General features: G+C 41.7%; 1 protein-coding gene and 3 long non-coding RNA genes across 6 annotated transcripts; 1 reads left to right on the plus strand and 3 right to left on the minus strand.

Moving 5' to 3' along the window:
- Positions 1–12,066: 12,066 nt before the first annotated feature.
- Positions 12,067–158,318, minus strand: ADCY8 (adenylate cyclase 8). 3 transcript variants are annotated; one of them, XM_026703672.2, is made up of 18 exons: positions 155,838–158,318; positions 99,714–99,863; positions 97,034–97,164; positions 93,444–93,555; positions 87,598–87,725; positions 81,298–81,456; positions 76,033–76,303; positions 54,627–54,824; positions 44,272–44,372; positions 42,578–42,779; positions 40,620–40,709; positions 35,695–35,867; positions 31,967–32,048; positions 23,962–24,120; positions 18,095–18,241; positions 14,166–14,258; positions 12,930–13,041; positions 12,067–12,646 (listed from the first exon to the last, which is right to left on the minus strand). In XM_026703672.2, the coding sequence occupies exons 1-18, from the start codon at positions 156,714–156,716 to the stop codon at positions 12,159–12,161; spliced, it is 3,675 nt and encodes a 1,224-aa protein (XP_026559457.1). In that variant the 5' UTR covers positions 156,717–158,318; the 3' UTR covers positions 12,067–12,158. The 3 variants fall into 3 exon arrangements, with proteins under 3 accessions (XP_026559457.1, XP_026559456.1, XP_026559458.1); XM_026703671.2 differs by having other exon boundaries at positions 12,930–13,044; XM_026703673.2 differs by lacking the exon at positions 54,627–54,824 and having other exon boundaries at positions 12,930–13,044.
- On the minus strand, positions 51,611–54,616 carry LOC148126458 (uncharacterized). The gene is made up of 2 exons (XR_015743310.1): positions 53,938–54,616; positions 51,611–53,871 (listed from the first exon to the last, which is right to left on the minus strand). It is a non-coding gene; the product is annotated as an uncharacterized LOC148126458 (long non-coding RNA).
- Positions 158,319–171,817: 13,499 nt separating the features above from the next.
- LOC148126459 (uncharacterized) lies at positions 171,818–180,137 on the minus strand. Its single transcript, XR_015743308.1, has 4 exons — positions 179,929–180,137; positions 178,895–179,028; positions 172,835–172,982; positions 171,818–172,152 (listed from the first exon to the last, which is right to left on the minus strand). It is a non-coding gene; the product is annotated as an uncharacterized LOC148126459 (long non-coding RNA).
- On the plus strand, positions 178,067–184,522 carry LOC148126460 (uncharacterized). The gene is made up of 3 exons (XR_015743309.1): positions 178,067–178,598; positions 181,398–181,522; positions 183,936–184,522. It is a non-coding gene; the product is annotated as an uncharacterized LOC148126460 (long non-coding RNA).
- The last annotated feature ends 103,836 nt before the right edge of the window (positions 184,523–288,358 follow it).

The following is a 288,358-nucleotide window of genomic DNA, read 5'->3' on the forward strand; positions in this document are numbered from 1 at the left end:
AACTGGTAGTAAAAAAAAAAATTGAATCCCACCACTGTTAAAACCTGACTAGAGATATAAACATGACCTGTTGTTGTCCCTTAAGGAAATGAATAACAGTTAAGCAGGGAAGAAGTGTGTGTTTATGTTTAAATGACAAGGAAAAAGGGACTTGAGGGCATAAATAGGAGTCAGTTGCCAAGCATCTGAATTTGTATTATGTGACCATGGGGATGCAGCAATGTTCATAAGTGTGAAAAACAGTCATAAGTCACTTTTTTCAGTACCGTTTTAACTTCCAACAATCATTAAATAAGCTGTTGTAAGTCCATCAATGTTTAGCTATCCTAATGACCTGATTCCTGCAAATAGAGACACATCAGCACACTGAATCATAAATGATCTAACCCTGTGTTAGCCTAATTTAAGGGGCTGTGCAACAGAAGATTTTATTTGATCTCAATACTTTGCAAATTAATCTGTCATACCGAGGAATCTAAAGGGAAAGTTGATTTCAAATGCCACTGTCTTCACAGACATAGCTGTGGTGTTTTCTTGCCAAGGACAGTCAGTGGCTGAGATATCCCCCACCCCCTAAATTCCCAGTCTAAACTACACCTCTGAGATTACCTGGTGGTGCGCCATCCAAAAGCCAACACATGCTGAGACTTGTCAGCAATAGCACTTAGACTTATATACCACTTTACAGTGCTTTTACAGCCCTCCCTAAGCAGTTTTACAGTCAGCCTATTGCCCCCAACAATTTGTGTCCTCATTTTACCTACCTTGAAAGGATGGGAGGCTGAGCCAACCTTGAGCCTGGTGAGATTCGAACTGCCAACTTGCAGTCAGCTGACAGTCAGCAGTAGTAGCCTGCAGTACTGCATTCTAACCACTGTGCCACCACGGCTCTTATAATTGTTTAATGGTGGTGAGAGCATTTTAAAGAGGCAGGATCGGGTCAGCAGACTCTGGAGAAATTTAAAACTCTCCCTTACTGTTTTCAAAATAGATACATGGTGTAAATAGATTTGTCGCTGTTCTAGCTGTTCTAACAACAAATCTTGACAATGCCCCTATAGCATGATTTCTGTTTTATATGCAAATGCTTCCTCACGTTATAGCTCTTAGCAACTTTTCTATCAACAGGTCTTTTTAAATTCCCTTTTTTCGGGGAACTATGGAGTGGAAATTTGATTATCCTACCCTACCAGCTATGCTGTGTGAGCCACAACCTCACATTAAGCCATAATAGGGTTGATTTGCTCAGGCACAACATGGCATGTGTACACAGAGACAATAAGGAAGAGGAGGAGAGGAGGCTTGATAATAAATTGGCTGGAGGTTATAGGTGGTCTCATGTTAAATAAAATGAAAATAAATTGGAAATCTACTCCAAAGGAGCCAAGAAACTAGGCCAAGAAAGCACTGTGCTTTGTGTTTTGTTAACCGGCATTTATGGTATATCCTGTTGAGAAGCTACAGAGAACAATACGCTTTAAAAACCCTCGAAGCAAATTGCAGGTTGCAACTATAGCTCTTCCGACGGTTTCACAAAAGGTCAATTTCGGTCTGGCAGGTTTTATGGATTTTAAAAGCATACATTTCTTGGGGGCTTTCCTTTCTTCTGTATCATATATTTCACGTATTGATATTCTCTTGCAGAGTGAGAACTTATGGCCTGGTGTGGTTTGAAGGATCTGGAAATGGGACAATTTATATTTCGTCCTCTGATTTTTATTTATTTTTTTTCACTTTGAGTTCGATAAAGGGGAGAGGTAGGGAAGGCAAAACATTTGATTATCTGGATTGGATTATTTCCCTGCTACAAGTTGCTGCTGGGGAGACCAAACACATCCTGGGGTGATATACAATACCGAATGCAGAATAATAGAGTTGAAAGGGACCTTGGAGATCTTCTAGCCCAACCCCACCGCTCAAACAGGAAATCCTACAGCATTCCAGACAAATAGCTATCCAGTCTCTTCTTAAAAATTAATTGTCCTCACTGTCGGGCAATTTCTCCTTAATTCTACGTTGGATCTCTTTTTGGTAAGCTTCCATCTGTTACTTCTTTTCCTGTCCTCAGGTGCTTTGAAGAATAGATGGACCAATTCTTCTTTATGATAGCCTCTTAAATATTGGAAGACTGCTCTCATGTCACCTCAAATCCTTCTCTTTGTTAGACTAGACATATTCAGTTCCCAGAACTGTCCATCCTATGCTTTGCCTTCCAGACCCCCTAATCATCTTTGTTGCTCTTTCTTTCACACTTTGTAGCTCAGGGTTGAACTGTGGGTCCTTGGCAGGGGAGGGCTTCAAATTTTTTTTAGCAAGGGGCTCTCTGCCCTAATGACTGGCTGGGTGGGCGTGGTTGGGTGGTCATGTGGCTGGGTGGGCATGGCCAACCCAAAATCGCTTCTTTGCCCTAATTACCTAAAAAAAAAGATATTTACCAAAAAGTTGTTTATTATGTTGTGCATTTAATACTTAAATAAAAGACTGGGTGAAACCAGGCTTAATAGCAGTGACTTTGAGAGGGATCTTGGGAGTCGTAGTGAAGTTTCTGGTGAGTTACGTGATTCTTATTATTTGGGAATTAATCCCCTTGTAGGCTGGCGGCTATGTTATCTGATTTTCTCAATGGCTCTCCCTCCCAAGCACTGAGTGAATTGTTTATCTAGCTTGCAACACTTTTATGAGGTGTGAGATGCTCTTGGCTGAATGCCCAGAAGTTCAGTTAAGCCTATTCAGAGCTTTCCCTTGCTGCTTGTCTTTCTGAGGTTATTGGGGGCTCTCTGAGACCTACAGAGTCTTAGCTAGGGGCTCTTCCAAGCCCCTGTGAGCCCCCAGTAGCCCACCCCTGGTCCTTGGTACTGAGATAGCATGACTCTTAATCTGTGTTTTTTTCTCCTAGAAATAGTAGTTTCCATCTGAATATGCTACATTTGTCTATGCATACAGTGTTTGTGGCTGAGGAAACCATATTTATGGGATCTGTTTGGAACTCTGGAATTTAGAGGCTACAATTCATTTCTTTGATAGGCCTTGAATGGCCTGTCCACTTAGATGCTTCTCCTTGGCTCAGCTTGCTCTTTTACAGTAGTTCAATCAATAGAAGTGGAAGGAACCTTGGAGGTCTTTTAGTCCAACTGCTTGTTCAAGCAAGAGGCCCTATGCCATTTCAGACAAATGACTGTCCAGTCTCTTCTTAAAAAGCTCCAGTGATGAAGCACCCACAACATCTGGCTATAAGCTGTTGCATCAGTTAATTGTTCTCACTGTCAGGAAGTTACTCCTTAATTCCAAGTGGCTTCTCTCTTTGATTAGTTTCCATCCATTATTTCTTGTCCTGCCTTCAGGTGTTTTGGAAAATAAATCGATCCTCTCCTCAACAAGTTCTAAAGAGTTGCTTTAGAAGGCAAACATTTGCTAGACCAATACTTGAATACAGCTCATCAGTCTGGAACCCGCATTACATATCTGTTATTAATACAGTTGAGAAAGTCCAGAAATATTTCACAAGAAGAGTTCTCCACTCCCCTACTTGTTGCAGAATACCTTATGCCACCAGACTTGAAATTCTAGACCTAGAAAACCTAGAACTACGCCGCCTTCGGTCTGATCTAAGTATAGTACATAGAACTGTATATTGCAATGACCTACCTGTCAGTGAATACTTCAACTTCAACCATAACAATACAAGAGCATACAATAGATACAAACTCAAGGTTAACCGCACCAAACTTGATTGCAGGAAATACAACTTCAGCAACAGAGTGGTCAATGTCTGGAATACTCTACCTGTCTCTGTGGTTTCTTCCCCAAACCACAAAAAATTTAACTTTAGACTGTCTACTATTGACCTCACCCCTTTCCTAAGAGGTCTGTAGGGGGCATGCATAAGCGCACCAAGGTGCCTACCATCCCTGTCCTATTGTTTCTTTTTATTTTTCTTATACGTATCCATTTTATGTATTCATAACTATGTTTATACTTATGCCTGTTATCTTATAATCGCTTGACAAAATAAAACAAAACAAATATATAAATAAATAAATAAACAGGCAAGATATGGACTGTGGTAAAAGGAAGGTTGTTTGGTAGGTTTGCTTCCTTTCTCAGTCACAAAATCAGATAAATATATTTGCAGTTTCTTTGGGTATCTGAGGACTCAGACCCAGTGGCGATATGCTGCTGGTTTGCACCGGTTCTAGCAATCCAGTAGCGCTGGTCAGCAATTGGCCGTACCCATTTCCCCCTACCGTTTCCTCTCCTATATTTCCTTTGTTTGTTGCTCAGCTGATAGGCACAGCAGAGTGGATTGCCATGCCTCAGCAGTTTCACTTACCAGCGCTGATTATAAGGTAAGTTTTCATGCTTAAAATTGCCCATTTTAGAACGCTCCATGCGCACCCACAGAACTGTAGTAAAATATTTTGAATTCCACCGCTGCTCAGACCATGTTTCAAATAATGGCTAACTGGAGCAAAAATTCTGTCAGCCCCCTCCCCAAAAGCACTTTCAATCATGTATGGAAGAGCATAAGGAGTAGAAGTTTAGAAGAAGGATGTGGGTGTGTGTGTATATTTGTGTGTGAAAGAGAGAGAGAGAGAGAAAGAGAGGGAAAGGATTAATAAAGTGGATTAGACAGCTATCACATGAATGTGAGGAGGCTGCAGCTCGAATGTGAGGAGGCTGCAAGTCGAGAAAGGGCTGTAAATCACCTTTTTCCAGTGCTGTTGTAACTTTGAAAGTCACTAAACCAGGGTTCCTCAAGCTTTTTAAACAGGAGGCCAATTCATGGGCCCTCAGACTGTTGCGGGGGGCAGACCGCTGGATGGGTGTGGCTAGGTGGTCATGTAACTGGCTGGGCATGGCCAATTTAGCAGTCCATTAAAAATACACACAAATTAAACTTTGTTATGCTCCTGAGGATGGAAAGCAGGTGTGAGGGACTTCTGTTTGTGTGTTTGTGTGTCTTTCTCTCTCTCTCTCTCTCTTCTTCCATCCCGCCCCCCTCTCTCTTTCTGAAGGCCAGGGAGGCCAAAAACGAGTCCAATTTTTTGCCTCCCCAGTCTCCAGTACCACTCTGCTGCCCCAAAAGGGGCCCACTTTCGGCCTCCTGAAGCCTCCACACGTCCCGTTTTTGGCCTCGGCCTCGAGTACCATTCTCCCGTGGACCATAGTTTGAGGACTCCTGCACTAAACAAATGGTTGTAAGTGCCATTTAGGACACGGCATCTAAAAGTGGTTAACACAACGTGTTATGTGTGTCAAGATGAGCCCTTAGAGATGTGTGAGGTGTTACTTTAAACTACAATTAATTCCCTAAGCTTGAAGCCCAGGAAAAGTGATTTTTTTTTAACAGAAGGGATCCAGGTTAAAGGCCGGTGATCACAAAGACAGCAGACTTCCAGATAATCCCAGAATTGTTTAATTGCTTGTTTGCCACTTTATCTTAAAAAAAAAAAAATGGGGACAGTCCCTGTTTTTAGGGATGAGTGCTTAACTACTGTGGTTGGGTAGGGTGTTGGAAGAAATATCCTTCTGGGTTCAGTTCCAAGTGGGGGAAAAAGACACTGGAAACATGGAAGCCACTTGGAAAGATGGTTTATTGATGAACGGGATGGATTCCTGGGCAGTAAAAGGAAGAGATGCTGAGAGTCCCTGGGTTTTATACCTTCTCTGGGCTTTGAGTTCCCTGGGGCACAGGAAGAGTATCCTGATTGGTTACTGTCAGAGGTCAAAGCTAGCTTTGTAAGTCATCTGTGTGCTAAGTTTGGTTGAAACTTGGTCGGTGGTGCAATGAAGGGCAATTCAATGGCTCTGCCTGAAGAAGGTAGGTCTTTGTTATGTAGAACAGACTGGCCCAGGCCTTAATGACCCATTAACAAAGGTGTGTGTGTGGGTGTGGGTGAATTTCTGCCTCTCTGAGTTTCTACTTCTCTTTTAGGGGAAATATTCTGCCTTTTTAATATATCCTAAAATGTTTCATTTTTCTAGGAGAGGTATAGGTTCCAACAATGGGAAGATTAAGCTCAAAGAATGATTTTTTTTCTCAGTGGAAAAAAATCATGAAAAAAGTTGGTCGCTAAATGGCAACTTTTGCCTTCATGCCCTTCTCGGAAAAAATCATGCCTGAAAAACACCCTAGAATTCCTCTCTGCCCTTGGGCAGAAGGTGAGATCTGGAATAATAGGAGTTAGCAGCCAGTAAAGAGGCATATAATATGAATTCTTCTTCCCCATTCCAATAACAAAAATCAAATGTTTACACTGCAAGTAGCTCAGCATCTTTTAGATGCAGGGATACAGAGGACTTTCCTACTCAGTTTCACCCATGCATTTTTCTTGCAAATGGCATTTAACTCCTTTCTTTCCCTCCAGAAGTTGTGGGTGCTTCAACAGTTGAGGTTTTTAAGAAGAGATTGGACAAACACTCATCTGAAATGAGTGTAGGGGTTTCCTGCTTGAGCAGGGGGTTGGACTAGAAGATCTCCAAGGTCCCTTCCAACTCTTCTTATTCTGTTATTTGGAAGACTCAAAGCCACCCTTTTCAATGAGCTGTTTGAACTTGGTGAATGATAATGATGTTTGAGCCATTCCTTTTCACTGGATTTTAATTGCTTTATATTTTATTTATGACGGTTAGCAGTTGTAAATAAAACATAAGGTTTCCACGGAAATAATACATCGAGTCTACAGTACAGTAACACAACCGGGTGTAGCATTAGCTCCCTAGTCCTCTTCAACCTGATTAATTCCCTGTTTTCTGCCTCATTCATTTCGAAATGAATTTGTTGCGGTTGTTGTGTTAATGCAGCCAGGATTAGAAGCCAGGAAGCCCTCAGCTAACATATTTATTATTAATCAAATATGTATACCAAATTAAAACATTTGGTAGACAAAGGAAGTCGAAGAGTTACTTTGGTCTAGTGGCTAAAGCACCAGGCTAGAAAGCAGGAGACTGTGAGTTCAATTCCTGCATTAGGTGCTAAAATGAGCTGGGTGACTTTGGACCAGTCACCAGGAAACTGTGAGTTCTAGTACCAGCCTCAGGCATGAAAGCCAGCTTGGGTGACTTTGGACCAGTCATTCCTTCTCAACTCAACCCACTTCACTGTTGATTGTTGTTGTTCAGAAAATAGAGGGAAGAAATTGTGTTGGATATATTTGTCGTCTTATTTGTAAAAATAATAAAGGCGAGATGCATACAAACAAACAAGCTAATAAATAAAATCATACTTCTTGGTGATGCTATAACTGTGACGTCTGTTCAAAAGTTAGTCCTGCTGAATTTAATAAGGCACTATCCCAGTAAAGGTTGTTCATCTAAAACAATTTCTATCTTCCCCACATTTTTTTTCTCACTTCAATTTTAGGTGAGAAACAACTGTTGGCAATCCTTAGCTGTGAAAAATTGCTTGCAACAACTTCTACATTCAGCTGATAAAGCCAGAGCACTTTATTTCTTGAGCATCAATAAGAGAATGACAAGTGCTACTTAGGGTGTCAAGGCAAGGAACGAAAGAAGAGAAAGTCACTGGAAGCGATGCTATTTCGGTCCACTTTGTGGAACATGTGAAATTATACTGGAAAGTTTGACAACCTCTGTTGTGTAGGAGAAGATTCAGAGCAGAATTTGCTGGCAACACAAAATTAAATGGAAAGTTCTGCCATTTAGTTCACACAACTTTGGCAACTTCTAAAATGCAGATTTCAGATCCCAGAATCCTCTGTGATGGTCCTACTGACATAGGAATTCTGGGGTTTGAAGTCCATACATCTGGCAGTTGGCAAGGCTGGGGAATTTGCTTGAGAATATACTGTATTTTCCTGAAAATTAGACCTTGTCTTATATTTTTTTGCCACCAAAAAAGGCACCAGGTCTTATTTTGGGGGGGATGTCATCCACTGACTAACTTCACTTGTGCATGTTGCTCCCGGCCTTCTTTTCACTGTCAGATGCCTTCAGGAACATCTTCTGCAGCTGGCAAAGCTTTCCTGAAGACCCCTTCAGCTGATAACAGAGTTCTGGATCATCGAAGCTTTGCTATCAGCTACAGAAGCCTTTAGGAAAGCCTTGCCAGCTTTGCCGGCTGCAGAAGAAATGGACCGGCAAGGCAGGTGTCGGGGTGTGCGAGGCCTGGCTACAACTATTCAGAGTAATAGGGCAGCTCCACCCTAGCTTAATATTTACCCGTGCACTCTGGAGTGGGTGGGATCTTAATTAGGGCTTATTTTGGAGATAGGGCTTATATTGAGTGCATGTGTAAAAATCAAGCTAGGATTTAGTTTCAGGGTAGATCATATTTTTGGGGAAACAGGGTATAATCTAAATGGGTTTCCTGTTCCAAACCTTAATTCCCGATGTTTGATACCTAATGCCTCTGCTTTCAGAAATTAAATCAATTTTGGTTTCTATTGTTTCACAGTGTGATGAAGAAAAGGAGATTCTTTGTGGGGGGAATCAGAATTTATCTATTTGGTAGAAATAATGAGGGGTCATTCTGTGTGCTCTCTGAGTTTCAATGCTTTCTTGCAAGACATTTCATTACCTGACTAGATAATATCATCAGTGCTAGAAGGAAGTGAGGTTTGCTCTCTGCTACATATAATGACTTGCCCTGCCAATGGAGATGCTGTTCCAGAGGAAGGGGACAGCAACTGCAAAACCGTGTTGATGGCAATCTCTAATTGAGGGAACACATAAAGACTCATCCCTATTAGATTTTAGCAGTTTGCAGAGGTCACTGGAACAAGGGAATTTCACAATTATGTGGGCCCTGAACCCTGATCAATAATATTTCCACTCAATAATAATTTTTCTGAAGGGTTCTTGGTGCTCTCTGAGCTTGCTTGTTTTCTTGCAGATGTTTCATTACCCAAACTAGGTAACATCATCAGTGCTAGAAGGGGGTAGGGTTTGTGGATTGGAGGAGGAGAAGGATGATTGGGGGGTCCTTGGTCCTCTGAGCTTGTTTGTTTTCTTGCAGATGTTTCCTTACCCAAACTAGGTAACATCATCAGTGCTAGTAAGGAGTGCTGTTTGCAGTCAGTTTATATTCTGTTGCGTTGCCTATCTGTGTGGGTTGGGGTGGTCTTAAACAGAGTGATATTCAGCAGGTTCTGACTAGTTCTGGAGAAACAGTAGCGGAAATTTTTAGTGGTTCAGAGAACCAGTAAATACCCTCTTTGACTGGCCCCGCTCCCATCTATTCTCTGCCTCCCGAGTAATAGCTGATCAGCTGGGTCTTCTTTTGTTGCCCTGCACAGGAGAACGGAGCTGGAAAGTTAGTGGGGTGAGGAGGGAATGGGATTTTGCAGTATCCTTCCCCCAGGAGTGGGGAGGGAATGGAAATTTTACAGTAACCTTTCTTCTGAAGTAGAGTGAGAATGGAGATTTTACAGTATCCTTCCACTGCCATGCCCATCAAGCCATACCCACCAAGCCATGCCATGCTCATCAAGCTAGACCCACAGAACTGGTAGTAAATTTTTTTGAATCCCACCACTAGTCTTAAGGATTCTTTGGTTGGGTTCTTTATTGATAGCTCTTTGGCAGTTTCTTGAGTAGGGCATTGCTTACTTGATTGTTGGTCTGAGTTAATCTATACTGATCTGAGTGCTGATTACTGGTGGAGAGGTGCTGGAGTCTTTTTGTTCTCTTTTGAGCTGGTTGATTGTCTCCTTTGCACAGTCTATAGATGTTAATATCTATGTGTCTATCGATGGCTGATTCGTCAGAGTGCCAGATTTCTAGAAATTCCCTGGCATTTTTGGCTTTGGCCTGGTCTAGGATGGTCACATTTTCCCAATTGAAACTATGGTTATATCTGTCTAAATGTTGTGAAACTAAAGAATTTTCATCATGTCTTCTGACTGCCAGCAGGTGTTCATAGATGTGTTCTACCAGTCTTCTGCCTGTTTGTCCTACATAGTGATTATTGCAGTTTTTTTACATTGCATGTTGCAGATGACTCCTGTTTTTTCTTCTGGGGTTGTTTAGGATGTTCTGAAGGACTTTAATGTTTCTATTTCTAAGCATCCACTCACCAGCAATCAACACCCAGATGAGCAGATTTACTCCAAGATACTCATATTGTTCTATGCAAAGTAGGATCCTTAATTTCGAGACTACCTTACAAGCCAACACATTGTTTGTTTGTATCTCAATAAGTTGCCCAGAGTTACTTACTCTATAGGTAAGATGAGTGGCCAATAAATTTTTAAAAAGGTAAAAGTCTCCCTGTTCAGTCATATCTGACTCTAAGGGATGGTACTCATCTGTTTCTTGGCTGCACAGTTTGTCTGAAGACACTTATGTGGTCATGTGACCAGCACGACAATATACCGAGGCACATAGAACTCTCTTACCTTCCCATTGAAGTGGTACCTATTTATCTACTTGCATTTGCATGCTTTCGAACTGCCAGGTGGGCAGGACCCTGAGGCAAGTAATGGGAGCTCAACCCACTGTGTGGTGCTTGGGTCTCAAACCTGGTCTGTCACCTTTCCATCTGACAAGCTCAGCATCCTTTTTTTGATACATTTTACAAATAAATAAACAAACAAGACCTATGCAATATCTTCACACACATTCAGGATTCACACACTGCATAGAGTTCCTTACTGCACAAAGAAATAGCATGAATAGGTGCCGTACAGTTAGTTCTCAACTTATGATCAGTCACTTAGTGGCTGTTCAAATGTATGCTGGATCTACCTGGGGGCTCCTTATGACCTATATTCAGAGTTATGATAGTCACCCCTCCACCCCCGTGGCCCAAATTTGGGTGCTCACCAACAGGGCTGCATTTACAGCCATTTGCAGCAACCTGCTGGCATACGACTATGTTTTAGGATGGTTTTGCCCAAACCTGACATTTATTTCCTTTTTTTAAAGCCAAACCATGCCCCATAGCGAACCATTCATTCACTTAATGGTCCTTAACCGAATGTGGCATTAAGGACTGTGGTGGCTGTTTCACAATCACCATGTTTGCTTCACATTGGCTCAGCATTTCATCCTTCCGAGGTCAGTAAAATGAGGACCCAGATTGTTGGGGGTGATAAGCTAACTTTGTAAACTGCTTAGAGAGGGCTGTAAAGCACTGGGGAGCAGTATATAAGTCCAAGCACTATTGCTATTAATGTTAATATATTTAATTTAATAGCTGTAACAGTAAATAGTATAATGGGCCAGAACGAGAGGTGGTATTCAGCAGGTTCTGCCCAGTTCTGGAGAACCGGTAGTGGAATTTTTGAGTAGTTCAGAGAACCGGCAAATACCGCCTCTGAGATTTTACAGGATCCTTCCCCTGCCACGCCCATCAAGCCACACCCACAGAACCGGTAGTAAAAAAAATTTGAATCCCACCACTGGCCAGAACACACAGTTGGGATTGATTGATTGGAGAGTGCAGGCTCCTGCAGGAGGCTATCCACTTTATGATTGGTTGCTGGGGTAAAAGGGCGTTTCCCCTTTTCCCCGCCTGTTTTCTTCTTCTGGGTACTGTTCTGTGATTTACCTGACAATTTACCTCACGATCTAGTGAGGTGCCTGACTATCTTGTTTGCTATGACTCCATTTGGACACTGGCTGTTCAATTCCTCGACCCTTAATGACCACTGCAAACATGGCTGTAAAATCAGGCGGTCATGTTTTATGACTGTCACAATTTATGACCTTTATGGGCAGGCTCCATTACAGTTGTACATCAAGGACAACTGTAATGTTGAAACTTCAGAGGCCAGAAAAACATCTGTTTTTTTTCTACCCATCTTGGTAAATAGTTAAAAAAAAAGACTTTAGATCTTTTCAAATCAAAGCTTAGTCCATTCACTGTCTGCCTAATCCCTACCACATCTTTTTTTTTTTTTTTAAGCATGGAAATGTGTGGGTGGGAATCGAATCTCAGATGCCCCAACTCCAAGCTCAGAACCCGGATTTCCGAATTGGAGAGGGACCTTCGAAGCATCGCTTAAAGCAACCTCAGATGCGCAGCCTCTGGAAAACAGCGGGGCTGTGGATGTCACGGACCCATAGAAAGGAAAAGGGGAAAAAAAAAACCTGGTTCTAAAAAAAAATTAAAACATATTTATTTATATATTTATTTCATATATAAAAGAAATTAAAAAAGAAAAGGAAAAAGAAATCACAAGGAAGATGCAGGCTTATGGCAAATCCGTCTTGTCTGCGGCTTCTGCCTGGGCAGCTGATTCGGATCCGCCCGGAGTTAGTAAAGTCCGCCGATTGTAATGACCCTTAATGATGCCCGAATTATTGTTCTCGTTTAAAATTTGCTTCTGCTTTTGCCTGTTCAGAGATTGCACGAGCCCCAGCACGACAGCAGCTAAGGAGTATTGTCCCGTTAGTTTTCTCGGTTGCATGGTCAAAGGGTTGGGCTGGACTCTTCCCAGGAGGAAGTACGTTTTGATTTTGCCTTCTTGCTCACTGATTCCTTTGACATAAATCTCTCCCCGATAGTCAAAGGCGAACCCCCGGTCCTTCAAGATCAAATAGGTATCCTCAGGCACTTGTATTCGGCCACTAATTCCGGTACTGTCCATTCGACTAGCTAAATTAACAGTTTTGCCCCAGATATCATACTGTGGTTTCTTAGCACCAATGACCCCAGCTACAACCGAGCCGTGGCTGATACCTAAGAAGAGAAAAAAAAGGTACAGAGTGATTTATGGTACAGAGCCATCCTATAAAATCTGAGGTCTCCAGTGAGTGTAATTATATAACTTGTGAAGATGTGCTTGCTCATGTCAAGGAGGAAGTAACTTTAGGCTTTCAAAGGGATGCATCTGTATGTCTTGGAGACATTTATACCTATGGCAAGCAGCATAAATAAATAAAGGCTTTCTTTTCAGCTGGTGGGAACCCTGCTCATCTGGGACACTGTGGAGGTCACTTAAAAATGTTCTGCAGATACCTACCGATGCGGAGCTCAAAGTTGTTAAAAGAATGCTTGTTAATCTCTTGAATGCTTTCATTCAGTGCAATGGAGAAATCTGCCAGGGCGCATAAATGGCCCCACTTATCTTCACACTGCTGAGGAATGAAAGACAGAATTAATGCATCATGCGTGTTGATCAGCTGCTCCGTCAAAATGGAGGCAAATTCTGAAACAGTTCAGAGAATTGAGCTTAAAGGTTGCAGAATATTAGCCAGGGGAGAAGCTTTTCTCTTTTTGGAATGCCACAATACCACAACACCACAACAAAGAGAGCTTTCTTTGAAACTTAGGAAGATTCTAGTCCTATTCAGTGTCAGCGTTCCAACTAACAAACTCCAAACCAGAAGCTGACATTCAGTTCATCTATCTAATTTGTCCTTGGATGCCATTTTAGAATAGAATCAACGAATAGAATAGAATAGAATAGAATAGAATAGAATAATGGGATGGGGTGGGATGGGATGGGATGAGATGGGATAGAATAGAATATAGAATAGAACAGAATAGAACAGAACAGAACAGAACAGAACAGAATATCAGCCAAGTGTGATAGACATACAAGGAGTTTGTCTCTGGTGCATAAGCTCTCAGTGTACATGCAAAACAACAAAGTAATAATAATCATACTATCCAAGTAATAATAATCATAAAGATACCAACAAGAGAAGGTAATGGAAGAGATGTGAAGGATAAAAGTAATAGAGCCATACTACATGTGTAAATATACTTAAGACACAAGCCAGTTCTGTGGGAATCAGGTGTTTGGAGAATTATTGAAGCAAACAACCCCTCTGTGCAATTCACAACTCTACTTTATTAGGATCTCAAAATGGCAAAGGGTAGAGATGGGACCAGAACAAAATATGCAGCTCTGCCCAACATCTGCTTGCAAATCTTTCTTCTTCTGTGCCTAAGTCAATGATGAAGAAGTAATGAAAAGAATGAAAAAAAAAAATCCAGCTATAGAAAAGTATCTGAAATCCATAGTTGAAAATCTATGTAGCTCAGGTTTCAACAGTTGAGTTCTTGGTGTGCTCCAACCTTGGTGTTTCCTGTATGTTATCAGGCTAGGTGACCTGATTTGTGTGAGGAGTATGGAATTTATGGGTTTTTAAAATATATAATTCTTTGTCCTGTTAGTCTTGGTTGGGCTGTGGCTTCCGTTTTCTCTTGAAACAAGACAAATGTGTGTTAGAAAATCAGATTAGCTCCTTACCTGTTTTTCAGGGGACAGCCCTGATACTGCCATATATGTGCTTCCAATGGTTTTAATTTTCTCAATATCCTGAAATCGTTCTTCACCTAATAACTGAAAACATCGATTTCAAAGTCATGGTTATGAGATACGTTCTTGCTAAATGGTTTCATTTTACATCCTTCACCCTGTGATTTATTGCTTTTGAGTAATGGACAATATAGGTAGTCCTCGACTTATAATCACATCTGAGCTTAAAATTTCTGCTGGTAAGTGAGGCGGTTGTTAAACGAGTTTTGCCCCATGTTATGATCTGTTAAATGAATTACTACAGTTGTTAAGTTAGTAACACGTTTGTTAAATGAATCTGGCTTCCCCATTGACTTTGCTTGTCAGAAGGCTGCAAAAGGGGATTACATGACCTTGGGATAATGCAGCTGTCATAAATATTAATCAGTTGCCAAGCTTCTAAATTTTGATCACATGGGGATGCTGCAATGGTTGTAAGTGTGAAAAACGGTCATAAGTCACTTTTTTCAGTTCAGTTATAATTTTATCTCCTTCAGAAATATTGAATTGCTAACTAGGGCATAAAAAACCGTTGCTAGATCAATACTTGAATGCAGCTCATCAGTCTGGAATCCGCATTGTATATCGGACATTAATACAATTGAGTGAGTCCAGAAGTATTTCGTGAGAAGAGTACTACACTCCTCTGCTCATGACAGAATGCCCTACACCACCAGGCTTGAAATTTGGGGCTTGGACAATCTTGAACTACGCTGCCTATGGTTGGACTTAAGCATAGTACACAAAATTATCTGCTACTATGTCCTACCAGTCAATGACTGCTTCAGCTTCAACCGCAACAATACACAAGCACACAACAGATACAAACTCAATGTAAACCACTCCAAACTTGATTGCAGAAAGTACAACTTCAGCAACAGAGTGGTCAATGCCTGAAATGCACTACCTGACTCTGTTGTTACATCCTCTAACCCCCACTCCTTTAACCTCAAACGATCCACTATGGACCTCACCCCATTCCTAAGAGGTCTGTAAGGGGCGTGCATAAGTGCACCATCGTGCCTACCTTCCTATTGTCCCCATTTATTTGTACCTATTTCCTGTATTCTTATTCATGTTTATACTTATACCCATTATCTTGTAAAGCAATTGACAAATCAAATAAATAAATAAAATAAAATAACTAAACTTCAAAGAGTCATGAAACGAACTGTTGTAAATCAAGGACTATCTGTACTGTATTGACCCAAAAGAAAGATGATCAATGATCCTGAAGGATGCCATTCCTCTTCATGAAAGGAAGAGGAGTTAAAAATAATTATTAACAAATTGTTGCATAGTACTTACTATCCCCACTGGGTTTTGCAAGCAATAGTGAAAAATTATCTCTCTCTCTTTTCAATGAAAGTGTAACAGTCAGTTTGATGTAGACTGGAAGCTCAAGATTTTGTCTTCTAGCTCTACCATCCTACAGTGACCAGAATCATAGATCATGGATCATAACCTTCAATGAAAAAAAACCCTCAACTTACAGTTGCCCAATTCAGGCTGACCGTGAGAAAAATAAAAACAATAAATGTGTGCACATATGTGCATTCTTGAGTTTAATCATCTTTCCACGCAGACATTACAATGAAGGTTTCATGAAATGTTGGAATATGAGTGTTGCTCATCGTTACAATGAGTGCTTGTGGCTACTCTGTTTTGTTGCTTATGGGTTTAGTTTAATTATTCTGTTGGTTGGGTTTATTGCCTGGTTTTAATTGCGCTGCTGTTTTTAATGCTTTTATCTTTCAGCAGCCCATGTAGGTTGCAAGAGAAATAAATATGCAACCCAGAGGGCTTTTCTATAATCCTGCAGAACATCTAAATGTGGTGGCTTCATTAAATTATGATGCCACCGGACCTTTGAGATAGGTATAGAATGTTATTTGGTGTTTGGTATAGAATGAGAGAACTATCATCTCTTTCCTGGCCTTGAGAGAATTGTGTATATTAATTTGTCTTTTATTTTTCAATCCAGGCAGTGTTTCTCATCCTGGAGAACCTGGAAGATGTGAGGACTTCAAATCTCAGAATACCTCAGCTAGCTATGCTGACTGGGTTGCCCAGACTGACATGGAATTATTAGCAAAAAACAGATCTATAAGATGGTTGGCTAAGAATAAAAACATCTTCCAACCTGAAAAATACCTTTCAATGGGTATGCCACAATTACAGAGAAGAGCCTATACCAGAGCCAGATTTGAGTTACTGGATTCCATGTCCAGACATGGGCGCTTCCACCAGGCACCATACCGCGAGAGAACCTGCTTATGTGGTTCATCTGCCATTGAAGGTATTTCCCACATCTTGTTCAACTGCCAAATATATACCCCCATTAGGCTTAAATATTTATCATTTCTACTGAAAAGAACAGCCCATTGGGAATCAAACCACAGATTGTTATATTTCTTCTGGGCCTCTAATGTTCACATAGTTCATAGGACTGCTAAGTTTATAATCAAGGCAGCGGTCCTAAGAACCCAATATATTGAACAAATTGGTGTATCCTGCAAGGGTGATCTATTATCCTGACCCCCTGGTTTTCCACATATGTTTTTATTACTGTAGTCTTATATATCTAACTTATATGTATTTTGTCTTGTTATATATTTATGTTATGTTAGTGATAAGGTCTTATGACTATTCAATTAAATAAACAATACGATGCCATGCTGATTGGGGAATTCTGGGAGTTGAAGTCCACACACTTTTGAATTCCTAAGTTGAAAAACACTGATCTAGGCATTTTCCTATGTAGAAATTGAAGTTGGATGGTGATTGGCAGACAATGAGGAAAATCAAAGCAGAAATCTATCTGTAAGGCTCTTTAGAATAATTCCAACAAATACAGATGGCGTTTATAACCACAACTATGCCCAGAATGTATGTTGCTAAGTGAGAAATTTGTCGTGAGTTTTGCCCCATTTTACGATTTTTCTTGCCACCTTTGTTAAGTGAATTACTGCAGTTGTTAAATTAGTAGCATGGTGGTTCAGGGAATCTGGATTTCCCATTGACTTTGCTTGTCAGAAGGACAGAAGATTGCATGACCCTGGGACACGGGCAACCGTCATAAATATGAAGCATCTCACGTGGCCATGGGCATGCTGCAACAGTCATAAGTGTGAAAAATGGTCATCCGCTCCCTTTTTTCAGTGCCTTTGTAACACGGTCACTAAATGGATTGTTGTAAGTGGAGGCCTAACTCTACTTGCACATCCCTCTTTCTTCCAATTCTCAATACATTCCTTCTGGCATTCTTTTTTTAGCCTCCCTAACCCATATCCCTGTTCTTAATTAGATTGTCCTAGCTGCTTTTAGGGACACGGTGGCTCATTGGCTAAGACACTGAGCTTGTCGATCAGAAAGGTCGGCAGTTTGGCGGTTCGAATCCCTAGCGCCGCATAACGGAGTGAGCTCCGTTACTTGTCCCAGCTTCTTCTAACCTAACAGTTGGAAAGCATGTAAAAATGCAAGTAGAAAAATAGGGACCACTTTGGAGGGAAGGTAACAGCATTCTGTGCACCTTTGGCATTTAATCATGCCGGCCACATGACCCACGGAGATGTCTTCGGACAGTGCTGGCTCTTTGGCTTTGTAACAGAGATGAGCACCTCCCCCTAGAGCCAGAAAGAACTAGCTTAGATGTGCAAGGGGAACCTTTACCTTTACCTTTACCTTAGCTGCTTTTCAGCATCTATTCAAGCTGGACTCACCTCCATCCTGAACGCAATCCAGAATTAAAAAGGGATTAACTGCTAGCTAAAATGGCACAGACGCAAAGGTTAATGTAATCAATTGGCTGACAAAATTCCAGGCCTGTTGGCATGGCCAGCTGTTCCTTAAACCTCACTCCAAAAAGGTTGCAAAATTACCTCGTCAAAGTCAGCGATGATTTCGTTCAGCAGTCGTAGGCATTCCACGCCCTGGTTGTTCATTTCAGTCTGGGAATAGAAGTCGGCAAAACCAGGGATAGAAGCAAACATGACGCCAACAGCATCGTAGGACTGAGAGTAGAGATCCTAAAAATGAGGAGAAGGGCAGAAGAGAAAAAGGATGCCATTTAAGGGACATTTTACAGAGGAGAACAAGGGAATGCTTTTTTGTGCTGTTAATGTGTGCTTATTTTGAGTGGCGTGGTGGCCTAAGGTGAAGACGCTCACCTCTCCCACTCAGAAGGTTGAGAGTTCAGTCCTAGGCAATGGCAGATGTTTTTCTATCAGAGTGCATAGAGAAAATATCTGCTGCAAACTCCGTGTAAGTGTCAGGAAGGGCATCTGGCCAGTAAATGCTCAGCTCCATTCAGTCACCCAGACTCAATACAGAATTAAGGGATTACAGGGTTGTAAAACAATGTGCTTATTTGTTTGTTTTATGTAGCTGCCCGTCTCATTTGATCAGGTTGGTATAAGGTCTCCTGCCTTAAGCAGAGGGCTGGACTAGAAGACCTCTGAGGCCCCTTCCTACCCTATGATTCTCTCTTCTGAGTCCACCAAGATGACACTTACTGGTATAGGAAGATGAAACCCAGACAAACAACAGAACTGTCCATCAAAGAATATACCAAAAAGTCAAAATGTATTCAGAGGCTATATATATATATATATAAATCACATCTTCGTTACAACAATCAATAAACAGCCAACTAATGGTGCTTTCTCAATCTCCCAACCTAAGTTTCAATGGGAACATTTAAGTTATGAAAAATGTTTGTTTGTTTGTTTATTTAGTCAAACATGTACAAGATAACAAGTATAAGTATGAACATAAACAAGAACAAAGGAAGTAAATACAGATTAATGGGGACAGTAAGACAGGAATGGTAGGCACTCTGTTGCTCTTATGCACACCCCCTTTCAGGACCTCTTAGGAGTTCCAGATTGTCCAGGCCCAAAATTTTGAGCCTGGAGGCATAGGGAATTCTATTGTGAGTGGAGGAATGGGGTACTTTTCTCAAGAAATACCTCTGAACCCAGCTCAATCGTGTTAATGTTCGATATACAGTGCAGGTTCCAGGCAGACAAGCTGTATTCGAGAACTGGGCTGGCAAAGGTTTTGTATACCCTAGTTAACAATTCAATGTTGCATTATAGTTAAGAATGGGCACCATCCAGATCTCCAGGAGAAGGTTGTTCTTTGGGGCAGACTCGGGAACCAAGAAAGTTAGGGTCCCACCTCTGTTTCAGAAGAGAGTCCATTCATTTAATTTTTCATCAATCTAACCTTCAGCAAACCCTGCTGGTGGCCTGAGGTTCAATCTTGCAACACATGGGTTAAACATCAAACAAGAGTTAGGAATCTGTTTGGAGGTTAACCATCTAACACTGATAACATTACCTAATTGGATAATGAAACATCTACAAGAAAGCCACCAAACTCAGAAAGGACCAAGGAGCCCACGGTTGAACCCCGAGCTACAAAAATTCTCTTCTGTTGGTAGGACAGTTTGTTTCTTGCATACACATTTCTTGATCATGATCTCTGTGGGAACTTGTTGTTAGCTTCCCAGGGCAAATGCATCTATATTTAGAGTCTATTGCTGGTAAGCTCATGCTTGGTGTTCTAATCCTTATATAAACAAATTAGCATCAAGAGGAACATGGATGAGGGTACTTGGCTAAATTATTCCACATCACCACTGGTAAATAACCCCAAAGAACAGAAGATCACAAACACCAAAGAGTGTGTACCGTGGCTATTGAATGTTGTATGGGCCTGCATTGTTAGAATAGAATAGAATGGAATGGAATGGAATAGAATGGAGTTGAGTCGAGTTGAGTAGAATAACAGAGTTGGAAGAGACCTTGGAGGTCTTCTAGTCCAACCCACTGCTTAGGCATGAAACCCTATACCATTTCAGACAAATGGTTGTCCAATCTTTTCTCAAAAACTTCCAGGGTTGGAGCATCCACAACTTCTGGAGACAAGTTGTTCCACTGATCAATTGTTCCAACTGTCAGGAAATTTCTCCTTAGTTCTAGGTTGCTTCTCTCTTTGATGAGTTGATTAGATTACTTCTTGTCCTGCCCTCGGGTGCTTTGGAGAATAGCTTGCCTCCCTCTTCTTCGTGGCACCCCTTTAGATATTGGAACACTTCTATCATGTCACCTCTAATCCTTTCCATTAAACTAGACATACCCAATTCCTGCAAACTGTTCTTCATATGTTTTATCCTCAAGCCCCCTAATCATTGTTGCTCTTCTCTGCACACTTTCTAAAGTCTCAACATTTTTTTTTTGTATTGTGGTGACCAAAACTGGATGCAGTATTCCAAGTATCGGTAAAGCGGTACTAGTCCTTCAGGTGATTTTGATTCTATCTCTCTGTTAATGCCACCTAGGATTGCGTTGGCTTTTTTGGCTGCCGCCACACACTGTCGGCTCATGTTTCAGTCGGCAAATGTAGGTCAGAAACTTCAGTCATCAGATATAAGAGCTTTGTAAGATTACACAAAGAGATTTAAGGTTCATCTGGTCTGAAGGCATAGCCCATTTCCCCCCACCTTGTGGCAGTGGTGGGATTCAATTTTTTTTTTACTACCGGTTCTGTGGGCATGGCTTGGGGGCGTGGCAGGGGAAGAATAATGTAAAATCTCCAGTCAGAGGTGGTATTTGCCGGTTCTCTGAACTACTCAAAACTTCCGCTATTGGTTCTCCAGAACCGGTCAGAACCTGCTGAATATCACCTCTGCTTGTTGGGCAGCATAACCCAGGAGTCCCCAAACCTGGAGCCACGGCCAGCTCGAAACCAGGCCACAAGAGAGATGGGTAAGTGTCAGGGGTGGGATGCAAATGTTTTTTTTACTGCTGGTTCTGTGGGTGTAGCTAGATGGGCATGTGACTGGGTGGGCATGGTTTCTGTTTGTGTGTGTGCAGCATTCCCACCCCCCGCTCTGGTTTTTTTTTGCCTCCTGGGCCTCAGGAAAGCCTCCTGGAGGATGTTTTTGCTCCCAGAAGGCTGCTCTGAGGCCCAAGAAGGCAAAACATGGAGTGGGAGGAGCACGCAGCACCTCCCCGTGCTCCATTTTTGGGCCTTCTGGGCCTCAGGGAAGCCTCTTGGCGTGGCGGTTTTGCTCCCAGAAGGTTTCCCTGAGGCCCAGGGGAAAAAAAATGGAGCATGGGGGGAGGCCACATAGCACCCCCACTCTGCACTGTGTTTTTTTCGCCTCCTGCGCCTCAGGAAAGCCTCCTGGGTGAAGCAGTAAGACATTGAGGGGGATTGCAGCACAGCTGATCATCAGAACAGCTGATCGTCGGGAGGAAAAAAAAGAAATACAGGTTCAGCCGAACCGGTAACTGTTTTTTTTTTTTTTACCACCAGTTTGCCCGAACCAGGCTGAACTGGTAGAATCCCACCACTGGATAAGTGTGTGCACCTGAAGATCCACTCACGCAAATGGAGAAGACTTACACACAAAGCTCAAATGGAGCTGTGTGGTTGCACCTGCCACTCACCCTCCCCTCTCCTCCCCTGGACTGGGTTACCAAACTGGAAAGGTTGGGGACTGTTGACCTAGCCCACATCTGCATAATGGTTGGAGAAAGAAACTAAGAAGCGAAACCCTCTTTCCCCAATTCTTAGACTGTAAAAGAAGACAGCAGGAGATTTTTTACTTTCAAACTTCCAAGATTGTGTTAATGGAACCTTAACAGTAAAGTAGAATGAGCTCATGCGGTCTTGGTTCCTGTCTGGACTACTTGAGAAGTCTGACAAAAATCTAATTTTTGTTCCCCAAAAAGGCAGAGTCCAAGAATTAACACCCTATAAACACCTGACTCCCTTACATAACTGTGGATCGAACAGGAGCTGCCCCACACATCTGGAGAGGATGGGAAAGGTTGAAATGCAACCCGTTTGCAGTCGCTTGTTTTCTTGATATGGAAGATTTTGTGCGGTGAGCTTTAAGCCAATCTGTGCAGAAAGGAAAGCATTCATTTCCCTATTCACTTCCCGGGGGTGGGGGGTGGGAGGGAGGTTAGCATATTACGTAAATAAGTGTTTACTGTATTGAACCTTGAATGATCCAGGCAGCTGATGCAGAAACTCTCTGCAGGTATGATTATTCAGTGTAACAGCAGGAGGGAGGGGAAGCCTGGGTGGTTTGGGGGTAGGAGGGTTTGGGGAGAGAGTTCAAAGGCAGTAATTACAGAATTATTCTTGCAAATAGCAAGTATGCTTTCAGTGCTAAGAACAGATGGAGCAGGGGACGTCCTTTGTACAGCTCCTTCAGAGGGCAGGGAAGAGTTAATATCGCAGGCTTGGAAGGAACCTTGATAGCTTCTAATTTATTTCATTTGTTTGTTTATTTATAAAATTAATCTGCCACTCACCTCATATCCAATAATTTTGGGCAGCTTAATGTCAACTCTGAAAATATTTCTGTGCCTGTTTTAGAATTGCCATGAGCAGGGAAGAGGGGAGAGAAATCTGAAGGAGCAGTGAGGCAGTTTAAAACCAAAAGTGCATTTCATTCTTATCTTGCAAAGATTGTAACCAAGCTACTGGAATTTCTGCGGTGAAAATCCCTAATTGGAGAACGTGATTGATGACTCTCAGCTATGAATGTGTTTCATTGGAGAATATGAATTATGATACACCCAGGCATAAAAAACATAATCCAATCCTTTGTCCAGGGCAGGGCTCTGGATATCATCGTGGACAAACTGTGGCCCAGCCTTTTGATGGTTCTTAGTAGTCCTCCTATGTCTATAAACTGTAGGTGCTTCTAATACAAATAAAGAAAAGTAGTATTGCTTGGAATTACCAAGGAGGAGACCATACCCTTGCCAACACTGGAAAGGCAAGTACCATATATAAATGGAGCAAGCCCCAGTCTCACTAGATTGATGTTATTACTTAGTTGTGTAATGAAATGTCTGCAAGCAAACAACCAAGCTCAGAGAAAACCAAGGGTTCTACTGTCCAAACTTTGTCCGAAAACTTTCAAGAATGGAGCCTCCACAACTACAGATAACAGATAATCAGAGTTGGAAGGTACCTTATAGGTCATCTAGTCCAACCCCCCACCCAAGCGGGAGACCCTACACCATTTCTGACAAATGGCAGTCCAAACTCTTATTGAAGGTCTCAACTGATGGTGGTCCCACAACTTCCGGGGACAAGCTGTTCCATTGTTTGATTGTTCTCACTGTCAGAAAGTTTCTCCTTATTTCCAGGTTAAATTTCTCCTTGTTCAGTTTCCATCCATTATTCTTTGTCTGGCCTTCAGGTGCTTTAGAAAATAGCTTGACCCCTTCCTCCTCTCTGTGGCAGCCCCTCAAATATTGGAAGACTGCTATCATGTCTCCCCTGGTCCTTCTCTTTACTAGACTAGCCATGCCCGGTTCCTGTAACTGTTCTTCATATGTTTTACTCTCCAGACCCCTAACCATCTTGGTTGCCCTTCTCTGTACAGGAGGTGGGCTATTCCAATACTTACCAAGGGATTCCTTTAAAAAAATGTATGTGTTTTAGGGTACAATGACAGAATGTTGACAGCCTGATACAGATTCTCTTTTCCTCCCCTGCCATCAAGATAGGAAAGTTTTGAGTTTCTTCTTCAACCTTTCCTGTCTTTCTGGGCTAGGTTGATGCTTTGGCAAAGGGTACCACATACCTTCCTCAAGGCTCTATCCATTTTTCTTGATAGCTTTCCAACCTTTATTAAAATCATAAAGCAAACTCTAAAGTGAAGCTTAACTTTTTTTGCCATGACCACTACTAGAACCCAATTCTTACGTACTTCATTATCTCGGTCCTTTTCCAGGAAGTGACGGGCCACATGGCTTGGCAGGATATTGCGTAGCATATTTTCGTTGTGTTCTCTTAACTCCTTCATCTCGTTGATTTCTTCTTTGGCCTGGCCACGCCACAGAAAGTCAAGCCTTGCTGTGTATTCAAGCTGCAAAGACAAGAAAGCCTCTTAGCTTCTTTTTAATTAAACATGTGGTCCACCCTTAAGAATATGCACCTAAGAGAAGTGTGGGTAGATGTCAAAGCAATTCTAGAGTGACCCAGTAAAGAAGCACCAACTTCCGTATTTGGGCTTAGAAACAGTCTGGCAGTTAATGAAATTTGGTTCAGAGATGGTCATACAAGACTGTTGGGGGTGGCTTGTAGACTATCTTCAAGGACAAACACATTATCTTCAAGGACAAACACAGATCTAGTACATTGCAGGGGTAAGAGAAGATCAGGCAGAGTTGGGTGGTGGAGTGAAGTGCATCATCAGATTAGAGTTGTTACATTACCACAAATGCTCCAAGCCCAACTCCTCTTGAATTTTGTTAATTTCTACCTGATGCCATTTCAGTATTGAACTTTTGACTAGATCCTTGTTTATACGGTTGAGCAATTAACCCTGCTGAACTACAACTTAATGTATGGTCCTGATGCTTTGTGCTTGACATTAATCAAGTCAACTAAACATTTGGGCTCCTCAGAATCTTGGGGCATAGGAAAAGATATTTTAATTCATTCCTCTAAAACAGGGGCCTTCGAACCTGACAGCTTTAAAACTTGTGGACTTCAACTCCCAGAATTCCTCCTCTAGTCATGTTAGCTCAGGAATTCTGCCAGTTGAAGTCCACAAGTCTTAAACTTGCCATGTTTGAAGAACCTTGCTCTAAAAATTAGCCATTTTCATGTGTGTATATTTTTGTAAAGTAAAAGTCAATTGAGAATCTATGGAGATTCTCAGTCATCCAAGTCATGGTTGTCCCAAAGGTTCCTTTTCAAGGGGCAACTGGACTCTCTGTTGTTGTTGGGTTTTTTTTTTTTGGAAGACATTTCATTTCTCATCCAAGAAGCTTCTTCAGTTCTGACTGAATGGTGGGGTATAAATCCTTCCACTCCCCACCATCCAGTCAGAGCTGAAGAAGCTTCTTGGATGAGAAGTGAAACGCCTTCAGAAAAAAAACCAGAAAGACAAGTGGACTGTTGTTAAAAAAAAAGCCCTTGGAAAAGTCAATTGAGACAATTTTTCTTTTCTTTTAAAATGTTCCCTGGGGATAAGCTAGAGAGGAAAGGGTTAAAACTCCACTCAGTCTCTGAAAAGATCCTGATGTGGATCAACTCGGCTGCATAGGTACTTTGAAGTAAATAAAATTAGAGAGTGAGTTGTACAATATATAATTCATATAATGTGTAGTCTGTCCTTAAGAATAGCCATCTAAGTCAAAGTTTTAAAAGACATCAAATCAATTCCAGTGTGAAAAATTATAAATGTCATTGCACCAATGATGTGTCCTTTGAATCTCTGGATGTGTAATTTTGCAAGGATAAACCCCGTGGGCATCATTACACTTTTACTGCACTCCATGTTAAGCTAACCTTTTGTGCTGGAGTCACATCTTAGTTATTGGCTGGACAAAATTAGCTGAAGATAAACAAGGGCTAACAGAATAACAGAGTTGGAAGAGATCTTGAAGGGCCTTCTAATCCAATCCCCTGCTCAAAAAAGGCACCTTCTACCATTTCAGACAAATGGCTGTCCCATCTTTCCATAAAAAAAAAAAAAACTCCAGTGACGGAGCACCCTCAATTTCTGGAGGCAAGTTGTTCCACTGATTAATTGTTCTCACTATCAGGGAATTTCTCCTTAGTTCTAGGTTGCTTCTCTCCTTGATTAGTTTCCACCCATTGCTTCTTGTCCTGTGTTCAGGTGCTTTGGAGAATAGCTTGACTCCCTCTTCTTTGTGGCAGCACCAGAGATGTTGGAAGACTGATATCATGTCACCCCTAGTCCTTCTTTTCACATACCCAATTCCTGCAACTGTTCTTCGTATGTTTTGTCCTCCAGCCCCCTATTCATCTTTGTTGCTCTTCTCTGCACACTTTCTACAGTCTCGACATCTTTTTTATTCCGTTGTGGCCAAAACTGGATGCAGTATTCCAAGGGTGTTCTCACCAAGTGGTATTAACATGTCACATATTATTGGGTGAAGTGGGTAATGTTTATTATATACCACCAAATGTGAAGACATTTGAGTCCTAAAGTTAACTGGAATTTCTGGGTAGTGTATATTATCACATCCATAGAAATAGTGATAGGACTTTGTCCTTCTAATATTGGATACCATCTCGTTTTCATATGTTATATTTCTGACCTTTAAGCAGAGATAAATTACAACTACAGAGTCACAATAGTGCATAAGTCTAGTGCATTATGTTTTAACCATGCCAACTTCCCCAAGCATGCTGACCTGGGAATTCTGGGAGTTGAAGTCCATGCATCTAAAAGTTGCCAAGGGTGAGAAGCATGGGTCTAGTGATTAAAGTGTTGGGCTAGGAACAGAGAAATGTAAGTTGTAGTCTTGTCTTGGGCATAAAGCCAGCTAAGTGACCTTGGGCCAGTTAACCTCTCTCAGCCCTAAGAAGGAGGCAATGGCAAACCACTTGCAAAATCTTGCCAAGAAAACTGAAGGAACCTATCCAGACAGTTGCTAGGACTCAACACCGAATTGAAGGTTTTCTCCACCAATATACACAACATACACACAGACACACACATGGCAGGGAGACTTCATACCACATGAAAACTGAGTGGAAAAAGCTTGCCAGACATTTCTTGTCTAGTTCATAACTGGAATAAGTGGGGAGAAAAAAAACCAGTACCTTATTTATGAGGTTCTCAGAATAATAATTTACTCTCCCTTGGCAATTTTTTTAAATTGTCTAACAAATGGAAAGAAAACCATCTCTCTTTAAAGAGCCAAGAAAATTTTAGCAGACGCTATTTCAGATCATTATCGGCTGTTTAAACAAAGTTTAAACAAAATGAAATCTCTTTCAGATTGAGGTTAACTTCCGGTGACTTTCATAGACACATTCTTCTTGTTTTGTCTTCGGCAACACAAAAGTGATTTTTCCATTATCCTTTTCTGATTTTCCCCCTCCTTTTGTTACTTTATGTAGTTTACAGTCCAAATACTGACCGCATCAAAACCTTCTTATGCTATTGAGATCCATTAAGGTCTAATAGATGCTGCCAGCTAGCTAAACTTCCTTATCTTGTTTGTTTGGAAAAAAAATATTGTAGGTTTATGAGTTCCTTTTTGCTTTAGTGTAACTTGATTATGTTCCTGGACACCAGAGCACAACAAAATAATTTTAGAAGCATATCACATTTAAGTTCAAAAGCCACTGCTTCTATTTCGCGACTGTTCAAAGAGTATCTGATTTACCATAAGGCTAATGGAGCCTAATGCAGTCCTTATTATTTTTTTAAATATAAATTGAGAACTATGGAAGAAGAGACCTCTAGAAGAAATTACATTATGGGGGGTAAAAAAATGCCAATCTCAGGATTTTCTAAAGACAAATTAAATCAACATTTCTCATTAAGGATGAACCTGAAAACGAAGCAGGAACAAAAATACCAGACTGTATAAATTACAGGGGGAAGATTGCAGCTTGAGTGGGAAGTCAGACAGTTTGTTATTAACCCCCATTGTGAATTATGGGTAGGACTTTTTCTCTCCCCAAAGGACCGAGAATGCTTTGAAAGCGCAGAGACCAACATTCAGTAGCTAAAAGCTCTGATAAATCTCTGCATGAATAATAGTCTCTTTTGCACCTGATGTTCCTCTCATGAGAAATCCATTTCTCCCGGTTCTTTTTTCACAATAGGGAGAAAAGATATGATTAAATATCTCGTTTTTACAATGACTCTCTCAGGTCAAGTAACAACGTAGCCTGATGTTTTTCAACCATGGCAACTTTAAGAGATCTTTAAGATCTTTAACTTTAAGATAGGGGACACGATGGCTCAGTGTCTAAGACTCTGAGCTTGTCAATCAGAAAGGTCGGCAGTATGGCGGTTCGAATCCCTAGCGCCGCATAATGGAGTGAGCTCCCATTACTTGTCCCAGCTTCTGCCGACCTAGCAGTTTGAAAGCATGTAAAAATGCAAGTAGAAAAATAGGGACCACCTTTGGTGGGAATGTAACAGCGTTCTGTGCATCCTCGGCATTTAGTCATGCCGACCATATGACCACGGAGACATCTTTGGACAGTGCTGGCTCTTCAGCTTTGTAACTGAGATGAGCACCGCCTCCTAGAGCTGGAAACGACTAGCACGTATGTGCGAGGGGGACCTTTACCTTTACCTAACTTTAAGAGGGGTGGATTTCAACGCCCAGGATTCCCCAGCAACCCTCTTAACTTTGTCAAGCTTGAGTAACACTAACACAGACCATCCTCTAATTTTTCTGGCAGTGATATGGAAATCATTTGCCATTCTTCTCTCCATACTGGGAGGTTTTCCAATTTCCTCATCTAGTCCAGAGTCTGAGGATTTCATGATGGCCTCACATCCAAAACCAGGTCAGATCCCAGCTGTGACTTAACCGTGTGGGGTGAACCAAGTCATAATATAGCACTGTCAACCAGGTTTTGTTTGGTTCTTGCAGGATATGTGAACAGAGAAACTAGGTGTTCTCAGCCTAGGCTGAGATTGTAGGTTATTGGCCATTCGATTCCTGCCAAGATTTTATACGCGGTGATGCAGTTGTTAGAATGCAGTATTGCAGGCTGACTCCTCTCACTGTCAGCAGTTTGATCCTGACCAAGGTTCACTCAGCCTTCCATCCTTCTGAGGCCAGTAATATGAGGATCCAGATTATTTGGGGCAATATGCTAACGTTCAGGGGTTCGAAGGGTTGGCGGAGCCCCTAGCTAAGATTCTGTGCAGTTTCGGAAAACCCAAAATCTCACACCTGGCTGGCCTCACCCACCCCTCTCTTCCCCTCCCAGGAGTCCCCATGTGGCCCGTTTTGGATGCAGGTAAATGCAGGGTGTGCATGGAGGCTCAGGGAGGGTGAAAAACAGGCCTCCCAGAAGTATGGGAAGGCCGGAAATGGGCCTGTTTCCAGCTTCCAGAGAGCCTCTGTAGCCTGAGGAGGCTGTTTTCACCATCCCAGAGACTCGAGGAAAGCCTCCGGAGCCCAGGGAGGTCAAAATGCCCCCACTGTGGTTGACAGGAGGCTGACTAGGCCACACCCACTATGGCCACACCCACCCAGCAACTGGGCAGAGAACTGCTTGCTAAAAATTTGGAAGCCCACCCCTGCTGACATTGTAAGCCAATCAGAGAGGGCTATAGAGCATTATGGGGTGGTATTTAAGTCTAAGTGCTATTCCTTCTCCCTATATTCAAAAGACCAGCAGGGTGGATTGGGAGGAAGGTGCTAAAATATGTGTCACAGTGTCAACTTTACCCTTTGAATATTTACCTGTGACGTCACTGCTTAAGAAGAAAGGGTAGAGCTTGCATTATGACTTCACAAGCTATAATTTGTCCTGCGGGCATCACTGCAGACTATACTGGTTATCTACACAATTAGTCCTCAACTTATGGCCACAATTGAGCCCAACATTTCCACTGCTAAGCAAGACAATTAAGTGAGTTTTCTGCCATTTTATGACCTTTAACGCCACTGTCATTAAGTGAATCACTGCAGTTGTTAAGTTAGCAACGTGGTTTTTAAGTGAATCTGGCTTCCCCATTGACTTTGATTGTCAGAAGAGCACAAAAGGGGATCACGTGACCCCAGGACACTGCAACTGCTGTAAATGCATGCAAGTTGTCAAGCGACTAAATTTTGATAACGTGATCGTGGAGATCCTGCGATGATTGTGAGGAAAAACCGCCATAAGGCACTTTTTCCCCAGCGTTGTTATAACTCTGGAAAGTCATTAACATGAAAGTCAGTAAATTGAGGGCTACCTATATATCCCCCTTCTAAATAGGGTGAATTTAATCCCTCCTATATTCTTTACCTAATATTTTCTAAATTAAAAAAGGCCCAAGAGTGGGTCATAAAAAAAAAAAAAAAAAAAAAAACGGCTCCCAAAATTTATTTCTGGAAAGTCTGCACTTCTCTAATTTTCTAAGAGTTTCTGTTGTGGTTCACTGGCAGCCTGTGCAGATGTCAGCAGAATCAGACAGTGGGGAAGAACAGGAGTCTCGGGAGGGTCCTGGACTTGGATGAGGGTCCTGGGTCCGATGCAGGGATGGAGCCAGGACCATCTGGGAGCTGTGTGCTGACTCCAGAGCCTCCAATCTGGCAGCAGTGAGGCAGAGGAACAAGGGGAGCCTGTTCCCAGTAAGCGTGTGCACAGAGCTGCTAGAAGGCAAGAGCAGCTAAGGCAAGAACAGGTAGAGAACGGGAGTAAGGCTTGGAGGTGTTTGCCCCTCCCCCAAGGTATAAAGGAAGTGCAAAGGTAGAGAAACCTTTGCAGGAAGCAAAGTCGTTCACTCTGTTCGCATTAAACCTTGAAGCTCTGTGTGGATTTTGTACTTCAGTTGGTTTTTTTCACAGTTAATTTGGCACTTTGGCAGCAATTCAAAGGAGATAAGAGTTGGGTGCTTATCTCGAGGGACTATTTGGGGCTCATTATGGGCTGAGAATGCACATAATTCCCAGCGCTGAAATAAAAGAAGAGTTGTTTGGATTAAGCATGTGCTTAATTAGGGTCTCAGGAAACCTTGGTCAGAATGGTTTCAAAGAAAATCTGTAGTATAAAATGGACAGATTCGAAATCAATCTATCCGAAGTATCTGTGGGGAATCAGTGCAATGCAAATCAAAAAGGGGCAGAGCTTTTAACTGCATTATTGTGGCTGCCATCTTGACTTCTTTGACATATACCCTATAGACACCCCGATCACATATGTAATAAGATATAAGAAAAAACATATATAAGAAAAAACAATTACTACCCACCTGCCTTCAATCGAGGACCTGTATAATGCACGAGTCAAAAAGAGGGCTATGAAAATATTTACAGACCCCTCACATCCTGGACATAAACTGTTTCAACTCCTTCCCTCAAAACGACGCTATAGAGCACTGCACACCAGAACAACTAGACACAAGGACAGTTTTTCCCAAATGCCATCACTCTGCTAATTCCCTCCACACTGTCTAACTATTTACAAAGTCTGCATTAGTATTACTATTAATCTTCTCATTGCTCCTTATCACCCATCCCGTCCCATTTGTGACTGTAGGACTGTAACTTTATCACTTGTATCCTTACGATTTATATTGACTCTTTCTTAGTATGATTTGATTGTTGATTGTACTCTATGACTATCATTAAGTGTTGCACGTTATGATTCTTGATTCTTAAAGAATGTACCTTTTCTTTATGTATACTGAGAGTATTTACACCAAGACAAATTCCTTGTGTGTCCAATCACACTTGGCCAATAAAGAATTCTATTCTATTCTATTCTATTCTATTCTATTCTATTCTATTCTATTCTATTCTATTCTATTCTATTCTATTCTACTCTACTCTACTCTACTCTACTCTACTCTACTCTATTCTAATTACTGTCCTGAATTTTTATTTTATTTTACCTTTTTTCTACAGATCCCTAACAGGAAATATGCCATTCTCATAGCATCTGTGTGTCCTGCCTTGGATTTTGAATTAATTTTGGATTTCCAACTAGAGCAAATTGAATAGAGACAGATAAGATATTCTGAAATGGTTTTCTATTTGTAATATTTTCACAGCAATATAAAAAATGAAGCTGCACAGACCTTGGCTGTGTGTTCATTTTAATTGGCCCTTTCTTTAAGGTTAATCAGATCTTCAATTATTGAAGGTCATAAAATACTCTAGCCTGATATTTAATTATTGGCTCCAAAGGGGAGCCGTGATTGGCAGGTTCTAGCAGAGCAAGGGGAGATCTGCTGGGAGAAGGTGCAAATGGAAAAGAAACATTTGCCTTACCTGTTGGCCGTGATAAAACACAGCTAACAGAAACATGGCCATAAGGAGCAAGGAAGCTTCTTTCGTCCCTAGGAAATCTGTGCTGTTAAGAGAAAAAAGAAGAAAAGGAGGAGGAAATTAAAAAAAAAAAAACAGAAAAGAAGAGCAAAGCTTAAACTAAAACATGTTTTATATTGTTTTGTTTTTAATTCATCAGGAATGAAAGTTGGCTGGGGGGCTTTGGGCCAATCACTAGGAGACTATGAATTCTAGTCTTACCTTAGGCATGCCAGCTGGCCGGGGGACTTTGGGCCAACCACCTTCAAAAGACTGTGAGTTCTAGATCTGCCTTAGCCATGAAAGACAGCTGGGTGACTTTGGGCCAATCATCAGGAGACTGTGAGTTCTAGTCTCGCCTTAGGCAAGAAAGAGACTGGATGACTTTAGCTAGTCATTCTTTCTTTCCGCCTAACCCACCCTACCGGGATGCTGTTATGGGGAAAGTAGAAGGAAGAAGGAATATTAGGTATACTTGAGTTATTTATAAAGTAATAAAGGTGAAATAAAAACCTAGTAAATAAATAAACATCCAGGGTCCACAAGCGAAAAGCCAAAGAATGTTTTAGCTGCGATCGCACCAAGGGATGCCAATGTTCTAAAGCAGATTGGAAGTGAAAAATAGCTCAGAAGAAGGCAAAATCCAAGTCACTTCCATGCCATTCCCAAGAAAACCGCATGCAACGTGCATACAATTATTTGGTGCATAAAATTACCACGGCTGCTTGATTTGAGTTGTGCTTCATTCTGTGACCTTTTTGGCACAACATGCAAAAGAAGATGGAGGAAGGCTAGCAAACTTTGCAAATCGCATAATCCAGTCTGCACTGGGGCTGCTGGCTTTATCTTCACACAAGCCTGATTTGGGTTACTGCTTAATTAAACAACTTGGACATCATCCGAATGAATTTCCTTTCCTTTATTGTCAACCCCAAAATAATCTCATCTTCCTCAACTCTGGCAAGTTTTAAGATGTGTGCATTTCAGCACATAGAATTTCCCAGCCAGCATGCTGGCTGGGAAATTCTGGGAGTTGAACTCCACACATCTAAAAGTTGCCAAGTCTGAAAGATACTGTCCTAGAACAAGGGTCTTCAAACTTGGCAAGTTTAAGACTTTGTAGACTTCAACTCCCAGTATTCCTGAGCTAACATGATTGGGGGAGTAATTCTGGGAGTTGAAGTCCACAAAGTCTTAAATCTGTCAAGTTTGAAGAACCCTGTCCTAGAGCATCTCCCTAAAAATAAGGCCTTTCTCTCTCATTTTTTAAGATTGTGGTACTTTTTGCTCTCCTGTGATTAAAAAAAAAGCTTCCCTAGCATGCACTAGTATTTTCCTAATACCAGCCAGTTTTATTTCCAAGCTTTTCTGACATACCTGCTATCCCTAATATCTCTGGGATATTCAAGACCTTGGAAGATGTGCCATCACGTATTAAATATCCCACACTTTCTTGTTCATATTCTACCTAAAATTATTAGGTGAGAGTCAGGAGGAAAACTCCAGAGGCCTTGCTAGGATCTTGTCATGTATGAATGCAGAGAATAGGGTATAGGGTGCATATGGAGAAATGGATATGGAGAATATTCACCAGGAAGGGATGCATTGATTCCCTTTCAGACTCTGTCATTTATTATCAGAATAACAGAACAACAGAGTTGAAAGATCTTCTAGTCCAACCCCTTGCTCAATCAGGAGAACTCATACCATTTTTTTTACTACAGGTTCTGTGGGCATGGCTTGGTGTGGTGAGGCTTGTGGGCGTGGCTTGGTGGGCGTGGCAGAGGAAGGATACTGTATAAACTCTCCATTCCCTCCCTACGCCACTAACCTGCTTTTCAGCTCCATTCTCCTGTGCAGGGAAACAAAAGAAGACCCAGCCAATTAGCTGGGACTCGTGACAGAGATTAGATGGGGGCTGTGCCTGTCAGAGGTGGTATTTTCTGTTCTCCAACTACTCCAAATTTCCGCTGCTGGTTCTCCAGAACTGGTCAGAACCTGCTGAATTCCACGTCTGAGATAATCTCTCCTTAATTCTAGGTTGGTTCTGTCCTTGATAAGTTTCCATGTATCCAACCCACAAGATTCTAGGATACAACTATGTCTCGCTTCAAAATATTCTACCTGGAATTAAGTCAGATGCTTTTTTTAAAAAAAAAATTGTTGCATTACTTCTATGAGAACTCCCCACCCAAGCTGTGTCCCTGTCCCGGTTTTCCACCTGATGCAAAAAAAAAAAAACCCTCTCTCCATTTCCATGTTCCTGACAGTTAATGAAAAGCACCTGAGAATAAAAAGATTGACACATCAAACCAGCCATGTTATTGCTTTCCTCTTTGGGAAGCCATTAGAAGGTTTTCTCCCTTTCATTTCTACCCGTTTTTTTCCAGCTGATGAGATATTTCTAGCATCGCTGCAGAATTATCCTGTCTAGAGATGAGATGATTCAGGTAAGGCTCTCTGCTAGTCGAGGCTATTTTTGTTCCATTGTTCTGAAGAAATAAGAAGGGGGCTGCGGAATAATTGCACACTGATATTCAGCAGCATCTTAGCATATTTTGGGAGTGAGTAGATCATGTAGAAACCTACATGTAGAAACCTAGCATGCCAGACACTATCCCTCCCTGGAAAGTTACTGTAATAGATGAAGCTGGAAGGGATTTTGCTCCAGGAGACTGTCATGAAAATGACTGACAGGCTGGGGGATTTGGAAAATTGTGCTCTGTTTTTGATAGTTACATTTTACTTTGAGGAATTTTTTTTTATAAGGCATATGATGCAGAGCAGAGGAACATCTATTTAGGGTTGTTATTTACTTATTAAATGTATATGCTACCCATCCCGCTATCGGCGTGGCTAAATTTTTGTTAAAGAGGTCCAATTAAAAACAGTTATGCCCTTAAGCTGCAGTTTGGTTTAGTGGTTAAAGGTGCTGGATTAGAACCAGGAGACTGTGAAGTCTAGTCCCTCCATAGGCATGAAAGGTAGCTGGATGAATTTGGGACAATCATCAGGTGATTGTGAGTTCTAGTTCCAACTTTCTCACTTGATAAAACGTGTCCATAAAAGAAACCTAAAAAAAGATGGATTGATGATATCAGCAAGTATTGCAGGGCCAATTGACAAAAGAAAGCCCAGGACTGTATTGGTTGGGAACATGTGGAAGAGGCCTTCATCCTCCAGTGGATAGACAATGGCTAAAATGATGATGATGATGATGATGATGATGATGATGATGATGATGAAAAAGAATTAGAAGAAGGAGGAGAAGGAGAAGGAGAAAGAGGAGTAGAAAGAGAAGGAGGAGAAGGAGAAAGAGAAGGAAGAAAAGGAGAAAGAGAAAGAAGAGAAGGAGAAAGAAGGAGGAGGAGGAGAAAAAGGAGGAGGAGGAGGAGAAGGAGGAGGAGGAAGAGGAGGAGGAGGAGGGTTCCATCTTTGACATGAGAGTCAGATGGATGATTTGGGCCAATCATCAGGTGATTGTGAGTTTTAATCCTGCCTTAGGCATGACAGCCACTGGATGACTTTGGGTCGCCCTCTCTCTTGGCCCAACCTGCTTCAAGGGGTTGTTGTTGTGTGGAAAACAGGAGGAGGAAGCAGTATTAGATATGTTTACCTCCTTGAGTTATTTATAAAAACAATAAAGGCAAGATACAAATCTAATGAATAAACAAATGTAAATGAAGACTTACTCTCCATTATGATTGATGTCATCATACTGGAGAAACAGGGAAGCGTAAATGGTCTCAGTCAGGAAGCAGTAGATTGCAATCATGATGAGGAGCACGGCCAACTTAAGGACCGAATTGAGACGGAGAAACACGGCACAGGTCACCATAGCCAGGATACCAGTAAAGACGAAATACTTTATAAAAAAAAATTGGGAGAAACATCAGCCTTTACCTCAGTGACCTAAACTAATATATTCAAAGTCTCACACAGAATCACAAGTCCTTCAAGATGGCTATTATATCTCTCCTAAGCCTTCTCTTTGTTAGCAATAGCATTTAGATGTTATATACTGCTCCACAGTGCTTTTACAGCCCTTTATAAGCAGTATACAGAGTCAGCCTTTTGCCCCCAACAATCTGGGCCTCATTTTACCCATCATGGAAGGATGGAAACCTGAGTCAACCTTGAGCCTGGTGATTCGAACTACCAAGCTGCTGGCAATCGGCAATCCACAGAATTAGCCTGCAATATTGCATTCTAACCACTGCACCACCATGGCTAAGCATACCTAGTTCCCTTAGCCGTTCGTCATGTGATCTAACCTCCAGACCCTTTATCAACTTCATTGCTCTAGTCTACATTCTTGCTAGGGCCTCATAATCTCTTTTTTAAAATAGAGAGTTTTAATCAACATCATTAGACTATAAATGAGAATCTGCAGGAAAAAAATGTAAAGGGATTTCTCCGCTGACATATATGTCTGTGGAGATTCTCAGTCATCCAGGTCATGGTTGTCCCAAAGATGCTTTTTCAGGAGGCAACTGGACTTTCTGGTTTTTCTTTGAAGACATTTCACTTCTCAAAAGCAACTATGATCTTATAGACAGTGATTTCTCATCCCTTGATTGGCAATCTCTATTCACTGGATGCAATACTGTAGAAGACCATTACAACATATTTTTACCTGAAGTCAAAAGAGCTATCAAACTATATGTACCAATAACAACTCCCAAAACCAGAAAAAACAGATTACCCATAACAATGAGGAAGCTTCAATCCAAAAAGAGATCACTCTGGTGGAAAAACAAATCTGGTCACGTTGCCAACTTCAAAAGTCGATACAAAAATTTATGCTACAAGATAGAGACTGAATGCACCAATTATCACATTAAACAAGAGGAAAACTTTCTATGCACTAATTCCACGCATGCTTTCTACAATTTTGTAAACAACAAACTAAAAGACTCAAGGTCCATCCAACCCCTGAAAGGACCTAATGGTAAAGACTGCAATGATGAACACCATTAAAGCCAACCTCTTTAACACATTCTTTGGCTCAGTATTTGTAAACAGCAATGGATCATGCCCACTATTTCCTAGTTGAACCACAGACAACTACAATGATCTAATACATATCGATTTTACAGAAGACATTGCTGAAAAAGCACTACACAATCTAAAACCGTTTCTATCTATTGGACTGGACAAAATATGTGTCTACTTCTTAAAAAAGCTATCCACTGCCATAGCCGAACCTCTAAGCATAATCTTTGAAAAATCTTTCAGGACCAGCTCCTTGCCAAAACTATGGTCACAAGCCATGCTCTACCCCATCTTCAAAAAGGGAGACCCCAGCTGAGTTGAAAATTACAGATCAATCTCTTTATGCTGCATCACCTGTAAAGTCATGGAATCAATTATTAACCAATCCATTATCCTCCACTTAGAGACAAACAACCAATTCTCTAATAAACAATTTGGTTTCAGAAAAAACAATTTGGTTTCCTGTAATCTGCTACTCTTACACTGCAAAACATATGGACTACACAACTCGATCAGGGCAAAGCAATAGATGCAATCTACATAGACTTCTGTAAAGCCTTTGATTCAGTGGTACACGACAAACTACTAAAACTAAAATCTTATGGTATCTCTGGACACCTACATAACTGGATAGAAGCATTCCTGTCAAACAGACAACAAATGGTCAAAATTGGGAACGTCCTATCAAATTCTGTACCTGTCAACAGTGGTGTCCCCCAAGGCAGTGTTCTAGGACCAACTCTCTTCATACTCTACATAAATGACCTCTGTGATCATATTAAGAGCAACTGTGTTCTCTTTGCTGATGATGTAAAGCTATTAACACCACCGACAATACTGCTACCCTTCAAAAAGACCTCGACGATGTATCAGAATGGTCAAACAAATGGCAACTTCAAATCTCAACAGATAAATGCTTTGTCTTACATATTGGCAGAAAAAATCAGAAAATAAAATAAAAGCCAAATAGTCAAGACCTTGTTGATGATCCAAGCTCTGTCAAGGACCTTGGAATACTTATCTCTAATGACCTAAGTGCTAGAGCCCACTGTAACTACATAGCCAAAAAGGCATTAAGAGTTGTTAACCTAATCCTGTGTAGCTTTTTCTCCAGTAATTTCACACTATTAACTAGAGCATACAAAACATTTGCTAGACCAATATTCGAATACAGCTCGTCAGTCTGGAACCCACATTATGTATCTGATATTAACACAGTAGAGAAAGTCCAGAAATATTTCACAAAAAGAGTTCTCCACTCCTCTACTCATTGTAGAATACCTTATGCCACCAGACTTGAAATTCTAGACCTAGAAAACCTAGAACTATGCCACCTTCAGTCCAACCTAAGTATGGTGTATAAAATCATACATTGCAATGTCCTACCTGTCAATGAATACTTCAGCTTCAACCATAACAATACAAGAGCACACAATAGATACAAGCTCAAGGTAAACCTCACCAAACTTGATTGCAGGAAAAACGACTTCAGCAACAGAGTGGTCAGTGTCTGGAATACTCTACCTGACTCTGTGGTTTCTTCCCCAAACCCCGAAAACTTTCACCTTAGACTGTCTACTATTGACCTCAACCCATACCTAAGAGGTCTGTAAGGGGTGTGCATAAGCGCACCATCGTGCCCACCATCCCTGTCCTATTGTTTCTTTTATTTTTCTTATATGTATCCATTTCATGTATTCATGTATTCATCCAATAAGCTTCTTCAGCTCTGACTTCCCTTCCCCACCATCCAGTGAGAGCTGAAGAAGCTTCTTGGATAAGAAGTGAAACATCTTAAAAGAAAAACCAGAATGTCCAGTTGCCTCTTGAAAATGCATCTTTGGGTCTGCTGACATCTACAACAGCTGAAGACTTTTGGAGAGTTCTTGAGAATGTATGAATCTGCTGAAGTTACTGAATCAGCCCTAAAAGTCAACTGCCAGAAGGCCTTCTACCACGATAGGATTATTAATCACTGAAAATTTGATTTTTGTAGATGTTCTCTCTTATATAGGAGAATTATATAGGAGAATTCCTGCATTTTAAGGTTGGAATATCATGTTCTTGCCTGCTGGTGTTTTGGACTATACTCCTTATATACCTTGGCAGTAGACCATGCGTACTCCAGAACATTGGGGAGCACTAGGATGCAAATGGTAGCGTTTAGAGAAAGTTTGGAAGGGATCTTTCAAACCCACTTGAAGTGAAGCAACATGATACAAGGGGTCCTCGACTTTTGATCGCCATTGAGGCCAAAATTTATGTTAAGTGAGACATTTTAAGTGAGTTTTACATGGTTGTTTTTTTTTTGTAAATTTTATTAGTTTTTAAAAATAAACAGACAAAACATAAAAATATAAAAATTTCTTCCATAGGTATACAAACAGTGTGCCGGTTGGTTTACAAATTATTTTGTGCCTCCATTTCGTAGTCTTCAATTACAGTTACATTACATAAAAGCTCATATTATCAATCAAAAATTAAATACCCTAGTATCATTATTAATCAATCATTTGACTATAGTTTTATTCATTCATATTTTACGAGATAACCATAATTTACTTAGTTTATTTTATAACAATTCATATTATCTTCCCAAATCTATCCTAAAAACATTTTGTAGATATAATAAAAAAGAAGTTACATCTTTATATATTTATTATTTTCTAAAAATCTATATATTTCATTACTGTATTTTATTATCTAACCATTGATAGAAAAGGTCCCAAATTTTATAAAATTGTTTATCCTCTTGTTCTCTAATTTCAAATGTCAATCTACTTATTTCAGTACATTCCAATATTTTCTTATGAGTTTTACATGGTTGTTAAGTGAATCACAGAGGTGATCATGTGACCCCTGGGACACTGCAACCATCATAAATACGAATCCGTTGCCAAGCACCTGAATTTTGATCAGGTGACCATAGAAATGCTGCAACGGTTGTGATAAAATGGTCATAAGCAGGAATGGGCTGCTGGGAGTTCGCAGGGGTTTGGCAGAGCCCCTAGCTAAGATTTTGTGCAGTTCAGAGAAGATTCAAATCCCACTCCTGGCTGGTCTGCCCACCCCAACCCTCCCAGGAGTCCCCACATGGCCTGTTTTAGATGCAGGTAAGTGCAGGGCGCGCGCAGAGGCTTGGGGAGGGTGAAAGATGGGCCTCCCAGAAATTCAGGAAGGCTGGAAATGGGCCTGTTTCTGGCTTCCAGAGAGCCTCCAGAGCCCGGGGAGGTTGTTTTCACCCTCCTGGAGGCTCAAGGAAAGCCTCTGGAGCCCGGGGAGGGCAAACACCCCCCCACCCCCCCGTGGTGCAGGAGGCTGACTAGGCCACACCCACCATGGCCATGCCCACCCAGCACCCGGGCGGAGAAACCTTGGCTAAATGTTTTGAAGCCTACCCTGGGCATAAGTCCCTTTTTTTCAGTGCCGTTGTAACTTGAAACGGTCTCTCAACGAACTGTTGTAAGTCAACAACTACCTGTAGTTTACAGCGTCACTGAAGTAAAGCTTTGCTTTGAAGTTTCACATCATCCTAAAGTTTGTTATCTCACCCATCATTACCTAGCCTAACATATGGTGTTGTTGTTTTTTTCTCCATGCAAAATGATATGTTTAGGATTACCTCTGGATACGAGCAAATATCTGTAAAATATACCGAAGAGTTGAAAGTTACATTCTTAAAAGGCAGTTGTTTGTCCAAGTCACACCAGAGCTGTGGACAAAGAAAAGAAAGAAAAATAAGACAATGCAATGCAACTATTTTGTAGAGTCTGTGTTGAGAAATGAAGGACGAAGAATACTTGATTGGGCAAAGAAAAAGAAGAAGACAATCGTATTAATGCCTCCAACTCTGTAAGAATACTCTGGAATAAAGAACCACTTAGGAAAAGCAGAAAAATAACCCTGTATCTTTTTTTAGAAGTCATATACTGAGGGCAATAGCAAACAACTCTTTTGAAATGACAAAGAATCTGTAGTCCATGGGTTTATAAATTGCTTGCATTGGAAGACATCTTAAAAGGATCGTCACACAAACATATTACAAAGCAAACCAGACAGTTCCCGGTTTTTATTCTCTCTCTGGGAATTTTATGAGGCTCGTGGTTATCCTTTCTTTCCGTTGCTGTATGTTTCTAGAACTGGGATTCCAACCTCCACCCCTTGTATTATGGCAGATTTCTATTTTAATATTTCAAAAATATATATTAAAAGAGTGTTTTGTTTTATGTCACACACTCTTGTGAAATGAGTGGCTGTATAAATGAGTGGCTGTATAGATGTTAAATAGATGATAGATAGATAGATAGATAGATAGATAGATAGATAGATAGATAGATAGATAGATAGACAGATAGACAGATAGAGATAGATGATGATAACAGATGATAGATGATAAATAAATAAATGATAGATAACAGATGATTGATAGATGATAGATGACGATGGTGATGATGAATATAGATAGATAGATAGATAGAAAGATAGATATAGATAGATAGATTGAGAGAGATTGAGAGATATGATGACAGATGATAGATAATTAAAAGGTGGTAAATAGATGGTAGGTGATAGAAGAAGAAGAAGAAGAAGAAGAAGAAGAAGAAGAAGAAGAAGAAGAAGAAGAAGAAGAAGAAGAAGAAGAAGAAGAAGAAGAAGAGAAGGAGGAGGAGGAGGAGGAGGAGGAGGAGGAGGGAGGGGGAGGGGGAGGGGGAGGAGGGAGTTAGCTAGATACTGTAGATAGCTAGATAGGTGGGCAGGCAGGCAGGCAGAAAGATGAAATGGGAGGCCAGTAGATATCACAGGGAGTATCTAGGAGTACTTTGGTACCCCAGAACATGTGTTCCATCATTCTGATTTTAGTAATGTCTAAATTGGTTTCCTCCTTATGAATCCACACTGAGAAATATTAGTTGTGTATAGAATGATAGAGAATTAAGGCCCTCTGCCAATTTCAGCTAATTTGGATTGTATTTACACTAGTTCTTGAGAAGTATTACCATTGTTGACTATGTGTAGCTGGAAATGTAGTGTATTGCATAGAACAAAACCATAATTAGGGAAACAAAATCTTCCCAAAGGACAACGACACCAGTGTGTCTCCGAAGTCCCCTGAAAGACTGAATTATCTGGGGTTTGATTTCTTTCCTTCCTTCCTTTTTTCCTCCCTCTCTTTCTTTGCTTTTCCTTTTTTCCTCCCTCCCTTTTTCCCTCCCTCCCTCCCTCTCCTCCCTCCCTCTCTTCCTTCCTTCTTTCACTTTCCAGATTGGAAAAAGTATATTTAAATACTTTCAAGTGCAAAATATCAGAAGCTACTATCCTGGGAAATCAACTTTTCCCAATCTTTCACTTTGCAGATTTTTGGGTTATAGCTCTCATCATAGCCAGCCAGAATGGAAGAATATTATGAAATTACTAACAGAACAGAATTATTTGTAGCTCAGACCTCACAGTATAATGAAATGCTTGTTGTCAAGCACATCTGAAAGGCATCAATTTGAGTAAAGTTGCTTTTAACAACTAGGTTATGCTTTTTCTGCTCCTTTCTCCATTCAGACAAACTTCCTCCTCTGAAATACTTACAATATTGATGATGGCTCCCAAGAAATTAATCATAATTGAGGCAAAGATGATGACATTTCGGGCCAGGTAGGTCTCATTAATCCAGCAGCAAGTTTTCCGGAGCACCAGGGGTAAGCATTTATAATCCTCTGCAGTGGTCATCAGCACGAGAGATGAATGTAATATAATTAGAATTGAAAACTGGACAATCATTGGAATCATTCTGGAGAAGGAAGACACACACACATAGTTAGAAGACAGAAAGAAAGCCTTCCCCTGCATTTGTAGGAAAAGTAAAATCTAATGTTTCAGGGCTTCATAAAATCTTCTATTTTCATCTTAGGACAGGTCTTCCTGGAGAATGTCTACGCAGGTGGCCATTAGGAGCTGATGTCAACTTAATGTTTATTCTTATGCATGCGCATGCAATATACTTGTAGATGTAGGAGAGAAAAAGGCAGAGCTGGGGGTGGAGTTAAGTATGCGATCAGCCTAGAATTGCTATGTTGCCACAAACGGTCCAACCCTCTTGAATTCCATTGACCCAATTCTAGTGCCAATTTAGCATTGAACTAGATTCTTGTGTACAGGCAATGAATTTTAACATATGATCTGATCCAGCCGGAAGATGAATAGTTGTCGGCCACACCTATTCATCTCTGTCCCCTGCCTTTTATCCCCAGAGGCCCCAGATGGGGCCTCGCTAGCAGCGGTAGCTCTTCCTTCCTCAGGATCAGCCCACAGCTTTCCACTACTCTCCTCTCCACTGCACATCTGCACGTCAGGCACTGGACCCAGGTGTTCCTCCTCTTCCTCATCAGCCACCTCCAGACCTGGGGCCTCTTGACTCTCCATCTGAGGGCTGACGGATGGCCCAGGCTCCGCCTCTCTCTCTCTCTCTCTCTTTCTCTCTCTGCCAGCTCCATTCCCTCTTCTCCCTGGGAGCTCCCAGATTGCCCCAATGCTGACCCCGATTCCCACACCTCCTCCTCTTATTCGGCTGCTGGAAGGGCCGGCGGCCGACAGGCCACAACATAGTCCTAAACTTCTGATGATCCCTTGGACAAGTTCATGGAGTCTTCTCAGCCGCATATTCAGATGTGGTACGCCACTGACTTCTTTTGAGAACTTACAGACAGTGACTGGCCCAAAGTCATAGAACTGGCTTCATTTGTCGGTTTCTAGCATGATGCCTTTAAACACTACAGCCCTCACTGCAATCACTGCAATGTGTCAACTAAAAAGATACTCCTTTAGTCTTTTTAGCTGCCAAAAAAAAAAAAAGGAAAACAAGGCATTCTTGAAATGCCTAGATATCAACTCAGCAGCCCAAAGTTGTCCAAGCATAAGAAGGTTATTGGAGAGCATGATGGATGGATGACTCTTGGAGACTGACGTGTCCTATTGGAGAAGTCACATCAAGGGGGTGGGGGAAAGACCAGGGTCAAGGGGGAAATGTATGATTTAGTATTGGCTGCACCCAGCCATGCACCAATATGGCAAATTCTAACAAACCAATTTACTTTTTTTGAGATGCGGCTAGAGACTTTTGCTTTGAATGAGGGTGGATTTGTTGAAGTCCTGACACAATGAGGTGCTAAATGACAACTATCTTTGTGCAGGAACCCAGTTTTCCTACGCTATGGAAACCGCCAGGAAATAGCAACTTTATCCCAACTCCAATTAATCTCTCCATTCCAAACCACAGAACTCACCTCGAAGACGGAAGTAGACTTTGGATGGCAGTGATAAACACCAGAACAATGAATGCACACACCAAGTTCGATTTGAACACCTCATCCCTCATTTGGGAGTACTGAAATAGAAAATTGTACACAAAAGAGAATCGAGTAAGTAAAGTTTCTAGATCAACTCTAGAAAGAGAGCAAAGCAAGGGCACGAGGCTTCTGGGAAATTAGCAAACACAGTTCAATAAAGGAAGCATATTGCTGGGATAAGGATTCAGTATATTAATAAATGAGAATATTTGCAGTTCAGGGTTGGAATAGGAGGTGAAATCCTTGGTGTTCTCTGAGCTTGGTTGTTTTCTTGCAGACGTTTCATTACCCAACTGGGTAACATCATCAAATGCTAGTAAGGAGTGGGTGTACTCTCAGTTTACATTCTAGCGGCAGTTTATATTCTAGCTACTAAAATATAAACTGAGAGCAAGCCCCACTCCTTATTAGCACTGATGATGTTACCTAGTTGGGTAATGAAATGCCTGCAAGAAAACGACCAAGCACAGAGAGCACCAAGGAACCTCCATTCAGTCCACTAACATCCATACAAAGAAATATCCCCCCAAAACACCCATGCTTACAAGTCTCATTAAAGAATTGTGTGCCCTCAACCCTAGGAGAGCAGTAATTCCACATTTGTGCTGGAGCGTTACTAAGATGGCTTTGTCACCTAATCAGGTACACATTTTTTTAAACTCCCCATTGAAGGGAGTTGATGATCTAGAAATGGAGCCAGATAGGTAAGAAGGAGTGCATCTAATGGGAATATCTTTAGGAGCTTGGATTCTGCAGTCTCATCTTTAGCAACAGCAACAATAAAAACTTTGCGTTTATGGATGAAACGTGTAATAGTTATACCCATTGTCATCGGGGCACTTGGTACCATGTCCAAAAATTTTATAGAATAAATCAAGAAATCACACCCTCCTGCAATAACACCAGTGGAATTGCAAAAAAACCTGTGCTACTTGGAACATTGTACATTTTAAGAAGCTATTTGGTTGATACCTAGGATGCTGACAGCAACCCATATCAACCATGAGCACCAGTCAGTGGTATTTCATGTGTAATGAATAAAGTATGTAATAGTAACAGCAACAGTAACAATAACATTAATAATAATAATAATAATAATAATAATAATAATAATAATAATAATAATGGTAATCATTGATATACAATCACAATTGATCCGAAAATTTATGTTGCTAAGTGAAACAATTTAGTTTTGCCTCTTTTTAATTACTTTCCTTGCCACAATTGTTAAGCAAATTGTTGCAATTTTTAAGTTAGTAACACAGCAGTTAAGTGAATCTGGATTCTTCACTGACTTTGCTTGTCAGAAGGTCACAAAAGGGGATCACGTGACCTCAGGACACTTCCAACTACCATAAATATGAGTCATTTGCCGAGCATCTGAATTTTGACTGAAAAGGGGATGCTGAAAAGGCTGTAAGTGTGATAAGCAGTCATAAGTAACTTTTTTTCAGTGCTGTTGTAATTTCAAACAAAACAAATTCACTAAACAAATTGTTGTTAGTCGAGGACTATCTGTAGTAGAGTATTAGGCTGACTGCGTGATGAACCATTTTAATAATAACCACCACCAAAGAGCCTTGGAGGTCACTTAGAAAATCTGCACATAGACAACATTTCCATCTGTCTGTTAGAAAAGGCCAGACTGCACGGATCTGTAGTGGTATGCTACCGGTTCAACCCGGTTCTACTGAACCGGTAGTAAAAATAACTACTGGTGTGGCCGAACCGGTTTCGCCGATGATCAGCTGAGAGGATAAGAGAAGCGACAAGCACATGGATGGAAGGAAGGATCACTCCTAGCTTTTCTTTTCTTCATCCTCTCAGCTGATTGGTGAGTTAGGGGCACGTGCATGCATGTTAGGGGCGCACATGCATGCACAATATGGGCACGTGCAATCATCCACCGAACCGGTAGCGACCAAGGTAGGAACCACTCCTGGCACTGATCCACATATATACAGAACTATGCCAATACATTATGACAGTCTAGGTTGTTGGAAAGAAAGGAATGCATAGCAAAACACTAGCCAAACAACTGGCAGTTGCAATTTCACACTGTTGGTCTCAACTTACAACCTATCACTTAAGAGACTGTTCAAAGTTATGACGGACTTATGACTCGCTTTCGAACTTCTGACATTGAGGGCTACTCCCCATGCAGTCACATGACTCCATTCTGGGCGCTTGGCAACCAGCCCTCATTTACGGATGTTTGCAGCATCTCATGATCACGTGGCCACAATTTACAATGTTTTTGCCAAAAAACCCGGCACTGAGTTCCCACTTTGATCAAAACTGGGCCACAGGAAACAATGGATTTGCTTTATGGCCGTAGCATTCATACTTAATGAATAGGTCAGTCTCAATCATCATGACTTAACAGCCATGGCGGGCAGGCTCTGTTATGGTCATAGTTCAAGGAGTATCTGTACACAGTTACAGCAGTAACCCACTACATCATGGGTGTCAAACTTGATTTCATTGAGGGCCTCATCGGGGCTGTGTTTGACCTTGCGGGGGACAGGGTGGGTGTGGCCAGCTTGACATCACTTGTGTTGGGGACACCTGTGGTGGCCTAAGTGCTCTGGCAGCAAAAATGGCCTCCCGAGCTCTGTTTTGGTTGTCACAGCCTCCTGCAACCCTCAGCCAGCGAAAATGGAGCTCGAGCGGGGGGGGGGGGTGCCTTCCCGAGCTCCGTTTTTGCGGGCAGTGGGTTGCAGGTTGCTATGGCAGCCAAAAACAGAGCTCGGGAGCCCGTTTTCACTGGCAGAAGCACAGTGGGTTGGTCCTTCACTGTTTCCAGGGTGGCCCTGCAGGCCAGATCTAAGTAACTCATGCCCCCCTGGGCCTTGAATTTGACACCCCTGCATTAGATTGTGACTGTTGGGCAGAGGTCTGTGGTAAATGTGTTTTGAGAAATCAGGATGATCTGGGTTTTGCAAGCTTGTTTTGCAATTGAATCATCCATTGCAATCATTAAGAGAGGAGTACCAATCTTTATGAATTACTGAACACTTTCACGCTGTTGAGAATATATAATTGGATATATAGCACTGATTCGTTAGAATACAACCTATCACCCCCTTGTTGCAATATTCCTCTCTTTAGGTATTATTATCAGGCCCCAGACCATGAATAACAAGGGCTGATTCTCCCAAGCTTTTGTTTGTTATTGTTTCACACCTGTAGAAAAAAAAAATCCTGCCAGACTGAGGACTCTAGAATCTGCATCTGCAACAAACTAGGTGAACTAGTAGGGAGGTGCTGTCTGCACCCTCTTTCTCTCACACGTAATATCTGGGCTGAGTTGCCTCTTACTCCTCTGGAATGCACCCCTCCCTCCCAGAATCCACTTCCTCATTGATTCCATCACATTTCTACTTGCATATATTTCCCTTGGCAGGTGAGGTGAGGGGGTAGATAAGCATAACAGATAAGGACATTTGAGAGGGGAGGCAGTCAAAATGGTGGCTGAATGACCACAGTCCCATCCCATCTGATTGGCCCATCTTTTAAAGTTATATCAGGAGAAGCAGCTGCTTAGACAAACTTCCTATTTGCTTCAGGAGCTGACAAGCTATTTCTTTATTTTGGTAAGGTTGTAAGATTACAAAGTCCCTGATCTGATCCCAGTTAGGTAAGTATTTCCCTCTTTTACCTTAACTAGGTGCTCAATTCCTGCTAGATCAGTTTTTGTTCAACCTCAGCGTCTTTAAGATCAATTCCCAGAATTCCCTAGTCAGCGCGCCAGCTCAGGAACCTGGGAGTTGAAGTGCATACATCTTAAAGCTCAAGTCTATACACCTTAAGGAAGGGCAGAGAGCTGAAGGGATATAAAACCTGCCCAATGAGATAGATAGATAGATAGATAGATAGATAGATAGATAGATAGATAGATAGATAGATAGATAGATAGACAGACAGACAGACAGATGGATAGATATAGATACAGACAGACAAATAAAATTGATAGATAGATTAATAATAGATAATACATAGGTTGACAGACATGTAGGTAGATAGCTATGTAGTTAGAGATAAACAGACAAACAGACAGATGGTGAAAGAGGTAGAAGGATGATGGATGGGTTGATAGAGAGAAATCATGATGGATAGATGGATAGATGGTGGATGGATGAAGGGATGGATGACAAAAGATGGTTAGATGATAAACGGATAGAGAGATGGAGGGATGGAGGGATAGATATAGATAGCTTAATAGATGATAGAGAAACATAGGCAGACAGAACAGAACAAGGGAAGTTTGTGAAATGCACAAGGAGAATGAACTGATCTCCATATTCAAAACACTTCTATATATTTAACTTTTCCAAGAGAGAGAGAGAGGGAGGGAGGGAGAGAAAGAGAGAGAAGGGCTAAAGGGCAGGTGAGAATGTGTGAAAATCAGGATGGACTGAGGCCACTTCCACACACCGAACCCTGAACGAGACGAGTACATGCAGTGAAGATTACAACGCTATCAAAACTCCATCTTTTTCCTCTGCTGAGCAAATTTTGCTTTGATCTAAAAATAAGCCTCCCGGAGAGCTGTTGTGACGGAACATTCACCCCCCTCTTCAGCCTTTTAGCTGATACTTTTTACCTTCAAAAAAAAAAAGTGAGGTGGGAGAAATCAGATGAGCTGACATGTTTGTAGCTGTGAAGTCATTTGCTGTTCCCTGAAAAGGATGACCATCATCAAGAGATGACACATCGAGATGGCTGATCCTTCTCTGTTTTCAGTACTTTACAAATTGACGGGGGTTTAAGTGGTTTTGGGTGTCCTTGGAGAGTGCTCGGCTGTCATCAAGATAGCCTCGAGATGCCGGAAGGGGCTTTCAAAAGAGGATGCTGGAAGCACCTGGAAATAACAGGTTCTCGGCCGGAAGAGGCAGATGGAAGATCTGGGTAGGATAAATTACCCATCCCTTTTGAAAGCTTTAAATCAGATAGATCTGCTGCAGGGAAGCAGGGAGCAGGAATCACTTGAATTAAAACCAGAGGCACAGTGGTGGGATTCAAATTTTTTTTTTTTACTACCGGTTCTGTGGGTGTGGTTTGGTGGGCATGGTGTGGTTTGGTGGGCGTGGTGTGGTTTGGTGGGCGTGGCATGGCATGGCATGGCATGGCTTGGATGGGAATGGCAGGGAAAGGATACTGCCAAAGTCCCCATTCCCTCCCCCACCCCACTAACCTGCTTTCCAGCTCCGTTCTCCTGTGCAGGGCAACCAAAGAAGACCCAGCCGATCAGCTGGGACTCAGGAAGTAGATAATAGATGGGGAGCTGGCTGAGGAATTCTGGGAGTTGAAGTCTATAAGTCTTAAAGTTGCCAAGTTTTGAGACTTCTGCTCTAGCCGATCAGAAGGAGATTGGGCCCTACTAATGTTTTTTTTTCTCCTTCTTGGGTTGATGTGCATTTCAGGAAGGAAAGGTGAAGCAAAGGGTAAGATGATAATGGCAAGAAAGGTCTGGTGGCATGAATTCGTCCTATATCTTCCAACCAAGAGCGGGTTCTGTTCTATAACTCAGTGTCTTGGCATGTTGATCGCACGTCTTCATGGGATCTGGAGAAGCTTCCCAGAGAAGATGATCATAGAGCTGGAAGCTAAAACATATGAAGAACGGTTGCAGGAATTGGGTATGTCTAGTCCGGTGAAAAGGAGGACTGGGGGAAAACATGATAGCTGACTTCCAATATTTGAGGCAGTGGTGGGATTCAAATATATTTATGACCAGTTCTGTGGGCGTGGCTTGGTGGGTGTAGTGTGGCTTGGTGGGCATGGCAGGGGAAGGATACTGCAAAATCCCCATTCCCTCCCCACTCCACTAACCTGCTTTCCAGCTCCGTTCTCCTGTGCAGGGCAACAGAAGAAGTCCTAGCTGATCAGTTGGGACTCAGGAGAGAGAATAGATGGAGGCGGGGCCAGTCAGAGGTGGTATTTGCCGGTTCTCCGAACTACTCAAAATTTCCACTACCAGTTCTCCAGAACTGGTCAGAACCTGCTGAATACCATCTCTGATTTGAGGGGCCGCCACAAAGAAAGGGGTTGTTTCAACCTATCTTCCAAAGAACCAGAAGGCAAGACAAGAAACAATGGAAACTAATGAAGGAGAGAAGCAACTCTAAAAATTCAGGAGAAATTACAATTAATCAGTATAACGGCTTGCCTTCCATAGTTCTGGGGTCTCCATCACTGGAGGCTTTTAAGAAGAGACTGGACAGCCACCTGGTCTGAAATGGTATAGGGCAGTGGTGGCTAATCTTTTTGGGCTCTCGTGCTAATAATTGCGTGTGCGCTTATCTGCTCATGCTCGCGTGCATCATCCAGAAGGCAATGCGTGCAGTGCCCCCATGCCTCCTGTACATGTGTGAGCAACCCGCGCAACTCGGGAGACTCGTGTGACCCACACTGCGTGCTTCTGCGCATGTGTGTGCGACGTGAGTTGCACGCTGCATGCTTCTGCACATGTGTGAGTGTCTCCTATGTGCCGCCGCGTCCCCACACATGCGCGCCAGATACCCAACAACCAGCTGGCACGCATCGCAGTACATGTTTTCTGGGTGAGTGCTCGCGGCCGGCAGTAATGGCTCTGCGCGCCACTTCCAGCATGCGTGCTATAGGTTCGCCAGCATGGGTATAGGGTTTCCTGACTGAGAGGGTTGGACTAGAAGACCTCCAAGGCCCCTTCCAATTCTGTTAAAATCTAAGAAGAGCTTTGAGTGCCTTCTCACCCTGCCCTCAACCAGGATTACAAATGCTTCCTTGGAGCAATATTTTTTTGCCATGTCTTCCAGATGATACTACTTTCATCTCAAGTCATGAATTAGATAGGCTTACTCAGCCTTAGCTATATTGGTCGTTATTTTAGCTCCTCCTCCTTCCCCTCCTTACATCAAGGTCATCCAAGGTCAACCAAAAGGTCAAATCTGTTAGGCTTTGGCATCCAACAGATGAAGAACAGCCGAGGTATTCAGTGATTAGTGAAGAACAAGAGAGGCAGGATAGAAATGAGTAGAGTAATAGGGACAGTAAATTTCACCAACTCAAAACTCAAAACCTAGACAAAAAGATATTGAAACTTAGAAAAAGATATACATAATTGAATTTAGAAAGGAATGACATAATTAAAAGCAAGGTTGAGAAAACTAAGGGAAGGGAAAAATTATTGAGAAAATGTTAAAATAGTAATAAGATACGGAACAGAACACAAAGATGAATATGAAATTGAGTTTGTGTTTGTATGGAGAAGTGATAACCCGGGACCATGCTATTCTCAAAAAAAGATATTTTATTTGCATTATGTTTTGTGAAAACCTAAATAAAATTTTTCCAAAAAAACAAAAAACTCAAAACTTAGACCAGAACTGGTTTATTTTTTAACCAACTCAAGGATGGATGAAGAACAATTCAACACCCAATGGGAAAGGTCTTTTTTATTTTTGGAAATTGGTTAGCTTAGGTTTGATCTTCCCTGGCCTTGACCAAACTAGGGATTGATGGAATCCAATAGTGGAACATGTAATTAAAGTCATCTAAAAATACCAAGCTGAGTGTTTTCAAAATTTAAAACAAAATTTAATTCCTTTAAGTAAATTCTAGCCTCTTTCCTGAGCTCAACTCATGTTTGATCACCTAAGAAGGGACATTCATACAACACCTGTCTCTTTTCCCTCCATCTCAACAGAGGTGATCAGTGATCACATTTCTCAAGGATACAGACCTTAAAAGAAAATCTGTATCATTGTTAATAAAAAGGGTGCAATTGTGTCTGAAAGTAATATATTCCAACAAAGACCTTTTAATGGAATACTTCCTCTGACCTAAGTGGATTTAAGATCTCAACAATTTTAATAACAAGTCGGATAAAGCCAACCACCAGGAGTATAATTGATTTGAACAATAATTAGAAAATTTAATTAGTTATTTAATTTTATTCCATAGCAAAAAGAATCAGAAAAAGGCAACTTCCTCCCATTTTATCCTTATTTTTGGAAAAAGAAAAAGAAAGTAATAGAAAATGGACCACTCAGTATTGTATTTTAGCAGCATATTCTTAGGTGCTTAGAATAAGTGTTGGGGGAAGGGCTAAAGTGACCCCAAGCCCCAGGTGACATATCCCATTTTAAAGATATATGAAATGTTTCACCCCATAACTTTGGTTTGCTGGTTTCTTACTATTCATATTCCCTCTATATATAATTTATATCATTATGTAAGATCTGTGTAAGTGTTAACTACTCTGCTGTTCTCTTATCCATCACTTTGCAGTTAGGTTTACAAAATGTGCTAAACCTTATGCCCTAGTCAACAAAACATACATCACACCACATGCTATGCCCAACAAAATAAATTCCATTACATCTTCATATCTTCTTAGTCTAGACTAGCATGCAATGTGCACCCAACCTAATGCTCCTGTTCATTTTATCCTTCAGTGACTTATTTTCAGACCAACCAATTCTTTGTCATTCAAGTATCTGATCTCATGACAAGGGAAATTGTAGAAAAAGGGATGGAAACTAATCAAAATGAGATCCAACCTAAAACGAAGAAGAAATTTCTTGACAGTGGAACAATTAATGGTGGAACGTGTTGCCTTCAGAAGTTGTGGATGGCACCATCCCTGGAGGTTTCTAGGATGTGATTGGACAGTTATTTGTCCAGGATGGTTGTAGGGTCTCCTGCTTGAGCAGAGGGTTGGACTAGAAGATCTTCAAGGTCCCTTCCAACTCAGTTTTTCTGTTATTTTGAACCCTGGGAAGAGATCTTGGCTAAATGAAAAGAAGGGAGCTTCAGGGAAGCAAGGATACTTCAACTGAGACTAAGAAGTAAAGAAGAAATGAGGCAACCGTAAACTTGGATGTGTGATTGGTTATCCAAATGAAGTCACAGAAATTGTAATAATGGCAAGGAGAAGCAAGAACAATGCAAGTATGTCAGATGTTTACATGGTCTCATCTGGGGTACCTTTGCTTCCCTGAAGCTCCCACCCTTTCACTTACCCATGGTCTGTCTCCTGGGTTCCTTGCTCCACAATAACAAGTGAGCTGCATCCAATCTTACCACCTTTCTCCCCATAGTTGTTATGCGAATCACTGCTGTTCTTACACGAATCATGCAGTAGTTAGCAAATCTAGTTTATGCCGCTGATTTCGCTTGCCAGAAGATGGCTGAGAAAGTTGCCAATGGCAATCACATGACCCTGGGATGTTGCGACTGTCATAAATACATGACAGTTGTCAAGCACCCGAATTCGGATCACATGACTAGGAAAATGCTGCAACAGTTAAGTTGTTAAGTTGTTAAGGGGCAGTTGTTAAGTCACTTTTTTCAGTGCTGCAGTAATGTCAAATGGTCACTGAATGAATGGTTGTAAATCAAAGATTATCTGTATATTTGGAGGGTTCACACCATAGATTATAAGTAACCAAACATGTTGCACAAAAGGTCTATCACCTTCTTTATCTCTCTCTTCATTTCTCTGTCTCTCTGTCTCTCTCTCTCTCTCTTTTTCTCTCTTTCTACCTCCATCTCCACTTCTACTTCCACCTCCACCCACATTTTCATCTCTATCTCAACCTCTATCTCCACTGCTACCTCCACCTCCATTTCCATCTCCACCACCATCTCCACCACCACCTCCATCTTCATCTGCATCATCATCTCCACCTCTACCTCCATTTCCACCTCCACTCCTTCCTCCATCTCTGTCTCCATCTTCACCTTCACCTCTACCTCCATCTCCATTTCCACCCCCACGCTCACCCGCTCCTCCACCTCCACCTATCGCTCTAAGTTTAGCCTGTTGTGCAAAGGCATCTCTTAACTCTTTATCTGACCTAGCTTAGCATGTGCAACTTTTCCCGGGGTCACAGTTAGTCTCTGGAGGTCATTTGCTGATGACAAAGAAAGACAGTTGTCCCTGGGGAAAAGAAGGAAAACCCTACATCTAATTTAACTAAACTGTAATTTTTAAATATGGTAACTACCACACTCTCCATATATTTCAGTTTTTCTTCTCTGATCCCATCCAAGATGTCTGGGGGCCACTTGTGGTGGGAGCTTTCAGCTTTCATTAAGCTTTCAGGAGCTTCCCACACACCCCAGATCTCAGGATCTCCACCCTTTGTAGCCGAAGGAATCTTAACAGCTCCATTTTTGAGGGATGGGAAGAAAGGGAAGGGGAAATTCAGAAGGGAAACCCACCACCATTTGGTCTTTTCTACTCAACGGTCACTGTAAGTCAATCTGAGTTGGCAAAAGTCAATCTATCAAGACCCAGCTACCTTATGTTCCAGGCCAGAGTCTTTAAACATCAGGGAAAAAGGCTTGATATGCTCTCTTCGCAACTTATCGCCACTCCGCAAGTCGATGGTGTGTTCTATTCGCTTGTTAATTTCCTCAGGCCCAGACTGGACATGCAAAGCTTGTGCAAGATGGTTTGGAAGCAGATTTATTGAATTTCTTGTTAGGGCAGCCAGAGTCTAGGGGAAAGCACATGCAAAAAGAATAAACCGGCTAGTCCCCTTGTGGGTTAAAAAAAATGCAAAATGTTCTGTTCTTTTCAATGATCATGTCGCACTGCAAATTGTTAAACAGCATCCCATGCAATTCATTCATCCAGCCATCTGAACGTTTTAGGAGGAGAAGGCTCAACTAGCAAAGGGCATCCAAGAAGAACAAGCAAACTCTCTGGGTGGCATCTTTTCAAGTGCCACCCGAGCCTCTTGGTTTGTCTGCTTAACATTCATCTTGCCAGTCATTGCTTTAAAATTTAGAATGAAGTTGGGTATGGAATGGGACAATTCTCCACAGCCAACTTATCATGGTGAACTCGCCATGGCCAACTTGACATGGTGGACTCACTGTAACCAGCTTGCCATAATTTCTAGGGCACAACTTGTCATGGTGAACTCGCCATGGCCAACCTGACATGGTGGACTCACTGTAACCAACTTGCCATAGTTTCTAGGGCACAACTTGTCATGGTGAACTAACCATGGCCAACTCGCTGTAGGATAACTTGTCATGGGGTGGATTCACTGCAGGACAATTCAATAATTCAACTTAATTATTTAAAATAAACAATTATTTTAACTGTTGTCATTTGCATTTCCTTTTGTCCCTCCTTTTGCATCCTTTCTTGAATGAGCCTATTCCAACCTTTCTTTGATATTAGTGTAATTCTTGTCTTGCAGGGAGTTGACCCATGGCAAGTTGGTCTGCAGCAAGTTGGCGGTGGCGAGTTGTCCTGTGTTGAGTTGGCCACAGTGGGTTGTCCTAGACCCAGTTGGGTTAACCTGTTAAATTTACTGAAATGTTGTTCAAAGCCGGGGATCTAACATGAGTTTTTCTTATCCAATTATCAATAGAACTTAGCACTTAAGATTTATATTCTGCTTCGTAGTGCTTTACAATCCTCTCTAAGCAGTTTACAGAATTAGCATATTGCCCCACAACCATTGGGGGTTCTCATTTTACTGACCTCATAAGGATGGAAGGCTGAGTCAACTTGGAGCCGGTGAGACTCAACCTGCCAAACGGCAAGCAGCTGGCAGTCAGCAGAAGTAGCCTGCAGTACTGCATTCTAACCACTGCGCCACCACGGCTCATATTATAAAGGAGTATGATGAACATGAACACATTATCCCAGGAAGAAAAGGATTATTTTCACTTTAGAACTGGCTACAGCACCCCAAATCATTTGGAGGGATTCATGCCGACATATCTGCTCTGCCCCGGACACAATAAGAACTCTGGTGCTTTCTGAGCTTTGTGGTTTGCTTGCAGACATTTCATTACCTGACTAGATAACTTCATCAGTGCTAGGAGTGTGAAGTTCACACCCTGTTTCTATGTAGTAGTTTGCCCCAAATAAGAAGAACCCATCCCAATCAGTCTCCGTGCATCGACAGTGTTGAAACAAGACAGCGACAACCACACCCTTGGACTTCATTCAAACATATGTCTGAGCATGCTTTCGTTGCACATCAAGTCAGTGCTTTCCAAGGCTGTGAATTATGGGCTCCTTTGAACCATTTTAGGTGATTTACCCATCTGGTCAAGGCTGATCCTTTCTAGACCTCTCTGGGAGCATGCACCAGAAATGTGTACTGGTGGGAACGAGCCTTGGACTTAATGCCTCTCTAAGATCTTTGGGCAGAGAGTCACTCTGTGAATGAAATGGGTGGCTTCTTAATTAATTAATTAATAATAGTTAGCCACTTAACTTGCTTGCATAGGTCTCTAGAAGGGTTATAGGCAGCCCTCAACTTCTGACTACCCAACATTTCCATTGCTAAGTGATGACTAAGGGCTAAAGATTAAGTGAGTTTTGCCCCGTTTTATGACTTTCTGCAGTTAAGTGAATTGTTGCAATTGTTAAAGGAATAATGCAGTCGTTAAGCAAATCTGGCATCTCCCATTGACTTTGCTTGTTAGAAATCAGCTGGGTAGTTTACCAATGGGGATCACATGTGATAACTACATGAGAGAATAGAACAGAGTGGAGTGGAGTGGAGTGGAGTGGAGTGGAATGGAATAGAACAGAACAGAACAGAACAGAATATAGAGAATAGAATAGAATAGAATAGAATAGAATAGAATAGAATAGAATAGAATAGAATAGAATAGAATAGAATAGAATTCTTTATTTGCCAAGTGTGATTGGACACACAAGGAATTTGCCAGAATTTGAGCCCAAATTTTGATCACATGACCATGAGGATGCTACAACAGTCATCAGTGAGAAAACCAATTACTTTTTCTCAGTGTTGTTTTTAACTTTGAATGTCAATAAATGAACGGTTTACGTAGCATTCATTTGTATGGTTACTATCTGTACAAATATGATCAAGGGAAAGGGCTTACAAACATTTTGTATCGAGGCACCTTCCTGAAGTTCCTGTAGGAATTTCTCAACACCTTCTACTGAATGTACCATGAACCTTTGTCCAGATCTTCACACTTCAGCGCACAAAGATCTATGGAGGAACCTTCTTTGAATGGGTAGGAATGTGTCTGTGCACTGGTAGCACTCATATATGCGCTCTGGTTGTACATTGGAAAGCGGGCAGTATCATGTTTTTAACCCTTGTGCAATGTTTATGCAAGATTTCTAGCTTACTCCTGATTATTTGTGTAATTGGAAATGCTATGGCCTGCAGCTTCTCTGTGTTCTTATGTGAATAACCAGAGTTATTTGTTTTGCAGAGTGAGATGGGAAGCATATAAATTACAGTAAATTACATAGATAGATGATAGATAGATAGATAGATAGATAGATAGATAGATAGATAGATAGATAGATATGTGTGTGTGTGTGTGTGTGTGTGTGTGTGTGTGTGTGTGTGTGTATGGATAGATGGATGGACAGACAGATGAAGAGATGGGTAGAGAGATGGATGGATAGATAGATATAGATGATAGACAGAAGTTACAAGATAAATGCTAGATTATGATAAGAGATAGATAGACAGATGGATGGATGGATAGGTGTGTGGATGGGTTTGTGGGTATGTGGATGGATGGATGAATAGATGGGTAGAGAGAGATGGATGGTTGGATGGATAGATAGATATAGAGGTAGAAGATAGAAGATAAGTTCTAGATTATGATAGAAAAGATGGATGGATGGATGGAAAGATGGACGGATGAACATACAGAGAGACACAGAGCCAGTTCTAATTAATAGGGTAGATGATTGTTATAAAAATAGTCATATTGCCTGCATTTTTTAACATTTGCATTGCAAAATGTGTTTGTATGCTTGCTTGTTTGTTTTACAGCCAGAAGCTTATGAGAGAACTATTGAGAGACCTTCAGGGAGTTTAATTTAAAAGCAGTTCAATCTAATCTCTAGATCAAATTGAATTGGAAAGTTTAATTGTATCGTCAAATTAAATGCAATGCCTTCTGGATGGAATCAAACATGCTGGGGGGTCTATTTATGGAAAACAACCAAGCTCAAAGAACACCAAAATGAGAAAGTAATTGCATTTATGATATTTTTTTAAAAAAACCATACAGCATAATTTTCTTCCTTCAAAATGTTTAAATAGCATGGCATGACAGCTAACCAGTAGTGACTTGAAGGAACTGTATGAAAGAGGAACATATTTTCTTCCCACGTTAACTAATATCTATCTTTCGAAGGAAGGCTGTTACAAAAACTGCCATATTACTTGTTCTATGTGGTGATGTCCATTTGAAGCTATGCTAAATAGGAGATTTCATAGAAGAGGAAGAAAGTTTTATTCAGACCCTATTTTTAATACTTCACAACTTAACCTTTTCTATATCTGCTTCGTGGGTTTAGCAGGTCCTACAGATGCTTGCTCCTGGGGAGGAAAGCTATGGCAAATCTAGACAGCCTGCTAAAAAGCAGAGACATCACCCTGCCAACAAAAGTGTGTATAGTCAAGGCTATGGTTTTCCCAGTTGCAATGTATGGCTGTGAAAGTTGGACCATAAGAAAGGCTGAGCAGCAAAGAATGGAGGCCTTTGAACTCTGGTGCTGGAGAAGACTCCTGCGAGTCCCTTGGGCTGCAAGGCGATCCAACCGGTCCGTCCTGGAGGAGATCAACCCCGGCTGCTCTTTAGAAGGCCAGATCCTGAAGATGAAACTCAAATACTTTGGCCACCTCATGAGAAGGAAGGACTCCTTGGAGAAGAGCCTAATGCTGGGAAAGATTGAGGGCAAAAGAAGAAGAAGGGGACAGCAGAGAATGAGGTGGCTGGATGGAGTCACTGAAGCAGTAGGCATGAGCTTAAATGGACTCCAGAAGATGGAGGACAGGAAGGCTTGGAGGAATATTGCCCATAGAGTCATGATGGGTCAGACACGACTTCACAACTAATAACAACTTGCAAATAAATGTGCAAAAGAATCCCACCTTAAACTATTTTTAATTTCACAAATTTGGACTCTTATTAAACTAAGACGGGTTCCCAGAGATGCAGATTTCAAATGCACCTTGACCCTAACTATGTCAGTAAAATACGGCTAGATAAATCAAAATATTTAACAGCATCCCATTTTCACAAATAGTCCTTTGGAAGTCTATCAAAAGCCTTCCTCAATTTTTGATCTCCAGCAACTGACATTCTAGAGGATGTCTTTGAATATGGAGGAGCTATTTATCATCCTAGCTAAAACTACTGATGAAGCTACTCTTAAAGAGAATATTTGTAGCTCAGATTTGAGATGAGGGTTCCTTGGTGCTCCCCAAAGTTGCTTGTTTTCTTGCAGATGTTTCATTACCAAGCTATGTAAGAGCTTCTGTCATAGCACTGATGATGTTATCTACTTTGGGTAATAAAACATTTGCAAGAAAACAACCAATCTCAGAGGGGATCAAATCAAAGCTACTCTTTTGACTTATTCATCCAGGGGTCCCCAAACTTGGCAACTTTAAGACTTGTGGACTTCAACTCCCAGAATTCTCCAACCACCTATGCTTTAATCTAATGACCATCAGCACATCACAGGGCAATACATTTCATTAATAATTCTACCGGTAAGTTATACGGAGTAACACAATAAATATTTATTTTGTGATGAATCCCTCATGTGGTACTTTCACTTGAAAGGCCTCAAGGCCTGGTATTAGAAGAGGGGGAAGTCACTGCCTATCTCAGGCTCGTAAAACTCCCTTTTATGATTGTGTAATCCCCTCCCTTAGTAGGGATGCAGTGGCTCAGTGGATAAAATGCTGAGCTTGCTGATCAGAAAGATTGGCAGTTCGGCAGTTCGAATCCTTAGCACCGTGTAACAGAGTGAGCTCCCGTTACTTCTCCCAGCTTCTGCCAACCTAGCAGTTTGAAAGCACATAAAAAATGCAAGTAGAAAAATAAGGACCACTTTGGTGGGAAGGTAACAGTGTTCTCTGCGCCTTCAGGCATTTAGTCATGCCAGCTACATGATCCCGGAGACGTCTTCAGACAGCACTGGCTCTTTGACTTTTTAATGGAGATGAGCACCACCCCCTAGAGCTGGAAATGACTAGCACACATGTGCGAGGGGAACCTTTACCTTTAATCCTCTCTCTTAGCTTGGGGTGAAGTCTGGGCAACTAGATGGAGTTGAGCGTTTACAGTTTGGATGCCCTTTCTGATGCCTATGCGGAGTTCACAGCAGATATTTTTTCTTTACAACCTGAGAAAGAAACATTTGTTGCTACCTAGGATTGAACTCTCAACCTTCCAAGTGGGAGGTGAACATCTTCACCATTAGGTCATCACGTCAATCAATCTCAGGCTTGTAAACAAGTCCAGACAACTGAGTAGCCTGCTTGGAGATGAGAGAAGAGGGGCAGCACTTCTGCCTCCATTTCTTGTTGGATGCAGAGAATAAAGGGAATATTTAGTAATGTCTCCATCAAAAAATTTCTTCTCATCCACTTCTTCTTTCTCTTTACTGACCATCATTATATCATCTTCCAGCATAAACCTTAACCAGTATTTCTCAACCTTAGCATCTGTAAGCTGTATGCATTTCAACTCCTTGAATTCCTTAGCTAGCATGCTGGCTGGGGAATTCTGGGAGTTGACGTCTGTACAGCTTGAAGTTCACAAAGTGGAGAAATACTAGTTTGAACTACCTCCATTAAAAATGAAGGTTTTAAAACCCACGGCTTTCCAAGTTGTGGAACTTCAACCCACATCACCTTTAGCTAGTATGACCAACAGTGATAAATCCCAAAGGTGCTATTTTCAGGAAACAACTGGACTCTCTTTGTTTTTACGGGTATCCTTTACAGATTAACAGAGTTGGAAGGGACCTTATAGGTCATCTAGTCCAATGCACACACTCCACCCAAGCAGGAGACCCTACACCATGGCAGATCTCCAGTCTCTTCTTGAAAGCTTCTGAAGGCAAATTCTGTTCCATTGGTTGATTGTTCTCACTGTCAGAAAGTTTCTCCTTATTTCCAGGTTAAATCTCTCCTTGTTCAGTTTCCATCCATTATTCCTTGTCTGGCCTACAGGTGCTTTAGAAAATAGCTTGACCCCTTCCTCCTCTCTGTGGCAGCCCCTCAAATATTGGAAGGCTGCTATCCTGTCTCCCCTGGTCCTTCTCTTCACTAGACTAGCCAAGGCCAGTTCCTGTAGCCGTTCTTCATATGTTTCAGTCTCCAGTCCCCTAATCATCCTGGTTGCTCTTCTCTGTACTTTATCTAGAGTCTCAACATCTTTTTTATAGTGTGGTGACCAAAACTGGAGGCAGTACTCTAGCTGTGGTCTTACTAAGGCTTTATAGAGTGGTATTAGTACTTCACTTGATCTTGATTGAATCCCTCTGTTAATGCAATTTAGGATTGCATTAGTTTTTTTGGCTGCTGCTGCACACTGTTGGCTCATATTTAGCTGGTTGTCCACTAAGACTCCAAGATCCCTCTCACAGTTACTGCTATTAAGCCTGGTTTCACCCAGTCTATATGTGTACTTTTGGTTTTTCTCGGATGAGAAGAAACATCTTCAAGGAAAAACAAAGTCCAGTTGCTTATTTGAAAAAAAAAGGACCTTTGGGACAACCATGACCTGGATGACTGAGAATCTCCATAGACAACAGTGATAAAGGATGAAAAATGACGTTTGAGCTACAGGAACACCAATAACAACAATGCTGACCCTAAAAAATCATACTATTTTGGTATTGTCCTTCCAGTGCAGTTCTTTCTTGAAAACACATTTCGCTATGATCCATAGTTCCTTGATTTTTTTTTATACCCAACCTTAAAAAGTCAATCTTCACAGTCACAAGGAACACTGTATACCTCAGCATATTTGCACACACCCTATAGATTTCCCTTATCCCATGAGTATATTCGACCTGCTGTAAAGGGGAGTGCTTGAACAATACTGGGACAAAATATCACTACTATTTTTACAGTGCCATTTGCTCCTAACCGTTAACCCTGATTTCAATCAATTTTTCCAACACTACAGTACCAGCAGAAGCTACGCATCGTAAAGGACACAGGCACAGACATTTAAAGCAGAATAATGAATAACAATGAGCCCTATATGAACATCAGATTTGAGCATGGATGAGTCTTTCATGCAGGTATCTTATTAGAATCTGCTTTCAGCTGCGTATCCGTGTAGATCTACACAAAGTAGATTTTTTCAAACTTGCAAGAAAAAGATGTGCTCTTTTTAATGTGACATACATCCTGATTTTGTTCCTTTAATGGTATGTGGGACCTTGGGAGACAGGAGAAATAAACCTCACGAGTCAGAAGGAAGACTTCCAGTCTAGTGAAGAGAAGAATGACGGGAGACATGATAGTAGTGTTCCAATATTTGAGGGGCTGCCACAGAGAGGAGGAAGGGGTCAATCTATTTTCCAAGGCACCTGAAGGCCAGACAAGGAGTAATGGATGGAAAATGAACAAGGAGATATTTAACCTGGAAATAAGGAGAATTTTTCTGAAAGTGAGAACAATCAACCAATGAAACAGAAGTTGCCTTCAGGAGTTGTAGGCACTTCATCACTGGAAGCTTTCAAGAAGAGACTGGCCTGCCATCTGTCAGAAATGGTGTAGGGTCTCCTGCTTGAGCATGGGGTTGGACTAGATGACCTACAAGATCCCTTCCAACTCTCTTAATCTGTTAAAGACTCACAGCCAGGGTAATGGTTAGATAAGCAGCAACATAGCCTGCAGAAGAAATATGGGCATGGCAAATATTTCACAAGGGATAGAATATGAGCCAGGTTCAGTGGTTAGAATGCAGTACTGCAGGCTACTTCTGCTAACTGCTAGCTGCCTGCAATTTGGCAGTTCAAATCCCACCAGGCTCAAGGTTGACTCAGCCTTCCATCCTTCTGAGGTCAGTAAAAGGAGGACCCAGATTGTTGGGGGCCATTAGGCTGACTCTGTAAACTGCTTAGAGAGGGCTGTAAAAGCATTGTGAAGCGGTATATAAGTCTAAGTGCTATTGCTATTGCTATAACAGAATTGGAAAGGACCTCGGAGGTCTCCTAGTCCAGCCTTCTGCTCAGGCAGGAAACCTTATACCATTTCAGACAAATGGCTGTCCAATTACTAAAGAGGGATGACTCTCTTTAGTTTCTGGGACTGTAAAAATGATAGGGGAGAAATAAATCTCCTGTCTTACAAACCTGAGTTAGTCTTATTAGGTAGTTCAGACCGGAAGCATGCCGAGATGAAGTAATCCTACTTTATTGTTATAGGATTATTATAGGATTAATAGAATCTTGCAAGTTTGAATGTATATTTATCTCCATCACTTCTACAGCTCAAGAAACTTGGGGCGGGAGGGGTCCCTTGTGAAATGTTTGCCATATCCATTTTCCTTCTGTGGGCATAAGCTGTCTCTTCTCTCTCCTGACAATGGCTCTCTTACCCTTGTCTCCCAAAGCCATTCCCATATATCGTTACAGTTCCCTATCCCTGTAGTCTTCCCAAACTTTGCTTCCTTTGAAATCTTTAGCCTCTGGGGTGGAATATGTATTCTGGAGAAATGGTTCTACCTATAGGAGAAGGAGCGGCAGAACCTGGGGGCAGAGTTAAAAGAGGGATCAGCTTAGAAACTCTACGTAGCCACAAGTTGTCTAGGTTTAACCTCACTTGAATTTCATGGACCCTTGTCTAACTCCACGCAGATGCTAAACCATAGTTGAGAGGATTCCTGTGTATAGGTGTAATTAGCAATAAATAATTTTAATTGGATCTTCAAGTGTGGACCTGATCCTTTGCTCCTGACGCTACCACTGACTTTTATGTTGAGCAATCTACAACAGATATGAAATCTGCTAATTGATCTTAAGCCAGGAATTCCCACCGTCTGTCACCTTGAAATGAACCAGCTTTCTTACAGCTGGAGAGGGCTGAATTCCAAATTCCAATTCCCTGGAAACCCCTTTCAAAATGACACCAATCCTTATGGAAAGTGGCCCTGCCACTAAATGTCATAGTAGAATAGTAGTAGTACTGGGATATTCTCAGGAGGGAGGAAACGAAGTAAAGAGGACTTTTGTTCCAAGGAACAGGGATCCTTGAACAGGGAAGACAAAATTGGGTGCCTGATTTTCAAATAGGATAAAAATGGAGGGGAGAACCGGGAGAGAAGCTAAATAATGAATATCTTTGCTTATTTTTCAACCAACTCTGGGCAGCTCCCAATCCAAAATTTAAACACATTTAAAATCAAACAGATGTAAAATTAAACAGATGAAGCATTAAAAACCACAAAAACTTGGCTCCAAATCAAACTCCTAATGTGCAATTATCTAATCCCCTTTCAATGGTTTGATTCTGCAGCCCAACAGGACAGACACAGACTTCAGAGGATAATTAGGACTGCAGAAAAAACAATTGCTACCAACCTGCCTTCCATCGAGGACCTGCATACTGCATGAGTCAAAAAGAGGGCTGTGAAAATATTTACAGACCCTCATATCCCTGACATAAATTCCTGCCCTCAAAAGGACGCTATAGAGCACTGCACACCAGAACAACTAGACACAAGGACAGTTTTTTCCTGAATGCCATCACTCTGCTAAACGAATAATTCCCTCAACACTGTCCAACTATTTACAAAGTCTGCACTACTATTACTATTAATCTTCTCATCACTCCTTACCTCCCATCCCTACCACTTGTGACTGTATGACTGTAACTTTATTGCTTGTATCTTTACGATTTATATTGACTGTTTCCTAATATGATTCGATTGCTTATTGTACCCTACGACTATTATTAAGTGTTGGACCTTACGATTCTCGACTCTTGACAAATGTATCTTTTCTTTTATGTACACTGAGAGCATTTGCACCAAGACAAATTCCTCGTGTGTCCAATCATACTTGGCCAATAAAGAATTCTATTCTATTCTATTCTATTCTATTCTATTCTATTCTATTCTATTCTATTCTATTCTATTCTATTCTATTCTATTCTATTCTACTCTACTCTACTCTACTCTACTCTACTCTACTCTATTCTATATTTGGGAGGAAAACAGATTTTCAAAGCCCTACAAACGACTAAAAGGATGGAGGCCTCCCGAACTCCAGGAGGAAGATTGTTGCATAGGGCAGGGGCTGCCAGGGAACAGGCACCCTTCCTAACCTTCATCAGATGGCAATATTTAGGGGAGCATGCCCACCCTGTCTGACCTGGTAGGACCTCCTGACAAGCAACGTCAACGGGGGAATCCAGGTTCGCTTAACAACCAGGCGACTAGCTTATCAACTGCAATGATTCACCTGACAAGGGAGGCAAGAAGGCCATAAAATGGGGCAAAGTTCATGGAGCAACTGCCCCACTTAACCACAGAAATGTTGGGCTCAGTGGTGGTTGTAAGTCGAGGACTACCTGCATATCACAAATGGAGGAGTGCATTGTTCACACTGCTAGGGGGAAAAAAAAACCCAGATGAATGCACCTAAGCAGAGGCAGGGATCCCACTGCTACCTTCCCCTACACAACAACATATTGACCCCAAAGAACTCAGTCTGATGTTAAATTTACATTTGCTGACAAAGAAATAAAGGGAGAATGGTATAGATCTATTTCACGCTATTTAGCTCTCATCAGCTAGCTATCTATACCCTTCTGGGATTCAGACTGGGGCTGAAAAGCGAAAGTGGAAGCAGTATGCTCCGTCCCAGTGGTCGCCAGTGGGCTGGGGACTACTGATGGTCCATGAGAAAATTTTGGTGGTCTGCAGAGAAATGTCACCCCAAAGCACCCCGCCCCCCAAAGCAATTAATCCAGGCTGCGCGGGAACACAAGGCTGCGCTGCCCACATGGCCCCTAGGAACACAAGGCTTGTGTCACTTGCATTGTGAACAACACAAGGGGGGAAAGGGGGGAAGGGGGGGACTTGCCGCACTCACCCCACGCACCTCGCCTGGCCACCAGGCTGCTTCTTTCTGCTTCTTTCTTCTGCTTTTGGTTGGAAAGACAGAAGGAAGGAAAGCAGCAAAAGTCTTTCTTTCTCTCCTCCAAACTCTGCCAGAAATGAATCTTTGGGACCCTGCAAGGCATCCTGCTCCAAGAGGCTGCGCTGGCATGACAAGTCTCACAAAGATTCATTTCTGGTGGTGTTTGGGGAAGAGAAAGAAAGGCTTCTGCTACTTTCCTTGCATGAAGTCAAAAGTCTCTCTCTCTCTCTCCCCCTGAGAATGGAGCTGGAGACGGTATCCTGCGATCCCAAATAAAGAATGATCAATCGGTAGGAAAACGGGGTGGGGAATTTTCCTGCAGACTTTTGGGGGGATTTTCCCAAGGTCTCTGGTCTGTGGGATTTAAAATTATGAGTTTGGTGGTCCCTGAGGTCCAAAAGGTTGGCGACCCCCTGCTACATCCTATAATGTGTAGAACAGGTTGCCCTGATAAAAAAAAATACAATCTCTCCCTTGATATAGCCAATAAAGCTAGGAGAGTCTGTGACTTAGAGGTCAACATATCAACCTAATATGTAAGCAGCATGGGTTCGAATCTCAGGAGGGTACAGCTAGCTGATAAGAGCTAGATAGATCTACACTAGTCTCCCTTGATTTCTTTGTCAGTAAATATAAATTTAACACAAAAATAGTTTGTTGCAAAGGCTCCTGGATTGGGGCTGAAAGGTGAAAGTGAAAGCAGTATGCTCTGACCAGGTTGCCCTGATTAAAAAACACTTAATTCAGTCTGATCTAATACCCAGGGCTGCTAGGATAAAAAAGGGGGAGACCCCAATATATCAGCCTGAAATCTTAAAAAGAAAACCACAAGACAAGACAAATAGCTAAGATTACCAGGAGCAGGAAGAATTAATGCGAAGCATTTATATTCCGTTTGATGCCCTGAGAATCAACAGACAAAATTGCCCAGCAATCGGTACTCAATTTTCTCTACTTTTTTATAATATCTAATTACAGTGAACCACACTCAATGCAGGAAGCCAGTAAGGAGAGTTGGACATGCATAGAATGAAAAGTAACCTAAACAGATTCCTGGAAAGAAAGAAAAAAAATGAATGTGGGATAAATCCAGGTCCAAGTCCACTCTCAGTTATGGATTTTTCACAGATAATTTTGCATCAGTTCAACACTTGGGGGTCTTTAACTAAGATCTATTTCTCAGGGCTGTTTTCATAGAGAAAAGTAGGAGGTGTTGTGGTCCACCAGTGGCCAGTGGGACTGGTGGCAGACTCAGGCAGTGAGGAAGTTGGGGAGGGATATGGGCCAGTCCTGGATTCTGGGGAAGGCTCTGATGAGTGCTCTGTCTCAGAGGCAGAGATGGGTCAGGGCCATCTGACAGTTATCAGCTGTCTTCAGAGTCAGAGATCAGTGGGGCAGAAGAAGAGCTGGAGCCTGTTCCCAAGGTGCGCATGTGCAGAGCTGCCAGGAGAAGGGAACAGTTAAGAACAAAGGTTGACTTGGGAGTAAAGACCCAGGTAGACGGCGAATGGCCCCTCCCATAGGGAATAAAGAGGAGCGAAAGGGGAGTGGTGCTTGCAGGAGACAATTAGTTGATTTAATTAAGGTGAAGATTTGTTCCTGACTCCTTGCCTGTTACAGCTTTGCGCTTGGAAACTATTGGCCCGACAATTCTCCAAGCCTGATAAGATCTGTGATTGTAAATCACTCTTGAAAGACTGTTTGGCTGGATGTGAATGAGAGGAATTCATTTTAGCCTAAATAAAAGGGGTTTTGTTAGGACAAGGAGTCTGCTTCGTGATTTTGTGAAGCCTAGGTCAGACCAGGAGGAGGGAGGGCTAGATGTGCCACTTTGAGCTCCTACAGGAAAGACGGGATAGGAATCTAATAAATAAAGATCTGACAGATTAAGACAACGTTAGCACCAGCTCCAGGGAGATGCTCTTCAGAGAGTTGTGAAGGTTTCTTACTCCCGAGTCGAGGCGCTGGGATATAAAAGAGCAAAGCAAGATGGCTTACCTGACAAAGCTTTAATATACAAGACATGGAGACATTTCAAAAACATAGGACTAAGTTCATGCAGAGAAGGAAAACTGAGATTATGTGATTTTTTCGATCTGCCCTAGCCAAAGAGGAGGCGGTGTTCGGATGACTTTCTTCCAGATTGACTCATAGTCTGTCAAGTGTGGCGGAAAAGACGGGTGTCTTAGGGCATTTTAACCTTTTCTGCTTTAATTTCTCTCGACAGCCTTCAAAAGGGATTTTGATGAGATAACTCATAGAGGAAGAGAGAGAGAGAGATGGAGAGAGAGAAAGACACAACCCACTCATGTTTAAGCTGACAAACTTTCTAGTTATGAGGTCAGAAATCATTTCTCTATCTGGGCTGCACAAATTGTTGAAAACGCTTCCCAGAAAAACACAACCACACCTCCAGTGAGCTACAGGCATTGTTGGAGAGATATCTGAGATGAAAAATGGCCTTGAACATAATCTCTGTCTCTCTCTTCTCTCTCCCTCCCTCCCTTCACCTCTGAGGCATTTTAAAGTGCTTGCTTCTGTTTCTGTCACCCTAAGTGTTCTTGACTTTTGAGATATTTGTTCCTCCAACTGTTCATCTACTTGAACCCAAAGGTTTCTTCAGAATGAGAAGATAGGTGTCATGATCTCGTGAGACAAGATCCGCCCTTTAGGTACGTCTGTGAGATGACCGAAGACAGATATAAAAAGGGTATAGATAATTATCATGATGTAATGATTTCCATATTGACATGGGCATCGTTTTCTATCCCTGCCTTGGAGAAACTCAACCTCATCAGAAAGTCCTTCCATACATTCCCTGCTTGTCACAATGATGGGCTTCAAAGCTGAACGAAAAAGTCCTAAAGGCAGCACTTTAAATAAATAAATCTCTCTGTGTGTGTCTCTTTCTCTCCTCCCTCCTTCTCTCTCTGCCCCCCTCTCTCTCCCTCCCTCTTCTCTCTCCTTCTCTCTCTTTCTGTCTCTCTCCCCCCTCTCTCCTTCTCTCTCTGCCTTTCTCTCTCTCCCTTTCTCTCCTTCTTTCTCTCTCTCCCTCTCTATCTGTACTTTCTTCTCTCTCTCTTTCTCTCTCCCCTTCTCTCTCTCTCCCCCTTCTCTCTCCTTCTCTCCCTCCTTCTCTCTGTCTGTCTCTCCCTCCTCCTTCTCTCCCCTTCTCTCTCTTTCTGTCACTCTCCCCCTTCCCTTCTCTCTCTCCTCTTCTCTCTCTCCCTTTCTCTTTCTCCCCTTCTCTCTATCTCCCCTTCCTCTCTCTCTCTCTCTTTCTCCCTGTCTCTCTCCCCTTCTCTCTCTCCCTTCTCTCTCTCTCTCTCTCTCTCTCCTTCTCTCTGTCTCTCCCTCCCTCCCTCTTTCCTTCTCTCTCTTCCCTTCTTTCTCTCCCTCTCATTTTTCCCTCCTTCTCCCTCTCTCTCCCCTTCTCTCTCTCTCCCTCCCTCTCCCAAGACAAGATCTGAAGACCATCAGAATGAGGACAATGAAGATGTCTTCAGTTAGGATAAAAATAACAGAGATAAAAATCTCCCCAACCATGGTCGTAAACATTTTTTTTTTATCTCTATCTGTTTGCACATCAATGAAGATAATGGAGGAATCTGAGAGTGATTGTACAGAACAGGAGGGTTTTTTTGAACCCAGAGAGCAGGTGCTTTCATTTGGTCTATCAGTTCATCACATAGATGGGAAATCATTTTTTCTTACCTTTTACCATTACCCAGAACCATTCAGTTACTGAGCAAAACACCATTTTCAACCAGAGGAAGCTTGAAAACTTCCATTTATGCTGCAACATTTATGGGATGAATGGCTGTTTTTTTTTTTTTACAACAGACTAAATAAACCCAAATGAACTAAACTCAGTTCCAGGGTTTTCATATGTTAGGCCAAACAAATGAATGAGATTGATTTAATGCACTGGCTTGATTTATATTACATATTAAGGGAAAAAAACCTGGTTACTAAAGCACGCTGAACTATAAATTATCTACCTCCATTTTAGCTTGGTCTAAGCAAAGCCCAAATAATAATTGGATGGCTTGGAATTCCTTGAGATGGGATAGGGTTGGTGGGTATAGAACATAATGTAACCCCAAATATATCATTTAGTTGTTTTGGGGAGGAAAAGGAGAATCTCTGTGAGGATATTAAGGTAAAATCTAGCAATTATTATAGTAAATGCAGCTATTTTCTGCTCAGTTAAACATAGTTCACATTTGTTTTATTATGCATGGCTGCAGTTCTGCAAAATCTCATCTATGTGAAATCTGTAATCTCTCTCAAAAGATACCAAGGAGCAAACTAGGATCTAGAGCCAATCTGGGATCTAGAGCCAATTAAGGGGCGTGCATAAGTGCACCATCGTGCCTACCATCCCTGTCCTATTGTCCCCATTTATTCGTACCTATTTCCTGTATTCTTACTCATGTTTATACTTATATCTATTATCTTGTAAGTGATTGACAAATCAAATAAATAAATGAAATATAAATAAATAAAAATGTGGTCTACTGATCAAAGCACCAGTCTAGAAACTGGGAGACTGTGAGTTCTAGTCTGTCTTAGGGACAAAAGCTGGCTGGCTGACCTTTGGCCAATCACTGGGGGACTGTGAGTTCTAGTCCCACTTTAGGCATGAAAGCCAGCTGGGTGACTTTGGACCAATCATTAGGGGAATGTGAGTTTTAGTTCCACCTTAACCATGAAAGCCAGCTGAATGACCTTGGACCAGTCATTCACTCTCAGCCCCAACTCACTTCACACAGTTGTTGTGGGGGAAATAAAAGGGGGAAGAAGAATTAGATAAATTTGCCCCTTTGGATTATTTGTAAAAAAAATAAAATTAAAAATTAAATTTATTAAATTAATAAATAAAATCATTTACATGCAAATTACAAGTTCTATCCTATCTAACCCCACCACCCAACCGCCATTACAATTAGTGACGGAGGATTGAAAAAGTAACAGTGATTGGATTCACTCTCAGGGGTGATAAATCAATAGCCAAAAGCTTTGGAACAAAGGTGTCAAACTCGATTTCATTGAGGGACACATCAGGGTTGTGTTTGACCTCGGAGGGCCCGGGTTGGCCTGGCCAGCATGACATCACTTGTGTTGGGAGTTCCTGTGGGGGCCCAAGTGCTCTCCCAGCCAAAATGGGCTCCCAAGCTCTGTTTTCGGATGCAATGGCCTCCTGCAACACTGCCAATGAAAATGGAGCTCAGGGGGGGCATACGTGACCCTTGAGAGCTCTGTTTTTGGCTGGGACAGCATTCTGCAAGCCTCCGCCAGCGAAAACGGTGCTCACAAGGGCCGCACACAGCCTCCTGAGTTCTGTTTTTGCTGGCCGAGGCACCCCACGGTCCAGTCCTTCACTGTTTCCAGGATGGCTCTGCAAGGCAGATCTAAGCACCTCATGGCCTGGATCCGGCCTTGAGTTTAACACCCTTGCTTTAGATTACAGGGGATGCCAACCTGGGGTGCTCGCACTCCCTGGGGGTGCGAAACGATATTCCAGGGGGTGCGAGAAAAGTCCAGGTAATTATATTAAAGAATAAAGTAACGATCTTTTTTTTTTTGGATAAAATATTATTCGGAATTCACATAATTTATCCTTGAACAAAATATAAATTTCAGGGGGTGCAAGATTCGAGTGAAATTTCTTTAGGGGTGCAGGGCGAAGAAAAGGTTGGGAACCACCGCTTTAGAAGACCAGGTTGCAAGCAATGCTCTGTGCGATCCCGAAAATGCCATTTTCTATTATATTTTTTTCCTCCAAGTAACTTTTAGAAACCTGCTTTTTAAACTTAGTCATCCTTTGGCTCAACATATCTTTATTCTATTTTTTTTAAACTCTGTGATTATTTTAATTATAATCTTCTTTTGATCTATCCATTTTTTATTATTTTTAGCTATTTTAAACACCAATTTTGGCATCAAGGGGAGCAGAATTTCCACAAACTTTAATACTACGGTGTTCCTATTTTTATTTTTTATCAAATAGGCATGCATAAAATTTGCATGGAAGTATACAAGGGAAGAATAAATCCTGCTGAAATACAATTTCTAAATTACAATGCCAATTTTTATTTCTAATAAACACCCAGAAATACCAGAATAGTAGACAGCAGGGATGTTCAAAAGAGCACACCCTCTTCCTAAAATATTCCAGAGATATTTTCCCACCCAAAATGGGCCAGTCTAAATATTCCATGGTCCTTCAACCAATCTGAAGCCATGTAGACAGAGGATAGTTAACAGATTCCTGTATACACAACCACTGTGGTTACCCAACACACTAAACTGTAAATTTGGATTCACAAGCCCCAAATGCTGAATTTTAGGGAATAAGCTGTACCCAAACAGTGACACCCTATTAGAGGGGTGCAGTGTCCTAGAGATGGAGCTCTCGCCTCACAATCAGGAGGCTGTGAGTTTGATCCTAGGTAGAGGCAGATATTTCTCTCTCTGGGCACAATGAGAATATATCTGCTGAACAAAATTCCGCATTGGTGACAGGAAGAGCATCCAGCCAGTAATCACTCAGTTCTATTCAGTTGCCCAGACTCCTCTCTCATTAAAAGAAAGAAGATGAAACAGTGAAACCCTACTATGGCTTAATTTGGCGACTAAGTCACTCTGAATTTTAAGGGGAGGTTGGATATCCACAATGTGACAAAACACGAACCACCCGGTCTCATTTTAAATAATAATAATAACAACAATAAACTAGGGGTGACATGATAGCAGTATTCCAGTTTTTGAAGGGTACCACAAAGAAGAGTGGATCAACTTATTTTCCAAAGCACTTGAAGGCAAGACAAGAAACAAGGGGTAGAATCTAATCATGGAGAGAAGCAACCTGGAATGAAGGAGAAACTTCGTAACAGGGAGGACAATTAATCAGTGGAATGGCTTGGCTCCAGAAGTGGTGGGTGCTTCATCACTGCAGGTTTTTAAACAGAGACTGGACAACTACTTGTCTCAAATTGTATAGGGTCTTATTGGGCCTCTTGCTTGAGCGGGGAGTTGAACCAAAAGATCTCCAAGGTCCCTTCCAGTTCTATTCTGATTAAAAAACAACAACTGGATCACGTCTTGAACACCATCGGCATTGATCAATTCATGGTTAGTCAATTGCAAAAGGCAGCTCTACTCAGAACAGCTTACATCCTGTGACGATATCTATAATACCATCAAACATCCACATTTGCCTAGCCCAAGTCTTTGGAAAGGATTCGATAGGTGGACAAAAATGCCAAATCCAGTCTAAACATGTGGCTCAACATATAATAACTTCAGTGTATATGTCTGCTCAATTTTACGAGATGACCAGGCTGAGCCGGAGGGAGGGGATCAAATGCATCATAAGTCATGAGTCCCTGTGTGCCCACAAGAGAGCTAAGTCCAGCCCACCTTGAATGCCTCCCTTATCTCCCACTCATTTCCCTTAACAGTTAGTTGTTCAGATTCTTCTAGGGAACTTAAGCTTCCAGTAAACTTTTATACTCATTTGAACTGCTCGAATCTCCTGATTTACTCGGCATTTGAGATCACTTCCCCCAAATGATTCTGGTGGCCCATGGAGATAGTAATATCAGTATTACTATAAGTATGCAACAAAAATAAACAACTACACGACAAAAAAAAAAAAAGAATAGTAGCTGAGAACAACCATTGAAAATAAATATATAATTGTATTATAATGAATTGATTATAATTATGTTACCATGAATTAAATATAATTACATCATGTATAATAATAACTATAACTCACAGAGTCAGCTAACCACCCAACCTCTGTGCCTGGGAGAAGAGCAAGTCTTAAGGACTTCTGAATGACCGCCAAGGTTGGGCTCAACCTAATCCTAAGGACCATGGGGTAACCCACAAGCCATCTCTAGCATACTGCACAAACCCAGCCAGTATTTTATTCCCTGTCGAATCACAGTTTAGTTTCTAACATAAATCAGATGAAGCAATCCATTGTGTCATGACCGGACAAAAATCAAAGGCAGGAAGGGTTCATAAGCGATTGAAAAGAAACTTCTTTTGCAGGAGTAATGAGTAAATAAATCCCTATACGAGGTGGGGAAAATGGAACCTAATTTTTATCTCACTGTAATCATTTTCCGAATATAAAGAGACCAAGAGCATGTCAATAACTCTTTGTTTCTTCTTGCACAGAGGTGGCCCTTTTTAGAAATATGGATGGACCTCCGGAAAAGGTGAAAATCAGCTTGATGTGAGGGCCAGGAAACCCAGGATAAACTGGCATTTATTTTTATATTTAATGAGGGGTGGGGGATTGGCTTGTTTTTTTTTCTCCCCTATTCTACATACTGTTAGCAGAATTTGTCTTAATTACTAGAAATGGCTGAGAATCTTGATTCACTGCAATGGGTAGTAATGTGATGAGAAAAAAATGGAACGACCAATGTGCCACACTGTTTTGCTGCAGCTGCCTCCCCTTACTACTACTTGCATGTTGACATCGCAGTGCAGGCAGGAAAGGGATGGAGTTTGCAAGGCAATAATGGGATGCTTGTTTTGTCAATTCTCTCCCCCCCCCCCATCCCATGAGGATCTTCATGATACTGCATTGCAGGGAAGCATTCAGTTTCCCATCTGCTATCTGAAGATCCTTCAGAGGGGGAAGATTATGGCTGGCTTTAGGACATTTATGTAGTAGTAATAGTTAGGAGTTTAAATTGGTATCTACCTCTCTTTCCATCTATCCAGCTATCCAACATCTATCTTCCTAACCGTCTTTCACCATCCATCCATCCATCCATCCATCCATCCATCCATCCATCCATCCATCCATCCATCCATCCATCCATCTGGATCCATCCATATCTGCCTGCCTGTTTGCCTATCTGTCTCTTTTATCCACCCATCCATCTCTCTATCCATTTATCTATCATCTATCTACCTAAACCTCTTTGGTCATCCATCCATCTACCAATCCATCCATCTGTCATGTTCTATCTCTCTCTCTCTCTCTATCAATTCATCTATCATCCTTCTATCTTTCACCATCTATCCATCCATCCTTCATTTATCTACCTAACCATTTCTCACCATCCATCCATCCACCCGTCCACCCATCCATCATCTTTCTTTTTCCTTTTCCTTCCTTCCTTCCTTCCTTCCTTCCTTCCTTCCTTCCTTCCTTCCTTCCTTCCTTCCTTCCTTCTTTCCTCACTCCCTTCCCTTTCCTTTCTGTCTCTCTCATGCATCATCTATCTAAAGTATTTAAGTATCTCTCTCTTTTTATCCACCTCTAACTATTTATCCATCTCTCTCTCTCTCTCTCTCTCTCTCTCTCTCTCTCTCTCTCTCTCTCTCTCTCTCTCTCTCTCTCTCTCTCTCTCTCTCTCTCTCTCTCTGTCAGGCACCCATGAGTCCACCAAAGTAAAAAAAACATATTAAGCCTAAAACATGCCTAAAATCTATAGCACACCCCATTTCATAGTCTGGAATTACAAGTCTTCAGCCACCTTGTTTTGATGGTGTCTGCCACCTGTAAAGGCCTTTCGTGCTTTCTATGGAACAGAGCAATGACCTCTGCTATGTTTCCAGGTCAACTAACACTCCGAGAAAAAGGGACGTTTGGATACCTAGGTTAATTCTGCCCAGGGGCGGCATTTTTAATCAGCTCTTGTCATTTAGTGGAAAGGCTAGGTAGAAATGTCTTTCCTTGGATATGGAAATGAAGTCAAACCTAGGTGGCAGGTGATATTAAAGAGGAACATTAAACTTACATGCTGTTTTCCCACGATGTTATCAAAAGGCAGCTCAGGGCTCCAGGATCCTTCCGTGAATGTCGCTCCGCTGTTTCTCCGTTCTGAAGAAGGGATAGACTCTTTGACAATGTCTTCGGGTAAAGTCAGCAGGCTTTCCTCGGGCTGTTTGATCAAGTAGGTCTCAATGTTGTGCTTCCTCAAAAATTCATTGCGTTCTTTGCCATGTCCTTCCTCCACCTTGTAATCCCCGTTGAGACAATCTAAAGTCGCCTTGGATATGTGGATCCGCCTACACAGAGAGGTATATAGAAGGAGCAGAATGGAGGGAAGTGAGGCACAGGGGGGCAATTCTGAGGAACACAAATGTTGCAAAATGCTTTCTGTGGCTGAAAAAAGTTCTTTTGCAGGTTCTGTCAGGAGTGGGTTCGCATGTTTGGCTGCCAATGAATCCATGGGTAGAGTAATACCCATGGTTATTGTGTTCCAATATCGCAGGGGCTGCCACAAAGAAGAGGAAATCAAGCTATTCCCCAAAGCACCTGAGGGCAGGACAAGAAGCAATGGGTGGAAACTGATCAAGGAGAGAAGCAACCTAGAGCTGAGGAGAATTTCCAGACTGTTAGAACCATTAATCAGTGGAACAACTTGCCTCCAGAAGTTGTGGATGCTCCAACACTGGAAGGTTTTAGAAAGATGTTGGATAACCATTTGTCTGAAGTGGTATAGGGTTTTCTGCTTAAGTAGGTGGTTGGACTAGAAGACCTTCAAGGTCCCTTCCAACTCTGTTGTTCTATTCTATTCTATTCTATTCTATTCTATTCTATTCTATTCTATTCCTATTCCTATTCCTATTCCTATTCCTATTCCTACTCTATTCTTCTCTCTCCTCTCCTATTCTATTCTGCCTAGCCTAGCCTACTCTATTCCTGTATGTACAGATAGCCCCCAATTTACAACTGCTCATTTAGTGACCATTTGGAGTTGCAATGGCACTGAAAAAAGTGACTTATGACCATTTTTTCACACATAACCATTGCAGCATGCCCGTGGTTGCTCGTTCAAAATTTGGACAATGGCAGCTGGCTCATATTTAGGATGGTCATAGTGTCCCAGGATCATGTGATCACCTTTTTCGAACTTCTGCCAATCAAAGACAATGGGGAAGCCAGATTCCCTTAACAACCTAATTTAACAACTGCGATGATTCATTTAACAACGGTGGCAAGAAAGATCGTAGCATCGGGCAAAATTCTCTTTAACAAATGTCTCACTAAGTGGCAGAAATTTGGGGTACCATTGTGGTCATAAGTCGAGGACTACCTCTATGTGCCTCCTCCATGCTGATTCCTGGCAAATGTCTACACTAGTCCCTGTGGTTTTCTTGGGAAGCGGTTTGATCTTGCCTCTTTTCTAGGGCTGAGAGGGAATGACTGGCCCAATTTTACCCAGATGGTTTTGCATCTAAAATGGGACTAGAACTTACAATCTCCTAGTTTCTAAGCACATAGCAATATTAGCTGAAACAAAATTCAGTTAGCATTAATTGTTCTCCTTTTAAAAAAAGCTTCTTTTCAGAAATATATAAAGTCCATGTAGTGTAGTGTAGTGTAGTGTAGTGTAGTGTAGAGTAGTGTAGTGCAGTGAAATGAAGTGAAGTGAAGTGAAGTGCAGTACAGTATAGTTAGTATTCAGCAGGTTCTGACCAGTCCTGTTGAAGTGGTAGCGGACATTTTGAGTAAATACCAACTCTGATTGCAAATACCAACTCTGATTGGCCCCACCCCCATCTATTCTCTGCCTCCCAATTCACAGCTGATCGGCTGGGTCTTCTTTTGTTGCCCTGCATAGAAGAACGGAGCTGGAAAGCAGGTTAGTGGAGTGGGGAGGGAATGGGATTTTGCAGTAACCTTCCCCTGGAGTGGGGAGGGAATGGAGATTTTGTAGCATCCTTCTTCTGCTATGCCCACCAAGTCCCGCCCACCAAGACATGCCCACATAACTGGTAGTAAATTTTTTTTGAATCCTACCACTGTTACAATGGTGTAAGAAAACTTTTGAAGTTTCTTCCTTTTTAACAGCAAAAATGCCTCACATGCCAATATGAAACACTCTGCAATTTGTTTTTTTCTTTCTTTCAGCACTTCCTGGGCTGATCAAAGAACCACTTCATTTTTTTCCTCTTTAAATTTTACTTTATTCCAAAAAAAAATCATAAAGACAAAACAAAATATTTTAAAAGTGGTGCATGTCCTGGATAGAGAAGAGGTATTCATTGTGGTCGTTTGTGGTAGGTAGACTTTCTGCAAATCAAATATGATCACAGACTGTGAACGGAGGATTTTAAAGTTTTGAAGAGTCCTTTCTAGGATTGGGACCAGTGGTGGTATGCTACCGGTTCAGACTGGTTCGGCCGAACAGGTATTAAAAAAAATCCCTCTGAGGATCAGCTGAGAGGAAGAAAAAATGTCTCACAGAGGAGAAAGAAGAGAAAAACGCAGGATTGGTCCTCCCACATGCCACTTTCTCCTGTTTTCTACCCTGGTGCCTTAACCACTAGATTAAGCTGGATTTTATTTTTCTTAGTGGTTTTTATTGATTTTAATATGATCCTATGTAGATAAGAACCACTTTTGCATTGTTACTGGCAGTGACGCTGAAATGGGGCTGGAGGGCTATGTAATTTTGAGCATATGGCAGTTTTCTGCCTGGGCTGTAAATATTGTTATTAAGCTATCGGCATCTTTTGCAGCGAGGCATTCTTGTTCCGATGACTGCAACATTTCTGATACGCAGAGATCAGGGACATGAAGTTGAGTCTGGCCAGCAGGGAGATAAAGGGCTTTGTCCAGAATTATGAAATGCCAGAAAGAAAAATGGATATATCCCTGAACAGAAGACCAAGCACTCAAATGTCTTGATGCTAGTATACTTCAGAGCATTATTATAAAATTGTGACTTTACACCTGAAGCATAGCCAGATGAATTTTATATCAGGGTCGTGTTTTTGGTTCTGTGAGTATGGGATTTTAAAGAGAATTTTGCAAACTCTGCACTATAGATTGCATAGTGGTCTTCTCCAGAGTGACATATGAAAACATAGGAAGAACAGTTGCAGGAGTTGTCCATTCTAGTGAAAAGGAAGAGTTAGAGGTGACATAAGAGCTGTGTTTCAATATTTGAGGCGCTGCCACAAAGAAGAGGGGGTCAACTTATTTTCCAAAACACCAAAAGGAAAGACAAGAAACCACGGATAGAAACTAACCAAGGAGAGAAGCAAGCTAGAACTTAAGACATTTTCTGACAGTGAGAACAATCAACCAGTGGAACAGCTTGCCTTCAAAAGTTGTGGGTGTTCCATCATTAAATGCTTTTAAGAAGAGTCTGGAAAGCCATTTTGTTTGAAATGATATAGGGTCTTCTGCTTGAGGATATGGTTGGCTAGAAGACCTCCAAGATCCAACTTTGGTGTTCTATGATGTTCTATGAAAACGTTCTATGACAGTCACTGACTTCCCTGATTAGAAAAGATGTTTAGTAAATCCATGGTCATCTGTGATATGTATGTATATGTGTGTGTGTGTGTGTGTGTGTGTGTGTGTGTGTGTGTGTGTGTGTGTAAGTAACTGGCCCACATTTATGGCCATGCTTAGTGTCCCACAGTCACATGATTATAATTTACAATATTTTGCCTAGAAACTGGGTTATGCCAGGCAGGGGTGGGATGCAAATATTTTTACTACTGGTTCTGTAGGCATGGCTAGGTGGGAGTGGCTAGGTGGGCATGGCCATGTGACTGAGTGGGCCTGACCTTTTTTGCAACACCCCCCCTCCATGCTCCAGGGGTTTTTTTTGCCTCCTGGGCCTCAAGGAAGCCTCCTGGGCAAAGCAGTAAAACAGTGAGGGGGATTCCGGAACAGCTGATCATCAGAACAGCTGATCATCAGAAGAAAAAAAAAGAAATACCAGTTTGGCCGAACCCATAGCTGTTTTTTACTACCGGTTTGGCTAAATGGTAGCATTTTTTACTACCTCTTCTCCTGAACTAGGTTGAACCAGTAGAATACTGATGCTGGGGTAGAGTCTAGGCAACTGAATGGAGCTGAGTATTTATTGGCCTTTTGCCCTTCCTGTTACCAATACGGGGTTATATTCAGCGGATATATTCTCATTGTGCCCGGAGAGATAAATATCTGCCTCTACCTAGGATCGAGCTCACAGCCTCCTGATTGTGAAGCAAGAGCTCCACAACTAGGCCACTGCACCACTCCATGGGTTTATTTAATGATCGAGGCGCTCACTTAACATCACAAAAACAGGTTGTAAAATCAGAACCATCACAGCTTACAACCATAATGGAAAAGTTCCGTTAGAGTCATAAGTCAAGAGCTATCTGTAAAGTTTAAGAAGAGAAGCTATGTAGAGGCTAGATCTCAGGAACTTCAAGCCACGTACATAAGATCAGAGGTGGTATTCAGCAGGTTCTGACCAGTTCTGGAAAACCGGTAGTGGAAATATTGAGTAGTTTGGAGAACTGGCAAATATCACCTCTGACTGGCCCCGCCCCCATCTATTCTCTGCCTCCTGAGTTCCAGCTGATTGGCTGGGTCTTCTTTGGTTGCCCTGCAAAGGGGAACAGAGCTGGAAAGCAGGTTAGTGGGGTGGGGAGGGAATGGTGATGTTGGAGTATCCTTTCCCTGCCATGCCCGCCAAGCCACACCTGCCAAGCTATGCCACGCCCACCAAGCCACGCCCACAGAACTGGTAGTAAGATTTTTTGAATCCCACCACTGCATAAGATGCCCATGTTTCTGCAAGTAGAAGTTGCATGGGCTGAATGACACATCAAGACTTTCCTCCAAGTCACCCAGTGAGTTTCCAGGCCTGAGAGTTGGTTTTTCACAGAATGAGTCCAACACTTTCACCACTAGGCCATCCCTGTAGATCAAGGTTCTCCATACTTTAAGATTTGTGGACTTCAACTCCCACAAGTCCTCAGCCATTCCTCCAATCCTGGGATTTGAAGTCCACAATTCTTAAAGTTGCTAAGTTCAGACACTTCTGCTGTAGACCACTGTTGGCATAAAGCTTGATTGAGAAAACCCTTCCTTATCAGAATGATGAGCAAATCCAAGAAAACAATGCTTATAACCAAGAGATCTAAGAGAGGCAGGAGTTTTTATTCCACATAGGGCCTCGGAAGAGCCCAAATGTCAGTATTCCTGATGTAAAAGTAGGACTCAAAATCTAGAACATGATGGTGTCATTGGAGCAGATTCCACTTACCCAGGTATTCCACCTGACTCAAGTTTGTTCGCAATGTCTACATCCCACGACCAAACATCAAATTGCCATTTCCGCAGACCTAGGACCCCACACAGCACGGATCCAGAGTGTATGCCAATCCTCATGTCCACATCATGCTTTGTTCTTGACCGAACGTACCTAAAAATGAAAAGATTCAATTCAATTAGATGAGATCTAACTATCTATCCACCCATCCATTTAGAGCTAGATGGATGGGTGGATGGATGGATAGATGGATGGACAGACAGACATCAGACAGAGAAGAGAGAGAATTCGATCTAAAATTACAGAACCATCATGATATATATATAAGATGGACAACTATCTAAGGAATGGACAATATTTCTCAACCAAGAGTTACATTTCATGTTTGGGCTACATGCTGAAGTTGTCTTCCAAGAAGACAGATGGTGGTTGCATCTATCAACCCTCAAAACAGCAAGCCTCCGGCGGACCGTCTCGGGGTTGCCATTCAGGGGGGAAGGCCTACATATGAAAAACCTCCCACAGTGGACAAAGAAGAAGCAGCTGGCCCACAATCAGCTGGAGAGCAGGCTGGCAGCAGAAGAAAGAACTAGGCCCAACAGAAAGATTCCAGGCCTCTCAGGTCTCTCTAGAAGTACAACAGCCATGTGGGTGGAGCAGGCGCACGCAGGGGTCGGGGTTAAGTAATAGGCAGGAAAGCAGCAACGGTTTTTGCTGCCTTTGTTTTGGTTGCTTTGTGCCAATGTTTCCAGGCCTGTCAGAATTAAAAGCATTTAATCAAACCTTTTATTTCTATTTCTTGGTTTTGGAGAATCAGAACATTGACAGGCAACAGATAACAGAGAATCAGAGTTGGAAGGGACCTTGTAGGTCATCTACTCTAATCCCCTGCCCAAGCAGGAGGCCCTACACCATTTCAGACAGATGGCAGTCCAATCTCTTCTTCAAAGTCTCAAGTGATGAAGCTCCCACAACTTCTGAGGGAAATTTCTGTTACATTGGTTGATTGTTCTCACTGACATAAAGTTTCTCCTTATTTCCCAGTTGAACCTCTCTTTGATCAGTTTTCAAGCATTATTCCTTGTCTGGCCTTCAGGTGCTTTAGAAAATAGCTTGACCCTCTCCTCCTCTCTGTGGCAGTCCCTCAAATATTGGAACACTGTTATCATGTCTCCCCTGGTCCTTCTCTTTACTAGACTAGCCATGCCCACTTCCTGTAACCATTCAACAATTCTATTCTATTCTATTCTATTCTGTTCTGTTCTGTTCTGTTCTGTTCTATTCTATTCTATTCTATTCTATTCTATTCTATTCTATTCTCCAAAGCACCAAAAGGTGGGACAAAAAGCAACGGATGGAAACTCCATCAAGGAGAGAAGCAACCTAGAACTAAGGAGAAATTTCCTGACCGTGAAAACAATGAATCAGTGGAACAACTTGCCTGCAGAGGTTGTGAATGCTCCAGCACGGGACATTTTTAAGGAAAGCTTGGACAACCATTTGCCTGAAATGGTACAGACTGTCCTACCCAAGCAGGGAGTTGGACTAGAAGACCTCCAAGGTCCCTTCCAACTCTGCTATTCTAATTCTAACTTACTTGTTATAATGCAGAACATAGAATAATAGGCTGGGAAGGAACTTTGCAGGTCTTCTAACCTAACCAAATGTTCATGGCAGTAGACCCTACCCCATTCTGAACAAACGGCTTCTCCAGACTTCTCTTGAAAATCTCCAGTGATAAGAGCACCTACAACAGTGGTGGCTAACCTTTTTTTGCTGAAAATTGCATGCACGCTCATGTATTCGCATGCCAGCACCCAGAAGGCAATGCACATGGCCCCCCCACATCCCCTGTGCATGCGCGTGTGATCCCCCTGCGTGCCATGAGTCTCTGTGCATGGGCGCAAGACCCCCATGCACCATGCATCTCTGCACATGCACACAAGAGCACCCTGTGTGCCCCACGACTCCACGCATGCATGAGTGTCTCTCGCATAACCCTGCCCCCGTGCATGTGCACCAGATACCCAACAGCTGTCAGGCGGGTTGTGTGTGTGCATGCACAGTGGGGCTCTTCCAGGCGACCTCTTGGGTGCAGGCAGAAGTGGGTCTGCATACTACTTCTGGCATGCGTGCCATAGGATTGCCATCACAGACCTACAACTTCTTAAGGCAAGTCCTTCCACTGATCAATTGTTCTCACTGTCAGGACATTTATCCTTAACTCTAAGTTGAATTGCTTTGATAAGCATTCATCTTTTACTTCTTGTCCTGACACTCTGATCTTGGTAAATATAGACACATCACAGCACTGGAATATGCTTTACCAAGGCATTGAGAGTCTGTGTCATGCCCCTGGTGGAGACTGACTCTGAGGAAGAGGAGGAACAGCCAACAGGGAGTGGAAGTGCAGCTCCAGAGGGGGTGGAGGAGGCTGGGGAAGGGCAGAGGCCGGCTGAGCAGTCAGAGGAGGATCCAGGCCCATCTCCTATTCATCCTAGGGCACGCAGGGAGGAGAGGATCAGGGAAAAGCGAGGTCTACTCGGGAGGAGATTACCATAATCCTCCTTGTGGCTTGCAGCTGGGAGCTATGTATATAAGTGTGTAACTGCTAGTCAGAATTGCTGGAGTCAAATTTAATGTTTCCTTTGAAAGAGGTTTATCTTTGCTGGAGTTCTTCCCATGGACTCTCCCCGTTATCTTCCTGGAATGTATGATTAATTATCTTGGCTTGCTTCGGAACTCTCGTCAATGCGGTTTGTTTTTGGTTTCCTTTTGCCTCATTATTTAGTTTTGTGACTTTAAACTGTGCCTAATAAAACAATGAAGTTAAGTTGAAGGCATTACCGTACTTTAATGTATGTTTTGGGTTTTGGGTTATTTTGAGAGACTGCGGGTCATCACAGTCTATGATGTATTTCTTGACTTTTCCTTTAGTGCTGATCCTAAAAAACAGAAGCTATCCATCACTTTGATACCTCCATTGCCAGTTCTAAACTGATTATATGAAACACTTTTATGTTCCCCCAAACATTTCTAAATATGTGAAAATAAATACGCTGAAACTTTCAGAAAGTTGAATCAGATATGAATAGAGGCATTAAGATCCCATTATGCCTATGGGGTTAATGTTATTAACATAAATATTGTCCTTCATTTGATCGATGTCTTTAGAAGTGTTCTAATGTTAAAACCTAATGCACATTTTCTCCACATTACTAGGTTATTTAGGAAATTTATTTGGGATAGTAGGCCCTTGAGATGCTCATTAGTTAAATTGAGATTATCCTTGGAGGAAGCTGGTTTTAATATATCTAATTTGTCAGAAAAAAACCAATGGTTCCCTAGGACACGCCATCTACCGGAAAAAAACACATACCAACCACTACCTAAATGCACAATCCCATCACCACCCTGCACAGATCAACTCCATAGCCAAGACCCTCATCTCCAGAACCAAACGCCTAGCTGACAAAGACCACCTGAGAACAGAACTACACACCTTCACTAACATATTAATTTCCAATGGATTCCAAAGAAACATAATTACCAACCTAATCTGAAGAGAGATACCCCAAAAAAACCAAGACACAGAACAAGACAACGGTATCGCCCTTCTCCCCTACATCAAAGGCACCACAGACAAAATCAGCAGAATTCTCCACAAACACAATATCAGGACATCCTTCGGCACTGACCAAAAATAGCCAACATCCTAAGAAACCCCAAAGTCAAGATCCAGCTAGAAAACCAAGGAGTTTATGAAATACCATGCAACAATTGCCCAGCCACATACATTGGACAAACCAACAGGAGAATAAATACACGCATCGCAGAACACAAAAACGCAGTCAGAAGAGAAGAAAATACTTCCTCCCTCTTCCAGCACCTTAAAGCCACAGGACATGAAATTAATTTCGAAGGAACCAAATTAATATCCAACACTGAACACTCCAGCAAGAGAATAATCAGGGAAGCCGTCCAAATAGACAAACACCCCCATAACATGAATAAACGGGATGATACCTCCCACCTGTCAGACATCTGGAAACTAGCCCTCACCAACAAATGAGTCCCAGCCACGAAAACAAACACCAGACCCCAAACAACACAGGACACCACCGCCAATCCCCCTCATTAGACCCAGGCCCAAATCTATCCTATAAACAAAGGACAACCACCGTCCAGAAACCAGACCACGGCTGCTTCGCCAGCTATTGCACCCCCGACCCCAAAACCAAACAAGCTGACACACGCCAAGAACACAGACCCAGACTCCAAACTCAAAGCCAGACCAAAACCAAGAATCCTATATCACAGCCACCCGCTCAGGATATCACATCAGAAAACTCAGGAAATTACACCACAAGAACTGAAGAAGTTGCAACACAGCAAATGACCCAGGAAGTCACAGCACAAGACCAAGGATACCACAGCAATAAAACTCACAAGGTCATCACACAACCCATTACCCAAGCCATTACAACACAGGAGGCTAATGGAAAAGAGATCAAAACACAAACGACCCAGGAGATTACAATGCAGGACCAAGGATACCACAACAAAAGAACTCGCAAGGCCATCACACAACCCATTACCCAAGCCATTAAAACATGGGAGGCTAATGGAAAAAAGATCACTACAAAACAAACGACCCAGGAGATTACAGCACAAGATCCAGGATATCTCCACAACAAAACTCACAAGGCCATCACACAGCCCATTATACCAACATCAACTCCATCAAACCAATTAAGAGGCAGCAGTGCAGCCAACCAGCCCAGCACACCAGACCCCCCACCAGTATTTATAGAGAGACGGCAGCTTCGATCACACACTGCTTGCACTGGCACAAAGCCAAAAGCACCAACCTGAGGATGGTGAGTGGGACCTAGCTGAAACGTCGCCAAGATGCTCTTAATCTTACATGGGAAAAGACCCAAACACACCTAGACTCCCCCCCCCACACACACAAAGCTGAATACCATACATACACACACACACATATATAGACGAACACAATACAGAAGCCTGATGATGGCAGATGAGATTCTGCCGAAACGTTGCTACAACTTTAAAAACACAACTACAATGACATGGGAAAATACCTGAACAAAGCTGAATACCATACATACATACATATATACATACATACATACATACATATATACATACGTACGTACATAAAATTGGGCTTATATTATCAACCATAAATACATAGAATGACAATTTATGGAACATTATTTTTATAGCCCATATTAGAAAGCTATTTTTTATTCCCTTTTGTAGTCATGGCAAGTTCTTAGAACAATGTAAAGCAGAAATCGTGCTTTTATTTTGAGGAGTGAAGGGGAAGGATACTGCAAAATCTCCATTCCCTCCCCACCCCACTAACCTGCTTTCCAGCTCCATTCTCCTGTGCAGGGCAACCAAAGATGACCCAGCTGTTCAGCTGGGACTAGGAGGCAGAGAACAGATGGGGTGGGCCAGTCATAGGTGGTATTTGCTGGTTCTCTGAATGACTCAAAATTTCCATTACCGGTTTTCCAGAACTGATCAGAACTTGCTGAATACCACCTCTGAAGATGCTGCTTTCTGGACATTCCTACCCAGGGGAGTTGGCCTTCTCTCATCTTCTCTATAATTGGTGCCACACCAAAATGTTGTCGAATGGTGTCATTTGTGATGTGGTCAAGAAGGGAGATGCCCGATATCCAACAAAGCCTTTGTTAGGCATCCAAAAATTATCCATGGTAACCAGTCACTCTGAGACAATATAATCTCCAACTGATTTATTAGGAATAGCTCTGGCATTTCTATGGCATTTCCAAAAGTGAAAGTCATTTTCACAAGTTATACAGAATCCACCTTCTCTCCTCCCACTTCTACACTTCATTAATCATGAGAACCAATTAACTGCAGCTGGAATTTCTTAATGCGACATACAGAATAACCTCGAACTTTCCAACTCCTCCCCCACCACCCACCACCCTTTTCATTTTTTGGCAGCTGAATCACAGAGCTGACAGCCTTTGCATTTCCATGGCACGGAGAAAGCTTTCGGTCCCTATTGTTGCTGCCCAACATTCAGGACTATACAGTGCAACAGGGCAGATACTCCATTGTGGAATTCAGTACACAATCCTAATCCATGTTTCTGCTTAAATGTTTTTTTTTTTTTTAAGCGGGTAAGACAAAGTTCCTACAAAATATTCTATTGTCCCATGTTAAGAGCTGTAAAAACCCAGATGGTAGCACAGTGTGAGGGCAGCAATAAAACCAAACACAAGTTACCTGATGGTTTTGATCATGCTGAGTCCCATCTCAACGCAACAGTGAGCGTGATCGTGCCGTGGCTCAGGAAGCCCAGATACACAGTAGTAGCAATCTCCCAGGATCTTAATTCTAAGGCAGTGATGTTCCTGTAGATTAAAAAAGAAAAAAGAAAAGAATAGCAGCTCTGAAATTCTTTATACGAAAAAAATATGGAAAGGATGAACATTGGGAGAAAAGGATGAACATGCCTTTCTGTATCCAGAAAGAAAAAGTCTTGCTAATTCCCACAAAGAAGAGCATCTTAATTATTTTCAAGATCTGACACCCTTCCTAGGTTAACCATATCAGAACTCAAAAGGAAAATCTCCCCATGTTTAGATTATAACGAGAGGAATCTAGTGGTTGGACAATGATGAAGATAGCAATCTGAGTGCAGATTAGAGTTGTCAGATTACAAGGTATTGGTGATGTCCTTGGGCAATGAAGAGCTGCTGTTGTTATCCCACTTTGTTTCATTTATTTATTTATTTGGATCTGCCTTTACTGGGGAGAGAGAGAGAGAGACACACACAGAGAGAGAGAGAAAGAGAGAGAGAGGGAGAGAGGGGGTGGGGTCCAAAGTCACGCAGCAGGCTTTCATGCCTAAAGCAGAACTAGAACTCACTGAGATTGGCCTAAAGTCACCCAGCTAGCTTTCCGCCTAACGTAGGACTAGTACTCAGTCTCCTGGGGATTGGCTCAAAGTCATCCAATCAGTTTTCATGCCTAAAGTGGGACTAGAATTCACGGTCTCCAGTCTTTTAACCAGGCATGTTAACTACTAGACAAAAACTGGCTCTTCAGTTCTTATTTGGAACAAAGTTTTAGCCAAACTGGCTCTGACTGATTTATCTAGAGATGATAATGAAGATGATCAACGATGATGTAAATTTAGTCAAAGTCATCTAGGAGTTGCCATTTAAACTACACTGCATTCAGTCTACTGTAAACAGCAGTTTCTTGGCAGTCTAGAAACAAAGGACAAAAAAATAATGCTTTTTAAAAAATGATACTGTAAGAATTTTTAAAAATTTTGGTTGAGGCCTAAGATGTTGTAGTAGTAGTACTTTATGTTATCTCTCCTAAACCTGTTAATTCCAAAATGTGATGCGTGTTTCATAATCTAGAAAGACTGGGAATATTACATTGGACAGAATCCAACTTCTATTCTGATCTAACAGAAGATAAGAAAGTAGAGGAAAAGGAGTCCTGGAGGATTTTACTCTGCTGGTCATTGCAGTGGTTATCTCCATGTGAAGGCCATTGAGCCAGCTCTGTCCGAAGACATTTCCTTGGTCATATGGCCAGCATAACAGCATGGAGCACTGTTAACTTCCCTGAAGTGGTACCTATTTATCTACTCCCATTTGCATGCTTTCGAACTACTAGGTTAGCAGGAGCTGCTGCAAGGGATGGAAGCTCACTCCATCATGTGGCATTCAGATTTTGAACCTGGGCTGCTGGCTTTCCAGCAGACAAGCCCAGCGCTTTAACTGCTGAACCACTGTGCCACCTGAGAATAAGGACAACTGTTCTATCCTCCTTATCCTCTATTAGACCATAATAAACATTGGATTGGCCTGTGCAATGTAATGGATATCTTCCAGAGAAAAATGATGCAAATATGTATGTCTATGAGCCTGCTCTAGAATAGGTTACAATCCCTGGAAAGTTGACTGCCTAGCAGCACAAGATGACAGATTTCCATCTGTGCTCTGATGCATCTCCAGATGGTCTCAGCACTATATGTAGTAATGGCAGCTTGAAAAAAAAAAAGGCCATAAGAATTCCATCATGATCATAAAAAGGGGGATGAATTTTTTTTAAATATCTGTTTCTATCAGAATATGGCTCAAAATATTAGAAAATCCTTTCTCTTGTTTACTTGATGGACCTCCAGTGTTCGTGCTTCTTGGTTTTATCATTCCTGAAGGAATGTGACTTGTATGCAAACCAGATACAATCTGTGACACATGTATTTTGATCTAGAACATGGCTTAAGCCATAAAGTACTAAAATACTATCAAAGCATAATAGGAACAAATTCAGAGTAGGAAACTCAAAGATGAGCTAATGCTGTGTAAAATAACAGAAGTGCAGAAAACTAGAAGAGACATCAAATATATAAAAAACTCCCTTTCAACTACCATGTAATCCCTTAATTTGGGGTAGAGTTGGGGTGCCTGGCTAGAGCTGAGAGTTTGCTAGCCGGATGCACTTCTTGACACCTATGTAGAGTTCCCAGCAGATATTTTTCTTTCCCACTACCTAGGATTGAACTCTCAACCTTCTGAGTGGGAGGCAAGTGTCCTCACCATTAGGCCACCATGGCCACCAGGTATAAATGGTAAATCACATTACCAGATATAAATCCATTGCTTGAAATAAAACACTACAAGTAATCCTCAACACAAACTGTTCATTTAATGACTTTTCGAAGTTATAATGGCTTTGGGAAAAGGACATCTCCTGACCTTGAATTTATAACCATCCTACCACCCTTTTTGTTCTCCCCTAGTGGAGACTGACTCAGTGGGAGAGGAGGAACAGCTGACACGGAGTGGAAGTGTGGCTCTGGAGGTTGTGGAGGAGGCTGGGGAAGGGCAGAGGCCGGCTGAGCAGTCAGAGGAGGACCAAAGAGTGTTTTATTTTGGTTTGAGGTTATCTTGGTTGGTGTCCTTTCAACAGGCTATGCTTTGTTATCTCCTTGAATTTGGTAAATACTTCTTCTGTTCCATTGTGGAAATTTCATCATTGTAGTTTGTTTAGTTTTTATTTTCACCTCTATCTGCTCATTAAATGCAGACTGTATTGCTTTCTTTTGAAGACTATTTCTGAGTATGTTTTATCTCCAGCTGAGAATTATTGAACAGTGGGGCCAAGTTGGAGGCATTAAAAGACATTTATGTACGTTTTGGATTTTATTATGTTTGTGTTACACTCCGGGTCATCACACATCACATGATCACAATCTGGGCACTTGGCAACCTGCTCACATTTATGTTGGTTGAAGTGTCTTGTGGTCAGGTGTGGCAATTTGCAATATTCTGGGCCAGTTTCTGACAACCCCAGTCAGTTGGGGAAACTTGCATTATGATGATGTGATTTGCTTAATGACCACAGTAAAAAAGTCTATAAAATCAGATCTGGCCATGTGATGTAAAGAAAAGAAGGATGACATGATAGCAATGTTCCAATATGTCAGGGATTGTCACAAAGAAGAGGGAGTCAAGCTATTCTCCAAAGCACCTGAAGGCAGGACAAGAAGCAAGGGATGGAAAATGATCAAGGACAGAAGCAACCTAGAACTGAGGAGAAATTTCCTGATAATTAGAACAATTAATCAGTGGAACAACTTGCCTCGATAAGTTGTGAATGCTCCAACACTGGAGGTTTTCAAGAAAAGACTGGACAGTCATTTGTCTCAAATGGTAAGGGTTTTGTGCCAAAAGGTTGGACTAGAAGACCTCCAAGACCCCTTCCAGCTCTGTTATTCTGTTATTCTGATGATCCCTTTAACAACTGTATCACTTAGCAACCCAAATTCTGACCCCAACTGTGATCATAAGTTGAGGATCACAATAGCAGATACAAATATCACCACCGCCAATTATCAGCTAAGCCTGCAAACATAGCAGATAGGGCGTTCTTCTTCTTCTTTGGTTAATACAGTTTTCTGCTCTTCCAGCTTCCCCTTACGTGAGCACAACATGGAGAGGAAAATCATAACCTCTGATAACCAAAGCTGTGGGCCGCTAACCACAGGACAAGCATGCCAGATTGAACCCACTAAAATTAGTTCACCATAGCAGCTGCATTCCTCGATGACTCAGCGATGTTTTTCGTTCATTGAATATTTACTCATTTAATATGATGGATTAGTAATAGCTCGGTCATGTCATGACTTAATGAATGAAGATGAAACAGGAATCATCGCAGCTTAAGGGGTTCTTGCATATTTAGCCGATGCTTCCTTTTGATCCATAGAATTCAAGAGAACATCTCACCTCCGCATGAAAATCTCATCGAGGAGAGCGTCCCCCTTGAAGATGGATGCTTAATGTACATTATTGCTGCGGAGAACAATTCTGAAGGCCAGAAGATTCATGTCAGACTAAAAGAAGGCTTTTCACACAGAGCACAGTATAATTAAACGGCGGAATTCTCCAAGAGAAGATGTGTTGCGTTTTGTGTTAGAGGATTTTAAGAGTCACAAAGGAGTATGAGACTAATGTATGAAGAATAGCCTTTTAACAATATCAGTCTTGATAATCATTGATGAGTCAGACTATAACAACTAGATGAGAGGAAGTTGAATTCATGTCCTGTTTTTGAGCTTCAAAATAATGAACAAATTAAAGGACTAGGTAGGTTTTGGCTTAAACTGATTCTTTTTTCAAATTCTTACAACCTATAACAAAATTCCCAGGCATGATTTTAACACAAACTTTATAAACATATGAAAAATACAACATCACCTATCAGGAAATAAGCAAGAAAAGTTGACATCGAATAAAGCCAATGGATTTCTGCAGCATTTATTTATTCCAAGAAACCAATTAGAACATTTTCTTTTTTCTTTCTTTCTTTTCTCTCTCTCTCTCTCCCCCCAGGCTAGGAAATAATGGATTGTTCTTCCTATGTCCTATGCCCTATTATCAATTTTGCAGAGTCTTTCAACCAGGACTGATATACCAAATTCTTGGCAGACCCTAAGAGGGTGCTATTAATCTGTTAGGACACTTGGCTCTGAAGAAAAATGGAGAAAAGAGGATACCATATCTCCAAAGAAACTGGAGAAGAGGACAACTCATTTGTCAATCAAGCAATCAAGTCCTCTAATAGTCCCAGGGCTTAAACGTAGTGATTCCCTTTTCTATCCTTTAGTAGTAACAGTCTTCTTCCTGATCATTTCTCAGATCTGGAGGTTACTTGTACCATTTGTTGATAACAAACTTAGCTTCTTTGCCAGATTCAGCCCTCTTGTTTAGTGTCTACAGCAGTGTTTCTCAACCTTGACAACTTTAAGATGCATGGACTTCAACTCTCAGAATTCCCCAGCCAGCCATGCTGGCTGGGGAATTCTGGGAGTTAAGTCCATGCGTCTTAAAGGAGCTGGTCTACAGCAGGGGTCTTCAAACTTGACAGCTTTAAGACTTGTGGACTTCAACTCCCAGAATTCTTCCTCCAGTCATGTTAGCTCAGGAATTCTGGGAGTTGAAGTCCACAAGTCTTAAACTTGCCAACTTTCAAGACCCTTGGTCTATAAAATGGTCCTGATTGCAGGAAAGACTTTTCATCAATCAAACTCAGTTTTCCCTTTAAGATTATGCAAATAGACCACAATTTTAAAAGCATTTATTTCCCACTAAGGAGTCCTGAGATTTGGGTACGTCAGGAGAAATGGAGAATACAACTTGCTACCTGTCCTGATTTGAATCGGTTTCTCAAGGAACATTATTTAATTTCATGAAACATGAGACAGGAAGGAAACATTTGCTTCAAATGAAAGAAAAAAGGCAATTTAGCTAGGCAAATAAATGGAAGGAACACAGCAAGATTAAAATCAGGAATATTTCAAGACTGTGCAACAACTATGTACAGCCTGCCAAGCACATGTTAGTTTTCCCTGCCTTAGACTGAAACATTGAGATGCACTCAGAAACTAAAAACAACATTTTGCATTTGGCCTCATGAGTCACCAAATGTGCAAATCTGACTTAAGACCCCAAAAAGTGTCTCTTTGCATATGCATTTCTCTTTTTCCATCACAGCTTCTATGCCAAAGTTCAGGGGAAAAAAAAGGCACCAGCAGCTGGACTCACGTGTGCTAAGCGATCGAATCTGGCAAAAAGTTCATTCAGCATCCGAACCAGCTCTTGAGCCGATAATGTTGTAGAGAGATTGGTGAATCCTTTCACATCGGCAAAAAGAATGCTGAACGCAGAAAGGAGATGAACAATCAGATTAGTAAGGATATAGTAGAGCATCTCAAAGAACAATGCTGCATAGAGAAATATTCATTGACCCTGACATATGGAATGGAGTGGAGTAGAGAGGATGGCGTAGAGTAGAGTAGAGTAGAGTAGAGTAGAGTAGAGTAGAGTAGCGTAGCGTAGCGTAGAGTAGCGTAGAGTAGAGTAGAGTAGAGTAGAGTAGAGGAGTGGAGTGGAGTGGAGTGGAGTGGAGTAGAATGGAATGGAATGGAATGGAATGGAATGGAATGGAATAGAATAGAATAGAATAGAATAGAATAGAATAGAATAGAATAGAATAGAATAGAGGAGAGGAGTGGAGTGGAGTAGATGGAGTAGAGTAGAGTAGAGTAGAGTAGAGGAGTGGAATGGAATGGAATGGAATAGAATAGAATAGAATAGAATAGAATAGAATAGAATAGAATAGAATAGAATAGAATAGAATAGAATAGAGGAGGAGTGGAGTGGAGCAGAGTAGATAGAATAGAGCTTTATTATCATGTTAAATGTACATTAATTAGCATACATTAAAATGAAATTTCATTGCATTCAGCTCTCAAAGAATAAACCATTGTGCATATATTCAGTGGTGGGCTGCTGCGTGGTTGGCGAGGTTCAGGGAACCCCCTAGCTATGATCTCGGGCTGGGACAACCCGCCCACTTTTGTGCTATGCTTTCCCTAAATAACTAACTTTTCCCCCACCCAGTCTGTCCAGGTGAGTTCTGTGCCGCCCTGCTATGCTCACCAGAGCTGCCTGAGTCGATCAGCTGCCTGCTTAAAGCTGTGTTTCAGCCCCAAAGCAATGCATGCAAGCGAAGCAACCAGCAAATCCCTTGCCAACAGAAGTGCAGCCCACATCTGGATATACCAACATACACACACACACACACATATATATTACATAGAGAAACCTCACAGTCCAGTCTGGATGTATACATGTACATGGCGAGAAAAATGACTCTTGTGAGTTTACCAGATGAATGGCATAAGGAACAAAGCTGTTACAGAATCTAGTAGTCCTGCTAGAAATACTTCAAAACCTCCTCCCAGAGGGGAGCAACAGAAACAGACCGTGAAGTAGGTGTGTGGGGTCTCTAACAATGCTTTGAGCACTAAGCACATAGCGCTTCTAAGCAATATCCTGAATAATGGGAAGTGAGCTTCCTATAATCTTCTCCGTTGTCCTCAACACTCTCTGTATGGACTTTCTATCTGAGGCATATCAGCCACCAAACCAAACCAAAGTTTTACTGACTATATAAGTTTTCTCCAGAATGACCTTTCCCCAACCTGATCCGTTATTGTTCCAATGACAAGACTAGAAATAACATTTGCGGCAGAGGCAAGTTTGAGGGAAACAGAAGAGAGAAAAGGGAACAAATAAGGTGAAGGAACAGAGGAATTAACACACTCAGAACTTTTCTTACAACCATTTGTGGACCATTCAAAGTTACAACAGCACTGAAAACAGTGACTTACAACCATTTTTCACACTTCTTACCATTGCTGGATCCTCAGTGTTATGTGATCCAAATTCAGACACTTGGCAATTGGTATATATTATGATGGTTGCAGTGTCCTGGGGACATGTGATTGCCAACCCATAAAACATTTTGTATACACGTTTTATAGGTTGACAACAGAAAGAACTGGGGGAGTTTCAAAGAGCAGGCCACAGGGTGAAATCGAAAGTACATTCCATTCATATTTTCTTCTAAGACTGATTAGATGGCTGAAGCTTCTGCCATGAAAAAATCTAATTGGAGAGCATGATTGATGACTCTTGACTCTTGGACTCTTGGACATTTTTTTCATTGGATGATACACCCAGAGGGTGTGTGTGGGGGAGCAGGATAAAGGGTGACCGTGAATTACATATCTCAAGAGTTGGCTGCACCCAGATTAGTGCCAGACGTAGAACATTACCTTCAAATAAATCCTTTTCAGTTTTGGGAGTGTGGCTCAAAGCTCATGATTTAATTGAAATGACTGCCGGAACCCTGACAGTGATCCCCTTTTGCAGCCTCCTGACAATCAAAGTCAATTGGAGAATCCAGATTCACATAACAACTGAGTTACTTACTTAACAATTGCAGCCATTCACTTAACGACTGTGGCTAGAAATGTTGTAAAATGAGACAAAGCATGCTTAACAGCTGTATTGCTTAGCAACAGAAATTTTGAGCTCAATTGTGGTTGTAAGCGAAGGGCTACCTTGTCAGAGTATATTCATGAACTGGAATAGAGCATGGTAACAAGATCAGCCAATGAATAGGCACAGCAACTAAGTCAGCCAATGAGGATTGTTTGGAAACTGAAACTGGAAGTAGCCTAGGCGTGGCTCTATATTAAGCTCTGCAGCTCTGAAGCTGTGTTTAAGCTCTGAGTCTGTCTATTGAAAACGAAACTGCTTCTCTCCTCTGCTGTATGACTTACTTGCTGAAAACTAGAGCTCTGCTCTGGACCTGTAACATGTCTGCTTCTGTTTCAGTTTGCTCCATGTTGGAGAAATCTACAACTGGTATTGTAAAATTTACTTTATATGTTTATAAAGAAGTTAAATGAAGCCTCAGCCATCTGTGTTTACTTATGCTGTATTTACACTGCAATACTCTGAATATACCTGTAGTGGTTAGGTTGGTAACATTTGTCTCTACAATCGCCCAACATCCACCTAACCCAGCAGCCCTTAACCCTAACCAGGGAGAGGGATTAATTTACTAAGCCTATGATAGAATGGCATAGATAACTGGGGAATTCTTCTCAAGCTTGATAAACTATGCTGGCCTGAATAGTTATTTTAACTGAATAGTTTAAAACATTTGATTCCAACTGGCAGGATTGCTAGCTAGCTGTCCGAGCTAAATTGGGTTTCAGGATGCCCTATTGCATTCAGGAGGGTTATTCCTTTCTCATCCATGCTTTGCTATCTCTGCTTTTCTTCCAGTTTCCTGGCAGTTGCCCAGCTAGGGATAATTCAGTCTTCCATATCTTGAATTGTGCACACCTGAGTGATTGCTGCAACTGCCTGGGCATACAGCAGTAACTGGAAAGATTACAGATGAAGCTTAATCATATTTACAAGGAAGCAAGTCCCATCAATTCTATCCATACATCCTTTGAAGTTAGTATGCTTGGGATGGCAGACTCAGTGAGCTACAATAGAAAACTGAAGCCCTAAAATCACATCAAATCCTCTCATTTGTACCAGGAAGTAAAACAAGCAAAAGAAGGCTGGGATATTTTGAGAGATTAGGCAGGAACACCTCCATTTTCAAATAGGAAGTATGAGCGAAGAAGAACAACAACAAGAAGAGAAACTCAACAATTCAGAAATGTCTCCTAACCATCCAAACCAATGAGGAAGGAACTGACCAAAAGATGAACATGCATTCAGCAGAAGAAGACACGGTTAATCTGGAAAAAAAAGAGAAGCACCTGACGTTTTCATAACGGTGAATATAGATCTTATGGAACTGGTGTTGTAAATGTTCATCCTCCACATTGCTCATGTCATTAATCATTTCTAGCACGACAAATCGAGGTAACACAGACAGAACCAGCCGCTCCTGAAACAACAAACAAAAACAGGGAGAGGAGTTAATAGTCTCTGGATTTAATGAACCAATAAAATTGCAACCAACCAAAACCAAACACCAGCACCCCGGCCGACTTTCACCCAAAGTCTTAAGCATATCTATTGATTCAGTGGAAAATATTTATATATTTGAATCTTTCATTGGTGAAGATTCAGGTGAGATATCAATTTGATAAATGAAGGAATGAATAAAAATATAAGCACTTTTGGAATGTATTGAATTGTTTTCTTTTTTCTTTTGCTAAAAACAATTGTGAGTAGAACATTGTTTAAAAGGAGATATGTCAGACATTAGATTCTTTTTTTTTCTCCAAATCAACTTGCAACAACAACAAAAAAATGTAAAAACCTTCCGTCATGTCAAAATAGCTCAGGAATCAATTTGGAATCTTCAAACATTTGAGAGAAAGGTATGATCCTGCAAGATCCACTTAAATCTTCTGCCACGGCCTCTCGAAAAATGTTAATGGAGGAAACCTAAGTTATCATATATCAGCATATTTTCTTCCTCGTTCCTATTTTTGGAGGTCCACCAGATTTGATTCTAGCCACTGGAAGTTGAAGCCTTCATATCTTAAAGTTGCTGAGGTTGAAAACCATGATGCTAGACTCTTGAATGGGAGAAGTCCACCATTTTGAGCTCCTCCTGTTGAAGTTTATAATACTTAGTCATAATCACTGCTTGGTCTTCAGGCCAATTATTATTGAACAGGTATGTGGGCTTCAATGTACCAGACTCATCCTAAATTCTAGTTTTAGTGCTGTGTTTCCACAGCCTCTCTTCATAAAAGCTTTCCATAATCCTTTTAGTCTGTTTGAATCCTAATGTAGCACGCAAAACTATAGACTCCATTGATAAATGGGGGTTTGAAAAAACCCATTTCTTGTTATAATTGTAAAACTTATATTTCTATTAACGAAGTATCGAAGAACTGCTTTACTGAAGTTGAATGCTCAGTAGGAAAAATGGGGGTATTAATGACTACGATTAATGCATATGAGCAGATTTTCATTGTATATCTTTGGTTGTTAAAGCTATTTTGTACTGGTACTGCCTTTGTCTTCTAGCTTTAAAAAGAAAACTTAAGTACACACAATTTTGGAGGACAGAACTCACTTCACACATCAAAGACTTTAGATTCAAGATCCATTCTCTCATCCCCAAAACTTCGCCCTGGGGTAGAACAAAAACTTTGCTTTTCTTTCTTTTTTTTTGCTGTTCCTTTGGACCAGTACTTATATAACTCATTCCACTGAAGGAGGAGAGAATTTAAACTTCCTGTGCTATATAAATAGTTATGGGTGATCTCGCATTTTAGCTCAAAGCAAGATGACTCACACCTTTCTATCTAGAGGTTTTCAGCTGAATGAATGACTCTGGCCAATGGTAAGCTCATCAAAGAATATTCAAGGAAAAAAAATACCTCTTTTCTCCTTTGGTGCTTACGAGTTTGCTCCTTTTTAAAAAGCCATTTATCACAGCACTAATAACCCTTTTTGTCTTCTTAGTGCATTTAATGTATTGTTTCCGGATTCCTATTAGGCATGGAACTTATTTTAAGGCGAGAAAAGCTAAGCTTCAAGGAAGTGTTTTTCACTGATGCTTTAATTCTAAACCAGATAACAGGCAATCAGAAGGGACCTTGTAGGTCATCTACTCCAACCCACTTCCCAAGCAGGACACCCTACACCATATCTGACAAATGACAGTCCAATCTCTTCTTGAAAGTCTCAAGTGATGGCGCTCCCACAACTTCTGAGGGAAATTTCTGTTCCATTGGTTGATTGTTGTCACTGTCAGAAAGTTTCTCCTTATTTCCAGGTTAAATCTCTCCTTGTTCAGTTTCTATCTTTTCTGGCCTATAGGTGCTTTAGAAAATAGCTTGACCCCTTCCTCCTCTCTGTGGCAGCCCCTCAAATATTGGAAGACTGCTATCATGTCTCCCTTGGTCCTTCTCTTCACTAGACTAGCCATGCCCAGTTCCTGCAACTGTTCATCGTATGTTTTAGTCTCCAGTTCCCTAATCATCCTGGGTGCTCTTCTCTGTACTTTTTCTAGAGTCTCAACATCTTTTTTATAGTGTGGTGACCAAAACTGGATGCAGAACTCTAGGTGTGGTCTTACTAAGGCTTTATAGAGTGGTATTAGTACCTCACTTGATCTCGATTGTATCCCTCTATTAATGCAATTTAGGATTGCATTAGCTTTTTTTGGCGGCGGCTGCACACCGCTGGCTCATATTTAGCTGGTTGTCCACTAAGATTCCAAGATCCCTCTCACAGTTACTGCTATTGAGCCTGGTTTCACCCAGTCTATATGTGTACTTTTGGTTTTTCTTGCCTAAGTGTATGAAAAACCCAAAGCACACATATATAAACCTGGGGATTGAATGGAAAGCTCAACATTCATCATTTTCTGCAAGAAGCAAAAGAGTGTCAGAAGTCTCCAGCTGTTGCAAAGTCCAGGGCAGAATGGAGAACGCACAGGGGAAGTTCTGCAGATGTTCCCTCTTGCCTTACCTGCCGCTGATTTTCAGTTTCCAGCCGCAGTCGAGCTTCTACACATCTTCGGGTCTCTAAAAAGGCTTGGCGTTGAGCTCGATCCGACAGGTAGCTAATGAAGATTCCAGCGGTATTCATGCACATAAATAAAACCGCCTGAGCTGCTGTCTGCAGGGGGCAACAGGAAACGATCATAAAGGAGAGGCCTGTATTCAAATTTAGTACATTTTTTTTTCCTTTTTACAACCTGTAATCCCTTTTTGATGGGGTGACTGAACAGAGCTGAGAGTTTACTGCCTGGGTGCCCTTCCAATGCCTACCTGGAGTTCACAGCAGATATTTTTCTCTGCACCCTAATAGCACAAACAAAAATAGTTCTCAACTTATAACCACAATTGAGTCCAACATTTCTGTTGTTAAGTGAGACATTTGTTAAATGAGGTTTTGGCCCATTTTATGACTTTTCTTGCCAGAGTTGTTAAGTGAAATCACTGGGGTTGTAAAGTTAGTAACATGGTTGTTAAATGAATCTGGCTTCCCCATTGACTTTGCTTGTCAGAGGTGTGATGACCTGGGGTGTGGCACAAAGGCAACACAGTCAGATAATCAATAAGAGTCCTTTTATTATCTCCAACTTTGGCCCCAATGTCCAGGTTACCTTCTGGCTGGAGAAAAACTCTCCCAGGAACAGCCTTTGACTGCAGAAAATTAAGTCCAAAACATGAGCAACACAAACTATAACTTAAAGTCCAAACAAACCAAACTGAAGTAATTAGTATAGCGGGGCAGGAGCAAGAATTTCAGACTTGAAGGCACGGCAAAACTCACACAGTTGGGAAGACACCAGGAACACAGATAAGCCATGACAACACAGGATAATCTCACATTTGCTCCCAGAAGCCTGCCACACGCAGCCTGCCTTTCTTATCAACTGTCTACCCAGCTGTGAGAATCAGGGCCCTTTCCTTGCCTGTAAGCCATGCAACCCACATTGCTCTCTTCTCTGTTCCTCCCTGCGTGCCTTAGGATGAAGAGGGGGTGGCCTGGTTCTTCCTCTGAACTCCCTCTCCCTTGTTCTATCTCACCCCTGCTCTGCCCAGCTGGACTTTGTCCTTCCCCAGCCTCCTCCACAGCCAATGGAGCCACACTCCCATTCCCTGTCAGATGTCCAGCTTCCTCCTTGGATTCAGACTCTGACAGGGGCATGACAGAAGGTCGCAAAAGGGGATCACATGACCATGGAGACATTGCAGTCATCATAAATATGAACCAGTTGCCAAGCATTTGAATTTTGATCACATGATCATGGAGATGCCCCAAATATTATCACTGAAAATGGTCATAAATCACATTTTTCAGATCTGTTGTAACTTTGAATGGTTTGAATGAACTGTTGTAAGTTGTAAGGACTATTTGATATTCTACACATGATCTACACATTCAGGCTATAGACAATTAAAACAATACTTAGATGGTCAACCATCTGTCTTTTAACCTATGAGCTGAAATCTCTTCGTACATTTCCCGAACTGTGCCATGGGTATCTATTTGAGATGTTGAAAAAAGTGTGAGATGTAGCAAGTGAATGAAAGTGAATGAAAATTTCTTGTCATAGTTGGAGCAATTAGTTTCCAATCATTTCATGCTGTAATATAGTCACATACGAGAACCCCACATAATTCAGGATTTGCAAACACACACATGCTTTTTAATTGGTCTTATTAACACCCTCAGATGAATACATTGACGGCAGAATTGATTAATGTCCTTAAGAAATACTTCTTATATAGTAATCTATGTTTCACTGGAAATTCTAGCATGGGAGTACCATTTTTGTATATCCTCAACCAAGAACAAGATGTTTCTCTTATCTGGGATAGTCATCCTCTTCTATCAAGTGTAGAGTTGTAATTGCAGGAATGTTCCAATCTCGGATGGCAAAACTCAAATAAAGAATGTTTCCAAGCAAATACAACTCAGGTAAATAAAGTCACTAATCTAAAGGAGGATTAGAGAGAGGAAGTAAACATATGTTAGACTTTAACTAGAGATAATTAATTGTATGGATTACTGTGCTAAGCAGTAACGAAAGTTAAGCAGTGACCAAAGTTAACCTGTGATGGAGGATAACTAAAAATGCAAGACTAGACTCCAATAAAGATCATCATTGTTAGATCTGGGAGGACGGGTCCAAAAACGGAGACAAGACTCAGACAACAGCTCTTTATTAGTGACTTCAGATCTGAGTGAAATATCCCAGCCGCAGCAGCCCCTTATACAGGGCTGGCTCGGCTAAGCAGCCAATAACGGTGATTTGAGTTTGCCGCGCTTGGTTAGACCAATCGCGGCAGCCCGTTAACTAGCCAATCAGATCAGTCTGAGGCAACCAATCATGATCCGCTGCCAGCGGGCCAATCCGAGTTGCAGGCTTTCAAGCCTGCTAGTCCAGAACAATCATGATTCAGTTGTTCATGATCAAACAACTCGACGGCCTCGTCATTACTACAACCAAGCATGCAATTTCAGGAGGAAATCCATTTACAACCCCCTGCCTATTCATTCAGAGTAGCTGAGTCAAAATTCAGAATTAAGGGAGTGACACAAAGAAGCCTTTCCTAAATGACATATGAACATGCCAACTTTCTCTGGATCACTGTCAGAGTTGAATATTAGTACTAACACCACTTTTACAAAGCCTTAGTATGGCCACACTTGGAATACTGCATCTAGTTCTGGCCACCACAGCGGTGGGATTCAACCGGTGTTACTACCAGTTCGGCGACTATGTTTTGCGCGCGCATGCGCTACATGCCATCCAGACAGCTGAAAAGTGCTACGCGCAGGTGTGCAGCATTTGAAAAGCCTCTTTTTCCCTGCTTTTTCAACCTCAGCTATGCTGCGCAAAGCAGCTGGGGTTAAAAAAGCAGAAAATAAAGGACAGGTAAGAGCCCAGGCGGGCGGGTGGGCCAAACAGCAGCAAAGACAGAACCGGGTCAGTGTCTGCTGCTCTTCAGAGCTACCGGCTCTATAGAACTGGGCAGAACCAGTAGCATCCCACCCCTAGGCCACCACGATATTAAAAAAGATATAAAAAGTCTGGAAAGAGTGCAGAGAAGAGAAACAAGAATGATCAGATGGCTGGAGGCTAAAACATATGAAGAGCAGTTACAGGAACTGGGTATGTCTAATCCAGGGGTCTTCAAACTTGACAGCTTTAAGAACTTGTGGAGTTCAACTCCCAGAATTCCTCCTCCAATCATGTTAGCTCAGGAATTCTGGGAGTTGAAGTCCACAATTTATAAACTTGCCAAGTTGGAAGACCCTTGGACTAATCTATTGAAAAGAAGGACTCATAGCAGTGTTCCAATATTTGAGGGGCTCCTACAAAAACAAGGGGGGTCAACCTATTTTCCAAAGCACTTGAAGGCAAGACAAGAAACAATGGATGGAAACTAACTAGGGAGAGAAGCAACCTAGAAGTGAGGAGAAATTTCCTAATGGTGACAGCAATCAAGCAATGGACCAACTTGCCTATGGATGCTCCATCCTTGGAGGCTTAGAGATTGGACAACCATTTATCTGAAATGATGCAGGGTCTCTTGCTCAAGCAAGGGGTTGGACTAGAAGACCTCCGAGGTCCTCTCCATCTCCATTATTCTATGTTTTATGTTCTAAAACCAAGTCAACCTTTGGGCTACAAATAATTAGATCTGGCTGGCAAGAGCAGCGATGGAAATGTAACAAAATCATCTTCTGGAGTTCGATGAAAGCCCCTAAAACACAAAGTGCTGACTCTGCATGGAGATTATATATAAAAAAGAGAGATTAGAAGCAACTTGGAAGCATTAAACTCTCGCTGAACCACAAATGTTTGCTGGGATGAGTCATGGTACCAGAGTCAGGACTGATCGCAAACACAATTAGCCATTTTTAATATATTTTTATTTCATTGATTTTCACAGAACATCTTGTGACTCGCTTGGCAGTTTGGTGTAATATAGGAGGAGAGGAATCAGGAAAAACATGCATCATACTCAGCATGGCACTGTTGTTATCGCTGTCGGTCTATTTAGGGAAATAATGAACGCAGAATGAAATCATTCGGCAGGTTCATATTTAGGCTTTGTTGCTCAGTAGCTTTTTGGGGAGGGGTGTATAAGAAGGGCTGGGTTCTCTTTGGCTACACAAAAATGCCCCCAAGTTGTCGTAATAGATCTTGGCTACCAAACTTAGCATTCGTGGACATTCTGAAAATAGTAATAGGACTTAGACTTATATACCAGTTCATAGTGCTTTTACAGCCTTCTCTGAGCGGTTTACAGAGTCAGCATATTGCCCCTGACAATCTGAGGGCACCCCCCACATACACACACTGTTTTTGGCCTACTGGGCCTCAGAGAAACCACCTGGGAGGCCATTTTTGCTCTCAGGAGGATTCCCTGAGGCCCAGGACACCAAAAATGGAGCGCAAAGGGACTGTGCAGCGCACACACACTCACACTCTGGGTTTTTTCACCTCCTGGGCCTCAGGGAAGCCTCCTGGCTGAAGCAGTAAGACAGCAAGGAGAATCCCAGTAGAGCTGATGTCAGAACAGCTGATCGTCGGGAGGAAAAAGAAAGGGGAAAAAAAGAAATACTGGTTCGGCTAAAGCAGTAGCTTTTTTTTTTTTTACTACTGGTTCGGCCAAATGGTAACATTTTATTACTACCGGTTCAGTCAAACTGGGCCAAACTGGTAGAATACCACCACTGATAATAATGAAAGTTTGAAGCCAACTCATATGGGAAACAGAAGACCATAGCAATGGCACTTAGACTTATATACCACTCCACAATGCTTTCACAGCCCTCTCCAAGCAATTTATAGAGTCAGCCTATTGCCCCCAACAATCTGGGTCCTCATTTTACTCACCTCAGAAGGATGGAAGGCTGAGTCCATCTTGAGCCTGTCAAGATCGAACTCCTGAGTGTGGGCAGAGTCAGCCTGCAATACTGCATTCTAACCACTGCACCACCACAGCATGAATGGAGTAATGACAGTTTCTAAATGTCAGTGTTACAAAGGTTCAAAGTATGTGGATTGAGATCTCCTTAGAGGGCTGACATGAGAACAGTGTTCCAATATTTGAGGTGCTGCCACAAAGAAGATGGAGTCAGTCTACTCTCCAAAGCACCTGAGGGCAGAACAAGAAGCAATGGATGGAAGCTAATCAAGGAGAGAAGCAACCTAGAATGAAGGAGAAATCTTCTGACAGATAGAACAATTAATCTGTGGAACAACTTGCCTCCAGAAGTTGTGGATGCTCCAATGCTGTAAGTTTTTAAGAAGAAATTGGACAACCATGTGACTGCAATGATATAGGGCAGTGGTGGCAAATCTTTTTCAGCTCCCGTGCCGATAATTGCTGGCCCGACTGCACCCCCTGCACCTGCACCTGTGACCCCCTAGCATGCACTGCTGATCTCTACGCAAGCACGCATGTCTCCTGCACCCCTCTACATGCATGCCAGATACCCAACAATCAGCTGTCAGGCAGCGGCAGCGCGCATGCATGTAAAATGGGGCTCTTCCAGGCGAGCTCTGGCGCGCCAGGGAAAATGGCTCTGCGTGCCACTTCCGGCACGCGTGGCATAGGTTTGCCCTCACGGGTATAGGGTTTCCCGCAGGAGCAGGAGATTGGACTAGAAGACCTCCAAGGTCCCTTCCAATTCTGTTATTCAGTTAGAATTGTCAATATAAAAGGAAAAGAAAATTGCAGGACTTGGCAAGGACATCAAGATAACAGCTTCTTCTGTTTTGTAACTGGGGTACATGTCAGCAATTGAGGGACATTGTTTGCATCAGAACAGCACACCAGGCCTTTAACCATAGTTCCCTTTCTGTGCATATCATGATTCCCATTGTTCAGAGATCCAATAAAATTATAAAGTATGATTTGTTTCCCAGAAGGGTGATGATGTGATCCAAGAGGAGAATAAATTTTTAAAAATGAGCAACAGAAACTCTGAAAGCAGGCATACTTTATGACAAGGGTCTTCAAACTTGGCAAGTTTAAGACTTCAACTCCCAGACTTCCTGAGCTAACATGACTGGAAGAGAAATTCTGAGAGTTGGAAGTCCACAAGTCTTAAAGCTGTCAAGTTTGAAGACCCCTAATTTATGCAGTCATATCAGTCTGGACTCCTGGCAACTGCCTGGAGAAATCCTTGCAGTTTCCATGGCAAGATTCCAGAAATAGTTTGCCATTGCTTTCTTCCTAGAGTTGAGAGTAGGGGTAGGATTCTACCAGTTCACGCCTATTTGCTAGAACCGGTTGTCAATATTCTAAGAAGTTCAGAGAACCGGTTGTTAGAAGGAATTACTGGCCTAATCCTGTAAGGAAAGCAGGAAGGAAACATTCTGGTGTTGCTTACAGAAACTGCCTCTCTGTTAACCTTTATTACATTCTTGGCAGGACTAGACTTCCTGTCTCAGGAACTTCTCTGGAGTTATTTTTCCCTCCTTTGCTGGTACTTTGCTTGTGTGGAGTGACCATTCAAAGTTACAATGGCACTGAAAAAAGTGACTTATGACCATTTTTCACACTTACGACTGTTGCAGCATCCCCACAGTCACGAGAGGCCAGGCGAGGAGATGCGTGCCTCGATGTGAGTGATATTGAGTTGGCCACACCCCGCCAATAACACGACCACCAAGCCATGCCCACCATCTAAGCCATGCCCACAGAACCGGTTGTTAAAATTTTTGAATCCCACCCCTGGTTGAGAGACAATATGCCTCTCTATTTCTAGCCCGGTATTTTCACCATGACATCAAATTGGCTTTGAAAACAGGCATGGGGTGCTCTAAAACTGTTCTGACCCAAATCTTGTTCCAAGGAAACCAACATGAAATGGAGGTAACAACAAAACCTTCTAATGATTTTTTTACGAATTCCATTCCTTCACAGTTAAAAGGCTGTTTCAAATGAATTATGTCTGATAAGAACAAGCCTTGCCAAGGTTGTGCAAGGCTGCCAGGAACACTAGATAAAGTTACTAAGAAATATTTCAAACACAAAGAATCTCCAAACACCAACCAAGAGAGTCCGAACGTCCACAAGGCTTGAGTGCAAAAACTTCTTTGCTTCCTGCAAAGAACTCTGGTTTCTCAGCTGGCTTTTATCTCTTAAGGTAGGGGGCATTACCTTTCAACCTTACTCCCAAGTTGCCTGTGCTGCTCCAGCTGCTCTTTCCTTCCAGCAGCCCTGCGTGCACTGGGCACAGGCTCCTCAGGAACCTCTTCATCACTGCTGCCAGCCTCTACAATCTCCAAAGGGAGCATTCCACTCCCTGATGGTCCTCACCCCATCCCTGCATCACACACAGGCCCCTCATCTGAGTCCTTGCTCTCCGAGACCTCAGCCATCCGCACCTGCTGCCAGCAAACCACAACAACAGCCCGGAAGCTAGATGCAAACACAAAACATCTCCTCTGATGGCTAAATGGCCCTAAAGAACAGCCTTAAACAAGGTTGTCTTCAGGAGTCAAAAGGATGACAATGCAATGAAAGCTCCACCTCCATCTTACACCGGCAAAATGTACAACGTGCCAAGGGAACATAGAACACAGAATAATAAAGTTGGAAGGGACCTTTGAAGGTCTTCTAGTCCAACCCCCTGCTCAGGCAGGAAACCCTATGCCACTTCAGACAAAGCGTTGTCCAATCTCTTCTTAAAAACCTCCAGTGCTGGAGCACCCACAACTTCTGAAGGCACTTATAAATTGTTCTCAGGAAATTTGTACTTAGTTCTAGCTTGTTTCCTCTGTTAGTTTCCTCTATTGCTTCATGGCGGCTGAGGAATTCTGGGAGTTGAAGGGGTAGGGCTTTGGTTGCATAGCTGCCATCTTGCCTTTTTTATATGTATACGGTATATCCCCTGTCATGGAAGACACCCTTCTGAAAGGAGCAATTTTCCAGAAGCATCGTTTTGTTACAGCGACTCTGGTCACTGATCTTATAAAATTGCCGAGAGTGGATTGCAGGTCTTTACTTCAATTTCTTTACTATCTCCGTCAGAGAAGTAAGAAGAAGAAAAAGGAGGAGGACAATGAGGAAGAGGAGGAGGTAGAGGATGACAAGAAGGGGGGAGGGAGGGAGGGAGGGAAGGAAGGAAGGAAGGAAGGAAAGGAAGTTCCAGAATGCAAAAATGGCTACAGACCTACTGATATACGAGTCAGCAAACATTCCTAGCACCAAGTCCCCTCATATTTTCGACTGCATATATTCTGCATCCCCTCAAAAATGGTCAAATTACAACAATGTCTCTCACTGCATATCTTACAAATGTTGATCTTCTCATTCAAGGTTGTGTGTAAAATTTTGGTGAAACATTAGCCTCATTTGGAGCATTCAGGATACCATTCCAAGTTCAAAAAATTGTGCAGGAGTTCATATGTACCACAATCCTGACTCCAGTGAAGCAATATGAACATACAGTGCTCACCTACCAAATTTAATATGGTATAGTTTTTACACACACACACACACACACACACACACACACACACACACACACACAGAGTGTTCTTAGGAGACAAACTTTATAATCATAGTTAATGTATTTATGACAGAACATTTTGTCAAGTTATCAGTGTGATAACCCGAGTCAGGAATGTTGCTGCCGAGAAGAACAGCTAAGCACTTCACATACCATAAAAAGAATCTCTCATAACAGGGAAACATTAAAATGGGTGAAAACCTGAGAGAAAGTTGGAGGGGTATAGATGTTGGAGAAGGGGAAGGAAGAAGGGAAGTAAGAGGAAGATGGCTAGTAGGCAAGCAAGGTGGGAATTAAGCACTCTTGTTTGCTATCCTGTAATCTGCAACTCTTACACTGCAAAAACATATGGACTACACAACTCGATCAGGGCAAAACAATAGATGCAATCTACATAGACTTCTGTAAAGCCTTTGATTCAGTGGTACATGACAAACTACTCCTAAAACTAAAATCTTATGGTATCTCTGGACACCTGAATAACTGGATAGAAGCATTCCTGTCAAACAGACAACAAATGGTCAAAATTGGGAGTGTCCTATCAAATTCTGTACTTGTCAATAGCGGTGTCCCCCAAGGCAGTGTTCTAGGACCAACTCTCTTCATACTCTACATAAATGACCTCTGTGATCATATTAAGAGCAACTGCATTCTTTTTGCTGATGATGTAAAGCGGTTCAATACCACAGACAATATTGCTACCCTTCAAAAAGATCTTGACTATGTATCAAAATGGTCAAACAAATGGCAACTTCAAATCTCAACAAATAAATGATCTGTCTTACATATTGGCAAAAAAAAATCAGAAAATAAAATACAAGCTGAATAGTCAAGACCTTGTTGATGATCCAAGCTCTGTAAAGGACCTTGGAATACTCATCTCTAATGACCTAAGTGCTAGAGCCCACTGTAACTACATAGCCAAAAAGGCATTAAGAGTTGTTAACCTAATCGTACGTAGCTTTTTCTCCAGTAATATCACACTACTAACTAGAACATACAAAACATTTGCTAGACCAATACTTGACTACAGCTCATCAGTCTGGAACCCACATTATGTATCTTATCTAGTTGAGAAAGTCCAGAAATATTTCACAAGAAGAGTTCTCCACTCCTCTACTTGTTGTAGACTACCTTATGCCACCAGACTTGAAATTCTAGACCTAGAAAACCTTGAATTATGCCGTCTTCGGTCTGATCTAAGTATGGTGTATAAAATCATACATTGCAATGTCCTACCTGTCAATGAATACTTCAGCTTCAACCATAACAACACTAGAGCAAACAATAGATACAAACTCAAGGTTCATCACACCAAACTTAATTGCGGGAAATACGACTTCATCAACAGAGTGGTCAATGTCTGGAATACTCTACCTGACTCTGAGGTTTCTTCCCCAAACCCCAAAAATGTTAACCTTAGACTGTCTACTATTGACCTTTCCTAAGAGGTCTGTTGGGGGCATGCATAAGCGCACCAAAGTGCCTACCGTCCCTGTCCTATTGTTTCTTTTATTTTTCTTATGTGTACCCATTTCATGTACTCATAACTATGTATGTACTTATACCTATTATCTTGTAATATTTATTTGATTTGTCAATTTATTTGATTTGACAAATCAAATAAATAAATAAATGCCAGCTTCAGAGTGACTCAGAATAACCAAAAATGAATCAGCAAGAAGACAACACAGTGTGGGACCTATCTCTCCAGTTGAGATTCCCAAAGGGTGGGGGGGTGGGGAGAGCGAAAGACCTAAAGAGAAACAAAAAAAACTAGGTTTTGCCAGCCTCAAAAGGATTGCCAGCTAAGTTTTAAATGATCTTAATTAACTCCTAAGGAAAATTCTGTGGCAATTGCATTTCATGAGACCGGAGGCTCTCTGTCCGTTGAGCAGAAGTAGTATCATTGTTGACAGACAATTAGTCTCTCAAACTGTAAGAGCAGTTAACTCATAAAGTAATTTTCTACACTCCACTCTTCTTTAAAGCCAAAGGCCCAGCAACAGGAGAGAGAATTTTGAGTTTATTTATACCCTTTAGCTAAATCTCCTTGGCTCTTATCTGTCAGGAAAAACCAGTCTTTCAAAGCAAACAATACCTTTCTACCTTGATTGATTGATTGATTGATAGATTATGTGCCACCAAGATCTCTTGGCTCTTTTTGATCTTGCTACCAAAAGAATAAAGGCAGATAAACAAACAAACCAAAAACAAACAAACAGTCAAGAAACACTTTGCATACTACATTCTTCCAGCTCTATTCTGATTCTATTTTGTTCGCTTAATCAGAAATCTCACAACAGTGTTTGGGTCTCAACAAATGCCTCAAAGCCTTTTCTGTACTACACAGCTGGATGCTGGCAATGGAAATTTGGTTTTAGATGTGCTATTTATGCGAGTGGTGCGGTGGCCTAGAGGCAGAGTTCTCACCTCACAGTCAAGAGTCTGTGAGTTTGATCCTAGGTAGAGGCAGATATTTCTCCCTCTGGGCACAATGAAACTGTATCTGCTGAACAAAACTCTACATTGGTGACAGGAAGGGCATCTGGCCAGTAAACAGCCAGCTCCATTCAGTTGCCCAGACTTCACTCTACAAGGGTCATTAAAAGAAGAAGATGATTTGCTATTTACACAACAATTGAAAAGAGTGAACTTTGGGACAATCCAGACAAAGGAGATGGATACTACTATCACCCGAGCCTGACCTTGCAGATGTGAAAATGATCACATTCGGAATGTGTAATCAGTATTGTATGGCCATAGATTTGAAAGAAGTTGAGGCTCTTTCAAGTCTAGGTTGTTGTCTAGTTTAATGAAAGGAAGGAACTAGAGGAGAGATGATAGCAGTCCTCCTATATCCATGGATTTAGGATCCCAAAGAAGAGGAGTCAACTTATTCTCCAAAGCACCAGAAGGCAGGACAAGGAGCAATTGAGAGAAGCAACCTAGAACTAAGGAGAAATTTCCTGAGAGAGGGAACAATCAATCACTGAAGTGGCTTGCCTTCAAAAGTTGTGGGAGCTTCATCACTGGAGGGTTTTTTTTTTAAGTGATCTGTCTGAAATAATATAGTTTTTCCTGCTTTATTAGGGGGTTGGACTAGGTGGCCTCCAAGGTCCCTTCAACTCTATTATTCCGCTATTCTGAATTTACACAATGACACATTTGTTAGAGTTCCAGATCAGGTTAGGGTAGACTAGTGTAGAGGAATGCATTCCCCTTCGCCATCACAAGCGATTTCCATTTTAATCCAATCCCATTTTATTATAGCAAACCTGCCTAACCCTGACCTGCTCCTGGCTTCATGGGAGGGGGAGGGTCTTTCTCCATTCTCCCAAGTTCAGCAAGCATCAAATTCATCAACGTAATGTTTCCTTGTGGGATTTGTTCCCATCCGTATATAAAAAGAATTCCAGATGATTGTATGAAATAATTGGGCAAAGTGCTTTAGAGATTTGGGAGACTGAAACATATATACACATACACCCCAAAAGAAGCCCTTTAATAGATAGGGTAGAACAGGTTAAAACAGTGGCATTGCTCCTGGGATTATTCCGTTATATCATGTTCCTGGTTTATACACCCCTTGTTATATCTAAAATGGGTTCATCAATTTGTAAACTCTCTGACATCTTTGCTGAATGCCTCTTCTGCCAGCCCCAGCATGAAAGTGCTCAAATAAATATTAACTTGTTCCTTTCCCCCCTAATTTAATGCTCTGACACATGTTATATGGAGTTATACAGGAGTTATAAATAGTTCTTTATGACAACATGTCTGAGATTCTGCTCTGCATGTATAACAGAAGAGAAGAAAGGCAGAAAGAGAGGCAACAGACTGAAAAACCTTATAAAATTGGCTTTTCCTAAAGGAAGATTCTGAACAGTTCCATATTTTTGGAATGGAATGGGATAGCATAGCATAGCATAGCATAGCATAGCATAGCATAGCATAGCATAGCATAGCATAAGAGAATGGAAGGGAAGAGAATGGAAGGGAAGGGAAGGGAAGGGAAGGGAAGAGAAGAGAAGAGAAGAGAAGAGAAGAGAAGAGAAGAGAATATTCTTTATTGGTCAAGTGTGATTGGGCACAGAAGGAATTTGTTGGTGAATAAGCCCTCAGTGTACATACAAGCAATAATGTGATTAAATCATAAATCATAAAATACAAAATCATAAATCATAAGATACAACCAACAGACAGGCAGATAGTCATAAGATACCAATAGGAGTATATAATAGGAAAGATGACAAGGATAATAGTAATACAGCCCTACTACACGACTCAAATATCCCATACAGGGCTATAGGAATCAGATTTTTAGCAGAGTGATGCCATGGGGAAAAAACTGCCGTTGTGTTTAGTTGTTTTGGCAGGCAATGACCAACATCCTAAGGGAAAGCACTGAAAAAAAAATATATGTCCAGGATGTAAGGGGTCTGTAGATACTTTCTCAGCCCTCTTTCTGGCTCATGCAATATACAAGTCCTCAATGGAAGGCAGGCTGGTTGCAATTCTTTTTTCTGCAATCCTAGCTATCTATTGTAGTCTGAGTCTGTTTAGTTGCTGTACCAAACGAGACACTTATAGATGATCATGTTTATAGATGATTTTCAACCATCAAAGGAATGTATTCCTCACATTGCCCTCAGAGTTTCAGTCATGGGTATTTATTTATCTACTAGCCGATTGACTTTTGTCTCAACATACACCCACACAAAAATCATCACAATGACATAATCCCCAATTATAACTTCAAAAAAGACAACTATGATCTTACAGACAACGATCTCTCATCCCTTGATTGGCAATATCTATTCACTGGATGCAATACTGTTGAAGACCATTACAACATATTTTTACCTGAAGTCAAAAGAGTCATCAAACTATATGTACCAACAACAACAGATTCCTAACATAGAAACTCCAAAGAGATCATTCTGGAAAATGATTTCACGCTGCCAATTTCAAAGCCAACAAAATGCACCAGATAAGACAATCCATATCACATTAAACAAGAAACCTTCTAAAAACAGTAAACTCCACACCATAACAACATAAACATTCTTCCAGATTTGTAAACAGCAAGGATTACCCATGAAAGACTACAATCTAAAACCAACAATGGACCGGAGAAGGCCTACTTCTAAAAACTTCAATCCTTTGAAAATCTTCAAAGTCAAGCCAGTCATCCCCATCTTCAAAAGGAGACCCCAGCCTAGTTGATTACAGACCAATCTCTTTATGCTGCATCACCTGTAAAGTCATGGAATCAATTATTAACCAATCCATTATCCTCCACTTAGAGACAAACAACCTACTCTCTAACAAACAATTTGGTTTCAGGAAAAAACTATCCTGTAATCTGCAACTCTTACACTGCAAAACATATGGACTACGCAACTCGATCAGGGCAAAGCAACAGACGCAATCTACATAGACTTCTGTAAAGCCTTTGATTCAGTGGTACACAACAAACTACTCCTAAAACTAAAATCTTATGGTATCTCTGGACGACTGCATAACTGGATAGAAGCATTCCTGTCAAACAGACAACAAATGGTCAAAATTGGGAGCGTCCTATCAAATTCTGTACTTGTCAATAGTGGTGTCCCCCAAGGCAGTGTTCTAGGACCAACTCTCTTCATACTCTACATAAATGACCTCTGTGATCATATTAAGAGCAACTGCGTTCTTTTCACTGATGACCACAGACAATACTGCTACCCTTCAAAAAGATCTTGACTATGTATCAGAATAGTCAAACAAATGGCAACTTCAAATTTCAACAAATAAATGCTCTGTCTTACATATTGGCAAAAAAAAAATCAGAAAATAAAATACAAGCTGAATAGTCAAGATCTTGTTGTTGATCCAAGCTCTGTAAAGGACCTTGGAATACTCATCTCTAATGACCTAAGTGCTAGAGCCCACTGTAACTACATAGTCAAAAAGGCATTAAGAGTTGTTAACCTAATCCTACATAGCTTTTTCTCTGTAATATTAACTAGAACATACAAAACATTTGCTAGACCAATACTCGAATACAGCTCATCGGTCTGGAACCTACATTATGTATCTGATATTAGCACAATTGAGAAAGTCCAGAAATATTTCACAAGAAGAGTTCTCCACTCCTCTACTTGTTGTGGAATACCTTATGCCACCAGACTTGAAATTCTAGATCTAGAAAACCTTGAATTATGCCGTCTTTGGTCTCATCTAAATATGGTATATAAAATCATACATTGCAATGACTTACCTGTCAATGAATACTTCAGCTTCAAGCTTAACAACACAAGAGCACACAATAGATACAAACTCAAGGTTAACCGCACCAAACTTGATTGCAGGAAATACGACTTCAGCAACAGAGTGGTCAATATCTGGAATACTCTACCTGACTCTGTAGTTTCTTCCCCAAACCCCAAAAACGTTAACCTTAGACTGTCTACTATTGACCTCACCCCTTTCCTAAGAGGTCTGTAGGGGGCGTGCATAAGCGCACCAACGTGCCTATCATCCCTGTCCTATTGTTTTGTCTTTATGTACCCATTTCATGTATTCATAACTATGTATATACTTATACTTATTATCTTGTAAGCAATTGACAAATCAAATCAATCAATCAATAAATCAATAAATAAACCCGGCATTGCCTGGGTATTTATTTATCCCAATCCTGTATTAGACAGGAAAATCTTGTAGTCAGGACTCACACTGTTGTACTGTCTGTCGTGTAGTGTCATAATGCTCCACAAGAGGGAGGCCTGTGAAGCTGCTACCATGGCAGAAGCCATTTTAAGGCACATACACGCACACGGAGGGGTGTTATGGGTGTCTTATCCCCACAGTAGTTGTTTCCAGAGGGTAAGTCATCTGTATACCAAGTTTGGTTGAAATTGCTCGAAGGCGTTGAAGATATCTTCAGGTTAATATATTAAATGGTTTTATGACCTATCCTTTTCCACTGGAGAAATTTTGGGGATGACATTTTTAAAAATAGTTCACCACTGTCTTCTTCTTGGTGAAGAGAGAAGAACTGGCCCAAAGTGACACAGATAGCTTTGTGCCTTAGGCTACACAAAACACATGGTCTCCAGGCCTCTGGAGATTAGTGATTAGGCCACTAATCTAGTGTCTAACCACTGCACCAAGCTATCTCTTTAAACAATATTTAAAGGTTGCTTAAATATTGTCCTCAAAAACATTAAGTTATAGTTATCGGTAGAAGAGCACATATTTGTAGCTCAGGGTTGTACTGAGGGATCCTTGGTTCTTTCTGAGCTTGGTGGATTTTTTTGCAGATGTTTCATTACCAAATTAGGCGACATCATCAACACACTGATAATGTTACCTAGTTTGGTAATGAAACATCTGCAAGAAAACCACCAAACTCAGAGAACACTAAGGACTCCCAAATTTCTTGTTATTTGCAGTTCTGAGATGCTGACCAGCAAAGATTTGTCTTTATTTTGGTCTACCAAACCATTTCAATACAACACATGTTATATATTCTCAAGGTCCATCAGTTCAATTTATACCCCTTTTAGCCAAATCCAGATACCTAATCCTATTTTGTCATAAACGTGAGGAGATGTAATCAGTTTGCAAACACCTGTCTTCCTTTCTCCAGAGAACCCTCAGAAACTAAACAGATCAATTAGAGTAAGTCACATTATCAATTTTCCAGAGGCTAACAGCACCGATCTCTTTTTTTGAATCCACATAGAAACTCGATGAGGGATTCAATCAAATTTATATTTACAAGATAACCTTCATAGGGGGACCTTGAAGCACTTAACAAAGTCAATATTAAACAAAACCCACCATCTCTGTGGTTAACACGGTGAGGATAAGTCAAATAAGTCAAATGGGGCAAGATAATTTCATATTTGGAAATGGATTTTAATTCAAACATAATTCATTTTTATCTGCAACCTGTCATTCAGAATATGGCAAGAGTTTTGTTAGATGACATTACAATATGTATTTTAATCAGTCAGAAAGCAGCCAGTTTCTGGCAAGAAGGAGATACGCTACTCATACACTATTCACAAAAAGAGCAAGATTAAAAACAGGGATGTGAGAACTCTTTTTCTCAAGACACTGCCCATCCCTCTGTTCCCCAATGAAACAAAAGATTTTTCAGACCCGAGAAAGTGAAAAAGAACGTTTATTGCATCTTTCCTGATGCAATGGAAGCGTCGGATCAAGTGAATAGGCATTAATTATGGGGATTATGTGCCAATGTTGATCGATTAACAGCCTATCCCACCTCCTCCCCTCACTCTATCTCCACCCCTCCTCCCCACGTGTCCTTGATTTTAATCTTGGCTTTAATTTACTCTTAGTTTTCATGTAGACATTTTTATGTCTGGAAGCTGCTCAGAGTTACCCTATGGTAAGATGGCCAACAAACAAGCAAACGAAGAAAAACAAATAAATGAATGTGAAATTGAATCATGATTGCTGAATGTGGTAAGAATAATAAATGGTGGAGCAAAAACATGCATGAGAAGAAATCGAGGAGAGGAGCAACTTAGAACGTAGGAGAAATTTCCTGACAGTTAGAATTACTAACCGGTGGAACAACTTGCCTCCAGAAGTTGTAAATGCTCCAACACTGGAAGTTTTTAAGAAGAGATTGGAAAACCATTTGTCTGAAATGTTATAGGGTTTCCTGCTTGAGCAGGGGATGATCTACAAGATGATCTACAAGGTCCCTTCCAACTCTATTATTCTATTCTGTGAAACGTTGTTGTTGGTAGTTGCAAAGTCGTGTCCGACCCATTGTGACCCCATAGACAACATTCCTCTAGGCCTTCCTGTCCTCTACCATCCTCTGGAGTCCATTTAAGCTCATGTCGACTGCTTCAGTGACTCCATCCAGCCACCTCATTCTCTGTTGTCCCCTTCTTCTTCTTTTGCCCTCAATCGTTCCCAGCATTAGGCTCTTCTCCAGTGAGTCCTTCCTTCTTGTTAGGTGGGCAAAGTCTTTGAGTTTCATCTTCGGAATCTGGCCTTCCAAAGAGCAGTCAGGGTTGATCTCCTCTAGGACTGACCAGTTGGATTGTCTTGCAGTCCAAGGGACTCTTGGGAGTCTTCTCCAGCACCAGAGTTCAAAGACCTCAATTCAGGGGTGGGTTTCTACCGGTTCTGTCCACCTCTGTAGAACCAGTAGCTCTGAAGAGCAGCAGACGTAGAACTGGTTCTATGTCTGCTGATGTTTTTGCCCACCCGCCCACCTGGGCTCTTACCTGATCTTTATTTCCTGATTTTTCAACTTCAGCTGCAGTTAAAAAAACAAGAAAAGAGAGCTGTTTCAAAGGCTGCTTCTCTGCAGGCAGTAGCCTGCTAATGACAATTTACAGGTGTGCAGCTCACAGCTGGCAGAGAAGCCCATAAATCCTGAACCAGTAGTTAACCCTGTCATATCCCACCCTTGCCTCAATTCTTTGGCGCTCAGCCTTCCTTATGGTCCAACTTTCACAGTCATACATTGCAACTGACTATGAAACTATGAAACTTTAGTTGTTATTAAACAAACCATTGAACGTTGGGGACTACCTGTATGGATGGTACCTAACCAGGGGCCAACCGATGATCTCACCAAGCAGTTACATTTTAAATAGTTGAGCTTTATGCCCCTCAAAGTTGGGGCCTAAGGCTGGGCCTCACCCCTCCACTCAACCCCAACAGCATAAAGGAGACCAACAGTTCTCAGAGGAAGAGAACTAAAAACAGTCCTGTCTACTCCCAACCCCCTTTAACAGGTCCAGACAATCAAAACAATTGTCCATGACTGAGCAAATGGAGTAAATTTATTGCAAGTCACATAAAATGGTAAAAAGCAGGAACAAGAAGATAAATTTGTAGACTGTTTATTATGAAAGTGGAGAAAATGGATGCAGAAAATTTAAACATGCAAATGCTGGTGGAAACTGTCACAGCCTCGCCCAAGGCAGAGCAATAAATATATTTTTTTTTCCAGAAACCCAGCCAGCACTGTTAGGAGTCTCAAGGACAAACCTTGGGATCATCCTGATCTTCTTTATTAGAGAGTTAATTGCTCATAGAAGAGACTCTGATAAAGAAGATGAACTACTGTACAACAAAAAGCAAGCAGCTTTCCTTCCTTTATGATTGTTTGTGTTTAAATCTTCATGCTGGCTTTTGTTCCTCAGGTTTATATATGGATGGCATGCGATTTATTTATTTATTTAGCATATGGCAAATACATGGGCTTATGGTAGGTTCAAATGTTAATGTCCAGTCCACCCAGCCATTCAAGGACAGGGTTGAAAAAAAAAATCAGACATTGGGCCGGTGTAAGCTCTTGATGGACATTCAGATACAACGTGATGGATATTTTGTCGAGAGCACCACAGTCACACTGAGGGATAGAGACAAGACCCCACTTAAACAAGGAGTCCTGGCAGGCACCGTGTTGGGTACGGATCCTGTTCATAGTTGACCAATGCAGGTGAGGAAGGTCAAAACCTGATACCTTTTGTGGAGATCGTCCGTGACATTGTGTACCTTGGCTCAACTATCTCCGACACTGTCTCTTTAGACACTGAGCTGAATAGATGTATCGGTAAAGCAGCCACCACATTTTCCAGACAGACAAAGAGAGTATGGCTTAATATGAAGCTTTTGGAACATATAAAGATCCAGGTCTATAGAGCCTTTGTCTTGGACCCTTTACAGGAAAGAAAGTTGACCACCTTTCGTATGAGCTGTCTCTGACGTATTCTTGGCATCACCTGGCATGACAAAGTTCCGAACAGCGCAGTCTTGGAACGTGCTGGAATTTCTAGCATGTACATACTATTGAAACAGTGACATTTATACTGGCTTGGGCATGTCCTGAGGATGGCTGATGGGCAGATTCTGAAAGACCTCCTGTATGGAGAATTAGTGCAGGGAAAGCACCCTAGAGGGAGACCACGGCTGTGATATAAGGATATCTGCAAGAGGGATCTAAGGGCCTTGGGAATGGACATCAACAGCTGGGAAACCTTGACCTCTGATCGTTCAGCTTGGAAGCTAACGACACAGCATGGCCTTCTCCAATTCGAAGAGACACTTGTTCGGCAGGCTAAGGCAAAGAGGCAGTCCCGGAACCAGCGTAATCTGGTCAGGGGACAGACTGTATCTGTCCTCAGTGTGGATGGGATTGCCATTCTCGAATTGGCCTTTTTAGCCGCACTAGATGCTGTTTTAGGACCTCTCTTCAGAGCATGATACCATGGTCTCTTGAGACTGAAGGATGACAATAATAATTGTGTAGGGTCATCTACGAAACTGCCTGTATCTGGGTGTTGAGCAGCCAATTTGGCTTTCCACTGTATGTCAAAATTGCTAGACAGTTGTTGAGCGAGTTGTAATTTTGTTGCATTCCTTCACTAAGGCTTCCTGCCTTCACAGAGCTGGTGGCTCAGAGGATGGGGAGCCATTTTGTTTTTCAATTTAGCCATGTATTTAGAGAGCCAGGAGTTCTACAAAGATGTCTGACTGCCAACTGTCATTAACTGCCAATTCTTCAATGTAGTCTGGCTGCCAATTGTGGCTAGTCATTTGGTTCACACTTCCATGCTATCCAGGGTGCATCACGAGGAGGCGAACTAGCATCACACCCTGATGGTATGTGAAGTGTGATTTAATACTTTGCCTGTGTGGTCTTAAAGTTCTTGGCTTATTTTCTTGGTTCAGCCTTCACTGGAGGGTAATAAAGCACATGTTATTTATCATGAAGAATGAACATTTGTCTAAAATAGGAATCCAGAAACTCTTCAGGTCATTGACCCTTTCATGAAGTTTCAAATTGTTCCTCGACCTACAAAGGTTTATTATATAAAAATAATTTAATAAATACTACTTTAATGGATAGTACTGTGACTAACACTTAAAAGAAGGGGCAATACCTAGAGACAACAGAAGAGAAGGGAAACAATTAGAATAGAGCTGGAAGGGACCTGGAAGGTCTTCTAGTTCAGCCCTCTGCCCAAGCAGGAGGCCCTATATACCATTTCAGACAAGTGGCTGTCCAGTCTCTTCTGGAAAACGTCCAGTGATGGAGCACCCACCACTTCTGTGAGGGCAAGTTGTTCCACTGGTTAATTGTCCTCACTGTTAGGAAGTTTCTCCTTAGATCCAGCTTGCTTCGCTCTTTGGTTAGTTTCCATCCATTGCTTCTTCTCCTGCCTTCTGGTGCTTTGGAAAATAAGTTGACCCCCACTTCTTTGTGGCAACCTCTCAAATACTGGAATACTGCTATCATGCCTCCCCTTGTCCTTCTTTTCTCTACAATAACCAAACCCAAACCCTGCAACCATTTTTCATATGTTATAATCTCCAAGCCTTTAATCATCTTAGTTGAAAGAACTGGAGAAAATCACAAAATATAAAGAGCTGAAAATAGCAATAGCACTAGCACTTAGACTTATATACCGCTTTATAGTGCTTTACAGCCCTCTCAAAGTGGTTTACAGAGTCAGCCTATCGGCCCCCAACAATCTGGGTCCTCATTTTAGCCACCTCAGAAAGATGGAAGGCTGAGTCAACCTTGAGCCTGGTGGGATTTGACCTGCCAAATTGAAGTAGGAGTAGCTTGCAGTACTGCACTCTAACCACTGTGCCACCGAGGCTCCTTAAAAATAGTGGAACAATGGTGAAACAATGGCAAAAGAAAGCCAAGTGTGATTGGTGTCTTGGTTGCAATTCCAAAATATCTGGAGAATTACTTGAACACCATCGGCATTGATAAAACCATCATTTGCCAATTGCAAAAGGCAGTTTTATTTCAAACATATCACATCATGCAATGACCATTAAAAAAAAAATCTGCCTATCTCATTTCCTTGAGAAGGACTCAAGATATGAACCAAAAGGGCAAATCCAGTCTAAATATCTGCCTGACTATGTGATGAATCGTAATACTAATAATAATGCAATACCAAAATATCCTAGGATGTTGGATTGCTTGCCAGGGTCAACCCTCACAGAAAGGTAATGTAGCAAATGATCCATTACAAAGAATGCACATTGGTCTAAAATGGATCCAGAACCTCTTCAGCTCATTGGTCTCTTCATGAAACTTCGTCTGAAAGGTGCTTTTTCAAAAAGCAACTGGACTTTGTTTTTCCTTGAAGATGTTTTGCTTCTCATCCAAGAAGCTTCTTCAGTTCAGGGCTTCAATGTCCAGTTGCCTTTTGAAAAAGCATCTTTCAGACAACCATGACTTGGATGACTGAGAATTCCCATTGAAATTTCATCGGCTATCAAACATTTATCTCTCTATATAAAAGTGAAATACCACTCATGCATCATCACAAAATCTCCAGAACCATAAAGCCTACAAGCTTGAAATTTGGGACATAAGTTCCTCTTGGCTTCTAGGTGCTCACTAAGAAAGGATTTTTTTGAAATGACCATCAGAATATTACTATTTTGTATATTATTATTAACACACTCTGATGCTAAGGAGTTCTACTTCCCCTCCCCACATGCAAAACACAAGCAGAGGAGAGGAGTTTCAGTTTTAGTTACAGAGCACCAAGCAGCTTTAGTACAGAACAGTTGAACTAAGCCACACCCAGGCTCCTTGCTGTCTCCTTCTTGCTCACACAGCAAATACTGCTTCACTTTCCAAACAGCCCTCAACTCTCTCACACACTGACAGGATGCTAGCCAGATGAATACTGATGGATGCTGGTAGGCAGAGGTAGAATCCCACCCCCCCCCTGCCCCTTATTTTCCTCACCAAAAACTAAACCCAATCATATAGTTTTACAGCAAAGCACAGGTATCAAGCTAGTTATATAATAATAGATACTATTTTAATTCCTTCTTCCTCCACCTCCTCCTCAAAACATGGGATCATGGAAAATGTTGACAGCCCTGATAGCATAATTATTTTTCTCTGGAACATCATGGTCCACTCTTCTCTTTAGAAAATGTTCTTCCAGAAATGACAAACTGCCCCTGGAGCACTGGAGGAGCCCAGTCTCTAAAGAAGACAGAACGTTCCAAGGGAACATTTCATACCCAGAATAGAGTCCCACAATCTTGATTAATAATACAAGGAAGACATCTCCATAGTTTTTCCATTGGGTTCAACAATGAAGGATTCCAACATTTCAATTTATCAAAAATAAAAAATAAAAAAATCTTCCTGAGTGCCAATTTTGTTCTTCTTGTACCTCACAGCATTGTAAATTTTTCTTTTTCTGTCTTTCTGAACTTATCCTTCATAGGTGACACGCCAGCATGTTTTGAGGTGTAGATAATTCAAGTGTCGCTAAAGGGGGAACCTATCATAGTAGAATCCATCAGGTTGCTAAGATCAATGGAGGAGAATATGAAAACCTCCATGTGAAGTTATACAAGCACCCCGTCACATTATTTCAGTTAATGACTGCAAAAATCTGATGAACGGGCAGCAAAGTAACATTATTAAGTCTAGTGAAAAGAAGGACCAGGAATGACACGATAGCAGTCCTCCGATACTTGAAGGGCTGCCCCAAGGAAGAGGAGGCCTACTTATTTTCAGAGCACCTGAAGGCAGGACAAGAAGCAATGGATGGAAACTAACCAATGAGAGAAGCAGCCTAGAACTAAGAAGAAAATGCCGAACAGTAAGAACAATGAACCAGTGGAACAAACTGGGAAGTTGTGGGTGCCCCATCCATGAAGAGTCTGGACAGCCATTTATCAGAAATCATATAGGTCTCCTGCAAGAGCAGTGTTTGGATTAGATAGGCTCCAAGATCCCTTCCAACTCTGTTACTCTTATACCCTGTTCGTTTGGTGCAATGAGTAAAAGCACCAGCTAGTAACCAGGAGGCAATGAGTTCTAGTGCTACCTTAGGTATGAACCCACATGAATGACTTTGGGTCAGTCACTTTCTCTCAACCCAGGAAGAAGATAATGGTAAACCAACTGTGACAATGTACCCCCAAAATTCCCAGGAGTCAAGAATGTGGTGGGATTCAAATTTTTTTACTACCAGTTCTGTGGGCGTGGCATGGCTTGGTGAGTGTGGCATGGTTTGGTGGGCATGGCAGGGGAAGGTTACTGCAAAACCCCCATTCCCTCCCCACCCCGCTAACCTGCTTTCCAGCTCCGTTCTCCTGTGCAGGGCAACCAAAGAAGACCCAGCCAATCAGCTGGGACTCGGGAGGCAGAGAATAGATGGGGGCGGGGCCAGTCAGAGGTGGTATTTGCCGGTTCTCCGAACTACTCAAAATGTCTGCTACCGGAACTGGTCAGAACCTACTGAATACCACCTCTGGGTTTGAAGACATATATGCACACGCACACACTCACACACAGAAAAGAAAACCAACAACAATTATTGAGGTAACACAATATTGAATGTTATCATTTTCTGCGAACATTTTAGACAAGGATTTTATGATGCCAATAGGTTTTCTGCAAATTTGCATCAGATATGCCAATCTATTGGAAGGAAAACCCTACCCCAAGGAGCATTTGCCTATATTATCTGTGCTTCCTTACTATTGGATCCATCATCCCCATTCACCACATTGTTTCCTTCAGAATCAGAGGGTACAAAACACAGCATTACAGAACAGAGGGATTACCTGGTGTCCTCTTTTCCATAGCTCCTATTACAGACATAAACAAGTCGATGGTGGAATAAATAGAGCATACTACTTACTCCACAGTGGCTCCGAAAAGTCTTTTGTCTTATGGGTGGATGGATGGACAGAACAACAGACCGACAGTTATTGAAAAATGCAGATTTCTGTTTCAAAATCCTCTCCTTTTTAAATTTGTGGCTGTTATTTTCTTCTCCTCACATTGGCCTGCTTGTTATCCCATTTTTTTTTGTCAGTTAACTGTGTTTGATGTTTGCTGATTTTCATAAACATATTTTTTTTGCTATCTGTAGAGAGTGCTCTTTGTGTTTGCTCTGATCAGAATATTGGAAGGGTGTTGGGAGCCAATTAAAGTGGAAATTACAGTAAATTTCCCAATTACTGTATTTATTTATTTATTTTATCTTGAGTCATTTATGTATGTGTATGACTGAGTTTGTCTACCATCTCTTCCTCACCTTTCTTTTACTAGCTATCTATCATCTATCATTTGTCTTTTATCACCTATCTATTGTCACTATGGATTGCTATAAGTGAATTTTCTTTGCATTTCTTTTTATTGATTTGATTTTTTTATACTCACCCATCTGAATAAGTTATTCTGGGCAACATACATGATTCTGCATTTATATTTTAATGACATTTTTTAATAAAAAAATCTGTCTTTCGTCATCTTTCAAAATGCATTGTTTTATTTTGGAACCAAGCAAACCTGCTTTACAGGAATATTCTAAATAAAAAGAAATCCAATAAACAAGCATGTTCCCAGACATTTATTTATTTTTTCTTCTTTGGATACTCAGCTATCTGTTGTTGAAAATGTAAACCTGAATTATTCTCTCTCTCTCCCTCTCTCTCTCTCCTTCCCTCCCTCCCTCCCTCTCTCTCTGTATGCATGTGGTACAGTGTGATAAAATCGTATTGTTTTTATCTTCTTTATTCAGTACAAGATTTTACCATGGCCCAAAGGAGCTATTTTGTAGACAGAACAGAAAAATGGACAGAAAAATGGCCTGGGCAGAAAAATATCTCAGCCAATTAAGAATGCACATGTACTAGAACACATGCATTGTCTCAAGCTTGGAACAAAATGGCTTTAATTCAAAGTAATCCATCAAATTGTCTCATGGTTATATTCCAGAAGAATACTTGAAAATAGCACGAAAGCTCCTTGTTCTGGGGTAGACAAAAGTGGAATTCTTTGAGGTGGTCCCACTGAAAGCAACAGGAATTCAGAGTTCATTTTTTTAGCTGAGTTGTAGTCCTTGATGATTGATCCTACCCCAGCAAGACGCAGAAATATATACATATATATATATATATATATATATATATATATATATATATATATATATATATATATATATATATATATATATAACATGAAACTGTTCGGTTCGGTTTGGAAGTTAGGGAACAAAGAGGTATTGTCTCAACCACTGAGAAATGGATTGGTTTAACTGTATTTATTTTTATTTTTATTTGATTTGATTTGTCAATTACTTACAAGATAATCGATATAAGGGTAAACATGAGTATGAATACAGGAAATAGGGACGAATAAAAGGGGACAATAGGACAGGGACAGCAGGCACGATTGCGCGCTTATGCAGGCCCCTTACACAGACCTCTTAGAAATGGGGTGAGGTCAATAGTAGATAGTTTTAGGGTAAAGGAGTGGGGGTTTAAGGATGTAACAACAGAGTCAAGTAGTGCATTCCAGGCATTGACCACTCTGTTGCTGAAGTTGTACTTTCTGCAATCAAGTTTGGAGCGGTTAACATTGAGTTTGTATCTGTTGTGTGCTCTTGTGGTGTTGCGGTTGAAGCTGAAATAGTCATTGACTGGTGGGACATGCAACGTTTACCAGGAAAACATTCCCTCTTCTAGCTTAAACACATTTTTATTTTCAGTTACTTAATCAAACCTAAAGCGTGGAATCCATTCATTAACAGGAGAAAACAGCTAATGTTTGAACAAACTCCTTCCTTTCAGGCAGGCATAAATTGCACTCCTTTCAGCTGTATACTTTTGGTTTTCAAAGCCTTTAAAAAGCAACATCAACTCTCCCCATAACTGAAGTTTCTCTACTTGTAGACACCTTGTCTACACAGCGTGATGAAATGCAGGTAGTCCTTGACTTATGACCACAATGGAGCCTCAGAATTAGGTTGCTCAGTCAGGCATTTGCTAAGTGAGTTTTGCCCCATTTTACGACTTTTCTTGCCACATTTGTTAAGTGAATTAGTGCAGTTGTTAAATTACTATCAGGGTCGTTCAGTGAATCTGGCTTCTGCCATTGACTTCCCTTAATCAGAAGGTCGCAAAAGCTGATCCCAGGACCCTGGGGCATCGTAACCATCATAAATATGAACCGGTAGTCAAATATCCAAATGCAATTCATGTGACCCTTTCAGAATGGGGATGGTGCGATGGTTGTAAGTGTGAAAAATGGTCATTGGTCACTTTTTTTTCCAGTGCAGTTGTAAATTCCCTAAACAAACTGTTGTAAGTCAAGGACTACCTGTAGTAGCTTTTTGTTCTTTGTTTTAAAGAAGGAAGTAGAAAGGGAGGGAGGGAGGGAGGGAGGAAGGAAGGAAGGAAGGAAGGAAGGAAGGAAGGAAGGAAGGAAGGAGGAAGGAAGGAAATGAAGGGATGAAGGGGGAGAAGGTGGGAAGGAGGGAGAAAAGAAAGTGAAGGGGAGGGAGGGAGGGAGGAAGGAAGGAAGGAGAGAGGAGAAAGGAAGTAAAGGAAGAAGGAGGGAGGGAGAAAAGAAAGTGGGGGAGGGAGGAGGGAGGGAGGAAGGAGAAGGAGAAAGGAAACAAGACAGGGAGGAAGGAAGGGGGAAGGAAGGGAGAAAAGAAAGGGAGGGAAGAAGAAGGGAGGAAGGGAGGAAGGAGAAGGGGAAAGGGAGGGAGGGAGAAGGGGAAAAGAAGGGAGGGAGGGAGGAAAAAGGAAGGAAGAAGAAAGGGAAAGGAATCAAGGGAGGGAGGAAAGAAGGAGAGAGGTGGGAGGAAGGAAGAAGAAGGGAAAAGGAGAGGGAGGAAGGGAGGGAGGGCAGAAAGAAGGAAGGATGGAAGGAGGAAAGAAAGGGAGGGGAGGAGGAGGAAGGAAGGAATTAAGGAGAAGGGGGAAAGGGAGAGGGTGAAGGGTGGGAAGAGGTGAAGAGAAAGAGGGAAGGAAGGAAGAAAAAAGGAAGGAGAGGAAAGAGGAAGGGATGAAGGGAAGGAAGGGAATAAGGATTGATTGTTGAACTCCCTTGAAACGTATCATAATGGAACACTCAATATTTGATGCAAAAGATCTCTTTTCTTGCGAAGTCATTTTCATTTATTTAAGCGGAGATACTGCTGTTCTCTGCCTGCTCTATCAAAGGGAAAAAAAGATGCCCAAGATCTCTCTCATCAACGGTTTCAGTATTATTTTAATGTAATTTGCTGGATATTGTGATTCAATGCCACTTCTAAGCACTACTTATACATCCAAAAGATCGCTGCCTCCGCTGCGCGAACTGAACTCAACCCGCACCATGATTTGGCTGAGCCAGAAGAGCTGAATGCAAGACGATATATCCTTATCTGGGGAGCTAAATTAAGCAGCCCTCTCACAAAACAGAAGTCAATCAGACGTTCAGGAGCAATTGTCTCTAGCTGGAGTCCCCACTGTACTGTCTGCAAACAACTTACTTGGCATCTGCCTGTATCTTTGTCTCATCTGACTTTTTAAAAAAGCTTTCAATTTATTTAGTTATTTTTTAAAAAAAAACTAGGGAGCTGGGAGGCTGCCGGACAAGAGCCAGCAACTGAACAGGATAACAAGAATTGGAAAGGACGTGGGAGGTCTTCTAGTACAGGGGTCGCCAACCTTTTGGACTTCAGGGACCACCAAATTCATAATTTTAAATCCAGTGGACCAGAGATCCTGGGAAAATCTCCCCAAAAGTCTGCAGGAAAATTCCCCGCCCTGTTTTCCTACCGATCAATCATTCTTTATTTGGGATTGCAGGATACCATCTCCAGCTCCGTTCTCAGGGGTGGGGCGGGGGAGAGACTTTTGGCTTCATGCAAGGAAAGCAGCAGAAGCAGCAGCAGTCTTTCTTTCTCTCCCCCAAACTCTGCTAGAAATGAGTCTTTGTGAGACTTGTCACATCAGCACAGCCTCTTGGAGCAGGATGCCTTGCAGGGTCCCAAAGACTCGTTTCTGGCAGAGTTTGGGGAGAGAAAGAAAAACTTTTGCTGCTTTCCTTGCATGTAGCCAAAAGCAGAAGAAGAAAGAAGCAGAAAGAAGCAGCCCGGTGGCCAGGCCAAGCGCGTGGGGCAAGTGGAGCAAGTTCCCCCCCCTCCACCCTTCCCCTCCTCCCTACCTCGTGTCGTTTGCAATGCAAGCAACGCAAGCCTTGTGTTCCCATGGGCCATTTGGGCGGCATAGCCTTGTGTTCCTGTGCAGCCTGGATTAATTGCTTTGGGGGTGTGTGCTTTGGGGGTGACATTTTTCTGCGGACCACCAAAATTTTCTCACGGACTACTAGTGGTCCCCAGCCCATTGGTTGGCGACCTGTTCAGGCAGGGAAACTCTATAGGGGTGTCAAATTAGATTTCATTGAGGGCCGCATCAGGTTTGTGCTTGACCTTGGGAGGCCGGGGGGGGGAACATGGCCAGGGGGGCAGCTTGATGTCACTTGTTGAGGCCTTGTTTTCAGTCATAATGGCCTCCTGTAGCCCTCTGCCAGTAAAAATGGAGCTTAGGGGTGCATGCGTGCCCCCCCCCCAAGCTCTGTTTTCACTGGTATCAGGGTTTTAAGTAACACACCCAATAGAATCAAAACTTCAAGGCAGGCATGTTTGTTGAGGTAATTCCCTGTTAGGAGAATGAGCGCATACAGGGAGATGTATAGAGAGTAGCGTTGGAATAATACACACAGAGCACACAGATACACTGTACAGTAAATGTAGGTTTTTACTTCCAGAAAGGTTTAAGCAAAGTCCAAAATAAGCAGTCCAAAAGTCATTCACAGGTAAAAATCAGTCAGTTTTCATCCAGGGATAATCCAAATATCAAATTCCAGTGTCAAAAACAGTTCAGTATCAGACTTACATTAAATCCAGTAATATCAGTCAATTAGAAGAAATGGAGCAACGGCAATACTTTCCAACAGAAGGAAACAGAGATACACTCACACTGTCTTCTGAGACTCAGACTAAACAACCCAGGTTTCCGGCTCCATCTTATGGCCGTTTGAGAAACCACACCTAATTACAGTTTTGCATTTTCTTAAAGATACAGTTTTAAAATGTTTATCCTGGTTTATATATTTCTAACCCAAATAGCTGTTAGGTGACTCATATTCCTAACAATGTTCATCAAAGTATAGATTTATTAGGCATGTCATCTTGGCACATCTGTGGGAAATCTAATTCCCCTCAGGTTTTCTCCCAGTTCAATGCTATCTTGCTCAGCATCCTTACTGAAAAGCTAACTGACTTGGATTTTCCCTCTTCCATCTGTGACTGGATCAAAGACTTACTGAGGGACCAGCCACAAACAGTGAGGGCTGGGTCTGTCACATCCACCTCCCTAAAGCTTAGCACTGGCTCCCCACAGGGCTGTCTGCTCAGTCCCTACCTGTACTCACTGTACACACATGATTGTGTATTGTCTGACACATCTACTGTGATCATTAAGTTCACAAATGATACTACTGTATTGGGTCTCATTACAGGTGGAGAGAAAACAGCGTACAGAGAGGAGGCTCAAAAATTGTCCTCGTGGTGCCTAGAAAACAACCTGCATCTGAACATCAGCAAGACAAAGGAGATAGCGTTAGACTTTTGGAAGAAGAGAGAGGAACCTTCCCCACTTTACATCGAAGGGGGCTGTGTGGAGAAAGTTTCCTCCTTCAAATTCCTGGGAGTCTACCTCAGCGAAGATCTCACCTGGAAAATCAACACAACCCAGGTGGCCAGAAAGGCCCAACAGAGACTCCATTTTCTCAGGGTCTCATGAAAGAATAAAATGGAAAAATGACTGATGACCTCCTTTTACCAGTCCACAATAGAAAGTGTCCTCTCATATTGCATTACGGTGTGGTATGCTGGCTTGACAGCTGCAGATAAAGACATTGCAGAGGGTGGTGAGCACAGCACAAAACATCGTGGGCTGCTCCCTGATACCACTAGATGACCTTGCTAGGGCTCGCTGCCTTAGAAGAGTGAGGAAAATTCTCAGGGACGACTCACACCCCAGTCAGCCCTTCTTCACTCTCCTACCATCGGGTAGGAGATATAGAAGCATGGCCAGCCACACCAACAGGCTGAAGAAAAGTTTCTATCCATGGGCTGTCAGACTTCTGAACTGGAAAATAACTTCATGTCAACATAGTATGATAGACTTGCGGGACTGGCACGTTGTGCAACAAGGTCACCTAGTGTAATAAGATTGGGACTGGGTTTGGGACTTCTGTTCTCACTGTGAGTTGTGTTGGGGGGGTGCATGAAGGGAGGCTCAGCCAATCTCATTGTACACATGTTGTACTTTGACAATAAAGGTTGATTGAGTTAAAAGAAAAGTTTTCTTTCCCCTGCCCACAGTTGTTAAGAGAATCATTGTGTTTGTTAAATTAGTCACATGGCTGTAAGGAAATCTGGATCCCACACTGACTTTTTATGGATCAGAAGGTTGCAAAAGGGGATCACGCAACCTTGGGACACATCAATGGTCATAAATACGAGTCCATTGCCAAGCAATTGAATTTGGATCATGTGATTATGGGGATACTACGACCATCATCTATGTGAAAAATGGCCAGAAGTCTCTTTTTTTCACTGCCGTTGTAACTTTGAATGGTCACTAAATGAACTGTTGTAAGTCGAGGACAACCTCCCCCCAAATAAGATGGGGTGTTATATTAATTTTTGCTCCAAAAGATGCATTTGGGCTTATTTTCCGGTTAGATCTTGTTTGGTGGAAAATATGGCACTAAATGCTGACTATCTTAACTGGGGCTTATTTTTAGGGTAGGGCTTATATTACAAGCATCCTGAAAAACCATGCTAGGGCTTATTTTCTGGTTGGGTTTTATTTTCAGGGAAAATATGATATTAAAGAGGATATGGAGCATTCCCACACTGTTGGAAACCTTTGGAGACCAGCAATCCTACAATCAACCTGGGCCCTGCAGTTCAGAATATTAAAGGTGATAACCAACATCTTGAATTGCACCCAGAAGCAAATTAAAAGCAATATGATTCACGCAGTAGTGGTATACCTTGTATACCTTGCTGTACCCCAAAATACATCAATTGCTGAATTCTGGACCAATTGAAGCTTCTGAATGTTCTTCGAGGACCCACATATAACAGTAAAACAGTTGGGAAATGACTAAATTATGAGGGACATTGAGCAGGGACTCTCAATCCAGGAATGGTACACCTGGCACACAAGACAAATCTATGCAAAAGTCCCCCTGGATACCACCACCTGCTCTTTGAGAAGAAGCCACCTGTCCAGCAGCATCCCAGATTTTGCACAGTTCTACAGGAAGTGGGGCGCTACCAATCAACAGTTAAAGCTGAAATGATCCATCTAAACCAGGGGTCTTCAAACTTGACAGCTTTAAGACTTGTGGACTTCAACCCCCAGAACTCCTCCTCCAGTCATGTTAGTTCAGGAATTCTGGGAGTTGAAGTCCATAGGTCTTAAACTTGCCAAGTTTGAAGACCCTTGATCTAAACAAAGGGACCATATTTTTTATTTTATTTGGTATTGTAACTAGATATGGTCAACTTGGTGTGACTAACTAATAGGTGTGTCAACTTTTTCCGTCTGAGACTAAAAGCAATTCTCCAAATCACCTAGCAAAATTAAGGCAAAGTTAGGTATTCTGAATCTTCTTCTCACATTTTTCTTCTCACCTGGATTAAGGAATCTTTTCTTCAATGGTCCTGCTCCCCTTAAAAAAAAAAGTTGGACAACTATTTGTCTGAAATGGTATAGGGTCTCCTGCTTGAGCAGGGGGTTGGACTAGAAGACCTCCAAGGTCCCTTCCAACTCTATTATATAAATTCGGTTAATTCTGCTCTTAGAGAGGCCAGGAACTCCTAAGCCCTCCCAGCCTCACAAGAATGGATTTTTAAGGCCATTAATGGCAACAGGTGAGGGGATTCCAATAGTACCCCCAATATTACACTTAGGAGCTTGCTTAGAGATGTTGCTAGGTAACAGGGTGGCTGCCATATTTTCAAGATCCCTAAACTCCCCCCCCCTTTTTTTTACTGAATACACCTATAGGAGGATGATCAAAGGCTTTTTTTTCCCCTTTAAATCACAGCTAAACACTCTTTAAATAAGAATACAAGTGGAATTTAACAGAAGGCAATTCATTTCATAAGGGAAAAGAGGCAAGAACTCTTTCCCCCTCGATGTCAAAGCAAAGAAAATTTAGAGCTCTTTTTTTTTTAAACTATGCTGATCCTCCCTGGTTTTCCTTTCTTTGGGTTTTGCAGTAGACTTTTGTTCAAAGTGAAGAATATTGGAAAGCTGTTGTCGGGGTTTTTTTTTTTTTCTCTCCTCTTTGCAACATATTTAAGATGTGCCGTCCAAAACCTTGTTGTCATGGACACTGTTGATTAATAAGACTTGAAGAACTGTGTTGATTTGTAATTAACACCTCAGTTAAAAATAGCAGGAATTTTATTTAGTGGAGAAATTAACAAATATTTTTCTTTATTTTTTTTTTTAATAGACTGGGGAGGGGAATGAATGCTTCATTTATATAATTCCTGTAACAACCGTTCAAATCATGCTCAGTGCACAGTTCATCTAACCAGGTGTTATTTTATATATACGGGCTAATAATGGGGAAATGGTAGAGCTATCCTGGGCTCCATTAACAGAGGGATAGAATCAAGACCATGTGAAGTGTTAATACCACTTTATAATGCTGTGGTAAGACCACAGTTGGAGTATGGCATCCAGTTTTGGTCGCCAGGATATAAAACAGACATTGAGACTCTAGAAAGAGTGGAGAGAAGAGCAATAAAGGTGATAAGAGGGCTGGAGCTTAAAATACATATGAAAAAGAGTTGCTGTAATTGAGTATGTCTAGTTTAATGAAAAGAACGACTGGGATGACATGATAGCAATGTTCCAATAACTGAGGGGTTATCCCAAAGAAGAAGTCAAGCTATTCTCCAAGGCACCTGAGGGCAATGGGTAGACACTAATCCATGAGAGAAGCATTCTATAACTTAAGGAGATATTTCCTGACAATGAGAACAGTTGATCAGTGGAACAGCTTGTCTTTAGAAATTGTGGGTGCTCCATTACTGGAGGTTTTTAAAGAAAAGTTTGCCCAACTATTTGTCAAATAGTATAGGGCAGTGATGGCTAACCTTTTTGGGCTCCTGTGCCAAAAATTGTGTGCGCGCTTGCACACTCGCACTTGTGTGCCAGCACCCAATAGGGAATGCGCCCCCATGCCCCCTACGCATGTGTGCATAATCCCCACCCACCCACCCCTACCGTCCCCTTACCTGTACTGTACCCCACAGCTTATTTTTGGCCAGTTTGAGGCCTTTTTTGGCCTTCCAAAGGCTTGAGGAAGGCTTCTTCTGGCTTTGCAGGCCGAAAACTAGCCCCGTTTCACCACTTCTGGTGTTTTCGGAAAAAACAGGAAGTGATGAAATAGGGCTAGTTTTCGGTCTGCAAAGCCAGCAGAAGCCTGCAGAAGCCTTCCTCAAGTCTTTGGGAGGCCAAAAAAGGCCTCAAACTGTCCAAAAATAAGCTGTGAGGCGCATGCATGCCCAATGAGGTAATTTTGCCTGCAGCTCGCGTGCCAGCACAAATGGCTCTGCGTGCCACCTATGGCACGTGTGCCACCTAAGGTACGCGTGCCATAGGTTCGCCATCACAGGTATAAGGCCTCCTGCTTGAGCAGTTGGTTGGATTAGAAGACCTCCATGGTACCTTCCAATGCTGTTATTATGTTAGTTAGTCTTCTTTGACCATGGGTAGAGCTCTGAGTCCTTAATGCTCAGTAAAATATAAATTCCTGGTTATTTATAAGATATGAGAAACTGGAGAAAAACAACAGGTAAATCCTGAGCATCTTCTGGAATATGATCAATTATCTAGAAGTTATGGGTAAATGCATAAGAAATGCTAATAGTGATCATTGCTTTTCAACAATCCCATAATTCCTTGCACGGTGTAGTCTGGGCAACAGAATGGAGCTAGCAGAGTGTTTTAATGGACGGAAGCCCTTCCTTTAGCCAATGAGGAGTTTTGTTCAGCAGATACAATCTCAGTGTGCCCAGAGAGAAATATCTGCCTCTACCAAGGATCGAACTCACAGTCTCCTGATTGCAAGGCAAGAACTCCACCTCTAGGCCACTGCATCACTCTAAGAAACACTACTAGTTATATTAGGCATATATTATTCAGAAAGTGAGCATAGCTATGCATTTATATGCAAATGCTATGGTTTTAGTTTAGAATCACAATGATAATAGAATTAGGCAATTGGAGAGAACCTTAAAGGCAGCCTTGCCAACTTCCTACTTAATGTTGGATCTTCTAGGACATCTTTAACATCCAACATCCAGAAGACTGAAAATTTTGTATTTTGTATTTATTTGATTTGTCAATCACTTACAAGATACAGGTATAAGAATAAACATAGTTTTGAATACATGAGATAGATACTTATAAGAAAAATAAAAAGAAACAATAGGACAGGGACAGTAGGCACGATTGGTGCACTTATGCACGCCCCCTACATGTCCAACGAAGAAGAATTCACCATTTCACAGAGCAGCCTGTTTCATTGTCTGACAGCTCAGACAGTTGAGAAGTTTCTTTTGATGTTTAGCCTGAATCACTTTCCTTACAATTTCAACTTCTTGAGTCTAATTCTGCCCCCTGGGACAAGTGAGATTAAATGAACTCCCTCTTGTGTGACAACCTTTCGGATATCTAAAGATTGCTCTTATTATAGCTGATCTAAGTTGTCTCTTCTGTAGGCAAAATACATCCAGATACTTTAATTGTTCCTCAAAGGGGAATGGGAATTAGCAGATTGCATAGACTTGAAAATTAGCGAATCAAAGATCAACTGCAGAGGAAACAGAGGGAACAATTGCAAGCTAGATATGGATGGTGACGAGGGAGAACAAGGAGCTGAATTTGGGATATTTGGTGGAATGCTTATGCAAAAGGGGGAGATGACTGGGAAAATGTTATATTGAACAAGTATTATCAGAAAGAAGAGGGTGTCAACTTATTTTCCAAAGCACCAGAAGGCAAGGCAAGAAACAATAGATGGAAACGAATCAAGGAGAGAAGCAACGTGGAAACTTCCTAATAGTGAGAACAATTAACTAGTGGCATGGCTTGCCTTCAGAGGAAAAAAAAAGATTTGGACTATTTCACAAAATGGGAACTATTCTATAAATGGTTAAATGACAAATATTGAGGTTAGAGGAGTGGAATTAGGTGAAATATGGTTTGCAGGAGAAAGAAAAACAGGTGAGTAAATATTTCTGATGGTTATATAATCAATACTATCATGGACTATAATATATGTTATAATTGATTGATGTTATCATATTTGTTTATATATTACTGCATATATATATATGATCATGATGATGTTGTTGTTGTTTGTATGTTTGTATGTTAACACCTTGGACACTTAACGAGCACCCTGCTTAACATAGAAAGGAAATGGATGATAGAAAACAATAAAAAAATATTTAAATGAAAAAAGAAGAGGTTGTGGGTACTTTATCACTGGAGGTTTTTAAGTAGAGACTGGACAGCCACTTGTCTCAAATGACTGATTGGAATCTGTGTTTTTGAAAATGCAGAAGGTTTCAAGCTGATTTAGAAACTAATGCAGTTGCGGCTACATTTGGAGAAACCTGTATTCAGATAACAGATTGACAGGGGCCTTGTAGGTCATCTAGTCCAACCCCCTGCCCATGAAGGAGACCCTACACCATTTCTGACAGATGGGAGTCCAATCTCTTCTGTTCATATGAATACAGGGTAGAATCAGAGCCTTCAGCATGAGAATTGGCCAAAACATCTAGCCAAGATGAAATGGAATGCAGTGTCTGTAATACAACAAAAATAAACATTTATATTCATCCCTCTGCATACTCCACTGCTATTTTAGAAACAGTGGGAAAAAAAGCTGAGATCAGAGAGTGTGAAGTTTCCTTAAAATAAACTTAATTCCCTTCCCTTTCGAGAACAATGTTGTACTGTTCAAAATGGAGTTTTAGGTGCTTGGTAGTTTCCCTACAGACATTTCATTACCCAACTAAGGAACATCATCAGTGCACTAGGACTGGTAATGAGATGTCTGCAGCAAACTACCAAGTTCAGAGAGCAACAAGGGACTCTAGGACAACTTGCCATGACCAATGTGCTGCAGACAACTCGCCATGAGATCGTAAATGTATGTAATCCTTGTTCAAATGAAGCTTGTTCTTCCAACTATAGGAAGAATTGTACCCTCTTGAAAAATACAGCCATTTACTTCTATATATAGGGGACGCGTTGGCTCAGTGGCTAAGACGCTAAGCTTGTCAATCAGAAAGCTTGGCAGTTCAGCGGTTCGAAACCCTAGCACCACATAACGGAGTGAGCTCCCGTTACTTGACCCAGCTTCTGCCAACCTAGCACTTGAAAGCATGTAAAAATGCAAGTGGAAAAATAGGGACCCCTTTGGTGGGAAGGTAACAGCGTTCCATGAGCCTCCGGCATTTAGTCATGCTGGCCACATGACTATGGAGACATCTTTGGACAGCGCTGGCTCTTTGGCTTTGTAAAGGAGATGAGCATTGCCCCCTCGAGCCAGAAATGACTAGTACGTATGTGTGAGGGGAACTTTTACCTTTACCTTATACACGTGGCTCTGCTGAGCTGAGGGCAGAATTTATTTCACCATTACCTGGATCCATTTCCTAGTTCCCAGTTATCATCACTCTTACATACCCTCAGACAAACTATTCATAATTACCTTACCGTGTCTGCATGAAGTAAGGAAGTCTTTACGTTCTATTAGTCATCTCTACTTTAAGTCAAAGTGCCCTTATCCTGTAAATGAAATGCTTATTTGTTTTCTGGGTCCGTTGGGTATTTCTACACCTATTTCTAGTCAATAATTCTTGGTAAGTAAGACTTGTCAGTTCAATATGGCAGCCCCTCTAGACTGGAACAATCTCCAATACTGAAACATTTGATCAATCAATTCAAGATTGGATCCTGGTTTAAAGAAAAACCGGAAAAGATGTCCATATACAAGAAGGACTCTGATCTCTCATGTTCACATTGAAAGGAGGGAGGGAAGGGGGAGGGAAGGAAGGAAGGAAAAGAAAGAGGGCCCAATGAAGAAAAGAAGGGGAAGAGGAGGAGGCAAGGGGGAAGGAAGCTTGATGGCTTCACTCAAAAGCAAACTATGGGTTATTTGTTTTTCATATTTTGTCAATGTTGTTTGATCTGGTGTTAATTGTTGTTGTTTGATATTTTAGGAGATTTTCCTAGTTGCTTACACTGGATTTTCTTCCAATACTAAGTGAAGAAAATAAGTATGTATTTGCATATGTACAAGTGTTGAGATCATACCTTAAAACCTCAATCTATCTCAGAGGTCTGTACAAGCTACAATCAAAGAAGTCAAGATGGCAACTGGAATTCTTTCTTTCCTCCCTCCCTCCCTCCCTCAATTCCTGCCTTCCTTCCACACCATCAAGGCTGCCATACCCTGTGGATACCCTTGGCTCATACAAGGGTGTTATGCTTTATGGAACTTTCTTACTATGGTATGTTTTTGCCCCATGCAGGTCTGTGCAAACACACATCTCTTGTTCTTTATATTAAGAAAAGACATTTATCATGATCAGTTCTACATTTGTTGTTGCTTCTGAAATTAATCTGTTGCAATCAGCTGTAGGCTGAGGTGTTACAAAGCAAGTGTCATCATTGCATCTTGCAACGTATCTTGGCAATTAAGAAAAGCCAGATGGAAACAGTGCTCAACAGCCAAGAAATAAAGGAAAAAGAAAATGTCCAAGCAAGATAAGTTACAGAAAGGATGAAATAATTCATTTAACTACCTGTCAACGGTAAATAGATGATCACCGTGCAGTTGAAATGGCATTATTCAGCTGAAATGACAAACTACTCTATTTTAACAATTACATATTTATCTTTAATTGTCCAGAAAGAAACATTTCTTTACAAGCTTTATGTAAAGATATGAATACTACAGTAGCACATCACTGGAATTCCACTCTATTTTTCTTCTTCTTTTTACAAAAGAGGGTATACAGTAAAATGCATTACAAGAGAATGTAATGAATTGCAATGAATTCAATTTCCTTCTGGTTGCATTGGTTCATAAATAACTCTACCAACATTTTATTTCATCTAGTATTCAATTGGTGCAGTCTGAAAATGTAACCGGTAAAAAGGCTTTATTCTAGCAATGGGATGTGAGACCTTCAAAATACATTGTTTGTGCTCATCTTATAAGAATAAAAACACTGAAACCAAGGTTTGCTCATTATGGTGTGATAGCTGTGAGCAACAGAGAATTTGTAAAACTCTGTTTATGAAGCAAAAAGGTTGTAAATTCAGGTTTAGCCTGATTTTAATTTTTAATGAAACCGGCCTTGCATGCAAAAAGTAAATAAAATAAAATGGATTTCTGGTATTTTTAGGAAGGTTTTGAAAACAGACGGAAAGTTGCTGTTGAAATATGATATGACTGAATGATCCAATTTAAGGTTCAGCCATTTAGGTTTCCCCAAAGAGATTATTAAGGGAGCATTTTCCAAGATATTGGAAGGAAAGAGAAAAAGAAGAGGATAACTACACACAAGATGGATGGACAAATTCACAATGGCCATGACTGTACCATCAAGAGAGTTGAAAAACAAGATGGGGGACTTATCATCGGGAAAGAAAATGTATCTACTGGTATATGGTTGCTTGCACCTGACAGTGACTTGATCACGCATCATCCATCAAGGAGATAGTTTCAGCTTGCTTTTGTTTTACTTGTGTTTAAACCAAATCACATTTGGATGTTCTACACTTGTAACGAGGATCATTAAAGCAATTTTATGTGGCTCCCAATTTCAAAATGCAGTTCTTGGCTCTGAATGCTGCGTTTCAAAAAATGCACATTACAGGGAAAATCAATCTTAAGGTTCAGATGTACTGTTCAACAAGGGATTCAGGAGCTGGGACCAGAGAGATTTAAAACTGAAATACACATAAGCTAATATAGGTTTTAAATAGTCTCATGTGGAAAATATTTAGTTCTTCTATGCCACTGTTGAAAAGTCAAATCCCGATTTAAGAAATGAAATTACCGGTATGTGAATTATATGACAGTGAACTTACTTTTAACCCCTAATGTCCTCCCGGTTGCAAAACTGGTCTTCTAAGCCAGGGATTGCCAACTTTTTGGACCACGGGGACTACCAAACTCATCATTTTAAATCCCGCAGACCAGAGACCCTGAGAAAACCCCCAAAATAGTCTGCAGGAAAATTTCCCCATCCCGTTTTCCTGCCAATCGACCATTCTTTATTTGGGATCACAGGATACCAGCTCCAGCTCCGTTCTCAGAGAGAGAGGCAGAGAGACTTTTGGCTTCATGCAAGGAAAGCAGCAGAAGCAACAGAAGTCTTTCTCGCCCCCAAACTTCACCAGAAATGAGTCTTTGTGAGACTTGTCATGCCGGCACAACCTCTTGGAGCAGGAGGTCTTGCAGGGTCCCAAAGACTCATTTCTGGTGGAGTTTGGGGGAGAGAAAGAAAGACTTTGGCGGCTTTCCTTGTGTGCAGCCAAAAGCAGAAGAAGAAAGAAGCAGCCCAATGGCCAGGCACATGGGGCGAGTGGGGCAAGTTCCCCCCCTTCACCCTTTCTCTTCACTACCTCTTGTTGTTCGCAATGCAAGCAACGCAAGCCTTGTGTTCCCATGGGCCATATGGGCGGCACAGCCTTGTGTTCCCGTGCAGCCTGGATTAATTGCTTTGGAAGGTGCTTTGGGGGTGACATTTCTCTGCAGACCACCAAAATTTTCTCATGGACCACCAGTGGTCCCCGGCCCGCTGATTGGCGACCACTGTTCTAAACCATTTCAATTTCTAGTCTGTAAAACTCTAATGTGCTTTTAAACAGCCTTAAAGCCCAAAAGAGATTTCCAACTTCACATCTTCACCAATATTAATGGGAGCAAAGAATATTTTGAAATCAAGACTAATTCCTGTCCATCATGGCACAAAAATAGACATTTATTTCCCTTCATAATGGATAAAAATGAGCAGATTATGTTCCAGAAACTAATTTATTTCAATTGAACATTTTCTTGGAAATTGATTGGAATGTAAGAAGCTGCTTTATATGACATTAGGCTAATTAACCATCTGGGAAGTATTATCGCTCTTGGCGGGCACCATCTTGCCAAGAGTATTAAAATGCAAAAGAATGGCCATTATTTTCACATAAAATCCAAAGAGGTGTGGACCTCTTTGAGGGGATGGGTGGTGCTTAACTTCTCAAGAGGTTGCCTTGGACGACCTCTTGAGTGTGCCTACTGTGGTGTACCTACTTCTCAAGAGGTCGCCTTGGACACAACTATTGTAGAGAACTATCATTCTTCGGTCTCCAATCTTCCTTTCTTTTTTTAGGAAAGTCTGTTGAGAAGGTGAAAAGGCAACAAGGATTCTGGAGGAAGCAGATCATTTAAACAAATTTTAATTGGAATTCAAGCTGAGATTCAGTACCTAGACAATACCAGTTTTCTTGTTGATGACCTATGTTAGAGCTGGGATGGAGGTAGTGCTCCATTCTTTTCTTTCTTTCTTTCTTTCTTTCTTTCTTTCTTTCTTTCTTTCTTTCTTTCTTTCTTTCTTTCTTTTCTTTTCTTTCTTTTTCTCTCTTTTTCTCTCTTTTTCTTCCTTCCTTCTCCTCCCTCCCCTTTCTTTCTTTTTTCCTTTCTTCCTTTTCTTTCTTTCTCTTCTCTTCTCTTCTTTTTTCTCTTCTTTCTTTCTCTTCTTTCCTCCCTCCCTTCCCCTCCTTCCCATTTTCCTTCCTTCCATCCTTCCTTTTCTTTTCTTTCTTTTTTCCTTTCTTTTCTTTCTCTCTTTCTCTTTTTTGTCCTCCCTCCCTCCCTTCGTCCCTCCCTTCGTCCCTCCCTCCCATCTTCTTTCCTTCCTTTCCCTACCCAACTTAACCAAGTGACTCCGGGCAGCTTACTATTCTAACATTTGAAAACAATTTAAAAGCATTAAAACAGCAGAAACAACCCACAAGCTAAATAATTTATCAGTGTCTTTTGATACCAGGAACCACTGTATCCTTTTGAGTCAGCTCCATGGGTTGGTGATTGGGGGCACCATTTTATGGTGGTTCTCTTCCTTTCTCCAGGGCCAGTTCCACTTGGTGCTGATTGGGGGGGGATGATTATTCCCAAGGGCCCCTATTGTGTGGAATGCCACAAGATTCTACTCTTTCCCCCCTCCTTTTTTTTAAAAAACATCTACAGGTACAGTGTGTGATATTATCCAGCAGCTAAGGCTCAGTATAATTGGCATATTGATGATACGCAGTGTTATCCTTTGAGAAACTGACTCTGACTTAGCCCTACCAAGAGACTGAGTGACTCTGGCTGTGACTGATGGGACCAGTTCAGTCTGGAGACTTTCAGTTTTTATTCCTAGATAGGGTTGGATTTGCCTTGTCAGGAGTGGCATGCAACTTGGGCTCTCCCATAAAACTCATAGCTCCTAACTCATAAACTCAGGGAGCAAGGACTGGGTGGCCAAGAGGGCACTTACAGATTAACAGAGATGGAAGGGATCTTGTAGGTCATCTAGTCCAACCCCCCACCCAAGCGGGAGATCCTACACCATTTCTGACAAATGGCAGTCCAATCTCTTCTTGAAAGTGTCCAGTGATGAAGCTCCCACAACTTCGGAAGGCACGTTGTGCACAACTCTATCTGGTGCATCAGTTTTACTCTTTCCTGGACTGGACATTTCTCCAGGCAGATACTGTCTCAAGACAAGATGGAAGGGATCTTGTAGGTCATCTAGTCCAACCCCCCACCCAAGCGGGAGATCCTACACCATTTCTGACAAATGGCAGTCCAATCTCTTCTTGAAAATGTCCAGTGATGAAGCTCCCACAACTTTGGAAGGCACGTTGTGCACAACTCTATCTGGTGCATCAGTTTTACTCTTTCCTGGACTGGACATTTCTCCAGGCAGATACTGTCTCAAGACACAACTACTCTTAACATCCTTCATGCAGAGTTACCCTTGAAGACTGTGTGGAATCTTCAACTTAGGGGTGGAAGGAGAAAGAGAGGGGGGGAGGGGAAGGAGGGAGGGAGAGAGAGAGAGAGAGAAAGAGAGAGAGAGAGAGAGAGAGAGAGAGAGAGAGAGAGAGACTGGCCCAAAATCACCCAGTTGGCTTTGTGCCTAAGTTGGGGCTAGAAATCACACTCTCCTAGTTTCTGGCCTGGTGCCTTTAACTACTACAGTATTACACGAAATTCACCGCCATTTTGATTTTAATTACTTTTAAAATCAAATGATTGTAAGTTGCAGAGAACAGTAACTCACTACTCATGATCCCATTGCTTTACAGTTTTTCTGTGCTTAGAATTCAGCGGCACGATCATTAGAATGCAGTACTGCCAGCTAACTCTACCCACAGTCTGGAGTTCGATCCTGACCAGTTCAAGGTTGACTCATCCTTCCTATCCTTCTGAGGTCGGTAAAATGAGGACCCAGATTGTTGGGGGAAATACGCTGACTCTGTAAACCACCCAGGGTGGTATATAAGTCTAAGTGTTATTGCAATTGGTTGCAGTTTATTGCCATTTTCTCTTTAAGACTGCAACACAAAAGGAAAAAAAAAATAACCTGAAAGCTTATTGTGATTTTAGGCTCTATAGTCCTTGCATGATAAAGCACCACCAGCTGTCTGAGAAACACAGCTCTGTGTTTTGTTTTTCCTCAAGAAAAATCTTCAATTAATGCTGAGTCACAAGCCAGCCCATACAAATGTTAGCTAATTTTGATCTAGACAGGGTGGCTCCTGATATAAATACCATTCCCTTCATGAAGTCCATCGAGCTTGTCAAAAAGAAGAATTTAAGCATCCTTGCCTTCATGAAAAAAAAGAGGATTTGCTCAGGAAAGGGAGGGAATAAATCCTTCAACTTTTAGGCAAATTGCAGATATCAAATAACATTGCAGAATTGCCCCTGCCATTTGTGGGTCAAGGATTTGGGGAGAGAACGGATTCCTTGAGTTGTAATAAGGAAGGAGAAATTCCCCCAAGCATTTCTGAGGAGTGTGACTGACCATTACCAAGGGCAACTACATTGTAGCTTTCTTGTAATGCGTTTAATTGGAAACGGAGGATGGTAGAATACAAAACATAATGAAGAACGGTTGCAGGAATTGGGGATGACTAGTCTAGAAAAAAAGGACTGGGGTGACACGATAGCATTATTCCAGTATTTGAAAGACTGCCACAAAGAAGAGGGGGTCAAGCTATTATCCAAATCACCTGAAGGCAGGACAAGAAGCAACGGATGGAGAATAATCAAGGAGAGAAACAAGCTAGGAGACATTTCCTGACAGCGAGAACAATTGATCAGTGGAACAACTTGCCTCCAGAAGTTGTGGGTGCTTCATCACTGGAGGTTTTTAAGAAGAGATTGGACAACCATTTGTCTGAAATGGTATAGGGTTTCCTGCCTAAGCAGGGGGTTGGACTAGAAGACCTCCAAGTTCCCTTCCAACTCTGTTCTGTTAAAACTCAGCTTTGTTTAGCTTCTATAACTGAGAGCCTATCAAGCTTGGTCTTCTGAATGCAGCTGCAATGAAAAAAAAATGTCTTTCAGGAATTTTTGAGAGGATGGTCTGATGCTTGGTTAAATGAATTTTTAGGGCCATGATGACTCAAATTACACAGCATATTTAAGAAGGAAGCTATGTAACTTAGGCAGCACACCACTATATAAATGATAAGAAATCAAATTGCCCAATTTGTTGGCCAACAGTGAACATACAACAGCAAGGTTTCAAGTCAGACCATGGTCTATGAGTTGCTACCCTTCCCTAAAACTCCACTAGTTTTTTCAGCTGTTCTCAATTATCTGTCTAGACTGTGTAAGGAGGTCTATAGCTTTAACTTAGCAAAATCTTTAAGAAACGGTTGCAGAAGGGTTGATGCAATTTTGGGTGTGTGTATGTATAGGTATATATTGCCAAAGGGCTCACAAAATATTAGAAGAAGAAGCTCTCTGTTTTGAAAAAAACAATTCCCTTCATCCATGTTTTTTTCCAAAGAGTCTTCCTGATAAGTCTCAATCAATATCCCATATCTCTGTTTTCTTTGTTGATATTCTCAGAAGAAAACAAAGAAAATAAAATGTTCAATACTTAGGTCCCAATATTGATAAAGCAATTTTTAGAAAAAACTTGCTCTGTTTATGATAGGAACACTTGTAATATACATAATGTTGGTGTTTATTTTATCTGCAGAAAAGTATAAGCTATTGCACTGGAGAAAATCACCCAAGCAAGACATTCATACATAGAGTAAATATCATTCATTCTTTTATTTAGTCATATTCTGAGAAACAGCCTCCACCCCAACCCTCCCTTTGCTGCATAATTCTCATATTGGTCTTTCCTGTGAATTTTGAAGGTCAAGATTGTTCCTGGAAAGGATTGGTCTGAAATGAAATTAACCTTCTGGGAGGCAGCTACTCTTTTGGATTAATGGAGAAAAAGATTGCATCAAAGCTCAAGCAATTCAAATACGGTATTCTAAGTGGTATTAAAAACAAAAACAAGAATAAAAAAACACCAGAGGGCGCCAAATGAAAATGCTGAAATTTAAACATACCTTAAGTAGAGCAGATAAAATTTCAGCACCCAAATCAGGGACAGCTCCCCAGTCCCTGGCCAGCCATCAGTTGCAAACATAATTGTCAATAGATCTCTTGATAATAGATAGAACTGTAGCATAGATCTGACACTCCTTATCTTTCTCTCACTGGAAAGAAAGTTCACATTTTCTATTCTTGGCTATGTTATTTTGCAAATTCAGACTTGAATTCTCAGTATTGCAAATTCTTTGGACCAAAGCATATCTTCCAACTTTTATGTTTGATTTGGCTAAACTGTCCTGTCCTTAAATTCAAACTAGGTTAGGACACTCAATGTGCATTTTTAAAAATAAAAAATAAAAGTCTTAATATAAACATGTGTATTAACACTAGGATTAGTAATGGTGGCCTGACTAGAAGCTAGAATAGAGGTAGAAATAAGAAATAGGGGAGATATTAGCATATATAATTTTAATATAATAGAATATAAGCAATAGCTAGATGGAAAGATTAGAGGGTGAATGATGGTATTACTACATATGCTTAAATAATTTCATTGGCATCAAAATGGAACATTGATATATTGAATAACTACTTTAAAACAAACATGTATATTAATACTAGGATTATATAAGTTTGATTAATATAACAAATATTATTAATATTATTATTGCTACTTGTATCGAAATGAATTATACCCAGAGGCCACACTGTTCATGTATTGATATTGATGTATATTTAAAAATAAAAATCCAATAAAACTGTAAAAAAAATTAAAAGTCACCCAATGTTACTAGCCTTCTATTTATTAACTGTTTTTCCTGATTGGGTTCCAGGTTTCAACAGCCCAGTTCAGATTAAAGGAAGGTGAAAGAGTTAACCTTGAAAATGTTAAGAAGGCTGGTCTAAGTCAGTTTGAAATAGGGCTGCTTGAGAAATTTATGAGTAACATTTTGAATCTCTTCATACAGGAGAGATGAAATATACACAGCATGGCCCCTCCTCAAATGAAACTGTGTTCAATGGAATTTAATTTCATGACTTAGCAAGTGGCAGCATCTTACTGACTTTCTCTGTCTCTGGAAGCTAAGAAGGAGCCAGGTTGGTTACCTATTTGGATGGGTGTCTACTTGGAAATCTGACTGTAGGCTAGAGAAAGAGATTTAAAAGCATCCTGCTAAAGGACAAACAATTCACTTCTTCTATTGCTGCCCAGAAAACTACAGACAGAGGAACACACAAACAGACACAATCATTTCACAGAATTAACTTTGACGTCAAGACTTAAGGTGACTTTAGTTGCTGCATCGTGTTGCTGCATCACCACCACTTTCTTCTGATCCTTGTCTAATACCACAAGTGACAACATTTTACAGGGGTGGACTGGCTGAAGAATATTAATAGTATTTATGGTGCTCTTGAGTTTGGATATGAGAGAGAGGATGGAAAATGTGATTTGATGAACTAGTAATATCTTGTATTCTGTGAAATCTTTGTGCAGATAAGGAGCTGCTCATCCAGATACAGCTGCAGTAAACATTCCTTAATCATACTATCCATGATTAGTGCAATCTAAATTTAGGCCAACCGCATGTCTCTGTGAGTGAGCTGTGCCCTGTGTTAAATAAATAGAAATAGTATATTTCCAATTAATATTCATGATGTTCCTTAAAATGGGAAATGGATTTTCTGGAGGCCAAATAGACATTTTTCTGCTGTTATATTTGCCTTCCTTCTCCTCTGAGCTGTCTGAGGAAGGTTCAGGACTTCCAAGAAGGAACTAGCAAAAAAGGAAAACTATTCATTGATCTCCATTAGCAGATGAGACTTCACTCCAAACAGATAAGGACCTTAACTCATGGAAATCTATTCATTCAAATGACTGTGAGATGATGGGTAGATAGGTAGATAGGTAGATAGGTAGATACAGGGATGGGATCTGAAGGGTTAGCTACCAATTCAGTGATTTACAATTTACTTCCCTGCACGCTGTGCATGTGTGTAAATTTTCATCAGCTTGCTGCCTGGACAGCTGAGCAGCGCTGCGTGCAGGGAAGCAGCGTTTGAAAAAGCACCTTTTTCCTGCTTTTTCAACCGCCGCTGTGCCTCGCAAGGCAGCTTAGGAAATAAAGGTCAGGTAAGAGCCCGGGCAGGTGGGCGGGCCAAAACAGCAGCAGACATAAAACCAGTTCTATGTCTGCTGCTCTTCAGAGCTACCAGTTCTAAAGAGCCAGGCAGAACCGGTAGAATCCCACCCCTGGATAGATAGATAGATAGATAGATAGATAGATAGATAGATAGATAGATAGATAGATAGATAGGAGGACAGACAGACAGACAGAAAGACAGATGGGATGTTGCTCATCTCTGTTTCAAGGCCATTAAGCCAGCACTATCCAAAGACATGTCCACAGTCATGTGCCCAGCATGATGTCATGGAGGACTGTTACCTTCCCACTGAAATGGTACCAATTTATTTGCATGCTTTTGAATTGCTAAGTTGTTGGCAGGAATTGTGGTGATGATGGGAGCTTCCCCCCATCGCGTGGCACTTGGGTCTCGAACCTGGGCTGCTGGCTTTCCAACCAACAAGCCCAGAGTCTTCACCTTAAAAATGTCTTCAGATGGCACTGGCTCAATGGCCTTGAAACAGAGATGAGCACTGCCTCTATCGATGGCAATGAGCAGTGGAGTAAAATCTACAGGGACTCCTTTACCTTAGCTCTTACGTATTTTGATATTTGAGGAAGATTACAAGAATATATGTACTGTATATCCCTGTATCTTCTTCAAACACTCTTCCCTTCCCCTTTGCCAAACAGAAGCTTCCTTGTTCCAGTCAGTCTTGGAAATAGAAAATTGCTGGAGCTTAGCCTACCCATGCGGTAATCAAGAAGTCGGCGCTTACTCCAAATTCATTACTTATGATCTGGAGACATCTTAGTGAGATTTATTGCAAAATCTGCCACGTATGAGACTGCCTTTGATGGTCATTTGTAAAATTTAACTGGTTCAGAGTGGACATTGATTAATATGGGCAGGCGCTCTGGTAAATGTAACACTGCTGTGTACCGTCTGAGCCACCTGCACCGGCTTCCAATCAGTTTCTGACTCTAATTCGTCGTAGGGCGATCCAGATGCTTTGGACTGCAACTCAAGTTGGGGGTTGTTTGTTTGTTTTTCCTTTCAATAGCCGTAATGGCTTTGACAGACGGGCAAAAAAATTGAATGCCAACCGTACAAGTAAATATATGAATGGTTCCAAAGAGATGACCATTTTGGGCTTGAAAATACAGCCTCGTGGAAACTCAGGAGAGGACAACTCAGAGGTCGTCAAACTGAAATCTCTTGCTCCATCTACCAATCTTGCAATTAACAAGATATACAGTATATTGGTCACTAGGAGTGGAAAATGACTTTGAGATATATTTTAAAAATTCCTTCTCACCCTTATTGGTAGTCTGTGCCTTCCTCAATCTTGGGGCCTGGAGGTTTGAGACACTTCTCATCACTCCTTATCATCCATCCCCTCCCACTTGTGACTTCTGACTGTAACTTTGTCGCTTGTATCCGTATGATTTATATGGACTGTTTCCTAGTATGATTTGATTGCTTATTGTACCCTATGACTATTATTAAGTGTTGTACCTTATGATTCTTGACTCTTGATGAATGTATCTTTTCTTTTATGTACACTGAGAGCATTTGCACTAAGACAAATTCCTTGTGTGTCCAATCACACTTGGCCAATAAAGAATTCTATTCTGTTCTGTTCTGTTCTGTTCTGTTCTGTTCTGTTCTAGTCTAGTCTAGTCTAGTCTAGTCTAGTCTAGTCTAGTCTAGTCTAGTCTCTAGTCTCTAGTCTGTTGTATATTCAATATTCTATTTGCTGCAGTATCTTAACTACTCCTAGCACTGCACTCTTCTGGACATAGATAATCCCGATGTTGTTCCTGGGATTTTCTGGAGCCACTCTCCCACTCTAGAGGTCACAGCCCTGAGTTTTCCCACCACCACTGGGATCACTTTGGCCTTTACTTTCCACATCTTATTTAGTTCCTCCTTCAGGCCCTGATACTTCCCTAGCTTGTAATACTTCTTCTTCTGGATGTAACTGTCACTTGACGTCACTAGCAATAGCAATTTATATACCACTCCATAGAGATTTACAACACTCTATGGGTGGTTTATATTGTCAGCGTATTGTCCCCAGTGATCTGGGTCCCTTCTTTGACCAACATCCAAAGGATGGAAGGTTAAGTCAACCTTGAGCCGGTCAGGATCTCCACTCCAGGCTATGGGCAGAGTTAGCCTGCAATACTGTCTTCTAACCATAGTGTCACTAGGACTCCTCCGTTGATCACCACCACTTTCTTCTTTCTGATCCTTGTCTAATACCACAATGTTTGGTATATATTAGGACACAGCTATGTAGCCTGAAGCGGCAGTCTCTTTGCAATAGCTTATATATTTACTTGTACAGCTTGTATCATACCAAGACAACTTCCTTGTGTGTCCAATCACACTTAGCCAATAAAGAATTCTATTCTATTCTATTCTATTCTATTCTATTCTATTCTATTCTATTCATGTATGTTTATAGGCATGTATATAGACATCAAGTCATTTTTGAGTCCTAGGAATCACATAGTTAGATCTACTCCATGAAATACAGACACACAGAGGAGTACGTGTGTGTGATTATTTATTTATTTATTTATTTATTCATTCATTCATTCATTCATTCATTCATTCATTCATTCATTCATTCCACAGAGAAAATCTATCTATAATATTTCTAGCACAAGAGAGCCATGCACGAAAGTTGGGAATGGCTGATTCACGCAACATCTTGATCCTTAACAAATAATAATTATAATGATGTTGATGATGATGATGACGACAACAACAACAACAACAATTTGGGAAGTGTTCGACTAGTGATTTATGATATGAAACCCAGCATAGTTATCTCATTGCTGTGTTTACTGTAATAATAATAATAATAATAATAATAATAATAATAATAATAATAATAATAATAATAATAATAATAATAATTATTATTATTATTATTATTATTATTATTATTGGCTACATAGGATGGCTAGTTTACTGCAATGGCTAGGTTCACATAATATGTTGAATACAATTTCCCAAATTCCACTTCAATCTAGGCCAACATGTTGGTGAACCTAGCTACTCTGTAGCAGACCAAGGTTAGGCAGGTGAATAATCGTTCTCCAACGATCCAGTCCGAAAGGATATCAAACAACAAACTCCCTCTAAACACTGCGGTGCATATTAAATGGCTAGGCAGCCTTTGGAAGAGAGAGGCCACCAACACACCTTCCAAAGCACCCAGTGTGAGGAAGTCCGATCTATCCCCATTAGCTTAACCACTCTGGTGACTGGTCATTTGACAACTGACCACCACTGACCACCTTTATGGACCACATGGGAAGATAAATATGGATTGCTCCTACATCGAGAGAAAGAGGATACTGAGGCAGTATCACGGTAACCTGAAAAAGAGTGGTGTCATTTGTGAACCCAAAGGTGCTTTTTCCAAAAGTCCAACTGGACTTCCTTGATAGAATGGAATGGAATGGAATGGAATGGGAGGGGAGGGGAGGGAAAGGAAGGGAATGGGAGGGGAGGGGGAGGAAGGGAAAGGAGAGGAGGAGAGGGGAAAGGGAATAGGAATAGGAATAGGAATAGGAAGGGAAGGGAAGGGAAGGGGAGGAAGGGGAGGGGAGGGGAAAGGGAATAGGAATAGAATAGAATAGAATGAAGGGACCTTGGAGGTCCTCTAGTCCAGCCCCCTGCTCCAGCAGGAGACTCTATACCATCTCAGACAAAAGACTGTCCAACCTCTTCTTTAAAACCTCCAGAACTGAAGCACCGACAACCTCTGAAGGCAAGCTACTCCATTGTCCTCCCTGTTAGGAAGTGTCTCCTTAATTACAGGTTGCTTCTCTCTTTGATTAGTTTCCAACCACTGTTTTGTGTCCTGCCCTCTGGTGCTTTGGAGAACAATTTGACCCGCTCTTCTTTGTGGCAACCCCTCAAATATTGGAAAACTGCTATCATGTCTCCCCCTAGTCCTTCTTTTCTCGAGACTAGCCAAGCCCAAATCCTGCCACCGGTCTTCATATGTTTTAGTCTCTAGGCCTTTGGTCACCTTGGTTGCTCATCCTAGAAGAGGCTTTTCATTCTTCATCCCTAAAATTGTTGAAGAATTCCTTGTTGGCTTCGCCCACCAAGCAACCTTGCCCAATCTGTGCAGAAAATCAATAACTTTACTGGCACCACTGCCATCCCCCCAAAAGACGTCCAGGCCTCACTGACACCACCCCTATTTTCACTCCTGTCCCTACTCTGCTAGCCACCAAACAGGTGACGGATGTGCCAAGTCTTAATCTGAAGTGCACAAAGATTTCAAATTCCTTAATATGGTCTCTTTCCCTCTTCAAGTTTCCCAGGCTTGCCCTAAAGATGCCATCTCTACCCAAGAAGGGAATGGACATTGAGTGGTCTTCTAATTCTGCTGGAATTTTTTAAAAAAATTTCCTTTAGCTTTCAATGACAAAAATGCATGCATCTCTACAAAACTAGTTACCTACAGGGGATCCTGACCAGTGGTGGTATGCTATCGGTTTGGACCGGTTCTTACGAACCGGTAGTAAAAAAAAAAAAAAAAGGCCTCCGACAATCAGCTGAGAGGAGGGAAAAAAGTCTCCCACTCCTGCACTTTTCTTTATCCTCTCAGCTGATTGCTTCAGCTGGTGTGTGGAAAGCTGTGTGCATGTTAGGTGCGCGTGCGCTCAATCACCAAACCGATAATGGAACAGGTAGGATCCCACTGCTGATCCTGACCTGTACAGAGTTTGCAAAAAGAATTCTTCCTTCTCTCCAAACTGGATCTAGGTTTCCAAGCCAATTCTTGATAGAGATTACTGATTTCTGTTTTCCACTTATTTCCCATCCCATCACTAGATTTCCCTGAGTGACGAACAAATTGAAGCAGTTTTTTTTTTTTAAAAAAATCTAGTCAAATCACAGTCCAATCACAGCATCGCTCTAAAAAACCCAGCAGCAGAACAGAGCGGAGATAAATTCATTCAACCAAAGAGTGAAATGACTGAGAGCTGTACATTCCCTGGGCTCACGGCACAATGTGGCTGCAATAAACTAGGAAGATTAAAATGTTTCAGGACTTTAAGCCAGTTTTAGACAGCATTTTAAAAAGCTTGGGCAAGGGAAGAGAAAACACGAGGGAGATATGACAGGGAGGGCATAACACATTGTTCAGTGTTAGAAGGCATTTTCTAGATGATCTTCCCTTGCAGCTCACTTGGACTGCATTAATTTCTCCTATTGAGTTGTCACACGGTTGTCTCTCTCTGGGTGTACACAGTTGTCTTTGTCTACCACCAACATTTGGTCCAGAGGGTGTGAGGCCTTACCAAAGCACGTCCCCACCATGTAACACTGGATGTCACTCTCTGGTGAGATTAATTGAAGACTTCAACTAAAGAATTAGCTTTTAGGTCCAGCAAAAGAACCTTCTCTGCCCTGGTTCCAGAGGTGGTATTTATCAGGTTCTGACCAGTTCTGGAGAACCGGTAGCAGAAATTTTAAGTAGTTCAGAGAACCGGCAAATACCACCTCTGACTGGCCCAGCCATCATCTATTCTCTGCCTCCTGAGTCCCACCTGATTGGCTGGGTCTTCTTTTGTTGCCCTGCACAGGAGAATGGAGCTGGAAAGCGGGTTAGTGGGGTGAGGAGGGAATGGGGATTTTGCAGTATCCTTCCCCCTGCCACACCCACAAGCTACCTCCACAAAACCGGAAGTAAAATTTTTGGAATCCCACCCTGCCTGTTTCCCACCCTCTGGAACACTGTGAGATCTGCACCCGTCTTTTGGCCTTCCAAAAGGGTCCCAAAGCCAGGTTCTGCCAATTGAAGGTGGTTAATGAAAAAGAGGTAAGACCCCTCCCACCGCTTCCTCATATGTATTTGGCTTTCTTCCTTGCCATCTTTGTTGATTTTTAAGTCAGTTTTAATGTCACTATTACTTTAACGTTTTCTTGTATTGCTTTTATTTGGTTGTAAGCATAGGACAAAGAGTGGTAATATCTGGGGATGGAGTTAAAAGAGGAAGCAGCCTAGAATCCCTACGTAGCATCAAGCAGAGTCTGCTTGTGATTATGTAGGGATTCTAAGCTTGTCCCTCTTTTTAACTCCGCCCGCAGATATTGCCACTTTCTTACACTTACAACCAAATAAAAGCAACACAAGAAAACCTGAAAATAATATTAACATTAAAATTTAATATTAATTTTAAAACAGACTTAAAAAAGGACTACACAGGGATTCTAAGCTGATCCCTTTTTTAAAATTCTGCCTCCAGGTTCTGCCACTCCTTTTCCTATGGGTAAGCCACCTAGAATTGTCTCTGAGAAAAATGGAGAAAAGCATACAAATTTAATAAATAAACGAAGACTTTAGACCTGTCAAGTACATCAACTGTTTTTTTTTAGCTGACAAGCTTTTAGGTGATTAATGAGTCAGATGGAAAAGTTGGGAACCTTACTCCTAAAAGAATCCAGTGTATTTCCTAAGCCACCAAGTTTACACACGTAAGGAATTATTACCACCTCACCATCGAGTACTCCAGGACTGTGTTCAATGACCTGCTAAGCTGAATTGCTCAATTCATCTCTTCCTCTGGGTTTGTAATACCATATGTTGAGCCATAAATTAAGTAGGTCAAGTGGGCTTGCATAACCTACTAAACCACAATAAAATAAAATATCCAAGCTTTAAATTATCCCATCTTACCCTATTATGCAATAGGTGTGTGCAAATCTCATCGTTTCAAAGGCAGAATATTCTGTTCTTTTCCAGAACAGTCTGTTTTCCTCCTGCTCTGGTCTGCCTGGGGGAACTTCTTTTCTGGAAGGAATTGTTTTGGAACAGGAAATAAATCTGAAATGATAGCTTTGCCCTTCCTTATAAAATGCACCTGTTAGATCGTTTACTGATCCATTTGAAAGATTCTGTGTGGACTCCCTTAATATGTGTCAGTCTGACCTTTAACCCTCCTGGATGAAACAATTTGTAAACCAGTTTAAAGCTTTCTCACATTTGGACCTGATATTGTTGTAGCAAATTATATTTAATTCTGTTGCAAGATGGTAACCTGGAGGAAGTTTTCAATCTGAGTAGTCTTTCTTTCCTGGAATAAGCACCTGCATAAAATAAGCGGCTAAATCAATAAACAAAGTCACTAGGCCTCCTGGAAATTGAAATTTTTAATAATTGTATTATTATAGTTCCCAGTCCTTTTTCCTTTAGTTCCAAGAAACCAAACCACAAAGACTCAGCGTAATTTATCTCTGAATTACCAATTTACCAAAGAAATGGCTGAACTATGGTCTTCCTGCTTCCCCACAGTTAATCACAACTGAGAGAACCAGACTACCAGACTACCAGTCAAACTGGTTGTACTGAGGTCTATTTGATTCATATTAAATAGGATTGTTGTACTGAGGTCTATTTGATTCATATTAAATAGGATATCAGAACTTTCAGTACATGAACTGGAACAACAACAGAACAACGCTGAATTCAATTAGCCTGATTTAGCGGACAGATTAATTTATATAATCCCGGAGGCCTCAGCCACAGATTTAGCAGATGGCTTGGGTCACCTGACCAAATTCCAGCTGTCATTTAATAAAGATCAGAACTAAACAGCTGGGATACAGCTGGGAAAGTCCTATGGTTAAAACAGGTAAACAAATATACACAAATTTGAAGTTGCAGGACACCTCACTCCCCCCAAAAATAATAACTGCCTAGTGATCCCAGCTAACAAAACACAGCAGTCAGCCAACCAAAATTAGGAAGTATAAAAAGAGTGTTATAAAGGCAGAAATCCTATATCCCAACTTGTCCCAGCTTGGGACATTCTAAAGGTGTTCAAGCCTCATAATGCCGAATCTCAGCTCCAGAAAAACAACACGGGTGTTGAAGTAACACACAGTTAGAGGGGAACCGACAAACACACGGCAGCGCTTGGGGAAAGGTCCTGTAAATTAAACGAGGATGACTTTTGCTTATCCTCTGCTTGCCATATATAAAGCTGTGCTCAAAACAGCTCTTCTTCCACTTGATGAACTCTGCTGAATAATTGATCAAATACTACAGGGACCCAATGCAGCACTGAACAAGGAGAACTCAGAGGAGAGGGAATTACGTGGCATTATCCAGGGACACCTGCATAACCTCCCTTTCTAAAAGTCTAGATGTGTACACACTGGATGTGCAATTAACAGATTCCCGTCCTGGCCTTGGTGGCACTGAAGAATATTTTAAGGGGAAAAGCATAAGGTTGCCTCAGAGACCCACTGCATCTAGGTGCCCAGATGCAAGGAGCTGCATTTGGGGGAGGAATCCTGTGCTCAGCTGGGAATCTTACAGGATATTTCTCCGGATGGATCTGGCAACCCCAAAATCAGGAAGCCCAACTTGGGGATGACCTTGTGTAAATGTTCTTGGCCATCCGTAAAAGAAGAACGGGATGCCAATATATTTTATGGCTTTGCCCTCTTTTCTGATGCTCCCCGTGGATGCTGGACTTCAACTCCCATGATAGCTGGAAAGGATCAACTTAGGAAAAATGAGATTCGGGAATGGGACTATCCTAAAAAGTCTGTTTCCCTCTGATTAACTAGTGCTACTAGCCACACTTGCTTTCGTAAAGGGCACTGTTTTCAGTATCACAGAGGAAAGAGCATTTCTGTTGTGTTTTGCAAAAGGACGTCTTTCTCTTTGTACTGTAACCGCAGACAAAAGATCTCGGGATCCTATACACCTTAGGCAGGACATGCCAAGGGATGTCCTGGTTAGGTTTGCTTTAGCAATGATCTGCTACTGCTTCCAACTACGTCTGAGCAGGAGGTGAACCAACTTGCCCACCTGGGGGGAAAAGAAAGAAAGAAAGAAAGAAGGAATCCACAAGAAATACCTGGTTGATGGAGATCACCACCTGTCTGGGGATGAAGTTCTGCATGATAAGCTGCAGGAGGGAGGTGACTAAGCCAGCCAAAATAGCCCAGGTGAGGGGCAGAGGGAGCATGCTGTAGGTAGCAAAGAGAGTGAAGAGCACGTAGCCAATGCCATCGCCAAGGAGACCACAGCCCAAGCCCGCGGCCAAGATTTGGGTGGCCATCGCCACCCAGGTGACCACACCGCTATACTGCAGGTAGGTGTAAGAGGTCGTGTCCTTCCTGACCACCACTAAGGCACAGATGACCACTTCAATGCCTGTGAAGAAGCCCAGCAGAATGCCCTTGAGGGGGTCCATGGGGGCCGAGGCCAAAGTCAGGTGGAGCAAGAGGAGGGTCAGCTTGGTGAGCACATCCAAGATGTTCACCACCACTTCCGACTTCCGCCTCTGGCCCAGGAAGTAGCGCTGGTAGAGGCGCTCCAAGTCCCGGGACTTGAAGGAGTTGCGTAAAGTGGGGAAGATCACACCCCGGTACGTGTAGCCCCAGTTCAGGAAGAAATCGGAGTTGCTGGGAGCACAATCCAAGTGCAGGAAGCCCAGATCCCCGCCGCTGCTGCTGCGCTCGGGGAAGACTTTGGTGCCCCCGTTGTTGTGGCCACTGAGGCTTTTGCCCGCCGACTGACGCCGGGAAGGATGGCTGTGGTTGGGGCAGTAGGACTCTTCGGAGCCAAGGGCTTTGCCACTGCAGTGTTCTTGGATGAAACGCTGCTCCGTGATGTGGCGCACGGCGGACTGCCATAGCAGGCGTTGGGAGCGGGCACCGCCACTAGGGGGCGTCTGGTTGATGGTGTACAACTCATCGCTGTCGCTCAAGCAACGTACCTCGGACAGCTCCATGGTGGGTGGCGGGGGGCTCGGAGCAGGAGGAAGGTCCAGTCACATCGAAAGGCAGCTGGTTTGGCTCCCTCCCGCCGCCTCCCCCCACCTTCTTGGCAGGGGGATCAAAGGTCAGTCGGCATTGGCAGAAGACAGGGTCCTCCCCATGCCTCCATTGACACTGGATATACCTTGGAAGCAAGGTGGGCCTTCGCCAACTGCATCCCCTTCAGCTTCCAGATCAGCTGGGCAAGGCGAACGGCCGGTAGGAAGGTCGGTTAAGTGGAATCGAAGCCACAGGCCCCCAAGTCCTGGCTGGTAGCTTCCATGGAGCCTACACCCAAAGGCCACAAACATCTGGGAGTCTTTGGGATTGTGGGGAGGGGGAGATCCCCAAAGAGGACAGTTTGGAAGTTCCCATCCTACATTCCGAGCCACCCCGTGTCCTTAGGTTTTGGTTTTGGTTTTCTGGGCAGCCTCCCAAGTTTCAGGCAGGCGGCTTCCTCATCCTTTTAAGTTCCCCGAAGTTCCTCCTTGCAGCCTTAGACGGAATCCAAGCCAAAGTGAAAGCGCAATCCCCCAGAGAGGCTGTTGAAGAGTATATATATTTTAAATAAGCAGCCCAGCGGGGAGATTAACGGCTGTAGGGAGCGCATGCAACTTCTGCAGGGCTGGAAGTGACGGGCTCGGGAGACAGGTGGGCAGGAGAAGCCAGCGGCAACCTCCGACTCCTATTCCGGTACAGCTGGGAAGGCTGGAGGGGGCTCCAGCCGCGGGAACGCCAAGCGGCCGCTGCAAAGCGACGACATCGGTCCAGCGAGGTGAAGAAAGGAGGCAGGGAAGGGACCGGACGAGCGGCGGTGGGGAAGCCAACGGCAGGGAACGAGGATCGCGGAGAAGCGCGGTTGCCTTCTTCCAGCCACGGGACCGGGGGGCAGGCAGGCGGGCGGGCAGCTTCAAGGCAGGCGGCCCAAGGCTTGACTCTCTCGGGCCAGGAGCATCTTCTCCCGGCAGCCCTGCCGCGATCGCCCCCCAAGGCTGCAGCGGTACCAGACGGCGGGCAGGAAGCGAGGAGTTTTCCTTTTCTTTCGGGAGATCTTGAAGCGAGGCATGGCCCGGGGAGGGGGGTGGGTTCGAGAGGGAGGGAGGGCTGGGTGAAACGAAAGGGTTGGGTAGATCCGCTCCGGGGCTACTCGGCCGTTTTCTTCGCAGCCGGAGAGGCGGCGGCGGCTGCGGCGGCGGCTGGGGGATGCATCACCGGCTTCTGCAACCCGCCGCCCGCCGTTCCTCCTTTGCGCTCCCACGCCGCGGGCGGGCCAGCCGGCTCCCCCGCTCCGTCACGCACCACAGCCGCCACGCAACGCCGGGTTGCCCTCCCTTCGGGAAGGGGAAACCGAGGAAGCCCCGGACAAGACCGACCGATTGTCGGGACGGGCCCGAAACCGTGGCAGATTCGTCCCCCCGGAACACTTGGGGCAAGACTTTTTTTTTTGCAGAGCCGATTCCACCTCACCACGCTCGTCCAAAGTTGCTGCGCGCTCCGGGCTCGCCCAGACTGCGTCTCCCCAGCCAAGCTCGGGGTGGCTGGCTTCGGTTCCTGCAGCCCGGAACGGCCGGGATAAGTCCCTCGCGGGTCGAAACCCGAACCGTTGCAAGGACGCTTCGGCCGGGCTTCTCTTCGCCCAGCCGCCTCTCTCGCCTGGGAAGGAGGGCAGAACCCAGCGCGGTCAGCTGATGGCCCGGTGACGTCAGGCTCTCGGCTCGGCTCCCCTGGGTGCCCACTTAAAGAAGTACCAGCCTCCTTCTCTCTCCCCCTTTCCCTCTCCTCTCCCCTCCGCCCCCCCAGCAAAGAAGCGACGGCTTGCCCGCGGGAGGTCCGTTCACACGTGCCCCATCATCACATGCGCCCCACACCTGCTTGCTGGCCCGAAACTCCGGCTCGGAGGCTCTCTACCCGCCAGGAGTTTGCCAAACGCGAAAGATGCGCAAACTTGGTCTCTGGGCTTTGTTGGGGGAGGCTGCAGAAGCGACGTTTGTGGGGTTTTAACGGGCAGGAGGAGAATTAAAAAGAAAAGAAAAGTCGATCCGAGTTAGAACCGGGTTCAGCTCAAGGCGGTCAGCAGCTTGGAAACGAGGCGCTCCAGAGAGAGAGGTGGGGGGAGGGAGGGAGGGAGGGAGGAAGGAAGGGCATCCATCTATCTATGCATGCATCCATGCATCCACTTACACAAAGTAAATAGCAATAGCACTTGGACTTGGACTTATGTACCATTTTACAGTCCTGTCTGTGCAATTTACAGAGTCAGCATATTTCACCCAATATTCTGGGTCCTCATGGAAAGCTTAATCTACCTTGAGCCTAACCCTAACCCTAACCCTTGAGCCAGTCAGGATTGAACTGATGCCAGTCAGCAGAATTAGCCTGCAATACTGCATTCCAAGCACTGCGCCACCACAGCTCTGGTTAGAATGAAGTATGCATTCTAAGTTACCCCAAAGCTGGGTAAAACTTGCTTCTTTTACTGCTTGCAGAAGAAATATAGTTTGGAATAATTTATCCAGGTTTGGAAAACATTGGATTAAGGCATCAGGCTAGAAACCGGGAGACTGTGAGTTCTAGTCCTAGCTGAGACAGCTGTGTAACCTTGGGCCAGTTCCCTCCTCTCTGCCCTAGGAAGGGAACAGGCAAGCCACTTTTGAAATCTTTCACAGAAGTCAGGAGTCAACAATGACTCAAGGGCACAGGGAAGGGAAGGGAAGAAGAGGGAAAGGAAGGGAAGAGAAAAGGGAAGGGAAGGAATAGAATAGAATTCTTTATTAGCCAAGTGTGATCGGACACACAAGGGAATTGTCTTGATGCATATGCACTATATATATATATATATATATATATATATATATATATATATATATATATATATATATATATATATATATATGCATATGGACCATATGGAACTACTTGGTGCATATGCACTATATGGAAAGGGAAGGGAAGAAGAGGGAAGGAAGAAAGAGGAAGAAAGGGAAGGAGGAAGAAAGAAATTGGATGAGAAGAGAAAGGAAGGGAGAAGTGGGAAGGAAAGGGAAGAGAGAGAAGGGAAGGGAGAATGAAAGAAATTGGGATGAGAAGACAGAAAGGAAGGGAGAAGTGGGGAAGGGAAGAGAAGAGGGAAGGGAAGGGAGAAGGAAAGAAATTGGGATGAGAAAAGAGAAAGGAAGGAAGAAGTGGGGAAGGGAAGAGAAGAGAAAGGGGGAGGGAAGGGAGAATGAAAGAAATTGGGATGAGAAGAGAGAAAGGAAGGGAGAAGTGGGGAAGGGAAGAGAAGAGGGAAGGGAAGAGAGAAGGAAATAAATTGGGATGAGAAGAGGGAAGGGAAGGGAAGAAGGAAGAAGGGAGGGAGGGCGAGGGTGAAGCTCTGGAGAGGATTGAAGTGGGAGTCATTAGGATGCTAATTACAAACTCTTCCTGTAGAAATCTCTTCTCACTTGTCCTCTCTCAGTTGGGAAGAGAAAGAAAGTCCAGCCTGGTTGGGAGAGCAAGGGGGAAGGATTGGACACTTGCTTAATGCAGGGAAAACCTGCTGCAGATCCTCCTCACTGCAGAAGGAAGAAGATACCAGCTGGTCGAAATTCTGCTCCCCACTGCAGAAAGATGGAACCTGGAAGGTGCTGGTTTTTGCAAAGATCAAGCACTGCAATGATGTAGCATCCCTAATGCTCATTTCTTTGCCTTTCATGAGGGGAAGGAAGGAAGGAAGGAAGGAAGGAAGGAAGGAAGGAGGCAGGCAGGAAGGAAGGAAGGAAGGAAGGAAGGAAGGAAGGAAGGAAGGAAGGAAGGAAGGAAGGGTTGAAAGAAACTGGCTCAGTTCCAAGTGGGGAGAAAGACATTGGACACACAGAGGCTGATTGGAAAGATGGTTTATTGATGATCAGGACCATATAAGTTTGGGAACCTGGGCAGCTGACCACATGAAGTGGAGAGTGAGGGTTATTTATACCTTCTCTTGGGTCTTGCCCTTGAGCTTCCTGTTCCTGTGCATGAAATGTATTCTATTGGTTGCTGTAGGGGTCACGGCTAACTTTTATAGGCTATCTTGAGTCCCAGGCTTGGTTGAAACTTGGTGATGGGTGATGCAATGAAGGAGCTTGTGTGGTGAGCTCTGCTGCTAGATGGTAGAGGGCTAATCCTATTATGTCCCGAGAGGCCATCTTTTAATCCCATCACCCTGGAGCTGAAGGTCTTTTGTCTTGTAGGTAGGCTGACCCAGTCCTGCTGGGGCTATTAAGAAAGGTGCAGGCTGTTTTCCAAGAACATGCCTCTCCTTTAGGAAAATATAACATTCTGCCTTTTTAAATATTTCCTAAAACACTTCATTCTTCTAGGAGAGGGGTGGGTGCTAACTTTCTACAGAAGGAAGAAGGGAAGCTCAGAGGTCTTCTAGTCCAACCCCTGGCTCAAGGTGGGAGAACTTACACCATCATGCTAGCATGGCCAAATGATTGTCCACCCAGTTTTAAAAACCTTCAGTGATGGAATGCGCACAACTTATTCCATTGATTAATTGTTTCTCCCCAATCAGGAAATTTCTCCTTACTTCTACGGTAGGTTGGATCTTTTTTTCACAAGCTTCCATCCATTACTACTTTGTCCTGCCCTCTGGTGCAAGAGGGGAGGACTGGTTGTTTAGGAGTCAATGTGCTTTTCCAACTTCAAACTGTTCCAAAAAACGGCTTTTGGTAATCTCTTTAGGTGGAACATTTAGGTTAACTGCCATCAGAATAGAAAAGTTTTGACCCTCCTTACTTCCTAGAATATACTACACACAGCCTCAACCTATCCGGCGGGGCTCTCAGCCAAATGTTTATCAGACCTAACTCCGCTTGGCTAAAGGATTTACAAACCCATTGAAGCCAATGTTGACCATGAGAGGGTGTTGAAGAAGGTCAAACCAGATCAATTCCCAAACTCCTGTTGGAAGAAATGTCAGATAACAGATAATTGGAAGGGACCTTGTAGGTCATCTAGTCCAACCCCCTGCCCAAGCAGAAGACCCTGCACCATTTCATACAGCTGGGACTTCAATCTCTTCTTGAAAGTCTCAAGTGATGGCGCTCCCACAACTTCTGAGGGCAACTTCTGTTCCATTGGTTGATCGTTCTCACTGTCAGAAAGTTTTTCCGTATTTCCAGGTTAAATCTCTCCTTGTTCAGTTTCCATCCATTATTCCTTGTCTGGCCTTTGGGTGCTTTAGAAAATAGCTTGACACCCTCTTCTCTGTGGCAGCCCCTCAAATATTGGAAGACTGCTATCATGTCTCCCCTGGTCCTTTTCTTCACTAGACTAGCCAAGCCCAGTTCCTGCAACTGTTCAACGTGTGTTTTAGCCTCCAATCCCCTAATCACCCTGGTTGATCTTCTCTGCACTTTTTCTAGAGTCTCAATGTATTTTTTGTAGTGCGGTGACCAAAACTGAATGCAGAACTCTAGATGTGGTCTTACTAAGGCTTTATAGAGTGTCCTTCTGGGCTCAGTTCCAAGTGAGGAGAAAGACACTGGAAACATGGAGGCTGTTTGAAAAGATGGTTTAATGATGGACAGGATTTACATGGAGATCCTGAGTGTAAAAAGGGAATGGATGCTGAGAGTCCCTGGGTTTTATACCCTCTCTGGCTTTGAACTTCCTGGGGCACAGGAAGAGTATCCTGATTGGTTGCTGTCAGAGGTCATACCTAGCTTTGTAGGTTGTCTGTGTGCTAAGTTTGGTTGAAACTTGGTGGGTGGTGCAACGAAGGGCAATGAAATGGCTCTGTCTAAAGGAGGTAGGTCTTTGTTATGTAGAATAAACTGGTCCACACCTTAATGGCCCATTAACAAAGGTGGGAGAGCTGAGTTTCTGCCTTTCTGAGTTTCTACTTCTCTTTTAGGGGAAATATTCTGCCTTTTTAATATATCCTAAAATATTTCATTTTTCTAGGAGCGGGGTGGGTTTTAACTTCCAACACTCCCTTCAATATGAAGAATTTTAGCTAATGTGGAAGCCCTTTTTAGTTCCCAAATTGTTGTTGGCTTGGCAGAGTGAAATTTTCTTCAGAGATCTCATTTTAGAACAAGTCCCTTCTTTTAGCTTCATACCCACCTTTTCAAGTAATGCCCAGAGCAACAAGAACTCTTCAGAGCATTATCTCCGCTTCTTCTGAACTCTGAACCCTGTTTCTTTAGAGGAAGGAAGCTTTCCAACCTGTTCTCCTGAGCTGATCAAAGGAGCATAGGATAGCATAGCGAGTAGAATAGAAATAGAAATAGAATAGAAATAGAATAGAAATAGAAATAGAATAGAAAAGAAATAGAATAGAATAGAATAGAATAGAATAGAATAGAATTAGAAATAGCAATAGCAATAGAATTAGAATAGGAATAGAAACAGAAAGAAATAGAATAGAATAGAAAGAATAGAACATAAAAGAAATAGAAAAGAATGGAAATAGAATAGAAATAGGAATAGGAATAGAATAGAAATAGAATAGAATAGAAAAGAAATAGAAAAGAATAGAAATAGAACAGGATAGAATAGGAATAAAACTAAAATAAAAATAAAAATAGAATAGAAATAGAACACAATTCTTTATTGGCCAAGTGTGATTGAACACACAAGGAATTTGTCTTTGGTGCATAAACTCTCAGTGTACATAAAAGATATTAGTGATAAATCATGATCATAGCTGTCATAAATACATTCATCATGAATCATAAGTTACAACACAGTGATAGTCAAAAGGTACTAAATAAGCAATCAACATAAATCATACTAGGAAACTATAACAATATACACTTCTCAAAAAAAAAATAAAGGGAACACAAAAATAAGACATCCTAGATCTGAATGAATGAAATATTCTTATTAAATACTTTGTTCATTACATAGTTGAATGTGCTGACAACAAAATCACACAAAAATTATCAATGGAAATCAAATTTAGCGACCCATGGAGGTCTGGATTTGGAGTTACACTCAATATTAAAGTGAAAAAAAAAACACTACAGGCTGATCCAACTTTGATGCAATGTCCTTCAAACAAGTCAGAATGAGGCTCAGTAGTGTGTGTGGCCTCCACGTGCCTGTATGACCTCCCTACAACGCCTGGGCATGATCCTGATGAGGTGGCAGATGGTTTCCTGAGGGATCTCCTCCCACACCTGGACTAAAGGATCCCCCAACTCCTGGATGGTCTGTGGTGCAATGTGGCGTTGGTGGATGGAGTGTGACATGATGTGCTCAATTGGAGTCAGGTCTGGGGAACGGGCAGGCCAGTCCATAGCATCAATGCCTTTGTCTTGCAGGAACTGCTGACACACTCCAGCCACATGAGGTCTAGCATTGTCTTGTATTAGGAGGAACCCAGGGCCAACCGCACCAGCATATGGTCTCCCAAGGGGTCTGAGGATCTCATCTCAGTACCTCATGGCAGTCAGGCTACCTCAGGTGAGCACATGGAGGGCTGTGCAGCCCCCTAAAGAAATGCCACCCCACACCATCACTGACCCACTGCCAAACCGGTCATGCTGGAGGATGTTGCAGGTAGCAGAACATTCTCCACGGCGTCTCCAGATCCTGTCACGTCTGTCACATGTGCTCAGTGTGAACTTACTTTCATCTGTGAAGAGCACAGGGCACCAGTGGCGAATTTGCCAATCTTGTGTTCTCTGGCAAATGCCAAACATCCTGCATGGTGTTGGGCTGTAAGCACAACCCCCACCTGTGGATGTCGGGCCCTCATACCACCCTCATGGAGTCTGTTTCTGACCGTTTGAGCAGCTACATGCATATTTGTGGCCTGCTGGAGATCATTTTGCAGGGCTCTGGCAGTGCTCCTCCTGTCCCTCCTTGCACAAAGGCAGAGGTAGCGGTCCTGATGCTGGGTTGTTGCCCTCCTACGACCTCCTCCATGTCTCCTGATGTACTGGCCTGTCTCCTGGTAGCGCCTCCATGCTCTGGACACTACATTGACAGACACAGCAAACCTTCTTGCCGCAGCTCGCATTGATGTGCCATCCTGGATGAGTTGTACTACCTGAGCCACTTGTGTGGGCTGTACACTCCGTCTCATGCTACCACTAGAGTGAAAGCACTGCCAGCATTCAAAAGTGACCAAACCATCAGCCAGAAAGCATAGGAACTGAGAAGTGGTCTGTGGTCACCACCTGCAGAACCACTCCTTTATTGGGGATGTCTTGCTAACTGCCTATGCTTTCCACCTGTTGTCTATTCCATTTGCACAACAGCATGTGAAATTGATTGTCAGTCAGTGTTGCTACCTAAGTGGACAGTTTGATTTCACAGAAGTGTGACTTGGAGTTACATTGTGTTGTTTAAGTGTTCCCTTTATTTTTTTTTGAGCAGTGTATATTGTAAAGATAAAAGCAACAAATTTATAGCCGTGAGTAGAAAAGGAGATAGGTAATAGGAAGGATGAGAATAATAATAATAATAATACAGTCTTAGTAAATAGTTTGACAGTGTTGCAGTGGTGGGATTCAAATGTTTTTACTACTGGTTCTGTGGGCGTGGCTTGGTTGGCATGGCAGAAGGATACTGTAAAATCTCCAGTCAGAGGTGGGATTTTCTGGTTCTATGAACTACTCAAAATTTCCACTACCGGTTCTTCAGAACTGGTCAGAACCTGCTGAATATCACCTCTGTAGTGTTGTGGGAATTAGTTGTTTAGCAGAGTGATGGCATTCAAGAAAAAACTGTCTTTGGGTCTAATTGTTTTGGTGTGCAATGCCCTATAATGTCATTTTGAGAGTAGAAGTTGAAACAATTTATGTCCAGGATGTGAGGAGTCTGTAAATATTTTCACAGCCCCCTTTTTGACTCGTGCAGTATACAGGTCTCTTCCAGATACTCTGGATCTTTTTTTTTTTTAAGTATGGTGTCCAATTTGGACAAGAAATTTAAGATGGGATCATGGAATTTGATTGAAATTATTTTCCCCCTAATTTGGAAATTACACTTCTGGTGATGCAGCCTAATTGCATTTTTTTTTAAACAGCCATGTCATCAAAATATAAGTATTTGGAAAGGAACGCATATATTTGAATTTAACATCCAGTTTGAAGGAAGTTTGATTTAACCTCTGAGTCAGTTTGGGAAATCAATTTCAGTTGTTGAATTGAACAAAATCAGTGGTGGGATTCAAATTTTTTTACTACCGGTTCTGTGGGCATGGCTTGGCGGGCATGGCAGGGGAAGGATACTGCAAAATCCCTATTCCCTCCCCATCCCACTAACCTGCTTTTCAGCTCCATTCTCCTGTGCAGGGCAACCAAAGAAGACCCAGCCAATCAGCTGGGACTCGGGAGGCAGAGACTAGATGGGGGCGGGGCCAGTCAGAGGCGGTATTTGCCGGTTCTCCGAACTACTCAAAATTTCCGCTACTGATTCTCCAGAACTGGTTAGAATCTGCTGAATGCCACCTCTGAACAAAATGTTTTCAAAAGAGTTCTGATTTATAGGCAGGTGCAAGAATTATTTTAAAGGAAACCAGTTCCATGGACCCGTTCAGATCAATCTGATAATTCAGTTTGGATGGCTGAGAAGAATTGGATTGATTTCTCCAACTGAATCAATATGATAAATATAGACGGAGATATAAATAGAGGTAAAAGCAGAGATATGTATCACTTTGAATGTTGTGCACAATAAAAGAAGACATGATAGATGTTTATAAAATTTACAAATATGTGCAAAATGCCGATTCTGAAATGTTTTTGGAGAACATATATACAGGGATGTTTTTCTTCCTGTCTCATAAAAACAAGAATCATTACATGAAGCTAGGGATTAGGGTGTGGGAAGATTCAAAGCAGACAAAAGGAACATTTGTATGCCTGTAACAGGGATTTGTTGCATTAGGTTAAAATAGATCTGTTCTAAAAAGAGAAGATTTACAACGTCCTATATGGGTAGTCCTTAACTTACAGCCACAACTGGAACTTGATTTACAGTTAGGAAGCAAGTTATTCTTAAGTCAGTTGTGCCCAACTTTACAACCCTTTTTTGCCACGGTTATTAAACAAATCACAATTCTTAGCAGATTAACGGAGTTGGAAGGGACCTTGGAGGTCATCTAGTCCAACCCCCTACCCAAGCAGGAGGCCCTACACCATTTCTGACAGATGGCAGTCCAGTCTCTTCTTGAAAGCCTCCAGCGATGAAGCTTCCACAACTTCTGAAAGCAACTTCTGTTCCATGGGTTGATTGTTCTCACTGTCAGAAAATTTCTCCTTATTTCCAGGTTGAATCTCTCCTTGTTCAGTTTCCATCCATTATTCCTTGTTTGGCCTTCAGGTGCTTTAGAAAATAGCTTGACTCCTTCCTCTCTGTGGTAGTCCCTCAATTTTTGGAAGACTGCCCTCATGTCTTCCCTGGTCCTTCTCTTCACTACACTAGCCATCTCCAGTTCCTACAACCATCCATCGTATGTTTTAGCCTCCAGTCCCTACCACGCTCTTGAGTTCACTGAAGCCTGGCACTCCACAAGCAATTCCATCAACAGACTCATTGACCTACAACCAGCCTACGAACCCTTCAGGATTCAAATCAACTGCACAACCCATCAGAGACAGCACCCACCCTCAACCAACTCACGTAACCCCCCACACACCAGCAGTTCGCCTCCCAATGACTCTGACCTGATGTAACTTCCTCACAACACTCATCACAAGACTCACTGATGACTCATATCTGACCTATCACAAGACCCTCACTTGACACACCCACACCCGAAGCTCTTATAAACAGAACACTGACAATGACATACCCTAAACTCTGCTGAAGATGCTACCTATCCGTATAACAAAGCATTCGGAAAACAGCCCACAAGCCTGGAGAATGAACCTCCACTCTCATCCTACACCCGAGCTACAGATATTTGCCACCGTTGCAGAACAAGAGCAAAGTTGGCATCACAAGAGAAACTCACCCGTAACAAAATTACATTTGAAATGTGGCTAAGTCTGACGGTGGGCTCCAGTCAAATAAAACTGCACAAATTTCCCCCGATGTATTTACAGGGAAGAGAGAGTTGGCAGGGGCTCAGAATATTGCTGACACTTTCGTTCTAAATGTCTTTATTCTTTCTTGGTCACGTGACTGTTATGAAAGTTTTGGAAAGAATTCCAGAAGATGCTTCCTCCCTCTGCCTTTCTCTCTTTTGTGTGCATGCATGCACACATGCACACACACATACCTTTGCTTGTTTTTTAAGGACTTTATTTGTCTGTTTGTTTGTTTGTCAAACGTATAGTTTTCCCAGTGGTAATGTACAGCTGTGAGACTTGGACTGTAGGATAGGATAAGATGCAATAGAAGATAGAACAGGAAAGGACAGGAGAGAGGAAAGAATAGAGGATAGGGTAGGGTAGGATAGGAGAGAGCAGGGGTTCCCAACCTGGGGTGCTCGCACCCCCTGTGGGTGCGAGACGATATTCCAAGGGGTGCGAGAAAAGTCCAGGTAAATAATAGGATATTGGCTAGATGTTGGCATTTTTATTTATTATGCAATGGATTAATTTTGTTTTCATTTTAGAGTTAAGTATCGTTCAGTAGTTCCTAAAGTCTAAATTTCAGGGGGTGCGAGGTTTGAGTGAAATTTCTTTAGGAGTGCGGGGCGAAAAAAAGGTTGGGAACCACTGGGATAGAGGATAGGATAGGATAGAAGATAGAAGAGGAAAGAAGAGGAGGGGACAGAACAGAACAGAATAGAGGCTAGGGTAGGGTAGAATAGAACAGAATAGGATAGGATAATAAGAATAGGATAGGATAGGATAGGATAGGATAGGATAGGATAGGATAGGATAATAATAGAATGGAATAGAATAGAATAGAAGACAGGACAGAATATGATAGAACAGAAGATAGGATAGGATAGAACAGAGGGTAGGGGAGGAGTGGGGACGGAGGGTAGGATAGAAGATACGATAGGTTAGGAGAGGAGAGGAGAGATGACGGGACAAGATCAGAGCAGATCAGGGCAGAGTAGAATAGAATAGAACAACAGAACAGAATAAAACAGAACTGAACTTTATTGTCACTTTAAATGGAGACTAATCAGCACACGTTCAAATGAAATTTTGTGGCATGTCAGCTCTCAAAGGATAACCATTATTCATGTGCCCACATATACATGCATATATAACACAGAGAAACATCAGTCTAGTTCAAATGTATACATATACATGGCCAGAACAACAACAGCAACAACAACAAACCCCTGACTGCTGTTTGGACGGACCGAGACTAGAGACTAGAGGTGGTGTTCAGCAGGTTCTGACCAGTTCTGGAGAACCAGTAGTTGAGTAGTTCAGAGAACCGGCAAATCCCACCTCTGATTGGCCCCGCCCCCATCTATTCTCTGCCTCCCATTGAGTCCCAGCTGATCTTTTGTTGCCCTGCACAGGAGAACGGAGCTGGAAAGCAGGTTAGTGGGGTTAGAAGGGAATGGGGATTTTGCAGTAACCTTCCCCTGCCACACCCACCAAGCCACGCCCATAGAACCGGTAGTAAAAAAAAATTGAATCCCACCCCTGATCGAGACTGAAGCTGAAGCCCACCACATGAGAAGAGAGGATTCCTTGGAGAAGACCCTGGTGTTGGGAAAGGCAAATGGCGAAAGGAGAAGGGAATGGCAGAGGAGGAGTTGGTTCGATAATGTTGTCAATGCAACGAACATGAAACTCTGGGAGATAGTGGAGCACACAGGAGGCCTGGCAGGCTAAAGTTCATGAGGTCCCAAAGAATCGGATATGACTTTGAGACTGAACAACATTTTTTATTTATTTATTAAATTTATGTGGTTACCCATCTCTCTGGCATGTGACTCTGGATGGCATACCCAGTTAAGACACAATTAAACACACACACACACACACACACACACACACACACACACACAAACACACTCCCTTTTGCAAAATGTGCATTCTCCTCCTGGAGCTGATAATTTCCATTAAATACTCCGTTCAGGCATTTGTTCTGTTGGCACACAGTTCCTGCAATTGTTTTCAAACATAAGGGGTGAAAAGGGGAAAAGAAAGCTGTCAGCAGAGAACCAGCCGTTGTTTTTAACCTGTATTAGGCTAAATGCTGCATGCAGAGAATGTACTTGGAGTGATTAAATCCCAGTTACTCTGTGTAACAAAAGTTTGCTAAGAATGATTTATCCTCTTGTTTCGTACTTCGAGACTAAGAGAGAAAAAGTGGACAAGGCTTTCTAATGCTGCATGCTTTTAGCGTGTGTTTCTTTCTCAGTCTGTGTGTGTGTGTGTGTGTGTGTGTGTGTGTGTGTGTGTGTGTGTTTGTGTGTGCGTTCAACTGAAAACTAGAAAAGGAAAGAAAGGAAGTAGATCAATGTTTCTCAACCTTGGCCGCTTGAAGATTTACCCCAGAGGTGGGCTTCAAAAATTTTAGCAAAGGGTTCTCTGCCCGATTTCTGGGTGGGTGTGGCTATGGTGGGTGTGGCCTAGTTGGCCTCCTGCACCAAGGTGGGGGAGGGGCTTTTTGCTCTCCCCAGGCTCCAGAGGCTTTCCTCGAGCCTCCAGGAGGGCAAAAAAGGCCACTCTGGGCTCTGAGGCTTTCTGGAAGTTGGAAACAGACCCATTTCCAGCCTTCCCAAACTTCTCGGAGGCCCGTTTTTCAACCTCCCCAAGCCTCCGTGTATGCTTTGCACTTACCTGCATCCAAAACGGGCTGCGTGGGGACTCACGGGAGGGGCAGGGTGGAGTGGACGAGGCCAGCCAGGAGTGGGGTTTGGGGGTTCTCAGAACTGCTCAGAATTTTAGCTAGAGGCTCCCCCGAACCCCTGCAAACCCCTTGCAGCCCATTCCTGGGTTCATGGATTTCAACTCCTAGAATTCCTCAGGGATGAGAATTCTGGGAGTTGAAGTCCTTACATCTTCAAGCGACCAAGGCTGAGAAACACTGAAGTAGAACATATTTTTTTTCCAATGTTAATGTTTCTGGCTTGGATACCATATTTCTACTTGGGTGCGATTTTTGTGATGTGTCATAATTATTTCTGCTTGGTCGCTATGACAGATTGTTCGGATGAGAGTTGTTCATTCTTCACTTCCTCGAATGGCAGAGTTTCAAAGGAGCTCGTCGCCACTGCCCTTTTGGGGATTCATACTATATTTGGAACTGACTCTGACAATTGTTAAGCAACAATAACATCGGACAAAGTCTGACCTGTAAGGATGAATGCCTCGGCCAGGATTCTGCCAAGAAACCCACCCAATGCGATGCTTTCCCCACTGTATGTTCCTTGCATTCGTTTTTCCGTTAATATACTTCCATGCAACATGGTGGTTCTCTTTGGATAATAGTTAGTTATCCATCAATTTGCCAATTTTACCTGTCCTTATGCCTGAATTTTCAGTTGACAAGGGTGCTGGCCTAGAAACTAGGAGTCTGTGAATTCTAGTCCCACTTTAGTCATGAAAACCGGCTGGGTAACTTTGGGCCAATCCCCAGGAGACTAAGAGTTCTAGTCCCACATTAGGCATTAAAGCTGGCTGGGTGACTTTGGGCCAGTCATTCTCTTTCAGCCCAACCAGTGGTGGTGTGCTCCCGGTTCAGATAGGTTCAGTTGTTAAACAAAATCCTCCAACAATCTGCTGAGAGGAGGGAAAAAAGCCTCTGACAATCAATGAAGAGGAGAAAGAACAGAAAAGCGCAGGATCAGCCCTCCTACCCACCACTGTACTTTTCCTTTATCCTCTCAGCTGATTGATGCTACAGGCCTCAGCTGGTGTGTAGAAAGCTGTGTGTGTGTGTGCACGTGGTCACAGAACTGGTAGTGGAACAGGTAGGATCCCACTGTTGAGCACAACCCACCTCAGAGCACTATTGTAGAGAAAATAAGAGGAAGAATAACTACTATGATATGTGTGTTCTCCACCTTGAGTTCTTTCTAAAGTAATACAAGCAGATCAAATCAATCAATAAATAATTTCTACCTGTTGAGCCCCTGCCTGAAATTTAGAGAGGAACTAAAGTTTGTTCCCTCAGAGGAACCAGCTCCATCACCATGGAATGGAATGATACTCATATCATCTCCAAATTTGGGATTGATATTTATTATTATTGATGTATCTTTGACTGCCAGAGATTTAAAAAAAATAAAAATAAATCCTGCCATTGAGGGGAGGTTTTGCCTCTGGCTCCATAGCTATTATGCACAGGAGAAAGCATTCCGGCCTTCTTTGAGGGTTTAAGTCCAGGTGAACCACCTGAGGATTGCGCTGATTAACGCCTTTAAAACAATCGCGCTGTAATTGCACAGGAGAGCTCCCCGATGCCTTTAAACCAGCCTTACCAACCCACTTCAGACTTTGATGGAAAGTAGCCATCCTTCATCCTGGCCATGGCATTTCATGCTGGGATGTAGGAGGGGAACTGAAATACACGAGTGAGAAGTTGCATCGTTAAGATTGGCAGTGGGCGAATAATAGTTTTCACAGAATAGGATTCTGAAACGAGAGTGAGGTACTGATTAATAGCAGCAGGACTCCTCCGGGGCCAGATTGAACATTTTGGCTTTTCGCAAAACTTTTTGCTTTCCAAATCGTTCCCAATCACCCTTCTCCCTCCCCTCCTGTCCTCAAAAAAATAAAATAAAAGGAAAACCAGCAGAGCGATTGTGAGAGAGAGCGCAAGAGACGTAGTTGCCTTCTGCTTCACAAAAGCGACAATGGTGGCAGACTTCCTTAGCTCTTTTGTTCATTCTTGATTGTGTGGTGCTCCTGTTTTTGCGTGGAAGAGGAAAATGTTTTTATTTCTGCTTAAACCTACTATATTTAGACAGAGAATATGGACCTGGGGTCCAGTATCTTTTGTCAATGAATTCTTAGAAGAATTGTGATAACCTACTTGCTGCCTCTGTAGCTTTTTACCGTGAGAGATACAACATGACAGTGGTGGCTAACCTTTTTGGGCTCCTGTGCCAAAAATTGTGAACGTGCTTGCATGCTTGCACTCACATGCCAGCACCCAAAAGGCAATGTTTGCCCCTCACCACATCCCCTACACATGCGCGCCCAATCCCTACCCACCCACCGACTCCCTGCTGCTCCCTTACCTGCATGGCGCCTCACAGCTGATTTTCGGTGGGTTTGAGGCCTTTTTCAGCCTCCCAAATGCTTGAGGAAGGTTTCTGCAGGCTTCTGCAGGCTGAAAACTAGCCCCGTTTCATCACTTCCAGCATTTTTGGAAAAACAGGAATTTGTCTGCTGGTGTAAACAAATAAAGAATTGAACTTGATTGGATTTCACAGTGTCATTCTTGGCTTGGACCTGACAGGAAGTACCTCTCACAATTTTCAATGTTATCTGACGTATCCGAAGCAGAACATGCCTGTCTCTGTCTCTCTGTCTTTGTTTCTGTCTCTCTGTCTCTGTTCTCTCTGTGTGTAGCATTTGTATTTGTGTGTTATGTGTATGTATGGGTTGACATGTACTTTCTTTTGAGAGCAGGCAACAGATTTTCATTTTGAATCTGTGTCACTGTGCTCACACTAAAAAATGACAATAAAGGTTACCTTATTTCTTATGTTATGTTTGTTCTACCTTTCTCCTTGGCTTGCCTATTTTGAGAAGCAAATCATACACACACACACACATACACACATACACACTGGCCCTCTGAGGTCAATAGCTGCACACTTCTCTTCTGCTTGTATCTGATGCTCTTCTGTATTTGTATTTGCTGCTGATTGCACAATTGCTAGAAATACTGAACGACACCTGTAATGCCTATGCTACTAGAAGAGTGGGCTACCTGAATATAACAAACCTTTGTGCATGTGCAGAAACTCATTACAGAACCAAAGTAATCACCCAAAAGGATGTGCCCCACCTCTTCCTTCCCCGATGAAAAGATGCTATTCAATTTTCTTCATCCCCATGATTAAGTAATGTTACCTTGAGATATACTTGGGCCAGTTTCCATGTGAACTTGGCATGGAATTCCAATTTATTTTTAGTTTAACGACCAAGAAGCACATTGATGGCCTCAGGGCAATTTATAAGCTCCTATATACCTACCCCTCCTCCCTTGTTTCTTTCTTGAACAGGAACTGGGGGTGGGGTGGGGGAAATCACACTGACATTTTCTAATTCCATTTTGGTTTTCACCTTCTTCTATAGCAGTGGTTGCCAATCAATGGGCCGGGGTCCACTGGTGGTCTGCAGGAAAATTTTGGTGGTCTGCAGAGATGTCCCGGGTCATCAAAGGGGTCCTTGGTGCTCTCTAAGATTGATTGTTTTCTTACAGACATTTCATTACCCTAACTAACCCTGAAGATGTTTGGATCATGAAACATCTGCAAGAAAACAACCATGCTCAGAGAGCACCAAGGACCCCTCATTTCAATCCTGAGCTACAAATGTTCTCCTTTATTGGTCACAAGTCACTTTTTTCAGTGCCATTGTAACCCCAGACGGTCACTAAATAAACTGTTGTAAGTCGAGGACTACCTATAGCAGACTAGAGAGTCGTTCTACCAAAAGCGGGTGAGTCTGGATGAAAACCTGGAGACTGTGAGTTCTAGTCCCGAAATCCAGCCCGAAACCCAGAAGAATGACTCTGGGATGGCCACGCTCTCTCAAGCCCAACCCACCTCACAGGGTTGTTGTTGGGGGGGGAAAGAGGAGGAGGAGGAGGAAGAAGCATTATACATATTGGCTGTTTTGAATTAAAGTAATAAAATAAATCTAATAAACCCAACCAACCCTTGGCATGATGTTTGTGTGACTCAGCGATGCATGAAGATGTGCCTCGTGCAATATCCACTTCATGGCTGAACCGAGGGAGGAGACAGCTTTCAACTTTCCTTGAAACCATCTTGCTGTGTCTTTTTGGGTCTCATCTCCACATCACCCTCCTTCCTTCGCCATCTCCCTTCTTCCTTCCTAGACCCACAGAATCAGAACAGCTGCCTTCCCACCTGCCAATCTAAACCGAGCCCCAAGTGGTATATATTTCATTTTCCTTTTGCGTCGATGCCTATACCAGTGGCTCTTTAATTATTTTTTCTGTGCTGTTTTTTTTTTTTCTTTCACCTTCCAGTTTTTGCTTCCTCCACTCAGGTTGCAGAAACCTTTCAAATCCCCAAAGAGCAGAGAACGCTACAAATAAATTGAAGAACATACTTGTGAATGCCAATAATGCTCTTTCCTCAATTCTAAATCCAAACAGGTAGCAGAAACTAAGCTATATAAAAAAAAAAACCCACAACACCTCAGTTTTGACAACCTGTAGGCAGGACAAGAAACAATGGAGGGAAACGAATCAAGGAGAGAAGCAACCTAGAACTAAGGAGAAACGTCCATCGTTCTCTCTAGGGAGAACAATAAGTCAGTGGAATGGCTTGACTCCAGAACTTGTGGGTGCGCCATCACTGGAGGCTTTTAAAAAGAGACTGGACAACTATTTACCTGAAATGGTTCAGTGTCTCCTGCCTGGGCAGGAGGTTAGACTAGAAGACCTCCAAGGGTTAGTTTAGTTTAGTTTATTGTCATTGCACCTCATAAATGAAATCAAACACCATCTTCAATGCACATCATGACCATGACCATGAAAATAAACACAAACACACATCCTTCACTGGGGTGGGATTCAAAAATTTTAACAACCGGTTCTGCGGGTGTGGCTTAGGTGGTGGGCATGGCTTGGTGGTCATGTGACTGGGTGGACACAGCTTGATGGTCATGTTATTGGCTGGGCGTGGCCAACTCAATATCACTCACATCGAGGCACGCATCTCCTCGCCTGGCCTCTCATGACTGTGGGGATGCTGCAACAGTCGTGAGTGTGAAAAATGGTCATACGTCACTTTTTTCAGTGCCATTGTAACTTTGAATGGTCCCTCCACACAAGCAAAGTATCAGCAAAGGAGGGGATAAAAAACTCTAGAGAAGTTCCTGAGACAAGAAGTCTAGTCCTGCCAAGAATGTAATAAGGGTTAACAGAGAGGCAGTTTCTGTAAGCAACACCAGAATGTTTCCTTCCTGCCTCCCTTACAGGATTAGGCCAGTAATTTCTTCTAACAACCGGTTCTCTGAACTGCTTAGAATGTTAACAACCGGTTCTAGAGAATAGGTGCAAAATGGAAGAATCCCACCCCTGTCCTTCACCCTCCACACATTGAACCAAAAATCCCCAACACCGCCCCAACACTGCACTATACAGCAGAATTCAAAAGAGCTACTGCTCTGGGATAGAAGCTGTTTTTCAGCCTATTTGTCCTTGTTTTTATTATCCTGTACCGTAATAGTTCAAAAGAACGGTGTGCCCAGGATGAGATGGATCTTTGAGAATCTTTTGAACTTTCTTAAGGCAGTGGGAGCTATAAAGCTCTTCCAAAGAGGGGAGAGGGCAACCAATTATTTTCTGGGCAATGACGTTAACCCTCTGGAGTGCTTTCCTATCTGCCCCTGTGCAATTGGCAAACCATACAGAGGTGCAGTAAGTTAAGTTGGTCCCTTCCAACTCTGTTATTCTGTTATTTTAATCCTCCTCACGTTCTTTGGAGGGCAGTGAAAACAAATATATACCAAACTCAATCTAGTCAACTACTAATCTAATAGATTAGTAGTTTTAAACTATTCACTATTGACCTCACCCCATTCCTAAGAGGTCTGTAAGGGGCGTGCATAAGTGCACAACTGTGCCTGCCGTCCCTGTCCTATTATCCCCATTTATTCGTACCTATTTCCTGTGTAATTTCCCTTCCTACTCATGTTTATATTTATACCTATTATCTTGTAAGCGATTGACAAATCAAATAGATAAATAGTGCCTTTTCAGCAGATCCAGTATATTATTCATTGGGTTAATCATAGTCAACCATCGTTTTGGAAAAATGCAAAATCTTAGAGCACTTCCTTCAGTCACTATACCAGAAAAATTTCCATATGTCAAAAAGCAAGTGAGTGTCTACATTATTTATTGCCTGAAGAATGTTCTCCTTGAGTAACTTAAACATCAGATGCATTGAATATTTGGGGACAAATGAAGAGTGATTTTTAAAAAGAAATATTTTTCCTAAACTTCTAAAAACTGTATTAACATTCCCATGAGAAGACTCTAATTATATGATTACTAGGAGCCGACAATGATTTGATGGGACCTAATTAAAAAAATCATCAATGTTGGCAGCATCTTAAAACATAAATTGTTAGGAGATGCATACAGTAGTTTTTACTTTATACCTATTCATGTTTGAGTTTTATCATCCAATTAACAACTGTATTAACATAGTCATAGAGGAGTGAATGTTATACTGTGTGATATATTTTGCTGGTTATTACTCTATCACTGTATTTATTTGCTTCACTCTGTTTTTGTTCTTTTTAAGTTTTGCTGGTTATCGACCAAATAAATATTACTGTTTAATTCATTTTTGCATGTTAGGATTTCTTTGCTTCCTTATGAGCCTTGTTCTATTACCTGATCAGTCACTAACCCAGAAAAATCTCATTTGACATCTGGTGGTACATGATTTGGACCAAATGGGTCTGGAAGAGACTGGACTTCCCTCTGTCAGAAATGGTATAGAGTCTCCTGCTTGGGCAGGGGAGGGAGAGAGTAGGACTAGATGACCTTACAAGGTTCCTTCCAACTCTGTCAATCTGTTAAAAGTCTCTGGCTAGAGATTGCTTGTCTACCAACTTTCTATAGGAAGTGCTTGATAGCCTAATAGTACTTTGGCCAGAAGACTAGTCCTTATGGTTACTTCCCTTCCCATATTCAGAGAGGCAGATGTTTGGACTCATTCATGGAGAACTTTGCTTTTTTCAATAGTTCTTTCTTTCCAAATCTTTTTCATACTTAGAAAAGCAAAATGGCTTAATTAGTGGTTAAGGCACCAGGCTAGAAAGCAGGTGACTATGAATTCAAGAACCTGTCTTAGTCATGAAAGCCAGCTGGGGGACTTTGGGCCAGTCACCGGGAGATTTGAGAGTTCTAGTTCCATATTAAGCATGAAAATCAGCTGGGTGACTGGGCCAATCCCCAGAAGACCTTCTTCCTCTTCTTTTCCCCACAACCAGTTTGTGAGGGGGGTTGGGCTCAGAGAGGATAACTGGTCAAAGGCATGTCTAGAACGCACAGTGCTCTGGTGATTGAACCTAAGTCGCCCAGGCAGTTTTCATGCCAAAAGCAGGACTAGAACTCACACATTCCTTGTTTCTAGCCTGGTACCTTAACCACTACTAGGCCAGATTGGTCCTATCTATCATATCTGCCGGTCTGCCTATCTCTCTCTCTCTCTCTCTCTCTCTCTCTCTCTCTCTAATCTATCTATCATCTATCTATCATCTATCTGTCTGTCTGTCTGTCTATCTATCTATCTATCTATCTATCTATCTACCTACCTACCTACCTCATTATCTCATAGGCCACATTTCACCTTCTGAAGCAGTCTACCTCTCTAGAGCTGTTTTTTAGGCATAATAAATAGTTGAGCTCACATAAACTCATTGTAAAATTCAGGGCATAGATGTTCAAATTTAAAATTCACTGAAAGCCCTTCCCCATATTCACAATCCTTCAGTTACATTCTCTATCTCAGCTCCTCTGATAGAATAGAATTCTTTATCTGGCGAGGCTAACTTGGTTTCATTTCATTATTACATTTATAGGCCACTCCATTCCAGATTTCCATCCAGTTTCTGTCCAGACAGACCAGCTGTTGGAAGGAGCCTGCCTTTCACCTCCCAAGTCCGTTTTGGTTGACTTCATCGTGTCTGGAACAAACTGTCTATTTCACAGGATCGTTGTTATAAGGAATTTAAGTGAAATTCCCCTACAAGTTTTCTTAAACTCTCAGAGGAAAACAGAATGTAAGTCTAATAACTCATCATCCAACTTCTGGGGGGGAAACGAAACAAACAAACAAACCACAGACTGGAGAATGCTGGTCACCACGGATGAGTGCATTGAGCATGTCAAGATTAATCACATCTTACAGTTCTCTCCACCACCACCACCAGGATCTGCCTTTTTCAAGGCCTCCTCTCATATTTTAATCGGATAACTTCTTAATATGATCCCTTGGGGACAATTATGTTGGCTCAATGCAATCTATTAAGACCATGTTATCGCAGATTAATTAGCCGTGTCTTGAAAACAGACGTACTTGTCTACCCTTCCAGCGGCTTCTCAGCTGTGGCTCTCCTCTTCTGGACCCAAGGCCATTCCTCACTGTCACTCTTTTCTCCAACATAGCATGCCAGTGGCTTATGTTCTCCAACCTTTCCTTCACTCTTCTTGCTACAGAGATAAAAACGAACTTTTGTCCACCCAACACTCTCGTGGAATTGCATTCCTCTGCATAAATTGCCTTTACTGCTGAAGTCTTGTTTTCTTAAACATCTACAGACACCTCACATCTTGGACATAAACTGTTTCAACTTCTACCCTCAAAACGACACTATAGGGCATTGCACACCGGAACAACTAGACACAAGAACAGTTTTTCCCTGAATGCCATCCCTCTGCTAAACAACAAATTCCCACAACATGGTTAACTTATTTACTAAGACTCTATTACTGTTATTCTTCTCTTCCTTCCTAGCACCTATCTCTTCCTGCTTATGACTATAACCATGTTGCTGTATCTTTGCAGTTTATATTGTTTTATTTGTTTCCTAGTATGATTTGATTGCTTATTAGTAACCTATGGTTATCACTAAGCAACCATGTTACTAACTTAGCAACCATGTTACTAACTTAACAACTGCAATGATTCACTTAACGATTGTGGCAATAAAGGCTGTAAAATGGGGCAAAACTGTCTTGCTTAGAAGAAATGTCTCACTCAGCAACAGCAATTTTGGACTCAGTTGTGGTCCTAAGTCGAGGGCTATCTGTAATTGTTTTAACATTCCCCTTTTTATATTTTCTCAGGAATGGAAGGAGTTCTTCCTCCTTCAGACTTTTCCGCAGCGTACATTGCCATTTCATACACTTTTGTCATATACTTTATGTTTAATTGAAAGGCTGCAATTCTGAATGGCTTACAATGCATAAATGACAATGTAAAACAATTAGAAGGGTAAAAATATTAAAGCATTGGGTATTGAAAGATTATATGAGCAACAAATAAAAATTGTTAACAAACCTCATGATAAAACTCAAAAAGCCGTACATTTTGAATGCTAACAAGCTTACACTTTATGCGTCGGTTCCCAAATATGAAATTAGAGAATTGCACATTCAGATGTGTCATAAATAATTTTTCCTCTTATTCCAACCCATTGCATCCACACGGCAACAGTTGAGAAAAACTGATCCAACTAGTTTTCCAGTTAGAACAGATTTGTCTCAGCTCCAACCTTTGTTCCAGGAAATTTAACTTCTTAGGCAGTACAATGACAAGACTCTCAAGTGTTGGGTCATCCAAATTCAATTTTTGTTTGCTGTTCGTGAGACAGCTTTGGGCGGTTTACTTTTCCCACCCCCCCTCCATAATCTAGGCTTAAACGTATGACATATTAAGTCACGTTTTGAAAACAGGAGCTCAATAAAATTCTCATCCTAGGACTTCCTGCCTGGGGTTTCAAATATGTGGAAAGAAAACAAAGTCCGATCAACTTTAAGATCGTTTGAGGCCTCTGATGAAATGCAGCTTAGTTACATCAATAAGGAAAAGCATCAGCATTTTTTTCTTGCTTGCCTTCTTCAGCTAATTCCCTCCTGAAGAACAAGTTCAGGGGCTGCCCCAAAGAAGAGGGAGTCAAGCTATTCTCCAAAGCACCTGAGGGCAGGACAAGAAGCCATGGATGGAAACTAATCAAGGAGAGAAGCAACTTAGAAACAAGGAGGAATTTCCTGACAGTTAGAACAATTAATCAGTGGAACAACTTGCCTCCAGAAGTTGTGAATGCTCCAACACTGGAAGGTTTTTAGAAAGATGTTGGATAACCATTTGTCTGAACTGGTGTAGGGTTTCCTGCCTAGGCAGGGGGTTGGACTAGAAGACCTCCAAGGTCCCTTCCAACTCTGTTATTCTATTCTATTCTATTCTATTCTATTCTATTCTATTCTATTCTATTCTATTCTATTCTCTCTATTCTCTTCCATTCTCTTCTATTCTATTTTATTCTATTCTACTCTACTCTACTCTACTCTACTCTACTCTACTCTACTCTACTCTACTCTATTCTACTCTACTCTACTCTACTCTACTCTGTTCCGTTCCGTTCCATTCCATTCCATTCCATTCCATTCTATTCTCTCTATTCTATTCTATTCTATTCTATTCTATTCTATTCTATTCTATTCTGTTCTGTTCTGTTCTGTTCTGTTCTGCTCTGCTCTGCTCTGTTCTGCTCTGCTCTGCTCTGCTCTGCTCCGTTCCCTTCCGTTCCCTTCTGTTCCCTTCCCTTCCATTCCATTCTATTCTATTCTGTACTCTACTCTACTCTACTCTACTCTACTCTACTCTACTCTACTCTACTCTACTCTACTCTACTCTTGCTTCCAGAAGTTGTGGATGCTTCAACACTGGAAGCTTTTAAGAAAAGATTGAATAACTACTTGTCTGAAATGGTGCAGTGTTTCCTGCCTAAGCAGGAGGATGGATTAGAAGTCTTCTGAGGTCCCTTCCAACTCTGTTATTCCATTCCACTTTTCCTTAGATTGTCTGAAACCCAAGAGCAGACGTGAAAAGCATCCTCTCTACTAGAAGATTAAACTGCCAAGGGAACCAGCATTTGTTGTTGCTGCTGCTCTTTCTTTTAACAGCCCAAGATGGCAAATGCAGGTACTCCTCGACATACAACAGTTCATTTAGTGACCGTTCAAAGTTGCAACGGCACTGGAAAAAGTAGCTTATGACCATTTCTCACATGATTTTTGCAGCATCCCCATGGTTGTGTGATCAAGATTTAGGTGCTTGGCAACTGGTTCATATTTAAACTTAGACTTAGATTTTATTGACACTTTGAATGTACACGAATCGGCAAAAATTAAAATGAAGTTTCGTTGCATATTTATGACGGTTGCAGCATCCCAGGTCATATGATCCCCCTTTTAGGACCTTCTGACAGCTAAAGTCAACAGGGAAGCCAAATTCATTTAACAACTTAAAAACTGCAGTGATTCACTTAACGACTCTGGCAAGAAATGTCATAAGACGGAGCAGAGCTCACTTAACAACTGCCTTACTAAGCAACAGAAATTTTGGGATCAGCTGTGAAGGGGAACTTACCAAATTTGCGGAGGTTACTAAGCTGGCAGGAATAGCTAACACCCAAGAAGATAGGCTCAAGATCCAGATGGATCTTGACAGACTAGAACAGTGGGCCATATCTAATAACATGAAATTCAATATAGAGAAAAGCCAAGTCCTAAACTTAGGCAAGAAAAACCAAAAGGAGCCATATAGACTGGGTGCAACCAGGCTCAATAGCAGTAACTGGGACGGGGATCTTGGAGTCTTAGTGGACAACCAGCTAAATAGGAGCCAGCAGTGTGCAGCAGCAGCCAAAAAAGCTAATGCAATCCTAAATTGCATTAACAGAGGGATACAATCAAGATCAAGGGAGGTACTAATACCACCCTATAAAGCCTTAGTAAGACCACACCTAGAGTACTGCATCCAGTTTTGGTCACCACATTATAAAAAAGATGTTGAGACTCTAGTACAGAGAAAAGCAACCAATATGCTTAGGGGACTGGACACTAAAACATACAATGAATGATTGTAGGAACTGGGCATGGTTAGTCTAGTGAAGACAAGGAGCAAGGAAGACAAGATAGCAGTGTTCCAATATTTGAGTGGCTGCCACAGAGAGGAGGGGTCAAGCTATTTCCCAAAGCACCCGAAGGCCAGATAAGGAATAACGGATGGAGACTGACCAAGGAGAGATTCAACCTGGAAACAAGGAGAAATTTTCTGACAGTGAGAGCAATCAACCCATGGAATGGAAGTTGCCTTCGGAAGTCGTGGGAGTTTCATCACTGGAGGTTTTCAAGAAGAGACTGGACTCCCACCTGTTAGAAATGGTGTAGGGTCTCCTGCTTGGGCAGGGGTTTGGACTAGGTGGCCTCCAAGGTGTCTTCCAACTCTGCTAATCTGTTAAATCTGCTAAAGACTAACTGTACAGCCATGGAATGATCAAGGGCTTGAATGGCCTTATGTATCTTTTGTCTTCAGTCTTTAATTATAGATCCATCTCTCTCCGGTACTTTCATTCTGTCAATGTCATAGATCCACTGCAACAGTTGGAGGTGGAAAAGAGAGATCTCCACATGAGATCACTTTTAGCTGATTCTCATTTTCTTTCCTTGGGAGTAAATCCTCTTGAGGTCAAGACAGGTAGCCCTCAACTTACAACAGTTCATTTAGTGACTGTTTGAAGTTTACACTGGCACTGAAAAAAGGGACTTTGTGACCATTTTTCAACACTTAACAATTGTTGAAACATCCCATTGTCATGTGATCAGAATTGAGATGCTTGGCAACAGGCATGTATTTATGACGGTTGCAGTGTCCTGGGATCACGTGATCACTTTTTTTGCAAACTTCTGACCAGCAAAGTCAATGAGGAAGCCAAATTTACTTAACAACCATGTTGCTGACTTAACAACTGAAGTGATTCATTTAACAAGTGTGGTCAGAAAGGACGTAAAATGGAGCAAAGCTTCACTTAACAACTGTCTATCTTAGCAACATAAATTTTGGTCTCAATTGTGTTTGTAAGTCGAGAACTAACTGTAGAATTTAATTCTGATTAAACCTGCAATGGACTACATTGATAATTTCTGTTGCACGCTGCTCCCTAAAGCACACTCACCGCCCAAAAAGTGGCATTAAATAACCTTAAGTGTTGGGTTCTTCTTTCCAAAAAAAGAGTTTTTCAGCCTATTCAGACATCAGATATGGTGCTGTATTTTTAGAAAACATCAACTCATTCATATTGATATGAGCGGGCGGTAGCATAATCATTGTCGTCATTTCCACCATTACCGGCACACTGTTATAATTCAATGCTTTTTTTTTCTACCAAATTTTGGCACCACAATCTTGCAGATCTGACAGTACTAAACTGTTGCAAACGTATTTAGGAAAAATGTGAATTTGGACAGCCTTCCTGTTTGCATATTCAAACCTGATCAACTTTACGGGGAAAAACAATATATCCCCTGCAAAATCGATCATTATCTACTCCTAGTTTGCAGATATCACATGTTGTGGTTCACCAGCAGCCGGTGCAGACGACAGCGGAATCGGACAGTGGAGAAGAATGAGGACCAGTCACGGAATCTGGAGAGGACTTGGATGAGGTTCCTGCGTCTGATGCAGAGATGGGGCCAGGACCATCTGCGAGTGGGGTGCTGCCTTCGGAATCTGGCAGCAGCAAGGCAGAAAACCCAGGGGAGCCTGTTCCCAGTGTGCGTATGCACAGAGCTGCTAGAAGGCGAGAGCAACTGAAACAAAAGGGGCGATTTGGGAGTAAGGCTGAGAGGTGATTTCCCCTCCCATAAGGGCTAAAAGTCTTGCCAAGATGATGAAACCTTTTCAGGAAGCAAAGTAGTTCGATTGGTTCTGAATCATCCTTGAAGCTCTTTGTACTTCGGTTGGTTTTTCTTGTACTTTGGTTGGTTTCTTTTCTAATTAATCTGATACTTCTGTTTTTGGCAGCACTTCACAGAACTGAAAGGTGGGTGCTTATCTTGGGGGACTGTTTGAGATTAATTCCAGCTGGGAATGAAAACAATTCCGGGCATTGCAATAAAATAGGTTTTGTTTTTAAAACAAGTTTGTGAATAATTACAGTTTATGAAGCCTGGGTCAGAACATCACCTGAGGTATTAGTACCTCTCTATAAAACCTTAGTGTGGCCACACCTGGAATACTGCATCCAATTTTGGTAAACAAAATATAAAAAAAAGATGTTGAGACTCTGGAAAGAGTGCAGAGAAGAGCAACAAAGATGATTAGTGGACTGGAGGCTAAAACATATGAAGAACGATTGCATGGATTGGGTATGTCTAGTCTAGTGAAGAGAAGGACCAGAGGAGACATGATAGCAGTGTTCCAATATTTGAGAAGCTGTCACAGAAAGGAGGGGGTCAAGCTATTTTCCAAAGCACCTGAAGGCCAGACAAGAAACAATGGATGGAAACTGATCAAGGAGAGATGGTTCAACCTAGAAATAAGGAGAAATGTTCTGATACTGTAGTAAGAACAAATGAATAGCTTGCCATCAGAAGTTGTGGGTGCTTCATCACTGGAGGCTTTCAAGGAGAGACTGAACAGCCACTTGCCAGAAATGGTATAGGGTCTCCTGATTGAGCAGGGGGTTGGACTAGATGACCTACAAGGTTCCTTCCAAATCTATTATTCTGTTATCTGTCATAAGCCTTAAACACATATCATAGCCCTACTGGAGATTATTATTTTGCCATTCTAAATCAGCAGCTACATTCTCACACGTAAGCAAAACCATTACATTATAATTTGCAAAACTTGGTTTTTCCACACAGAGCAATTAAATATCATTGCTGAGACCCATAAAGAGAAACAAAACAATCTTCAAAATCAAAGTAAGGTAGCAATTGTGTCATTAAAAAAAAAAAACTTGCAGAAATAAAGAGATACAGGGAAGTATGTGTACAAGGGTTTACGGTTTCTGCTCTCCTCTGGCTGTGCTTGTGGTTAAGATTCATTCCCAATTATGAGCAGAATGTCATTTAATTGCAAACATAATATTTGCAGCCGATAATTAAAAAAAAAACATCCTGTGTTTACGAATCAGTAAATATTGCATTTTATTTATTTAAGAGATACAACAACTAGAGCAGTGACACATTCTCTCCTTTAATGAGGTGATTGTGGCCTTCTTCTGTTGTAAATTTTATTTGGCAAGCCCCAATCATTCCATATTAATAAATAAGGAGGAAGAAAATCAGCATCAGAGAGGGACACTTAGCAAGCAGTTGTGTTCCAATAAATTGCCTTCTCACAGCCGTTTCTTGAGCAAAAGAATATTATTGCCAGAGTTGACTATATTCAGAGCAAGTACTTCTCAACACAAGAATCCTGTTCTCCTTGTCTCTCTGTCCATGACAGGCCCCAAACCAGCAATGACATGTGACAGTTCTTCCATGCTGTTCTTTATTATCCTTCTCATCTTTCCTATTACCTATTCCTTTAGCTTCCTATGACTGTCACCTTGTTGTTTGTATCTTATGATTGATGTTGATTGCTTTTATTTAGTGTCTGATGACGATCGCTTTGCATTTGTGTCTTATGATTTATGATGATTGTATTTTATGATTATGATCATGATTTATTACTTGTTTTTTATGTACCCTGAATGCTTATGCACCAGAGACAAATTTCTTATGTATCCAATCATGTTTGGTCAATAAAGAATTCTATTCTATTCTATTCTATTCTATTCTATTCTATTCTATTCTATTCTATTCTATTCTATTCTGGTGTGCTCTATTCTGTTCTGTTCTGTTCTCCTTTGCTCTACTCTACTCTACTCTACTCTACTCTACTCTACTCTACTCTACTCTACTCTATTCTTCTACAACTACATCTATAGACACAATCTTACCCAATGAATAACTGTTATCTGTATCTATGGTAAACTATTAAGGAGGAGCTGTCTTCAACCTCTTTCTCTCACACATACTATCTAGGCTGAGTTGCCTCTTACTTCTCTGGAATGTACTCTCTACCCACCAAAACCAGGGAATTCTGGCCTACTGTATCAAGCAGTTAAAAATGGTCCCTTCCTAATTTTTTTTTCTCTATCAAGCCACTGGGGCCTCCTGCCTCAATCAACCAATAAAATAGAGTTGGAGGTCTTCTACTTCCTGCTCAAGCAGGAGATCATACACCAGTATTTCAGACAAGTGCTTGTCCATTATTTTCTTAAAAACTGCCAGTGATGAAGCACCCACAACTTCTGATGGCAAGCATCTGTTCATTTTCTAGGAGATGTCTCTACCATTCCTTCCCCCAAGGTCATCCATACATTCCAATACAACGGTCTAATTCAGGTGGTTTTGTGTGATTTTTTTGCTCTAGTACAACCAGTTAATGTCTAAAAAATATCACTCTAGTGGTTGACCGCCTGTATCTTTTGCTTGGATTAAGAATGATAGTGTGATAACTAAAGTGTAGTTCCTCTATGGAACTGGGGGAAATTATGCTGTTTTAAATTCTTGCACCAGCTGGACAGAAGCCCATCTCCCTACCTGTCCTCATAGGATTTAGATTTAATTAAAACAAATTGAGCAAAAACATAGCCAAGGTGCCTATACAAGATTTAAATTGCATACTGTGCAATGAACGTTAACAATAGGAATAAACATAAAATGTTAATGCAGCTGTAACATCAGCAGTAGAAACAGTCTCTCTACCTCTTAGAGATCTCTGTGTGAAAAGGAATCTGTGTGTGTGTGTGTGTGTGTGTGTGTGTGTGTGTGTGTGTGTGTGTATGTATTGTATGCTGTCCGGAGTCACTTTGGTGAGAAGGGTAGCCATTTAAATGTGATCGATAAGTCAAAGGAATAAATACTAAAATCAGTTTCAATTTTAGAGTAATAAAATCATAAGCAATTAAAACTGATCAAGGCAATCCATCATGGCAGTTCCCTAAAAAGTTGGCAGTGCTGCTTTCCTGATAAAATTCTTCAGTCAATTCAAATCAATATAAATAGGGGGCCAGGGCAGAAAGGACCCTATTTCTGATTTTTTGACTTCACAATTCTCAAAAGAGAGATGTTGATAGTTTAAAATAGTAGATAGAAACTCTCCACGTGGAAGGCGGAGTTGGCGTCGCGACGATACGGCATGCGATCTCGGAGGTCTGAGATCGCTGCCGATATCTTTGCTCCTGGATGGTCCAAACGGATCTAAACCGTCCCGATGAGATGGTGAATGTAAAGAGCTCATCCTGTCGATCCCAGGGATATCGCAAAGTCCCTGGTAGATTTCCAATTTTTGAATTGAGAATATTTTTTTTCAATGGGCCTTAATCCATAAACGCTTGGCAGTTTTGCACTGATTTCTATTGAACAGATTGCTTCTGTTTTGCTTGAAGAGAAATCCATGGGTAAATTTCTCAAGTCTCTTTATATCTACACAGGCATTACAGTAAGATGGAAATTGCAGATTGTTTCATATGCAACCACATTCTTGGGAATTATTTAGATAGCTTGGTAAGCCATAAGATCCCAACAGTAAATTTCCTGAGCTTTGCCAATCAACTAAATGAGACTTTCAAAGCAGCTTTGTGTTTATTCTCCTTGCTAAAAATGGAGAGATTTTATTTTTCCTGGAATTGCTGCAATTGTCATCCACAATGTTCCTAAAAGATTGCTTTATAGATCGGGGCGGGCAATTAATTTTCTCAAGGGGCCATGCAAGAAAGAGAAACTGTGCTAGATAGCCAAATATAGCGCCCCCTCCCCAAAGTTGCTTTGACATGCACACACATACACAAATTTTAAAAAGTAGAAGCTGCCTTCAAAGTAAAAGCAATCTATGCAGGAGCAACCAAAGGGTTGGATGTAGCCTGGGGCCCATAAAATGCTCAGGTTTGATTTAGATCTCTGATGCTAAGGGGAAATACATTTCAAGGGTTATGTTAAACTTTCACCATTTTAATTCTAATTTCTGTGGACCTCACTCCATGTTTAAGAGGTTCCTAAGGGGGAACATGCATACGTAAAGTAACATGCCTATCATCCCCATCGCATTTTAATTGCTTTCATTTTGCTTGCTTGAATTTCTCATTTTCTTTTCACAAATAAATGTAAATGAAGAAATGAAAAAGAAAGAAAGAAAAAGAAAGAAGGAAGGAAAGTAGGAAAGAAAGAAAAGAAAGAGGGACGAAGGAAAGAAAGAAAGAGATTATGTGCAAGCTGTTTAGAAAATCTCAAAGGTGTTTTTTCAAGAGGCAACTGGACTTCCTTTGTTTTTCCTTGAAGACATTTCACCTCTCATCCAGGAAGCTTCTTCAATTCTACAAAAAAAGTCTCCATGCCTCTTGAAAAAGCACCTTTGGGACAACCATGGCCTGGATCTATGGTCCCCAATCCCCAGGCCAATGAACCACTATCGATCTGCGACCTGTTCAAAACCAGGGTGCAGAAGAGATGGGCAAGCATGCACATCTAAAATTCCGCTTGAAGGCCACTTGCGCTTGCGTGCGAAGCTCCATTCGCGTGAATGGAGCTTCGTGTGAGAGCACAAGTACTCTCTACTCATGCACAAAGCTCCAGTGGAGAACACACAAGCACCACTCACACAAATGGAACTGTGTGCATCAGTAGTGGGATTCTACCATGTTAGGTTCGGAAAAGGAGGGAGGCCACACCAGAGCATTACTCATAACACACTTTATTCAGAGGAATAAAGGGGGCTGTCGCGTCTGCAACTAACAGCAGACCTACCAGCGAACAGCAGCTGGCTCAACCTAGCAGCCGGCTTTTATAGCCGACTGTCGAAGGGAGCCAGCCAATGGGGACTAAGAACGCCCCGCAGGAATTGCGGACCTGATGGGGAACTGGTGTCAGCCCCGAGGACATAATATACCAGTTCAGCCTCGTTCGAGCAAACAGGTAGTAGAAAAAATACTACTGTTCGGCTGAACCGGTAGTAAAAAAAACAGCTGAACCCGTATTTCTTTTTTATTCCTCCCAATGATCAGCTGTTCCGATGATTAGCTGTGCCGGAATCCCCCTCACGGTCTTACTGCTTCACCCAGGAGGCTTCCCTGAGGCCCAGGAGGCCAAAAACGGAGCATGGGCGGTGCTGCACTCTGTTTTTGGCTTCCTGGGCCTCAGGGAAGCCTCCTCGGAGCAAAAATGCTGCCCCCCCCCAGGAGACTCCCTGAGGCCCAGGAAGTCAAAAAATATCACGGATCAGCGGGGTGCTGGGAGGAGGAGGAGGAGGAGGAGGAGGAGGAGGAGGAGGAGGAGAAGAAGAAGAAGAAGAAGAAGAAGAAGAAGAAGAAGAAGAAGAAGAAGAAGAAGAAGAAGAAGAAGAAGAAGAAGAAGAAGAAGAAGAAGAAGAAGAAGAAGAAGAAGAAGAAGAAGAAGAAGCCATGCCCACCCAGTCACATAGCCATGCCCACATAGCTACTCCCACCTAGCCATAGCCACAGAACTAGTAGTAAAAATATTTGCATCCCACCCCTGGTGTGCACATATGCTCTTACCATTTACACGCTCACCTCCCGTGCCAGGCCAGGCTGCCAAGCTAGGAGGGTTCGGGACCATTGACCTGGATGACTGAGTATCCCCATGTTGAAAGAAATATCCAAGCTGGGAGGAAGGCACTGGAAATAAAATGGAGGCCGCAGGTTGATTGGATAGAAAGGTTCCCTCTATTGATGAAGCAGAACCACCAACCACATGTGATTCTGGAACAGCTAACCAAATGGAGTTTAGAGTGGGTGGGTTTTATACCTTCTGGATTCCTATGGGGTCATATAGGGGTCATAGCAGGCTCTATAGGCAGAAGGGAAAATGCAAATCCTAGGTGTCCGCCTGAGTTAATTTTGTCAACCTTTGTCTTGATTGTGTTGCTTATTGTTCGTTGCTTATCTGAAGTTTCTGCCTGACCCAGTTGGCCTACTCAGTTCCTGCTTTGTTGTGGCAGGAAAACTAGGGGTGCCTTCTGCCTTCCTTAAGGGTTTTTTTTCCCCTTTTCTCCTTTAGGGGAAATATTCTATCCTGCTTTTTTAATATTCCCCAAAATATTTCATTCCTCGAGGAGAGGGAGGGGCTTCCAACAGCATAAACCCTGGTCAAAAGGTAGAACCTTTGCTTAGGAAGTCTCCATAAAGTGACTCAGATGCTTGGGCCTACGACTACAATGTTTGGCCATGCTTTTTGATAGAACGCGATGCCTACAATGATTTCCCTGATGTCAACTTTTCAAAGCATCAAATATTTTCCATGGCTGGCTAATCGTTGCTCTTATATCTCTTGCCTGGCTGCAGCTGGTCGACTAAAAATGGAAGCTTTTCTCTGTGTGCGCGAGCGTGAAATAAACAGCATGAGGTGGAATCTCCTGCCTGGTCTGAAAAATACAGCCCACTTCTCCAAGGCTGTGGGCTTCAGCATGACAGTGTGAGATCAACAAATTGTTTATAAACTGGCACAGTTTTCATTCAGCGATTTAGAAAATATCAGAAGAGTTGGGTTTTGTTTAGTTTGTTTTGGTTTTTGCCAATTCTTCCTGAAAGACAGGAATACAGGTAGTCCTCAGTGGAACAACAGTTCATTTGGTGACCATGTTCTGATCTAGGCTTCTCAAGATCACGAAGCAGGACTCCTTGTCTTGATAAAATCCCCTTTTATTTAGCTTAATGTGAATTCCTCTCCAGCAAAGTCTCCGCAAAAGGGGATCATATGACCGCAGGACATGCAACCTTCATAAATACATGTCAGTTGCCAAGCATCCAGATTTTGATTATCTGACCACAGGGATGCTGCAGTGGTCTTAAATGTGAAAAATAATCTGTTATGCCCTTCTTGGAGTCTGATTCTGAGGGGGAGATTGAGGAGCTGACAGGGAGTGGGAGTGTGGCACCGGTGTGCTGTGGAGGAAGCGGGGAAAGGCACAGTCCAGCTGGGCATTCAGAGGAAGACTCAGGGCCACCCCGTCTTCATCCTAGGGCATGCAGGGAGGAATGGATAAGGGAGCAATGTGGGTTATGGGGGAGAAAAAGGGCCCTGATTCCCTTCATTAGCTGCAGCTGGGAAAACAGGATAAAGAGGTGTTTGTGCACAGCTCCTTGCTGGAAGCAAAGTGTGAATTATCTTTGTTTGTCAAGTCTAATCTGAGTTCTGGCATCCTCCCAACTGTGTGTGTTTCATTATCTTTTGGAAGTCGGCAATTCCTTATCCTGCCGTGTTCTCATTAATTGCTGCAGCGTGTTTTGTGTTGGTTTTTATTTATAATTTATATGTACTTTGGATTTGGATGGAATTCCTTCCCTTTAAAAACTGTTCTTGGGAGATTTTTTTCTCCAGCCGATGATAACTGGACATTGGGGGCCAAGTTGGAGGTATTAAAGGGACTTTATCTATTTTTGTGACTTTGTTGCTTTTGAGCCACGCCCCAGGTCATCACACAATCATAAGTCCATTGTAACTGGAAACATCAAAGAGAGAAGCAACCTGGAATTAAGGAGAAACTTCCTAACAGTGAGGACAGCCACTTATCTGGAATGGTATAGGTTCTCCTGCTTGAGCAGGGGGCTGGACTAGAAGACCTCCAAGGTCCCTTCCAGCTTCTTTTCTAGTCTAGTCTAGTCTAGTCTAGACATTGCCACTAAATGAATGGTTGTAAGTCAAGTACCACTTGTATTATATTTTTCTTTCTTATAATTTATTCTGGGTCAAAAGCATTAGATGTTTCCATGCAGTTTGTTTCACATTTAGGAAGTTGTGGTGGAGGGATTAAAAAAAAATATTCTACTGGTTCTTTGGGTGTGGTTTGGTGGGTGTGGCAGGGGAAGGTTACTGTAAAATCTCCATTCCCTCCCCACCCCACTAACCTGCTTTCCAGCTCTGTTCTCCTGTGCAGGGCAACAAAAGAAGACCCAGCCAATCAGCTGGGACTCAGGAGGCGGAGAATAGATGGGGGCGGGGCCAGTCAGAGGTGGCATTTGCTGGTTCTCCAAACTACTCAAAATTTCCACTACCAGTTCTCCAGAACTGGTCAGAACCTGCTGAACACCACCTCTGGAAAGTTGCCTTGGAGGATTCTTCTACTGGGAGTAGCAAATGGATGAGCAGAAAATAGCTTGCTCTGCATGCAGGAGGCTGTAAAATGTACAGTAATGTGATTGTAGAATGGGTTTATTTGGGAGTAAAATCAGCAGGACGCTGATAAAGGACTGCAGTCTGAATGTCTTAGGAAGTTAAATTCTGCAGTGAAAAAGTCACAATGTGATTTTTTGGGGGTGGGTGGGTGGATGGGATGTCTGCCAGAATATACACTTTTACAGACAGAAGATCATCAATCCAGCAACCATTTCTTATACAGGTCGTCCTTGGATTGTAACCATTTGTTTAGTGACCATTCAACGTTGCAATGGCATTGAAAAACATGACTTACGACCAGTGGTGGGATTCAAAAATTTTTTATTACCGGTTCTGTGGGTGCAGCTTGGTAGATGTGGCATGGCTTGGTGGGCGTGGCCCCCCGGCCTCCGTTTTGTTGTCCGAGGCCTTCAGGAAAGGTTTCTACAGTCGAGAAACGGGCTCCGGATCTACCCAGCCTTCATTTCACTCTCAGTGCCAAAGGATGAAACATTTAATGCATTCTTGTGCCAGTATTTGGCAGCTTCTTTTCCCATCTTATTTTGTACACAAACCTTTCCATCAGACATCAGGTTCTTTACCTTCCTTTTCAGAAAGCCAAAAATAACACAAGCGGTGCTCCTTACACAAAGGAAAGGTTTGTAACAAATGAAACCCGTTTTGGATGAAGCTCATCGGGGGCTTTGCAAAATTCACCTGGCTCTCTGGTGAAGGTCAGAATTTAAACTTTTAACCAACAATGAACCTGAGCGATCTTAATACTTCTTGTATCCCCTGCTAGAGCTGTCATTTGTTGTTGACTTGTAAAATAGGGAAATATCCTAGTTTGGCAGGGTTACTTTTAGATATTCCTTTTTTTTTAATTAAAAAAAATATGGAAATTCAAAATATTAAAAAGTTACAAAAATTCAAAATATTAAAAAAATTACAAAAATTTCTATAATAGAAGATGTGTCAATATATTTCAGCATCATTTTTGACAGTACAATAAATACAAAACAAAGAATTAATACTTGACAATTATTAATAGTGTTGGTAAAACTAATTCAGTGCGTTAATAATATTGATAAAAAGTGATTCATGTATATAGGTCATTGGTTCAGAAGAGAAGAATGTCATGTTAACACTAAGTGTGTGTGTGTGTGTGTGTGTATGTGTGTGTGTGTGTGTGTGTGTGTGTGTGTGTGTATATATATATATATATATATATATATATATATATATATATATATATATATATATTTGTTTTCTGAGGTTCTCGGGTATTTATATGTGGATATTTGGTTGTTCGGGTTTTCCCGCGTAAGATTCGAAGTATCTAGGCAACGTTCGATGAAGTCTCATTCATCATCTTCAGGCTTCTGTCTCCGGCTCTGTGCTTCTCAGAGTAATGTGAGATTGCAGCTGCTTCCTCCTTTTAACTGCCAGTGGGGTGGGACTTGATTGGGTGGGGGCTTGGCTGTGTTCTGATTGGGTGGGGTGTGTTCTCATTGGTAGGGGTTTGGCTGTGTTCTGATTGGTTGGGGGTTAGCCGTGTTCTGATTGGTTGGAGGCGTGTTCTGTTCAGGTGGGGGCTTGGTTGTGCTCAGGTTAGTCTTAGTAGCTGGGGATTTGAGCTGGTGAGTTGTGATCTTGCTGTTTGGCTCGAGTTCGTGGTCGTGCTGCATCTTCATAGTGGGTGTCGGTTTGCTTCATGTATGGCTCGGAGGGGTTTGAAGTGGGTAGTGATGCAGCTGCAGTGCAGCTTCTGGTCTTCTTCGTGTCTCATCTTCTGAGTGGGTGGGAGTCTGTTTTCTACATGGAAGTGTGGTGGTGGCATCTTGTGTGGCTCTCATGGGTGTGGGTCTGGTGTCCTTCTTCATGTTAGGTACTCGTCTGTTCATGAGGCGGGTTTCCAAATGGCTGGAAGGCGGAGGTGTCATCTCGTTTGTTCATGCTGTGTGGGCGTTTTTCTATCTCTATGGCTTCTCTGATTATTCTGCTGTTGAAGTGTTCGGTTTTGGCGATAGTTCTGGTATTTTTAAAATCAATTTCATGTCCTGTGGCTTTGAGGTGTTGGACCAGGGAAGAGGTCGTTTCTTCTTTTTTGATTGAGTTCTTATGTTCTTCAATGCGTGCATTTATTCTTCTGTTCGTTTGTCCAATGTATGTGGTAGGGCAGGCAGTGCAGGGGATTTCATATACTCCTTGGTTTTCTAATTCGATTTTGTCTTTGGGGTTTCTTAGGATGGTGGATATTTTTCTGTTTGTGCAGAATGCTGTTTTGATGTTGTGTTTTTGGAGGATCTTGCTGATTTTGTCTGTAGTGCCTTTTATATATGGGAGGAGGGCTTTGCCGTTTTCTTGTTCTCTGTCTTGGATTTTGGTTGGGGTTTCTTTTTGGATTAGGTGGGTAATCTTCTTTCTTTGGAATCCATTGGCTGTAAGTACGTTGGTGAGAGTGTGTAGTTCGGTTTTTTGGTGTTGTTCATCGGCTAAGCATTTTGTTCTGGAGATGAGTGTCTTGGCTACGGAATTGATCTGTGCTGGGTGGTGGTGTGAGAGTGCATGTAGATAGCGGTTAGTATGTGTTTTCTTCTGGTAGATGGTGTGTCCTAGGGAGCCATTGGATCTTTTGTATACCAAGACATCTAGGAAGGGAAGTTGGTTGTTGGCTTCTGTTTCCATGGTGAATTGTATTTTGGGGTGTAGGCTGTTAAGGTGTGTGAGGAAGTTGTTCAGTTTTTCTTTCCCGTGTGGCCAGATTATGAAGGTGTCATCTACGTATCTGAGCCAGAGTTTGGGTTTGTGGTCGTATTTTCTAGAGCTTGTGTTTCAAAGTGTTCCATGTAGAGGTTTGCGATGACAGGTGAGAGGGTGATCCCATGGGTGCTCCTTCTATTTGTTTGTATTTTTGTCCATTGTAGGTGAAGTATGTATTGGATAGGCAGTGGTTGGTCAGATCTAGGATGTGCTTGGGGGGTTGTATTTGTTTTGGATGGCTGTCAAGGCTTCTTTTATTGGCACTTGGGTGAAGAGGGATATGACATCGAAGCTTACTAGTAGGTCGCTAGGTTGTAAGTTTTGTTTCTTTATGATCACGATGAACTGGAATGAGTTTCTTACGTGTGAGTTGATGGATTCTGCATAGGGTTGTAGTTGTTTGGCGAGAAATTTGGCTAGGTTTTGTAGAGGTGAGCCTATGGAGCTGACTATTGGTCTGAGTGGGGTTCCTTCTTTGTGTATTTTGGGGAGACCATAAAGCTTGGGGCATCTGGATGATTTCTCTCTGGGTATGATTCCTTGCTGGATTTCTTCACTGATGGGGGAGGCTTTTATTTTGGATTTGGTAGTTTTTTCTAGGTAGGTGGTGGGGTCTGTCTTTAGGGGTTTGTATGTGGGGTCTTGGAGTAGGTTGGTTAACTTGGTTTGGTAGTCGGATGTGTTCATTACCACTGTCGCGTTGCCCTTGTCTGCTGGTAGGATTATTATGCTGGTGTCTTCTTTCAGGTTAAGTAGTGCAGTTTGTTCTTCTTTGGATAAGTTGCTTTTGGGTGGTTTGCTAGTGCAGAGGATGTTGGTGATTTCGAGTCTGATTTTGTTAGCATCATCAGGGTTGGTCTTGGTCAGGCTGGTTTCAACTCCGCATATGATGGTTTCTGTGGGGATGTGTTTGGGAGTGACAGCAAAGTTGAATCCTTTTGAAAGGACCTTGGTTTCAGCTTCAGTGAGGATCTTGTCTGAGATGTTGTGCACTGTTTGTTTCATGTGTGGCTGTGGGGGGGGTTGGTTTCTGGCATTGTTGTAGTTTCCTGAGTTTGTTGGTGTGTGTGTCTGTTTTGAGGGTGGTCTGTGTTTCGGCTCTCCAGACAGCGAGTTGTTTGGATTTGTCCCAAAGTAGAGGGTGAATCTTGTTGCTGAGTCTGAGGTGGAGTGTGAGGAGATCTTTGTTGATTTGGTCTAGGAGAAACCTTTTTGTGTGAAGTTCATTTCTAATTAGGGCCAGTTCTGTTCTTTTAAGGATGCGTTTGGTGGCTGCTGTGTTGGTGTGGAATTTCAATTGGAAGCTTGTGGGAATTAAATTTTGATCTCGGCAGTTGCATAGGAATGCAAGGTCACATAAAATGGAGGCTCTTTGGACTTCAAGTTTTTCATAAGTCCTGGTCAGATGGTGGGTTTCCTCCCGTAGAGGTGCAATATTTGTTTTCTGAGGTTCTCGCGGGTATTTATATGTGGATCTTTGGTTGTTCAGGTTTTCTCCCGCGTAAGATTCGAAGTATCTAGGCAACATTTAGATGAAGTCTCATTCATCATCTTCAGGCTTCTGTCTCCGGCTCTGTGCTTCTCAGAGTAATGTGAGATTGCAGCTGCTTCCTCTTTTTAACTGCCAGTGGGGGTGGGACTTGATTGGTAGGGGGTTTGGCTGTGTTCTGATTGGTTGGGGGGTTAGCCGTGTTCTGATTGGTTGGAGGCGTGTTCTGTTCAGGTGGGGGCTTGGTTGTGCTCAGGTTAGTCCAAAAGCAACTTATCCAAAGAAGAACAAACTGCACTACTTAACCTGAAAGAAGACACCAGCATAATAATCCTACCAGCAGACAAGGGCAACGCGACAGTGGTAATGAACACATCCGACTACCAAACCAAGTTAACCAACCTACTCCAAGACCCCACATACAAACCCCTAAAGACAGACCCCACCACCTACCTAGAAAAAACTACCAAATCCAAAATAAAAGCCTCCCCCATCAGTGAAGAAATCCAGCAAGGAATCATACCCAGAGAGAAATCATCCAGATGCCCCAAGCTTTATGGTCTCCCCAAAATACACAAAGAAGGAACCCCACTCAGACCAATAGTCAGCTCCATAGGCTCACCTCTACAAAACCTAGCCAAATTTCTCGCCAAACAACTACAACCCTATGCAGAATCCATCAACTCACACGTAAGAAACTCATTCCAGTTCATCGAGATCATAAAGAAACAAAACTTACAACCTAGCGACCTACTAGTAAGCTTCGATGTCATATCCCTCTTCACCCAAGTGCCAATAAAAGAAGCCTTGACAGCCATCCAAAACAAATACAACCCCCCAAGCACATCCTAGATCTGACCAACCACTGCCTATCCAATACATACTTCACCTACAATGGACAAAAATACAAACAAATAGAAGGAGCACCCATGGGATCACCCCTCTCACCTGTCATCGCAAACCTCTACATGGAACACTTTGAAACACAAGCTCTAGAAAAATACGACCACAAACCCAAACTCTGGCTCAGATACATAGATGACACCTTCATAATCTGGCCACACGGGAAAGAAAAACTGAACAACTTCCTCACACACCTTAACAGCCTACACCCCAAAATACAATTCACCATGGAAACAGAAGCCAACAACCAACTTCCCTTCCTAGATGTCTTGGTATACAAAAGATCCAATGGCTCCCTAGGACACACCATCTACCAGAAGAAAACACATACTAACCGCTATCTACATGCACTCTCACACCACCACCCAGCACAGATCAATTCCGTAGCCAAGACACTCATCTCCAGAACAAAATGCTTAGCGATGAACAACACCAAAAAACCGAACTACACACTCTCACCAACGTACTTACAGCCAATGGATTCCAAAGAAAGAAGATTACCCACCTAATCCAAAAAGAAACCCCAACCAAAATCCAAGACAGAGAACAAGAAAACGGCAAAGCCCTCCTCCCATATATAAAAGGCACTACAGACAAAATCAGCAAGATCCTCCAAAACACAACATCAAAACAGCATTCTGCACAAACAGAAAAATATCCACCATCCTAAGAAACCCCAAAGACAAAATCGAATTAGAAAACCAAGGAGTATACGAAATCCCCTGCACTGCCTGCCCTACCACATACATTGGACAAACGAACAGAAGAATAAATGCACGCATTGAAGAACATAAGAACTCAATCAAAAAGAAGAAACGACCTCTTCCTGGTCCAACACCTCAAAGCCACAGGACATGAAATTGATTTTAAAATACCAGAACTATCGCCAAAACCGAACACTTCAACAGCAGAATAATCGAGAAGCCATAGAGATAGAAACGCCACACAGCATGAACAAACGATGACACCTCCCGCCTTCCAGCCATTTGGAACCCGCCTCATGAACAGACGAAATAAGAAGAAGAGAAACCCGACCTCTTCCTGGTCCAACACCTCAAAGCCACAGGACATGAAATTGATTTTAAAAATACCAGAACTATCGCCAAAACCGAACACTTCAACAGCAGAATAATCAGAGAAGCCATAGAGATAGAAAAACGCCCACACAGCATGAACAAACGAGATGACACCTCCCGCCTTCCAGCCATTTGGAAACCCGCCCTCATGAACAGACGAGTACCTAACATGAAGAAGGACACCAGACCCACACCCATGAGAGCCACACAAGATGCCACCACCACACTTCCATGTAGAAAACGGACTCCCACCCACTCAGAAGATGAGACACGACCATGGACCAGAAGCTGCACTGCAGCTGCATCACTACCCACTTCATACCCCTCCGAGCCATACATGAAGCAAACCGACACACACTATGAAGATGCAGCACGACCACGAACTCGAAGCCAAACAGCAAGATCACAACTCACCAGCTCAAATCCCCCAGCAACTAAGACTAACCTGAGCACAACCAAGCCCCCACCTGAACAGAACACGCCTCCAACCAATCAGAACACGGCTAACCCCCAACCAATCAGAACACAGCCAAACCCCTACCAATGAGAACACACCCCCACCCAATCAGAACACAGCCAAGCCCCCACCCAATCAAGTCCCACCCCCACTGGCAGTTAAAAGAGGAAGCAGCTGCAATCTCACATTACTTTGAGAAGCACAGAGCCGGAGACAGAAGCCTGAAGATGATGAATGAGACTTCATCGAACGTTGCCTAGATACTTCGAATCTTACGCGGAGAAAACCCGAACAACCAAAGATCCATATATACACACACACACATACATACATACATACATACATACATACATACATACATATTTGTTTGTTTTCTGAGGTTCTCGCGGGTATTAGTATGTGGATCTTTGGTTATTAGGGTTTTCTCCTACATAAGATTGGAAGTATCTAGGCAACGTTTCGATGAAGTCTCATTCATCATCTTCAGGCTTGTGTCTTTGGCTCTGTGCTTCTCAGAGCAATCAATCTGGTAGCTGTTATTACGTGCAGCATTAAATATATTATTCCTTTACTTTAATTCTCATCTATAATTCCCAATTGGAACACTTCCAGTCTAAACTCTATTTTTTGACTAATCATCTCTTCCACCCATACCTTTATCTGCCACCAATGCTACATGTCCACCACATGTAGTGTTCAAGATGATTCTTGATACTCTTTGTATTCTTCATATTGGTTTTCTGTTTTTAATATTTATTGTGGTTTCTGAATGCTGACTTGAGTACATTTATGGAAACACAACCTAAAGATATTTGGCTACAATAAATAAGACTTAATTTCATTCACACCCAATGTACTGTAATTTATGCCAACTACATTGTGGTGAGCTCCTTCAGTGTGCTGGTTGTCTTTCATAAGCAGGATGCAGCAATAGCGCTTAGAGTTATATACCACTTCATAGTGCTTTACAGCCCTTTCTAAGCAGTTTACAGAGTCAGCATATTTTCCCCAACAATCTGAGTCCTCATTTTACTGACCTCAGAAGGATGGAAGACTGAGTCAACCTTGAGCCGATCAGGATTGAACTTCTGGCAGTGAGCAGAGTTTGCTAATACTATTACAATCTAACCACTGCACCACCAGGACATTTGTACCATCTCATTTCCCTGATGGCATTTTTCCTCCAAAATTTATCAGCTCCCCAGCCCAAGTGCTTTCTAATCCAATTGCACCAACTATGAGCTGCCAATTACAATATATGCCGAAGATGGGAAGCTACTGTGAAAAGCTACTTATATAAGCAGAGAAAATCGAGCCAAGTTGTTTACATAGATTTATCAGGCTAGCTGGTTATGATTACTTTGTGGAGTGACCAAAGGATGGAGAATATGGCCTAGGAAGACCACCATGGGAAATTGTTCTGTTCTCTCCTTCCCACAAGGAAACATTAGGTAACTGGAGGCTAAAATATTTTGGCAAGAAAAACCTAAAGCACAGGTATGATATAGATCAGGAGTCTCCAACTTTGGCAATTTTAAGCCTGGTGGACTTCAACCCCCAGAATTCCCCAGCCAGCAAATAATTCTGGGAGTTGAAGTCCTCCAGGCTTAAAGTTGCCAAGGTTGGAGACCCCCTGGTACCTGGCTCAATAGTAGTAATGGCGAGAGGAATATTGGAGTCCTAGTGAACAATCATTTAAATGTGAGCCAGCAATGTGTTGCAGCTGCCAAAAAAAGTCAACGCAGTCCTAGGTTAGATAGGGATAGAATCAAGATCATGAGAAGTGTTAATGTCACTTTATAATGCCTTGGTAAGATCCCTCTTGGAATACTGCATCCAGGTTTGGTCACCACAATGTAAAAAAGATGTTGAGAATGCAGAAAAGAGAAACAAAGACGATTATGGGATTGATATAAGTTGAGGCTCTAGAAAAGGGTGCAGAAAAGAGCAACAATGGGGATTAGGAAACTAGAGACTAAAACATATAAAGAACGGTTGCAGGATTTGGGTGTGTCTAGTTTAATGGAAAGAAGAACTAGGGGGTGACATGATAGCAGGGTTCCAATACCTTAGGGGCTGCCACAAAGAAGAGGGAATCAAACTATTCCCAGAGCACCTGAGGGCAGGACAAGAAGCAAAGAGTAGAAACTAATCAAGGAGAAAAGCAACTTAGAACTAAGGAGGAATTTCCTAACAGTGAGAACAATTAATCAGTGGAACAACTTGCCTCCAGAAAAGGACTAGGGGGTGACATGATAGCAGTGTTCCAATATTTGAGAGTCTCCTAGAAAGATGGGGGGGGGGGTCAAACCATTTTCCAAAATACCAGAAGGCAAGACAAGAAAGAATAGAAGGAAACTAACCAAGGAGAGAAGCAACCTAGAAGTGAGGAGAAATTTCCTAATGGTGAGAGCAATCAACCAATGGAACAACTTGCCTTTAGAAGTTGTGGATGCTCCATCACTGGAGGCTTTCAAAAAGAGACTGGAGAATCATTTATCTGAAATGGTATGTGGTCTCCTGCTCAAGCAGAGGGTTGGATTAGATGACCTCCAAGTTCCCTTCCAACTCTATTATTCTATGATCTATGTTCTATGAATCATTCTTGCTTAAACCTCTATTGAGTATATACAGAATACTGATAGTTTTGCTATTGCTGAATATTCCCCAAGCTTCAGTTCTCATTTTCTGCTCCAGATCGTGATCAAGGTGACATGTCTCTTGGTCCGCATAGAACACTAATCTTCCAAAGATCAAATGTTTGTCCTTGAATTACAGAGCTTTACTTCAATCTGTCATTCTCACATTACTGACACAACTGGTCTCCATTGGCCAATGTCAAAAAGAGAAAAAATATTACTTCGGCATGCTACATTAATAATTTCAGTGCACATCCCCTCGACTAATTGCATTTTTGCTTGCTTTGAATTCCTATCGCTGAAGAATAGATTTATTTGTGACACTTCTGCTTTGCTGATTTAATCCTGCCTTCCAGATGTTAGATCAGGGAAAATAATTATGCAACTCCATGACAAATAAAGACCAGATTAATCTCTACTTAGCCAACCAGCTAGACACAAATATACTCATTCACTGGCAGGCTGAGGGATGATGACATCCTGCATATATTTTAAATAATCCACAGGCTCTTCAAAGTCGAAAGGAAGTTAAATGCATCCCTCTGCTTTTTATAGCTGGCTAGTTTCACTTTTGAATGGTAAACAATATGATTAGTGGAGGAACTTTTTCTATGGTGGAGGGTTGCGAGTGGCTCCCAGGAAATGCACCTGGGAAAGAAAACTGGATATGAATGAAGTAGGAATTAGGCGCTTCTAGAATATAATAATATTTTTCTTTAGTTTTGCATGCCATTTTAATGTCTATAATTTAATGTATAATAATGAAGATTTACTATTTTAATTTTCCTTCCTTCCTTCCTTCCTTCCTTCCTTCCTTCCTTCCTTCCTTCCTTCCTTCCTTCCTTCCTTCCTTCCTTCCTTCCTTCCTTCCTTCCTTCCTTTCTTCCTTCCTTCCTTCCTCCCTCTCTCCCTCCCTCCTCCCTTTCTCCATCTCCTTCTCTTTCCTTTCCTTCCTCCCTCCCTCCCTCTCTGCTTCTCTGCCCCCTGCCTGCTTGCAGGTTTTCCCACTCTGGATTAGAAAATGTAGCTGATTAAGAATTTATTTGGTTTGCAGCCTGAATCCGTTCACTGAATTGATTTGATTCAAATCCTCCAACTGATTTGAAGGCATTTGATTTGACGTATCTGACTCACTGATTCTGTCTAAAGAGCTTATTCCAATGTGATTTGACTGACCGACTTGCAAATCAAATCTCCGAATCTTTTTTTTGTTATTATGAGAAAATGACTTTCTCTATCACACTGTATGGAAGTGAAATTTGGGGTTCAAATTTTTTTACTACATGTTCTGTGGGCATGGCTTGGTGGGTGTGGCTTGGTGGGCATGGCAAGGGAAGGATACTGTAGAATCTCCATTCCCATCCCACTCCTGGGGGAAGGATACTGCAAAATCCCCATTCCCACCCCACCCCACTAACCTGCTTTCCAGCTCCGTTCTCCTGTGCTGGGCAACCAAAGAAGACCCAGCTGATCAGCTGGGACTCAGGAAGCAGAGAATAGATGGGGGCGGGGCCAGTCAGAGGTGGGATTTGCCGGTTCTCCGAACTACTCAAAATTTCCGCTATCCGTTCTCCAGAACTGGTCAGAACCTGCTGAATACCCACCTCTGCTACAGTGGCCAGATGAAAACAAGAACAAAGGGTTTTTCAGTGAGAGAAAATATTTGTAGCTCAGGGGTCCTTGGTGTTCTCTGAGCTTCACTGTTTGCTTGCAGAATTTCATGCAGGGCCAACTCTTAACAGAATTATGGGCCCCAGGCAAAACTGTGTACTGGGGCCCCTACGACAGCTACTCACAGGAATAAACATGTAAATGGACGATAAAATTAAACATATATTTATTTTATTGGTACTTCCAACGAAATTGGTGTTATTTACTAAAATAACACTGATTAATTTAAAAAATGCAATAAAATGTAATAAATATATTGCTGTATTTATGTGACACAAGGTGCATTGAAGGGTTAACACAAACAGATTAGTATGGGGCCCCCTATGCTTGTGGGGCCCACAGGCATGTGCCCATCAGGCCCATGCGTTAAGACAGCCCTGTTTTCATTACCCAAACTAAGTAACATCTTCAGTGCTAGGAAGGACTGGATTTTGCTCTCAGTTTGCATGCGAGTGGCTGTCAGTGCTGGTGGGGGTGGAAAGAAAGGACCTAAGAAACCTCTCCACCAGTAATCAGCACCCACCTGAGCATAGATTAACTCCAAGATTAACATCAGATCAATAATCAAGTAGTAAACAATATGCCAATCAAGGAACTACCAAAGAAGCCAACAGCAAGCAGCCCAATCAAAGAATCACATAAGACCATCCCTACCAATGCTGACAGGGGAAGCGGTGGCTCAGTGGCTAAGATGCTGAGTCTGTCGATCGGAAAGGTCGGCAGTTCAGCCGTTCGAATCCCTAGCGCCACATAATGAAGTGAGCTCCCGTTCCTTGTCCCAGCTTCTGCCAACCTAGCAGTTCGAAAGCATGTAAAAAAATGCAAGTAGAAAAATAGGAACCACTTTGGTGGGAAGGTAACAGCGTTCCGTGCACCTTCGGTGTTTAGTCATGCCAGCCACATGACCAGGAGATGTCTAGCTCTTTGGCTTTGAAACAGAGATGAGCACTGCCCCCTAGAACCGGAAAGCTAGCATGTATGTGTGAGGGGAATGTGTGTACTAGTATGTATGTGTGAGGGGAACTTTTACCTTTTACCTTGTATTGGTGCAGAAGAGCCATGGATTAATCCTGCCATGGATAGACAAAGTCTAGAATGATAATGATGATTAAAAAAAAGTAGAGGTGCATTTTAAACCTACAGGCCCAGATGTGTTTGCATTGCCCTTTTCCCCTAACTAATCCTATGGCAACAGGAATGCCAAAAATGGTGTAGGATCTGCTTGGATGGGGGGTTGGACTAGATGACCTACAAGGTCCCTTCCAACTCTGTTTAATCTGCATATTATTATGTTAAAAGTTGAAGTCTTATTCTACTGCACCGAGTCAAAAATCAATGCTTTTCTTTTTCTTGTATTTTTTTCCTTATACTTTTCCTCTTCCCCTTCTCCTCCCGTACTTTCCTATTACTTCCCCTTTTTCGCACATCTGTATTTTATATTTTGATAAACTAATAAAAATAAAAAGAGGTTGTCAGTATGTTAACAGAAAGACATCGACAGAAATTCACCGATTTTGCTGTCATCCTATTGTTTTCAATGTATGCAATTTGGGTACTTCAAAGCAAACGAAAAAAACCACAATAAAAAGTGTTTATCATTTATTTTTAGGGATTAAGAAGGCTCTATTTAAATGCAGGTCAGCATCTTTTATTGTTATACCAACCAATTAGTAATTTGCAGGGTATACTAGTAGCTTAGTATGTGATCAACACTCGTGAGCAACTTGATTTACTTCAGTGATTTTCTATTGTTTGTATTTATTGTTATGTTCCATTCAGTGCTATTTTGGATGTCCTCTTTCAGGTTTTAATCAGCCTGTGGACATTTTAACTTCTTTTATATTCTGTGTAAGCCATTTAGAGTCATTTAATTGCAGCAGGATAGAACTGTGATAAATAAATAAGTGACGTTCTTATTTTGTTATGATTAGGGAAAGCCATTCTATACTTTCCAATCCCATTTTTGGTGGGGGTATGGTGTGGTTGTTAATGTGAATTCCTCTCTCTGGGATAAAAATGGGATAAAATTTATTTATACCAGGGTACATAAAGGGCCAGATCCAGAAAAACCTCATGTAATTCGGCCCCTCTTGTCTTCCCGATTAAGTTTTTTAAAGTCATTCTTGCAAAATATATACTCATTCTTGCAAAATCTCAAGAGACCCTCAAAATTTTTCAAGATTTTGTGATCTTCATATGACATTTCATATACATGTATACAGGTAGTCCTTGGTTTATGACCACAATGGAGCCCAAAATTTCTGTTGCTCAGCAACGACTCAGTTGTGTCGTGCCCCGTGTTATGTTCTTTTTGACCACAGTTATTAAGTGTACCACTGGAGGGGCTTAGTGAATCTTGTGGTCATTAAGCGAATCTGGCTTCCCCCCATTGCCTTTGCTTGTTGAATCTAGTTGGGAAGGTTATAAATGGGGATCACGTGACCCTGGGACAGTAAAACCGTCATGTGCACAAGTCAGTTGCCAAGTCCCTGAATTTTGATCATGTGATCGTGAGGGTGCTGCAATGACCGTAAGTGTGAAAACTGGTCATAAGCCACATTTTTATAATTCTGTTGTATCTGCACATGGTCACTAAATGAATGCTTGTAAGCTGAGGATTATCTGTTGTCTCTTTCTCTCTCTCTCTCTCTCTCTCTCTTCTCTCTCTCCTCTCTCTCTCTCTCTCTCTCTCTCTCTCTCTCTCTCTATATATATATATATATATATATATATATATATATATATATACATCTTTTATCTATCTATCTCTATGTTTACCTATATCTATCTATCTATCTATCTATCTATCTATCTATCTATCTATCTATCTATCTATCTATATCTATTTCTTTATTTCTTTATTTCTATCTTTCTATCTATCTCTATATCTATCTCTATTTACATCTATTTATCTACATCTATCTATCTATCTATCATCTACCTACCTATCTCTATTTACATCTATTTATCTATCTTTACTTATTTATCTATCTCTATATTTATCTATATCTATTTATCTATTTATCTATCTATCTATCTATCTATCTATCTATCTATCTATCTATCTATCTCTACCTCTAGTTATCTCTCTCTCTATTCCCACCCCTCTCTCTCCCTTTCTCCCATATGTAACTGTTTAGGTTGCCTGGACACTTTGATACCCACATAACTGACCCCTGATATACATAAGTTTATGACTGACCTGATTTTTTTCCCCCAATATTTGGAGATGTGAGAAATAGCTTTGGACCCCTTTCACCGTATATCTTTTGCTAAATTCCCGTTGCACTCGCTTTCCACCATTTTTGAACTCAAAACAGCCAACGTTGAGAAGAACCTTGTCTATGATCTTTGAGGAGGATATCTGCTTAGTTCTGTTCTATTTCATCTCCTCTGCCCAAACACATAGGATTGAAGCCTCATTCTGCATCCCATCTCATTCTTTGTCTTAAAACAACACTAATTCTAGCTTCAGAGGAAGAATATGAACCTCAGTTGATTCCCTGTTAGTGGGGATTAATTCTCCATAATTCCCGAGGGTAGGGCAGGAATTAAAGGCTGGAAGTTCGACAAAGGAAGAACCAACTTGAAACAAGGAATTTTATGACCCTGAGAGATATTAAAAGTAAGGTTCTACATTTTGGCAAGAAAAACCAAAAGAACCACGTATGGTATGGGTGGTACCTGGCTCAATAATAGTAATTGTGAGAGGGATCTTGGAGTCCTAGTGAATAATAATTTAAATATGAGCCAACACTATGCTACAGCTGCCAAAAAAAAAAAAAAACCTCACAACCCAACACAATCTTAGACTAGATTGGGATAGAATCAAGATCAATGCCTTGGTAAAGCCAAACTTGGAATAATGCATCAATTTTTGGTCGCATTGATGTAAAAAAGATGTTGAGACTCTAGAGAGAATGCAGAAAAGAGCAACAAAGATGATTAGGGTACTGGAGGCTAAAACATATAAAGAACAGTTGCTGGAACTGGATATGTCTAGGTTAATGAGAAGAAGGACTAGGGGTGACATTATAGCAGTGTTCCAATATCTGAGGGGCTGCCACAAAGAAGAGGGAGTCAAGCTAATCTCCAAAGCACCTGAAGGCAGGACAAGAAACGATGGATGGAAACTAATTAAGGAGAGAAAAACCTAAAAATAAGGAGAAATTTCCTGACAGAAAAATTAATCAGTGAAACTTGCCTCCAGAAGTTGTGAATTCTTCAACACTGGAAGTTTTTAAGAGGAGATTGGACAGCAATTTGTCTGAAATGAGGTCCCTTCCAACTCTGTTATTCTATTCTATTCTATTCTGTTCTGTTCTGTTCTGTTCTGTTCTGTTCCGTTCCGTTCCATTCCATTCTATTCCATTCCATTCCATTCTATTCTATTCTATTCTATTCCATGGAACTACAAGCTTCTTAGAGTTATGGGGGTTCCATTACTGGATATTTTCAAGCAAAAGTTGGACAGCTGGTATTACAAACATAATTTTTTGTCACTTCAATCCATTCAATGTATTCCAAAATTCAACCCCCAAAAATAAATTTGAAAAAAAAAAAAGAAATCCTCAACTACCCTGAGAATAAGTAGAAAAATATGTTTCTTTCCCAAGAGAAGGACTTTTTTGAGACATTAGAATATCCAATTTTGGCACGGCATGGTATAAAAGCATGATGTGTCCTTCTGCAGCATAAAATGAGGCTTGTTAATAAAGAAACTGATTAACAATTAAAGAGCATTGTGCTTAATAATGTGACCCCATAAAAGAGACGAACTCTATGAACTTGTGCTTTCAAATGTTCAGTAGTTAATCAAATGTAACATTTACACAACAGAATAAGAGCTAATAATATTCACCTAGATATTAACCATCAAACAGGAACATTAACTGCTGAATCTAAAAGGTTGAGGCTCCTCTCTCCCCAAACTTCTGTATATGTGTCTGCTCTGAATGCAAGAGGTATATCATACCTGTTTGTTTTTATGTTGAGCTTTCCTTATAGCATTTGAAATTTGATCTTCAGATGCTAACTAAAGGCCACAAATATTGGAAGACTGCTATCCTGTCAGCCTTAGTCCTTCTTTTCACTAGACTAGACATAGCAGATTCCTGCAAACATTCTTTGTGTGTTTTAGCTTCTAGTCCCCTAATCACCTTTGTTGCTCTTCCATCCACCAACCATTTGGGTGGCCACTTCACTTATCTTGCACCATTTCATCTTCTCCCTTCCTACTAAGACCTAAACTAAAATTCTTTCGGTAATGATCTGGCATAACGGCAGTCTTTATTTAGCACACGTCACCTTATTGAATAACTCTAATTGACTTAGCATAAAATGAACACATTAAATCAAAGCGTAAACACATATCAAACCCAAACAAATACAAATAATTATTCACCCACTGAGTCACTCATCACCATAAGTTCTATCTGTTTTCCTTAAAAGTTCTTTGATAAAATACTGTTTTTGTCGTTTTTGTTTTCAAATGATAGCAAGGAAGGAGTCATTGAAGGAGAAAGGAGAAGGGAACAGCAGAAGATTAGATAGTTCGATAGTGTCATTGACGCAGTAGATGTGGCTTTGGGCAGACTCAGGGAGACAGTGAAAGATGGGTGTCTGGCATGCTATGGCCCATGGGGTTGTGAAGAGTTGGACACAATCTAGGAACTGAACAATAACAGCAATAAGGAAGGAGACATTCCCATGGGGAAAAGGGGAAAAAAATCTTAGAACAAGGGGGACACCACTGAGGAAACTTGTCTCTGGGTTTTTATTTTATTGGCCATGACTCAGATTTTAACTTCAATCTTACTGATGGAACTTGCTTGGTGTCCCAAAGGTGCTTTTTCAGGAGGAGACTGGACTTTCTTGTTTGTTTGTTTTCTTTTGAAGATGTTTTGCTTCTCATCCAAGAAGCTTCTTCAGCTCTGACAGAAAAGTGAAGATACTATTGGTGAGTTGGCCATGGCGAGTCGTTCTGCAGTGAGTTGGCAGTGGCAACTAGGCCATGGTGAGTTGGCTGTGGTGAGTTGGCCATGGAGAGTTGGCTGTGGCAAACTGTCATAGACCCTGGTTAAGGTGGGTAGAACCAGGGGTAGGATTCTACCAGTTCAGACCGGTTCTGTCAAACCGGTTGTTCCAGTGAGCATTTGGCCCCACCCACCTGCCTCTGCTATTTCCTGTGATTTATTTCCTGGTTGTTGTTTTTTAGCACAGCTGGTTCGCATGGCAGAGTGGTTTGCCATGCATCAGCTGTTTTAGTCCCAGGGGCTGCACTAGAAAGTAAGTAATTCAATTGAAAAAGGGCTTTTTTAAATGTAGAGCATGCGCGCGAAACATGCGCTCAGCGAACCTGTTGTTACACCGGTTGAATCGCACTACTGGGTAGAACACACAGTCTCCTGGCAATTGGCCCAATGTTACCCAGCTGGCTTTCATACCTAAGGTAGAATTAGAACTCGCGGCCTCCTGTTTTTTTAGCTTGGTATTTTAATCACTAGACCAAACCTTTGCAAAACAACAGCCTTTTCAACTCAGTCCCTGAGATTTGGAGAAAAAGGGAAGTTGCCTCTACATGGAGAGTTTGTCATTTTTGTCAGCCCTTCCAACTGAGAGTTCAGACAATGATGCCTGCTAACCCTTCACGGTTTTCTTCTTGTAATAAACATCACAGCTGAGACTGAGGAACTCTAGATTTGAGCTTAAATCTCCTCACTCATGGGGTGAACTTTAAAGCGTATTTAAACAGCATGACTGGAAAAGACTTCTCACTGAAGTTTTCGAAGAACCGTTGCTGTCACGGTGCACAGTGTAGAGCCAGAGAGATCAAAAGTCTGACTCAGAAGCAGGAGAAGCCATTCAAACAGTCTCTCAGCTATTATTTCTTCCCAAATCCACCTCCTCTCTAATATGTCCTTTCTCTCTGGGAGATTGATAATTGCACCGAGAGGCAATTAAAATGTTCCGTGCCAGCATAGTTCCATTTACTTCGCAAAAGAGAGGAAGGGAGAAAATATGAATGGTTTCCTAACGGTTTGGAAGTCTTTGAATTGGTCTCCTGCAGGATGAGTGAGGGCCTCCGAGAAGATACTTTCACAACTCAGGAGACACAGGTGGGATAGAACTGGTTTAGCTAGTTTTAGCCAGATAAATTTCATTCTGTTTAAAAACTTTCATTTGGCTCACCTCTGTTTCTTAAATGTTTTTGTCCTATGGTCCTCTCATTCTTGGGCCTTGCCTCCTGGCCCTAAAATTCCTGGAAGGCTATCTAGCAGCCTTATCAAAAAACAAACAAACATGTACCATCCTAAAGGAAGGCAGAACAATAGAATACAGAGTATCAGAGTTGGAAGGGACCTTGGAGGTCTTTGAGTTGAACCCCTGATCAAGCAGTAGACCCCATACCATCCTGGATAAATGGCTGTCCAATCTTTTCTTAAGAACTTCCAGCAGAAGAGCCCCTTCAACTAATGGAGGCCAGAGGTGGGCTTCAAAGATTTTAGCAAAGGGTTGTCTGCCCGGTTGCTGGGTGGGCACGGCCATGGGGTGCGTGGCCTAGTCAGCCTCCTGCACCATGGTGGTGGTGGTGGTGGGTGTTTTTACCCTCCCCGGACTCCGGAGGCTTTTTTCGAGCTTCTGGGAGGGCAAAAACAGACTCCCTGGGCTCTAGAGGTTCTCTGGAAGCTCGTTTTTCACACTCCCTGAGTCTCTTCGCATGCCCTGCACTTACTTGTATCCAAAATAGGCTGTGTGGGGACTCCTGGGAGGGTAGGGGTGGGGTTGGCAGGTCGATCCAGGAGTGGGATTTATGATGGTTCTCTGAACTGCACAGAATCTTAGCTAGGGGCTTTCCCGAACCCCTGAAAACCCCCAGCAGCCCCATCCCTGCTGGAGGCAGGTCGTTCCACTGATTAATTTTTCCCAATGACAGGAAATTTCTTCTTAGTTCTAGTTATCTGTTTGATAAGCGTCCACCCATTACTTCTTGCCCTGCCATCAGGGTCTTTGGAGAATAGGTTGACTGCCTCTTCTTAGTGACAGCCCCACAAATATTGGAAGAGTGCAATGATATCACCCCTACCCCTAGTTCTTTTCTTTGTTAGACTAGGCATACTGTACTCATTTCTTGCAAACATTGGTCATATGCGTTAGCTCCAGTCTTCTTATCATTTGTGTTGCCCTTCTCTGCACTTTGGCCCTTCTTTCTATTGTAAACACGTTAGTTATAATATGCTGAATCTCTCTTTTCTGTTGCAGATAAATTAACTAGAAAGCTTTGATACTGAATTAACCAGACTTATCAGTTATGGACAGAAAGAGGAGGATTGTAGTAGCATAGTAATGAGCCTATCTTCTGGAAGGATCATCCTCTATCAAGGGTGTGTATCCTTTGTTGCAAGCTGTAGTTTTCCCAGTAGTAATGTATGGCTATGAGAGTTGGGTCATAAGGACATCGAAGAATGGATGCTTCTGAATTGTGGTGTTGGAGAAGACTTTTGAGAGTCCCTTGGACTGCCAAGCAATCCAATCAGTCAATCGTAAAGGAAACCAACCCTGACTGTCCTTTGGAAGGACAGATCCTGAAGCTGAAGCTCAAGTACTTTGGCCACCTAGTGACAAGAGGGGAATCATTGGAGAAGACCCTGATGCCGGGAAAAATGGAACACAAAAGGAGAAGGTGATAGCACAGTAGTGGTGATATGCTACGGTTCAGCCTGGTTTGACTGAGCCAGTAGCAAAAATTCCAACTGGTTCAAAAAAAGCCACCGAGGATCAGCTGAGAGGAGGGGGGATAAAAACCTCAGATGACCAGCTGAGAGGAGAAAGAAGAGAAAAGCGCAGGATCAGCCCTCCCACCTGTCCCTACTCTTTTCTCTTCTTTATCCTCTCAGCTGATTGGTGCTGCAGGCCTCAGCTGGTGTGGGGAAAGCTGTGTGCGTGCATTAGATGTGCGCACACGTGCATGTGCGATCACTGAACTGGTAGTGGAACAGGTAGGATCCCACTGCTATAGCAGAGGATGAGATGGTTAGGTAGTGTTATGGTTTGCTGGCAGCCTATGCAGGCAGCAACAGAATTGGACAGTGGGGAAGAATGGGGACCAGTCTGGTAGTCTAGAGAGGACTCAGACGAGGGTCCAGTGTCTGATGCAGAGATGGGGCCAGGACCATGTGGGAATTGTGTGCTGACTCCAGAGGAATTGTGTGCTGACTCCAGAGTCTGGCAGCAGTGAGGCAGAGGATCAACGGGAGCCTGTTCCCAGTGCACGTGTGTGCACAGAGCTGCTAGAAGGCAAGAGCAGCTGAGACAAAAGGGGTGACTTGGGAGTAAGCCTTGGAGGTGATTGCCCCTCCCATAAGGTATAAAGGAAGTGCAAAAAGACAGGAACCTTTGCAGGAAGCAAAGTCGTTCACTCTGTTCGGATTAAACCTTGAAGCTCTGTGTGGACTTTGTACTTCGGTTGGTTTTTTACAGTTCATTTGGCACTTTAGTTGTTGGCACAATTCAAAGGAGATAAAGGTGGGTGCTTATCTTGAGGGACTGTTTGGAACTCATTATGAGCTGGGAATGCACATAATTCCTGGCGTTGAAATAAAACAACAGTTGTTTGCACTAAGCAGGTGCTTTATTACGGTCTCAGGAAGCCTTGGTCAGAACAGATAGTGTCAGCAACATAGTAGGCATAGATTTGGGGAGACTCAGGGAGACAATGGAGAATAGGGGGGACCTGATATGCCATGGAGGTGATTTTCAGCAGGTTCTGACCAATTCTGGAGAACTGGTAGTGGAAATTTTGAATAGTTCGGAGAACCGGCAAATGCTACCTCTGACTGGAGATTTTACAGCTATAAAAGAAGAAAGTAGTGTGATTCCTTCACACAACATCAAAAAATAGTTTAAGATATATACATGTTTTTAAAATATTGAACTTTAGAATCTTTAATTTAGAAAATTAACTGTATTTTTAACCCTTCCTTCCATCTTTCCTCCCTAGTTTCCTTTCTTCCTGTCTCTAATTTAAAATATAGAAAAATATACTATACCATGAGTAATAAATACCCTTATGGCCCAGAAGTGAACAAAGTATTCTCAGATTCAAGATATTAGAGGTTTCTGATGCAGGCATTTCCCAAAATCTCATTGAAACTCATTTTCTATTCTAAACCTTCAGACACACCCACCAAGCCCCGCCCACAGAACCGGCAGTAAAAAAAAAAATGAATCCCATCACTGGTCCATTGGGTTGCAAAGAGTTGGATATGATTTAGTGACTCAACAACAAAAATCCTTTGTTGCTGGATTCCTATGGCTTGCTAATGATCAGGCACCTTTGTTTTCCAAAAGGTATGCACTTTGTGTATTTGGGGGTGGGGTGGTGGCTCTTGATTTGTGATGTAATCCCAAGAACACACATCTTTGTGTTCTACAGAATAAACAGGTTTCAATTTCTGGCCCTGTGTGATAATGAGTTACTTCTCACCAGAGGAGAAAATAAATCTAGGATTCCCATTTTGCCCATCAGTGGCACCTCAAGGTCCCTAAGAGAAGAGGTCTCAAGCAATCCAGAGGCACCTTCTGATGGTGGATAGCCTTAATGCTCTTCTCTCACTTTTGATCCTCTGTGGAGTTCAAGAACACAGACCACACACACAAAAAAACCCATTATGCACCTTGTATCTTATGGGTTCTAATGTACTGAAATTAGATGGCTGTAAATAAGTGAAAAATGTAGAAATGTGGTTCCCGGGGCTGTGTATATAGTTCTTAAGAGTTATTGCCAAATAGTATACTTTAATGGCTCAGAATTACTAGGGAGCAGATTTAAATTAATTTTACAATATGTTCTAATGGGCTTTATAATATTCCATAATAGAACAAACTGGAACTACAAAGGGAGGGGATCTGAAGCTAAAAGAGATACTAAACTTTTTTTCTGCTTTCTTTTTCCAAAGGAACTAGTCATGTATATATATAAAGTCATAGAATCACAGGGTGGAAGGGACCTTAGAGGTCTTCTAGTTCAGCCCCTTGGCCAAGGAAGGGGTGCGTATACCATCCCGGACAAATGGCTGTCCAATCTTTTCTTGAAAACCTCCAGGAATGGAGCACCCACAACTTCTAGAGGCAAACTGTTCCACTGATTAATCAGTCTCCCTATCAAGAGATTCCTTCTTATTTCTGGGTTGGATCTCCCTCTGATCTCCCACTGCTTCCACTGGGTTGGATCTCTGGGTTGGATCTCCCACTGCTTCTGGTCCTGCTCTCAGGTGCAACAAAGAGTATCTTCCCAGGTACTCTCAGTGACAGTGAGAACAATCAACCAATGGAACAGAAATTTCCCTCGGAAGTTGTGGGAGCGCCATCACTTGAGACCTTCAAGAAGAGACTGGACTGCCATTTGTCAGAAATGGTGTAGAGTCTCCCGCTAGGGTGGGGGGTTGGACTAGATGACCTACAAGGTCCCTTCCAACTCTGGTTATCTGTTATCTGTTCCCTGTGAGAGTCATTCAAGTATTGGAAGATTGCTATCAGTCTCCCCCAAGCCTTCTCTTTGTTATGGTAAATATGCCTAGTTCCAGAGGTGGGTATTCAGCAGGTTCTAACCAGTTCTGCAGAACCGGTAGAGGAAATTTTGAGTAGTTTGGAGAACTGGCAAATCCCACCTTTGACTGGCCCTGTCCCCATCTATTCTCTGCCTCCCGAGTCCCAGCTGATCGGCTGGGTCTTCTTTTGTTGCCCTTCACAGGAGAACGGAGCTGGAAAGCAGGTTAGTGGGGTGGGGAGGGAATGGGGATTGTGCAGTATCCTTCCCCTGCCACGCCCACCAAGCTATGCCCACCAAGCCACACCCACAGAACTGGTAGTAAAAATGTTGAATCCCACCACTGCCTAGTTCCTTTAGTGTTCATCATATAATTTAGCTTCCAGACCCTTTATCAACTTCTACATCCTTGTTTGTTTGGGAAGCTCATGGTACCCACGTTATCTCTTAAACCCTTCTGTAAGCTTCCCTTTCAGAGTTTTAAGGGGCAAAATGAACGCCTTAAGACACTACAAGACTTAAAGGTCTTCATTTTTGCTTTTTCATCCCTCCCAACCCAACTCTTTCCTTTCAAGGGTGTTAAGTTGTCACTACCACAGACTCTATGGCTCTCGGGAGTACAGATTCCATCCACAATCTTAAAGGAATAGATTAGATTATAGATTATCTTAAAGGAATAGATTAGCAAATGAGCTGGATGGTCATTTTTTTGTTTGAAATGTTGAGGAGCTGCTGTCAGTCAAAATGTACTGTAGATGGACGAATTATCTAACAGGTTCTTACGTTTAGATTACGAAAGGTTGCCCTCACCCATTTGCTTCAATGAAACATGGTGAGGAGATGGATTCCCCAGGAGGGAGGAATGCGTTCCAGAGGAATAAGAGGCAACTCAGCCTAGATATTGTGTGTGAGAGAAAGAGGGTGAAGTCGACTCCTCCCTAATACCCTGTTTCTCCAACAATACGGCCTCCCCCAATAGGAAGTCCCAGCATGTTTTATAGGCATGAAATGAAAATAAGCCCCTCCCCCCAAATTAAGGCCTATATTAAAACATGCAAAATGGGAGGGGGGGGAATGGCGGGGGGGCTTGCTGTTAGGAAGTACTTTTGTTGCACACCCAGATATGGTTCTGCCTGCATTGACACTGATACAAAGTGCCCCACCAATGCTGAGGTCAACATCCAAGCCATCGCCGTTTGCCCTAAAATGCAAGGGGGGAATTAAGTCACCCCGAAAAGATGGCCTAGCCATTTTTTCAGGGCTCAAAAAAAAAAAAAAAATAAGACCCAGCCTTATTATATGAGAAACACGGTAGTTCCCAGACTATATTGTAGATGCAGATAGTTGAGTCCTCACTCAAGGAAGATGGAATAGATAGATGGAATTAATGAAGAACTCAACTTGGAAAAACCACCACATGTCATTCTTGGTTTTGAATCTGATCTTTGTTCATCCACTTACATTCTCTTTTTCCCACTCTTTCTTCTCCCCACTCCACCAATGGAAAAGATGAACAACTTCATTTTGTTGAAGCCACCACTCCTCTGTGATCAAGGATAACATTGTGCCCATTGTCATTGACATTATTGTGTATTGCCATGATGTTCACTTTCATCTGCAAACACCAGAATGAGATACATTTATTCCTCAATGTCCTGTTTGCAACCCCTTCCAATACTGTCACCAAAATTTAATTTCCTGATCAAGCAGGGAAAATATAGGAAATGGGGATATCTCAGAAGGAAAAAGAAAAAAGCATCCATATGAAAATGGCTTGGGGTTAGTGGAGCCCTGGAGGCACAGTGGTTAGAATGCAGTATTGCAGGCTAATTCTGCCCACAGCCTGGAGTTCGATCCTGATGGGGCTCAAGATTGACTCAACCTTCCATCCTTCTGGGGTTGGTAAAACGAGGACCCAGGTTGTTGGGGACAATACCAGAGGTGGTCTTCAGCAGGTTCTGACCAGTTCTGTAGAACCGGTAGCAGAAATTTTCAGTAGTTCGGAGAACTGGCAAATACCCTCTCCGACTGGAGGGTTTATAGTACCCTTCCCCTGCCACCCCCACCAAGCCATGCCCACAGAACTGGTAGTAAAAAAAATTGAATCCCACCACTGCACAATACGTTGACATTGTAAAGTGCCTGGAGAGTGCTGTATAGCAATAGCATTTAGATTTATATACCACTTCACAGAGCTTTACAGCTCTCTCTAAGCCAGGGCCATCAAACGCCTGGCCCACGGACCGGATGTATTATGCCTTGGCCATGCCCGGTTTAGTGAAGGGAGAAAAAGTCCTGATACGTCACATGACGATGTGAGTTTGACACCCCTGCTCTAAGCGGTTTAAGGTTCAGCCTCTTGCCCCCAACAATCTAGGTCATCATTTTACCTACCTCGAAAGGATGGAAGGCTGACTCAAACTTGAGCTGGTCAGCATCGAACACCTGGCAGTGAGCAGTGAATTAGCCTGCAATACTGGATTCTAACTATTGCACCACTGTGGCTCCTAAGTACTATTAGTATTTATTATGACTATTTATTATTACTAAACAGCTTTAGTGCTAGTTCTAAATACTGTTGCTATTGGTATTAGCAGTAGTGTTGGGAAAGTCCTCATCTGCAAAATAAAGAGCTTTTCACTTCAGTGTTTTACCTCATCCTCATATCGTTTCTTCTCCTGCCCGCCTGCCTTCCCAAAGTCCTTAAGTGGCCGCCAAAAGTTTGCTTTAATTTGCCATCAAGTTGGTTTGTGAGTGTCTGAATCATTCTGGCAAGCAGGAAGAGCTATTGAAGGAAGGAAAGCAACAGGGATATAAACTTTTTGTAGGCTTCCTTCTTCAGCCCACTTATATGCTGGCTGTTTCTTCTGCCCACTGCCAGTGCCTTTTACAATTCCTGCAATTTTCTGGTAAAAGATATTCTGAACAGAGAGCGAAAAATACGCATTACCCACCCCATCAAGTCATTCAGCACAATTTGATCAATTTCTCTTTTTTGAGCGTGTGGGGGGGGGAGGCATTGGCAAAATGTTCTGCAAGGTAAATGATTGCCATCAATATTGGGATTTCTTTAATCTGAATTGGTGTCGGCTCTTTCCTGAGATCCTGGCTGTGTAATTTTTGCTGACGCACTGAAAGCCTCCTCTGACGTCAAAGGACTTTGCTGAACCAAACAAGGAGCCATAAAATGTCAGCCCAAGTTTTCTGTATCAGCGAATGAAAACTATCATCAGGGAAAACTGTAGACCGGTTTAATGGGTTTTAGAGAACGGAGGAAAAGAATCGAGAGTTTGGTTCTTCAAACAAGATTATAGAACTCAGCCCTCAGGCTAAATTCAGCTTCCAAGTCTGCTCCCTTTTGACCGATCAAGGTCTCCGTGTAGATCTTTCCTGTCCTCCGAAGCCCATTTTTCTCTTTATCCTACCATTGTCAAAATTTCAAGCTCCTTTCTTCCTATTTATATTAGTGACCTTTTTCTTTCTTATTTTTAGCTGTTGAGGTCAGTACCCCAGTAAATGGCAATGTGGGATAAAATATTCAATGCTGAAATTCCTCACGAGCAAAGGCAAATATATGTGTCCCAGGATAATACTGCAAGATCCAACCTGGGTTGGTCACTGGGAGCAGACATTTTGTCTTCTGATCTTTTGGATTCATCCTACAGCCCATCCTCATCTCACATCCTGGTGAGAGAGAGAAGAGCAACCAGGATGATTAGGGGACTGGAGATTAAACATATGAAGAACGGTTGTAGGAACTGGGCATGGCTAGTCTAGTGAAGAGAAGGACAGGGGTGGGATTCTACTGGTTCGGACCGATTCTGGTGAACCAGATCACCAGAAAAGTTACATCTGGTTTGCCGAACGGGTATTTCAACTGACCGGCTGGCCCCGCCCACCCTGCTCCTCCCCTCCCAGGAGTCTCCAGGAAGCCCATTCTTGATGGAGTTAAGTGCAGGGTCTGTGCAGAATCTCTGGGAGGGGGAAAATGGGCCTTCTGGAGGTCCAGAAAGGGGCCTGTTTCTGGTTCCCAGGGGCCTCCAGAACCCAGGGAAGGCTGTTTTCTCCCTCCCAGAGGCCCAGGCAAAGCCTCTGCACCCTTGGGGTGAAAATGGCCTCCCCTGGGCTCTGGAAACCCACTAGAAGCTGGAAACAGGAAGTTCTGGTAGTCCACGCCCACCCAGCAATCAGGCTGCAAACCAGCTGCTGAGATTTTTGAATCCCACTCCTGGAGAAGGACCAGGGGAGACATGATAGTAGTCTTCCAATAGTTGAGGGGCTGCCATAGAGAGGAAGGGGTCAAGCTATTCTCCAAATCACCAGAAAGCAGGACAAGCTAAGTTTCATTAACAGAGGGATACAATCAAGACCAAGTGAGGTACCAATACCACTCTATAAAGCTACCACATCTAGATCACTGCATCCAGTTTTGGTCACCACACTATAAAAAAGATGTTGAGACTCTGGAAAGAATACAGAGAAGAGCAACCAAGATTTCAGGGACAAGGCTAAAACATATGAAGAATGGTTGCAGGAACTGGGCATAGCTGGTCTAGTGAAGAGAAGGACCAGGGGAGACATGAGAGCAGTCTTCCAAAATTTGAAGGACTACCACAGAGAAGAAGGAGTCAAGCTATTTTCCAAAGCACCTATAGGCCAGAAAAGATGGAAACTGAACAAGGAGAGATTCAACCTGGAAATAAGGAGAAACTTTCTGACAGTGAGAACAATCAACCCATGGAGCAGAAGTTGCCTTCGGAAGTTGTGGGAGCTTCATCACTGGAAGCTTTCAAGAAGAGATTGGAGTGCCATTTGTCAGAAATGGTGTAGGGTATCCTGCTTGGGCTGGGGGTTGGACTAGATGACCTATAAGGTCCCTGCCAACTCTGTTAATCTAAAAAAAAAAACCCTATGAGCTCAAAAGCTTGGAAGAAACCTCTGGTTCTAATGACTGACCCAGATTGGATCCTACTGAAGTACCTCTTGCTGAAATAAACAAGATGTTAAAATAACCATCTGATCACACCAGTTACTTCCCCAAACTTTGAATGTGGTCTTTTTTTTTAAGTGTAAGACTCAAGATAGTTATTCTTTTTGATCTTTCTAAAAAGACTCTGAGGAGTTATTGTCTAGAAGGAGACCTTCTTTATGGAAGAAGACTTATCTATATTTTATGGTGACCCAATTGGGAACCTTCTCAACAATGTTACTTCTTCTTGATGGTGGGGATATGAACATCTTTCATCTTGACTTGAAGATGGATTATATAAAAGTCTCTCTTCCTGTTATCCTCTCCATCAATAAGTTTTGAGTTTAGTTTGAGCTGATGGAGAATGACTGGTCCAAAGCTAAACAATCATTATTTGGCTGAGGATAGACTTGAACCCAAGTTTTTTCCCATCTCACACCAACAACTCCATCAGGAGGCTACACTTTCTCTCATTTGGTCATGGAAGAAGACAAGCTTTTTTTTTTTTTGTCTCCAGGACTAGACTCCTTTCAGCGTACCTTTTTTGACATAGAAAGAGAAACTTTTGTGTCACCAATACATAAAGAATGAGATCTGTATCTCCAGTCTATAGTAACACTTATTCTACATAGGTTTAGAGCAGGGGTCTCCAAACTTGGCAACTTGAAGACTTGTGGACTTTAACTCCCAGAATTCCTCAGCCAACTGAGGAAGTTGGCTGAGGAAGTCTGGGAGTTAAAGTCCACAAGTCTTCAAGTTGGCAAGATTGGAGACCCCTGACCTGGAATCTAATAGCTTTAAAAATAGTAACCTTGTTTAGATCCCTGGTTCCTTGGAAGCTTTGGTTCCACAGAGATTAGATTATGATTCTATTGCTGTCAATAGTGTTGGAATATATTCATGAACTGGAATAGAGCATGGTAACAAAGTTAGCCAATGAATAGGCATAGCAACTAAGTCAGCCAATGAGGACTGTTTGGAAACTGAAACTAGAAGTAGCCTAAGCTCTGAAGCTATGTTAAGCTCTGAATCTGTCTATTGAAAATGAAACTACTTCTCTCCTCTGCTGTGTGTTTTGCTTGCCTGCTGAACTAAAGTGAAACTGATGTCTGTTTCTGAGCTCCTGAGTTGCTGTTCTGCTCTGAACCTGTAACATCTGCTACTGTTTGAGTTTGCTCCATGTTGGAGAAATGGTACTACAACTGGTATTGTAAAATTTACTTTACATGTTTATAAAGCAGCTAAATGAAGCCTCAGCCATCTGTATTTACTTTTCTGGTGCTGAATTTATGCTGCAATTCTCTGAACAAATAAAGTTACAATTGTAAAGAACTTTAGGAAAGTGAATAACAGCCCAGGTTTAAAAAAATCCTCATTCATAAGGCCTATGGTACCTACATCTCTATAGCTGTCTGTGAAATCGTTTCCAATGTATCTTTTCCATCTTTTTTTCCATTTCCTGTTGTTGTGAAGTTGAGAAATAAAACTGAAGAGCAATAAATTGTCTTAGTTGTCCACAATGGTCTCATCTAGACAGCTCCCAAGTTGTCCTTGATCCTACTTTTCCAGACTTCATTGTTATTTATACAAAGAAATGTGGACACATAAAATGTCAAAGGTTCCCTAATGAAATCCTCATTCTTGGAGATTCTGGAGGGAAACAAACATAATTTAGTCACTTTTTTTTATTTCTACCATTTTCTGCTGGTGTTAGCTTCATCTCATTCAGGAACGAAACACTGTTAAGTAACTTTAGCTATTAAAGTCGTATTTCCTCTCTAATCCCAACAGCATCCAAGGATAACTCAAAGCGTGTTAAATCTGTCAAGATTTTATCACCCATTTCCTAAGTAGGCCAGACCTTAGCAATGGGAACAATAAATTTCAGGCCAGTATAGTTTTATGCTGACTCAAGGAGAGATAGAAAGCATTTCAGTTCCTCAGTGAAGAAAGGTCAAAAGTCTCTTAAGCTTCTGCATACAAAATTAAAAAAAAAATCCTTAGATATCTAAGTTGAAGTTAGAGCAAAACAAAAAAATGATGTAACAAATCAAACTTCTAAAGTGTGATTATCTAATCTTCTCCCGGGGCTTGGAGGAAGAACGAACTCTTCAAAGCTTTAGAACTCCGAGACAGGCAGATTCTTCAAAGAACAGTTTTATTGGGTAGATAATATTGGCACAACCGGTGAAGGCCGACTCCCATGGCTTTCACCTGATTAAAAGTAAAATTGCTCAAAATTGGAAACAGGACACTATCCCCTCTGAGACATTAATAATAAAGAAGATCCTCGAATGTGCTGAAATGGATAGGCTAACAATGATATTAAAAGAGAAAGAAGAGAAAGAGTACTATAAGATATGGAATGTTTGGTATGAGTGGTTAGAAAGAAGGCACAAAGGCAACAATCGAGAACAAAAATGAGAAAGAATTGTATGTATGTATGTATGTATGTATGTATGTATGTATGTATGTATGGTATTCAGCTTTGTTCAGGCATTTTCCCACATCATTATAGTTGTGCTTTTAAAGTTGTAGCAACGTTTCAGCAGAATCACATCTGCCGTCATCAGGCTTCTGTATAGTGTTCGTCTGTGAGTCAGACTTTCACAGCCGTTTCTGTTTTAAATTTGGGGCTAGCCTACTGCTGTGCCAGAATGGTTGTTTCTTCATCCTGATTGGTTGGGAGTCTTGGTCTGTGTTTATTGATCTTGGAGTTTGCTGTGTTCTGCTTGATTGGTGTTTCTAATATCTTCTGTCTGTTTTGGAGCTTTTTTTGGTGTCTTGATTGGCTGGCAACATTGTGTTTCCTGTATTAGAGGCTTTTAGTGTGGCTTGGCTCCGAGTAAATGGATGGCTATCATTTATTAGGAAGCTAGGTTTTGTCTGGGTGCCTAGTTGGCGTGTGTTTGAGCTGGAGGTATCAGGGGGAGTCTGTTTGTGCCCAGGTATTTGCCTGGCTTGTGGTGTGGAGATTTTTTTGTTTGAGAGTGCAGGCTTCCCGATAATTGACAGTCTGGTAGAGTCATCTCTTCTATTCATGCTTTCAGAAGGGTTGAGTAAGCTAATGTCAGTGTTCCGTGTAATGCAGCCATTCAAAATAGAACTCCGAGACAGGTAGATTCCCCTAAGAACATGTTTGTGGGATACATCATATCGACACAGCTGGTGAAAACCAACTCTGCAAGTTGCTTCAGTTTTCACCTAATTAGAAGATTACTACTGCCCCCCTTCCCAGTGTCATCAGTCACATTGTCCAATGAATGTAGCAGGCAGGCTCCTCTCTTCCTTCACCAAGCCTGCTATGATGACCTTGGTTCATACAAGAAAACTTTTTGTTTTGACTGTAAGATAGGCTATCTACTTACTTCCTCTGCTTCTTTCTCAGACTTTGTGGCAACACTGAGGCAGGATAAGATGGTTTCAGCCAAGTTCGCTTCAGAGTTGACAGCTGAGATATCTCTGTGTGTATCTTCCATATAAGAAGTCCTTGACTTAAGGCCACAAATGATCTCGACATTTCTGTTGCTATACGAGGCAGTTTTTATGTGAGTTGCACCTCATTTTGCAGACATTTTTTTAGCCACGCTCCAGCTGTATAAGTGAATCCTGCAGTCGTTAAGTAAGTCTGGCTTTCCCATGTTTGTCACAAGCTGGCTGAGAAAGTTAGAAAAAGGGTTCATATGACCTCAGGACAGTGCAATTCATAAATATGCTCCAGTCAACAAATGCTGGCCTATAAGGAAGGAGCAGGAAAATAGGAGGTTGAGGAATAAGAATAATGATATTTTGTGCAGTGGTGGAATTCAAAATTCTTTTACTACTAGTTCTGTGGGCGTGGCTTGTTGGGCATGGCAGGGGAAGGATACTGCAATATCCCATTCCCTCCTCACTCCACTAACCTGCTTTCCAGCTCCATTATCCTGCACAAGGCAACAAAGGAAGACGCAGCCAATGAGGTGGGACTTGGGAGGCAGAGAATAGATGGGGGTGGGGCCAGTCAGAGGTGGTATTTTCTGTTTCTTCAAACTACTCAAAATTTCTGCTACTGGTTCTCCAGAACTGGTCAGAACCTCTGACTTTGTGATGACTGAAGAAGTGAAGATGGATACAATTAGGACTTAGGCCTAAGAAGAAGTAATCATTTGAATTCTTCTCCATCTCATTTTCCTGGTGGGATTCAGTTGCAACAGCCTAGAGATGACCTATAAGCTTTTGCTCTGTTAAGAAGCCCATTCGGAGCTCTGTTAACATCCTTGTGTGCTAAGAATCTAGAGCCCCCCTATCTTTCAGTAATAGATCAGGCGTTCCTTTCTCATAGGCAGAGACTGACATTTCAAGATGCGATAATGCAGAAAACCATGCCAAATGCAGCAGAGGGGAGGAATAGATTGTTTTGCAGCATTTGGGGCAGTTCAAGAGAGGATCCAGAATTTTTCCAGTGAAAGCTGAGAATGGGGCAATCCTTATGTGAAATTTAAGTGATTGGATGTCAAAAGATATCAAAGAGCTCCAGGACTTGGCCTCAATTGGACAGAAGGAGAGAAGGAAGATCCATCAACATTTTGCGGCCCTCTCCATAGGTTTTGAGATTTTAAAAAAGGTCCTCCATTTGAACCCATTCAAAGTTTAGTCTTTTTCTCCTGGACAGTATGATAGGGTTTCTTAGTTCTAGGTTGCTTCTCTCCTTGATTAGTTTCCACCCATTGCTTCTTGTCTTACACTCAGGTGCTTTGGGTAGATGATACCCTGTTTTCCTGAAAATACCACCTACCCTGAAAGTAAACCCTTTTACTTGTGCACACAATATAAGCCCTACCCCCCAAATAAGCCCTAATTATGATCCCACCCATTCCAGAGCACATGGGTAAAAATTAAGGTAGGGTGGGGATGGGAGAGTGGAGCTTCCCTACTACTTACCTTTGGACAGTTGTAGCCAGGCCTCACACACCTGCCTTGCTGGCCCATTTCTTCTGCAGCTGGCAAGGCTTTCCTGAAGGCCTTTGTAGCTGATAACAAAGCTCCAGATCAATCCAGAGCTCTGTTATTAGCTGCAGAGGCCATGCCGGTTGAAAAAGTAGAAGTTCTTGAAGGCCTCTGACAATGAAAAGGAGGCCAGGAGCGACACGCACATGTGAGGTTAGTCAATGGATGACTCCCTCCTAAAATAAGACCTGGTACTTTTTTTGGTGGCAAAAAGAATATAAGACAGGGCCTTATTTTCAGGGAAACATGATAGGTAGGTAGGTAGGTAGATAGATAGATTGATTGATTGATAGGTAGGTAGGTAGGTAGAGTGAGAGTGAGAGAGTGAGTGAGTGAAAGAGAGAGGGGAGGGAGGGAGGGAGAGAGAGAGAGAGAGAGATGATAGACAAAATAATAGAATAACAAAATAACTGAGTTAGAAGAGACCTTGGAGTTCTTCTAGTCCAATCCCCTGCTTGAGCAGGAGAACCTATACCATTCCAGAAAAGCGGCTATCCAATCTCTTCTTAAAAACCTCCAGTGATGGAGTGCCCATGACTTCTGAAGGTAAGCCATTCCACTGATTAATTGTTCTGTCAGGATTAATTGTCTCCTCAGTTCTATGTTGTTTCTCTCACGAATTAGATTCTTGTCTTGCCTTCTGGTGCTTTGGACAATAAGTTAACCCCCCCCCTTTATTTTTGTGGCAGCCCCTCAAATATTGGAACACTGATGTCATGTTACCCCTAGTCCTAGATAGCTTGTAGATAGACAGATAAATAGATAAATAGCTAGATAGATGGATGGGTAGATGGTTGTAATCCAAATTGTTGCTTGCTATTCATGTTTCTCTCTTTGCTCTCGCTAGCCTTTTATCCCAATTTTGCCAATTAATGTTTTTGATGTTCACTAATGTTTCATAAATAAACATCAAGCCATATTTTTTGCTAGCAGAACTGAGTGCGGTATGTGCTTGCTCTGATCTGGATACTGAAAGTCTGCTAGGTGCCAGCTATACTGGAAATTATCCACAATAATCTTCCAAGAAGTAGAAGGAAGCGATTATCTATGCCTTGGCCAACAAAATGTACTGAGACAGCTGTGCCTCCAAACTGAGATTATTTGAGCCATCAAGATGCAATTTTATGCTATTAAAATTGGAAACTTGTTGGTCAAAATAATACAGTCCAAGAAGTCCTTGGCTTGCAACAGTTTGTTTAGTGACTGTTCAAAGTTATAATGGCACTGAAAAAGTGACTTATGGCTGTTTTCTATCTTTACAATCATTGCAGCATCTCCGTGGTCATATGTTCAAAATTCAGGAGCTTGGCAAATGTTCATATTTTATGGTGGTTCCCTTCTGCAGCTTCTTGACCTCCTGACAAGCAATTTAAAATTTCAACCATCTTAGTTAAAAAAAATATATATCAGTACAGATATGTGAAAATGAAACAGTCATGAAAGACGATTAGCATTTTCTTCCCTTTTTTGCAAAACCCTATTTTAATTGTTACATTTAATATTTTATGGCTTGCAGAATGGAAGTTCATTAGAAGACTAATACTCTAAAATGCAGGGCTAAGGATAAATTTCACAGTAACAAATTATGCAATTATATTCTGGATCCTGTTCTGGAGAAAAGTTGTTTTGATTTGAGTTTGCAAGGAAAGAATCTCTTTTTAGTGGGTTATTTCTGTAGCCCGCACATCAATTCCTGATTGAATTTAACGATTGTGCTTTTAAATCATGTTTAGAAGGCAGTCTAAAACAAACAAACTCAAAAATCAATTTTATGTTCCACGCTGCACATCACAAGCATCTGATTAAAACAGGAATTGTTGGCCAAATTTGCAATTACGGCTTGAAATCCTGAAGAATAAGCTAGTTAAAAAGGGTAGGAGCTCATTGAAATGAGATACAGAAAGCATAGGCAGAAATGATCTCCAGTACAATTGGAAAAGCTTTAAGGGGCTTTGAGGGATGAACAATAAGCTTGTCTTTGCTTCAATTTCCTTTGTGTCTCTGGCTTGCTTGAGGAATGGGACAATTCACCATGGTCAACTCACTATGGCCATATTGCCAGGGCTCACACTGCAGGACAATATACTGTGGCCAATTCACCAGTGGTGAGATTCAAATTCTTTTACCACTGGTTCGGTGGGCGTGGCTTGGTGGGCGTGGCTTGGTGGGCATGCTTTGCCTAATGCCAGCGTGCAGCTTTCCCCATACTAGCTGAGACCTGCAGCGCCAATCAAGCGAGAGGATAAAGAAACGAAAAACACAGGGGTGGGTGGGAGGACCAATCCTGCGCTTTTCCCTTCTTTTTCCTCTCAGCTGATTGTGGGAGGATTTTTTCCCTCCTCTGAGCTGTTGGGGTTTTTTTTACTACCAGTTCAGCTGAACCGGTGCAAACCAGTAGCATATCACCGCTGCAATTCACAATGGGAAAACTCACTGTGGACAACTCCACACAGGATATAACTCAATGTGATAGATCTCACCTGCCATTGTTTCTTTGACATTATTTCCATTGAGAAAAATGGAAATAATATTGAAGAAAAAAGTAGTAGATAACATTTATTGCATTGAGTTATCCCACATGGAATTTTCCATGGTGAGATGCCCTGAGGCAAGTTGACCATGGTGAGTTATCCCGCAGTGAGTTGGCCATGATGAGATGGCTGTGGTGAGATGGCCACTGTGAGATGACTGGGGTGAATTGTCCCATTCCACCAGTAAGCAGGAGACACCTAGGAAATTGAAGCCAATACAGATAGTTGTTGTCTTACAACCATTGGTCTAGTGACCAGTTACAACAGCACTGAAAAAGAGACTTATGATGGATCCTTACACTTATACCATCTCAGCCAAATGGTTGTCCAATCTTCTCTTGATAACCTCCAGCGATGGAGCATCCTACAATTCCAGGAGGCAACTTGTCCAATCGATTAATTGTTCTTACTGTTAGGAAATTCCTCCTTGTTTCCAGGTTGGATCTCCCTCTGAGGAGCTTCCACCCATGGTGTCTTGTCCTTCCCTCGGGTGCTTTGAGGACATAAATTGACCCCTTCTTCCTTGTGGCAACCCTTCAAGTACCGGAAGACATCTATCACATCACCCCTAAGACTTCTCTTTGTTATGCTAAACATACCTAGTGTCCTTGGTTTTTCATCATAAGATTTAGCTTCTAAAGCAGTGGTGGTATGCTACTGGTTTGGCCCGGTTTGGTCCAGTTTGGCCAAACTGGTAGTAAAAGTTACTACCCATTGGGCCGAACAGGTAGTAAAAAAAAAGCCTCCGATCAGCTGAGAGGAGGAAGAAAAAAGCCTTGACAATCAGCTGAGAAGATAAAAGACCGAAAAACACGAGGGAGGGGAGGGTCTCTCCTAGCTTTTCATTTCTTCATCCTCTCAGGTGATTGGCTTGTTAGGTGCATGCACATTAGGGGCACCCACGCATGCACGCAGCTGTGACCACCCACCGAACCGGTAGCGACTAAGGTAGGATCCCACTACTGTTCTACACTCTTTATTATCTTTGTTGCTCTTCCTTGCACTCTTTCTAGGGTCTCAACATCTTTTTTTTCTTGCTTGCTTGTCAGGTGTTATGTATCAGAAAAACTTTTGTGCATGCCATTTGGAAAGAGGTCCAACCTTTTTTCCCACCCTTCTATCATTCTCCCTCCCTTTCTCACATGACTTTGGAGAAGGTCAGCTGCTGACAGCACTTTATTGGTATTCCTCTCTTCTGAATCAACCTCATCAGGCAGATGTAATTGCTATCAGCTAGGAGAAGTTAGGCTGGTGAGTTTCGTAGCTTGGTTCCAAAACGAGGTCAACTGCTCCTCCTCCTGTCTTTTCTAGCCTACCTGATGTGCTAGTGAGCTGATTCTTTGGTGAACTCCCTGGGCTTAAAACTTTTTTGGGGAAAGCAATAATTTCCATTTTAAGCAGAAGACTCCTGCATGGAGACAGGCCATTAGCAGGAGGTGTAATAATTAGATCATAGCAGAAGTGATGCGCAGGTCAAATGAGCTTCGGTAGACAGGGAAGTGAGTTTACCAAAGATGAAAAAAAATGGATAACTGTTAATATAAAATGAGAGCCAGTTTGGTGTGGTACCTGGCTAGAAAGCAGCAGCAGACCATGTGTTCAAGTCCTACCTTAGCCATGAAAGCATATAATCAAGACTTCGAGCCAGTTGTGCTCTCTTCTCAGCCCAGCCCACCTCACAGGGTTGGTGTTGAGCCCTGCTGGCACAGAGGATAAGGTGCAGTACATACTGGAGAATTTGGGGAGCTGAAGTCCACAGGTCTTAAAGTTGCCAAGGTTGGACACCGCTGGTTAAAAAAAACAAGTATACCTGGAGACAGGACTACAGGCAAAGACTGGCCTCAAAATGTGTTAATAATCACAAACAACTATGTTATTCAACATTTTCCTTGAGCTTGATGGTTGTCTCTGTTTTTAAAGTGTATACACCCAGTACAATCCTCCCTCTGTTATATGTGAAGGTGTGAAATTAAAAGCCCAAATGAGGACTACTTATGAAACAGCTCAAGAGAAAACTGTAACAGAATCATTCTTCTATCGTTTGGTGTTGTGCTGTTAAGACTATTAACCTTCCACACTTTGCTCACTTGTGTATTGTAATGGCTTGTTTAGTCATGTTCCTACTTGAATGTTTATACATTTGGGTATAATATGAGTTGATACCTCATTTAAGATTAAAAGTGCAAGTGTTGGACTTCAGATAAGGGATGCTTGCCAAGAAATAAATAAATACAGGGTTATTTCTACCCCATTGCCTTGTTCTCCCTTCCCTTCCCTATCCTTCCCTTTCCTTTCCCTTCCTCTCCACTCCTTCCCTCCTCCTTCCTCTCCCCTCCCCTTCCTTCTTCCATTCTCCATCCCTTTCTCTTTCCCTCCCTCCCCTCTCTTATCCTTCCTGCTTTCTCCCCCTCCTCCCTTCCATCTGTCCCCTCTCTCCCCATCATGGATTCTTTGGTCAGTTCTTTTCTCTGCTTCTGCTTGGCTCCTCTGGAATTTACCACCTAACTGTGTGGCTGGAAAAGTCAGCAAGAGAGGAAAGAGGGAAAGAAACAAAGAAAAACAGATTGCCGCTTTCTTCCTAATCCATCCCACCTTGGCTACACCCCCCTCCTCTCTAAAACCTGTTTATTCCCTAAGGCACCCACAAAACCTTCCCCCTCCATTCCCTCATTCATAGAAAAGAGAGAAAAGCAGGTGTGGACACTACATGCTGCAGGAAGCCAAGAAATCTAGGTCATTAATACTGCAGGGATGTGAGAAAGGCCTCGGGGAGGAATGACAAAACCACAGGTTAGCTTCCCTGAAATATTGGTGGGTGGAGGTGGGTGGGAGGAAGAATCTGAAAGGCGAGCACATTCGTGCTCCATCAACACCTGAACAAAGGAAGGCTTGGCCTCGAGGGTCCATGTTCTACAAGATAAAGCATGGCTTCACTTCTAGGTCCTCTTTTTGCACGGAATAATCCTCCTCCCCCAATTCAATTCTGAGTTCCTTAGAGGCCATAAATGCCTTCTTACAATTTCCTAGATATACTGCAGTGCAGTGTCATTTCCTCTTGCCTGCTCAGTGCAAAAACAAAAACAGATTATAGGAGAAAAAGAGGAGGAGGAGGGTTATTATTATTATTATTATTCAGGGCTGGGCAAAGAATTATGGCTCCCCACCAGTGATGCAGACCCATAGAATTTCATTCATTCATTCAAAAAAAAAAAATCCATTCAGATCATTGTTCTTATATTGCTGAGAAAATAAAGTGCATTTGCCTTCTCTCCATTTAAATATTTAGCAAAACTACCCTGTAATTATTACATGGTTGGTTGCACAGTCAATCAGGTGTTTAGAGTAAATTTCACAGTTTTATTCACCTATCCCAAGGACATGGAGGTAGGCAGATGTTGTTGTTTAATAACAGTAAAGGTATTGTTGCAGGATGTAAGCTGTCCGAAGTAAAGCTACCTTTTGCAATTGATTAATGGTGGGTTTGTCAATGGCGAAGGTGTTGTTGCAGATGTTTTGGGACTGCACTCAAAGTGCCAATTATAGTAATTGGCACTACCTTGGTTTTCTTTTACAACAGGGTTGTAGAACATGGGCAACATTAAGGCTAGGGGTTTCATCTCTCAGAATTCCCTAGCCAGCCAAGGTCCAGAGTCACCATTATCCAACAATCCCAACAGGAATAGCTCTATTTTCAGTCGTAACTTTAAAATCCTCTGAAGTAAGGTGTGTATTAAATCCATAGGTCAACATTAAACTTGCAAGGAGGTCAAACATTAAACTTGCAAGTATTCCAATATTCCACAAAGATGAAAGGACGCGGTGGCTCAGTGGCTAAGATGTTGAGCTTGTCAATCAGAAAGGTCGCCAATTTGGCGGTTCAAATCCCTAGCACCGTGTAAAGGAGTGAGCTCCCTTTACTTGTCCCAGCTTCTGCCAACCTAGCAGTTTGAAAGCATATAAAAATGCAAGTAGAAAAATAGAGACCACTTTGGTGCGAAGGTAGCAACGTTCCGTGCGTCTTCGGTGTTTAGTCATGCCGGCCACATGACCATGGAGATGTCTTCGGACAGTGCTGGCTCTTCAGCTTAGTAATGGAGATGAGCACCGCCCCCTAGACCAGAAACGACTAGCACACATGTGCGAGAGGAACCTTTATCTTTACCTTACGAAGATGAGGGGCGTGGGGATCAAACTATTTTCCAAAGACAAGACAAGAAACGATGGGTAGAAACTAACCAAAGAAAGAAGCGATCTGGAATTAAGGAGAAAATTCCTAACATTGAGGACACTCAACCAGTGGAAGAGCTTGCCTTCAGAAGTTGTAGGTGCTCCATCACTGGAGGCTTTCCAAAAGAGACTGGACAACCACTTGTCTGAAATGGTATAAGGATCTCTCTCCTCCAAGGTCCCTTCCAACTCTATTCTACGTTTTATGCTCTATATTCTATTAAAAGAAACCCAAGATCGTTTAGTTCCAAGGATTTAAGGCTGGTGTCTCAGAAGCAATGATTAGAAGTAACATTTGAGTCTTTATCTCATAATGCTTAGCTTTCTTCCTGTTCTTTCAGAAGATTTATTTTCTTTTGTGTTTCACAGCAAATGCTTTCAGGGATAACTTTAAGGAACTTTTTACTGCTTTTCTTTAGCGACCCTTGTGTTAATCTTACTATTTTAATTTCAAAGTTCTCCTTAAGAACACGTGAGGATTTTAATAAATTTGGATAAGATCTCTGCCAAGGTTTTTTTTTTCCCCTCTTGCTTTTTTATTCTCAGTCTCTTCATTTGTTAAACAATTTTGATTACTCCTGACAATGCACCCCAGGCAGATTTAAATATATTAACATCTTTCTCAAATAAAGGTTGAATTCTGATTTCTTCAGGGGTATCTCCATGCAGCTTGGCAGTGCCATCTGAACCTGATATTTCCTAGGCCAGTCTGATAATTTGCCATTAAAATATAGGTAATCCTCAACTTGCAACAGTTCATTTAATGACAGCTCAAAGTTACGTCACTGAAAAAAATAATAGGACCATTTTTCACACTTAAGTCAGTTGCAGCATACCCATGGTCACATGATCAAAATTTGGACACTTGGTAACAGGTTCATATTTACAACAACCGTGTTACTAACCTGACAATTGCAGTGATTCACTTAACTACTGGGATAAGAAAAGTCGTAAAAGGGGGGCAAAATTCACTTAACAACCATCTCACTTAGCAACAGAAATGTTGGGCTCAGTTGTGGCTGTAACTCGAGGTGTACCTGTGCTAAGAAGTGTCGTGTCCCTGGTGGAGACTGACTCTGAGGGAGAGGAGGAACAACCGACAGGGAGTAGAAGTGTGGCTCCAGAGGTGGTGGAGGAGGCTGGGGAAAGGCAGAGGCCAGCTGCGCAGTCAGAGTAGGACCCAGGCCCATCCCCTCTCCATCTTAAGGCACGCAGAGTGGAGAGGATAAGGAAGAGACATGGTGCAATCAGGAGGAGAGGGCCTTGATCCTCTTCATGGGCTGCAGCTATGACAACTGGATCAGAGGACGGACATGCGTACGGGCGAGTGCTGGAAACAAAGCATGGAAATATCTCTAGTTTATGGTTCGTCTCTGAGTTTGGTGTCCTTCCCAGTGTGTGTTCTGTTATCTGTGGACGTCCTCCAGTCCTTATCTTGCCTGGTTTGTGTTGTTTTTTACTCTTTGTAATTTAAATGGCATTTCCTCCTTCTTGTAACTGCTCATGTGGGAGGTTTTACTTTGTCTCCATTCAAGGATATTTGGAGCTTGGAAGCAAAGTGAAGGAATAAAAAAGGCTTCACCTGTTTTTTGTGACTGTGTTTATTTTGTATCCCATCTTGGGTCATCACAAGAAGGCTCATCTATGCCTAATGTTTCTGAGACCGCCCAAGGTTGCTTACTTTGTCCCAGCAGTAAACTCTACTCAGAGTTTTTATATCTATCAGTCATTTTTAAGATTGCAGTAACAGATAGACTGTGCAATGTTCTGTAAAATTAAAGCAAAAATATAAGACTATCTAAAACAAACTCCTAGGAAAAGAAAGAGGTGGTTTTGTTGTTGTTGTGTTATAAGCAATCCATCATCTGGCTTTTATAGTACAAATATATGCTCACATGAAAACACTTGCTGTAATAATATGCGTGTAGTGACAGTTAGTAGGAATTGCTCCTCAGAACAAACAGAAGAACCTAGAATAAATTAGATTTGGTGGATCTGTCCCACAGTCAGAAATGCAAAATTGTTCTTGTTGTAGTGGCATTGGCCTCTTTAAGATGCAGACCTGTGCACCCTCGTTAAGGCAAGGAGAACTCCAAAATCTCATGGAGAAACAGTGAAAACAGCAAAAAAAAAACCAAATTCCAGGAATTGCATTAGTTGTATCTTGCTGGGATTTGAAACTGCAAGTTTCTTTTGAACAGGCATATGAATTTTCAATCCAAAGTAAAATAAATACAAAGATGACTGCAACAGGGAAACAGGTGGATTTCTCACCACTTCAATGGTAAAGAAGAAAAATGACTTGAAGCAGGAAATAAGTAGTTGATAATGAATTGGGAGATTTGCAGAGCTCAGCAAAGAATTTAGTCTCCTCTGGTTTGATAACCCTTTGCTGTTTTCAAGCTGTTGAGAACCAAATCCTTTGCAATGTGTATCGCGGCATGGACATACACAAGTGTGATTAGAGAGAGAAAAGGGAGGAGGGAGGAAGAGAAAGAGAAGGGGGGAGAGAGAAGGAGAGAGAAATTAAAATTAGAATTCCTCATCTGAACTACATTAATTATGGATTGAATTTCAGTGTGGAGATTGCCCTAGGCTAATGCTGGTGTGTATGATAGATAATTGTCTGTAATGTCATTGATTTTGACTGGTCTTTGGCTCGGTAAAAATTAAAGCAGCCTGAAGTCACCCTCTGCATGGGAGAGAGATAGTCATTAAGAGATTAATGAGTTAAATTTGGGCGTTCTCCCATTTGCGAGAGGATGAGCTACCTGCTACTTTCTTCTCCTATGACAATCCTCCCTCTACATCAGGGGTGTCCAACCTTGGCAACATGATGTCTTGTGGACTTCAACTCCCAGAATTCTGAGTTTTGAAGTTCATATGTCTTTTTAAAATTTTTATTTATTTATTTATTTTATAACAAATCCATCCATTCAAACAATGTGTTGACTGGTTACATACCTTGTGCAATAATAATTACAATTACAGTTGTAATTAATTCAAATTTCTTACTATAATGTCAATAACTACATTCTTATTTCCAACTACTATATCTAATTAATCTTATCGTTATCCATCTTTATTTACCAACCATTGATAAAATAAATCCCATATTATATAATATTCAATTTGTTCTTTTTATTTAATTGCCAAAGTTAGTCTATTCTTCTATCGGAATCTTTTCGCCCTTCCAATTTTGTGCAAATACTATTCTAGCTGCGGTTAATACATGAATAATTAAATATTTGTTTACTGTAAGTTTCAGGCATCACCCAAAAATAAATATTTCAGGTTTTAAGTCAATTTTTGTCCAATATCTTTTGGCTTCTACACAAAGTCCACATGTTTTAATGTTGCTAAGGTTGAACACTTCACTGATTTAGATCAATTCTGGGGAGTCCTGCAATGAAATAGCATTTTAGGGATGATTCCCCCCCAAACCCCGGAAGCTCCATACTTGCTGATTGAACAGATATTTGGGAGTTGGGGTACAACCTAGCTAGAGGATAGAAGATCTGGGAAGGCACAGCTGGCGAAAGAGTGTGATGACCCAGGGTGGGATACAAAATAAACACAGTCACAAAAAACAGGTGAAGCCCCTGTTATTCTTTCACTTTGCTGCTAAGCTCCAAATATCCTTGAATGGAGACAACTCCCACCCAAACAGTTACAAGAAGGAGGAAATGCCATTTAAATTATAAAGAGTAAAAAACAACACAAACCAGGCAAGATAAGGGCTTGAAGACATCCACGGATATCAGAACACACACTGGGAAGGATGCCAAAATCAGAGAGGAACAATAAACTAGAGATATTTCCATGCTTTGTTTCTAGAAATGGCCTGTACTCATGTTCGTCCTCTTATCCAGTTGTCATAGCTGCAGCCCATGAAGAGGATCAAGGCCCTCTCCTCCCCCATAGACCATGTCTCTTCCTTATCCTCTCCTCCCTGCGTGCCCTAGGATGGAGAGGGGATGGGCCTGGATCCTCCTCTGACTGCCCAGCCGGCTTCTGCACTTCCCCAGCCTCCTCCACCACCTCTGGAGCCACACTTCCACTCACTGTCGGCTGATCCTCCTCTTCCTCAGAGTCATTCTCCACCAGGGGCATGACAAAGAGTTTCAATGCCTCATCTATCATTTTCAACTGTTCCTTCTCATATTAAGCAATACAATAAGATCTGGAATCAAGTTAGGTTCAGAGGCTGTGTTTTGAAGACAGAGAAAAAAGGAAAGAAAAACATCTATCAGTGCTCGGAAAAGCGTGGGTTCCCCTAATGCACCAGCTTTAAAAAAAAAAAAAAAGGAGAAGGAAACAGAAATCAGATATGAAAGTTAGAGTTACAATATTTTGATTGAATCATATTCCTCAATATATTCATAATGAGTCACACTTCTCAGAGGGAATGTGAGGAGGTTAACACACTCTGCTCCAAAAAGGAAAGAATAGTTCCTTGCCACCAAAGTTAAAGGAGGTTATTTATACAGGTCATCCTTGACTTACAATCATTTGTTTAGTGACCGCTTGTATCAAGTGTGGCTCCATTCAAAATCCAAGAAAGAAAAACCTTAGACTCCATTTTTATAAAGAAAAGGACTTTTACTGAAATTGAAGTGGTAGCAACAGGAGAAATAACAAGATCTGAAGCAAACGGTGCGTAAATTACATATAGAAAGTTTATCCCATGTCCCCACCCCCAACAATTCAAACTGGACATCCAATCTGAGGTGTGTATAATGTCATGTGGGTACATCTTCAGGTGGCATCTCAGACATCTGGTATGCCAAGACGGTGGACCTTGGCCTAAGAAAAGACAAGTGGCTGCATTTGCACAGTAAGCAAGAAAGCATCCCAGCTTTTACAATTCATACAACTTCAACCTCCAGCACCCTTCCCCCCATGAGGCCCAATTATTCCTCTCCCCTCCCCCTGTTTCTATGGCAGCCGAAAAGAGTCAGGCAGAAGAAGGAATCTTGGAGGCTGACAGTTTAAAGTTACGATGGTACTGAAAAAAGTGACTTTTCATACCTAGCAATAGCAGTAGCAAATAGACTTATATACCGCTTCACAGTGCTTTACAGCCCTCTCTAAGTGGTTTACAGAGTCAGCATCTTGCCCCCAACAATTTTAGATTCTTATTTTACCCACCTCAGATGGATGTAGAGTCAACCTTGAGCCTGGTGAAATTCGAACTGCCAAATTGCAGGCAGCTGGCAGGCAGCAGAAGTAGTCTGCAATACTGCACTCTAACCACTATGCCACCATGTCTCTTGTGACCATTGCAGGATCCCCACGGTCACATGATCAAAATTCAGACGTTTGGCAACTGACTCCTATTTAGGACCGTTGCAGTGTCCTGGGGTCATATGATCAACTTTTGCAACCTTCTAGCAAGCAAAGTCAAAGTGGAAGTCAGATTTGCTTAACAACCGGTTTACCAACATAACAACCGCAGCAATTCACTTAACTGTGGCAAAAAAAGGTACTAATATGGAGCAAAACTCACTTAGAAACTGTCTTGCTTAACAACAGAAATATTTGGAATCTACCAGATACCTGGGTCATATTATCATATGTGGTGGACATGTGTAGAAGCCAAAAAATGTTGGGCGAAAATACATACATGGTTGGAAAAGATGATACAACCGCATATTGATTTAAAACCTGAAATATTCCTGTTGGGGATTTTACCTGAAATTTATAGTAAAGAGAATGTATGTTTGATTATACATATATTAACTGCAGCTAGAATTGTATTTGCTCAAAATTGGAAAAGTGAAGAGATTCCTATCAATGAAAATGTGATCAGGAAAATATTGGAATGTGCAGAAATGAATAGATTAACACTTGCAATTAAAGAGAAGGAACAAGCTGAATATTATAAGATATGGGAACTATTTTATCGATGGCTAGAGGAAAAGAATATGAAAGCTAGAAATAACTAATAGATTTGTGAAATATAGAAAAGAGGTTTATAGAATTAAACATGTTAAGAAGAGGAGTGTTATAGTAATAGAGATATTATGTCTATTAGTAAGATAAGAATGGAGAATTAGTACCAAAATAATGAATATGGCTGTAAATTTTAATTGTTATTGCACAGGATATTTGTACCCAGGCAGTACCCCATTAAATGGAGGATGAATTGTTTGTATTTAAAATAATTTTTTTAAAAAAAAACTTAAAAAAAAAAAGAAAAAGAAATTTTGGGCTGAATTGTGATCGTAAGTTGAGGACTATCTGTAGTTATGAGGAGGGGGCTTTGTGGTGGCATCAGCTCACTGATTGGCTCCCAAGCTTTTGAAATCAGCCATGAATAAGGCGAATATATTTGTAAAAAAGAAGACATTAAATGAAAGTGAAGGAAAAAAGAAATACCTCCTTTGCCAGGACTCCTGATTGCATCGCACCAAACTGAAAGCACCACGTGGAAGCACCAAAGCCCTTTTGAGTTGAAAGAATTAGCCAGTGACAACACCATTGCTCAGGGAAGGCCCAGCTTGGGGCTATTTTCATGTCCCCATTAGTTGCCCATCAAAGTGGTACCTATTTATCTACTTGCATTTGCACACTTTTAAACTGCTAGGTGGATAGGAGCTGGAGCGAATGATGGCAGCTCACCTCGCCACACAGCAGCACTTAGGTCTCAAACACGGGCTTGCTGATTGTCAACCCAGTGTCCTAACCATGTGAGGCATCAGGGCTCCTACAGTAGGTCTTCTGATGTGTTTTACACACAGAGATAATAATGGTAAGTGGGAACAAGGGGCAGAGCCATAGCCAAGGCAATGGTCAGATAAGAGGGATATCACCCTATGGAAACAATACAGGTGTGGAAAACATCTCAAAAGAGACCCTCTCTAGTTTCTGGGAATGTATGGGGGTGGGGGAGAGAAATGTACTTTCAGTCTTGCAAATTTGATGTCAACCTTGTGAAGTAATCCAGACAAGAAGCATTCCCAGATGAATGAACTCTACTTTATTGTACAGTTACATCAACAGAATCATTCAAGTTTGAAAGTGCATTTCTCCCTCCTAACCTTTATAGCCCAAGAACCTAGGAAGGCTGTCTTCTAAGATATTTGCCATGCCCCCACATCCTTCGTCATACTCAGCTGCCCTTGTCTGGGACTCTTCCCTGTCTGTCAAGGTCATTCACACCTACCATTTCCTAGACATATGACACAGATAAATGTCTGTGGAAATTCTCAGTCATCCACATGATTGCAAAGAAATACAATCCTTCCATCCTGCCCTCCCATCAGAACCTAACCTTCCATCCCCCTACCATCCTGTCTCAACTGACAGTACTTGTCAGGGAGGGATCTTGGAGTCTTAGTGGACAACCAGCTAAATATGAGCCAGCAGTGTGCAACAGCAGCCAAAAAAATCTAATGCAATCTTAAATTGTATTAACAGAGGGATACAATCAAGATCAAATGAGGTACTAATACCACTCTATAAAGCCTTAGTAAGACCACACCTAGAGTATTGCATCCAGTTTTGGTCACCTCATTATAAAAAAGATGTTGAGACTCTAGAAAAAGTACAAAGAAGAGCAACCAGGATGATTAGGGGACTGGAGACTAAGGCATAGGAAGAATGGCTACAGGAACTGGGCATGGCTAGTCTAGTGAAGAGAAGGACCAGGGGAGACATGTTAGCAGTCTTCCAATATATGAGGGGCTGCCACAGAGAGGAAGGGGTCAATCTATTTTCTAAAGCATCTGTAGGCCAGACAAGGGATAATGGATGGAAACCGAACAAGGAGAGATTTAACCTGGAAATAAGGAGAAACTTTCTGACAGTGAGAACAAATGGAACAGCTTGCCCTCGGAAGTTGTGGGAGCTTCATCACTTGAGACCTTCAAGAAGAGGTTGGACTGCCATTTGTCAGAAATGGTGTAGGGTCTCCCGCTTGCATGGAGGGTTGGATTAGATGACCTATAAGGTCCTCTCCAACTCTGATTATTTGTTATCTGTTACCTATCCTTCCATCCCCCTGCATCATAATCGATGAAGCTTCTTAGATCAGAAGCAGAACAGTATCTTCTTCTTCCTCAAGAAAAAAAAAGCAATAACAGTCCAATTGCCTTTTGAAAAAAAGCATCTTTGAAAAGACTATACAGATACACCAGACCAGTTTAAAGGTGAAAAAAAATGTACTGTTCCAGCACTAAGTAAGAGACTATTGTCACAGACTTGTAATTCTTTTCAGCTGGCTTGCTTAATAACTCCACTCACCCCCACCTCTAGCCAGCCCCATGGCACAGGAGCAATCTGAAAGTCAAAGAGTTGCAAAACCACCGGCAGGTCTTATTGAATTCTTTTCAATTCTTTATTGGTTTCATTTTCCAAAAGGCACTTAGCTGTCTGGTTGCTGAAATTGAAAAGTCGGTAAATTCCCAGATGGAGCATAACTCAGAATTTGCAAGACATTTTTTTCCACTGTGGTTTAAAATCCAGGCTCTGGTTCTTCTGGGAGTCTAGCAGGCTGTCTAGTATTTAAATAGGAAGGAACTAGAGAAGAACAGGTGAGATTGTTTGGAAGTGATACGTTTAGAGGTGGGATATCTATGTCCTAGGTCCATAACTTGGTGTCCACCACTGAAAGTAGAAGTCATTCTCAGTAAATACTAGCAGGACTTTAAGTATAGAGATGATCCATACACGTTGCACACTCCCACATCCTGTCATTGTGTCTCTTATGAGATTCTCTGCAAAACAAACAGGTTTTGTGGGTGTTGATTTCCGCAGAGCTGTCTTGTGTGATGACTGACTGGCTATGCCAGCATAAAAATAGGAAATCAAGTCATTCTCTTGTAATTCTTTGTGTGTAGGATGCTATTATTTAGGATGTGTGTATTGTAAGCACGGAAAATGTATATTATTATGGGCCAGTTATTTGATGCTATCTGTTACCCAGCTACCCAGCTTCTAGATTTCATCTCTAATCTGGGCTGCCATAAAACCCATTTCTTATCACCCTCTCGCTTCTTCAGTCATATGTTTACAAAATCGGGACAGCAAAAATCCAGAAAACTGATAAAATTAGTGGATAATATGCTGCCAGAAGTTGTGGATGCTCCATCACTGGAGGTTTTTAAGAAAAGATTGGACAACCATTTGTCTGAAATGGTATAGGGTCTCCTGCCTGAACAAAGGGTTGGACTAGAAGACCTCCAAGGTCCCTTGCAGCTCTGTTAAAGGTAGGCCTCAATAACCATTTGGTTTAGTGACCAAAGTTACAAAGGCCCTGAAAAAAAGTGACTTATGACCATTTTTCACACTTAACGATCGTTGCAGCATCTCTATGGTCTCATAATCAAAATTCAAACATTTGGCAACTGGTTCATATTTATGATGTCCTGGGTTACGTGATCACCTTTTGCGACCTTCACACAAACTAAGTCCGTGGGGAAACAGATTCACTTAACTGCATAACTAACTTAACAACTCCAGTGATTTACTTAACAATGGTTGCTGGAAAGATTGTAAAATGGGGCAAAATTCACTCAACGTCTCGCTTAGCAACCAAAAGGTTGGGCTCAGTGGTGGTTCTAAGTCGAGGCCCACCTGAATTCTGTTATTCTTCTACTGTTCTTTTCTGAATTTTACTTCCAGAAGGTGGGGCTGTTGAGCACCACATTGTTTTTCAAACATCTTGGGATTCAAGAACGTTTATCTTTTAATTTCACGGCGGTAGTTCATTGCAAGGGAAATATGCAGCCCTCAAGCTCTCGAAAATATATTTTTGAAATGTTATACATTTCATTTTCCACCACACAAATGGAAAGAACACGAAAAAGGGCTTGGGGTGCTTCTAATTAACTGACTCCTCCAAGGATGTGAGCATTACAGGATAGTGAACGTATATGTTCCTTCGGTGCCAAAAGCTAATTAAAAGATATGTTAATTTAAGCTAGGATGGGAAGCTCAGGGGGTTTGGTAATTATTATTATTTACTGAGTCCTACAGTGTTTATTATGGCGCCATGGCAGATTGGCAATTTAGGGACCAGAACTGAAGTGCAAAGGGAAGAATAACGAGATTTGGAACCAAAGTGTTAAACGACCGTGAGCAATTCAAAAGTTGGAAAAGGGCTTAGGAAGGCATCAAGCTGATGGCCAAATATTGCAAATTGGCAAAGCAGCAGGTCCAGGTTGTTGTTTTTTTTTTTTTAGTGCTTGTATGCTGAGGAGGTTCTTGAAAGGTTTTCAAGTGCCCTAATTTAGTTAAATTGCCCAGCAGATTTTCCCAGTTATGTATAGTTGCCGTAATTCTGAATCACAATGGAACTAAATGAATTTCGGTCCAATGACTATGAGGGTGCCAGGCTGGGGAAAGATCCTGATATAGCATTACTAATTGTTCCTTGTGAATTCTTTTATATCCCAGTTTTCTTCCGCTTTCCATCATTCCCGAAAGCGAAAGGATGGTCTTGCATGGTAAATCAGAGACAGAGGTGTAATAAAGTCACCGTTCTTTGGTTCACTAAATTTAAAAAGCCAAAATCCTGAATTGTGAAGATATTTAAATTTAGTAGCTGGAGCAATAGTGAGGTTGTGCAGTGAGCCAGAACACTCTTCAAATTGTGTGGGTGTATGAACGGATTTCCAGAGAAAAAATTGCAGACTACAGGAACCAGGAGCGCTACTCAGGTGACCCTGAGGACACAAATGAACCTCCAAGTGGCTTCAATGACTCTCTGAAAGGATGCAAATGACCAGCTGTCTGTAAGGAATAGAAATCCTTCCATTCACGGCCATCCTGTCAGAGCTGAAGAAGCTTCTCGAGTGAGAAGCAAAACCTCTTCAAAAGAAAAAAAAACTAGAAAGTCCAGTTGCCTCCTAAAAAAAATATTTGGGACAGTTGATTGGTTGGTGAGTGTTGGTTACTGCATGAGGCAATCAGTACTGTGATTGATTGCTATGGCCATAAAGTGGGAGTAAATCCAGGCACTTGGCAACCAGCATGTATTTCTGATGGATGCAGTGTCCCAGAATCATGTGATCACCACCTGTAACATTCCCAGCTGGTTTCCCCACAAACAAAGTTAATGGGGGAAGCCTAACAACTTCAGTGATTCACTTAACAACTGGGGTAACAAAGGTTGTAAGATGGGGTGCAGTTTACTCAACAAATGTCTCACTTCTGCAATGAAAATGTTGGGCTCAAATGGGGTCTATGACAATTTGCCACGGCCAACTTGCTATGGGACAATTCACTGCAGGGCAAGACTTAAATTAATATCAAAGAAATGGTGAAATAGGACCATTAAAGAAAGGATGCAAAAGGAGGGACAAAATGACGAAAATTAAAATAATTTTTATTTATTTAAAACCATTAAATTGAATTGTTCAGTTGTCCCATGGTGAGTTGTTTTGTGCTGAGTTAGCTGTGGTAAGTTGTCCTGCGGTGAGTTGGCCATGGCGAGTTGGCCCATTCCACTTAATTGTGGTTGTAAGTTGAAGACTCATGCAGATCATGGTTGCTCCAAAGATGCTTTGTCAAGAGGCAATTGGACTTTTTGGTTTTTCTTTGATGATGTTTCACTTCTCATCCAAGAAGCTTCTTCAGCACTTCCTCACCATCCAGTAAGCTGAAGAAGTTTCTTGGATGAGAAGCAAAATGTCATCAAAGAAAAAAAAGTCCAGTTGCATTTTGAAAAAAAAAATCACCTTTGGGACAAGAGATGGGACTATTATTTTCAAAAGCTCATCTCTTTCTCTAGCATGTGAGATCATGCTAAGATCCATAACTAAAACATTGAATGATATTCATTCTGCTTTCATTCTGAGGTCAGTTTTTTTTTTAAATCTTTTTGAGAGTGACAATAGAGTTGGTGTCCTTTCATGTCCTCACCAACAAACAGATGCTGAAGTCAAGCTAGGTTCATGGACTTAATGACCCAAGGAGAATTTTGCAGGGCATTTGAGATTAGAGGACACTCATATCCACTGCAGTATTTGGCTTGTAAAACCAACCACCCTGAATGTGTCCTGTAATGAAACAAACATTTGTTAGAGCTCTACAGCATCCTGGGAAATTAATAGAGACACCTGAAGTTCCAGCATGAGTGTTAAAGGCCTCAGTAGATGTCCAATTCCTGTTTGAGGATGGTTTTATCAGTAGAAAGTAAGATAAAAATTCAATGAATAAATAAACAGTGATGTCATAAACGAATAGCAAATATATTTCTGGTTGTGAGCAACAGCTTTAAAAAAAGAAAAAGAAACAAAGCCACAAATCATTCTTTAAAATTGATCAAATTAGAGCTTGCAGTTTAGGCTCTGAATTTTGCCCTGGATGTTTGCACCCACTTTCACTCAATAATCCCTTAATCTTCAAAATAAATCACACTGCTTCATCAGGTGCCCAGTTCCTGGCTGCCATGGAAATCATGCAGGAACTAGCATCTGAGAAACGAAACCTTTCCTCCTCCCCCTCCTCCTCCCTCCTCTGCCCACTTGCCTCTTTCTTCCTTTCCTTCCTTCCTTCCTTCCTTCCTTCCTTCCTTCCTTCCTTCCTTCCTTCCTTCCTTCCTTCCTTCCTTCCTTCCTTCCTTTCATATCTCTCTCCCTTTCTCCCTCTCCTCTCCACTGTCTTGTCCTATCTCTCTCTCCTCTTCCTCCTCTTCCTTCTCCTTCCTTCCCTGCCCTCTTTCCTTTTTTTCCTTTCAACACCACCTCCTCCTCCTCCTCCTCCTCCTCCTCCTCCTCCTCCTCCTCCTCCTCCTCCTCCTCCTCCTCCTCCTCCTCCCAAAGTGACTCCCCATGCTCACCCATGCATCAGGTACAACTAGGATTCACAGTCTGATGATATGTCCAAATATGGAGCACCAATGATGTTACCTAGTTTGGCAATGAAACATCTGCAAGGAAAGCCATCAAGTTCAGAAAGCACCAAGGACCTCATGACTCACAACCGCTTGGTTTCTAGCCTGGTGTCCTAACTACAACAGAATGGTCAATCTCTGGAATACTTTACCTGACTCTGTGGTTTCTTCCCCAAACCCCCAAAACTTTAACCTTAGACTGTCTACTATTGACCTCACCCCTTTCCTATGAGGTCTGTAGGGGGCGTGTATAAGCGCACCAGCACGCCTACCATCCCTGTCCTATTGTTTCTTTTTATTTTTCTTATATGTATCCATGTATTCATAACTATGTTTTTACTTATACCTATTATCTTGTAAGCAATTGACAAACCAAATAAAATAAAATAAATAAATTACTGGACCACACTGGCTCTTTTTCAGAGTGGGGAAATAAGTTAAACTATATATTTTGCTAGATCCTGAACAAATGCAATTGATGCTCCTTTTTCTGTTCTGAAAACAAAACCCCATTAATTCTGTTTGCTGGAACAAGGGTAACACAATAATTTAATAAAGGACAAGGGCCTCTGGCTCTTCAAATCATATATGTTGAATTTTTTTTCTTCATTGCTCCTACATTCATCATCAAGTCACATTTGTTTCCCATTGTGACCTTAGCAACCCTCCCTCCCTTGGGCCTGTGTATTGCAGAGGATTGTAATCGTGTCTGGCAAAATGCAATTTTTAATACAATAGTGACTTTAAAAGTCCACTGAAAAGAACAACAGCAACAAAAGGAACGGCAGGTTGATTTGTGATATCACATCAGAAAAAAAAAATGCCCGTTTGGTGTTTCAGCAGTAGTTGACCTCTTAGCATTTTCAGTTAGAAAACATGGCTGTCTCTAGTTCCATTCTCTACATGGTGCCAAACTACTACATAATGGTGATATTCCATTCTGTTTCACCATAAGAGCTGAAAACTTCAGATATGGCTAGTTGGAGAGCTGTTGATAGAAGAGTCGAGGTAGAACACATACTACAATTTTGCAAGGCCAAAGGTTTGTTTATTTATCCCACCTTTATAATTTTTATGAACAACTCAATGTAGTTTACATACATAATACTCCTCCCTCCTCCTAGTTTCTCACAACAACCCTGTGAAGTGAGTTGGACTGAGAAAGAGTGACTGTCCCAAAGTCACCCAGCTGATTTTCATACCTAAGCTCAGTGGTGGTATGCTACTGGTTCATCCCGACCAAGTAGTAAAAAACAGTCTCCGATCAGCTGAGAAGATAAAAGACCGAAAAGCACATGGGAGCGGGGAGGGTCACTGCTAGCTTTTGTTTCTTCATCCTCTCAGCTGATTGGCTTGTTAGGGGTGCGCACGTTAGGGGCGTGTGCACACACACACGATCACCCACCAAACTGGTAGCGAGTAAGATAGGATCCAGAGGTGGTATTCAGCAGGTTCCGACCAGTTCTGGAGAACTGGTAGTGGAAATTTCGAGTAGTTCAGAATACCATCTCTGACTGGCCCCGCCCCCATCTATTCAGTGTCTCCCATTGAATCCCAGCTGATTGGCTGGGTCTTCTTTGGTTGCCCTGCACAGGAGAAGGGAGCTGGAAAGTAGGGTAGTGGGGTGGGGAGGGAATAGGGATTTTACAGTAACCTTCCCCCAGGGGTGGGGAGGGAATGGAGATTTTACAGTATCCTTCCCCTGCCACACCCACCAAGCCACACCCATAGAACTGGTAGTAAATTTTTTTTGAATCTCACCACTAGTAGGATCCCAATACTGCCTAAGCTGGGACTAGAACTCAGTCCTCTGGCCCAAAGTCACCCAGATGGTTTTTATATCTAATATGGCACTAGAACTCATGGCTTAGCTGGTTTCTAGGCCAATACCTTAATCACTACACCAAACCGACCCTCTATACTCAGCCTAAAGAGGAAATGATTGGAAACCTTGTATGGTCCAAGATAGTACTGAGTTCGAGACATGACTGAGCTCATCCCTTGTCCATGTTATTTCTTCTGTACAATATGGAAATGGCTTGCCATGTTTTTTTCTTCGGGGATATTGTTCAACTTCCCAGTGTTGACTATAACCCTGGGATGCTTTTGGTGGTCTGTCAATCATGCTGGACTCTGCTTAGCCTTTCCCATTGAGAAGATGAAGTGATTTGATGAAGAGAATGGCCAGCTCCCACGTGTTTATGCCTTTTAATAAAATTTGTTAGTCGGAAAAGGTGCTACTGATTTCTTTTTTTTTTTTGCCACTGTTGATTAACCAGGCTCTCCCCAAACAATGTCAAAAGATGACGCATTCAGCTTCTCAAAGAGTAATTCAACGTATTACTTGACTAAATTAAGTGATGATAAGTGTGAATAAAGAGTGGGCCACTTCAGCCACTGTAAAACAGGTGTATTTTCCTTCTGAGGGTATCTGTAGCAGAGAGAAACTGCTGAGAGCGGTGCTGGCAGAAATCTCCCTCTGTTTCTTCTTCCTTTTAAAAAGCCCATGAACAATCTACATTCCTTGGAGATCTCCAGTGTAGAAGTTCCCTCAAAAGTGACCAACTGTTTCTGGTGTTTGGTCACCCCTCTACGGCTGTGGCCAACCTGAATTTTAGAGGGAACAATTTCTTCCAGGAAAACCATCCCAATTGCTCTTTTCTCCAGCACAATCACACCCCGTTGGGCCACTAAAGCAATGTCAAATTTTGCAAGACTTCTAAGCCTCCTTGTCCTAATTCTATCATACAATGTGTTAGCCTTCAAGATCTTCTACTATTGCTTTGCATCTTTTGGCTGCCATAAGTAATGGAGGGGAGGAGGGGATAAATTCTGGGAAGCGAGCTGGAGGTGTTACATGAAATGAGGATGGCGGCGTATAAACTCTTGCTTAGGTTTCTATTTCTCGCTTAGCTTTCTTTTCTCTGCACAGCTGCAAACTTTTATCAAAGTATGCCAAGGTCAACGGACAGAATCCTCATCACCACCTGAAGATGTCCACATGGTGACATTCACAACTTTTAATTGGAAGAACCATTTGAACTATTGGGGGTGGGAACATTGCCATCACTTTGTATATGTGATTTACGTGCCTATTTTCTCAGATTCAGAATTCTACGATTGCTACCACTTCATTTTCAGTAAAAGATACCTTTTCTCTAATCTATGGAGTCTAAGTATTTCTTTCTTGAATTTTGAATGGAGCACCACCTGATGCAATATTTTGAACAGAGGACAAATGGTGGGCTCACAAGTAAGTGTGGGGGGATGGATAGTACTGTAATTGGCTTCTTGCCCAATTCAACCTCCATCCTGCAGGCCTCATTGATTGGTATAAAATAATGAATATATTTTAAATAATTTTCTACACTTGGCAATTATAGGTGAAAACCCTTTTATTATGACAGTATGTATTTCAAAAGCAGTGATGACCGATTTCAATCTTCACATAAAGTAGAGAAGAAAGGGAGAAAGGAAGAGAGGGAGGAAAGAAGGAAGGAAAGAGAGAGGGAGGGAAGGAGAGGAGGAGGGAGGAAAGAAGGAAGGAAAGAGGGAGGGAGGGAAGGAGAGGGGGAGGGAGGAAAGAGAAGACAGACAGGGAAGGGAAAGGAAAGGAAAGGAAGGGAAGGGAAGGGAAGGGAAGGGAAGGGAAGGGAAGGGAAGGGAAGGGAAGGGAAGGGAAAGGATCTTTTTTAGTTTATAGTTCTTCATATGTCACAGTTGCTTTGGCTAGAACTTACATGTGGTGTTATGTATGGTATTATTAAAATTTTATGAGAGATTAAGAAATCTTTAATATTATGTGACAGGAATCAGATCCTTTTCTTATTCTTGGCTGAACTAAATTGGCAATTCAATTGTTGGCATTAGAATAAGATATCATTCAGAAGCCCTGTGTGAAGAGCCACTAATGAATGAATGCAGTGATTCAAGTTTCCATAACAACATGTAGCTATCAGCAAAGACAAGGAATATTAACACGGCAACTGGCTTTAGTGCAGAAGACATTGTTGAAAAAGTACTGCGCAATCTAAAACCATCCCTATCTATTGGACTGGATGGAATATGTGCCTACTTCCTAAAAAAGCTATCTACTGCCATAGCCGAACCACTAAGCATAATCTTTGAAAAATCTTTCAGGACTAGCTCCTTGCCAAAACTATGGTCACAAGCCATGGTCATCCCCATCTTCAAAAAGGGAGACCCCAGCCTAGTTGAAAATTACAGACTAATCTCCTTATGCTGCGTCACCTATAAAATCATGGAATCAATTATTAACCAATCCATTATCCTCCACTTAGAGACAAACAACCTACTCTCTAATAAACAATTTGGTTTCAGAAAAAACTAATCTGTAATCTGCAACTCTTACACTGCAAAAACATATGGACTACACAACTCGATCAGGGCAAAACAATAGACGCAATCTACATAGACTTCTGTAAAGCCTTTGATTCAGTGGTACACGACAAACTACTGCTAAAACTAAACTCTTATGGTATCTCTGAACACCTACATAACTGGATAGAAGCATTCCTGTCAAACAGACAACAAATGGTGAAAATTGGGAGCATCCTATCAAATTCTGTACCTGTCAACAGTGGTGTCCCCCAAGGCAGTGTTCTAGGACCAACTCTCTTCATACTCTACATAAATGACCTCTGTGATCATATTAAGAACTGTGTTCTCTTCACTGATGATGTAAAGCTATTCAACACCACAGACAATACTACTACCCTCCAAAAAGACCTTGACTATGTATCAGAATGGTCAAACAAATGGCAACTTCAAATCTCAACAAATAAATGCTCTGTCTTACATATTGGCAGAAAAAATCAGAAAATAAAATACAAGCCAAATAGTCAAGACCTTGTTGAGGATCCAAACTTTGTCAAGCACCTTGGAGTACTCATCTCAAATAATTTAAATGCTAGAGCCCACTGTAACTACATAGCCAAAAAGGCATTAAGAGTTGTTAATCTAATTCCATGTAGCTTCTTCTCTGGTAATATCACACTAATAACTAGAGCATACAAAACATTTGCTAGACCTAAACTTGAATACAGCTCATCAGTCTGGAACCCATATCATGTATCTGATATTAACACAATTGAAAAAGTCCAGAAATATTTCACATGAAGAGTTCTCTGCTCCTCTACTCATTGCAGAATACCTTATGCCACCAGACTTGAAACTCTAGACCAAGAAAACCTAGAACTACGCCGCCTCTGGTCCGATCTAAATATCGTATATAAAATCATACATTGCAATGTCCTACCTGCAAATGAATACTTCAGCTTCTGTTGAATACACCCTAGCAGAATCTGCACAGCAGTCAGTCAGGCAGGCAAAATATGTGAGATAAACGTTTTTGTAGTTTACACTCAGTAAAACAGATACATAGTGCTAATTAAATAGTTTATTCCAGTAAGAGTTATATCATAGTCAAACAGTCCATATATCATTTACTAGTTCAGTCCGTCCAGGGATTATTCAGTTGCAAATTCCAGTGTTGAAAAAGAGAGGTCAGTAAACTTACAAATATCAGTCCAGTAATATATCTCCTTGCAGTAGAGATATGAAGAAGTCAAAAAACTCCTCTCTTCCTTCAGCAACTCAGCAGTAGGGGAAACACGCAGTTAACAAACCATCAATCCATGCAATCCAGTAATTGTCAGCAATCAATCAGGTTCTCTTGCTCCCTCTTATGGTGGTTTCACACCGCACCCAAAATTACATGCTTTGCAGTTTTAAAGCGACACACACTTAAACTTACAATCATAGTTTATATATATTATTTTACCCAAACTACGTTAGGTAACCTATGTTATTCCTAACAGCTTCAATCATAACAATACAAGAACACACAACAGATACAAACTCAAGTTTAACTGCACCAAACATGACTGCAGAAGATACGACTTCAGCAACAGATTGGTCAATGTTTGGAATACTCTACCTGACTCTGTGGTTTCTATCCCAAACCCCAAAAACTTTAACCTTAGACTGTCTACTATTGACCTCACCCACTTCCTAAGGGGCCCATAGGGACCTGCATAAGCGCACCAATTATGCCTACTATCCCTGTCCTATTGGTTTTTTTTTCTTGTAAGTATCTATCTCATGTATTCAAAACTATATTTATTCTTATACCTGTATCTTGTAAGCGATTGACAAATCAAATAAATACTAAAAATACTAAATACAGAACAGCCACAGGTAACATTAGGCATTGATTGCGTGGCACAATTTGGAACTTGGGGCTTAAGAGAATGAAGATAAAGTAATTCCATCCAGAGGTGGCTTCAACAGAAGTCTTCTAACTAACAAGGTCAAAAGCAGACACTTTGTTCTGCTTCAAGAGACGAAGCTGAAGGTTCTTCAATGGCGGGAAATGGGACCCATGCTTAATTTAATGTGCTTATTTAATGTGTTAGATTAATGGTAGGGTTGCTGGGAAAATGTCACCCTCTTACAAAGAAAAATGGTCCTGTTCCTTATCTGAAAAGTGATAGCCATTTTCTACTTGAATAATAAAAATCTTAATCCATTAGAACTGAGCTCGTACTTTCATACCAGGAGACTTCATATTTTTGTTGATTTTACCAAGTTCCCTTTGTATTATTTTATTTGAGCAGCATCAGCTCTACACAGTCAATAAAACAAGGCGATTCTTTTTTTGCAGCCAGGAATTGCTCATTTGTTGGAGATAAGGAACACAGAGGCTCATGAGATTAGAATGCTGGGCTGATGATCAGCAAACTCATGTTTGAGACCCATTGCGACCACAAGGTGGGGTGAGTTCCTGTCACATGCTCCAGCTCCTGCCAACCCAACATTTTGAAAGCAGGTGACTGCAAATAGAAAGATGGGTACCACTTCAATAGGCAACTTCACATGGACATGAAAAGAGCCTCCATCTGGGCACCTCCTGGGCATCAATGATGTTATCAGCAAATTCTTTCAGCATGGAAGCGTTTTGGTGCTCCAGACCTGGGGGAAAATTCCTTTTTTTTAAATTAATTTTTTATTAATTACATTTCTTAGTGCTTAATACACATCGTGTTGTCTGGGTATTCAATTTGCTTAACAATACATATTACATTATAAATCTCCACCTCTTTTTTCCAACCATTGATAAAATAGATTCCATGTCTGATAATATTCTGTGTCTTCTTTCTGTTTCATTTTTAATGTCAGTCCGTCCATTTCTGCACACTCAGTATCTTCTTAATTATTCCTTCATCTCCTGGTGTTTCTTCATTTTTCTAGCATTGCACAAATACAATCCTCACTGCTATCAAGACGTGCAATATTAAATACATACTTTTCTTATCAAGTTTACCTGATATTATATCTAATAGGTTCAGGTTCAAATCGACATGCTTTCCAATCATCATTTCTACCCATGTATGTATTTTCCCCTCAAATATTTTTGCTTTACCAGAAGTCCACCACATATGATAATATGTGCCCATTTTTTAATTACATTTCCAACATTTGCTAGACATATTATTAAACATTTTAGCTAACCTAGCCAGTGGTAAATGCCATCTATTAAAATGGGGGGATTCTTGGAGGGCTACCTGAAGTACTACAAGGGATATGGTACATGGTTCAAAGGAGGCAAGCTTTAAAACTGGATGTCTTTAGTGCCTTCAAGTGTCACCCTAATTGAAGGTGGCAGCCATTTTTTTAATCTTATCAAGATAGATATTGACCAAGCATTGCATTCATTATAGCTATTAGGCTTTTAGTAAATATTGTTAAACTTATTGTGTGACCAAGTAGCATTTGTTTGAAGAAGACCAGGGGAAAAACAAAATAAAAACGCTTAGTTTTCTGGAGGTGAAAAATATTTATTTTAGCCCTTACATATTTTTTTAAAAAAGATGAAAAATTACTAAATTGAAAATTGGTCTTGTTCATCACATTTGTTTAGTGTGGTTTTAAGGAAATTTCTGGGCTTCAGAAATAGGACTGCTCTTATATGAAGCATTTGAGTCATGTAAATGATAGCCCTCTGAAGCATTAGAATCATAGAATAGAGTTGGAAGAGATTTTGGAAGTCTTCTAGATCTAGTCCAACCATCAGAAGACCCTATACTATTCTGGACAAATGTTTGTTCAATCTCTTCTTTAAAACCCCCAGTGATGGAGTACCCACAACTTCTGAAGATAAGCAGTTCCATTGATTAATTGTTCCCAGGGTCAGAAAAATTTTCCTTACTTCTAGGTTGGATCTCTCCTTGATAAATTTCCATCCATTATTTCTTGTCCTGCCTTCAGGTGCTTTGGAGAATAAACAAATCCCTTCCTCTCTGTGACAGCCCCTCAAGTATTGGAAAACTGCTAACATGTCGTTCCTAGTCTTTCTCTTCACTAGACTAGACATACCTAATTCCTGTGACTGTTCTTTATATACTTTAGCCTCCAGATTAATACGTAATATTAATATATAACGTTTACATAATTACATGTCAGCTTTACATATGAGGAAAGTGACAAAAGCTGTAGCTCCTTTTCATCCCATGTGACCTCTCTTGGTAGATAAAAGACTCAATTCTTTATTATTATTATTATTATTAAAGTTTTATTTGGGTTTTCACACACAAGTAAAACATCTTTAAAAAAAAAATAGCATGGTCCCGAGTTATACTTCTTTATACAGACACAAACTCAATTTCATGCTCATTTTTGTGTTCTATTCAATATCTTATTACTATTTTGCATTTTCTATATAGTTTTTCACCTCTTTTAATTTTCTCAATTTTACTTTGATTATCTCATCTCAATTCAAACCATTATATTTATACTTTTGTCTGTCCTGTTTCAATTTCATATTATCTTTTCTCATTAAACAAATTTTCTCCTGTAGTTACTAATTGGAGTATGACACCTTTATAACTTTTAATTTTATCCATTCAACTCTTGTTTAAACTTCAATATATACCTTAAGGTTGTAACATTCAATGTAATACATAATACACAACTTCCAGTCGAATTCTGCTTGGTACATTCTTATAATACACACTATATTCTTTAAAAAAAGGATTATAAATATATGTAATTAAAATCCTCATTCCATTCCAATTCTATCATTCTCAGTTCTATCATTAATACTCATTAAAATCTTGACATTTTTAACATTTCTTTTCAATTAAATATACTTTCTTGAAGACACATATAATCTCCATAAGTAACTTTTCCCTTATTTCTCTTCACATGTTTTATAAATCATTAAATATTCATTTTATTACATTTATTTATTAACAAACATTCCACTAAATTATGATGACTATTTTATCAAACATTTTAATCATACATTGTTTCATATTTTCTGAAATTATTTCTATTTCTAATATAACAATACTATCTTATGTACCTTTGCAGAATCCCTTTTTCAATTAGATTTTTACCCATTATCTCTAAATAGGCCCTGTTTCTCTATATCTTGTTTCTGTCCTTTATAACTTCTTTTCCTTTCTTTCTTCCCTCTCTTCTTCTCCCTCCCCCTTTTACCCCCTTGTCTCTACTTCTAATTCTCTTTTCTGCATTTCCCTCTTCTGTTGCTTTCTGATTTTATACTTATTTTTCAATCTATTCTTTTTGGGGGGTTGCTTTTCCCAGTCTTAAACTTTCCACTCTTTTCCCCCCCTTTCCTTTTTTTTCCCCACCTAAAATTACTTGTTCATTAAAGATGGCTTCTTCTTTGCCCCAATCTTCCTGTTCTGCAGGCATTTCTTGTTGTTTCTTATAGTTCCAAATCTCCATTTCTAAGAACTGAAATACCAAGCCAAAAGAACCTCTCCCTTCTTGTGCATCTTCTTTGTACTTTTTAAGTTCCATTTTTAGTTCTTCTAAGAGTGGAGCCATTTTAAATACTTTTAAACAACCACCCGATTGATTTTAGTCATTCAAATGCAGTAACCAAGAATCCAGAGATCACCAAGTAATCGAAATACTCCTGAGCTATTTCTTCTTATTTCTTTTTTCACTTTCTCTTCCTGGGGTTTTGCTATTTTGTTGCCATGTTTCAGTTAAAATGTATCTTTTAGAAGTCTTGTTGAGCTTTTACTGTGAGTTCTTTTTAATTCCAGGCAGTCTCCTCCCTTCTAGATCCTGCCCTTTTATTCTTTTTCTCTCCTTTCCTGTTTTCAAAAGCTTTTAATTATCCAGAAATCTTTATTATCCCTTTGACATTTTATTTTCAGCATTAAATGCCTATTAATGTCAAAGTGGATTTTTTTTTCAATTTCTTGCTTAAGTCTCTTAGCTGTTAGTATAGGGAAAAGAAAAAACCAAATCCTTTCCCTTTTCTCTCTCCTTCGCTGCTTAAAGATCTTCTTTGGGAACAGTATTATTGTTTTTTAAGTTTAAATTCCAGGGTACCTTATTTGTTGCTTTTGCTGTTTGACCCGGTCAACCAAAACTTTCTCTTCTTATCTTCCTCCTGCACATTCTTTTCCGGTTGGGTTCTTCTTTGTGGTGGCCATTTCTGACCACCACTACAACCGCCTTCAAGAAAGGGAGTAATGGCCAGCTGGGGAGGAGAGATGTGGCTCTCCTCAACCCTGCAGTCAGTTTCCCTCTTCTTCACCACCTCCACGGGGCGACTTAGCCCCAAAACCAGCCAGCTCGGGGCGCTCCAGTGGTGAGCATGGATTGAAACTGTGCAGGGTCGCAGTTTCAGTCTGTCACCAAAGAAGCTCAAATCAGAAGCGATAAAAGTCTCAATTCTTTATTTGTCAGAAGTAAAAGATTGCATCAAATCCAAGCTGTTGAACATGTCATAGTTATCCATGACAAAAACTTTGAGAGTTTATTTTTACCTACAGCTCCTGAAAATCCTGCAACAAACTGTATATTTTTAGTAATTTTATTTGGTGTGTTCTCGTGTCTAAGCATAATTGTCATTAAAAGGGTAGTCTAGAAACCAGGAGCCGGTGAGTTCTAGTCCCACCTTAGGCATGAAAGCTGACCGGATGATTTTGGGTCAATCACCAGGAGATTCTGAGTTCTAGTCCTGCTTTAGGAATGAAACCAGACTGGGTAACTTTGGATCAATTATTCTGTTTCAGCCCAACCCACCTCACAGGGTTATTGTTGTGGCAAAAACAAAAGGAAGGAGTATTAGATATGTTTGATGCCTTGAGTTACTCATAAGAATAATGAAGATGGGATAGAAAAAATTCTAATAAGCTAATGAATAATCTGTTTAACATCAAAAGCACAGAAAATACACTGATTTTTTTTCTGTTTTCCACAAAAAGTCCATAACAGGTTCCCAGTCAGCAGTAACTATAGATACTGGCTTTTCTGCAATCAAATAAGTCAATTTGGCCATCTGAACAAGTTCTACGATCTTCATCAATCTTTCCTCCATTGTAGGTCTTACCAAATATTATCATCTTTTTTTACATAATTTTATTTATTAAAGTTTTTTTTTTAAAAAAAAGAAGTTAGACTAATGCAAACAAATATAATGTAAGAAAAAGAAAGAAATAGTAAAGTTAAAAATGCAAGAAAGGAAAAAAAATGACAGGACATTAATTTTATATACATTTCTCTAAATTTGAGGAAATTTAAATGTACAGGAGAGTTCATGCATATGTTTTTTGTAAATGATCATTTCATTTTATCAAGATAATATTCTGAACCCTTCTTTCTGCAAGAAACAAGAGCCAGCATATATATAATTGTTTTAGCAATGTAAAAATATAAATAAAAATAAAACTAGGAAATTAAGGAAAGAAAGGGGGAAAGAAAATATGAAGGACAAGGGAAGAAAGAAAAAGGCATTCACTTCCGATTCTTTTTAGCACAGTACAAGATAACAACATTACAACCTCAGCTGAGTCAATGCAATACGACTAAACATTTTGAACATACCTAGCATATTGCAAACCTAGCATATTGTTTGCTGTTTTCAAGGGGGAGTGGAATGGAAGTGATATTGAGATTTTTCAGTTCAGGATAAATGCTTTAAGGATAAAAAAACAAGTTTGAGGGGGAGAAGATGGCAAAAACAGCAATAAGTTTAATGTTCTTCAGTTGTGCTCTAACTTCTAACATTCATCGCCAATATGACCAAAATCTGAGAATATGAGGTTCCGTTCCTCCCAAAGATTGAATTATGCTAATTGTAGAAGATGACAATTAACTAACACTTCAGCATTTACTTTGAGCTGTTGGTAATGTGTTAACCTCATTGCAATTAGTGACTGAGTTCAAAACATAGGTTAAGCTAAAAAAGAAGCCAATTATCATATTATCAACAGAAGATAATATTTATATCTCAGGGTTGAACATCAGTGCTAGAAAGGAATAGGGGAGAGAGCAAAACCCCACTCCCTTCTAGCACTGAAAATGTTATCTAGTTGGGTAATGAAACATCTGCAAGGGAACAACCAAGCTCAGAGAGCACCAAGGACCCCACAGATTACCATACTATTTATTGCAATGTGTGAATCCAGTCTTAATTAAACTCAATGCCTTCCAAATGCATTGTAAATTAGGTCTGTTGCATCTAAGTTGCAAAAATCCACATCCCTTCTAGATAGCAGCAATATTTATGCTCTCTCTCGCTCGCTCTTTTTTTTCCTCTCTCTCTCTCTCCTATCTCTATCTATTTATCTATGTCTATCTATCTCTATCTAATCTATATGTCTATATCTGTATCTAACCTATATCTATCTTTCTATCTATCTACCTACCTACCTACCTACCTATCTAATCTACCTACCAATCCATCCATCCATCATCTATCTATCTATCTATCTATCTATCTATCTATCTATCTATCTATCTATCTATCTATCTATCTATCTATCTATCTATTCTACCTACCTACCAATCCATCCATCCATTATCTATCTATCTATCTATCTATCTATCTATCTATCTATCTATCTATCTATCTATCTATCTATCTATCTATCTTTCTTTCTTTCTTTCTTTCTTTCTTTCTTTCTTTCTTTCTTTCTTTCTTTCTTTCTTTCTTTCTTTCTTTCTTTGCTATGTTTTGGATTTTTGCAGTGCAGGTCTGGTAATCTTACACAATTACATTTAGTAGAATTCCCACTCTTAATTTAGGGCTCGCACATTTAGGCCAAATGTACATCTTAACTGGGTTATGGGGTTGAAGGTTAATTGGAAAGGCCATTTCCATGACACAGACATTAAACCTTGAGAGATGTAGACTTAGCTCCAACTTGGATTTGTTTGGGATTGAAGTAGCATTCTCCACTCAATTGACTCCCTCATTGCATTGAAGTTATTATTGGAAAATAAGACCTTTCTAGGCACTCGTCTTTATGGCCATTTTAATTTTACACTCTCTGGATACCAAGGGGTGGTTCCGTTTGTGAAGCAGTTCAGCCTTCACGGCAGGAAAAAAAAAATGCTTCTGTGAATGCAAAATCCCTTTTCTACCACAATCATCCTTCAGCTAGTTCAGAATGGTTAGCTGAATTGATTAGGCTCAGTCCAAAGCTGACTCAAAGCACTGAAAGAAACAATTTGATTTCCCAAATTAAGGAAAGCACTGAACTGGAATCCGGAAACCTTCTGGGTGAAGCAAATACATCAAGGTAGAAGAGTCTCGCTAAGTCACCTGGATCTAATTCACTGTTTCTCTGCTCTCTTCTAGCAGAACTTGTCATTCTGTGGAGAAAATGGCCTGAAACCGGAGTATAGAAATATATTGATCTTATGCGGCCCACAAAACTAGCTGTGTGGGTAGTTATTTGAAGGATTCAGTAAAGCAACTTTCCCACATAAGCCACCTTGAGTTTTTGAAGAAAAACTAGGAGAACATTTCATCCAGACAACAAGTAATTAAAATCAAAAATTTCATTAAGAAATTACAAAAAGAACACAACAAAAATGCATCTTAATGTCTTCTTTATTGGGTATTTTTGTCCTTTATAAAATATTTTGGTGTTTTGTTTTTTTAACCTCTTTTGATCAAATTTAAAATATGTGAGAGAGAGAGAGAGAGAGAGAGAGAGAGAGAGAGAGAGAGAGAGAACAAACAAGGAATTAAACAAACAAGCCAATTATTTCCCCAACCTTGAAGAATTCCCCATGGATGGTTTCTGGCCTTGATTTGGAATAAAGTCTATGAACGTTGAATTCAGAGATCTGCTCCAAACCATGAATCTCAGTAAACTTATTAGAAGATTAAAATGAGGGTGAAGAGGCTGACTTAATACACTCTTGTGTTACTTGTAAATTCCTGAAACTCCACAGAGTGCCACCTCTTTTTCTAGAACTGTATTACATTTCATAGAAGTCCTTCCAAACACAGTTACATTTGCATGCATGTGTAAATACAAATAAAGAAGCAAGTAATGTTGTGAACTGGACTTGTTATTTTTCATAATATATATTACAGCATTCAGGGATGGAAGCAAGGAACCACTATTAAATCAGTCTCTAATGAGAGCATGTTATGACCCTCACCAAAAGGGTTATCCATGATATTCCAACCAGTATGTCAGGTTCTTAACAAGTCGATTGACATGTTTATTTACTGCAGGATCCTATTCAGCCTAATGTGGGTATCCAAGGAAAGTAGTCATTAAGTTGGCATGACGGATGGGAGAAGCAAGTAGCTAAGGAAAGACAGCTGTCCTCGTGTTTTGCCATAAGAAAGTGATCTAAGATAAAGTTTTAACTTGAAAAGTCTCAGAACAGCAGGCAGATTATCTGAAATTATTACTAGGATGTCATGAAGGTTAGCAGAAAGAGTCAGCTAGCTAGCAGGCGAACGTCTCTATTTTAGCTGTGCCCTAGAACTAGCATATTAGCTGCTAGGATGAATCTTGAAAAAGCATCTCAATTACATGTCCAATTGTGTGAAGTGTGTGTGTGTGTGTGTGTGTGTGTGTGTGTGTGTGTGTGTAAAACAACAGAATAACAGTGGTGGCATAGTGGTTAGAATGCAGTACTGCAGGCTACTTCTGCTGCCAGCAGTTCGGCAGTTAGATTCTCCCAAGCTCAAGGTTGACTCAGCCTTCCATCCTTCTGAGGTCAGTAAAATGAGGACTCAGATCATTGCGCGGAATATGCTGACTCTGTAAACCACTAAGAAGAGAGCTGTAAAGAACTGGGAAGTGATATATATGTCTAAGTACTATTGCTATAACAGAGTTGGAAGCAGTGATGAGATTCCATTTTTTTTACTACCGGTTCTGTGGGTGTGGCTTGGGGGGCATGGCAGGGGAAGGATACTGAAAAATCTCCAGTCAGAAGTCATATTTGCCAGTTAACCAAACTACTCAAAAATTCCGCTATCGGTTCTCCAGAACTGGTCCGAACCTGCTGAATACCACCACTGGTTGAAAGGGACCTTGAGGTCTTCTAGTCCAACCTTTTGCACAAGCAGGAGATGCTATGCCATTCTAGACAAATGGCTGTCCAATTTCTTCTTATAAACCTCCAATGGTGGAGCACCCACAGCTTCAGAGGTTCCAATGATTAATTGTTCTCACTGTTAACACATGTCTCCTTATTTCTAGGTTGGTTCTCTCTCTCTCTCTCTCTCTCTCTCTCTCTCTCTCTCTCTCTCTCTCTCTCTCACACACACACACACACACACACACACACACACACACCAACATCCTTTATTATTGTGCTAATTAAGTGTGACCTTTCCCAGAGATTTCAGGATCAGAAGCCGTTTCCCGTTATTTGCTCTCAGAACCATCCTGTATATATTCTTCATGCTAAAAGATGTCACACATCTGCAGTTTCTATATTTGAGTGTGTCTAAAAGGGTGGTGGAAGAACAGATGCCAATTTATCCCTCTTGTCTTTCTGGATCCATATTTTAAATGGGTTACTAGTTTGCCTTTACACAGTTTTTTTCTTCTTCATTTATAAAGCACTTCCAGTAGGTTTGCCTTCATGGATGGAAACTGAACAAGGAGAGATTTAACCTGGAAACAAGGAGAAACTTTCTGACAGTGAGAACAATCAACCCATGGAACAGAAGTTGCTCTCGGAAGTTGTGGGAGCTTCATCACAGGAAGCTTTCGAGAAGAGATTGGACTGCCATTTGTCAGAAATGGTGTAGGGTCTCCCGCTTGGGGAGGGGAGTTGGACTAGATGACCTACAATGTCCCTTCCAACTCTGATTATCTGTATATAACAGCAAGGGTGTCAAATTTGATTTCATTGAGGGCCATATCAGGGTTGTGTTTGACCTCAGGGGGGGGCAGGGGGGGCAAGGCCAGGGGGGGTCATGGCCACTTGTGTTAGGGGCACCTGTGGAGGCCAAGTGCTAAGGCAGGATTTCCCTTAGACCCATCCTCCCTTTCATTATTATCTCCTTCCTTCTTTCCTTCCCTCCTTCCCTCTTCATTCTCCTTTCTTCTTCCTTCCTCTCTTTCCTCCTTTTTCCTTCCTTGCTCTCTTCCCATCTTTCTTTCTTTTTCTTTTTCTTTCCTCTTTCCTTCTTCCCCTTTCCTGTCCCTTCTTGGATGCTCAAATGCAAAAGGGGAAGCATTTCTCCTTTTGTTTTGTTTTGTTTTTAGATTGTTTTGATAGCCTTCTGCCAATTAAAATGGAGCCCCGGGTGGGGATGCGTGGCCACTTGGGCCTCTTTTTTGGCTGTAACAGCCTCCTGCATCCCTCTGCCAGCTCTGTTTTCGCTGGCAGGGGCCCCATGGACTGGACCTTCCCTGTTTCCAGGGCAGCCCTGAGGGTCAGATCTAAGTACCCTTTGGGCTGGATCTGGTTCACAGGCCTTGAGTTTGACACCCCTGATATACGATATGTATGGAGCACTGCAGCCTAAATGTATTATAAATAAATTTATTTTCAAATATATTTGACTACCAGCCCTAGGATCTCCTTCAGCACAGCTCATGCCTAAGAGTTTTACCAGCACCATCCTGAAATGCAACTGACCAGTGTTGTGGAAGAAGACTTAAAGGCAAAGGCAAGAGATAGAGTAACATAGCCTGTTGAAGTGAGGGGTCCTTGGTGTTCTCTGAGCCTGGTTGTTTTCTTGCAGATGTTTCATTACTCAACTAGGTAACATCATCAGTGTTAGTAAAGAATATCCTAAACCTAGGCAAAAAAACCCCAAAAGTAGACATATAGACTGGGTGAAACCAGGCTTAATAGCAGTAACTGTGAGCGGAATCTTGGAGTCTTAGTGGACAACCAGGTAAAAATGAGCCAGCAATGTGCAGCAGCAACCAAAAAAGCTAATGTAATCCTAATTTGCATTAACAGAAGAATACAATTAAGATCACATGAGGTACTAATACCACTCTATAAAGCCTTAGTAAGACCACACCTAGAGCACTGAATCCAGTTTTGGTCACCACACTATAAAGAAGATGTTGAGACTCTAGAAAAAGTACAGAGAAGAGCAACCAGGATGATTAGGGGACTGGAGACTAAGGCATATGAAGAACAGTTACAGGAACTGGGCATGGCTGATCTAGTGAAGAGAAGGACCAGGGGAGACATGATAGCAGTCTTCCAATATTTGAGGGGCTGCCACAGAGAGGAAGAAAGGGTCAAGCTATTTTCTAAAGTGCCTGTAAACCAGACAAGAAATAATGGATGGAAACTGAACAAGGAGAGATTTAAGGAGAAACTTTCTAACAGTAAGAACAATCAACCAATGGAACAGCTTGCCTTTGGAAGTTATGGAAGCACCATCACTTGAGACTATCAAGAAAAGATTGGACTCCCATCTGTCAGAAATGGTGTAGGGTCTCCTGCTTGGGCAGGGCATTGGACTAGATGACCTAGAAGGTCCCTTCCAACTCTGATTATCTGTTATCAGAATGGGGTTTGCTCTCAATTTATATTCTAGTATTGGTGGGAGTTGTCTTTGAGGTTCTTTGGTTGACTGTTTACAGTTATAGAGACCACCAGGGATCCTTCATTTCAACCCTGCACAAATAGCAATAGCACTTAGACTTATATACCACTTCACAGTGCTTTACAGCCCTCTCTAAGCAGTCTGCATATTGCCCCCCAACAATCTAGGTTCTCATTTTACCAACTTTGGAAGGATGGAAGGATGGATTTCTTTATCAGTCTGTTGAAAGGCTGTCCTGGAATGGGGTTAATATTTTCTTCAAAGTATCTGAAAGCAGGACAGGGAGCAATGGGTCTTTTCAAGCTTTGCACAGCCCTCCCAGCCAGATAATCCTCATGGACACCAAAACAAGCTACAAAATTTGCCCAAATAGTTTGCTTTTTAGCTGAGAAACATTTTGAAGGCACCCAGTACAGATCTTCCATTAGGGGTGTTATGTGGGTGAATCAAACTGCGTTCATAACTATTTGAGAAGCTGCATTCTGGATCAGCTGTAGCTTCCAAATGCTTTCCAAAACAGCCATTGGTAGGTCACATTGCAACAGTCCAGCTGACACATCAGAAGTAATTCAATCTGGAAATAAGAAGGGATTTCTTGATAGTGTCAACAATTAATCAATGGAGTAGCTTGTCTCTGGAAGTTGTGAGTGCTCCATCACTGGAGATTTCCAAGAATACTGGATAGCCATGGTATAAAGATTCCTGCCTTGGGCAAGGGGTTGGTTTAGAAGACCTCCAAGGTTCCTTCCAGCCCTATGATTCCATGCTTGTCTTTGGCACATAGTTGAAGCCATCTATTTTGGGAGTGAAGGGCCAGGTAGTCATGCTTGCATTTCAATCAGTTGGAGAATGGAAAACATTTGTAGCTAATACTTTGAGAAAACCAACTGTTATTCCCAAACAGCCATAGCAGGTGAATTAGTCTGCTTCACTTCACTCTTAGTAGTGTTGGTACCATGTTGCTTTATGAAGTGGCTTCAAGAGGCAGCTTCATTTGAAGCTTTGTCAAAAACAAAACAGCTCTTTTCAAGCTTTGCACAGCCCTCCCAGCCAGATAATCCTCATGGACACCAAAACAAGCTACAAAATTTGCCCAAATAGTTTGCTTTTTAGCTGAGAAACATTTTGAAGGCACCCGGGCCAGATCTTCCATTAGGGGTGTTACGTGGGTGTATCAAACTGCGTTCATAACTATTTGAGAAGCTGCATTCTGGATCAGCTGTAGCTTCCAAATGCTTTCCAAAACAGCCATTGGTAGGTCACATTGCAACAGTCCAGCTGGGAGGTGAACAAACATGAGTGAGTATGAAGTTACACTCAAAAAGTAGGGAGATATAGCTGAAGATGAAAGAGAATAATAATAATCAGGAAATTTGAAGGGATGTAGAGAGCCAAAAGGACTCTGCGATAACAGTGTTCCAGTATCTCAGGGGCTGCCACAATGAAGAGGGAGTCAAACTATGCTCCAAAGCATCTGAAGGCAGGACAGGAAGCAATGGGGAAAATAATCAAGAAGAGAACCAACCTAGAACTAAGGAGTAATTTCCTGACAGTTAGAACAATTAATCAGTGGGACAACTTGTCTTCAGAAGTTGTAGATGTTCCAACGCTAAGAAGAGTTTGGACAAAAGAAGAAGAAAAAAGGATTCAGACATGTGTCTGAAATGGTATGGGGTTTCCCACTTGAGCATGGGGTTGGACTGGAAGACCTCCAAGGTCCCTTGCAAGTTTGTTGTTCTGTTAAAATGGATGTACACAAATGTCATTCTTGCACTCACATGGACACATTGGGGTAAGCTGTGCTGGCTAATGTTAGAGGGCTCACCTGTTCAACCTATTATTGTCAGAGTATAACATGTGTACATTGAGTTTGGCTGAGCCTCCCTTCATGCACACATACCCTTCACACAACTCACAGTGAGGAGAGAAGTCCCTAACCCAGTCCCAATCTTATTACACTAGGTGAGCTTGTTGCACAATGCGCCGGCCCCACAAGTCTATCATACTATCTTGACATGAAGTTATTTTCCAGTTCAGAAGTCTGACAGACCATGGGTAGAAACTGTACTTCAGCCTGTTGCTGTGGCTGTCCATGCTTTTATATCTCCTACTCAATGGTTGGAGAGTGAAGAAGTGCTGACCAGGGTGTGAGTTGTCTCTGAGGATTTTCCTCACTCTTCTAAGGCAGCGAGCCCTAGCGAGGTCATGTAGTGGTATCAGGGAGCAGCCCACAGTGTTTTCTGCTTTGCTCACCACCCTCATGTCTTTCTATCCATGGCTGTCAAGCCAGCATACCATGCCGTAATGCAATATGAGAGGACGCTTTCTATTGTGGACCATGATGGACCATCTGCTAAAATAAAACCAGGTCATGGCACACACACTTCAAAGTAAATCAGGATTCCTGTAATTGTGGAGTCTGCCTGGCAAGAACAAAGAATCCTTACCCACGGAAGATATACAGATGTAAATCTTGTAATAATCCTGGCTAATTGGAAAGCTGATAAAAGTAATGTGAGTAAGCCAACTTACATACCTTAGCTGACTATGTTAGCTTAGTATATTATGATTCTTGATTTTTAACGAATGTATCTTTTCTTTATGTATACTGAAAGTATTTACACCAAGACAAATTCCTTGTGTGTCCAATCACACTTGGCCAATATTCTATTCTATTCTATTCTATTCTATTCTATTCTATTCTATTCTATTCTATTCTATTCCATTCCATTCCATTCCATTCCATTCCATTCCATTCTATTCTGAAAGTTAGAAATAGAGAATGCCCTGCCGCAAATCCAATGTATACTAGATAACTCCTAGGGGTCTCATTAGCCAAGACTTGGGAATAGGGACAGCTAGAGACCAATAGAACAAATTGTAGAATTATTACTAAAATGTTTATTAGATGATATTTCTTATTATCTCACTTTGTCCCACCTTCTCCTCTAGTGAAAATATATAAAACTTACTCAATCCATTGTTCTTGGCTCTTGGCATTTTGACTAGGAGCCCTTTTCCTTGGAGTCCTGCAATAAAAAGCAATCAGAAAACCTGCATCTTGTGTCTGGCATTCATCATTGGCTTTGGCACCAGGCTCAGACCCGAACTGGGGACAACAACCGGTAAAAGGAGGTCATCAGTCATTGTTCCACTTTATTCTTTCGTAAGACTCTGAGGAAATGGAGTCTCTGTTGGGCCTTTCTGGCCACCTGGGTTGTGCTGATTTTCCAGGTGAGATCTTCGCTGAGGTAGACTCCCAGGAATTTAAAGGAGGAAACTCTCTCCACACAGCCCCCCTCGATGTAAAGTGGGGCAGGTTCCTCTCTCTTCTATTCAAGGCATATCACCTATTCAAGGAATATCACACAGTCCCACATGACCAGAGTTGGCGACCTGACAGGTGGAGGTCATCGTGAGAAGAAGCCATCATGACTTCAAGTCCAGTCCTTTGCTTAGTCCAGTCTAGATGCCATCTTCCCTGACAGAAGGCATTACAACTTCGGTTTGATCAAATCCAGAATCATGAATAATAATAATAAAAAAACACGACGCTAAATTTCCCCCTTATTCCAGAAAACCAGGATATTATTTAATATATATCAGAGCAGTGTTGTCAAGGAAGGTAGCAACCTTATTCCATTATATCCACTCAGCCCTCAAAATCTAAAAAAAAAAAAAAAATAGTCCTGTAATTCTTAATTTAAGCCTCTTTTTGTGACCAGCCCTAATTATATTCAGCTTCTGCTCTATTACCTCATTCCCAATTGCATTGGCCTTTGCTGAAACATATGCTGTGTTAGAATTTCTTTCATCAGTCTCTAAGCACTATTAATATGTTACTTAACAAACACCAGGGAGTGTGTGACTCTGTCAGGAACACTTTTCTGAAGGAAAAAAGTGCGATCACGCCTACTCCTAGTCTTCACCATCAGTTTCCCCAGAAGGAATAAAGACTGTGTTTTATTTAATTTGATCCCTCATTACCTCCATGACCACATGGCCTCACAGGTAATCCTCAACATACAACCGCAATGGAGCCCCCACCCCAAAAACGTTTGTTGCTAAGGGAGATGGGCTGTTAAGTGAATTTTGCCTCCATTTTAAGACCTTTCTTGCCATGGTTGCTATGTGAATCACGGCGTTTGTTAAGCAAATCTGGCTTCCCATGGATCAGAAGGTTGCAAAAGGGGATCACAACATGTGACCCCAGGACACTGTAACCATCATAAATGTGAGTCAGTTGCTGGATATCTGAATTTTGATCACATGTCCATGGGGATATTCATGTGAAAAATGGTCGTAAGTCCTCCTTTCAGTGCTGTTGTAACTTTGGTCACTGGATAAACTGTTGTAAATCGAGGACCACCTGTAATGTGTGCCCTGATTATTTATCTCCATGGTTCACTTCTGATTGCAAGGGCTTCTATGCTAAAGGAACCAGTGGCCTGAAGCAGAATCTGGCAAAACCCTCTCAAACAAGCTGCTTCTAGGAGAGGAAGTTGCCACCCGCCTCCTTTCCTTGTAATTCTTCTCTTTTTAAAATAGGCCTGTTCCAAAATGCCTGGAGAGATCAACGCTTGTGTTTTGCATGCACCCCCAATGGGCAGTCTGCTCTTTTGCGTGACATTTATTTCATGACAATGATGATTATTAGGCGTTTGATTGTATTCTTTTATGACTTGGTTAGAAAGGGCCTAATTATTCCTCCTCCTCCTTTTCTTTTCTTCTCCTCTTCCTCCTCTTTCTCCTCCTCTTTCTCTTTCTCCTCCTCCTCCTTTTCTTTTCTTTTCTCTCTTCCTCTTCTTCCTCTTTCTTCTTTTCTTCTTCCTCCTCCTCTTTTCTTTTTTCTTTTCTTTCTTCTCTTCCTCGTCCTCTTCTTCTTTTCTTTTTTCTTTTCTTTCTTCTCTACTTCTTCCTCCTCTTTCTCCTCCTCTTCTTCTTTTTTGTTTTCTTTTCTTTCTCCTCCTCCTCCCCTCCTTCTTGTTCTTCTTGTTGTTGTTCTTCTTCTTGTTGTTGCTCTCCTCCTCCTCCTCCTTCTTCTTCTTCTTCTTCTTCTTCTTCTTCTTCTTCTTCTTCTTCTTCTTCTTCTTCTCTTCTTCTTCTTCTCCTTCTCCTTCCTTCTCCTCCTTCTCCTTCTCCTTCTCCTTCTTCTCCTCATCTTCATCTTCGTCTTCTTCTTCTCTTTCTTCCCTTTCCCCTTTCACCTCCCTTTTCCTCCTCCCCTTTCCTCTGCTCTCCCCCTTCCTTCCCCTCATCCCCCTGTTCCTCTTTTCATTTCTGAAAATAATACTGTGCTCGAACAAAGAGCTGTACAGTTTTGCAAAACGCAAATACAGTTGCTGCCCTATCAGTCAGCAAAAGGACTGCTGCATGGTCTGGATGTGTAGAAGTGTGTAAGAAGACAGCTTCATTTGTGGGTTGAAAAACCCCAGAGATTTCCTCTTGAAGTTTCTCCACATCTGATTCGGGGCTGTGTTCTCATTCAAATAGCTCATCTGATTAGCTTTGGATTTGTGATTTACTTCATCCGATCATCTTGATTCAAGAATACAATTTGTGAAAAACCTGTATATGAATGTCCCAGAGCCTACTGAATCTTTGAATCAACTGGAGGATATTTAATTCAACCTGTTGCATTGAATCAGAGTGATAATTTCATTCCAACTCTGGATTTGAGGGAGTGATATAATCAAAGTTTCAAGCAACTCCCTAGGCAAGATAGAGAATACTGTAGATTGAAAGACAGGGCATTTTCACACCTTTACAAGTCCCTTGTCACTAAAGAAGTGTAAGAACATCTCACTCATTCACTCATTCAAACCATTTATTTAATCAAAATATTTATATGGCTTCCCGAAGTGACACTGGGCAGCTTACAAAAAGAAAAGTAAAAAAAAACCCAACAAAATGAATGCAAAGCCACAATATATGCACCAACAAACAGCCAAAATGTAATAATACAATCATAACATGCCAATTCAAGCAGCGATAACACAAGTAACACCATCAATTGGGGCTCACACGAGCACATCAAAATTCAAGGAAATGGGGTCAACCATATGTGGAATAGGGGGGAGGATTGTTCCATAAAATAGGGGTTCCCACCCAGAAGTGACACCTCATCAGTCCCACAAGAAGGCATTGTCGCAAAGGTGCTTTTTCGAGACGCAACTGGGATGTCTTTGTTTTTCCTTGAAGAGGTTTTGCTTCTCATCCAAGAAGCTTCTTCAGCTCTAACTGGATGCTGGAGAATGGAAGGATTTATATTCCTTGCAGACAGCTTGTCATTTCTGTCTGCAAGGACTATAAATATTTCCATTTCCTGTCTGCAACGAGTATAAATCCTTCCATTCCCCACCATCCAGTCAGAACTGAAGAAGCTTCTTGGATGAGAAGTGAAACTTCTTCAAAGAAAAATCAGAAAGTCCAGTTGTTTCTTGAAAAAAGAGCACTTTGGGGGAAACCATGACCTGGGTAACTGAGAATCTCCATCGATATTCCGCTCTCATGATACCCTGAAATTAAGCTTCTGGCATCCAAGAATGTCTTCAAAAAGACTTTTTCTTCTGCATAAAGAAACCAAACAGATTTATAAATTGAGCAGCTTTGTGGAATGACTAAAAGCTCCCTTCTTTTCTATTGGTTTTCCTCTAAGAGAAGCAAGAAAGCTCTTTTGAACAAATCAGCATGCCGCGATATTATTTCCAGAGGACACTTCTTATTTCATGCCCTAATAAAAACACCAGGAAAAAGATTATTATGGAGATGGCATCAAAGATGAATTCAGCTCAATTTAAATTGGAGTATTATCCGTACGCATAAAATATATTGAGAGTATCAGGGTATATTTAATCTACAGCTGCATCACTGTTCATCTCCTTACTCCTTTAAAAAAAAAACATGAAGTAGAAAAGCCAAAAACGCTTTTCTTTTTGTTAATAAAGACAGGGACCTTTTAAAAAAAAAACATGGTTGAATAAAGGCAAATGCTTTTACAAGGTGACTTTAAAAAGAGCATCTTTACCATATGAATAAAAGCAAACTGCTGGGTGTGAATCCGTTATGTGAGACAGAATGCGAAACAATTTAATAAATGATCATTGGAAAAAGGCTGAAAAAGGAACCAAAAGAAGAAGGCAGACCTTGAATGATATTGAAAAATTAAATTAGAAACTGGATTGTGTTTATGATTATAATTGAAGCAGTAAATCTTGTCAGAAGGTAGACTAGAGAATAGAAACCAGCACTGATTGGTCTTAGAATAACAGAGATGGAAGGGACCTTGTAGGTCATCTAGTCCAACCCCCTGCTCCAGCAGGGGACCCTAGGCCATTTCTGACAAGTGGCTATCCAGTCTCTTCTAAAAAGCCTCCAGAGATGGGGTGCCCACAACTTCTGAAGGCAAACTGTCCCATTAGTTAATTGCTCTAACCGGCAGGAAATTTCTCCTTAGTTCTAGGTTGCTTCTCTCCTTGATTAATTTCCATCCATTGTTCCTTGTCTGGCCTTCAGGTGGTTTGGAAAAAGAAGTTGACTCCTTCTTCTTTGTGGCAGCCCCTTAAATATTGGAACATGGCTACCATGTCACCCCGATCCTTCTCTTCACTAGACAAGCCATGCCCAGTTCTCGTCCTCTCATTTTTAGAAGGTGTTCCTCTTATGAGTAAAGAACTGTTGGGAGTGTAAGGTATGCCTGGAGTTTAAACTCCTAGTGAGGTGACTGAAAACCTAAAGATCACCTCAGCTGCCCAGCTAAATCAGCTGCCACGTAAGCAGATGCTTGGAGGGAGATAATCCCTTTAGTAACAATGTTGAAAACATCGTATTGTGCAGGAGAAGACGATGGAAGACCTCTCCTGTCATATTAGTAGGAAAGCCACATGGATAGCATATAAAGAATTTTACAATTTAGTACCTAATGATGGACTCCTGCATTCAGTTTTGGTCACCACATTACAGAAAAGAGGTTAGGACTTTGGAAAAAGCCCAGAGAAGAGCAACTAAGATTATTAAAAACCTGGAAACAAAACAGCAACAACAACAACTGAAGAACAGTGGCAGAAGGCAAGGCAAGAAACAATGGATGGAAACTAATCAAGGAGAGAAGCAACCTAGAACGAAGAAGAAACTTCCAAACAGTGAGGACGATTAACCAGTGGAACAGCTTTGACTCGAGAAGTTGTGGGTGCTTCATCGCTGGAGGTTTTTAAGAAAAGCCTGGACAGCCACCTATCTGAAATGGTATAGGGCAGCGGTTCCCAAACTTTTTCAGGCCATCGCCTCCTTGGTGCTACAAACTCATCCTCAGTGCCCCACACCCAGGGACGGGATTCAAATTTCTTTGGACGTGGTCTAATTTGAGGGCATGGCCTGCTGGTCATGTGACTGGGTGGATGTGGCCTGCTGGTCATGTGACTGGGTGGGCGTGGCTTGCTGGTCACGTGACTGGATGGGCATGGTTTGGTGACTGGAAAACCAAATACAAGTGGTCCTCACTTAATGGCAGGTTGCTTAGCAAGTGTTCTAATTTATGACTGGCCTCCCCAGAGCTACTTGACCTGTTTTTGGAGTTTTGACAGCCATGCACACACACACACACACACACATTCACAAACACACACACACACACACACTCCCTTCTAACCCAGCTGGTTGGACTAGATATCTCATTCACTTTCTCCTCCCTTCCTTTTTTTTCTTTTTCTTTCTTTCTTTCTTTCTTTCTTTCTTTCTTTCTTTCTTTCTTTCTTTCTTTCTTTCTTTCTTTCTTTCTTTCTTTCTTTCTTTCTTTCTTTCTTTTTCTTTTCTTTTCAGTCCACCTCCCCCTTGGCGCTACAAACTCATCCTCAGTGCTCCCCACCCCCATCCCCTATAAACAGCATTATTCGGAATAACGGTTTGCATGACCCATCAACGAAGATAGTAACAGTAAAATTCAAAATTGTAACAATTAATTGCACATTTATTCAAAATCCAATTTAAAAATCTTTTAAGTTAATGTTAATTCAACAAAATGGTTGAACATGATCCAGTGATACCAAGATTTTAAAGTCTGATAGTCATTTATCAATTTAAGAATTTACTGAACGGTGAAGCAGTTACTAGTGCGGTGGATGTACTTGGTGAATTGATACCAGTTTCCTAATGTCTAGTTTTAAGTCACTTAGCAGGAGTCTTAAATCACCACGTTCAGTAATCTGGAATCGATTTCTTTGCTTGGACAGAAGTTGGATGACCACACTGAAACCACGTTCCACCAAATATGATGTTGGAAATGCAATAAGGAGCTTTTTAATTATTGTCCATAGTGCAGGATACTGATCAGAAATTTACTTCTGTAACCAAAACTCTTGGTACGATTTCTTAAACTTTGGCTTCAGCTCAATGTCATTTTTCAATGCTATTAGTTGTTCCTCCACTACCCCATCTTCCTCAGTATCTAAAAATGGATTTATCACCCAATCTGGAATTTCCATCAAAAGAAGATCCTGATACCGTTCAGACATCTTTATGTAGCCTATATATCTTTATGTAGACATATAGACATATATCTTGATGTAGCATGTCCAAATGGTCACGAAAAACATGCAGATCATCATCTTGTATCCCACCTTTCTTTTCTAGCTCAGACAAGCTTGGAAATTGGTATAGCTCGCGATGGCCTATATTGCGCTTGAATAGAGCTAACTTCGAAATAAATGTAGAGATGACAGATTTCGCCTTAATAAGATTGACTTCATTTCCTTGCAACTGCAAATTCACTTCATTGAACTTTGTAAACAGTTCTGATAAATAAGCAGTGTCATGCCTGATCTCTTTGAGTTCATCACTGAGCAAAGCATTCTTGCCTTCAAAAAAACTCCACAACAGCGCCAAAAAGATTGTAAAAGCATCTCAAACGGTTGCGTTTTGATAGCCAACAAACTTCTGTATGAAGCAGCGAATGATCAAAATCTTCATCATTCTCAACACAGAGCTCTCGGAATAGTTGATCACTGAGAGCATGTACTTTAATTTTGTTCACTGCAGTAATGACAGTGTGTAGTGACTTGTTCAAGCAATCACTGAGGTTTTTTGCAACCAGATGCTGGCGATGAATGACACAGTGAATGGTAAAGACATTTGGCACTGCTTTTTTCAAGTAAGCAAACACATCCACGGTAGCAACCAATCATTGATGGTGCTCCATCAGTTGCACAAGCAAGTATGTTGGTTAGTGGAATTTCCTTGTCTTTGACGAACTGCTCAACAACATGAAATATTGACTCCCCTTTAGTATCTGTATTTAGTTGCCTCGCAAATAACAACTCTTGAGTCAAACTTCCGTCTTTAATAAAGCGCAAATGAGCAAGAAGCAAAGATTCATTGCCTGGCAAAGTTGATTCATCCAGCTGTAACGCAAAGTCTGTTGTTTGTAGTATGCTGCACAATACATCTTCCACATTCTCAGCCATTTCATCTATGCGTCTTTGAACTGAATTGTTGCTGAGAGGAATTGTCTTAATTATATCGTGTGGTGACTTATGCAAAACAGTACTCAGAACTTCACTAATGGCTGGTAGGATGAGTTCTTCACCAATAGTATGTGGCTTTCCAGACTTAGCAATCAGCAATGAAATGTTGTATGATGCATGCAAACCGTCAGTGTTTTGTTGGGAAGCATTAGAAAACATGCGAGACAATGTTGGGCGCTTTTGAAATTTGTCACGAAGTTAGATTCTTGTCTGCCTTTTCAGGATGTGCCTTCTTCAAATGTTCGTTCAGTCTGGAAGGCTTCATTGCCTCATTAGAAAATACTTTCCCACATATTAGGCCCTGTGGCAGGTGCTGGTTTGATGATGCTGGTATAAATCCATACTTCAGATACTCCACACTATATTGTCTACATTCTTTGATTTTTCTGCTTCTGCCATTTCTACTCTGAAAATCAGAATATTTACAATATGTGTATGTTCACATCTGGTTTGAAAAGAGTTACAGTTGCGGGACGGGGGGGTGTTAGTAGAAACCTGCTTTTTTAAAACCAAATACAAGTGGTCCTTGCTTAATGGCCGGTTGCTTGGCAAGTGTCCTAATATTTATGACTGACCTCCCCAGAGCTACTTGACCTGTTTTGGAGTCTTGACAGCCCTGCACACACATGCACACATACTCCCTTCTAATCCTGCTGGAGCAGGTCATTGGACTAGGATCGGCAAAGCATCTCTGATTAGATTCTAGTCGTGAACAGAATCCAATCAGAGATACTTTGCTGATTCTTGTTCGTTTGTTTTATGTCCGAACAGAGCGGTGCACCAAATCAATGGTATGAGCCTGAGAGAAAGAAAGAGAGAGAGAGAGAAAAGAAAGAGAGAGGTCAAGAGAGAGAGAGAGAAAAGAAAGAAGGAAGAAAAAGGAAAAGGGAAAGAAAGAAAAGGGACAAAGAAAGAGTGGGGGAGGGGGAGCTCTTAGCGCCCCCTGCCGGCCCCCTTGTCTCTTACCGCCCCCCCTAAGGCATCCCACCAGCCCCTAGGGGGTGGTACCGCCCACTTTGGGAACCGCTTCTATTCTGATTGATTGACTCCATCCTGGAGTTTGCCTGTCCTTCTCTTACAGCTGTTTGAGCTCTCAGTGATGGGATGGTAGTTGGAACGGTTGCTTGGCAAGTGTCCTAATATTTATGACTGACCTCCCCAGAGCTACTTGACCTGTTTTGGAGTCTTGACAGCCCTGCACACATATGCACACACACTGGAATGCTTTCATTGGAATGCTTTCTCAAATGTGATCCTAGAAATAAAAAGTTATTGTAGTCCTCCAGGCGACCTATTCTTGACAGTATTTTTCAATTAAGGCTTGAGCCATTTGCAGAATTAAGAGAGCCCTTCTGTTTCTTTTGTCAAGATGCAAACGTGAAGATTATTCACAAAGAAGCAGAACTGGAGGTGTTTCTGCAATCCGCTAGCCTACCACTGGGCAGGTAGCTTCAAAGCAGAAATGGCTAGTCTGTGAGATAACCATGTTACTCCCTACTAAATAGTTGCAAACCCCCAAAAGGATTTCCAAAAAGCAAATTTTCTTGTATGAAACAGAATGAGAAACAGTTCTTTTTTTTAAAAAAAAAGGAAAGAAAATATTTCCACGCAGCACTAATTCATTTAAACAAGGTGAGGCTTCACTATCTTATATCTGTAACATCTTTTTATCTTAAAAGTCTGTAGAGATTCTCGGTCATCCAGATCACGCTTGTTCCAAAGATACTTTTTTCAAGAGGAAACTGGACTTTCTTGTTTTTTCCTTTTGAAGACATTTTGTTTCTCATCCAAGAAGCTTCTTCAGTTCTGGCAGGATAATGGGGAAGGAAAGAAGTTATATTCCTTGTAGACAACAGGTCATTTGCATCCTTTTAGAGGGTCGTTGAAGCTCTTGGGGGTTTATCTGCGTCCTCAGGGTTACCTGAGTAGTGTAAATGGTTCAAGCAGCCTACAAATTTTTCCTCTGGAAATCCATTCGTTTTTCCCACACCATTTAAAGGATGTTCATCCCAAATTGTATAGCTAAAAGTCTGTGAAGATGCTCAGTCATCCAGGTCAGGGTTGCCCCAAAGGTGCTTTTTTCACGAGGTAACTGGACTTCCTTGTTCTTTTCTTTTGAAGATGTTTTGCTTCTCATCCAAGAAGCTTCTTCAGCCCACTATCCTCTCAGAGCTGAGGAAGCTTCTTGGATGAGAAGCAAAAAGTCTTCAAAAGAAAAAAAAAACAAGAAATTTCTGTTGCCTCCTGAAAAAAGCACCTTTGGGACATCTTCTTATCTTGGTACACCAGGGTGGATGTCCACAAAAGGCAAACTCACTTAATGATGGTGGCAAGAATGGTCGTAAAATGGAGCAGAGCTAATTTAACAACTGTCTCCCTTAGCAATAGAAATTTGGGGCTCTGTTGTGGTCATACATCAAGGACCAGCTGTACAACCATTGAATCCTCAAGAGGTTGGATGGCCTTTCTGTATATTTGTCTTAATGGTAGATCCATTCACTTAACAACCGTGTTACTGACTTAACTTAGCAGCAGCGATTCACTTAGCAACTGTGGCAAGAAAGGTTGCAAAGTGGGGCAAAACTCAACTATTTTGCTTGGCAACAGAAATTTTGGGCTGGGTTGTGGTCAGAAGTCAAGGATTGCTTATGGGTATGTACTACTTTGCAGGTATGCTTGTTATATTTATATAACCATCCAATCTGGGGAGGAAAAACCCAACTCTGAATGACTTGCAATGTATAGGAGCATTAAAACAAGAAACAAGAAAATAAACTGCATCCAGTTTTGGTCACCATGATTGTAAACAAAGATGTTGAGACTCTAGAAGAAGTTCAGAGAAGAGCAACCAAGAGGATTAGGGGACTGGAGAATAAAACATATGAAGAACACTTGCTGGATTTGGGTACCTCTAGTTTGATGAAAAGCAGGACTAAGGAAGACATGAATAACAGTGTTCCAATATCTCAGGGGCTGCCACAAAGAAGAGGGAGTCCAGCTATTCTCCAAAGCACCTGAGGGCAGGACAGTGGGTAGAAACTAATCAAGGAGAGAAGCAACCTAGAACGTAGGAGAAATTTCCTGACAGAACAATTAACCAGTGGAACAGGTTGCCTCCAGAAGTTGTGAATGCTCCAACACTGGAGGTTTTAAAAAAGAGATTGGACAACCATTTGTCTGAAATGGTATAGGGTTTCCTGCCTGAGCAGGGGGTTGGACTAGAGGACCGCTAAGGTATTTTCCAACTCTGTTATTCTATTCTATTCTATTCTATTCTATTCTATTCTATTCTATTCTATTCCACTCCACTCCGTTCCATTCCACTCCACTCCACTCCACTCCACTCCACTCCATTCCACTCCACTCCACTCCATTCTATTCTATTCCACTCCACTCCACTCCACAACACTCTATTCCATTCTATTCTATTCTATTCCATTCCATTCCATTCCATTCCATTCCACTCCACTCCACTCCATTCCATTCCACTCCACTCCATTCCATTCCATTCCATTCTATTTTATATATTTCAACATCTAGAACAGAGTAGCATAATAGAAAATACACCAAGAAAATTTACTGAGGCCAACCAATGCAGACCTCATTCACGATTTTCATTTTAGGTGGGTCCATCCCATGTTCTGATCTAAGGTCTAGAGGAAGATTTAGGTTGAATCTAATGGAAGAACCAACAGTGCCTTCTGAAGTCTATAGCTGCATTTTTCAGTATGTGGTGTACCCTATTTGCAAAATAATTGAAATGAGAGACAAGATGTTCCACCACAATAGTTCAGAACACCTCAGGGAATTAATCAAAGAAGGAAAGCCAACTCAACAAATGGTGGAAGTCACCCAAATATGAAAAGGTTCCCTGCGCAAATATTAATCCACCTCAAAATATTTGCTGGAGTGGGGATTGCCTAAAACCAGCAGGATTCCTCTTCCCAAATGCAAGCTGTATACAAACTCTCTAACTTTGCTTTCTTCTTAATTATTTGCTGTCAACTGACATCCTCTTTTAAATCAACATGTTGTAATTATGGATGAGTGCATTCAGGACAAACAAATCTAAATTTAAACTCCAGTGAAGGTCTGTAGGTTGAAGTATTAATTAGACCAGACGTAGGCCCAGATGGTATTTCAAAAGCTTCCTCCCTCAAAGTAACCAGGAGGAATGTCACCTAACAAGAATTGGACAGGCTGAAGCTGCTCTCGGACCAGATATTTCATAATGAAGCCCTTTCTTTAATCATCCACGTTCTAGTGAAAATCCTGAGTTGCCAAACTGACCAGCATTGTCCTTATCATTGGCAGAATTGTGAGGTAATGAGGGCCACATAACATGGACTTTGTGGTATTGTTATACAGTTGGTCCTCAACTTAGTGATCATTCAAAGTTACAGCAGCACTGAAAAAAGTGACTTATGACCAATTTTTCACACCTATGGCCATTACAACATCCCTATGGTCATGTGATTCACATTCAGACAGAGTAGAGTACAGTAGAGTAGAGTAGAGTAGAGTAGAATAGAATAGAATAGAATAGAATAGAATAGAATAGAATAGAATAGAATGAACCTTTGAGGTCTTCTAGTCCAGCCCCCTGCTCAAGCAGGAGACCCTGTGCCATTTCTGACAAGTGACTGTCCAGTCTCTTCTTACAAGCCTCCAGTGTTGGAGCACCCACAACTTCTGAAGACAATTTGTTCCTCTGATTAATTGTTCTCACTGTTAGGAAGTTTATCCTAAGTTCTGGGTTGGATCTCTCTTTGACTAGTTTCCATTCATTGCTTCTTGTCCTGCATTCAGGTGCTTTGAAGAACAGGTTGGCCCTGGTCTTCTCTGTGGCAGCCCCTCAAATATTGGAAGATGCTATCATGTCATCCCTAGTCCTTCCTTTCACTAGACTTGATATACCCAATTCCTGCAACCGTATGCTTTAGCCTCCAACCCCTAATCATCTTTATTGTTTTTCTCTATACTCTTTCCAGAGGTGGTATTCAGCAGGTTCTGGAGAACCGGTAGTGGAAATTTTGAGTAGTTCAGAGAACCGGCAAATGCCACCTCTGACAGTATCCTTCCCCTGCCATGCCCACCAAGCCACACCTACAGAACCGGTAGTTTAATAAAATTGAATCCCACCACTGACTCTTTCTAATCTTTTTGTTATCGTGACCAAAACTGAATGCAATATTGCAAGTGTGGTCTTACCAAAGCATTATAAAGTAGTATTAATATATTAACAAAATATAACAGAATAACAGAGTTGGAAGAGACCTTGGAAGTCTTCTAGTTTGTCAGGGTTTCAAGTAACACACCCAATGGAATCAAAACTCCAAAGCAGGCATATTCTTCAAAGTACAGATTTAATAGGCATGCCATATTGGTACATCTGGGGAAATCTGACTCCGACTTCCCAACCCTCAGGTTTCCCCCCAGTTAAAAGTAAAGTTTTCCTTCCCCTGCCCATGCAGTCCATCATGTGGTCCAATCAGGTCGCAGTCCAAGTGTCGGATGGTTTCAGATTGCACCTCCTTGCACCTGGTGGGAAAGTCCTTGGTTCTCAGAGGAAAGAATTTTATTTTGGCTACAATCTCCCAGCTATCTCTACCTTCCCCCCTCCGGTTCCCACAGCTCAACTCATCTTTGCTGTAGCAGCCCTGAAGGTACCAGGGGAAAATGGTGTCAGGGCTGACACAGTTCTTTGAGAAAGCTAAAAGGCTCAGAGCTGCTCAATTGGTTGGGTTCATTACATGGAACCTTGACACCTGTCAGTTAAGGAATCCCAATGATGGGGATCCCAATGATGGGGTCCAGGAAGACAGCCCTCTGCCATTGTCCCAACTAAGTGGAACACTCTCCCCCTCCTCTACCAGAGGTAAGGTAGGACATCACTTTCCTGGCCTTCAAGAAATGCTTGAAGATTTAGTTCTGCAGCTTTGCTTGAGGAACACAGAGGTTCATGCAACTGTGGAACTGTTAGCACCTTGAAAGTCCTACTGTCAGCTCTGAGATCAGCTGCCACAATTTCTGGATGCTTAACACCTACCTTTGTCTTCTGATTAATTTTGGGCTGAGCCCTAGTGGCACAGTGGTTAAAGGGCAGTATTGCAAGCAAGCTCTGCCCATAGCTGGGCGCTCGATCCTAGCCCATAGTGCCGCAATCCTACCACTGTGCCACCATGGCTGGAGGGTTGATATTAGCCCCTATCCAGTTTAGATGGTATGACTCAATATTATCATTAAAAACCAGCTTTCAATCACTCAAGGCAGTTTTGTGATGGAATGTAGCGAAAGAGGTGAATTCCCAGGAGGGAGGGGGTGCATTCCAGAGAAGGAAGAGGCAACTCAGCCCAGATATTATGTACGAGAGAAAGAGGGTGAAGAAAAGCTCCTCCCTAATAGCTCCCAGAGGAGCCAGGATGGTGCAGTGCTTAGAATGCAGCATTGAGGGCTAACTCTGCCCACAGCCAGAAATTCGAACCTAACCTGTTCAAGGTTGACTCAGACTTCCATCTTTCTGAGATTAGTAAAATGAGGACTCAGATTATTAGGAGTAATATGATGACTCTGTAACCACTTAGAGTGAGCTGCAAAGGAGTGGCCCCCAATCTTTTGGGCTCCAGGGACCACTTCCATGGAGAAAGATTTTTCCATGGACCGGAGGGAGTGCGGTTCTGCATACTGCTTGCATCCCATGGATGGGGCTTTGCTTGTTGCCATGGTCCAGTTGCTGCAGATTGGTGTCAGTCCATGGACTAAAGCAGTGGTCCCCAACCTTTTTTGTGCCGTGGCCCGGTACCGGCATCACAAAATCATCCGCAGCCCGGTACGGGCATCAGCACGCATGGCAAGGTGAGCCAAGCGACCGGTCAGCCAGCCGTCCCCCGCTTCTCCCCGTCACCTTCAACTCCTCCTTTGTACCTGTGTCGATGGGCTTCGCGACAGCTTCGGGACGGTCGCTCGGCTCGCCTTGCCATGCATGCTAAAAGAATCCTCGTGCCTTAGTTTTGTTCGAAGCCGCCCACCCCCGGTGAAACTAAGGCGCGAGGATTCTTTCAGCACCCAAACAGCCGCTTTCTACCCGGAAAAGCTCACCGGAAACACTTTTTCATCAAAACAAGATGGTGGCGCCCAGCAAACCGGCGGCCTGGTAGAAATTGTTCCACGGACCAGTACTGGTCCGGGGACCGGTGTTTGGGGACCCCTGGACTAAAGCACTATGTAGTAGTATATGTCTAACTGCTGTTGCTATTGTTATTTGAACATTTTAAATCCTCCTAACCTGTTTTTTTAATTTTAACTCTTATATATTGTTTTAACATTTTATTGTACATCACCCAGAATCTCTCTCTGAGAGATAGCTGGGTAGTTTCAAAATTTGATAAATAACAACAACAACAACAACAACAACAACAACAATAATAAATAAAACTCTTCAGTCTGAAGCAAGCCATCAAAGTCAGAACTTAGAACAACTGCAGTGCATTGTGATACTGTCAATGTTCTCACAAGTTTTCTTTCTTTCTTGGCAGACTCTTCAAGCTGATTGGCTGTGCCAAAGGCAGTAACTCTGAGAGCCACTGATATGTAAAAAAAAATAAACCCATCCCTTTCCAATTCATATGCACAGCAAGCCATCCTGTCATCGCTTTGGCTGAGATGAATGTCTTCCACAATTGCAATGAATGCTACTAACTACAGGAGGTGCGAGCAGCATGAATTCACAATTGAGAAGGTTGTTTTCCACCCTTGTGTAAATGGAAGCAGTCTGGATGAACTGGAGTTGCATTGCGCACCCCGATCTGCCATTTGCTTTAACAATGACCTCCAACATGTTAAATTAACTCACCATTTTAACATCTGACACTTTTTTTTCTGAAAGACAAAGCGGGAAATGAAGGTCTCATTATGTTGTCAGAATGTCATTCTTAACCATAAGCTGCCCTCTTTCTGTTAAGCCTTTTGTGGTGTCAAACACGTCCTTCTCCATCCTTCCCATGGTTATCTGAAACTGCAAGATAGACAGAATATTTAATATCCTGCAAAATGAGCAAATCATAAACGAGGACTCGATCATATTAACAATGATTAAAACTTAGTTTCCTCCTGCTCCATTTTTGTCCTATTAGTTCTCTTATTGGTAAACTCCCTTTTATGACCCTGTAATCTTATTTACCCTTAATTCAGGGTAAAGTCGGGATGATTGGATGGAGCTGAGCATTTACTGGCCAGATGCCCTTCCTGACACCTCTTCAGTGTTCTCAGCAGATAGTTTCTCTTTGTGCCCTAGGTGTCATGCCCCTGTCATAGTCTGAATCCGAGGAGGAAGAGGAACAGCTGACAGGGAGTGGGAGTGTGGCTCTGTTGGCTGTGGAGGAAACTGGGGAAGGGCAAAGTCCGGCTGGGCAGAGGAGGGATGAGGGAGAACAAGGGAGAGGGAGTTCAGAGGAAGACCCAGGCTCACCCCCTCTTCATCCTAGGGCATGTAGGGAAGAACAGAGAAGAGAGCAACGTGGATTGCATGGCTTACAGGGGAGGAAAGGACCCTGATTCCCTTCATTAGCCACACCTGGGAATGAGAGTTTAAAAGAGATGCATGCTGAGTGTGGCGGCGGCTGGGAGCAAATGTGAGTTTATCTTGTGTTGACTTTGGTTATCTGCATTCCTGGCATCCTCCAAACATGTTAAGTTATTGCCGTGCCTTCACATCTGGAATTCCTTCTCCTGCCCTGTTGGACTAATTACCTCATCTTGCCTTGATTGGATTTATAGTTACAGTTTTTGTTGACCACATTTTGGATTTGATTCTCTGCAGCCCAAAGGCTGTTCCTGGGAGAGCTTTTCTCCAGCCAGAAGGTAACCAGAACACCGGGGGCAAAGTTGGAGCTAATAAACAGCCTCCTACTGATTATCTGACTGTGTTGCCTTTGTGCCACGCCCCAGGTCATCACACCAGATGAGAAACATCTGCCACTACCTAGGATTGAATTGTCAACCTTCTGAGCAGGAGGCAAGCATCTTTATCACTAGGCCTTCACACCACTCAGTTCCTTTATTAGTATGTCTACAGAATAGCTATACTTGTTATGGGTTGCTGTTTGCTTTTGTAAATTTTGCTATTCATGGCGATGAACTTGTAACTTTGCTGACAGCTGCCATCCTTAATAAAAATTGTTAAACAACTTAGATCCTCTTAAATTGATTTCATTAGGCCAGGTTAGGTTTTAAAGGTGACAACCAGCCTAGAGGTGGGATTCTACCAGTTCGGCGGGCACTCACCGAACTGGTTGTTACACCACTTGAATCACACCCCTGTACCAGCCCATTGAATTTGACCCAGAAGCAAATTAACAGATTAACAGAGTTGGAAGGGACCTTGTAGGTCATCTATTCCAACCCCTCCACCCACCCAAGCAGGAGACCCTACACCATTTCTAACACATGGCAGTCCAGTCTCTTCTTGAAAGCCTCCAGGGATGAAGCTCCCACAACTTCTGAAGGCAACTTCTGTTCCATGGGTTGATTGTGCTCTCTGTCAGAAAATGTCTCCTTATTTCCAGGTTAAATCTCTCCTTATTCAGTTTCCATCCATTATTCCTTGTCTGGCCTTCAGGTGCTTTGGAAAATAGCTTGACCCTTTCCTCTCTGTGGATTGGCAACCAATGGAGCCCCCTAAAGAGAGATGACATGTAAGCTGCCTCACTTTGAACCCATTGAAGCTTCTGGATAGTTTTTCAAGGGCAGTCCCATGTAGAGTATATTGCAGTAGTCAAGACAAGTGGTGACAGACATGGGTGAAGATGAGCAAGGATTGTTGGCCCAGGAAAGGCCACCAAAAACAACCAACCTGGAGTTGTGCAAAGGCCATCCTAGCTACAATCGCCACCTGCTCCTTGAGCATTAGTTTTAAGTCCAGGAAAACCCCCAAATTATGCACCGTGTCCACCTGGGGCAGTGCAACCACATCCATAACCAAAGCTGGCAATTCTTCATGTGCCACAGAACCCCAAACCCAGAGCCATTCCACCTTAAATATATCATGTATCATGCATCATACATCTTCCAAGGATATAAGAATTCCTGCTGCAATTCATAATGTCCTTGAGATAGGTATTTCTTTGCAAATCACCGTTGATTAATGTTGTAGAACATACTGAATACTTTAACAGTGTATGGATCATGAGTGAGATAAGGAAATAACTTTCAGAATCCATTATTATTTGTCTGTTAATGTGTCACTGTGCTTCTTATCAGTGGAAGTAAGCGCTGTTCAACATCACAAAACAAATCTCCCAATGATTTGCAATGGATAGTCTAGACTGATTTATTTAAAGCTATATTGAACTGGGGTATATTATACTGAATTGGCATGGGAAATGTGTTAGATAAATCCCAGCTCAGAGAATAAAGCACCAATTTTATCCTTTAACTGCTCACTTTTGACAGTAGAAGGAGATCTTGACCTTGCCATGATTTAAGATATGAGAACCCGGTATTAATATTTAGGCTACTCCCAAACTCTATATTTATGCCATCTGGATGTGATGGGATTCCATTCCATTCCATTTGTGATGGAAATTCACAAATTCCTTAACTCTAATTTCTATGCCCTTGCCGATGTTGTGATGCAATTTTAATGTGAATCTCTCTTGACAATCAGTGCTATAGACAGCAAGGGAAGGTCAAGAAAATGCATGTTTATTTGAGCACATATTAAGATTTCAATCAGAATAGAACTGGAAGGGACCTTGGAGGTCTTCTAGTCCAGCCCCTTGCTCAAGCAGAAGACCCTATAACATTTCATACAAGTGACAGTCCAGTCTCTTATTAAAAACCTCCAGTCATGAAGCACCCACAACTTCTGGAGGCAGGTCGTTCCACTGGTTAATTGTTCTAACTGTCAGGAAATTCCTCCTTAGTTCTAAATTGCTTCTCTCCTCGATTACTTTCCACCCATTGCTTCTTGTCCTGCCCTCTGGAGCTTTGGAGAATAATTTGACCCCCTCTTCTTTCCAACAAATACTGGAATATTGCTATCTTGTCCCGCTTAACCCTTCTTTTCTCTAGACCGGCAGTACCCAGTTCCTGCAAACTTTCTTCATATATTTTTGTCTCCAGGCCTTTAATCATCTTACTTGCTCTTCTTTGCACTTTTTCCAAAGTCTCTGTGTAACGTCTAAACTAAATGCATGGAAAATAAAGAATATTATTTTTTTTTAAAAAAAAACAGCGTATCTCAATTTTCCTTTCCTGTATTTTATTTTTAGAGCAGCGTTTCTTCACCTTGGCAGCTTTAAGACATTTAGGCTCAACAACCAGTTGATGTCCACCCATCTTAATATTGCTTAAGTTGAGAAACACTGTTTTAGAGAAATAATCATAGCAGTTTATAATAATAATAATAGGCCTCTGTCTTGGCTCTTGCTTTCAGAGTGATGAGGTGCAGCTGCTTTTTTTTAACTGTCATAATAAGTCCCACCACATTCAATATATATATAGGCCTATATATATATCATACTTGCCTATATATAGAACCTGAAACAAATATATATATATATATATATTAAAAAAACTCATTTTTCATGGTTGTAAAAAGTAAAGAACCATAACATCTTATCGTTTTCTGGTGGATCTTCCCTCCAGCCCCAGCCTTTTTAATGCTGGCTAACAGATGAGATTATAGGTCGTCCTTGATTTACAACAGTTCGTTTTGTGACCATTCAAAGTTACGATGGCACTGAGAAAAAGGGACTTGTGACAATTTTTCACAATTACAACCTTTGCAGCATCCTCATGGAGGATCATGTGACTCTGGACATAACAAGGTGATGAATGGGGGCCAGTTGCCAGGCATCTGAATTTTGATCACATAATCACGGGATGACGTAAAACTATTCAACACCACTGACGATGCTACTGTCCTTCAAAGCGACCTTGATTATGTGTCTGAATGGTCAAACAATTAGCAACTCCAAATCTCGACCAACAAATGCTCTGTCCTACACATTGGTAAAAAAAAAAAAAAATACCAATACAAGCCAGGTGGATATGACCTCGTTGATGATCCTCACTCTGTCAAGGACCTCAAAGTACTCATATCAAATGACCTAAGCACCAGAATTCACTGTGCAAATCTCATCTTGCGTAGCTTCTTCTCTGGTAATATTGAATCTCTAACTAGAGCATACAAAACTTTTGCTAGATCAATACTTGAATACAGCTCATCAGTCTGGAATCCGCACTGTATATCGGACATTAATAGAATTGAGTGAGTCCAGAAGTATTTCACGAGAAGAGTACTACACTCCTCTGCTCGCAACAGAATATCCTACACCGCCAGGCTTGAAATTTTGGGCTTGGACAACCTTGAACTATGCCGCCTACAGTTGGACTTAAAATTATCTGCTACAACGTCCTACCAATCAATGACTACTTTAGCTTCAACCACAACAATACAAGAGCACACAACAGATACAAACTCAATGTAAACCGCTCCAAACTTGATTGCAGAAAGTATGACTTCAGCAACAGAGTGGTCAACTCCTGGAATGCACTACCTGACTGTTGTTACATCCTCTAACTCCCACTCTTTTACCCTCAAACTACCCACTATTGACCTCACCCCATTCCTAAGAGGTCTGTAAGGGGCCTGCATAAGCGCACAATCATGCCTACTGTCCCTGTCCTATTGTCCCCATTTAATCGTACCTATTTCCTGTATTCTTACTCATGTTTATACTTATACCTATTATCTTGTGAGCGTTTGACAAATCAAATCAAATTAATAAAAAATAAAAAATGCTGCAAGAGTCATAGCTGGGAGGGGTGTTTGTGTGTCACATTTTTCAGTGCCTCTGTGGCTTTGAACAGTCACTGAATGAAGTGTTGTAAGTCGAGGACTATCTGTAGAACTTAAACCAGGTCCTTCAGAGAGGGCAGAAAAAATGGGGTTATGCAGGGCAGATAGCAGTTCTTCCAGAAGTTGTGGGTGCTCCATCAGTGGAAGTTTTAAGAAGAGGCTAGAGAACCATTTGTCTGGAAACCTATGAGGTCTTCTGCTTGAGCAGGGGGTTGGACTAGAAGACCTCCAAGGTCTCTTCCAACGCTGGTATTCTGTTAGTTCTGGTCCTCAGAAGTTTTACAGTAGAGATCCTTGAGCTCCAGACAATCTCATGGAACAATCTCTTGTTCTGCTTGAAAGCCTGGCAATTAGATTTTGGACCAGCTGAAAGTCCCATATGCTAAATCATGCCAAAGGCTTTTCTAATTCAGCACTCAGAGGCCAACCAGATGCCTTCAGGGAGAAATGCCTTTGGAGAGCCTCAATCATCCAGATCATGGTTGTCCCATGGTTGTGCTTTCCACCACCCCCCACCCCCCAAAAAGGCAACTGGACTTTCTTGGTATTTTTCTTCGAAAACATTTTGCTTCTCATCCAAGAAGCTTCTTTAGTTCTGGAAAACAAACATCTTTGGGTTCAGGAAGAAACCAAACAAAAAAATGGACAGCAAGATACACCGTTTCCATTTTTCTTATTCATTATTTAACTCACAGCACAGAGATTAAACAGCCATCAGGATGCCTGATAGATTCCCCACAAATGGTCCATCTTCCTTTTAAAGCTACCTAGAATGATGACTAGAGAGCAGACATGGTATTTACCACTCTCTCACACAGAGGACTACCATAAATCTGACGCCAGGTATTCCATTGCTTAAACTATGCGCTGCATGGCCATGTTAAATTGTCTCTGAACCTCTCCATATTTTGTTTTGTTGGAAGTTAAAAACCCACCCCTCTCCTAGAAAAATGAAATATTTTAGGAGATATTTAAAAAAGCAGAATATTTCTCCTAAAAGAGAAGTAGAAATTCAGAGAGGCAGAAACAAAACCACCCTGCCCACATTTGTTAATGGGCCATTAAGGCCTGGTCCAGTCTATTCTACATAACAAAGATCTACCTCCTTCAGGCAGAGCCATTCAATTGCCCTTCATTGCACCACCCACCAAGTCTCAACCAAACTTAGCACACAGACAACCTACAACGCTAGCTTTGGCCTCTGACATCAACCAATCAGGATACTCTCTGTGCCTCAGGAAGTTTGAAACTAGAGAGGGTATAAAACCCAGTGGCTCTCAGCACCTCTTCCCTTTTTCTGACCAGGAACCCATCCTGCTCGTCAATAAACCATCTTTCCAAGTGGCTTCCATGTTTCTAGTATCTTTCTTCCCGCTTGGAACTGAACCGAGAAGGATATTTCTTCCCACAGTTTCCACGAATAAACCCCAATTTAATAAGACAAAAATATGCCCTCTTCCTCTCCATACCTCTTCCTTCCTTTCTCTATCTTTCCTAGGCTGAAAAGACTTTCGTGACTCACCTCCTCTTCCTTCAATCATTTTAAGTTGCTTCTTCTTCTTCTTCTTAGCTGCAATTTACAAAAGGGCACTGCTGTATTTATTTTCAACATCCTTCCAAATGATTCCCAATACAGAATTAAAAGAAAACAACCCTGCCTTGTAAACCGGCTTGACATTTTCATTCAGCTACTGTTCATGAGTAAAAAAGAAAAAAGAAACCCTTTCTTGTCCAAACATTGCCAGCTTAGACTTCATTCATTTATATATTCCTCTAACGTGTTGCCCTCTGCAAGGGCCTGCATTTCAAATGCGCTTGGTATTTGAATGCTCATTCTACCAATTGGGGGTGGGGTAATCCCTCTGGAGTTCCTTGCAATCCCTTTTTGATTTTATCATCCTGATTAACTTGGTGTTATCTTGATCACCAGGCAGAACTGCAGGACATTTTTAAAGAAGCTAAATATATATTATATAAGCATGTAGCAACAGTTTTGTTGTGGTTCGCCGGCAGCCTGTGCAGATGGCAACGGAATTGGACAGTGGAGAAGAACGGAGACCTGAATCTGGAGAGGACTTGAATGAGGGTCCTGCGTCTGATGCAGAGATGGGGCTAGGACCATCTGGGAGTGGGGTGCTGCCTTTGGAGTCTTCAGAGTCTGGCATCAGGGAGGAAGAGGACCCAGGGGAGTCTGTTCCCAGTGCATGTATGCACAGAGCTGCTAAAAGGTGAGAGCAGCTGAAACAAAAGGGGTGACTGGAGAGTAAGGCTGGGAGGTGATTGCCCATCCCATAAGGTATAAAAGTCAGGCTAAGATGATGAAACCTTTGCAGGAAGCAAAGTAGTTTGATTGGTTCAGAGTCATCCTTGAAGCTCTTTGTACTTCGGTTGGGTTTTTTTGTTTTTTTTTGTACTTCGGTTGGTTTCTTTTCTAGTTCATTTGATACTTCTGTTTTTGGCAGCACTTCCCTGAGCTGAAAGGTGTGTG

This window comes from Pseudonaja textilis, chromosome 3 (genome assembly GCF_049901715.1).
Source record: "Pseudonaja textilis isolate UNSWEBS1 chromosome 3, rPseTex1.2, whole genome shotgun sequence".
Classification (NCBI taxonomy): domain Eukaryota; kingdom Metazoa; phylum Chordata; class Lepidosauria; order Squamata; family Elapidae; genus Pseudonaja; species Pseudonaja textilis.

Bases quoted from the DNA above. Each gene is read 5' to 3' on its own strand.
- ADCY8 (XM_026703671.2), bottom strand. From the start codon at position 156,716: ATGGAGCTGTCCGAGGTACGTTGCTTGAGCGACAGCGATGAGTTGTAC. The intron at 97,165-99,713 runs GTAAGGCAAGAG...TTGTTGTTTCAG, and splicing joins AAACTGAAAATCAGCGGCAG to GAGCGGCTGGTTCTGTCTGT. The intron at 35,868-40,619 runs GTAATCCTAAAC...TTTTTTATAAAG, and splicing joins ATATTTGCTCGTATCCAGAG to TATTTCGTCTTTACTGGTAT.